The following is a 288,358-nucleotide window of genomic DNA, read 5'->3' as shown; positions in this document are numbered from 1 at the left end:
TATCAAATGTAATTTTGTTATGTTTGGAGGCAGAAATCTCAAAACTTAGACAAACAATTTTACTGTGTGTACAAGTTTGCAAGACAGCGTACTGTCCGTGCAGAATATCATAACAACTTTATTAGTAAACTTGAAAATTAATCAGGAGCTTTAAAAGAATCCAGATGTCACAATTTCATCAAAAAGCCATTAGAGGTGTTTTCTTTCGAGATGAATTCACCACAAAATGATTAACGGCACAAAATCGAGACACATTTTGGACACATACATGCACCTGGAACAGTTTTAAAGATTGAATGGTGTAGATTTTTTTTTTTCTTTTTTCAGGGTAGAAATGTAAGGCTCACACACACAAACACACACACACACACACACAGAAGTTTAGGAGCTTTGAGCTGTTTTTATTCCAGACATGAAGCTTATAGACTTTAGCCATAGATGCTGTGCCAGTTTAACCATTGACAATCCCAGCAGCTCTGCACTGCACGTCAATCCTGCTCCATGTTCAGCCTCAGCCCTTCTGTCCACTGGGAAACTAGTTTGGCTGTATTTTAGTGTTTTTAATATTTAAATATTCAGAGCTTTTATCACGTCATAGTTTGAGCTGTGATAACGGAGGATGGTGATGTAATAAAGGTTCCCATTGGACACAAGGTACCACATGTTGTTCTCTCAGAATACGTTGAATGTTTGTAATATAGAGTAGGTTTTGTACTGTTGTATTAGCTGTTCACATGTACCAGGCTCCTGTTCTGAGTCTGCCTCTTATAGCCACAATTCATTCCAAAAAAAATACGATGTTCTGCACTTCAAAACAACAGATCTTTGAAAATATTGATTATTGTGCAGCTTCAAGAAGATCCCCCGACCGAGACGTTTGAGAATGAAAGTTTATTTATGAAACATTTAGTAATAAAAGTAATCTACTGTAAGTAACCAAAAGCCTTCAGTTAGTGTTTTATTGTCATTTTGTTTATTGTAACAGTTATTTGGAAAAAAGTACCTCATATTTTCTCGTCTGTCTTTGTTCTGTTTGTGTGGATGGAAACGATTATAATTCAAACAGCTGCAAGACAAATAACCTGCTGATTTTTACCAAAAGACGTCGTCTGCCAGTTTAAGTTCCTTCCAGATTGAAAGTCAGCTGATGAACTGGGAGCAGTTCTGCACTCGGTCGTCTTCCTTCTGCACCGATGCTGAAGATGTAAGTAGATGTAATAATTTGCTTTAGTGGGAACACGTATCGCATCAACGTATTGTCAAGCTCATACATGTGTGTCCCAATGCAACTCTGCCTCCTAGAAATATGTTTTTATACATCTAAACTCAAACAGCAAATATGTTTTGCAGGAAACGTAATGTTGGCTTAATTTTCCCTCAACATAATGAGTAAATTTTGTTAATTAACGTATTTTCCAAGCTGAAAAATGTTGCAAAATACTGAACTTATGAGTAAAATGTTCAGTGACAACTTAGTTCTTGTTTTAAAATATCTTGCATTGCAATATCTGCTGGTACAAACTACAGCAGTTTTAAACTTTTTATGTTAATGTTTAGGCTCTGGCAGCACATCATTAACATTTAATTGAACACATGATCTTTTACCAACCTTAAAGGAGACACATTATGCTTTCCTGGATTTCTGTTATTTATATACTGTTATGGTTTTGGATGTTAAAGTCAAAGTTCCAAAACGTGACGTTAACTTAGTAGAAATGCTTCCTGCAAGTCAAAAGCCAGAACCTCAACCTGCTCTGAACGCTTCATTTGCAACATTTTGTTTTTTCCTACCTTGCTGACGACCTTGCTCGTCGGCTCGTCACACATGATCGTAAACGGCTGTCCGTTCTGTAGCCTTGGTTGCTAAGGTCGTTGCTAAGGTTTGTCCCCGTGAACTGTAAATCAGAGAGCAGAGATATTCCAGTAGAGCCTCAGGTTAAAAATAAAGACCTTGAAATGTCTAAACTTTTACATTTCTAGGAGACTGGTGCCTAATGCGCAACACAACATACAAACTGTTCTTAAAAACACTGCTTCAAGGTACTACTAGTAGTCAGAAACTGCAAAGGGTACTTTTAAAATAAGGTGTATTTATGTATTTAGATCTCTATAAACATGCTGAGTTTAACTTGGCTGGATGAGGCTTTTACAGCCTCATCCAGCCAAGTACATCTCGGAAAAAAAAGAGGTTGTAATATCTTTTTTGAGTTTTCATCTTGAACATAAAGAACCTTTACACTTGAACAAAAGTCTGAATTTCCAACTTTCCCATCATCCCTCAAACGCAGCACGATTTCTGTCATTTCTCTGTTTCCCCCGGAGAGTTGCGGAACAAATTTACAAAACCGACCTCACAGCTGTCAAGTCGATGAACAGGATTCTGTCTGACGGCTTTTGAAGTGATTGTTTTTGTTGTTTTTGTTGTTTTTTTTTCTCTTCCTTTTCTTTTCGGAGCTCCGTGTAAAACGTCGCAGGTCTGCGGATTGGGTAACGGTGCTAAAGCTGAGCCGCCGCTGTTTAATTTGGCAGCAGCGCTCGGTCTGTGTACATGTAGGAGCACTGAAGATAGAGTTACACTGCTGCAAAACACTCTGAATTTCCCTTTTTCACTCACTCAAATATTTTCATTTCACTTCTCTCGGCTCATATCTGTTTAATCCCTGCATCATTTTAACAAAAACTCTCTTTAGTTCTTTTCCCTTCATCTCTTTCTCCTTTAATTTCTCCTTTTCTCTCCTTCATCTATCAATAAACTTATCTTTCTGTTGACACCTCACACAAAAAAATCACATTTTCTCTTCATCTTTTCTTTCTTTTCAAAGCTTGAAATCTTTTCTTTTTCTGTTATTACCTCTCTTCTCTCATCAGTCCTTATCAGTTTTCTTCTTTTCTCTCCATCTGTTTCTTTTTTTAACTCAGTTCAAATGTTCGTTTCCCCTTCTTTCCTTTCTCAACAACTCTCTCCCAACCGCTCTCTCACATTTACCTTCTTTCATCATCTCTTTTAATTTTCGTATTTGGCTTCCTTTTTCTATCCTTTTTTTTCCCACCACTCCACTCCATCTTTCAACTCTCACAAAATTATCAGCCTCTCTTTGTTATTTTCTTTCCTCTTTCAGTAGTTTTTTAGCCCCCTTTTCTCCACCCACAGGAACTTTTTCCTAGAAGTCTGGAACATTTTTCAAGAACTCAGGAACTTTACCTTCTTTGTCCACCAGAAAAAAATTTACTGCTTCCAAGTTAATTTCTTTGGCCATATTTCAAATCCTTAAAAAAAAAAAGTCTTTGCATCCAAGGGCCACAAACTGTTTGGCATTTTTGTTTTGGATATTTGTTTAGAATAATAAACTTTGCTGAGTGGTAAAACAAGATTTGTGTCTTACACAACCACTGTTTTTTGGATACCAACAAAGAGAAATGGTCAACCTGAAATGAATAAATCATAGAAATGAAATGTCTCCCAAAACACTTCGTTGTGTTGGAAAGAATCAAGCCGAAACCTTATAATTCCTCTAGTTCATGGCTCTTTCCCTGCAGATTTTTACATGTCAAAATCAATTTACTAGTCATGTGGAGAACGGGGGACGTAGCGTTCATTGACGACACTGCGGAGTTGCATCATTGGATGTGTTGGATCCAGTGTTTTTAGAGCTTAACGCTTGATACGAAGCACTAATAGTGAGGATATCTTGATGTCTGACCATCTTTAACCTGTTTTTAAGTCTTTCACCCCTGTGAAAGTTCAACACTAAGTCACTCTTTTACCCTCAGTGTCCACTGGATGCAGCTGCATTGACTTTTTTAAAGTTTGGTATCTAAATGTTCAAGGTCTAGTTCTGTTTCAATCTCCAAAGGATGAAATTTCCTTGTGGATATAAATTGTCTGTATTATTTGACAATAAGACATGAAATTAGTATCTAGTGACACATTTTATTTGTTACTGACGTTGACTTCTATGGACTTAGGTTAGGGTTAGGGTTATGGTTAGGGTAGAGTTAGGGTTATGGTTAGGGTTAGGGTAGGGTTAGGGGTTAAGAGGTAGGGTTAGGGGTAGGGTTAGATCAGGTTAGGGTTATGGTTAGGGTAGAGTTAGGGTTATGGTTAGGGTTAGGGGTTAAGGAGTAAGGTTAGGGGTAGGGTTAGGTTAGGGTTATGGTTAGGGTAGAGTTAGGGTTAGGGTTAGGGGTTAAGGAGTAGGGTTAGGGGTAGGGTTAGGTTAGGGTTATGGTTAGGGTAGAGTTAGGGGTAGGGTTAGGGGTTAAGGGGTAGGGTTAGGGTAGGGTTAGGGGTTAGGTTAGGGTTAGGGGTTAAGGGGTAGTGTTAGGGGTTAGGGGTTAGGGTAGGGGGAGGGTTAGGTTAGGGGTTAGGTTAGGGTTAGGGTAGGGTTAGGGGTTAAGGGGTAGGGTTAGGGGTTAGGGTTAAGGGTTAGTGTTAGTGTTAGGGTTAGATTAGGTTAGGGTTAGGGGTTAGGGTTATCGTTTTTCCTGTCAGTTTGTGTCACTTCTCTGATGAAATCTGTGCAGTAGGGGAAGGGATGTTGTGATTTTACAATATTCAAGAATTACAGCTACAAAGGATAAAATTATTAAAATGAGTAAAGTACATCAGTTATTACATTAACCCATAAGAACCCACCAACCCTTTCAATGTTCTGGAAAATTCCTCATACAGCTTTATCCTTGATTTTAACTCATGAAGTCCCTAAGTGACATCAACTGAACATCCTGGTGCAGTCATGTGACAATGTGTGAATCTGTATACCCATGACATCACTTCCAAAACGGCGGTGTGCCTGGTCAGCAAATGTGACAGAACTAGCTAATTTAAAAAAAAGAAGAAGCTTGTTTTTTGTTACTAAAGGTAGGTTTCAACCCATTTAACAATTCTGATGCTTTAATAAGACGTCCTGTTTTACATTTAACCTGTTCTGACCACATTTCTTGAACAAATTGATGTAAAACAAGTTAGGGAAATATCGTTATATATATTTCACACTGAAGGTAGAATTTAAAAAAAAAAAATCAGAAATGTGTTCCTTGTGGTTCATTTGGTCTGTTTTATATTCCCCATAATTTTCCTTAAAGGAGAAATATGGTTCTTATGGGTTAAACATACAAATGATTCACAAATGAGAATCACATGTATGTCAATAAAAACTCTCTTTCCATTGGATGAATTTAACTTAATATTTCTGGACGTTTTAGAGCTGCTGTATGTTGTGTGTCTCTTCTGCTTTACTCACTCAGGACTCTCTTTGCAAAAGAAATCTTGATCTTAATTACCTGAATACCTGATTAAATAAAGGTTATGTAATATTCCTGTAAAACACACAAAAAAGAAAAAATGGAACCGAAACGAGTCTAAACAGTACAGGAAATGTGTTTGCTAAAGAACAAATATTTAGGAGACGCTCTGCTTCTGAAAAGCCTCCAGCTGACATGTGAACCACAACAGACATCCAGTGGACATGCCGGCTCATTTCTCTTCTATTGTCTCACTTCATTTTTCTCTCATAAAACAAATTCCTCCCCTTCTTCTCCTCTCCTCTTCATCCCTTCCCCTCTTTTACTTCTCTGTCTCTCATCACTCTTTCTTCTGAAGTTGCACCCCGCTGTCTCCCTCTCCTCCTCCGCTGCTCTCTGGTTCCTTTTGTTTTTTGTATTTCTGACTTTAAACTCTTTTTCCAGCTTCTCTTCGGTAACTTCTTTCCACTTTAACGCCTTCAGTCCAGTAAAACCAGCTCTGATGTGAGGAACCACTGAACACGGCTGCACACACACACCCAACAGTTAAAAAACATCAAACAACAATACGTCTAACAATCAAAGTGTAACCGGGCCACAGCAATTTGGACAGAATGTAATAAAAGCAGAGTTTGGATTTAGACGTCGCGGAGCAGACACGGCTCTGTCGGGGGGGGGTTATTTCTGTCTCTGGGGCTTTAAGGCGTAAACAAACTGGATTAGATAATTGCCGCATCATTTTACTCTCGCTGCAGATTTGAAGCGTCAGCAGTGTTTCACCTCTGCCACAGGGAACTTAAGTGGCTCAGATTTCTTTTTGTGTGTGTGTGTGTGTGAACAATACTGATCCCATGTTTTGATCCCAGAGGAAAATTACCAGAAATATATTTTGTTTCCATAGAAACGCAGCTACATTGTGTTTTTCTTTCCCTCAACTTTTGTTAAAATATTATGTTCTGTGTGGAAACATAATAGAGAATATATTTCAGATATTCATGATATCTGTTTAATGATGAATGTCAGTGGTTGATTCTGGGTTTATTAGATCATATAAATGTAATAAATTTGCCATAAAAGAATATAAATAATGGAAAATCTCCTGAACAACACGACCAGATCACTCAGTATTTACTGTTGGTCTGTGTTTGCTGGAGATTCAGACGTAGCGCCGCCACAACCTTCGTTAACTCGCTCTCATCTCGTGTCAGAGACAATAAAATATCCACAACAAAAACAGATTAATAGTGAAAAAATATACAAAACTAAATTGAAAATGCTCATTTTATGAAAGCTTTAAATGTTGAAAGAGGACACTCAGTACTTAGCAAAAGTTTTAAGCAGTAAGTGATGTAAGGATGCTTTCAAAAATAATGACATTCATAATTTTTATTTATCATTTAACTTGATACCTAAATTAAATCAATATTTGCTGTGAGCAGCTTTGCCTTTAAACCAGCAGCAGTTCTCCTCGGTTCACCTGCTCGCAGTGTTTCAGGTACTCGGCAGGTCGGTTGTTCCTGCGTTTCGGAGAAGTTTTGCTGTCTCAGCTGCTTCTGTCTCTTCATGTTAATCCCAGACTGACTCCATGATGTTGTTTTTGACTCTGGCTGGATGTTTTGGGCTCGTTGTTATGCTGCAGAATAAATTTAAGGGAAGAGTCACTGCAAATCAATACAAAGCTGTTCTGACTCATCACCTTTATCCTGTGAGGAAACATTTCTATCCTGATGGGAGTGGTCTCTCTTCCAGGATGACAACAGGGAACGAGGGGTCACTGAATGAGCTTGATGAGGATCAAAATGATGTGAATCATCATGCTATGACCTTCACAGTCACCAGATCTCAACCCAACTGAACACCTATGGGAGATCTTGGACTGACGTGTTAGACAGCGCTCTTCACCACCATCATCAAAACACCACATGAGAGAATATCTTTTGTAGAGCTCAGAGACTGTAGAATCAATGCCAATGAGCTCTGAAGCTGTTCTGGATGCATGTGGTGTCCCAACACCTTATTAAAACACTTTATATTAGTTTTTCGTTTAATTTGTCACCCGTCTGTATTTCCAACAAGACACATGGATAAACTTCTCTGTGCCACTTTCTGGTGTGACGAGGTCTTAGCACAGGTGAGTGGCATCAATCATTAATCAATTAATCAGTTTTTATTTATATAGCGCCAAATCACAACAAAAGTCATCTCGGGGCACTTTTCACATAGAGCAGGTCTAGACCGTACTCTTTAATTTACAGAGACCCAACAATTCCCCCATGAGCAGCACTTGGCGACAGATGTAAGGAAAAACTCCCCTTTAACGGGTAGAAACCTCAAGCAGAACCCAGTTCTTGGTGGGCGGCCGTCTGCTTTGACCGGTTGGGTTGAAAGAGAGAGAGAGAGACGATAACAGCAGCAATAGCAGCAGCAGGGAAGGACGCCAACAGGACTGCGAAGGACCGCGCAGGCTCGGCCTGCAAACCAGGGAAGAAGCCAAGTTAGTGACATGCATTGATGTTACATGAATGCATACAGATGGAGAGGAGGAGGAGGAGGAGAGGAGCTCAGTGCATCATGGGAAGTCCCCCAGCACAGGTAGGCTACAACCCTGTTTCCTCATTATCTGCACACCAGCTAGGTCAAATGCTCAGACACGTCAGTATAAACAGGTAAATATGATGATTTAACTTCAAATTCTGTGTGAAGCAGCACATTCACTGTCATGTTGTGGTCCAGAGCAGCAGCAGCAGGTAAGAACCTGAAAACTGAACTCTGCTGCAATCATGCAGAGAAAAAAAAAAAAAACCTCAACCTCACAACTGCAATTTTGACTGTTTTTCTTTTTCTTAGCTGAGCTGAAGTTTTACAAAGTCAATTATGTGCTGAGTGAGCATCATGACCTCTGGGCCCTTGAAACCTGTAAGAAAAGCATTCCTTTCTTCCTTCCTGAAAAAAAAAAAAACGGACTTTCTGCAGATATACGTGGCTTCGGTCCGACAACAGCGATACACGCCAAGAGATTAACCCGAAGCCCGACTTCCCTCTGAGAAGCTTGTAAACCCGGGAGAGGATGGAGTGTGATAGATCCCAGACCTCCCCAAACTAATTCTGCAGCTCTCTAACAAAATACTTCTCCTCCCCCTGACGGAGACATGGAAAAAACACTTCTTTACATCCGGAAATATAGACAGAATGAAACCTTTCACTCTTTATATGTCTGTCTCCAGGGTGGATATATATATATGACATCAAATAGTTCATAAAAAAGCTTCATAAAATATCTGCAGTTTATGTACTTACAAGGATGTAAAATACAAACAATTACATGTCACAATTTGTGTTTTTTTTTATTGTGTAGCTCCACCCTTTGTGTTACAGACTTCAGTCTCCATCCAACAGCTGTAGGAGAAGAATCCTTCAGATGTATAACTCTCTGATATGTAGCTTTATCCTATTTCTTAAGAGCAGCAGAAACGAGCTGTAAACACAAAACCGACACCTTTTTATTTCATTTGTTAGGAAACGGTTGCTTATTTAGACGTTCAGCAGATGCAGAGAATCACTGGTCTTCATTTGGAGGTAAATTTCCAGCCACTTGATGAATCTAAATCCAATATTAAATCCAGCTAACTTTAGCTGCTAAATGCTCCACTATGTTCACCAGCTAGTCTACAGCTAACTGTGTGTGTTTGCTGTTTGGTGCTGAGCAGGTTTTTAGAGCTTTTTCTCTGAAAACGATGCTATGAGAGCTCTGAGAGTGAACCAGAAGAGTAAAGTTGCAGCTGTAAAATTAAGACATTGAGATGAAAGATGCTGAGACTCTTCATAGAGCTGAGTCAGGTGATAATTTTCCTCTCGTCTTTTAATTTAAAAGTTGATTATAGCAGCTTTAAAGTAGCTGTTGCAGTCATTTTTTTAACAGCTCATTCCAAACCTTTAACCCTGCAGTATGTGATGCTTACAGTGACATTTTCAAACAATGACTGGGCGATAATTTAATCATTTAATCATTTAATCATTTAAATTTTTAATTGATTTTCAGTAGAATCGTATTGTTATTGTTTCTGTCAGCAAACTGTAATAATAAAATAGTTTATTGACAGTTTTGTCTGAAGTGGAACAAACATTGCTTAAATTAAGTTTTTTCGTTTACATATTTTGTGCACATGTAACATATTGTGGTATAAAGTGTATAAATATTGGAAAAAAAGTTTAATTCATATTCGATTTCAACTGTATCACCCTTCTCTAATTCAAATCTAAAACATATTCTTATGGTTACATCAGATGTTTTAAATGTTTTGATATTTACGATTTTATACACATTTCCCCAAAATTCAGCCTGCAAGCTGTGTGTGTGTGTGTGTGTGTGTGTGTGTGTGTGTGTGTGTGTGTGTGTGTGTGTGTGTGTGTGTGTGTGTGTGTGTGTGTGTTTGTTACCACTCAGTGAAGTTTAGCTCTTGAACGTCAGACGTAAGTAACCTCATTTATCACTTTTCTAAACAAACATTGCGTGCGTCACAACAACTATATTTAGATCCTGGTTCCTCCAGGTGTGGGTTCAGGGTTCCTGGAAAAGTTCTTGTAGAGGAGAAAAGCTCCTGGTGTAGCCTGAGTCAGACAGCTGGGTCTAACCTCCACCCCCCCCTCCCACCCAGCCTCTCAGAGCCAGACCTGGTGGCTGCAGGGGGCTTTAACCTCGGGGCCGGGGCCCCGCCTCCCGTCTGCTGCCGGTCTGAAGCAGGAGGACGTTCAAAAAAAATCCTCTGAGGGCATCATTCACTGCAGGTCGGTCCTGCAGCAGCAACACGGTTCATCACAGAGCAGAAAAACTCTTCACTTAGTTTCACCTGTTCTTCTTTGTTTCAACACCACTCTACAAACAAACCTTTAAAAGAAATCGTTTGCTTTCTCTTCGTAGCTCTCTGACATTTGCTTTTTTCGTAGTGGTTGAGGAAATATGATCTACAACATTATCTAACGAGGATAATTTCTACTGTTGCAGTCTGGGAGCATGTCAGTGATGCTTTGAGGTCTTCAGACCACATGTTTTAAGCCTTGTGGACTGTGGAACTCATGAAAAAATCATTTTGATTTCCTCCTTTTGCTCTTTATTTGGTTTCACTCTTGTATTTTGTTTGAGTGGTTACAGGAAACTTGCAAAATCTCTCAAATTCTGGTGTTGAAATTTGCTATGTTTGGGTGAAACACGATATGTGAACGAAGCTTTTTCTGCTTGTTTTCTCACTGGACGTTGCTCAACTAAATGCTTAAATATAACTTTCTATATTGGCTTGAAATTCCCCTCTTCCTCCTCCACCTCCATCCTCTCCTCCTCTTCCTCCACCTCCTCTTTCATCACCTCCTCACCCATTCTGTCTTGATGTATCGCTGCTTCACTGCCCTCCTTCCTTTTGCTTCTAGCAGCTTTGGGGAAAGACTTGCACATGTAATAATTGTTATGTGGGTGAATGAGAGAAGCTCAATGTCTTGAAAAATGGTTTAAGTCTCTACAGACTTTCTTTTTTCTTTTTTCAGGAGATTTATTGAAATACTTTTAGCTTAAATAACTTTACCGTAAGTTTAAGTTTATGTACTGTCTACTTTCAATGCCAAAGCGTTTCAGATTTACAATTTAACTGAGAAAAGCAGGAAAACATGTACATTAAAGCTGCTTTTTTTTACCATTTACTACTTTTTATATACACTTCCTCTTACCTTTATGAAAGTTACAGTCTGACCATAACTTTACATTTAGTGATGCTTTTTTCTGTTCTGTGAATTTAATCATAACCCAGCAGCAGGCATGCAACACAAGTCAGAAACTTAAAAACATATATCTAAATTGATCTTTATCAAGTTGTAATTAATTTCTAAAACTTCCTGTTTTCATTCTTAAAGCTTTTTTTAATTTGAGTGTTGTCTCAGCAGCATCATGATGAGCTGCTGCAGCATCCTTGACTGAGACACTGACTTTTCTGCTCCTGTCAGCTCCTGTGAAGTGTGTGTGTGTGTGGAGCGTCATTATCATACAGTGTGTGTGTGTGTGTGTGTGTGCGTGTGTGTGTGTGTGTGTGTGTGTGTGTGTGTGTGTGTGCGGTCAGACCAGGTCATCTTCCCTTCCTCTCTCTGTTGCCATCTAGTGGCTAATATTACTGAAATTCAGCCTCTCACACACACTGATACACTCTAAACATCTAATAAGCACACTTGTTTTTTATATGATCTATTTTTAACACATTATATGCTGTTTTTTCTTCTTTTTGACACACACACACACACACCTGGGCTGTGCATGCTTGGTGTGTGTTTCCAGCAGCAGCAGCAGCAGCACAGATTGAGCGGCGGCTGATTCTCAGTTAAAAGCTGCTGGGTGGGTCCTAATTATTTCTTTGAAGACTCGCTTTTCCTCCCCGTCTGAGCTTCTGACGAGCTTCACTTTAAAGAGCCAGCAAAGGCCAGACACACACACACACACACACACACACACACACACACACACACACACACACATATACTGTCACGCAGCCCGCCTCATCTGTCACATAAGACTTTAATGTCGACTCCAGACTGCTGATTTATGAGAACATAATGCTAAAATGTAGAGCAGTTTTATATGTTGGAGGAGCGTATTGAGTTTGACAAGAAGATGTTTGCACAACAGTAAATAAACACGTTACACCCACAGCTGCAAAATTAATGTTGTTTTGTGTCAATTAAAAGATTTTCTTGTAGCTTCTGGTTCATATTTAGATATGAAATGAAAACACACATTGTTCTTTTCTGACAGGGCTCACTGAGGGCCCTGTCAGGGTCTCATCACTGTCTCTCTGAGGTCCCCCAGACCTCATTTTGGGAAGCATTGACCTCTGACCCTTTCAAGAGTCCCAAATAGGTCCATGACTGCTCTTTGACAAGCACAAGGTTTATTTTGCACAGCAGTGATGGAATAAATTATGATAAACATAAAGCATGAATATTCCATGCAGCAAAGCTTCATTGGCCTGATGTTTGGATCTAAAAACATGCAGATACATAAACATAAAGTAGACTACATGGACAAAAGTATGTGGTCAACTAAATATTTCACAAAAACAGCCTCCACTTCTCTGGTTTCAAGCTTTTCCAGCAAATTTTACAACCCGGCTGCAGAGATTTGCTCCCATTCAGCCACAAGAGCATGATGATGGGTGATAAGGTCTGACGGTGTTGGAGGTTGGTTGAAGTCAGGACCAAGTCAAGTTCTTCTACACCAAACTGGGTGGTTGAGTCTTTCTTTATGGAGCCGTCTCTGTGCATCTTCCAAAAACTGCTGCTGCAAAGTTTGAAGTTGTCTAACATATTGTATACTGTAGCATTTAGATTTCCCTTGAACTGGAACTATGAGGAAGTAAGTGCACTGAAGTATGAAGCAATACCTGCATACTTTCGTCACTTTTGTACGCATGAGAAGGAATGTTAAACAGTGCAAACTTGTTTCCAAATAAAGCAAGAAATACTAAGAATCATTAAGAAAGGGAACAAAAATCTGTGCAGGATCTAAAATTAAAAAAAAAGAAAATGTTTTACATAAAAACATTTGTCTTTCTTTATGACAGTCACTTCTATATTCTCCTACCAGTAACAGTTAAACTCAGCAGAGTTTGAATGAGCTCTTGAAGAGAAGGAAGTTTTTTAGATTTTGTGCAAGATTTGCATATTTGTTCGACTCTGGGACTTTTTGTTAATTATAAATTATATAAATGTATGTTAAAGTTTTACTTCTGTTTCTGCTTTTGCAGGAATCAGACTGCAGGAGAAGCACGTGGTGCACTTGACTTCAGGCCTCCTTCTTTTAATATTTTTCTTCTTCCTCTAAAACACTTAAAATTACAGCACAGAGACATGAAGTACATTTGGCTCCCCTGGCTTGTTGGTAATGAAACTGGATCCCAAAGCAGGAGGTTGGTCTCTCTCTCTCTCTCTCTCTCTCTCTCTCTCTCTCTCTCTCTCCCTCCCTCTCTCTCTCTCTCACACACACACACAGAGACACACGCGCACACACGCACGCGGAGCTTTATAGTTCACAAAGGTACAGGCAGACAGGAGCAGAGAAGAGCAGAGACACTGTGATGATTAAAAAACTTAAAATAACAAGTGGAGGTCTGGAGGAGGAAGAGGAGGAGGAGGAGGAGGAGGAGGAGGGCCTGAAGAAGTCTGCAGGAGATCTGCCGGAGGAGAGGACCGGAGAGGGTCTGGAAGGAGGTTTTGGAAAAGGTCTGGAGGCAGGAGGAGGTCCCGGGTTTAACAGAGGAGGCAGGACTTTCTGGCTCCGTGGTGCGCTCCGACACCAGAGGTCCGCTTTAATACCAGAGGAGGAGGAGGAGAGGAAGGTCGGCTCTTTACACTGCTCAAAGAGAGAGAGAGAGAGTTAGAGGGTTAGAGAGAGAGAGAGAGAGAGTGCAGTCCACTCCTCCTGGACAGTCTGCATCGAGCATCCATGTGCCAAACGGACTTTTGGATTCGGGAGCGCAGATTGAGAAGAGCCTTCTCCCTGGAAAAAAAAACTTCACTGACTGACTTGTCGACAGGAAGTCAGATCCGTTTTAAATCTCTCCAGCTGTTATAAATCAGCTGTGTATTTTTATCTGCGCTCAGATCACCTCAGGCACTTTTGGTTTTGGACTCTTCTGACTGTCCTCCGCTCCTCTCAGGATCCTCACAACACGCGCGCGGGGATTTTCATTCAGATTTTCTTTCTAAATGTTTTATTTTTATTTTTATTTTTTTTTTAAATTCCTCTACGGACTCTTGTTTTCTGCTCACGCGACATGAGCAGCCCCGCTGTCTCCTGTCCGTCGGCGCGTCTTTGTCATTTTAATGTCGCTGTAATCTCCGCGCGTCTCACTGATTGTCGCTTTGCATTTCAGCGCAAACGAACAAACTGAGGACGTCTTCTTCTTCTTCTTCTTCTTCTTCTTTTTTTTTTTAAAAAATCTCCGGGCTGGAATAAAGAGCAGAAAGTAGCAGGAGCAACGCTGAACGTGGATCTCTTTCACTTTATCTTCGTTTTTCCTTTGGATTGATTTTTTATTTATTGGTTCTGACGTTTTTCACCAAAACTCTTTGATATCTTCTCCCCACCGGGAGCGAAGTCGAGGATGTTGCTCTGCTGCTTGAACCCTCCCTCCTGGTCCACCTGTAGGCTTCTCTTCTGCTTTTTGTTGCTGCTCCAAACGCCCCGGTCCTCCTCTCCGCTAATTACAGGTAGGATTAAAAGGATTATATGGCTTCATAATAACACATCATAACACCCACCGTGCGTAAAAATCTACCCAAACGCCCGGTTATTTAGTCTGCCGCGTCTCCTCGCTCTCCCAGTCTGTCTTTACTCCGCCTGGGGAGCGCACCATATCAAAGTCACACCACTTCTAATATATCTGAGCAGCAGTAATGAGGTGGTGAAGTAAAAGGTTCGTCACAAATGATCGATAACCTCCAGTTTGGCGCATGTTCAAAATGTGGGAAAACACTCATGCGTTTTCTTTTACAATTTTCCTCTTATATTTTGCATCACCGACACTCTTAATTTATGCTTTTACCTCACAGTAAATATGATTAAAATGTTTCTGCAAGTGGAGACATTAATATATTTGAGTTTTTGGTGGATTTCCTTGCAGAAACTCTCCTCAATCTTGAATTTGGGAGTTCAGATGACATTCCACCGTTGGATATTAAAAAAAAACATCCATACAAGTGTAGACAGTGTATGTATCTCCATGCAGGGAATTGGTCCGTTTCTTCCAGACTATAGAGGATCAACTCTGGCACGCTTCTTATATGCAGAAATAGTTTCCGGGCTGCCAAGTATTATAGATGAAACCTTTAAAAATCGTGCAAGGATTTGATTTTAAGGGGTAAAGTCTGCGTAAAATTATGATCTTTACTCAAATTGTTGTTTGTGCCACTAGAGGTTATAATTAACCCGCTTTTTAAAAAAAAGTTAGAAGCGGGCTGTTAACTGTAAATCACTTTTAATCAGCTCTAATTTAACAGTTTCTCCTGAGAGGCCTCTCCTGCCTCTCTCTCTCTCTCTCCCCGGCCTTCTCCCCCTGCTTCAAAGCCGCCTGACAGCCGCATTGCATCATAGCATATCGTTTGTTTGCCCCGCAGCGCCTTTGAGAAGTGAGAATAGTTGAAACGGGGAGGGAGAGAGAGAGAGAGAGAGAGAGAGAGAGAGAGAGAGAGAGAGAGAGAGAGAGAGAGAGAGAGAGAGAGAGAGAGAGAGAGAGAGAGAGAAAGGTGGTTGTGGTGTAGTGCGCAAGCCGGGCTCAGCACAGCCGGCCCACATGCGTCTTATCTCTGGGTAAACAGCAGCGTGAGGGACGAGACTTCTGCGGCTGACCTGCTTTTACTGACTTAACCTGCCTCCTCTGGCACTTTGAGGAAAGGGCATTAGATTACATACATTTGATTATGGTTATTTATTTGGTTTCGGTGGCTACAGGGCGGGTTTCCATGACGACAGTGGTTGAATTTCATGATAATTTCATTAGCAAAAGGAGAAAATCTATGATAAAGCTGATTGGGAACAGAGGTTTCACTTTCTCTTCAGCTGTAAACATTAATATGAACCTCCACATGACATGGGGGAAAAAGTCATAAATGGCTTTATGCACATCCGCTTCCAGCGCTGATAAGAATAATTTCTCATGTTAAGGGTTTCCCCCTCTGTCTTTGCTGGTATCTACTGTCCTGGAGCAAACACAGAAAGATGGGAATCAGATGGGAATTCTGGGGATCAAACCTGTACCAGATGGGTCTCTGTGGACAAACATGTGTATCTGTTTGACATGAAACAGTGTGGAGAACCTCTGAGAACCAACTCTGTATCAGCTGAGGAAGCCGCAACACTCTGATCCCAGCAGATCAGATTCCTCCACCTGGCATCCCAAATATGCACTGTATCATCTGTCTATTGTCTGCTCGACCACAGAGCGGAGGGTTCTGGGCTGTTTGAGGTCTTATAGTCCCAACAGTTGAATGTGTCACTGCAGCAGGTGGAGCGGCGGGTACAGAGGTCATCCTGTTGGCTTCAGGATCGTGTGTGTTACTCCAGGACACTTGTTGCATGTCATCCTCATCTTCTTCTCTCCACTAGAGTCTGGCTGGTTGAATGGCGCTTTATCAAAGCTGCTAATCAAATCTGAAACCCTCTGATGTCTTATCAAATCTATGAAGGTTTTTTTTTTAAAAGCTATATTTATAGAACTGAGATCAAAAATCAACCTTCAAAGAACTAAAACTTGCATTTTGGCTCCCAGATAACATGTTTGTGCTTCATAAGAGATTCGTTAGACTCTGACGTTTGCAAATTCAGCTACTTTCATCTAAATTGAATCTAAACTCTCTTCCAGGACACTTTTCTTTATTCACCAAATGTTTTCAGCTGTCTCGCCTTCATCAGGATGGTATCTGAGTTTATTTCCGGTTCCCTTATATAAGCTACAGTCCATTCATGTCATGTGACTTATATATACATAGATCTTACTATAATGAATGTACAAAACAGTATTACCAACTTCTTTTTGAAATAGATTTCTACAAATTGGAGACAAATATAAATGTTACAACCGACTTTTCCAAAAGAATCTCATTTTCTTTCTCTTCTAATCTCCATTTGTCACTAAAAAGCTGCAAATCTACACTTTCAACCCTAATTTTTACAAAAATATTTTTCAAAAAACACACATGCTGCTCAAATATCTTCCATCTATTAATATTTATGAATAACTACATTTCTAAACATTCCTATCTTTTAACTAAATGTCTAATTGTTGTTATTTGCAGAGGTGGTTTTCAGGTTGACAAGTACTGTTGATGAAACCTTTTGAAAATCGTGCAAACTGACCTTCTTCTTCTTTGAAGAACGGAAAAATGGATTCAATGGATTCTAATCCCTCATTTAACCTGCTCGGGTTTAAAGTGCCCAATTTAGAAATCCACAGTGCCTCAGGTGTCTCACGTATCAGTCCGATCAGAGCCAAACCCGGTGAACTCTCACATAGATAAAGATAAAGATAGATAGATAGATGGTGTAACAAAAGTGTAAAACCAACGATCTCAGTAATATAAGTACAATTAGACAGGGATAAAACAGACACATTAAGAAAAACAGGAGCATTCATGATATAAAACATCATCCAACAGAATCTTAAAATGTTTTAGGGTTAAAAATGTTCTAACTTAAGTCAAAAAATGCCAACAGACACTGACCTCTAACTAAACAGAGGTCACATGTTTGCTGTTGTCCTTGAACTCCAAGACTTCATCTGCATCATCATCGCCTTTAACTGCTTTTAACTTTCAGCTCGTAATAGTTGCAGGATTTCTGTGTTCTTTTTAGACAGATAGATAGATAGATAGATAAAAAAAGAAACAACAGTGATGTAGATAAGAAATAAAATGACAAGAACATGTTTAGAAACTGAACTAAACTAAAACCAGGACCATAACAGTAAATTAGGTATTTTGTCAGACTGAGGATGAGGCCTCAGAGACCTCACCCCACCTCCTACACTCTCCTTCCCCACCCTCACCCACCCCCCCCCCCCCCCCCCCCCCACCACCACCACTTACAGCCCTGCCAGTTTAATTACGCTCGAAGGTTGTAAATTTTACAGTGGTGGTGGTGGAGTCGGCGGAGTTTGTCTGCTCTGCCCAAATCCACAAGCTGTTTTTTTTTGTTTTTTTTCAGCTGAGCCCAGAGAGACAAACACAGACTCGCTGCTACAAGGATCTATTGTTGTAAAGTAGAGTCTAAGTTTAGTCTAGTTCCATAAAGCTCCGATACAAACTTTGTTAAGATCTTTTAAGTAGGTGACAGTCGGACTTTCGGCGCTTCAAATAGACATCAGCTGATGTTACTATGCTACGCTTTCCATTCTCACACAGCACATATGCAGTTTACAGAGATAACGGTAGCTGATTTATCGCTCCACTGCTTCCTGACTTCACGCTGTGGTAAACAAAATCAATCCAGAGTCCAACAGAACATTTTTCCCCATTGGCCCACTTGGCCAGTAGATCAGAGTTTTATTGGTCCCTTGTTTATTTTCACGGGTCCAACAGCCAAAAAAAATGAAAATAACTCTTTTTTTTTTTTTCAATAATTTTGGTGATTTATTCATTGTATACATAATACATACAACAGTGAGAATTTTCCTTTAGATTTGGTTGTTTTCCTTTAGTTATTGATTATGTAATGTTGATATATTACACAAATATGCTAATTATAAAAGTGGGCACATATCAGTAAATGAATGGTGTATAAATGTAGGTTTCTCCATCTTCTGAGTAAAGCCAGAGAGTATAGAGCACATAGAGAACAGAATTTATGATAATAACATTTCAGCAAGTATAGACGACCCTGATAATAAACTCCAGAACTGAGACAATGCTGAGAGATCTGCAGAAATGTACTCGTTAAGATAGAACAGTGAGAGAAAGAACGTAATGTCTTGTTCACTCCGAGCTCCTCTTCCTTCTCGTAGACTTGTATGTTTCTTTCGTGGACAATTTTTTTCAAGTACCGGTAAGTACGACAATGAGTATGATGGATGAATGACGCTAGGGCGGGAAAGACTGTGTTTAAAAGGCCGTCGGACCATTATTATGGTTATGTTGGATACTGCAATCAATCGATCAAACTTTATATGTTTAGCTTCTTTGGTACGGGTTCATGCAATTCAAAGTGCTTTATGACTAACAAGCTGATAATAAGGCAGAGCAAATGTAAGCAGTAACAATAATCAGAGAATAATTCACACAAAAAAGATAAAAATGTAATAAAACCAATAAAATACATTAAAATTAAAAAAGCAGCCTTTTAAACTATCAGTCTTACCAGTTGAAATGAATTGAGGCAAGCTTTAGCTAGCTCGCTAATTAAGCTAACGTCAACTCCCTTAGTTGGTTTAAAGCTTTTTGATGTTTCCAGCTGACTTGTTTTAAAGCAGGAATTTTGTAAATGTGTCTTAAATAAAAGCTAACACTTTGTAATGTTGAGTAGTGGTAGTTATTATAAGTGTTAAAAGGAAGAAATGTAAATCAGACTATTATTTTGTTCAAACATAACCCTGTTAGCTAAGGGCTGCTTAGCTTACTTGTCCATGTTTTCACTCTTAGTGTGTAGAATTTAGTGGCATCTAGCAGAACAGACTTCGCAGAAATGGAATATAAGATTCATACGTATATTTTAGTTAGTGTATAATCACCTAAAAACAAGAATTGTTATGTTTTCAATACCTTAGAACGACCCCTTTATATCTACATAGGGAGCAAGTCCTCTTCCACAGAGCCCGCCATGTTGCACCGCCATGTTTCTACAGTAGCCCAGAACGGACGCAACAAACACTTGATCTAGAGAGGGCTTTTCACGTTTTCCGAGAGTTTTGCAACCCATCGTAGGTTCTCCTACACACGTGGAAGGGGAGAAGAGGGGTATTCAGTTGGTTGCAATCTGCAGCCTCACCACTAGATGCCACTAAATCCTACATACTGCACATTTAACGTTACAATAGAAAAAGCTTTTATAATGAAGACTAACTGCTATTTTGTTCATTCACCAAATATATGGAGCAGGACAGAGCTGCTAACGTTAGCCTGATAGCATCTAGGACCAGCTTCCACGCAAAGGAGAAATACAACACAGCGGATTTGCTTGTTGTAAATGCAACTACTTTGCAATCAGTAGGCGGGGAAATCTCTGATTTTCTTGTATCGGGAGAATAGCTAACTGTATATAAAGTAGTTGAAACTAGCTCCACCTCCAGCAGCTACAACAGTAACATGCTGCTCTAACACTGATGCTTCAGTATTAATAATCTAATGATGTCATATATAATAATATATCAGCCAGAGGGACCAAACCACTACTTTTACTGCACTTCTTCAACTACATTTTGCTGATAATACTTATGTACTTTTACCTCAGTAAGATTTTTTATGCAGGACTTTTACTTGCAATGGAGTATTTTAACATTGCTTTATTGACACCTTTACTTAAGTAACTAACTGTAGGCGCCAAGGTGGTAAGCTAGTTAGCTGGACATGCTAAAAAACTGAAACTTATGTTAGAGAACATAAACACACCGTTTAATCAGTGTGGTTTTATTTACACTTTGCTTCAATATAGTTAGAAGTCATGGATGTATGAATAGCTTGACAGGCCTGCCCATTAATTCCTGAGTCATCAACATTACAACAAACCAAACAGTAAGCGAGTTCAGATGGTCAGAGGCCACAGTTTACTGATAACAAAACAAAAAATGTCTTAGTCTTTCATTTTATGTTTACATAATGTGTTGAAGTGTCGGGGTGTTTCGTGCTTCTCGTTCTTCTTCGTGCTTGTGGTGTAAGAAGTTTTATAGCTTTTGGAACGAGATGGAGAAACTGCATCATTGCAGAAGATGAAATGGAGCGGAAAATGGACGAATTAGGGTTTTAGACAGATGAAAATAAACATTTTGGGATAGAAAAACAAGCAAATCTGGATGGAAATACAAGATGAAGAGGAAACGTTCTCAATTCATAAAAATTACGTGTGTTTCATGAAATTTCATAATGTCAGAACCAATTCTTGAGGTGCTTTGTGTGCGAATAGTAATAATTATTTTCCCCAGAGAGATAGGATCAGTTGAAGGAGACTTGACTAGAAACAGGAAGTAGTTTGATACAGAGCGGTCAGGGGTGGGGATTTACCTTCACTTCCAGTTGACCCCGGTTCATGACAATAGGTTCCTACTGGGAAGGAAGTTTTCATTTTAAGAGAGTCAAAACAAATCTGACACATGAACAAACAGCTGAGCATCATTCTGGAGTTTCTTTCTTTCTCCGAGCCTGAGAAACTGCTCGCTCTGCTGAGATGTTGACATCTGTCTCCTTCTACCCATAAACCCTTGTGTTTGAGGTCGTTTCCGGTAGTTGGTTCGGATTACATTTGCACTCGTAACAAACTGACTGACTCACGTGTTTAAGACCTCAGTTTAAATGTCACTGCTTTTACCTGAACAGAAGCAGAAATTTCAGGGTGCGTTTAAAGCCAGCATGATCTGACAGATATATCAACAGGTTATCGGCTGTTATTGGCTTTTTACAGATATACCAGCTAATTTTTTGCGATAATATAAAGCAATGCATGTTTTGTAGGCTGCATTTTATGTATACGTGACCTTAAGGTTGTTTGTTTTTTAGATGTTTTTATTTATTGGCATTATTAATAATTGGTCACCTTAGACAAGTATATTGTTCTGCTGTAACATATCTCATAACTAAAAACTGAATTTGAGCTTGTATAAGTCTTTATTGCAATTAATTATTAGCCAAATTTGAGGGATGTTTGCCAAAATGTTTTTTTGGGAAAGAAAAACAGATTGAATGTAAGATATTGGGTGTTACATATAGAATAAAAATTGATGTTTTATGAAACGCTAGATTACTTAACTCATCTATAATCAAAGATTCAATTAGCTTTAGGAAAATAAGAGCGTTATACTGACATCAAGTTGTTTATGAAGCTGCAGTACATATTAGACAAATCAAACAGTTATTCTATACAACAATCTAAAGCATACAAAACAACTATCTAAACTCTTAAAACCCTTAAAAAATACAATTACATTAACACAATGTGTGTAATGCCCAAGAAAATCTGAAATTTTTGTTGAATAATGTACTTGACCACTCGTCAATATGTATGATCGTTTTTTTGCAGTGTGAGTGCCCACAAACCACAGAGATCGATAAAATAGAAAAGCAGAAGTACCATTAAGTGTTATTCTCTGGTTTAGGTTTTACTTTTACCTTGCGATGCAGCTGGGTTCACGAGATCATGCAAGAATCCATCAATCATGTCAAACTTCAAGTTATGCGCTTGTGTCCAAACCACCGGTGGTTCAGACCAATCAGCATTATCCTAATAGCAAGAATCCTATTAGGATTCTTGTGCAATCTCGTGAATCTAGACAGTGATAGACAATGATGGACAGATGTTTCATCCAATCACCTGCCAAGTATTTTTTTGATAGTGCCTGCCCTTTGCCGAACAGTTTCCAGTTTGTGTAACAAACCATCTGGCGTGTCAGGTTAGTTTTATTTATCTAAATCATAAAATAAGATGACTTCACAAAGAAAGAAGTAGGAAAACACACCCAATCTCCATTTATGGTGCCTATGAAAAGGAATTGCTTTCCCATTTTTTCATTTTTCATGTTGAATGTAATAGTTGAACGATGGGTGATACACACACACACAGTTCCTATTCAGTTGCTTCTAAATGGGGTTAATACAAAACAAATAAACGAGAAGTTAAGTAACCTTGGCGGATCCCGTTCTCATGAGTCACTTTAGTTTATTCAATGCGAGCCTGTATGATGTCATGTGATCCTGACGGGTGTTTATAGGTCAGGAGTGCAAAGTCAAAAGTCCAGACCCGTTTTTCAGCCTTCGTCTTACCTTTGTCACCTTCCTTTGGCCCTTCACAGGCACAGAGGCCAGCTGTGAGAATGAAGGAGAGGTCCTCCACATCCCCAACATCACCGACAACCCCTGCATCACCTGCGTCTGTCTGGTAAGAACGACTACCTTCTCTTTCTTCACCTCTCCTTCAAATATGTTGCAGAGTCAGGCGTTTGTCTCGTGATGTTAAGTTATCGGCCAAGTTGAATTGACTCACCGCCCGCCCTGTTTGTTCTCAGCACCTTGACGTGTAATATGCTGCCTCAGGTTGATAGGATAAAATGACCTCTTTAAGCACTGATAGTGATATTTGTAAAGCTGATTATTGAGCTTTGTGTGATGTTTCTTATCGGTAGGTTGTGAAAGATTTGTAAGACTAGGACAGGACTTTGTAATGCAAGTTTTTTGCGGGTTTTGTGGAAAAAAAACACAGGAATGTCTGGTGAGACGAGAAGTGTGGATCGCTTGATTGAAGGCAAAATTTTGGAATTAAATCACTTCTGTGAGCAGTTTTGTTAATGTATTTACAAAAAGTTTTTCAGCAAAACATTAAGTAGACATTGTGCTTCAATATCAAGTGTCAATACGATACAACCCCATTAGCACCAGCATAAGCACTGGCTATTCTTCCTGGTTCCCACCACACATACAGTCATACATACACACTGTAACCACATAAACACAACAACCAAACCAGCTCATCTCATAGGATTAACAGTCACATATATACAGAAGAGAAACAAAATTGTCATCCTTTCAACAGGACATTAAAGCCAACACACAAAATTATAAATCAATTCCTCAAGAATTACTAGCAAAACTCACAATTTTTCATACAAATAGTCATTCTTAATAAACATAAATCCTTTCCGCAATTTTGGATTTTTTTTAGATGCATGCAGAAAACATTAAGTGGCACATGAAGTCAGGATGGTAAGTGATTTGCAAGTTCAGGAAAGCACTTTGTAACGCCAACTCTTTACTGTTTTCTGAGGATTTACAACAAACTTGCAGTGAAACATGAAGTGAGGATTGTTTGTTTTAACAGACATGCCTGTCGTCATGCTGTCTTGGCTCGACCCGGCTGTTAAATCCAGTCTACAAAACGTTAGGGGACGACTCTTTCCTGGAACATGTGCTCTTTGACCCCTGACCCTCCTCCCTCCCCCCCCTTACAGCTGTGGAGGTCTTTGTTTTAGGGGATGAGAATGGACCAACAAGGCTTTTCCGTGTCACTGCCTCGACATTGGTGAAAGAGAGGTTTTTAAAAGAGGGCGTCACATGACCAGAGTTTACACTCCAGGAAGCACACGGGTGTGAACTTGAGGGCTGCATGTTCCCTTTTACACAGCCTGTTCAAAGTGGGAATGTTGCACTGTTATTCTGCCTCGCCATTCTATGTAAAAGGTACAAACACAGAATGGTGGCGCATTGCTGTTCCGCCATTAAGCAGGCAGTGGAGGCAGTCACATTTCTGGATCGACATCTGCGTAAAAGGGAAAGCCGATATGGTGATGCTGTTGTGTTAAACTTCACACCTCTGATTCTGGAACGCCGGCGTGCTATCTAAAATCACACATGGGTACGGCATTATGCCAACTTTGTTTGGTTCAATGTAAAAAAGCAAAGCCGGCATAATGATGGGTCTTCTTTACAGCAATATTGCAGGATCACTGCATAAAAGGGGCTTATGTGTGTGTGTGTGTGTGTTATTACATTATATCTAGTTTGGTTAATCCATACAAAGATCTAAGCGTTTAAAGCAGCATGTTGTGGTTTTAGCCGGACCTTTTCTTGGCGGGATGCATTGACTTCCTGGAGTCTTGTTGTCACTGTAAGGTTGCCAGGCGGCCAGTGGAGACCCCTTTGGCTGATATGAAAGTGATATCAATCTTCTCATGTCACTCTCAGCAAGAAAGTGAATAAACGTACTTCCCAAAATGTTACTTCAAAGGTTCAGTATGCTTGAAACAAACTATTGGTTGTATGACATATTGAGAGTGCCTCCCCGGTCTCTCTGTAAAGGATTTCTGTGTCAGTTGTGTGCCTTTGTTGCCTTGTCAGGATGAAGCGTACAAATGGGGATAACAACACACATTTTGTACAGTCTGTCCTCAGAGACATTCACAGTGTTGCACTTGGTTGTTCACATAAAAAGTGACGGATATGAATGTGTGAAACCTGAAAAAAGAGAAAACAGACATCAAGAGTGAAACAGTGCCTACTTCCTCACCTCTAAACGCCTGGCCAATCGCTGAGTGGAGTTGGCATGATTGTCGTATTGTTTGTTTCGGAAAGTTACAAAGATCACAGGATGCAGTCTCCCGATTCTGACATCGGCCGTTGGATGATTCTGCACCTCACCATTTACGTCCAGTGCTAATGCAGGAATTAGTGTCCCCTTTATGTAGTGAAGTGGGAAATAAGGGTGCGGAGGTCGGGTCAGATGGGTGTGTAGTACGTCTAACAGACCTGCATGAACCATTTCATAGTTTTCATGGGCACTTATTGCAGAAAACAAGAATGTTAAAAACTTTTTCATGTAAAAAAAAAGTGTTTTCATTGAATGTCATCCAGGGTTTTGTATAATCATCCAATATTCACTTGTTGATATATGAGCTAAAACGCATATAAGAAAATAATGGAACTGGTGAAGGAATATCACGGCCGTTATTTGCTTCCTCCTCGTCCATTATTTTCTTATAATGGGGCTCTTTGTCCCCTTACCTTACATAAAACATATACATCTGGTGTTCATGACAAGTACTTTTGAACTTTCTATATCTGAACCATAGCTCCTGATTGAAAGGTTCCTTTGGCTCCTGATTGGCTGCTCTAAGGCTCCCCTCGGCCTGCAGGCTGACTGATCCGTCCTCTGTGTTATCAGGCAGACATCAGCCAAAGCCCTGCTGAATGCTATCAGTCATCAGCAGGCAATGGCCAGCCTTTCATCTCTACTTTAACCCCCACTACACACACACACACACACACACACACACACAAACACACACACCACCTCCACCCTGCATACTCACATTCATAAACTTACATACATTCAGGGCAAAATCTTTATTGAATTTGGCTCCTGTTTATCTCCGGAAAACATTTTTAACCCCAGATACATGGCTTTTTTTCTTCTTTTTTTTTGTGCTCCGTAGCACAAACTCATATCAGTTAGATAATAGCTCTGATTGGTCAGCACATTTGTCTCTTAAAATTTTAAGTTTAAATATTCTTTCTTCTTCTTTTAAAGAACACTAAATCCAGAGATGTTTAGAGGCTTCATTGTAGCAGTGAGGTGCAAAGCAAGATTTAAATCAGCACTTCAGAAAATTAATTAAAAGTAATTTATTTGTTGAAGTATGAGAAACGCCCCTAACCCTAACCATAACCCTGACCATAACCCTATTTCTAACAATAACTGTCTTCAAACAGGGGAAAATCTGATCAATAATGCAGAAATCTAAATGAAAATGAAACTTTAAAGAAATAATTTGCACAAGAAGCATCATTTGATGATAATATTATTATTGTTATTATCATTATAACTTTGCATTTACAAATGCTGGCTGATTTGCAGCATCATGGGCAGAATTAGCTTTTTTTTCTGTTTAATCTAAACTCTGGTGAACAGTTTCCTTGTGCTGTGGAATGAAACTTTTTGATACATAACGTCCAGGTTAACATCAGGTTAAACCAGTCTTTTTGTGTAAAAATGGGAATTTCTCAGTGATAATCAGTAAAAACTGAAAACATGCACATAACTCCAATATTTCTCTGTCCTACATTTTTACTTCTGTCACCCCTCAAAAGACGGACTCATGTCGAGAGTCCCATGTCGCTGACTGTCTTTATGGGTTTGGGGAGCCATCAGGGCTCCACTGTCACTCATACAGAGGGCGGGGGGTGGTTGGCTCTCCAGTTGGTCCAGAGTACCTGCTAATGGCTGGAAGGGCTGGAAGACTCACACACACACACACACACACACACACACACACAGTGGAGCCATTGTGTGTGTCTGGGTGAGGCCAAGCGCTGTAATGGGGCCATGAGTGGATGTGGCTGACAGACTGACTGGTCGCCATGACGATCTGTTATCTTGGAAGGAGTCTGTCCATCTCCGTCATGCCCCTTCATCATCCTCGTCTATCTGTCTGCGCATCTCCGTGTCTTTTTCCACTCTCTCATCGGCTCTTCCTCCCCTCACTCACCCTCAGATCGGCTCAGTTTTTCACTCCGTCACTCGTCGTAGTTCAGATTTTTCAACTCGCCTGCTTCGAAGACAAAAATAGCAACGTTATTTTTTTGTTCTCCTCAGCATCATGTGGGAACAAGAGTCTGTTTTAGGTGTAAGGACAGGTGAATTATCAGACATATTTTTATAAGAGCAACTTTTGCTAGAGTGATAGTTCAGCTTGTTCTGCTCAAACTTAAAGTTTGCTGATTAAAAGAAAATGTTTAGCAGCAATCCAGACGTCCCAGATAGTCTTCATACTGCAGGTGAGTGATGACTCCACCTGAGATTTAACACTCAATCATTGTGTCAGTGCAGGACTTTGAACATAATTTTCAAAAATTTTCCTCCGCAACACAGAGATAAAGCAGCGACATTACAAGCAAGTAAAAAGTTATGATGTTGTTAAACACAGAACCTGCTGACGACAGTGTAAGTGAACCAATCAGAGGAGACTTTGAAGGTTCATGTGCTGATGGGAAAAACAAGTTGTTCTATCAGATAATCAAACCCAAGACACCAATATTAAGAAAACATATTTTTTAAAAACAAGATACTGCAAATTGCTTCTTGTATTAAACAGATATAATAATTACTCGTCAGCAGGAAAATAGATTTTCCGGTTTATAGCATGTCATGAACTCACCAGACAAGCAGACAAACATAACTTTGACAAAATAAAATGAGAGTCAGAACAATAAAATGAGACCCTGCACGTCTTCGCTGTACACGCTGATAAAAAAAAAACATGAGCTCTGTGTATTTTGGCCGTGAGCAGACACCGTACCATGTAGCAGGGAGCCAGCTGCTGGTGGCTAGCGGCTAGGCTAGCAGTTTCTAACAGATTAAAAAGGTATCTTTTGGTGGCCATTTAACAACTGCTTTCACTTTACTATTATCATCACAGCACCACAACCATCCGTGTAATTTTTGCCTGCCTTCAGGGGGTAAATGTTATCTAATAAGGAAGCAGCAATTAGGCGGAAAATCGCCCAATCTGGCAACATCTCTTAGGCGTAAAAGATCCAGTTATTTTTGGCTTGTGTGTCAACTAATCAGGGGCCATCAGGAAAAGCTGAGCATATTACACACATACCGCCGCCGGGTGGATAAAAGTACACCCTTTGGCACACTGACAAAGACTGTAGGCAACACTTTTTAATTAGTTATCGAACATTTCCGTAATTATGTATGATTTATGTGAGAACAACAACTGAAATTTATACACACACATAAAACAAAAATAACAAAAACAATCTTTCATTAAAATATGTATTTCACAATTGGAATTGCAGGAGGGGCAATGCCCCAATGCCCCTAATGGACCACATGTCCCTGATGAGTCACATACAAGAGAAGTTAAATCACACAGACATTTAACTCTAACCATTGTCAAGATGACAAATATGAAAGACATGTTGATGCAAAACTATTCTGGAAATAATTTGAATAAAAAGTTGTGAAGAATTGGGGAACCAAGTCCGATCAGCAGGAGAACAAAGAGATGCAGGAATCTGAAAAGGCGACAAACTTGTCAACTTACTTTATTTCCCAAAGAGGGTTAATAATACAATCAAATAAAATAAAGATGAGTATAATGCAGTCATCTGTGGTTAAATACTCGTCCTTTGAGTTGTTTTAAACACACGTTTCACTCATAAACATACACGTAATCTGCCGCTCTCTTCCTGCTGGGACGTAACACGAGTTTAACAGCACAACAAGCCTCCGTTTCCTTCATCCCTAAACTTTACAAGCTCAGAGGTCAGAGGTCACAGCAGCCTGATATAATCGATCAAACAAACATTCCACATGTGGAAGTCGTGGGCGAAGAGTTTCGCACTCGGTAGCTGCGATCGATCTGAGATAAAAAGGTAAAAGGTCGTTTCCTGTCAGTGTCTCACCTTAAACAGAAGCTGATCAATAGAGGAGAGGCGAGAGAGGTTTACCTGATAACCAACACAGCCCCATTCTCTCCTGTTTTATGGTATTTTTATTACATAACACGGCAAATATCAATCAATTAATGAGCTGTTACATTTAACGCTCATGTTTCACAATAACACAATTTCCTTTAACAACCTTAAAACTGGACTTTTAGAGGCTAACGTACTTTTTAGACTCATTTTTTACTTGTCTTGTCTTCTACTCCGACCAGCAGGGGGCGACGTAACAACTTTGCTTTAGAGTAAACGTACGCAGACGTTGAGCTCTCCTCTCCCAACATTTTTTGGAAACTGGTTCCCATCTTAGTCTCTCTCTCTCTCCACTCGTCTCGTCCCTAAGCTACTGTGGCTCCTGCTCTCTGCCGGGGGGTCATGACCTGTTTGTTTTGGAGGAAGGGTGAAAGGTGAAAGGTCACAGTGGCATGGTTTGGGGGGGGGGGGTTGAGTCCAAGGGCTTAAGTGGGCCTTTAAGTTGAGAGCTCCTCTCCTGTGATGACAGACGCTGACTGATCTCTCTGTCCTTCACCATGACAGAGAAAGAGAAGAGGAGGAGGGGGAGGAGAGGCTTTGAGTTTTGATGAAAGAACTCAAAAACAGAGGAGAAAAATATGTTAATTATAAGTGTAAAATGAAAGGATGATAGTGAGAGAGTAAGGAGTAGTGGTATTTCAACCAGTAAATTGAAATTGGAAAGAAAAAAAAAAGCTACAGAAGAAGAAAAATGGCTGGAAAAAGAGGAAGAGAGAGTGATGGATGAGGAGAAAAAGAAGAGAGGAGCAGAAGATGAGTGATGATGAGGAAGAGTGAGGAAGAAAAAAAAAAACGGATGAGGAGAAATAATGAACACTGTCGCCTCCTAGTGGCAGAGCAGCACAACTGTCACACAAACGAGGACCTTTAATCAATTTTTAAAGGAAGAAAAAATCATCAGATGTTTGATAAAATGTTAAAAACTGTCGTTATAGATTCTCTCAGTCTGTTAATGATCAGTTTGGTCTCAGAATTGATCAATAAAACTATTATTTTTGGGGTTTTTTCCCCCCATAAATATGATAACAATTAAATATTCTGTCTGCCTGTGGTTGTGATGAAACAGTTTTTCAATTTGCAGAAGTTTTTATTATTGTCCTTCACAGTAAACTTGGAAAGATTTAAGAGGTGTTTTCTTCTTTCCGGATCTGGAAACATTTTATAGCTCAATTAAGATTTATCTCTGGTCTCTGGTTATTTAAACCAAGTGAAGCAAAGTCACATGATGGCTTTTATTATCTCTACTTTAGTCATTTAAATTTCAAACATTATTCATGCAAAAAAAAAAAAAAAAAGAAACAAAAAAGACAAAACAGAAAAAAGCGGCTGAGCAGTTACATTTATGTCTTTTTTTTAATAATGAAACTATTGTAGTTGACCTTCAGTAATTAAGTTAGTAAATGATTGAATTGAAGTGAATCCGATTATGTTTTAAACTCTTTGTGTTTCAAGCTTTCACTCTGAAACCTCGTGTCTCGTGTGACGTTCGGAGATTCAACTGTTGGACTTTTTTACGTCACTGAAATCATGAGTCTTCATGCGTAGATGTTGTCATCATCAGGGGAAACCCGCCCCCCCCCCAAAAAAAATTCAATTTACAACTCTGACAACTAAGAGATTAGTAAGGAAAGGATAGTTTTCAATCTCATGTTTAAGTAAAATACCTAAAAAAAAAACCCTGGAGTTAAGAGGTTATAAGATGACTTGTCAAGTGTACAAATGTATTTAGTTTAACGAAGTTAGAGCAGAAAACTCCATACGGCGGCATGTAAACACACACTTTCTCTTTCTCTGACACACACACACACAGACACACTTACTAGCATACCAACGCTTTATCCCACTGTGTGTGTGTGTGTGTGTGTGTGTGTGTGTGTGTGTGTGTCGGGGGGGAGGGGTGGGGGGTGGGGGGGGGTCGTCACCCTCAGCGACAGACAGCCGTCCAGTCGACCAGCCTCGGTGCCGCGGTGGTATGTCGAGTGTTTATAAGGCGTGGTGACCCGTTGTGACCTCTGACCCCCGAGACAAGGAGGGTGAGGGTCACATGTACTAACACCACTTTGTGCTAATGGATAACAGAGAGAGAGAGAGAGAGAGAGAGAGACAGAGACATGACCTTGGAGATTTTTTCGACCACCAGAAACTTTAAAACGTCTATTTCAGTGTTTTTGCTGCAACTAACAGTTATTTTCATTATCGATTAATCTGCTGATTATTTCTTCGATTGATCGTTCCATTCCTCAGAGCCCAGAGTGATGCCATCAATTTGCTTGTTTTTTTTTTCCAAGTAACAGCTTATATGAGGCTTCAGCAGTCTGAGTTCGTCATATCAAGCGTATAGTAACAAAAAGAGGAACTTTGGCACTAAAAAGACTGTAACGTTGAAAGATATCTACTTGATTTGACTCATTTGGACGCTGAAGCTTCATATTAGCTTCAGATAAACTTTTAAATACATTTTTGCACAGAAGGAGGACTGTGGATTTTGTCACCCATCACTTCCATTGTAAGGTCATTATGAAGGGATCTTCTAATGGTCAGTTTGAACAAGAGGAATGATTACAGCAAGAAAAACAGGTTTCAATACACATCTGGGTACCTGACTGTTGTTTTAAGACACACTTGAAAAATTGTGAACATGTCCTTTAAGGCTAGAAACTTTCCTCTTTAGAAAAAAGGATGATTTTGACTGATCACTTGGATTTCTGTAGCACCTGTTACTCAAAAATGCATGTTCACCAGCTCTTTTACTCGCCTGTTTCACATGATCTATTCTTTAGCTCAAACTCTCCTCGGTCTGGATATTTCCCCTCTTTAGGACAGATTTATAAACAGAGGCGAGGGGGCGGTAAAGCCGAGCAGTGTAGAATCTGATTGGAGGAATCACTAATCCACTGAAGCAGCGTCCTCACATCTACCATTCATTCAATCTACCATTATAATGCTTAAAACTGTCTACAAACAAAGAGTCATTCAGCCTACCACTTCACTACTGTATTGCCAGATAAATTTTTCCAGAATATCGACTTTGGCTCAAGTTGACATGAACCCCGATATGGAAAAGTTTCTGGTCGATTTCTGGGTGCAGCTGAATGTCCAAAAAAAAAAAAAAAGATTTAGTTATATATCTATTTTCTTTCCTCTTTCTCTTCTTTTCCCTCTCGCTTGCTTATTTTACTTCCTCTATCCCCTCTTTCCCTTTCTGTCCCTCTATCATGACATCATCTGTCCTCCGTGTGGTTGGGGTTTTAGTTGGAGCGCCGCTGCTATATTAAACCACCCCGATTTATTTTGGCCCTTCCTTTGATCTGTCCTCGTTAGAGCCGCCTGCCGCTAGTGCCACAGGGCCACGGGACCTGCCAGCCTCTACTTTATAAACCCTCACAGTGTGTAAAATGAAACACACACACACACACACACACACACACACACACAGCATGTGGATAAAATCAGCAATAAAAGCTGGGTGTGAAAGTTGAGCGGATTAAACAAGCGGAGATTTGGTTCGGTCCCAGGGTGCAGTTAGTGGTGATGACAGACGCGGAGTGCAGTGTTTTCTGAACGTGACGGGAGGATTGTTGAGTGGGTGTGAAAATTCACAGCTAAACTGTGAAGTCACTTTTTATGTAGAAACTGAAGCTGAGAGCTTTAAACCTGTGATTAAGTCTAATAGCTCTGAGGTGACGTATCAGGTGAAAACTCAACATAAACTGTCGTCTAAGTTTGATTCAAGGCCTTATTAATAATTTCCCCTTAAGTTTTACTTGATATACTGTAGGTTACATAACATTAAATAGCCACAATATTGTATTGGGTGACATATTACTTAATTGTGATCAACACACATCACAATTTTGCCTCCAGGAGCTTTACAATCTGCACAACATACCACACCCTTTATCTTCAGTTAGGACGAGGAAAAACTTCCCCCCAACTGGAGGAATAAAATGGAAGAGCAACAGAGAAGAGGAGGATGGACAGACGTACAATGGTGTGTGTTTAATTTGGCCTGCCGTAGTTTCATAAACTGTGGTAACTAGTCGGGTTTATTCCTCTCGGCTCTGGCAGCGTTGATTGCAATTGAAGAATATGTGACTCAATAGACTAGAATGACTCTTTCATGTGTTTTTAATATCGGACAACAATGGAGCTTTATAGCTGCGAGACATTAGATATACAGGCTGTGGCAACGCGGTTGATACTTGTTAGTACAATAAACGCATTGTTGGTTTTAGCCTCCTTAGAGAAATTGTTGATAATAATACAATTCAGGTAAAATAACACCGGTTTCATCTTTTTTAAAGAGGCGACGCAAAGACATGGAAAAGTACACTAGTGATAAAATCTATCCAATAAAGTATCACTGTTTGCAAAATGCTCCTTCTATCAAATCAAACAGCTGACAGACGGTGTTTTTGACACATTCGCTTCCTGAATTGACACAAGTCCTGTAGCATAGATGAACTGCTTCTGTCTGTATGATATGATGTATTATATGAGGCTACATGTGACTCACTGTGTCACATCTAAACCCAACAACCAGCAGGTAAATATGCCGTTTCATTGTGTCTTTTATGGACCAAACTGATAAAAATAATAATAAATGTACACAGTTTTCTGAATTCTTGTATATAAAACTGTTTGTATAAATCTGTGTGTAACAACAGTGTACAGTAGGTTGTGTAAATATGACACTGACTCTCTCCCTTCCTCTTCCTCCTCTTCATCTCTCCTGCAGGAGGGGAAGGCAGACTGTAAACAGGAGAAATGTCCGCTGGTGTCTGAAGACTGTGCTCTGGTGGTGAAACAGACGGGAGCCTGCTGCGAGAGGTGTAAAGGTACGAAAGACAGACTGATATCTTCTGAGCAAAATGTCACCGACATCACAAAACAGGAAGTGAAAAAGAACATTTTTAGACCATATCTTGTTGTAGAATGTGTTTTTATAAAACTTATATGTCTATATTTCTATGTTGTGGTGTTTTCCCATTGCCTTTAATACAGTCTGAGATAATATGATATCATTTATTTATGGATTACATAAATAAAGTTGAAGTTAAACTTATTTCTAACATGTTTCCAAGATGTTAAAAGACAAACTCAACAAAAACTAAACAATAAAATCCTGAAATCTAAAAATCACATCATGGGAGCCACACCAAAAAAATACAACAAGGACAAGAATGTTATTGAAGATTTCCTTATAAATCTGTCTAAAACTGTTCCATAAATACGTCTTAACGTGACTTCTATGAGCCTCTTTTTGTTTTTAACAACTGGATGTGTCACTTAGTAGATCAATAAATCCCTCAAACAAAGCGAAGAGCCACTAAAAACTGCTCCTGTTTTTTTTTGTCTTTATGAATCCATGTGGTTCTCATGTAGAAATATAAGAACACACACACACACACACACACACACATACACACACACACACACACACACACACACACACACACCTACACCTCAGCAGGGGTGCGGTCCTTTTGTTTTGCGGGTTCGACGTTTTTTTTACGACGCGGCACTTCGTTAGGAGAGGCGGAACGAGCTGGAGTCGGATATGGAAATCCCCTCGTCGCCACGGCGACTCGTGTTAGTTTTCTATTGTGTGGTTCAGCCGCGCTGTGACTGAAATTCAGGGACCCCTCTGTGTCTTTACTTTGGAAAAAAAAACAATCCTTCCTGTCATATGTGTGTTTTCTCACTTCTCATGAACTCATTGCACACAGTTAAACACACAGACTCACAGCCAGACTTGCATCAGTTTATTGGGTACAATTTGCTTTAAAACTGCCTAAATGAAGCGGTTTATACGTGCGAGAGAGAGAGAGAGAGCTGAGTTATACTTGGCTTGAAGTACATAAAAAAAAAACTTTTTAGACTGTAAAAACAAAAAACTTTAGAATCAGGGTTTAAAGACTCTTCTTGAACTCGAGAGAGACTTTTCCTCCATCTTCAAAGTTGGGCTTAAATCATCGACCATAAACCAACACGTCCCCTGCACCGAGGATGGTGATTGTTTCTCCATCTCTCTCTCTCTCCTCATTTCCCGTCATCCTCCTACTGTGTGTTTCTTATAAAGGCGTAAAATGTCCCAAATAATACTCATTTACCAAATGAGCGTGAGGACCAGAGCCAGCAGGAACCCAAAAACAAAAGTTTTACGAGTCCAAACTACCACACTGGAGCTGCATTTTCAATGATATCACTTTGGAGCTTTCGGTCAGTTATTGATTGTTGAGAAACGCAGATGAACCAGAGGAAAGAGGATGTGAGGACTGTGAGTGTATGAACAGGATATCTGTACGTCCTCCTCTGCGGTGATACGGTTAACAGAGGGTTCGGTTTACAGCAGAGGAAAGCAGATCAATGACTGCGATCGGGTTACATCATTGTATGGAAAGTTAAACATTGATCTGAGACCACTTACTGTAAATGGGGATGAAATGAATAGGCTATTCATTTAGTGCAGAGCGGACGGGTCGGTGGGTGTGGAGTTACTGAGCAGCTGTTACATCCAAACAGCCAGACTGCAGAGATTTAGTGTCCAAAAAATAATGTTCATATTCATAGAATCTGGATTTTGCAATGAGGGAGAAGGAGGAGATGTAATTTTAAGGAATTTTAATGAGGTAATTGAACTTTTTTTTGTGGGAAAAAACACGTCAGACACAAATTATTATTCTAAGAAAAGTATTTTTATATGTTTTAAAATATATCTGGAGACGATCCTTAAGGTTTGTAAATGTTTTAGTGATTTGAACTAAGATGAAAACTTGGCTGTTATTAAAAAAGACAAGAAGTAGTTTTCTGTAAATCCAATTTAAATAGACTAATATTTCTTTTCTGAACTGCTGTTAACATAATTTCATCATCAAACTGAAATTAAGAATCTAAACCTCTCTCTGTCTTTCTCTCTCTTAGGTTGCATGTTGGATGGACGCTCCTATAACAGCTCAGTATCCTGGACCAGCTCCACCAAACCCTGCATAACCAGACGCTGTCAGGTGTGTGTGTGTGTGTGTGTGTGTGTGTGTGTGTGTGTGTGTGTGTGTGTGTGTGTGTGTGTGTGTGTCGTCTGGCTGCTCTGACTGTCAGCAGATGAGAGGTGAAGTGACAGTGTTGTTTCAGCTCTGACGTCATGTGGAAACCTCTGACCTTAGATCTGAAAAGAGCTGAAACATGCTGTTGTTAGAGAGGACGGTAGAGATACAGGGAGGGAGGAGGGAGTGGTGTTAGGAAGGAAGGATGGAAGGAAGTAGAGAGGAAAGATAAAACCAAAGAGGCAGAAAAAAAGAAGCGGGAATGTGAGAGGAAGAAACAAAGAGGGAGGGAAAGAAATGAGGAAGCAAAGGAGGGAAAAGGAAGGAAAGACAAAAAAGGAAAGGAAAAGAGGGAATAGCCCAGGAAGAAAGGGAGATGCAAGAGAAGGAAAAGAAAGGAAAAGGAAATGAAAGAAACAGTGAAGCAGGAGATGTGATGGGAGAAGGAACGATGGATAAAAAGAAAGGAAGAGTGGAAGGAAGTAGGCAGGCTGAAAATGAATACGAGATAGGAGGATGAATTAGAGGGAAGATGGCATCAAATATTTAACAAGGCAAAAGTCACACTGGCATGCAGTGGTGGAAAGTAACTAAGTACATTAACTGAAGTACTGTATTTAAATACAGTTTTAAGATACTTGTCCTCGAATTGATGCTACTTTATACTTCCACTCCACTACATTTATTTGACAGCTTTAGTTACTTTTCAGATGAAGATTTGACTCAATGGATAATATAACAAGCTTTTAAAATACAACACATTGTTAAAGATGAAACCAGTGGTTTCCAACCTTTTTGTCTTTTGACGTCTTACAAAAAGCAGTGTGTAGTCGGGGTCACATTTCACATGTCTATGAGTTGTTAACAGCTCCACCAAATAGTGATTTTTCCCTCTAAACTTCTCACATGCTTTCATTTCAATAAATGTTCAAATGATCCAATATTTCAGCAAAAATCAAAGATTAGAGAAAAAGTCCAAAAACTGAAAACAGATTTGTGTATCAGAACTTTGTTTTTTCTTCTTTCCTCTCCCATTAATCATCTCACCACCCCTCAGATTTATCTGCTGACCCTTTGGAGGGGCCCGACCCCTAGGTTGGGAACCACTGGACTAAACTAGCTAACTGTATATAAAGTAGTGTAAACTAGCTCCACCTCCAGCAGCTACAACAGTAACATGCTGCTCTAACACTGATGCTTCACTATTAATAATCTAATGATGTCATATATAATAATATATCAGTCAGAGGGACCAAACCACTACTTTTACTGCAATACTTTAACTACATCAAGCTCATAATACTTATGTACTTTTACTGCAATACTTTAACTACATCAAGCTCATAATACTTATGTACTTTTACTGTAGGAGGATTTTTCATGCAGGACTTTTACTTGTAATGGAGTATTTTTACATTACATTTACATTACAAATATTATGAAAACAATAAATATAACTTTTACAGACAGAAAGAAAAGAAGAAAGACAAGAATGAAAGGAGAGAAAGCGTGGAGGAAGAAAAGGATGAGAAACATAATAACAGACAAAAGAAAAGCTTTCAAAATGTACAAACTGAACAAATTATTTACTTCCTGGTTGCGACAGGAAGGTGTCATCACTGAAGCAGAAGTGCAGTGTGTCGTCCACTGCAAGAACCCCAAAATCCATCCCAAGAAGTGCTGCCCCACCTGCCCCAGTGAGTACAGTCACATACACCTGCTCAACACGACGAGAATGTTTGTATTTTTATTTAAAAAGCTCCGTATGTTCACTTCCTGGAAAACGATGAACTAACATTCAGCTTCACGGTTCCTGTAATGTCTTAGGAAATCTTTGAAAGCTTGTAGATTTTTAAGAAGATAAAATACAGCTTTTAATATTTTTGAATGATTGTGTGACCTTGGAAGAAGATGCCTGAAGAGAAAAACCTGCAACAATTTTTATTTTTTATTTAACTTGAAGATCTCTGGTGGAAGTTCAAAATATGCCAGTTTTAAGTCCTTGATTTTACTGCTTACCTTTGATTAGCAGTTTGTGACTTTATGCATTGAGCATCCTTTATGTAACCTTTAAGGCAACATTCCTAAAATTAATATAATTGACTAATATACATAATTATGTAGGAAAACAAATATTTTTTTAAACTACAGAAACAAAAATGTTTCTCATTCACTTCCTCTGAAATTTTGAGAATTTAGTCTGTTAATGTTGTCATTTCATTAACCAGGTTTAGTGCTATTTTTAAAAGTCTTATTTTTCAGCAATCTATTCTTTTTCTTTTAACCAAAATGCTTCAGACGTGTTTAATCCATCTTAAACCTGTCCTGGATAAGAGCCTCGGGTGTGCTGAGAAGATAAAGTGTGTATCGTCTCCTCCTGCAGGTTGTATCTTTGAGGGTCGTCTGTACAAAGAGAAGGAAGAGTTCAGTCCAGAAGGCAAACCCTGCATCAAGTGTACTTGCACTGTGAGTACACACAGACACACACACACACACACACACACACACACACACACACACACACACACAAACACACAAACACACCCTGTCCTCCCAAATAAGTTCGTTTTGGAGTCTCCTGGGAGTCACAAACGTTCGGTTGGAACAACATCCTCTTCCTTGTTTTTTTCCCCTCCTTTCCTCACCTCCCTCTCTGAGTCCCCCCCTTTTGCTCCTCTTCCTCCCTCCCTCCCTCCTCCTCTTCCTCCCTCCCTCTCTACACAAACAAACCCTACAGGTACGACCATAAACACATTACAGCATTAATGTGTTGGCACCTTGTTGAGGCGACCTGTAGGCTTGTTAACACATATACACACACACACACGCAGAGGTTTGCTGGTTTAAAATTATTCTCTGACTTGGCTCCATGAAATATTTCCATTACAACATCATAAAATTGAGGTTGACTATTAAGACACTACGTGCTGACTGTTGGTGCTAAAGATTTGTTGTTTTGTTGTTTTGTTGTTTTTCAGGGAGGACGGACTCTCTGCATGAGGGAGGTGTGTCCTGTCCTGTCCTGCCCGGCCCACCTCAGCCACACCCCTGCAGGACAGTGCTGCCCCAGATGTCTCGGTAAAAAAAACCCACAAATCATCCTCCTGACCTGACACCTGTGTGGAGATTTATGACGCAGTATAAAGGAAAGACTATCAGAGATTTTTTGATAATAAAGTCGAAAAATTCATGAGAAGAAAGTCAGAGTAGCAGAAAAGTAGTAATTTTTATGAGAAAAATAGAATTTTCTAATTATTTTTAAAATTACAACCTTATTCTCATAATATTATTAACTTTTTCCTGTAGGAATACCACTTTATCTCAAAATATTATAACTTTGTCTCACGACATTACAACTTTTTTCATCTCCAGAGAGATTAATCTAGTAAATAGTTCTATCTATTCTATCTATAATCTAATAAAGCAGAGGCAATATCACCGGCCCTGCCCAAATGACACGAACCAGCAACAGTTCAACATCACTCAAAAGTCAGCCAGCTGTGATCGCCGTCTTTCTGAGAAACGTGCGGACTCTTGGCAGATTCCTTCAGCTTCCTTGGTTACTAAGCACAGCTGCATCCATCCTGCTCTCTTCAGCTCCTTCTATTGGCTATAAATGAACTTGTACTACTTCTATTTCTAACTATTGAATAGCAAAAGTTAAATCACAACCTGAAAAAGTCACTAAATAACTCTTTGTTTCCAGTTTTTGCGTCTCTGCTTCTCATCGTTGACTCTGTGTCTCTCCTCCTCCTCCTCCTCTTCCTCCTCTCCCAGGTCAGAGGAAGGTGTTCGATCTGTCTTTGGGAAGCTGTTTGTTCCACAGCGAGGTCTACGAGAACGGCACTTGCTTTTTACACGACAACTGCACCACCTGCACCTGCAAGGTACCATCGCACCCACACCATCAGTAATTAAGGATCCGGTCCATAATTATTAATTCAACCCACTATCCCTCCATGACCTTCTTCTTCTTCTTCTTCTTCTTTTTCTTCTTCTACTACTTCCCAGGATTCCACGGTGGTGTGCAAAAAGCGGTGCTCGCGGCCGGGGAGTTGCCAGGGTAACCAGTGCTGTGATGAGTGCCTGTCCTATGTGAAGGTGGAGGAGGTGAAGTACTGCAGAGTCCGGAACAAGATCTACAGGGTGAGAGAACACAAACAATACCTGAAGGATGGATGGATGGATGAATGAATGATGTATGGATGGACAGATGGACGAATTAATGTCATTGGAGGGATGGATGGATGAAGGAATGATGGATTGATGGATGGATGGATGGATGGTGGTTGGGTGAATGGATATACAGTATGGACAAATAGATGGATATATGAATGGATGATGGTTGTATGGATGAATGATGGATGGATGAATGATGGATAGATGGATGGATGATAGTTGAATGGATGAATGAATGATGGATGGATGAATGATGGATGGATGAATAAATGATGGATGGATAGACGTTTGGACAGATGATGGCTGGATTGATGGTGGTTGGGTGAATGGATATACAGTATGGACAAATAGATGGATGGATGGATGGATGAATGATGGATGAATGATGGATGGATGAATGATGGATGGATGAATGAATGATGGATGGATGAATGATGGATGGATGAATGATGGATAGATGAATGATAGTTGGATGGATGATGGATGGATGAATGACAGATGGATGAATGATGGATAGATGAATGATAGTTGGATGGATGATGGATGGATGAATGACAAATGGATGAATGATGGTTGGATGAATGATGGATGGATGAATGACGGATGGATGAATGATGGTTGGATGAATGATGGATAGATGAATGATGGATGGATGATGGACGGATGTGTTCTGAGCTTGTTGCGTTTCTCTCCTGCAGGAAGGCGACATGTGGTCGTCCGTTAACTGCACGCTCTGTGCCTGCGTTAAAGGAAGCGTCGAGTGCCGGCCCAAACAGTGTGTACCAATCACCAGCTGCCCCTCGGTGAGTGACAGGCACCGCCAGCCAATCAACAGCTTACATCCTGTTTGTAGGGTTTACATCGTGACATCACGGTTGTTGTTCGACCTGTAACTTAACAGCCAACATCAGTCTCTCTCTCTCTCCACTCGATTCGGTTTCTTCTCTCTGTTTCTCAGACACGACCTGTCCAACACTCACACTTTACAGTCCATGACTAACTCCATCAATTTCACCTCACATGCGTGACGTCTCAGAATGACGACGTTCCCCTGATTTACCGACGGAGCGAGCCATAACCGATTCACCCGATTTCAACCATTTCACCTGAAAAACAGAGAATCTGTCTGAACCAAAACACTGAACTCTTGGTTATTCCTCATCATAATATCCTCCAGTAAGGAATTTACAGGCTTTTGATCATTCAGTCATTTAGCTAAATACAAATATAAAGATTTCTGAACTCGTTATTTCTACAAAAAGTGTTTTATAAATATTTTCTCAAGTATGCTTGGATGACTTTTTTTTAATGAAAAAAATTTAATATATTTAAAGACTTTTCAGGTCAGTTGAATACTTGTTTTTAAAAGATATAATACATTAATATAATTAATTTATGTCAGATTCATAATACTTTACTTTATGTGATTATTCCTCATCATAATATCCTCCTTTTCTCATCTAAAACTACTAATGTTACTTGTTCCTTCTTCTTCTTGCAATCTTATAATATAAAATATATAAATTATTTATAAAAATATCTCCCTGTCAGTAGTCATCCAAAGATATTTATAAAAATATTTTATCAGATATGTTTGGCTGACTGCTGACGGGTTTATTTGGAAAAATATATTTTTAAATGACTTTCCTGCACTTTCCTTGTGCAGTTCAGATCAGTTTGATACTCATGACAGATTTTTATAATATATTTTATAATACATGTCAGGTTTATAGCACCTAAAATACTTTTCTGGACAAATAAAACACTCGTAGAAGATCAATGTGTTGCTAAAATGCAGGATTGGAGGTTTTCACTCTCCGAGACACAGCGGTGAGGTTTCCCTGTTACAATGCAAAGGTATCGTTTTAGCACATTAACAATCCTTCACGCATTAGCTGTCAAACGCTCTGGGAACCGCTGGCAGGAGGAAGGTTTTTGTGCTGCGTTCACCTGTCGCGGAGGTCATCTGTCGGCCGGTGGGTGATGGAGTGGATTCCTCGCATACCGCCGGCCGTTAGGCGGTCACGCAGTCAAAGCCGGTGTCAACGTGGTCCAAGTTCACACGCTTCCAGCGGTTACGACAAGCCCTCACCTGTTGTTTGTGGTCAGAGCAGGCGGCTGCAGAGTGATGTAGGTGGTCTGCACTGAGTTTTGTCTTTAGTGAAAGGCTCTAGTTTCTCTTACTGCATAAACTACTGATAATGTATTTCAAGAATCAACAGGCTGGTAGGTTGTTTACCTCAGATGTATGTTTACTGACAGGTGGGAAGCATCACATGGAATAAACGTTCATATGAGAAGAAAAGGGAGAACAGAACAACAGCTTGGATTTAATTTTATTTGAACTGGCACATTAATCGTAATGTCAGATTTTAGAATTAAATTATTTTATTTTCTCTCTAAAAGTCCTCAGGCCAACATCAGTACAATGGACGCAGTGTTTTGCTGCATGTGTTAATAATCTTTGCTAATTTATGACCCTGGGTTGGAGACTTAGTAGCTCATAAAAAAAAACTAGAAATCATAACTAGCAGTTTGGCATAAAAAAAAATGTCTGCAGCTTGTATTTACAGTAAATTTATTAGGATTTGAACACAGCGTGACCTCTCCTTTAGCTTTTAACATCTTAAAAGATACAAAGTAGAGATTTTTGACTGATGGAAATATAGCAAAACACAATGGTGTTTTCTTCTGTAATTTCCTCTCAGGAAATTATTACTCAGTATTTATTATTATTCAACATTTAGTTAAATACACATATTTGCTTTCTTTCTGAGAAGTTATATAAGCAGATTGATATCAATCTCATATCTGCGTGTTAAGAACAGAGCCAGGACAGAGTCAGGGGGTGGTTAGCTTAGCTTAGCTTAGCATAAAGACTGGAAGCACAGCAAACAGCTAGCTTAGCTCTGTCCAAAGTTCAAAAAATACAAAATACACCTCGCAAAACCTTAAAAAACACTTAGTAACACCTTGCATCCCTGTATTTGTAGAATCTGTACTCAAACAGAAAAACTAGCTGTAAAAACTACAAGTTGTGGTATATTTTATTTTCAGGGACTTTTTTCAAGATATGATAGATTTATATCGTTAATGTTATTAGTAACATCTGTGCTTTTCCTACTGTGACTAGTCGAAATGTCTGTTGTGAAAAAAGGCATCGGACAATGGTTTTAAATTAATTATCCTTCTGGCATTATCCAAAAAAAAACAACTTATGATTAAAAATATTATGATTTATGATTAAGCTTAGTTCAAAATTGAATTTTGTTGTCATTCATCCACATACAAGTAATACGGTAAACAAATGTTGTTCATCTTTGGGGTCAAGGTAGAAAAAGAAATGAGTAAAACAGACAACACAAGCATACAGATAAATACAAAACAACTGAAACACTTGAGGTTTGGGAAAGGTTGTTATCATGGATAAATATTTTTTTTAAAAACTACTATTTATAGACTGACATCTGGCCCTAACCTCCACACCATATCATGTAGTCGACTTCTCCGGTCCATGTGAAGGAAGCATTTACACACTTTTACCTGTTGGACAGTTTCATACCAAGCCTGCTCATAACACACAAACTCACACACCTGTCCCAGGTTATCATGACTGAGGCTCATCTCTCTCTCTCACAGAGGTCATCACAGCCCGTCTCACCCCTCCAAACACACACATACACACTCATATATACACACTCATATATACACACACTCTCCCATGCCGTCATCCTGCGGTCAGCAGCAGGTCGGCGGAGTGTGTGCGTCCCTGTGGAGACAGTGTGTCTCCCAACAGCCTTTTGTCTGTGTGACGTTTGAGTGACAGCAAAGAAGAGGTTCCCTATATTTAGGCCCCTGAAAACCAATCTCTGTCACAGTGTGAGTGTGTGTGTGTGTGTGTGAGAGAGAGAGAGAGAGAGAGAGAGAGAGAGGAGAGAGAGAGAGAGTGTGTGTCCTCGGTCTGTCAAAAGGCAGCCCTCTTCAAAGAGAGAGAGTGCCCTTTGTGCAGAGGTTAGGACTCTGGAGTGTGTATTGAGTGTACGGAGAAACGTCTGTATGTGATGACAGACGAGTGGTGTGTTGTGTGTGTGTGTGTGTGTGTGTGTGTGTGTGTGTGTGTGTGTGTGTGTGTGTGTGTGTGTGTGTGTGTGTGTGTGTGTGTGTGCGCCAATGAAGGGCTTCCCTGAGGCAACAAAAACTAGGTGTGTGAAAGAGTCCTCTGATCTGCACTTCTGATGGAAGTTGAAACATACTGTACACACACACACACACACATATAGAGGGTCCTGTTACACAGACAGAGTTCAGCGGTTGAAGTCGGAGTATCGGTGACTTTGTGGTCGTCCTGGTTTGACTGTGAACGTGTCAAAACGAGAACTCTTCTCTGTCTCTGTCTTTCATTTTATTTCTGTTCCATCTGTGTGAATGACAGCAGTTGTTACCTTTGTTGTCTCCGCCAACGAAATCTGGAAGGAGGTTGTGTTTTCATCCGTGTCCGTTAACTGTTTGTTAGCATTTTCAGTCGATTAGAAAATGAAACCTTGATGGAAAACACTCGTGCAAATAAGCATAAACTGCAGAGACTGCAGCTTTGGAAGTTACAACATTTTTGAGCTTTCAAGTAGCAGATGTCGGAAATTTAATTTTTTTCTTTATTGATACATGGAAATAAGTAATTTGTGCCCTCAAATTAGTCTTTTGTGGCCCCTAAAGATAAACATTTATTATCCTGTAAACAGTACAAAATAAAAACCAAATTATATTAAACCTAAGCTGCATTAAAAAGTGGTACATGTGCATTAATGTGATAGCAGCGAAAGGACACAGAATGGATTCAATAATGTAGCAATATTTTTTATCCAGTAATGAATTCAGTATTTGTAAAACGCCCTAAAACACAGCTGTCGACTTACCGTTAACACTTTAGCTGCTCCTGCTTGACTAGACGGAGCCACAACAACCTGTAACCTTTGTTAATGGTGCAAAAAACAACCTTGAGAGTGCAAATAAGGTAATTCAAGGATATTAATTACTGATTCATGTGCACAAATTATCAAAATGTTTACGTGACACCAGTCGGGCTTTGTAGGTTCGTGCATACCTTTGAGTTATTTTGTCTTCTGTCTCCGATAACAATAATGTATCTATGTGCATCTCTATATCATTAATAATGTGTCTCATGAACTGTCTGTCTCCTCCTGTCTCTTTTATTCTTTCAAACACATCAGTTTAATTAATCTAAAATTGATTTAAAGGTGTTTAATTTGCATCACAGACATACAAAAGTATGTAAAGTTTTTAGCAGCTGTGACACTGTAACAAAATCAGTAGAAAATATGTTATAAAATATATTACTGATGTCTCTTTGAGAGTGTGTTGCCTTTACAGGTTATAAAACATTTCAGTGTTGTAATTTCTCAACTGTGCAGCTGTTTTCAGTAGTATTAAATATATATATATATTTGATTGTTCATGTTTCTTCAGGTCTGTTCTGTCTCTGGTCTTCCTGTGATGCTGCTAACTATTAGTCTGTGTTCTGTCAAAGATTTTTCTGTTTTTTAATCATTGCCATGTTTAGGTGTTCTTCCATCTTTTCTCAATCTGTCTGATCCTCCTGAGAGTACACTGTTTAACGTGTGTGTGTGTGTGTGTGTGTGTGTCTGTGCCTCGTCTTATGCAGAATAAGATCCTGAACAGGACCGGCTGCTGTCCGGTTTGCACTGAAAGTGAGTAAGTTCTTCTCAAAACCTCATCCTCACATTTTAAATCCCTCCACACAGTGAATTGTGGGATTCAAACATTCCTCAATTAATCAAAGAAAACTGTTGAATTTGATGCCTTAAAAAGTCTTAAAATATCCAGTTGTTAAGGTCTCGATTGTATTTAATATTTCTGTTATTACATTTTCTGTTGATGCAGATGTGGAATTATCCAGTATAGATGGATTATCTGTATTAAGTGATAAATCAATCAAAGTGAGGTAAAAGCCATGAATTAACCCCCTTAAAAGCAAAGAAAACAAATCTCTGTCCAGCCATTGTTTCTTCAGCTGAGTGTTTCCCATGAACTCCAGACCAAACTGCGGTTTGCCCTCGGGTCACTTTAGTTTGGTTTTTGGCTGCAACCTGCAGCAAAAATCCCAGAAATGGCTGTAAATGTACCATTACAAGACTACAAAGACTCCATGTGCCTAGTTTATAACGTTGTGTTTAGTTCAGTTTAGTTTAGAGACATAGTTTGACCGGACCACAACGTCTGGTTCCAAAATGTAATTGGAAATTATCTTTTTGCTGCTGGTTGTCATCAACAAGTCTCCTTCCACCCATGCACGCTCGCATTTTGGTTTTTTTTTTTAAGGTTGCTGAGTTCAAGTCTGCTTTCTATGTATTTCTGATTTCAACATTTACTCCATCTTCATTTCTCTTCATCTCTCTGCAGAGCCCGGTGTATGTACGGTCTTTGGAGACCCTCATTACAACACGTTCGACGGCAGGACCTTTAACTTTCAGGGAACCTGTCAGTACGTGCTGACTCGTGAATGTGCTGGCGTTCCCTCAGCAGGGCCGGGAAATACCGTCAACATCAACAGCCCCGACTCGAGCTTCACGGTAGGATGAGAGTTTAATTTTAGAAACATCACAGCCTTGAGGTATCAGATATCTATTTCATTGACCTACCTGTAGCCTAGCTAAGCACTGGAAGCACTGGAAACACTGGAAGAAGGAGGAAACTGAGTGAGCTTGACCTTTATTTTCCGTGACTCGCTCCCAGGTGTTGGTGAAAAACGACGCCCGGCGGACTCGCTCCTTCTCCTGGACTCAGTCTGTTGAGGTGAGGCTGTCGGGTTTGGTCCTCAGTCTCCACCAGCACCTGACGGTCCGGAGGAACGGCACCCGCATCGCCCTCCCCTACCACGGCCCCGGGGTGCACATCGACCTGGACGGATACCTGCTCAAACTCACCACCATCGCAGGTCAGCACACAACACGCAGGTCACGCTTTTTAAGGAGGCATCACACTCAATTTAAAGATTTAGTGTCATACACGTCTAAACCAACCTGTAAATGAGCGAGATGTTGCAATTTATTGATTTTAAACAATCAAACTGAGATGCAAACTACTGACATTTGAATCTTCCAACATGCAAAGCTGGAAGGAGCAACTTCAAAGGGATAATGTTCATTTAAAAACTCATAATCAATATATTGAATACTAATCGTGACATCACACAGGTCAGTGGATTATTAGCCTTCATGTGCTTCTTACATGGATTATTACAAGAAACAGAAACAAACTAATGAGTTTGTACTTTGAGTTTCTTAACGCATCATTTAAATGCAAATTTAATGGATCAATTTGTAATTGCTTTTTTTTTTTTTAAGTTTATCACTGTATTGATTTATTGTACAGTAATTAAACACCAAAATTTTGTGTAATTATTCCGATGGCACTCTCCACAATAAACCCAATAAACCACAGCTGTCAGTAAAAAATTACCTTTTTCGAAATAATCTCAACTCAAGGTCCACTTATGAGCTTTCTCAACCAATTCTATGACAACTGAGTAGACTCAAGTCTCTTGATGAGGACTGTGTGGTTGAAAGCTTTGGAAAAAGCTTGAGCTTGAGCTAAGACAATTTAGACCAAAACCATAAATCGAAGGTCAATAATGAACTTTAATGCTCAAAGTTTGCATTCAAACCTTCGTCCATATCTCTAAGACTGTTCTCTCAAGCTGATATAATGATAATTTATGATCTTTGACCTTTAAAACACACAAAAAGCACTTACCTTGGGCAGGGAAATATAATGTCTAAAGGCATTAACTTTACGCCCTGCAGGTCTGGAGATCACGTGGGACGGTGACAGTTTCGTGGAGGTCGTGGCCGCTCCCCACCTGCGCGGACGCCTCTGCGGCCTTTGCGGCAACTACAACGGCCACAAGCGCGACGACACCATGGGAGGCGACGGCCAGTTCAAGTTCGACGTGGACGAGTTCGCCGAGTCGTGGCGAGTCGAGGGCAACGAGGTTTGCGCCCAGCAGCCTCCGCCTCGCCGGCCGACGTCCTTCCTGTGCCCCGGCAGCGTCAAAGTCAAGTTCAGGGCTCACCGGGAGTGTCAGAAGATTAAGTCGTGGGAGTTTCAGAAGTGCCACCGTGTGGTTGACTTCGCCCCTTTCTACCGGTGAGGCCAAGAACTGAATGTAGACTTTTGATACCAAATGATGAGTTAACAACCCACTCTTGTCCAAAAAAGGACTTTCATTATAAACATACATCTTGTGAAATGAATCATTATTTTAAAATCTTGTTTTTTATGGTTTCTCGACCCAATTAAGCACCGTGCCCTCTAAGACTTACCCTACCTCACTGCAACCTGACCATAAACCCTTCACTGATATGCAATGTCCTCTCAATATCATTGCCACAGAAGAAAGGACATTTTGTACGCAGTATACACATGCACTGTTCTCTGGATTTTGTAGGAAGTCATGAACTAGGAGACATATCAAGAAAAACATTTGTCTCTACCAGTAACACTTAACCACTAAATTTGGACGTTAAAACCAAGAAAGCTGAACTTTGAAAGGAAAACAGTCAAACTGAGCAAAACAAAACATCCAGTATTTGTCTTTAAATATCTGAACATTGAAAAGGCCAGTGTCAAAGCTGTCCTACGAGAGTACAGACCAGTATAATGATGCACGTACATCTAAACTATTCCTTGGCTTAACGACTAATCCTATCCAAATCCCTGACCCACAAAACAACAACCACTTTCCAGAAGTTAGGTTTTGGCGTACAGGTTCTGTAAAATAATTGATTGATCGTCCTGCTCTCTGCAGGTCGTGTGTGACGGATATGTGTGAGTGTCCGGTCCATAAGAACTGCTACTGCGAGTCCTTCATCGCCTACAGCCGCGCCTGCGAGAGGGAAGGAGTACCCGTCCTCTGGAGGCCCGACACTGCTTGTATGGGTGAGTGAACCAATCACAATCTCACATGAAGATATACATGAATAGTAATCTGAAGTTATCTTAAAGACCAAGATTTTGCTTTGTTCATGGTGTTAGATGCCAGTTCGATCAGACTGTACAATAGATTCTGTTATAGTCGTGTTATTATGTAATTTAGACATCATCAGACATGGACTGGGCTGCTACTGGTGTCTGCTTATGATTTTTTAAACCAAAAAAAAACATGGTAGATGTTGAGAAAATGTTCTCCCACAGCCCATTACATTCAGCGTTTTTCACAAGTTTCAGGAATTTTAAAAGACAGTGAATCATCATAATCAAAATCAAAATTACTTTTGACCTTTGTGTGAACAACCTATCCTATAAAACTACACAAATAGGAACTAAATATTAATAAAATATCTCATATAGGATCAACAGTAAGTGGCCTTTAATCTCCCTTTCTTAATATATCCTCCAGACCTTCAGCTCACTAATAGTAGAGCACCTTTAAAGTCTTTATCTTCATTCATGTGACGTATTTCTGAATGACACAGAATCATATCCTACAGATGTGATTGGATCCCTCAAAAGGTGGTGTAGCTTAGTGAATACGGTGTGATATGGAGCTGCTGAGGTCTTTTAGCCTCTTTCACCTGTTTCGTTAGATCGGGAGAATTAATACATTAGATCTCAACCACAGTCTTTGGAAATGTATACAAAGACAAACACACCTCCTACTAAGATATCGCTCTGCTAGCTACCCAGTGAGGTTTTATATGATTAGCAGGGTTAGCTAGCTAGCTAGTTACTCCACATTTGATTGGAGAAATTAATGTAACCGCCCCTTCAAGATGAGTAATTTTACAGAAAAAGAGAGGGCTTTTGATATAATATTTGACCCTTGGACACATATTTAGCGTGTTATAACATTCGAGCACGCTGCCACGGACTCTCAGGAAACTATTTGGGTCGGTGGACTCTAGTTTGAGCCAACATGGCACTCACTCTGGGAAATTTTGTTGACATATTTAGCATGTATCAAGAGAAATCAATCAATGAATAGTTAACACAGGATTAGAATGTGGAAAAATGTATTTTTTCTTTGTATCATGACCTTTCTTGAAATGTTTGTGGTGTGATAGGAATGTTTATGAATGTCTGTGATGGTGAACAGTTTCCTTAAAATCTTTGTAACCTTAAATGTTCAGCAAAAACTTTTTATGGACCACGAGAAGACGAGCAGTAGCACTAGTAGTTCAGTCCAAGAAACTTCTGTATCAAGTCAAATGATACTCCTTATATCATCAGCCCATCAAATGTATCAATAACCTTATTTCCACGTACATTATTACAACTGATTGACTGAATCTTAAGTCCTAACCTTCTCTCTCTTTTTTTTTTTAAATCTCCTCTTCCCTCCCTTCAGCCACCCAGTGTAAACACGGCGCCGTGTACGACACCTGCGGACCGGGCTGCACCAAAACCTGCGACAACTGGAACGAGATCGGACCGTGCCACAAGCCCTGCGTGGCCGGCTGCCACTGCCCCGCCAACCTGGTGCTGTTCCAGGGACGCTGCATCAAACCCATAGCCTGCCCTGGACGGTGACCCTTGTGACCCGGGTGGGAGGGGGGATTAGGTTAGGGAAGGTCATTCAGTATCAAGACTTTGGGGGGGCCAAACTAGCCGAGAAGAGTTTTTTTTGGGAGGACACCTAAAGGCTACTCGAGTCGACAGATCAGATGCAACAAGGTACTCAGGGTCCATATCGTCGTAAGGAAGCGTGTCGCAGTGAGAACAGTGATGGACTGAAGGGAAACTTAGTGGATGCTCACCACCACATTCAGCTTCTTGTGCCTCTTGTAATACCATGTGCTGTCATACCAGTCACCACCACAAGGGGGGGGCGCTAATATCAGTCTCAAAGAGGTAGAACTTCACTCCTAAGAGAAAACTCAGGGGCTCTATTTGGAGATTTTTTTTTTTTGGATCTCCAGCAGCTGAGGAACATTTGAGCACGCTGTCATGGACCCTCAGGAAACAGGAATTTTTAGGGCCAGTGGACTCCCGTTTGAGCCAAAATGGCGCCCGAATTTCTCTCACAAACACTCTGAAGTGAGCGTCTGCATCTGGAAATGGGGGAGATTTCAAAGTGGAGAAACTCTCTGATGCATGATATCGAACTGCCCCTTGTAATCTCTATTCCATCATTTCATACTGTAAGCTAGCAGATTTATATGAAAAGACAGACAGCTTTTATATTATTATTATTATTATTATTATTATTATTGTTCTAATTATTATTATTTGTTGTTGATATTGTTAATTTATATATCGGTCAAATGACATGTCGTAGCAAGAGCCAGAATCATGAACATAATTGCGTTATAAATGATTTAAAGGGAAAAAAAAGCTATTTATGTATTTGTTGTGTACTTTTGTGTTACTGTTTGAAGAGAAATGCCCAAATGTGACTCAGTCGTTGCACCATCGCAGGGAAAAAGTACTGTATTGTGTTCTGCTCCGTGTACAGGTTGTTGTGGTTAGTATCAAACTGAAGGTGTTCATCTTAAGCATATGTTTCACTTGACAATAATTATTTAAAGACCAGCAATATAATCTTTTATCGAAGTCCCATTTTTGACGTCTGTCTTTACTTTTGAAAGTGTTCGTTAATGGCAGCAGAAGCTTTTGGTCAGAAGCAGCGGTTTCCAACTTGGACATGATTGTCCAGCTAGAAAAAAAAACAAACTAAATCATAAAAAATAAATTATTCTTATTTTTGGTCTTTTTCCTCTAATTGCCTTCAGATTTATAAACTTGCAACCATGATGAAGGGTTGCAAATAAAAACCACTGCTGTAAAGGTTGAACATTCGGCAGCCAAAGTTGAAAAAATGTTATAAAGCCGGATTCATAGTTGATGAAAGAGGTTAACGAAAGTCCAGTTTTGATTATAATTCATGGTTGGATTTTACCAGTGTGAAGCATCACTGCAACACTAACCGTATCATGCTTTAATTATATTCACCACAGTTATGTGTTTATATTATTTCATTCATTTTATGATACACAGCAACAGTTGGAAGGCTTGTCTTTATAGCAGCGATTTTTTTTTGATTAATTGATTAATTGTTTGGTCATAAAATACTAGAAAACTGAAAAAATGTCATCCACAGTTTCCTAAAGCTCAATTAATGTCATCAAATTGCCTCTTTTGTTCAACCAACTGTCCAAAATTCAAACATAAGACCAAAGCAAATCCTCACAAATGACAATCGGTTATCAAAACAGCTGCTGATTATATTTCTGCTGATCAATTAATCAACTTATCGTTGCAGCTCTGCTTGTCTTGTCTCTTCACTTAATAAACAACCAGTCCTGTGCAAAATCTCCATGTCTTAAAACCTTCAAACACGACCATATTCACTCAAAAAAGGAGGAAAAACATCTATTTTAAATACTTTTGCACACTTTTAATACACTTCAAATTTGTACAAACATATTTCACAAAAACGTAGCACTAAAGAAATCATAAGAACTAAAGCATCAAATACAACAGAGTCAGTCTGACAACAGAAGTGTGTTATTACAGAGGACACGAGGAGAAAATGTGACTTTTGCACCCACCTTCCTCAGTGATTGGTTCACTGAATAATTCGCCACTTTGAGTCTTCAAGTACAGGAGATATTTTCAAAGTAAATAACTGAAGGTCAAATTTACCAACACTTGGCAGGTGGTTAATTTCCCATATAAAGAAGAAATACATATATATATATATAGTACCTGGTCCTCCTGAGAATCAGGATGTTTGACTTCCAGCTGTTTTAAATACTGTGTGGTGCGTCAGTAACTTGTCTGATCACAACTATCACAACCGTCTCTTCTGTTCTGTGAGCTCATGAAGCAAAAGACGAACTTCATCTAAAGATGCTTTTGAGTAACACAGCCATGATATAAAAACACCGCCGACGACAATTACATCCAATATAACGTGGTGGTGTTGTTGGTGGTGGTGAAAGGGTTTCATCTCAAAATGCTACATGACCATTTGCAGATGACATTCTCTGATCTTTATAAGTTTTTAAAGTATTTAGTCTTTATTTCATACTGAATTTAATTTTCCTTAAAGTAGATGTCCAAACAATGATACAGATTTGTAAAGCCTGATATTTTTGAATCATTCAAGATCCTAAATGTACCAATTAATTGAAGTTTGTCCAACGTTTACAGGTGCAGCAGGACAGTGAGGAAGATGTCAGTCCAGTACAGTCTGGACACTTCACTTGTGAAGAGGTCTAAATAGACCTTTTTCACTGCAGACATTTTGATTTGTCATAGCTGGAAGAGCACAGGTGATGTCCAGTGAACCATCCTGCACTATTACAAGGTCATGAAAACTAAATGGGATTCATCATCCATCATCAATGTTTTAATTTCACTTGTGCTTTTGCTGCTTTGACATATAAAAATGTCTGCTAAGAAAAAAAAAAGTCTATTGGTTAATGTTTATATTTCACAGTTAGAACTCATAAAAAGGCAGACAGTTAATATAATGCACTACACTATTCAGTAAGTAAGGAATGATTTTGGACACAGTCTTTGACTTTGCTGAGTTTCTTGAAGCCGCTACAACACACCGACTGTAAACCCTCACAGCTGTTTTCATGTACAGACTGTGCTTGAGTGACGTCTGCCTGAAGCTGCAGTCAGACTGGATTTCTCTGGAAAAATTAACGTATGAAGTACAAGCAAAAGCAGCAAGAGGAGACAGGAAATAGTGCAGGTAGTTGCACACAAACTGCGGTAGCTAGCATTACCTGCAGACTAACAACAATAGTCCACAAAGTTGTAAATTATACAGTGTTTTATCAAATATTTTAATGTCATTGAACAATTTAACTGTAGCCAAGCAGCATCCCTCTTCTTCTGCTGCTTGTAATATTTCACCGTATAGTTATAAACGAAGCAAATAAACAATCAATATTTCCTGACTGACAGGTCAGATCCACTCGTCTCTCAAACCGCCAGAACGTTGTGAGTTAAAGTTTGATCAGATTCAACTCTGCATGAAGCAAAAGCAAATGCGAAATCCGGTCTGACTGCACCATCAATCTCCTGTTGCACCTACAACAGGTGGGACAAACTTAAACTATTGGTACATTGAGAGAGGTGACCTGATTTAAAATTCCTGCATAACTATATTGATTATAAAGTGCTTTTCCTTCCGCATAAAAAACAAAACTAAAGATTTCTTAGTTGATCGAGACAATATTACTCGTCAATTTGACTGTTTTGAAATTCAAAATGTTGACAAATCTGCAAAAAATAATCATTATTCAGTGTTTTAATCTTGCACTTAACATTTGTCAGGATGAAAAAAACAAAAATCCTCTCAGAAAAAACACATTATTCAACTCTGAACTGTCTTGTCAGTTTAGTCGTTTTGTGATGAAACTCCTTCATTGTGTGTTTTTTGGCTGTTGTGTTGCGTTGCATTAATAATGATATTCATTAACACCGGTGGCTTAAACAGATTAAAAAGGGAACAATCACTGACATCACTACTCAAATCCACAACACAAACATTTCAGATAAAAGTCAAATGAAAACATTGAAACACGCAGTGTGAATGTGTTTGCTCTCTGCACATGATGAGCTGCAGGTCAAGTCTTTGGCATTTATACAAGATAAGACATTCACCTTCATTTACAGACTGAAACGCTGTAAGGCATGGGATGGTACTATGGTTTTAGCTTTATATGACAAATGTGGAGCAAAAATAAGATTTTCTCTGGTTGAAAACAAGCGACACATGACTAATACAACAAACCTGAAACAAATAGTGGTCATTATGATAAAAAAAATAACAGGAAACTCTTTGGAGGAAACGTGTTTTTTTCACACTCAATCCTGCATATTTTGGATTTCAGGTTGTTTTTTTTATTGGATGTGAAATTTCGTTGTCGCCCATGCCTCAAATCTAGACCCTCAGCTAATTCACTCACCAGTTAAATGATTAATATCATCTGTAATTCTCTTCCACAAGCTTTGATACTGTAACTGGTTATACTGTGAGCCAGCAGGATTTATCGGGACATTTATAATTATTCATCAATCATATGAGCTAAATGATGAAAGTAATAGCAGCTAAAGCACTTTGCCATTTCACCCGACCATTAGAGAGCCCTACAAACAACTTCCTACTGTACCTCCTCCTCTGAACACTCAAACAGCTGCCTATGCTTTCATGTAGTAACACCGGCTAGAACAACCAATTTTTGTTTGATTTTCAGCTATTTTTCTGCCTTTTTTAGTAAGAGCGTACTCTGTCCAGCACCACGTGACAGAGACCAGAAATTAGCAGCTAGCTGGTGAAGAACATCTAGCACAAAGTGAATACATTATATGGAGTGGATATAGCATTGTTTGCTAACATGTTAGCCTTAACAACATGATTATCTGATATATATATATATCAGGTCCATGTTTCTATGAGTTTGGTCTTTTTTTTAAGTGTTTTTTTTCACTAAATTCAGCTTAAAACATCTGCAACTTGGCTCCGAACTGTAGACAAACGTTACACGTGGCCCCAAAACGCCAGAAACTTCAAATGTCCTATAAGCTTAAACAGCAGTCTTAAATTCATACCTCATACTGCTAAAACCCAAAATTAAAATCATTACAAAACCTTAGAACAGCAACCTGAAACTAGTTAAATTATATTTCTCTAATTGTCAACAAACCCAACAATGAACTGATCTACTAACAAGTATTGTGTGTCTTCTTCCTCTGTGCTGCAGACGTCTGTTATTGTCCAAAAACTATTAAAAACACGTCAATGAGTCACATCGCTGCATTAGGTGACGTGTTTCTTCATCACCATGAACACGCACATCATCCTGCTGCCAGAAATACTCACTAGAGCACCAAATGTGGATTCATCTGCTGCAGAAAATAGTCCCCAATTAATGCACTATTTCCTTCTGTTTCAGTGACATTTGTTAAAAACTGAAGTGAGCAGCTGGTTTGGAAAATTACTGAGACTTTTTCTTTTTTTTTTTTTTTAAATGAAACCATTTACTTATGATTATGTTTTTAAAGATCTTCAGTAGGAACCAGTGGTTGTGGGTGTGACACGTTGTTGGTTTTGATCTTTTCATGGGTTTTGTTGACAATAAGGAAACATATAGAATAGCACCGGCCTTATCCCTTAATGAAGGTCATCTGACAGAAGCTTGAGACCTTATTAAGATGAATTTCTAAAAAGACCAGCAAAGAGTTTAAAACTATCACTAAGAAACTACAGTTGAGATTAGGACGGCGCGGAGCATCATAATCTCAACGGATACTAGATAAACAAACTGTTGTGTTTTTTTTTTAATTTGATTTGTTGCAGACTATCTTTGCAATTCTGTACTTTTTATATGTTCTCAGCAAACTGATAAAAAAACGTGACAACGATAAGGAGAGGCTTCCCACGACCTTCTCTGATAAACGAAGAGACGAGCGGAGAAGAAGGGCGAAACAAATCTCTTCCTTGTCTCCTAAAGACAAGAGATGATACAAGTAGATAAAACTAGCTGCTCTAAGTACAGAAAATATGTATGTGCACTCTAATATATATTCTTCCATACCTCTCAAGTAAAAGTTTCTTCTTCTTCTTCTTCTTCTAAAGTTTTGCTATACAAAACAAAATATACATCTAATAAAAATACACTCTTAAAAGTTCCAGGCTGGCCAGCTTTAAGGATATAATACTACAAAATAAAAATGAAAAAATACAGTCAAACCAAAAGATATACAGCTGGGGTCAGCGATCACAGCAAAGGAACAAGTGAACCAGGCTGAAGGGAGGAGGAGTGTAGAGAGAGAGAGAGAGAGAGAGAGAGAGAGACTGACCAACAGGAAGTTCAGTCGTCGTCACTGTCACTGCCCGACTCGCTGAGCTGAAGGTCGTTTCCTGTGAACGCCAGAAGAAGAAAAAACGGGTTAGAACGTAGTTTAGTGATGAGTTTCATGCTATAAAAAGTCAGATATAGATCCCCAGCTGATATACTGTGCTTCAGAGACAAGCTAACAGAGGTTTATGTGCATGAGAGGTTTATATGACAATTCAATATTAATGTTTATCTATAGTGGAATCATGTAATGATGATGATTTTTGTGCTGTGATAGAAAATAATAATTAAGAGCTCATTAAGACTAAAAACTAAATGAGTTAGTGGAGCTCTTGTTTAACACATATGATGGGTTCTGTCTGATGTTATGAGAGGAACACAGATGTGATTTTGCCTACATTTTCTTGATTCTGATATGTATAAATTTTAGACAAATATTTAAGGAAATTTATCGTTTGCCTGGGTTTTATTTTCACAGCTGTGCCCGTCGTTTCCATCGGTTGTGATTAACATTATATCAGTAATGTGACTGCTGAGATCTAGAACCACGGTAAAGAGAGATCCAACGGGGCAACTAACAAGCAGTCAGATGATCAGACATTTTTATAGCTTTACTTGAAGGTAAAAACAGAAAGTGAATGTACCTGAAATGCTGGTTATCATCCCTCACTGCACAGGAAAACCAGGTGAACATCTATAGTAAGGTGGTCGAGGTCGGTTTGTAAATTGTGGCGGATTTTTACAACGGATAGTTTAGTCCTCTGAACACTAGAAGAGCACCAGATCTACAGAGCTTCAAGGTCAAAGCTGAACTCTAAAGAGGATTATGTTGTTGTCGTCACAGTGTTTTCTCTGTTTCTTTCTCTTGTCTCACTCCTGTAAAGCACACTGCTTTGAAAGTGACTTATAAGCAAAGTTTGCCTGCTTATTGGTAATGAAAGAATCTCTCAATAAAATATTTAATTTCCGGGATAAACTCAACTCTCCTGCAACCCCTGAACAGGATTACATGACAAAGTATAACCAGGAGATACTAACGGAGTGTGTTCATGAGCTGGTTGTTGCCCTGCTGCCGGTCGGCTCCTCCGTTGGCCATGGGGTGGCGGTTGGGGGAGGTCTGGCTGAGCGGTCGTGGGGGGGCGTCGTGCTCTCCGTCGCTGCTGCTGCTGTCGTCGCCGCTCCCCGAGGCGCTGGCCGAGTCAGAGGAGCTGCTGCTGCCGCTGCTGCTCATCTGCTCTATCACCTCCACCTCTGCTCGCAGCTCTGCCGACAGCAGGGAGCAGCAGAGGTCAGCATCACATCCACAGATTTACAGTTTTATCTTCCATTTCTATTAATCCATTGGTCCAAATACTTGTGAAAACCCAACATAAATGCAGTATAAAAGTAATACTCTATGTTCCATGTGTTATAATTATGTTAGATATTAAATTAGCCTGTTCAATCTCAGGCTACAGCTGCAGCCGGACCTCCTCACCTCTCTTGATGTCGTCCAGCTGCGGCTCCGGGGAAGGATTATCCTTAGAAGGAGACGGGGAGGTCTTTACCCCGACCCCCGGCTTCGTGGGGGCCCGGAACTGAGAGCTGGGTTGGCTGGACCGGACCGACTGCTGCTCGATCCGGGCCTGGATCTTACTGCTGCCCTCCGCCCTAAAACACAAACACAGCAGATGCTCCAAATTTTACTCCGTCATGACTTCAACTGTTCTTCCTGCACAGAAATGACTGCAGGCTAATTTTCCAACAAGGGATGATGAGACTACAATTATTAATTAAGTAAACTGTATGGAGAAATTGACCTTTACATGAAGACGACGATATGATCAATGTGTAAAATACTGGAATATGTATACATATGTCACTGCAAGACGCTGTTTCTGTAAGTATTAAATTGCTCATGTAAACCTGTTTCTTTTTGGCTGGACATATCAATAAAAATAAACTGTTTTTGCTGCTGGAAAATCCTTTTTTCCACAAAAATACATTTAGTTTTTGGACATCGTTTTGAGATGCTGATGTTGTTGTAGTGATGATCAACATCCACCGGGTGGAGCCAAAGAGTTGCTGTTTCGAGGCCTCAAAAGACTGAATGCTTGTGAATTATAGTGGATGAAAAAAATCTAAACAAAATAAACAGATAATAAATACACATTTCTGAGTGTTTAATGGCTGCAAATGGAATTTTGGTGGAATAACTACATATACAGTTTGTGTTTTCATTGGCTTGACATCAAAAATATGTTTTTGCTGGTGAGAAATGAGTCAGACAAAAAAAAAAAAAAAAGATTTCCAACACAAACCTGCAAGTTAAAAGTGGTTTTACATGAATTTATCTTAACAGAAGCTCAGAGTCAATGTTTCCACTGGTGAGAAGTTCTCAGACTTGTGACCTCTCACCTGGTTTTCTTGACCTGGATGCTGCTGCTCAGCTTCTCCAGTACGAATTCTCCGGTGTCGTGGTTAATGATGAGCACGCAGTCCTTCTGGTACGGCCGCTTGTTTCCTTTGAATACTGTCATGGGAGGCGTGGAGCCCTGGATGACAACAACATATCTAAATATGTATGCAGGCTTTTCATTGTAGGTCTATGTTTGCTTTACCGGGTGTTGCAGTACAAAGTTATCTTGACACTCACCTGCAGGTATGTGTGTGTGTGTGTCTTTTATTTTCATTGCAGAATGTTATCAAATCAGTTGCTTCAGTTCTATTATTTCCATACATCTTGCCTGTAAACTTGTGTTTGTCTGCTTATGTTTGTTTATATGTCTGTATGAGTTTCTTACATTTGTTCTTGGCAACTGAAAACCCACATTCCTTGTATGTGTCAACATATTTAGACAATAAAGTTGATTCTGATTCTAATTTAAATGTCAGTGAGTTTGTCTGAGACTGGTAAACAACATTGTTTCCAAAAACTTGTCTGAAAAACACTTTTTCCATCGACAATTTTAGGGGAACTGAAGGAGAAATGTAAAAATGTCTTGAACACAAACAAGGAAAATAATGGACAACTAAATATTTATGTTTCCTGTTATCTGTCTGAAGCAGTTATAGTGGAGGTATGATTGGTGCATATTTTATTTCAGTTTGCTGAGAAAATCAATTTTTTTTAAATCAATGCTGTACTGTTATCATGTTCCTAGTTGAGGGTTTAAAAATCATTCTTCATGTTTTATTCATGAATTTGTTTCATTTTGCTAAGAAAATCAACCTGCAGACAGTTGAATATTTTAACACCCAAAACATGGAGATTGTTGCCAAACAGCAGCCTCACAAAACTATAAATTCATAATCTTTATCCAAAAAAGAATCACATTGTTTAGGAAGGATTTGCTGGTAACATACAGTAGTTTGCAATATTAGTGAATTATGTGAGTATTAGTGAGTTATGAAGAAAAGATTCTCTGCTCAAAGACTTGATCTATTTAAGGATCAATAAAAGGGAGCGGACAGTCTTACTGGAATGTGAGGTAACGTTATGGTAACTTCATCTCCTTTCCCAACTTGTAGTTCTCCCTCACAGCTCGTGTCGATGGATGCTGGTTTGAAGTCATCTGTAAAATAAGGACATTGGGTAGAGATAAACTGTAAGGAATATACAAAAATCAGATGTCAAGAAATGTCTTGCAACACACTAAAACCTCAGCTCTGGAGCAACCTAAAGTTTCTTGGTGTTTATTTAAATATTTTCTGTACATGGAAGAGTGAGCAACATGTTTTACTTTTGTTTTATCAGGCTCGCATGTTGATCAGGAGAACAGTTCACAGGTGTGTCAAATCATGTGATCATTACACATCTTAAAACCAGTCTGTTCACCTGATTGACAAGCAGATGGAGCAACATGCTAAACACGTTGCTTGCTCTTTTTCTTACAGATATGGTTTAAATAAATACTAAGACGTTTTCAGTTTTTAGTGCATCGAGCTTTTTCTTATACAACACCTCACATAAAAAGAACAAAGCTAGAACAATGAATCATTATTCTACTTCCAACAAAAACAACTAGCCTGATTCCTGCCTCTTTCTCTCGAGAAAAACATGAACATGACCACAGTATCCTGCTTAAAGTGCACAATCAGCAAACTTTTAAACTGTAACAGGCAGGACTGGCATTCAAATATCAGAAAACAATATGTCTCCTTAACTTACAAGTAAGTCGGCTTTGTTCTCCTTCATATAAATTTGGTATTAATATTAATTAAATACATACTGATAAAAATACAAAAAGTAACCTTAAGCCATAATTTTGTTCAGTCTTTGATCTCTAAAGGTCATTGCCACTAATCTGGAATCAGATCCTTTACATGTCATCCTCATTCTCAGCTCATCTGCATCAACAATGAATCTTTTTCTTTCTTATAACCTCATTACACCAAAAAACAACAACAAACAAAACAAAAAAAAAAACAGCTTTTTGCCTTTTCTCACCTTATTTCCTTCTCAGTTGAATTGGATGTCATAATGTTTCACTTTTTCCTTTCTCTTTTTTTTTTTAGCCATTTTTTACTTTGTACTGATGTAATGTCAAGTTGATGTCTATATAACACTTCCTTTGGATCTATAATTGTTAAACTGAGCAATAACTGACTCATTGTCATCTGTATATGAACCAAAATGCTCAGTAACAGTGGTGAAAGAAGTATTCAGATCCTTTATTTAAATAAAAGTACATAAGTATTATGAGCTTGATGTAGTTAAAGTATTGCAGTAAAAGTAGTGGTTTGGTCCCTCTGACTGATATATTATTATATATGACATCATTAGATTATTAATAGTGAAGCATCAGTGTTAGAGCAGCATGTTACTGTTGTAGCTGCTGGAGGTGGAGCTAGTTTACACTACTTTATATAAAGTTAGCTAGTTTAGTCCAGTGGTTCCCAACCTAGGGGTTGGGCCCCTCCAAAGGGTCAGCAGATAAATCTGAGGGGTCGTGAGATGATTAATGGGAGAGGAAAGAAGAAAAAACAAAGTTCTGATACACAAATCTGTTTTCAGTTTTTGGACTTTTTCTCTAATCTTTGATTTTTGCTGAAATATTGGATCATTTGAACATTTATTGAAATGAAAGCATGTGAGAAGTTTAGAGGGGAAAATCACTATTTGGTGGAGCTGTTAACAACTCATAGACATGTGAAATGTGACCCCGACTACACACTGCTTTTTGTAAGACGTCAAAAGACAAAAAGGTTGGAAACCACTGGTTTCATCTTTAACAATGTGTTGTATTTTAAAAGCTTGTTATATTATCCATTGTGTCAAATCTTCATCTGAAAAGTAACTTAAGCTGTCAAATAAATGTAGTGGAGTAGAAAGTACAATATTTCCCTCTGAAATGTAGTGGAGTGTAACTATAAAGTAGCATCACACAGAAACACACAAGTAAAGTACAAGTACCTCAAAGCTGTACAGTATTTGAATAATAGTATTCAATATATAATAAAGTATTCAATAAAAATATCTTTGACAAAAAGTTGTAATACTCCCACTTGTCTATAACTTGAGTTTTATTTACACATAAAGCAGGTGTAACAATATTTGTCTATGCAAATGACTTTATTTACTCATCCACGTTACTGGCTGGGTTGTGTAAGAGGCATCCTCCCCGTCCATGTGAGCTGACTAATCCCACACAACAGTTAATTTAACACTTTAACAAAAGTCTTTTTTTAAACCACATAACGCGGTTGTTTTTCACACTTACATCTGATGGTGTGAAAGGAAGATTTTGGCCTCTTCTCAAAGCTTTCTCCGAGCTTCAAAACATGCTCCTCTTTGTCCAGCAGCGGATTCGTACTCCCGTTCATGTCTCCGTTTCTGTTGTTTGTTTTTAACCCAGAATTTACATTTACTTAAAATATTCCGCAGAGCCGATGTTTTTATTTGACAAATCCACGGAGATTAGAATAAGAACTCAACTATAAGACAAAGTTAGCCGACTGGCTAACCATTAGCAAAACATCCGTCGTGACGTCATCGGGCCGCTCCTCTTCCGCGTTTCGTCCGGCTGTCAAATATCACCGCCGAAAACAGGTCATCTCTTAAAAAAACAATAAAAGACCTCATAATTAATAAATGTGATATAAAATTATTTATTTAATATGCACTATACTTTTATTCAGTAGATAACGAGCATTAAAAATATTGACGTGACACGCTAAGAAACGGGTTGTAACCGTTAAATCCAAACCGGAAGGATTTTATTAACGGACAAGATGGACGTCAAATGTTTTAAGATGTTGCTAGGCGCATGGTTTTTTAAACATTGAGTTAGTTTTAGCGTTATTTATCATCTGAGTAACTGAAGTTGTTGTAAACTTTGTGAAAGTATTTGCTCACCTATAACTTAACGGTTAATAACGTTACCGACAGAAACGGGAAGACATTAAACCCCGACATATCCAAAATAAGCAGCATGGCACTGCTGAAAAATGAAGGTTCCCCTGCTGATAATAATATAACATCTTGTGAAGAAGAAACGGGGTCGAAGGACGAAGTGTCTCCATGTGTCCCCGGACAGACCACGACCTCCACCGCCAGAGTTTTAACCCAGGAGGAGCTGCACAGACTCGGCGATGAGCGGACTCTGGTGTCCGACTTCAAGCAGATGAAGTTGGAGAAAGAAGCTCAGAAAAACTGGGACCTGTTTTACAAAAGAAACACGACGAATTTCTTCAAGGACAGACACTGGACCACCAGAGAATTTGAAGAGCTGAAAGCATGCAGAGAGGTGAGCCAAAGAGTAGAGTAGCAGCCTTAAAGATCTCCTACAGACATGTTTAAGATGTATAGAAAATATTCGACTTTCTACTCTAAAATCCTTAAAATGACATCTACTTCCTCTATCGCATTAAAAATTCCAGATTATATAAATATGTAAATATATTTAATTTTAGAAGTTTTCCTGCTGGACACCAGATGTCTCCTTCTTCACTGTAAAGTCCATTCTCAGTGTTTGTGCACTAGAGGCTTCAAGTTTCCGCATCACACTTGTATAAGTTGAATATTGGACCAGGATTGGCTCCAAACTATTTGTGATGTCACAAATCATGCTCGTACGCCTGCCCCCTAAAATTGGATTTCAATGAGATCAGAGAAACTTTCCACTTTCAGCAGATGAATGTGAAAACAGCCTTCTAGTGTCAAACTCTGCACATACACAGCGAAGCTCAAACATTCAACAGTAGGAACAAGAAGAAAAACACATTATTGAGCGGAGGGAGATGTTAACAAAATATGCATGTGAAGGACAAATAGAGGAATGTTACATCACAAGAAAATTGAATTATGTCCCATTAAACTCCACTTCTGGTGACATTATTGTTAGATCTGGTTAGATAGTGAGTTGAATAACCATCATTACTGCTTGTGGTTTAAAATAGCCTCAAAGTTTAGGTCTTTTCATGTTCAGGAGAACATCTCACCAAACACAAAAACATGTCATTTTAATGAGATTTTGCGTATCTTCAAAATTAAAGTTTGATAGAACATAAATTGAGACCTTTTACAAATCATTTGGGTCTGCTGATACATTTTTCATGTAGATAATCCATCAATCAACAGTATAGTTCTTTACATCTGCAGCTTATACTCACCATTGTGACTTCTCATCAAAACACAGTTTGCAAAACAAGTTTCCCATAAGAGACATTGTGAAATATTTGAACTGAATATTTGAACTTCCTTATTAAATGTAGCTTCATCATTTGGACCTGTACAGGGTCAGATAATGAGCTGATATTTGTGTCTTTTTGCAGTTTGAGTCCCAGAGGCTGGTGCTGCTGGAGGCCGGATGCGGTGTGGGGAACTGCATCTTCCCTCTGCTGGAGGATGACCTCAACATCTTTGCTTATGCCTGTGACTTCTCACCACGAGCGGTTGAATTTGTCAAGGTAAGACATCTATCCACCAAATGACCTGTCAATCATCTTTATCTCTTTTTACTTTTGTAGGTCAACTGAGCTCCAGGCTCTTTTCTAGTGACAAACTGCTTTACATTCACACATAAAACTACTTTATTGTCATTCTCTTTCTGTTGACAGCAAAACCCTCTGTACTGCCCCGAGCGCTGCTGTGCCTTCCAGTGTGATTTAACTAAAGATGATCTGACAGAGAACGTGCCGGAGGGCAGCGTGGACGTCGTCACTCTCATCTTCGTCCTGTCGGCCATCCATCCTGACAAGATGAAGCTGGCTTTGCAGAACATCAGCAGGGTGAGAACAGAGACAGCCAGGTGGAAAGACTCAGTGCAGCGTTCACTAAATGTTTGGAAAAGCATGGAAAAAGTTCTTGATTGTAGTAACTTACCAGCGGGAGACAGTAACTTACAGCATGTACCTGATGATATCTTCCAATTCTGTTTTTGGTGGCCCTGATGTAAGCTCATTCTAATGGCATTATGTGACGTACATGTGGCTTTAAGGTGCTGAAGCCTGGAGGCATCGTTCTGTTCAGGGACTACGGCCTGTACGACCACGCCATGCTCCGATTTAAAGCTGGCAGCAAACTGGGGGAGAATTTCTACGTCCGGCAAGATGGCACCAGGTCCTACTTCTTCTCTAAAGGTCAGTAAATTACTGTAGAAACGTTGATTTATGTTTGTTTCTGTCATTGAGACCATTGGATTAACAGAGAGATAGATACTGTAGATCTTTGGTCTATAAAACGTCAGAAATGGTGAAAAGCGTGGATCAGTGTTTCCTAAAGCCCAAGATGTAACCTAACATGTCTTATATTGTCCCGACCAACAGTCCACAACCAAATGATCTTCTATTTACTATCATAGAGGACTAAAGAAACCAGAAAATATCCACATTTAAGAAGCTGGAACCAGAGAATTTTGGCACAGAGATTCCCTAACAGGAGTCTGTTATCCAATACTAACCAATAGGCATCTTTGTGTTGAGGATTATTCATATAATATTGTCACACCTGCTCTTTTCGTCTGCTTCTAGAGTTGCTGGCTGAGCTGTTTGAGGAGACGGGCCTCCAATCGGTCGCTAACGACTACGTCCTGAGAGAGACGGTCAACAAAAAGGAGGGGCTTTGTGTTCCCAGGGTGTTCCTGCAGAGCAAATTTACCAAACCTGCCCAATCACAGAGCTCCTGATGTTGCTTGGTTGGCCTGTGTCGGTCACCGAGTAAATCTCCAGAGGTGTGGAGAAACATAAGACTGATACGCTGGTTCAAATTGGATGGCTAAAAGATTATTATATTCTTTGGGGGGAACTGGTTTATAGGAGGCAGCTTGTGGCCTAAACACTGCTGGATATGAATGCTTCTTTTTCCCTTGAGGAAGACTCACAGACACATTGGAGCTACTTCTTCACCAGCAGATGAAGACAGTGCTTATACTGGGAATCTTTCAGGTGGAAATATATGGAATTGTATTGATGTGAAGCACGACAAGAACATAGTTGTTCAGCAACACCCTGAGCTGGATAAAAGATGACAGTATTCGGTGCTTTAGATCAATTTAAACTCTATTTCACTTTGTCACTTTGATCAACCTTTAGCATCACCATGAGAAGAGTTTATTAGCTTCTCAGCCTTCAACTTCTTTCTCCTGTGAACAAACAGGTATTTTAATGGCTTCCTGCACCCCTTATTTCCCTTCATGTCAAGTCAAGGCCATATTCACACCAAATCAGGCAGTGCAGCGTAAACGTCAGGCCTCCCATAGTGCGTTTTGTCTGCGGCTGTTTTGGCCGCTGCGACGCTGCACCGGACGGCAGCCGGAAAGTTGATCCAGAGTCAACTTGAAACGCAACCTGATGTCACAGCGGCTGAAGGCTGCGGTGGCCAATCACAGCTGGACATCAGACTGATCAGACTGATCAGAGTAGTAAACTCTGCCATGAGGGAAGGACATTTCTCTTCATATGATAACGTTAAAAGTAAAGTTAGACTTTGCTGTCGGCTTCTCGACTCATTGTAAAAAAGACGAGAGAAAGAGAGAGAGCAGCTGTGGTCGAGCGAGCTAGAGAGCGAATGAAGAGAGGGAACGCTGGTAGCGAGAAAGCCGGTGAATCAGATCAATAAAATGTTATTTTCTGATTGTTTCACAGCAGTTACGTTCTAGAGCACAAATAAACACACCCACACCCCCCCCACACACACACCTCCACTCGACCCTGCAGCTGAACACCGCACCGCCTGATTTGGTCTGAATACAACCTAATGTGATGATTCTTGGATGTGGTGAGTAGTTTTCATTTTGTCTTAATTCATTTGAATGTTTTCCACCATCTCAGCCTCCCTACATTCCTCCCTACATACAACTGTCATTTCACACTTGCTCTAAATTGCTCAGAAAAGATGCTCACACTCACTCTCCCATCCTGATAATGTTTCAAATGTCTCAACATCCATCAGATTACTTAACAAACCTTAAAACAAAAGTCACATATATGCATATTGTTCCTTTTTAAATAGATATTATTTAGACATTTGTCTTTATGTGATTGTTTACTGTAACAAAACTCTGGTCCTCATGTCTGACTTCCACGTGGTCTGCAACAAAAAAGTAGTTCTGCAACGATTAATCTGTTAGTTGATCGACAGAAAAATCAGTCAGCAAACATTTTAATAATCAATTTCTCATTTTAGTCATTCTTTTAAGCAAAAATACCAAAGAATGTGCTTGTTTCAGCTTCTCAAATGTGATCATTTAATGGTTTTTCTTTGTCACACATGATGAAAAACTGAATATTTTCGGGGTTTAGACTGTTGGTCGTCCAAAACAAGACAATCTGAAGACTTCACCTTCGACTCTGGGAAATTATAACGGTCATATTGACTATTTTCTGACATTTTATAGACAAAATACTTGATGAGAAAATAATCATCAGATTTAACAATGACGAAAATAATTGTTAGTTGCATCCCGACAAAAAAGACACTTAAAATCAACATCGATATGACGTCTAATACAAGCAGACCTTGACCGGATGTTGGTTTATTAATTTAATTATCAGCTGACAGTATTTCCCAGATGTATTTATAAAATCTTTTCTAATTAAGAGATCAGTGTTTTTAGTCTAAATGTCTTTTTTTCTGGGATGATGTTACACAAGTTGTCCAGTAGAGGGTGCAGTTGGTCAGTTAGAGCGTAAAGGAGCCAGAACATAAACCTCAATGTGATTCAGTAGCAACCAAAGTGACTCACAGGTTTCTAAACGTCCTGCTGTAAGTGTCACTATCTGACTCATGGTGATGATTCATTAACTTACTGTACAGTCTTTGGGGGAAAAACAGAAGCTTACAGGAGAGCTGATCAGAAACCAGCACCCACACAGTCTAGTAACCATGTTAGTTGCTTCCTTGTGGTTTGTGGATGGAGATGTTTCTGTCTCCATCTGTCTGATATACTTACAGTACTGATTTATGCATTGATGTCTGTTTTATGAATGATTTTGTATTTGGTAACTCTGTGTTCTCAGTTGATGACTGACTCATTCAAATCCATAAAATCCTTCCTCTTCTCATAATGTTTATAATATACTGTATGTCTGGGATCGCATTACTCATGGATCCAAATATCAATAATAAATATCAGCTGTAACTGACAAACTGGAGGAAATATCAGCTGGATTCAACAATTTCTTTGAATGTTAATATAAAGTTTTACTGTTGTAGCTTTGTGAGCTTTTCACAAACTCTACTGGCATAAAGTTAGATTTTATTTATTGGAAGAAAAATTCACAAGAAAAACTTTGAAATGACGGTGAATGAAAGTAAAAATTACAACAATATCGCCACAATCAGCCATTAGCAGTGTGACGCAGATTATTTGACAAGAATATAAGGTTGATCACCTTGGAAACGTTCTAAACCTTTTATATTTAACCCTCTGAAGGCTAACACAGTGTACAGGCTGCTGTTAAATGACGTCGCTGTGGTGTGAAGCTGTGAAGACTCGGAACATGCTCTAAATATGACTTCCTGTTCAGAGAGTTTGTTACCAACTGATGCCCACCTGGTCTCTCAGAAGAAACATTTCTTTATGTAACTTTTTAAAGAAATTGCATTATTTAATTTATATGCTATGTTTTAAAATGTTTTCTTTAATTATGCCTTATTCATTGGCTCTGCTTGTTATCTCTGCTGATGTCTGCTTACTGAAGAAAGTTCTGCCGAAAAGCACAAAAAAGGTGTGAAAACCTCAAGTTGCTTCTCAACACATCTAAACAACATTTTAAACATGTAGATTAGTCTATTTTACCTTGTAAACATCAGCTAATATGGTGAAGTAATCTCTCGCCTCAGCTGTCGATTTGTCATGTTTTCTAAACTTGAACATTTGCTGGCTGTCCGTTATTTAAAAAAGCAACACAAAACCCAACATGTAAAGTCACAGCAAACCATTACAAAACATTAAGGTGCCTTACAATAGAATCTAATCTAACAACATGTGTTGGGTTTTATTAGACTGTGCATTTGGTAAACCGTCTTGTGTTAGTACCTTGTAGGTTTTCACATGTGAATAAAAGCTTACATTCAGTATGCAGGAGAAAATGTGAAGAAAATCAATTTGGAAAGACAAAAAGCAAAAGATCTTGGTCCTAATAAAGGGTTGTAAACAAAGATCTCATCTGTGTGTCAATGTCTGTTTTTTTAAAATGTCTTTAATAAACTGCTCCAATGTTGTTTGACCAAACAAACAAACAAAAAAACTAAGCAGTAAATGCTACGGAGTTACAATAAGACACATGAACATTCAGTGGATTTCCAGAACTGTTCTCCTGTTCGTCGTCTTTGCAGCAGGCTCTGACTATTTTGAGTTTTCTGTGTATTGGCTTTGTGAAGTTGTTCATGTGCTGACATCCAGGCTTCCTAAACTGTTTATGACAAAGTTACAATCAAACAAGCATTATTTTAATTTCAGTTGCTTTATTCACAAGACGTCATCAGCAGGAGAGGATGTAGAACAAAACTAACAGTCGATTCTAAATGCAAAGTATTTGACAAATTGAAGTTTTGACCCACTGATTGCACAAGAGGAAAAGTCAGAGGATCACAAAGGTTATTACAATATTTCTAGGGAATATCTAGGGATATCTAGAATATCATCTAAAACTAAAGATGTCTACCTCAGAAAAGTCAGGAGATGACTGCAGTTAACAGTCCATCAAGCAGATATTGAGATATTTTACTGAAACATGAAAATGTTTGACCTCTATTACAGTAACTTGACCTGAAATTAATAGATTGTATCCTCTAAGGACCATGAAGATTAAAAATTTCACGCAAATCCATCTAATAGTCGTATTTCACTCTGGACAGATGCAGCATCTGTTTCTCCGCTGTTACCTGTAAAACTGCAAATTCTCCTCAGATCAGTTTCCAATCATCAAAATCTTTATTACACAAAAGATTCTATGGTTCAAACTAACACAGATGTCTTTTTACACAGTAGTGTGACCCAGAGCAATAACACACAAGAATTTGCAATGTGTGGCATTTCCCCTTTGGTCTGACACTCTGCTTCTGTTACTTTAAACACGATTTCGAAACAACACACTCTAACCGGTGCAGTTTCCTGTCCTGCGGTTTGTCTTGCACAGCCCTCCACTTGTATGATGGAAAACAAATGGGGCCAGTAGGTTGAAGTAGAATCATCATATCTGCAAGTTTATTCAACGAGAGCAATATAACTACAATCTCAAATTTTATATAAATAGCTATAAATAGCTTTTCTGCAATGGATATCAATGCATGCATGCAGAGTGAAATGATTTGAGCAAAGAATGAAAGGAAGAGTGCCGACCAGATCTCGGTTTACACTTGGGGTTTATAAGAATTGTTGAATGTGTGTGTGGAAAATCAGATAAATGACCACACGCTGTAGTTTCGGCTAACTGTGCTGCTGTTGCTTTACCAGATGTGGCTTTGTGCTCTCTGGTTAGGGTTATTCAACACTCAGATAACGGTGAGAAGAGCGTTATAAACAAGTTGCAGCCTTCAGCTCTTCACAGTTGCAGTTGGCTTTTTACAGCTCGACACAATATGCTTCTGATCTGTATCTACACAGGCGAGTCAGTGTGTAGCTGAAGGTTTTGTTTGTTCCGCTGAAGCTTTGCTTCAGATGTTGTCTCCAAGCTGACCTGACAGAGACTGGGTTCTTAGCTTGTCTGTCTTCACATTAAAACAATGTGCTCGGTGTTATGTTTCCCAGTCCAGTGCCGTGAAAACTGTATTTCCAAATTGCATGGTTTTATTTTGACTTTGGGCGTAGAGCCACATCATTTTGGCAATTTTGTCTTTGTCCTGATGTAAAGTAGGGGCTGTATATGTAATTCTACTGTATCTTATATATATAGAGAGATATTTATTGTGATATAAATATAGAATAGAATTTGTACGTGACAAATTAAAGGCTAATTTCTTTAAGCATGACGACAGAGGCACAGATTTTCAAACTGTTGTGTAAAGGCCACTAAAGCGGTTACAACAGATTACGAAACATAAGACAAACAAGCAAAAAAACAATAAAGCCACTTATGTTGATTCATTAAGTTTTCCCGACTGACCTCAAATCTTTACCTTGGAATAAGCCATTGTGAGACTTTATTTTTGTTTAATTTATTCAATTTTCCTAAAATAAGAGAAGATAATAAGGATGAGTTTGGAAAACTTGTTGAAAAGTATTTGGGTCCTTTGTGAACAGAGTCGAGTCAGTCAGATGATCAATCTGCAAGAGAACAGAGCAGAACAAGGCATCAGTGTGCATTTACTTTCCCTTTAAGTATTCAGGGTCTGAAAGAATCTATTACAACGCTTTGTTTTGTATTGAAGTGATAAAACACTGAAAGAAGGAGCGTACAAATATAAATTCTGCAGGTGCAATGAAGAAAGACTCTTAAATGAATGACGTCAAAAGTCAAAATGACCAGTGGAAAAACTAAACTTTTAAGAGGCAATTAATGGAAAAAAAATTGTGTAAGATCTTAAGAAATGGAAGACGGTCTCTATAGCTGCATGTCTATCAAACCGAACCATCAAAGTGTGAGTTTAATTTCAAGTGTATTACACTTTGGACACATGTGCACTTGGAGCTGCTTAGGAAAAACTGTCTTTACTTATATTAGCTGTTCATGTCATTGATTTGGTTAATTACTTGATAAAGAATGAAGGTCACTGTGGGAGTTTTAGTTGTATGAAGGGAAAACAATCCAAACATTATGCCAGTATTAATGAACTGGGACAGCAGCACTCCAAAAACATACAAAAAAAAAATCTTAATACCGATATGAAATTATATTTTAGATTTTAGACACACACAAAAAAAAGTCTTTGTAATGTCGCTACACTTCATAAGTTGTTGTCAATATAGCAGAGCACCAAAGAGACCCTTTTCACGGCAGACATTTTGACTTCTCAAAGCAGAAAAAGCGTTTAGATGAGCCAGTTTCAGGTTTCAGCTCTGGTATTATGTGTGCTCACTCACTAACAAGGCTTACTGGGACAATTAATGGAATGGAGCCATTGTTAATGACCGCAAAAACGGTCTATTCAATCAGAAAAAAAGCACTCTTGCAATTGATTGTACCAATATCAGTGTAAATACTACAAAATATCCTCCACAAATCATAAAAATGCTAAGTTTTCTAAAATTATACTTGAGTAAAGAAAAAAATGCGCTAATTGATTTCAGTGTTTTTTACTGTTGCCCAGTCTCAGATGCAACACTTATAGAGAACCTGCTAAACAGGAGCTCAGGTGATTCCAATTATAATGAAGAAAATCGGTCAAGAGTCAACTTAAAACAATTTTGAAGGTACAGACATACAATACCTGTGACAATGATCGTGATATAATGTCCCATTGCTGTCTCTTGGTTCTCACATCCAGCCTTGCATTGAAACTGACCATCGTCGTCTGATGTCAGGTTGAGAATCTCTGTCTCGACCTGTCTGAGTCTCATGTTGCCATCAGAGATTGTCTCATTCACTGTGGTGAAGTACTTTCTGGGGTCAGTCAGCTCAGCGTCCTTAGTGAGATGATACCACGCAACATGCAGCAGATCGCATTTCATGAAGTCATAAAATGCTTCGCAGGATAATGTGACCGATGAGCCTCTGGCAGGAGTGAAGGTTTTCTGTGGGTAAAGGACCTCTACGGTCACTAGATCACAAAGGAAACAATGGGAGAGAAAAACAAAAAGAATCAGTGGGCAGTTTTGAACTTGTTTTTACTCTTATAAACTCACAGATGTACTTAAAATTGTTTAAAGGAATAGTTCAACATTTTGAGAAATACATTAATTTCCGTAAATATACAGTTACAACCAGCAGCTGCTTAGCTTAGCTTAGCATAACGACTGCAAACAGCTGAAATTAGTACTGGGCTTCAACAGGAATGCTCACCCAACTTTTGGCACATTCCAAGATGTGTATTGATAAATGAGAAAGTGACTTGCTACTGGATCCCTCCTGATTGATCTGAATCAGGTGTTAAATGACACCTAACCGAAATCTAATCATTACTTCCTCATTAAATGCTTATTTAGTCACTTCATCCATTAAAGAAGTACATTATACTGAGTTGATAGGAATGAATGCAGTATTGCTAATTGCCCTGTGCACCACCATATCCAACTGACAAGTAAGTAGATACTGAGTTTTGACTAAAAATTACTTCATAGATGACACAAACCAGAGATAGCTGAATTCTCAGTAATTGCATGTAAATTAATTATTTTACAATGTATCTTTTGCTTTATGATGGGTTAAAAACATTCGGTTCCAGGCATCTGAATCACTTCCTGCATCTCAGACTTGTTTCTGCAAAAAGTAGTTCTGGTGCTGCACTTATTAACGACTGTCAAGCCAATCAGCTTTTTTAGATGGGATTAAAAATAGGAGCAAAGCAGACTTCACCTTCTTCCAAGGTGCACGGATAGCAATGATAGGATATACAACCAAAGCGACTGATTATCTGGCCCAAGGGCAGCATATACAAAGAGAAAAGAATTGGACCAATTATTGACCCCTGGGGCACCCCACATAGCAGCGGAGTGGATGAGGACACATAGTTACCCATAAAGACAGAAAAACTTCTATTTGACAAATATGACATAAACCATTCTAGAGCTTTCCCTGAGATACCAACACATGTATTTAGTCGATTAATGAGAATGGAGTGATCAATGGTGTCAAAGGCAGTGCTCAAGTCAAGTAAGACCAAGATGGAGAGTTCCCCCTTATCAGCCTGCATGAGGATATCATTCATGACTCGTAACAGAGCAGTTTCAGTACTATGGTTTTATATGCACTTATATTCAGTATAAAATACACACACAACACCATCCAGTACAATAACATGCAATTAATAAAAAATCAATTGCGATTAGACAAAGTCTTGAGGAAATATATTAAAAAATATACACTTATTCTACTCTCAGAAAGGAAACATTAATTACTACACACACAGAGAAATTGTCCATCTGTCCAAAAAAAATGTAAGTCACACTATCATCTTACTTTATCGGCTTTTACATATAGTACTCATATCTCCCAGCTTGGTTGTGCTTTAACAAGCTATACCAGTTCAGCTGACGCTTACAGCTGACACAGCCTCATAGATATATTTCATTGATATTTTAGTAATATGCTGTGGTCTACTGTTTAATTAGGACTGAGGGATTACGTGTGTTTTCTAATAACACCCCACGAGGTTATCTCCCAACAATGACAGTATCTTGTACCAAGAAAATCATCAAAATTAATAGTCCCATCTGTGAAAAGAAGCCCTTATATCAAAAGTTGTTCACTAACCATTTTCCTTGGCGGATGACACACACAAAGTCACCACCAGCAGCAGCAGCAGCCCCGTAGGTAAAGTAAGCCAAGTCATTCTCCAACACACAAACTGATAGGTTACACTAAAGATGAACACGAGGACCACAGCACGAGTTTAAGAATGGCAGAGTCAAGCTGAAAGTGTCATAACACTCGGTTGTTGACTTCACCGGAGATACATTAACACCTCTGTCTGCGTTATGTGAGTGTGTCTGCTGTTGTGTGGGTGGAGGATACGTTGCTTTTGTGCACAGTACAGCAGTGTTTCCATTCCCTTTGACCACTAGCACTTTGCACTTTCTTTTGATCTTTTGAAAAGATGCAGTATCCTTTCCAGTGTTGAGGTTTTCACCAAGAGGCTTTGTTTCTTTTCAGGTGCACATTCTGTTTCAATGATCACTTTATCATGATTTGAGCAGTTGTTAGCTTTTAAAGGATGTAAGCATCAGTCTATAACATCTAAATAATTTGGGGTCTCGGGAAGCTTGTCTTAAAAATCTATTTTACTGAATTGCATGTTTCTTTGTTTCTCTCTGATGTTTTCCTTAAGTTGCTATTCAGATTTAAAAAGTTAGAAGACACAAAAAAAACAAAAAAATATCACATGCACACACTGGCCACTTTATTATCCACACCTGTGCAGACTAATCCAATCCAATATAATAGCTCTGCTGTGATTTCTACTTTTATGAAACTTAAAAGGAAACGCTGTTAGAAACCTTTACTACTGTTAAAGGTTTTGAAAGGTGTTTCTAGTATTTTGTCCACTCCTTTTACAAATGAAACTGAAAATGTATAAGGTTTGTAAAAGTAGAATTCATGGCAGAGCTGTTATATTTGATTGCATTAGACAGATTGAGTGTCTAATAAAATAAGCCTGTATCTGCTTCTTCCACCAATTTGTCTTAAACCAACTTGGGACTGCAAGTTTTTTTTTATTGTGGCACCATTACTCCAACTTTATACATTTTAGACAACTTGTGCATTATTTTGTACCTGTTCCCCCAAAATGGACTCTTATTGGATATGTTTTGAGCCTTAAAAATAAAGTTGTTTGGGTTTACACAAAGCTTTGCTGCACATTTTGAGTTTGTAATGTTGTTCCATTTTTGTCAGAGGGCTTCAAAACTTTATTTGAAAGTCTATAGTAAACCATAACCGCTATGCGGTTTCCAGAAATCACACAGATGCGACATATGTGACACCACTTCAGGTTTTTAAAGAGATGGTTTGAAGATTGTGTATGTGCATTAAGATACAAACCAACTAGGATTGTATTTCAATATTCTCTTACCTTTTAGCTCAGTTTTGTCCTGTTCTGCTTCCAGACCAGTGCTTTTTGCTGCTCACATGTCATACTTACGGTTCGGGTTAGGGGGTTAGGGGCAAATTACAGCATTTGTTGGTGGGACTAAATGTGGAATTACTGTGTCAGAATCTGACTGCTCAGATAATCTAAAAACAGGGGAAGGCTACTGCTCTCACTGCCCACAATACAACATGAAATTATAGAATAAATTATAAAACATATTCATAGTCTCATTTTTTTCTAAAAGAGGAGAGTTATAATACAATTCTAACAGTCACAGACTCAAAAATCAGCTGAAAATCAGAGTTCATCGACAAGCTAATGATGAGAGCCTGGCTATGTTGACAGGCTAACATTTGCTAGAAAGTAATAAAACTGTTCATGCTCCTGTCACAGCCCACCTATTTTTTGTAACATTATCATGACAAATCTTTACTACAATCTTGCCTGTTGTAAGAAAACACTATAAATATGAGAAATGATCGAACTAACTAGCAGTTGCTACTAGCTAGCTAGCTAGTAGCAACTGCTAGTTAGTTAGCTAGGTAGCTAGCTAGCACAAACATTAGCCTGTCAACCGTTAACCTGTGTCAGCTAAACAGCTGAAAAACAGGATTGACTTCCCGCTTAGAAAAATATCTGAATGGGTTTTTAGCTCGCTTAAGTTTTTTTTTTTTCACTGGTTTTGGAGCTAGCATCAGAGGCCATTTGAAGAACTGCGTCTGTAGCCACAAAGTTCGGCTTTTCTAACTCTCTTAATTACAAATAAGCCAGAAACATACAGTAAATACAGGAAAGAGCGTCACTCCAGACACTAAATATTTGGTGCAGGTTTATCATTGATGTTATATCAATTAATGAGGAAGTTAACTTCAAGAGAGGGTGCCCATTATTATGTCTATGTCCATCACTACTGTTAGCCTACTTGTGTTGTTATCTTGGAGTTGCCTCTTAGGAAATTACTTCCTTTTTATTATCTGTGGTTTGGTAACACAACAATAATTGTGAAATCGATTGCTTTATATGGGGAATTATGCATTTATACACACACAGACATCTACACCAGAAAGGCAGCTGGTGACCAGAAGTATAGTACATTTTGTAGGACAACACACAACTGTTTCTAACAGTTCATTCAACATGGCCACTGAAATGAGAATGGAGATGCGACACCATGTCAATACACCAGCGGATGAAGGGAGGCAAAGTTTGGAGAAGACAGAAAATTGCTATTCAGGTCAGAATAATATCCACATCTTTTCTGTTATGTTTTCATTTTATGTCTCCAAAAGTGTTGGTGTGACCTCTGACGCTTTAATAGTTACAGTTTGCTTTATGTGGGCAGCTTTGATTCCTTTGTAGATTAACAGATTAAGTGTTTTTTCTCTCTCACACACACACACGCATACACATCATTGCTGCAAACCACATACTGTATGTACTTTGGGGGAAAACATTTTTCACAGAAGAAAAAAACTATATCTAAAAATACTAAAAATACTCAAACAGAGCAAAATGTCCATGTTACAAAGTGTTTTTACCATTTCTACATCTTCCGTAACAAAGTAAGTTTTTAGTTTTACTGAATAATCTCTTTCTGATGATGATCTTTATTATGATTTATGCATTCTGTGACTGTTGTTTCTGTTTAGTTATGCATATTTCTGGGTTAATTTGTTAAAGCACTTTGAGAGGCCTCTCAAGCACACTTGAACTGTTTAAAGAGTCTTCTTAAGAATTGTGACCCTGCGGAAAGCCCCTGTTTATAAATCAGGTTTCATCAATGTCTGTGTTACATGTCATTTTATATAATTGTGTATTCAACGGTGTCACATTGTAACAGGAGAGACTCTCTACTGGGTTTGGATTATAGCAGATAATAGAATCATTGTCGGTTGTTATGCGTGTATATTTTCCTATATAGGGGCAAAAGTGTACAAGGTGATTGGAGTCGGCTTCGTCCTGCTGTGCATCATACAGTTCGCTCTCAATGTTTCCCTTCACCACCAAGGAAGTGAGTATCGGCCTGCACCTTTCACATCACGCAGCAAGAGACAAGTAAACCCGTTGAGTAAAACTACAGATTTCATAAACCAAAGCACCTGCAAAGCTAATTTTATCCCCTTTTGATACACTGCTAAATACACCAAAAGTACAGGAAATCAATCAGTTAATGACTTGAGTTGTTTGGGTGTCACAACAGTCAACAAACACAGCAGTTCTTTGGTCCTCCAAGGAAGTTTTGTGAAAGTTGGAAGTGAAAAGTTTTCAAAATGTAGCAATGGCAGCCTCAGTGTGTTGTAAATGTTACGAAAATCTTTTGTTTTTTCCTTACTCAGTCAAAGCAAAGTCTCTGAGAGTAAGATGTGATCCACAAAGAGGAACATCTTTATTATCTTTCCTTCCTAGTTGGGTCTTGTAACGAGTCTGACTTTGACCACATCAACTTTACCAATGTCTCCCAGATGTCACCTCGTGACATCATGGATCTGCTTCAAAAGAAAAACCAAATGGTAGAGGAAAACAGCTACCTGAACAGAGCTATGGAGATTTTAAATAGCCAGCTTGACCAACAAGAAAATCAGATAATAAAACTTCAATCTCAAAGAGTAAGGATGATAACAAGGCTTTCTGAAACTGGTAAGTGAGCTTTTTTTTTTTCTTCTAAATATTATTTAGTTGACAGTTGTTTCAGACCAGGAATTGATTTTTGTTTTGATTCGTCAGTTTCTTTATTTGAAGCTCAAATATTCTTGCCATTTTCTTCATCGAATTTCGCCCTGCCCTGTCCTTTCTCGTCATGTCTCTTCTTTCCTGTCCTGTCTCTTTGTGCCTTGTTTCAGTTTGTCCTGTCCCATTCTGAATTGTCCTGTTAAAATTATTGTCCTGTCTTGAGCAGAACAAAAAATCAAAAGCTGTCCCGTGGGGTGGAGGCGATACATGTCGAGCTGTTACCTACTTTCCTCTGAGAGAAAGGCCTGGAGATATGCCAACAGAGACTGTGTGGATAAAAGAGCTCATTTGGTGATTTTAAATGATGAAGTGGAAGAGGTATTTATATTTGTTTTGTTTTGGGGTTTTTTTCCTAAAGCCATTCAGGCATCATTCAAGCAGGTCGTTTCTCAAGAATGCTGCAACTTGTCATAATTTCACTAAATCTATGAACTCAAGTAAGATGACCTCATCAACCACTTTTAGATAAACAATCAAGATCAAATCTAAGCCACAAATCTCTCCCAACAGGATATTATCCAAATGTTTAGCAGTTTTACTGTGTGGATCGGGTTGAGGAGTCAGCAAAGGGGTCCACAGAAGACATGGACTTGGGTGGACGGAAGCTCACTGACTTATCGGTATGGCTTTTTGAATGTTTCCCAAGGTGTACATTATTACTGCATTACTATTTAAATTTCATTGTGTATTGATACATGCATGAGCTACTGGGTCAAAGAGAAGAACACTTGTCCACTGAACTGGCGACTCCAAATTCAGAGAAAAAGGTTTGAAGAAACTCCTTATTCTGCTGTTTTTTTGGCTAGAAATGTAGGACCATGCCTGACTAATTTATCACTGTCATTGTCATTCATTTGGATTTTAGTTTCTGTCCATCTGATGAATGTAAGTATCTTGCTGCTAAATGTTTCACTATGTTCACCAGCTAATCTACAGCTACTGTAACTGTGTCTGTTTGACATTTGGTGCTGAGCAGGTAGTGTACAGTGGGTTTTTTTTAGACCATTTTCACTGAAAACAGCTGCTTACTGCAGCCAAAAACGATATTATGAGAGCGCTGAGACTCAATCAAAACAGTGAACTCGCAGCCGGACAGAACAACACTGAGCTGAATCTCACTATAAAGCTCCGTAAAGCTTTAGAGGAGAGCTGCAGAGTCGCTGATGATTCTCTGTAGGCTCACCATTATGAGCCATACACAACACTTTACACACTGACGTTACTATTATCAAAAATATCAATTATTGCTACTTTAAAAAGACAAGCCACTAGTTTATCATATACTACTGTTGGATTACCTTTTGCTTCCCTGCAAAATGATGTATAATTGTGTGTTAAGAGGAAAGATATCAAAACCTACTATAAGTGTTCAAATCTTATTAATGGAGCAATCATTTCCACCATGATGACCAACAGCAGACTTGTTAGAAGGCCCAAATTTAGCAATTGAGACCACAATGACTCCTTGAGAGAGACCGGCTTCAACCTCAAGTCGAGTTGGCTGCCGCTTGGTTCAGAAAGAGAAAGATAAATTCAACAGTCACTACAAGGTGCCAAAGTCACCCAAACTGAATGGATGGATAATTATGGATACATGGATAATAATGTCAGCTACAATATATACATGGTTATGTTTGATACCACAAAAACTGTTGTGTTGTGTTTTGTAGTAACAAGAATAATGGGCTGCTGTCAGATGGTGAGCTTTTGAACTGCGTCTATGCTCAACAATTTCCAGCACAGTGGGTCCCTGCCCCCTGTGAAGAACAACACAACTGGGTATGCGAGAGGGAGTCTAAGTGATACACCACCTCCATCAGACCTGAAGAGTCACACAAAAAACACCCACTTTAGCAAACAGCTACTATTAATCTATGTCACACACATTTAAAAATCCTGTGATGATTCAATGTGTTTATTATACCTGTGCTGGATATATTTCATGGTCTGTGTGCACTTTTAGTTACTGTATGTCTTGTGTCTTGACTGTTTTATGTTAAATTTAGAGTTAATCTGTGATGTTGTGTTTTACTCTGACCAATAAAGGAGACTTTCTTGCCTTTAAAAGTGCTACCACTGAATTGCAGCATTCATATTTTGTTGTCAAATAGTTCAATTTTTACTACAACCATAAAATTTCGTATGATTTTTCCCTGCATAACAGTGATGAAATGCCAAAACAGAGTAAGAGTATGATAACTCTTTTACAATATGTTCTTTTCAGAGTCAAACATGGCTGCTGGTGTAAGCTATTTGATTCTCTGTAAAGAAATAATAACTCAAATAATGAAATTCATGCCTACACAAGCATTAAATTGCAGTGAGCCACAACAAGACTCACCACATAAAACAACAAATACGACAAAATAATGAAAACACAAAAACTGCAAATATGGCAGAGATGATTAAAAACAACAGAGACACAAGTTAGTATGGAATTACAACCTTTCAGTGCTAAAAATATCATCAATGCAGGATGTGAAATCATAAGGGGAGTGAGTCAGTGTGGTATTGAGTGGGAGAGTGTATACGTGCATGTGTGTGGATACTGTTTTTTTTTAAGAAACTTTTCCATCACACAACTCATAGTAATAGCAAGTATTAATAATAGGCCTATTGTCAGTTACTACATACAACATTTGGCAGATCTATTTCTGTTGTAAGGAAGCAGACAGACCTCCTTAAAAGGGATTTCATTTTCAGTGTCTACACTAGTGATGCAGGCAAACAGCTCCCCTCTGTGGAGAATCAGCAACCTGCTTAATGAAACGTCAGTTCTGTGAAGGCCAAGTCACATATTAGAAAATTAGTATTTTAGAACTTACATACGTGTTTGTATTTTACAGAGGCCAGTAAGTCAATATTAGGGAAAATACAATAATTAGAGGTCTTGAATTAACAGAACATAGCTTAAAACAAGATGGTTTATTGTGACACATGGGATGTCAAAGATACAGTTCTTTCACATGCGAAATCCGTACATATCTCATAGCCAAAATCAAAACAAAACTGATAGAAGCCAAAGCTGGCCAGTATTACTGAGACAACATTTGATGTAGTCAACTACAAGACAGGTATGCTAGCAGCTCTGTGAGGCTGCACACAGTGACAGTTTTAGCTAAATGTGGTAACATGTGGTTACAGATACTTTTTTTTACTAATTTCCTGGAAAAATTCTGAGTAATTTGCAGATCTAACGATTATTTTACAGGACATTTTACAGAAAGGGTAAATACAAACTCATATTTGGGTTCATAAGAAGTTGTTCATTCTCAAAAAATCTTAATACTTAGTTTTCATTGTGTGGTTTTGTGCGCCAAACCTACATAGTAGTGTATTAAATTATTTCTTAACTCTATAAGAAACAACCTAAAATCCTAATATATCATTTGACACACAAGGCTACACACTGAAAACTAAGTAATGCAAATGAACAACTTTGTATGAACCCAAATATAATGAGTGGGCACTTATTAACTAAACCAACTTAAAACATTTCTAGTGAACACAAAATACTTGCCTGTATATAATTACCATCAAAACTATTGATATCTCTTATCACTGTGAAGCCCCACCTGCAGGTACAAACAGACTATTAATAACTATTTTATGATACACATGATATTATTGATCACTTCCTCCAGGATATTAGGATTCTTGTGATGTTGTGATCGCAATAATAAACACAAATTCAAGAAATCCACTTTAAATTTTGCTCAGTTTTCACATTTTGACAGTGAGTGACTGCTATCAGCTGACTGTCATCAACACATTCCTACTTATGAAGCGTCTGACCTCTGACCTCAACCTCCTCCATTCATGATGTCACAGTTCACACCTGCAGGCTCTTGACTGAAACAAACACATTTGTTGTGTTTCCTGTCGTAACTCTGCTGTCAAACAAACCAGCTGATGAAGCAACATTAAGTCAGTTTCGTCCAATGTGCTAAAATCCAACGCTGTGACATCATCCCTGAGGTCACTGACCCTTCACTTACCATCACTTCTTTCTTTTAAAAACACAAACTCCATCTGATAGAATTTGGTAACTGTTCATTAAACACCTTCCAGCTTAAAATTACAAGACAAATGATATTTTCCATCCGTAACATTTCACAGTATCATACAAGTATGAAAGAATGTGAATGAGTGAAAACACACAGGGAGCTTCGATGACATGAAAGAATTTGCGTCAGCTCATTCTGCTGTGGACTGAGACGCTGAACGCAGGTCGCAGTCGGTGCGGATTGAATGGATATAACGCTTTCCTCTTCTTTTGTCGAGTGAGGAGAAGGATAAGATCATGATGATGATAATGATCTCCAGTCTGCCATTAGCGTCTCTGTCCAGACTTTTTCTTTTTCAAAAAAGAGCTTTAACACACTTTCCGAATGTTCAGAGTAACATAGATGTACGTACTTTACTTGGAATCGTTGATATTAGATGTTTTGGAGATAGAAGGCTGTTTCCTGGAGGTGTTGGACTCCATAATTGGTCATATTATCATTTGTGTTGTCATCAAGATTTTGACCAACACTTCTTCTTTGTCATCTGCGGTTGGTGACTTGTTGCGTCATGATACATCAGCATAAATAGGATGATGTATGATATGATGATGTATTTAACATGAGGCAGGCAGCTGGTGACTACAATTATAGAGACAAAACATAGAGCGAAACATTAACTTCTGTAACCACTGATACAGTACTGTCAGTGTAAGAAGAATGGAGCCTGGAGACTATGTCAATTCATCAGTGAACGAGAGGAGGAACAGAAGAGATAGGAGAGAAAGGAATTCAGGTCAGAATATCTTCTATAAGTTTAATGTATTCTTTGGTTTTTGACTTCTGAGTGTTTACTTCTTCTGTTCTTGTACTTGTTTTTGTTTTGTCTTTGGTGTTAACTTTGACCCGTTTCTACCTGGTGCAATTTGGTACAAATTATATTAAAAAATGGGTAAAAAAAAATAGTTTAAGATTAAGATAGTTAAGTTAGTGAAGATATTTAGTTGGCATGCACCCAGTATATTTAGATTCATTTGTAGTTCATAATTTTCAGAAATTCTTATAAATTAGATTCTTAACAGTTCTTTAACAGACAAAAAAAACAACAACGTAATTTTCAGTGTATCGTTTTGTGTGTAAAATGATATATTAGCATATTAGGTTGTTTCTTTAAAAAAAAAAACAACTAAACCAACTGTACAGTTTTTTCTTTCATTCAACTGTTGAATACCTGCAAAATTCTCAGAAAATTTTCAAGAAATTTGAATAAATTTAAGGACCCATAAAACAAAGTGTTACCGTATTTTGGATTTCCTTTTTTCCAGTCCAGCCTGTAACATACATTGTTCTCAAATTGTCAAGTCCAGTTAAATCAAAACAAATTTATTTATAGAGCACATTTAAAAATAACAGGAGTTGACCAAAGTGCTTTACAGAGACGTTTAACATAGTTAAATAATTAAAACAAAAAAATTAATAAATACTTAAGTAACTGTACCTGACAAACAATTTGCCATAATGATATTAAAAATTAAGGGGACTGAAATGTGATGGTATAAAGGCGAGTCTTTAGCTGGGATTTAAAAGTGGTGATGAGTAATTAACTTAAAAACTTGTGTTTACACTGACAATTATTAAGCATGTGGTAATTAAATATATCTTTGATTGTAGAGGAAAAGCTGATTCCCCGAACTCAATGTAGTTTATTGGTTCAAAATAATTTTTATCAGAAGTTGTTATAATTCAAAAAGCTTGATGCAAAGCAATTTTTAAACTTGTTGTTGTTGTTGAGCCAAAAAAAATTGTTTTTAGAGTGTATGAATATGCACATTTATAGTACCAGTGGTTCGTTCCAAATGTTTACTGTGAAAATTATAGATGAGTAATCAGAAATATTACATCAATGACATTTTCAGGAATTTAGCTAAAACTCATTTCACTTCCTCGTAGTTTTTGATGTCATCTCCTGACAGAGTCATAGCTCTGGTCTTGTGTGTATCACTCCGTCTGCGGTTTAAATTTATCACGAACACAGTTTAGATTGATGACATAGTTTAGATTAATATGCACAGTAATAAAACACAAAGTAGGAAAGTAAATCAAAGTGGAACAGAAATGAAAGATGCAGTTACCAATTTGAAGTGGAAAACAAATGGGTTTGTTGGGTGGCCAGAAACTCCAAATTAATGATAACGTTGCTTCAAATGTGCTCGATGTGTAAGTAGGCAACTGTTTGCTAACACGTTCACCATATCAACTTAATGCGATAGTGATAATATATTAATGATGTGTTTACAGCTGTTGTACACAGTTCTTCCTAATGCAGGTAATAAAATCATTGTGGGTTGTGTGTTTGTTTTTTTTCTAGGATGGTTGAAAATCTATGGGATGGTTGGAGTGAGCTTTGGCTTGTTGTGCATCATACAGACAGCTCTTAATGTTTCTTTTCGGCTACAAGCCAGTGAGTATTAACCCCCACCTTCTACATTGAACAACAAAACCCAGAAACACACCAGTTGAGTAACACTGCAGACTTCATGTGAAACTTGACATTTCATGTGAAATTTGAAATCTGCAATGTTGCTGAGCTGGACAGAAGTGAAACTCTTGTCTGACTCATTTGAAATACTACAGAAAATGTAGCCATATTTTTTCATATTTTCGTTAGAGTCAATAAGAGACAGTTCCCAGGGGAATGTGGGATTATCAGTAATGTCACATTTTGATTTTCTGTGTGCAATGATTGAAGGCTGCTAGGCCATGTGTATTGTGAGAAATGTGGAAAATGCCAGGTACAATTGAGAACATGTTAGAGAAGTTTGAGACACCTTTTTTTTTTTAGATGAATCATGTCTGGATTATTACCAAAGTGTCAAGGTTAAACGAGGTGGAGGGGTTATGAGAGGTATATAATTTAATGTTTTATGATTTTGCATTAGGTTATTTGTCCCGGGTCAAAGCCTTGGTTTGCTCTGTATTTCACTTTAATGCACAGTAAACTTGTTCACATTGAACTCTTTCAGCTTCCAGTGTATTCTTTTGAGTCTTTTTCATAACGAATGGTGAATTAATTCCTAAATTGTGGGTGACCTGAAGATCTCGGGCTCATCTGAAGATTTTCCACAATAATCTAATGCCTCCTGTGAATGCAATAAATTGACCACTAGTTCCATGCCGCTTGGTTTTGCACACACAACAGTACATCAACTCTTGCAAAATATTACAAATGAATCCTATTTGTTACTGGGTTGCTATATTCCAATGTCCCCACATTTATGTATGTATATGTATGTATTATAGACAACCTATCAACACTTAATATTCCTGGTAAACCAATATAAACAAATAATGCAGTCTTTTCTTTCATTATCACCAAGTAATCAGTCCTTGTGAACTGGAAATCAAAAAACACAATTACACTTTCAAAATGGAAACCCTTTAAATTGAACAAAATCACTACCTCCCTTAAGAGAAAAAAAAAAACAGACTAATTTAATCAAAGCTGGACCCCAATAAACATCTCCTTAAAGTTAAACTAATGTTGTTCCCATCTCCAGTTTTTATTTGCTTTACCTAACATAAGAAATCTTTATTTCCGTTGATACTTAAGTGGGAATTTTCATTCTTGCAGTTAATATCCGTAAATTCAGCTGTGACAAATTCTTTTAGGCTACCGTTAGCTGCATTACAATGTAAAGTTGTTGGTTATCTCCTTCATCTAACGGCAAGGTGTCAAGACTGATTCCAAGAGACTATATTAAGACTTTCCTTGAAGGAATAATTTGATATTATTTGCTTTAAGTACAGAGCTTGAGCCAGGAGGTGACTAGCTTAGCACAGTATAAAGACTGGATTCAGAAGGATACAGTAAGCCTGGGTTTGTCAATACTTCAAAAATATTCCCACCAACACCCCCGAAGCTCACTAAGTAATTTGTTGTTTCCTTATTTGTTTAATATGTACACAAACCAAAATGTGAAAACAACAAATTGTGGTTTTACGGGAGTTTAGCTAGCTGTTTCCACCTGTGTCCAGTATTTATGCTGAGCTAAGCTAAGCTAAGCTAAGCTAAACTAAGCTAATCACCGTCTGGTTCTAGTTCTGTACTTAACGCAGAGTCATGAGAGTGTTATCAATCTTCTTATCTAACTCTCGGCAGCAAAGTAAGTACATGCATTTCCCAAAATGTTTAAATAGTCCCTTAAGCGTCATCAGGAGTCATCATAGGGGACACATTATGGTGGCAGGAGGCTGACTGAACGTCTTCAGGGTACTTCATTGCAAGCAACGTGTACACGTGACAGACCATGCAATCACTGAGGGTTTTTCTTGCTTTCTCAAACTGAAGTATCTTTGTGTTAACATACTGCCACAAACTTAGTCTCTGTTTTTCCCTCTCTAGCTGAGTCTTGTAACAGGAACAAGACCATCTCGACTGGCAGTTTCAACCTGATGTCAGACGGTGACAACAATGCCCTGATTTTTCAGAGAGACCGACTGCTTCAAGAGAAAGAACAATTGCTTCAGGAGAAAAATCAACTGGCAAAGGAAAAGAAAGAGTTGCAGGACAATAACAAGATGTTGAATGAGAAGGTCAACGAACAGCATTTTCTGATAGAGCAACTTCAGACAATAAAAAAAACTGGTGAGTGAGTTTTTTTTTTTTTTTTTTTTTTAAATAAGTCATATATTTTTCAAAGCAGGCACCTTTTACACCTGAGTTAAAATTTATATCCATCATGTGTGTAATAATGTGCTGTCCGGATGGATAAGGCTGGTGATTTTCTATATTTTTCTTACTGTCAATGAATCTCATGTACAGCGCCAAACCAACAATGAATTGATCTACTTACAAGTATTGTGTGTGTATCATAGACTGTATGTAAAGAAGGACGTTGCAGGGTGTCACATCACCCTGTTGTTTGCATTGCAGTTGCAGCTTATCGTCAAACTCAAGCCGTGGTAGTTGCCACTTGTATCCAAAGCCTGACATATCTTATTCTTCTGCGCCATAGATGTCCGTTGTTGTTCAGAAACACATCAGTGAGCCACATCACTGCACTGGGTGACATGTTTTTCACCACGAAGAGTTTCGGGCACAGTAGTGTGCTTAGAGATGTCTCCAAAGGGTAATAACGGGGATCATGTTTTCGATCTTCTGAGAGTTGTTCCCTGTAAGGCAGACACAGCTGAGCAGGTGCGGGAACACGGTTCTGTTTACAGTGCCTCGCTAACTTGTTGTGCTACATATAGGTTGTGATACGTAGCACAACAAGCTAGCAAACAATAAGAAAAATATAGAAAATCGCCAGCCATATCCTTTAACCCTGCTTCATTCTTCCAGGCTTATTTAAGCAAAACAATGTGCACGTTTTCAAGAATCTTGACATTTTAAATGGTTTTTATTCCTTTATTCTGTGTTGGATTTCCTGCTCTGTCCTATCATGTCTTGTCCTGCCTTGACTTATGTCCTGTGTTGTCTTTCCGTGCCTTGTTTTCTGTCCCGTCCTGTTCCATCTTGTCCTCTTTTGTCCTGTCCTGTGCCTTTGCCTAAACAGGACAAGACCCAAGCTGTCCCCGGGGATGGTGGCAATACATGTCCCACTGTTACCAGCTTTCCTCTACGAAGAAAAGCTGGAACTACGCCAAAAAAGACTGTGCGTGGAAAGGAGCTCAATTGGTGATTTTTAATGATATATTGGAAGAGGTATTTATCATTTTTTCCCCTGCAGCCATTCAGGCATCATTCAAGCAGATCATTTCTCAAGAATGCTGCTACTTGTCATAAGTTCACTACATCTATGAAATCAAATCTAAGCCACAAATCCCTCCCAACAGGGTGTTTTCCAACATTATGGAAGTTCTACTATGTGGATCGGGTTGAGCAGTCAACAAAAGTGGCCACAGAAGACATGGACTTGGGTGGACGGAAGCCAGCTGACTTATCGGTATGTTTTTTTGAATGTTTCCAAAGGTGTACACTATAAATGCCACTAAGTCCTACACACTGGTCCTTTAAAAAGATAAGCCACTGGTATATCATCTACTAGGCCTACTGCTGAATTATCTTTAAGATACGTGCCAATGGCTTCCCTTGCAAAATGCCATATCTATGTTGACAGGTGAGATATCAAAGCCTACTATAAGTATTCGATTCTTATTAACGGAGCAATAATTTCCAAAATGACCACCAGCAGACTTGTTAGAGGGCCCAAATTTAGCAATTGAGACCACAATGACTCATTGAAAGAAACTGGCTTCAACCTTAAGCTGTGTTGGTTGCCGCTTGGTTCAGAGAGATGAGCTGCAAAAGCAACTGCATTAAAAAAGTAGGCAGGCATATGAACTAATATAATATGACTAATATAATCACCAGTCACCACAAGGTGCCAAAGTCACCCAAACTGAATGGATGGATGGATAATAATGTCAGCTACAATATATACATTGTTAAGTTTGATGCCACAAAAACTGTTGTGTTGTGTTTTGCAGTAACAAGAAAAATGGGCTGCAGTCAGATGGTGAGCTTTTGAACTGCGTCTATGCTCAACAATTCCCAGAAATTAACTGGGTCCCTGCCTCCTGTGAAGAACAACACAACTGGGTATGCGAGAGGGATCTGAAGTGATACACCACCTCCACCAGACCTGAAGAGTCACACAAAAAACACCCACTTTAGCAAACTATTATATTTATATTCATTCCCTATTAATTATTGTCATGCACACAGTTTAAAATACTGCATAATATATTTTATTTATTGTTGATTTAATGTGTTTATTATACCTTTGCTGGATATATTTCATGGTCTGTGTGCACTTTTAGTTACTGTATGTCTTGTGTTTTGACTGTTATTTTTAGAGACAAAACCTTAATCTGTGATGTTGTGTTTTACTCTGACCAATAAAGGAGACTTTCTTGCCTTTAAAAGCACTATCACTGAATTTGCAGCATTCATATTGTGTTGTCAAGTAGTTCAATTTTTACTACAACCATAAAATTTCATGTTTTGTCCCTGCATATCAGTGATGAAATGCCAAAACAGAATAAGTGTATGATAACTCTTTTACAATATGTTCTTTTCAGAGCCAAGCATGGCTGCTGGAGTAGGCTATTTGATTCTCTGTAAAGGAATAATAACTCAAATAATGAAATTCCTGCCTACATAAGTATTAAATTGCAGTGAGCCAGAACAAGAAAACACCAGAGACACAAGGAGTGTAACAAATAGTTGTTGAAGTTAAAATTTAAGATATACAACCCAAACAGAAAGCAGAGGATAAATGCTTAAAATATCATTAATGGAGGATATGAAATCATAAGGGAAGTGAAAGAGTGTGTCAGTGTGGTAATGAGTGGGAGAGTGTTTACTTCTGTGTGTGTGAATGCTGCCTGTAGAAGAACCTAAATCAAATGAGGGTCTCAAAATATCTGGAAATAAAATGCAAACTTTTCCATCACACAACTCATGACAATAGCAAACAGTTGCTTATATCCACATCCAGCAGTTACAGAGCAACATTATCATTCATTTAGAGTTGTGTTTCTGTCCATCTGGTGAATGTAAGTCCAATATTAACTCTCTTTTAGCTCTGTTTTTGCTCTCTACCAACTCCTGAGGGAAATATCTGGCTCTTAAGCTGCTAAATGCTCCACTATGTTCACCAGCTAGTCTAAGGTTAACTGTGTGTTTTTGCAGTTTGGTGCTGAGCAGGTAGTGTACAGTTGGTTTTTAGAGCTTTTTCTCTGAAATCAGCTGCCTGCTGCAGCCGAAAATGACACTATAAGAGCACTGAGAGTCAACCAAAACAGTTAAGTTGCAGCTGGGCAGCTAAACAATGAGCTGAAACTCGCTATAAAGCTCCATAAAACTGAGGGGAGTCACTGGTAATTCTCTGTAGGCTCATCACTACCAGCCACAGCTAACACATTGATTTGATACATTGTTTTTAGAAAAAAATATCAATTATAGCCACTTTAATTGTGATACCTCAGAGATGTTAATGTGAAGGAATGTATTCAGTATTTGGCACCACAAAACCAAAACACAGGTGTTAAACTGCCGCTAACAATGGCACTAACCAAATTACTATTTGCTCACACACTAAAATGCCAACATGCTAACATGCTAAATGGATCATCAGTGATCTACCAACAGCTGGTTAGCACTGCACTAACATACTAACAGCACCATCTGTGATCTTTCAACAGTATGGCTGGTTAGCACTGAGCTAAAATGCTAACACACCAACATCCTAACACGCTAAAGTGCTAACATGCTAACATGTTAAATGGATCATCAGTGATCTAACAACGGCTAGTTAGCACTGTGAAAACATACTAACAGCACCATCAGTGATCTTTCAACAATACAGCTGGTTAGCACTGAGCTAAAATGCTAACACACTAACATGCTAAAAACAAAAATCCTCATACCTGCCCAGCTCCATATTTCAGGTGTGATGTTGTTTTGGGAGCCATTATTTAGTGGCCATTTGAGGAACTGTGTTTGATTTAGCTCTACATTGTCATCAACAATTAGTGATGTCTGTTGAGCTTCCTCTGTCAAGTTCCTTATTGTTTTGGTTACAAATAAACCAGACACATAAATAGCATAGTACTTCCTGTGCTTTTTTTTTTTTTTTTTTTTTTTTTTTTTTTTTACAAAAAAGAGCTTTAACATACTCTCTGAATGTTCAGAATAACATAGATGTACATACCTTAGTTTGAATCACTGATATTAGATGTTTTGGAGGTAGAAGGTTGTCTCCTGGAGGTGTTGCACTCAATAATTGGTAATATTAACAATATGTATACTGTGTTGTCATGACCAACACTTCTTCTTTGTCATCTGCAGTTTGTGACTTGTTGCATCATAATACGTTGGCCTAAATACGGAAACATGTATTTATACACCCCGGCATGAACACCAAATAGGCAGTTGATGACTACAACTACAGAGACAATTCATAGAGCAAAATAGTACCTTCTCTAACCACTGATTCAACACGGTCACTGTAAGAAGAATGGAGACTGGAGACTATGTAAATTCACCAGTGGACGAGAGGAAGAACGGAGGGGACAGGAAAGAAAGTAATTCAGGTCAGAATATCTTCTATAAATTAATGTATTCTTTGGTTTTTGACTTCTGAGCATTTACTTCTTCTGTTCTTGTATTTTTTTTGTTTTGTCTTTGGTGTTAACTTTGACCCATTTCTTACTTTAGACAGGTAGCTTTTAAATTTTTTTCCAAGGTTAAATGTTTCACTTTTATTCTGGTAAAGCTTTAATTTACAGTCTCTTAATATTGTACTAATTTCCTGAAATTTGCAGGTATTTCACAGTTAATTTTACACACAGGATGGTGCAATTTAAAGATAGTTAAGTCAGTTAAGATAGTTGGCATGCATGCAATATATTTAGATTCATATGTAGTTCTTATTTTCAAAAATTCTCATAAATTAGATTTTTAACAGTTCTTTAACAAAAAAATGTAATTGTCAGTGCATCAGTTTTTTATTTGAAATGATATATTAGCATATTAGGTTGTTTCTTTAAAAAACAAACAAAAAAAAAAACAACTAATCTAACTTTTTCTTTCAACTGTTGAATACCTGCAAAATTCTCCGGCAATCCGTATAAAATTAAAGGACCCGTAAAACAAAGTATTACTTTATTTTTTGATTTTCAAGTTAATTTCCTTTTTTTCCAGTCCAGCCTGTGCATACATTGTTCTCAAATCTTTAGCTGGGATTTAAAAGTGGTGATAGATGGAGATTATGTGACTGTGTGTCTGGGAGTAACAAAGGAAAAAGCTCAGTCACCTTTGCATTTGGACAGAGAGCGTATGACAGAGAGAAGATCAAAGGATCTGAGGGGTCTGTGTGTCGAATATAGACTGAGGAGATCAGAGATGTAGGTGGGTCGCAACTTTAAAAACAAAACAATCTTAAAATGAAAAATTGTATGTAAAGATAGAAGATGTGATTATTATATTATTGTCTGTCTGACAAACATGTGACATGTCAGTGTGCATATTATACCATCTCCAACTACTCACATTTTGGTTAGAAGGTGAGTTATTTTCATAAAGCTTGTGCTTTGAAACTCTGAATTTAAATTACATAATAGATGTCACTATGTCTAAAGTGCACCAGTGGTTCCTTTCAAATGTTTAAAATGTGAAAATTGTAAATGATGGGCAGCAAATGAAAGTAATAGTAATCAGAAATATTGCATCAGTGACATTTTTCGGGAATTTACCTAGAGTTCCTTTAATACAACCACTTCCTCTTAGTTTTTGATGTCATCTCCTTACAGAGTCATAGCTCTGGTCTTCTGTGTATCACTCTGTCTGTGGGTTAAGTTTATTAATAACACAGTTTAGATTAAGGACATAGTTTAGATCAATATACACAGTAATAAAACACAAAGTAGGGAAGTAAATCAAAGTGTAATTTTTATTTTTCAATGTCCTTTCTTTTCCTGTTTTTCCAGTTTGCCAATAATACACAGGTAGGTTAGTTTAGGAATGATCTTACGCAGATTCAAAAACAGATTTTCCAGTCGGTTGGCTGCCGTTTAGTTTGTTGTTTTAGTGGAGGATTTTGTACATGTCATGAAACATACGGGGTTTCTGTCCGGCCAGCTGTAGTGTGCGTCTGTTACCGGTCTGGTAAGAACTGTATGTGCTCCACCTGCCTATGCCCCAACATACACAACCCTGTGCATCTAATGACCGCCACCCAGTGTCCAAAATAATACTGCAAGTTATGACTAAACAAATGACATGCCAACAATCAACATAAATGGCTCCTACACAGAGTGAAACAGAAATGAAAGATGCAGTTACCAATTTGAAGTGGAAAACAAATAGAGTTACGTAAACATAAAAAAACACAACAAAATCATTTTTAATACTTAGTATTTTTATATTTACAACGTATGAAATCACCTGTGTAATGTAAAAGGGGGTCGCGCAAAGTGATTAACTGACAGAATGATCATTTTCACTGAGATAGTGAAGACTAAAAGCTAAAAGGAGTGAGAATATTGGCTTTATATTTGTCGGGTGGCCAGAAACTCCAAGTTAATGATAACGTTGCTTCAAATGAGCTCGATGTGTAAGTAGGCAACTGTTTGCTAACATGTTCACCATAGCAACTTAGTGTGATAGTGATAATACATTAATGATGTGTTTACAGCTGTTGTGTTAACCCCAAATGACCAAATTAAGAGAAAGAAAGAAAAAAAAGTACACAATTCTTCCTAATACAGGTAATAAAATCATTGTGGGTTGTGTGTGTTTGTTTTTTTTCCAGGACAGCTGAAACTCTACAGGGTGGTTGGCGTGAGCTTTGGCTTTCTGTGCATCATACAGACAGCTCTTAATGTTTCTCTTTGGCTACAAGCCAGTGAGTATTAACCCCCACCTTCCACATCACACAGCAAAAAACCATAAACACACCAGTTGAGTAACACTGCAGATTTCATGTGAAACTTGACATTTCATGTGAAACTTGAATCCGGCTTGAGTCCAGCTATGCAATGTTGCAGAGTCGGACAGAAGTGAATCTTCTGTCTGACTGTTTTGAAATGATACAGAAAATGTAACCATATTTTTTCATATTTTCTTCACCCTAAAAGCCGGTAGATTTCCTATCCAGTCTTTCGTCTGCAAAGGCAATGTTGAGCATGGTGCACACATCTAATACTTCCTGTATATGCAATAAATTAACCACTATTTCCATGCCACTTGGTTTTGCACACACTTCAGTACATCAGCTGTGGCAAAATATTATAAATGCATTTGTTACTGGGTTGCTATATTTGTAGGAATTTGTGCACTCAAATAGCTTTATGATTTTATGGGGGAATTATGAGTTATTATTGTGCACAACTCCAACATGACATTATTCGTCTAGTGACATAACTCATATTAGAGTAGGTATAATAATAAGGAAATAGTCCTTCTTGTTGGCCGCACAAGAGAGATCAATTAGAATTATCATTGTTATTAATCTTAATTATGATTTTGCAAGGGTATAAGTCTTTTAATGTTAAGTTACTAAGATGCAAGCACAAGAAAACACAAACAAGTCCACTTTAATTACATATTATTTACAATTACACATTTATTACTAATACTATAGCTACAAGTAGTAAACACTGAAACATTTTACAAACAAGAGGGAAAGGGAAACTGGCACATAAAGCTATGGCTAGTGAATGATTCGAATGCATGATGCAGAGCTATCTATTGTGTAGCTGGTATGAAAGACCTGATAAACAGATGAGATGACTGTTACCTGACAAGCAATCAACGGTACAACTTAGTTCTGAATTGCCAATTGAAATTACAAATCATGAAAGCACCAAGGTTTAAGCAAGTGGATGAAGGTTTTGTACGAATATTTGCTTGTTCCCTCGGGTGGCTTCTTGCGGAGAACGGGGTCTGTAGTGCTGGGGTGAGGAGCTGGAGTCTGGATCTTGTAATGATGAGTGAGTTGACCAGTCCAGACTTGAAAAGTTCCCATTGGAAGAGAGCTCCTGGTTTATGCTCTCATACTCTCCTAGGCTTGACCCTTAACTCTTGACTCTAGATTCTGAGGTTTCACCTCCTATTGTTCTGAGTCACATTTTGAGACTAGCAAAATGCAAGCTTTCCACTGGCATGACAGAAAGCAAGAAGACAAAGACAAAAGCAAGAAGAAACCAGCAGCCAGCAAAAAGCAGCAGCCCAAAGCAGCCTAGAGTCTCAGATAAGACACTTTTTTAAAGTTTCGGTCTGCCTGCCCAGAAGGTGCATCCTAGCCAATCCCAAATGGTACTATCAAATCATACTGGGGTGTGAATTGGTCTTCCCTTCTTGCTGGTTTGTGTAGCTTGAAGGATCAAAGGGTCAATGGGTCAATGGGTTGGTTTGGTGACCATGCAGGAGATAGGAGATAGGGATTCCTTATCTGATCCTTCCTGTTTGCGAAAGCTGGTCTTTTGCTTGAGGCTTGTACTGTCTGTCTTCGAAACATGCAGGGACTTTACCCTCCAATGTCCCAATATTTATGTATGTATATGTATGTATTATAGACAACCTATCAACAGTTAATATTCCTGATAAACCGACAAATATTGCAGTCTTATCTTCACTATCACCAAGTAATCAGTCCTTGTGAACTGGCAATCCAAAAACAAAATTACACATGCAAAATGGAAACCCAAAATCACTACCTCCCTCAAGAACAAATTAGACTAATTTAATCAAAGCTGGACCCCAATAAACAACTCCCTAAAGTTAAACTAATGTTGTTCCCATCTCCACTTTTTATTTGTGTTACCCAACATAAGAGATTTTTCAGTGAGTATTTCTGTTGATACTTAAGTGGGTTTTGCATTCTTACAGTTAATGTCCATAATTCCAGCTGTGACTAATTCTTTTAGGCTACCGTTAGCTGCATTACTATGTAAACTTGTTGGTTTTCTCCTTCACCTAACAGCAGGGCGCTGAGACTGATTCCAAGGGACTACATTAAGACTTTCCTTAAAAGCATAATTCGATACTATGTGCTTTAAGTACAGAACTTGAGCAAGGAGGTGATTAGCTTAGCACAGTATAAAGACTGGATTCAGAGGGAAACAGTGAGCCTGGGTCTGTCAATACACCAAAAATATTCCCACCAACACCCCCGAAGCTCACTAATTAATTTGTTGTGTCTTATTTGTTTAATCTGTGAAAACAACAAATTGTGGTTTTACAGGGAATTTGGCTAGATGTTTCCACTGTTTCTTTATGCTAAGCTAGGCTAATCACCTTCTGAATCTAATTCAGAGTCCTGAGAGTGTTATCGATCTTCTAATCTAACTCTCGGCAGCAAAGCAAATACATGTATTTCTCAAAATGTTTGAATAGTCCCTTAAGCTGGAAACATCAGGAACCATCATAGGGGGCACATTATGGTGACAGGAGGCTGACTGAATGTCTTCAGGGTACTTAATTGCAAGCAACGTGTACATGTGACAGACCACACTATCACTGGGAGTTTTTCTTGCTTTCTCAAGTTTCTCAAAGTGTCTGTGTTAACACACTGCCACAAACTTCGTTTCTGTTTCTGTTCTGTTTTTCCCTCTCTAGCTGAGTTTTGTAACAGGCGTGACAACATCTCAACTGGCAATTTCACCCCGATGTCAGCTGATGACAACAATGCCCTGATTTTTGAGAAAGACCGATTGCTTCAAGAGAAAAAACAACTTCTTCAAGAGAAAAAACAACTGCTTCAAGAGAAAAAACAATTTCTTCAAGAGAAAGACCAACTGCTTCAAGAGAAAGACCAACCGCTTCAAGAGAAAAAACAACTTCTTCAAGAGAAAGACCAACTGCTTCAAGAGAAAGACCAACTTCTTCAAGAGAAAGACCAACTGCTTCAAGAGAAAGACCAACTGCTTCAAGAGAAAGACCAACTGTTTCAAGAGAAAGACCAACTGGCAAAGGAAAAGAAAGAGCTGCAGCACAATAACAAGATGTTGAAGATGTTGAATGAGACAGTCAGCAAACAGCATAATCTGATAAGGGACCTTCGGACAAAAAATGAAATTGGTGAGTGAGTTTTTTTAATAATTCATATATTTTTCACATCACTGCACTGGGTGACATGTTTTCGCCACGAAGAGTTTCGAGCACAGTAGTGTGTTTAGAAATGTCTCCAAAGAGTAAAAACAAGGATCACGTTTTCAGTCGTCTGAGAGTATTCCCAGTATGGCAGACACAACTGAGCATGTGTGGGAACATTGGGAACTTGTTGTGCGACGTATCACAACCTCTTGACTTTGTACTTAATTTCTCAAAGAATGTCAGTATAGAGTCAAGAGGTTGTGATACGTCACACAACAAGCTAACGAACAATAAGAAAAATATAGAAAATCACCAGCCATATCCTGTAACCCTTCTTCATTCTTCCAGGCTTATTTAAGCAAAAATAATGTGCACATTTGCAAGAATCTTGACATTTTGAATGGTTTTTATTCCTTTATTCTGTGTTGGATTTCCTGCTTGGTGCTGTCATATCTTGTCCTGCCTTGTCTTATGTCCTGTCTTGTGCTGTCATACTATGTTCTGTTCTGTCTTTTTTTCTTCTGTTTTGCATTAACCTATCCTACCATGACTTGTCATCTGTCCTTCTACTCCTGGCCTGTCCTATCATGTCTTGTCCTGTCCTGTAATTTATGTCCTGTCTTCTCCTTTCCTCTCCTGCCCTGTCCTGCCTTGACTTATGTCCTGTGTTGTCTTGCCGTGCCTTGTTTTCTGCCCCGTCCTGTTCCATCTTGTCCTCTTTTGTCCTGTCCTGTGCCTAAACAGCACAATACTCAAGCTGTCCCCGGGGATGGTGGCAATACATGTCCAACTGTTACCAGCGTTCCTACATGAGAAAAAACTGGATGTATGCCAAACGAGACTGTATGGAAAAAGGAGCTCATTTGGTGATTTTAAATGACCAAGTGGAAGAGGTATTTGTGATTTTCTTATACATACTTTATATTCTGTATTTCCCTGCAGCCATCAAGGCACTGTTGAAGCAGCTAGCAGATTAAGAACCCTTCTAATTGTTCCAATTTCACCATACCTTTGTCTCATCTCATCCTGTCTTGCCTCTTCCTGTCCTCTCTGTCTAAATTTGACTGCGACACCCCTCACTTACCCTAACTCATAAAGCATTTCAAAATCAATTCCTTCCCAACAGAAGGCTGTCCGTATTTTCGGAGGTTCTGTCCAAATGTGGATTGGCTTGAGCCATCGAAAAGACACATTGACGCGCTCGTGGACATGGGTGGACCACAGCCAACTGACTTTCCCGTAAGGCTTTTTGAATAATTATGTATAAAATGATGATGAAATGATAAGTTTCAGCACACTCACACCTTATTACATTGTGAAGCATGTTTTAAAGTTGGCCCAGTTTGTGCTTCTCATGTATTATCATACATCAGAGTCACACAGGTATTCTTTGGTTTCTCTACAAGATAATTAACTGGTGATGTTTGCAAGTGTACTTACTGTTATTCTTTCTTAGCCCACTTCCCAAGTTGCACATCTGTTTCCAAATCAAAATAAATATGGCAGCACAACTACCTAGATAGGAAAGTGAGTCACAACTTGAGAAAAAAGTATCCTTCATGTGTTTTTCAACATTACTGGCTAATTATCTTTTAGAGACACTTCAACTCTATTGAAACAACAGTTAAATGAAACTTAGACATCTAAAAACTTACATCTTTCAACCAAATGTGCCCCAGATTTTAACTAGACTTCTTTTGACCTACAAATCACCAAATCGATGCTTTGATGGTTGATTCTAATAGCATCAGTGACAGGCACTGAGGATGTTGCTGGTCTGGAAGTCCATAAGATAAGCAGGTATATAAACAGATGAATATGGGTGCCTCAAAGGACGCAGAGCAAAAACACTTGCCCGTACAATTCAGAGAAAAAAAGGAATAATTGGAGATGTTTGGGTCATAGCTTTAGGGTCCCTTGTAATGAATTTCCAGCAGATTAGATGCCACAAGGTTTCTATTTGTTTCATTTTGACTTAAAGGACAAGTTTACAATTTTTCATATCTGTCTTAAAACAATAGTCAAGAGCCCAAATGAACATTGAAATTGTTTTTTCCTGCCATAATCGTTCTTCCTACTGACCATTAGAGGATCCCTTCATAATGCACTTACAATGTAAGCGATGTGGGCAAAATCCACAGTCCTCCTTCTGTGCATTTAAGTTTAACTGAAGCTGATATGAAGCTTCAGCCATCCAAATGAGTCCCTCTCTATCTCCAAAGTCCCTCTTTTTGTTACTGTACTTCCACTGCAGTCAAGGCAGATGGCTGCCCAAGTGGAGCCCGGTTCTGCTCAAGGTTTCTTTCTGTCAAAGGGGACTTGCTGCTGTCACCAAGTACTTGCTCATGGGGGAATGTTGGGTCTCTGTAAATTAAAGAGTACGGTCCAGACCTGCTCTATTTGAAATGTGCTCTGAGATAACTTCTGTTGTGATTTGGCGCTATATAAATAAAACTGACTTAAATTGACTTGACCACAGCTCAACAGGGAAACACTGTCCGAGGAAACATAAAGAGGGAATTTGATGCTAAAAAGACTGTAAATGTGTCAGATATCCACTTGATATGACTAACTCAGACTGCTGAAGCTGAATATAAGCTTCAGATCAGCTTTTAAATGCATTTTTTGTACAAAATGATCTTTTAACAGCCATTATGAACAGGAGGAATGGAGGAAAACCTCTTTCACTGCTTATATGGACACCTGACTGTTGTTTTAAGACAGACTTCAAAAACTGTGAACCTGTCCTGCCAGTTAGAGCCTATTCCATCATGCATTGGGTGAAATGTAGGGTACACCCTGGACTGGTTGCCAGTCTGTCACAGAGCTAACACATATATACATACAGTATACAGACAAATATATTCAACCACCAAATTCACCAAAACAGTGTTTTTTGTTGTTTTATAGTAACTGGAAGGATTGGAAGCCTCATGCTTGGAGCAGTCGGTCCAACAGCTGTGCATATGTTGACCAAGCTTCGTCACACTGGTTCCTGGACGCTTGTCAAAGACGGTACTATTGGATGTGTGAGAAGGAGCTGAACAATAGGTCTAGCTGACCTGAATAAGACTTGCAAAACAAATTTTTCTGCAAACAAAACTCTGTTTATTAATCAGTCCCTCTCTCTTGCACACACACACACACATATACTGTGTGTATTTATGCTGTTTGCACATTTAATTCATATTCATTGTCAATTGTAATGAATTCCTTATAATCCACCCCATCATGATTTATTGATTAATGTGTGCTTTTTATTACGTTAAAAACAAAATCTTTTTTTCTCTAATATCTCTTGTGTTAATGTAGGACCGCATGGTTTCCATGTAATCTCTTCTACTGTATGTGTTCCATATCAATGGAAATCAAATAATCAATATCAAAATCAATATCGCTTGATTTGTTCCAATTATGTGCACCTGACACTGTTTAAAAGACCAGATTAGAAGAAGCTGGACTGTGACTATAACTGAGCCCACAAAACATTTGTGCTTGTCACTCCACAAAATCTTGCCATTGATATGTTTATGTAGCCTTATGACAGTTTTAAGTTGTAATTAGAGATGTGTTTTTGTTTGATATCAATATCACTGTATTACAACATTCAGTTTCTGTCACTTTAAGAAGTTCAGTTTTGTCTCAAACTGTACAATTTCAAGTGCTTTCCATTCATAAAATGTATTAATCACCAAAATGTTTTGAGAGTATCAGTAAAAGTGGAATGAAACCCTTAAAACATAGAGGGCATTGTGTAAATAATGAGTTGTACCAACTGCTGGTGACCACTAGGTGGTGCTATTTTTTAAAAATATTTTTGGCATCTAAAGATACCATAGATTGAATTCCTGTCTTATCTCTGTACACTTCATGTTTATTGCATTACATTGCACAAAATGACTGAGTTGATTTTGATTTTGGCCTCCATCACTTGCATTGAAAGCACATTTGAAAGAGATCTTCTAATAGCCAGTATGAACAGGAATGATTACAGCGAGGAAACCCTCTTTCACTGTTCATTTAGACACCTGACTATTGTTTTAAGACCCACTTGAAAAAAATTAAAGAATCCTTTAAATCAGTCATCTTGTGCAGCATTTCCCCTCTTTTACCTCCAGCTTGCTATATCCTTGAGTCCTAGATGAAGCTGAAATTGAATGTATTCTGAACTGATATCTCTTTGTGATACTTTGCTTGAAATAAACCTCAAAAGTTTATGGTCTATAATATTAACAATTGGCACTATCTACTAATTACCCCCTTACAATCCGGTCTCTTTTACACATTTGCATAAGAAGACTTTGGTCTATTGTTGCTTTGTGAGTCACTCTGGATAAGACCTACACCTAAATGACTAATGTGTATAATGTAAATGTACTGTGCATCGTTGCAGCCTGAGCTGCTTTTTGTGAGCTGTCCCTGAAAAGAACAACGTGTCCCAGTTCCTCATCCTGTCATGAGGAAGCAGAGAGGAAGCCAAAGAGACAGGGACAAAAGGGTCAGGTGCCCAGCCTTGCATCAAGGTCTCCCTCATACACGCAGCAGGAATCATCCACGTACCTCTGCCTGTGTGCTGTTATGTAACATCCTGAGGAGTACACACCCTGATTATACAGTCACTGCAGTTCACAGCTTGTCTCCCACCAACAGTTGATTCATTTTAGCCATGAGCACAATGTTTCCCTAACCTTCAAGGCTAAAAGCTGGTGTTATTCTATTCTTTTGTTATTGTCAGTAGACCTGCAATGATTAGTCATTAATAGATTTGTCAAATTGCCAAAAATTCTCTGGTCCCAGCTTCTCAAATGTGAATATTTTCAGGTTTCTTAAGTCCTCTATTATAGACTGAATATCTTTGGGTTGTATTCTGTTGGTCGAGACAAAACAAGACATTTTAGGTTGCATCTTGGACATATTTAACCATTTTCTAGCATTTTATAGACCAAATGAATAATCGAGAAAATTATCAACAGATTAATCAATAAGGAAAATAATAGTTGCAGCCCTAATTGTCACCAAATCCCATGAAAAGACTACATCCAAAACTGTGTTTGTTGACCCTTCTATACTTTATAACTTCCCTGGCACTCAGCTCCAAGTCCATTGGTTCTGAATATGTAAATCTTTAAAAGCAGCTCACAAACACATAATTTCATTTTTTTTAAAGGCTCAGTAATTTCCTAAACAGCGAGGCACTGTGTGTGTGGTCATTGAAATGAAATGAAGGAACATGTCACCCGGTGCAACAGTGTTACTCGTTGATGTGTTTTTAATAGTTTTTGGACAACAATGGAGGCCTACAGCACAGAGGAATAAGATATATCAGCTTCTCGCAGACAATATTTGTTAGTTGGACCAATTCATTGTTAGTTTTGGTCTTTTCATGGGATTTGTTGACAACAATAAAAATGTAGAATATTGCCTGCCTTACCCTTTTTAGTTGCTTGAACTTATGTTCAATGAGCCCATTATGTTTTGAATTCTCTTGTGTACAGGTGGAAATTTTGACTTCATGCATAGACCTCATGGTTATGCCAGAGAAATGGTCAATGTGCCATTGAAAGCATGAGGAATCATCATCTAGAAATCATGAATAAAAGGCAAATTGAATGTCAAACTAGACAGTAGTTGTTAAATTTCAGATGGTCGTAACTAAAGATGATGATCAGTATTTATACCAAAAAATTTGAGAGAAATATTACTTGTCATATTAACTAAATTATCCCATCACTGTCTAACTATAATATGTAATAGATTAAGAACTGAAAGTAAATGACTGTGTAGGAAGACTTTTACCATATAAATAAAGTCCACTTTCTGTGTAACACCATTTGCTTGGGATTGCAGTGCCTTTCCTTCTCTACGATCAAATGTGGCACCTTTCCCTCTTGACTATCTAGGCATTTAGCTGACACTCTTATCCAGAGCCACTTACAGCAAGGAGAGAAAGCTTAAATACATTTAAACAGATACAATCTGCCTCTCTTCTGCCGTGAATACAACCATTGTCTGGCTGGTAAGCTGACTGATACATATAACACTTAACACATTGTAAGTCTGTCCACATTGAGTTAAATTTGCAGTTTAGCCATTTAGCTGACACTCTTATCCTGAGTTACTCACAATGACAGCAAAAGCAGGAGTAAGTTTTATTTCTGAGATCACCAACATTACAAAGCAAACATGAGTGAACGGAGGAAAATCAAATAGGGAGATAGCAGAGTGAGTGCAGGGTACAATAATGAGACCAGCAGACAACGTTTTCTCAGGCTTGGTCAAGCGTTTCCTTTATCAAGACAAAACCTCCATGTTTTCAGTGGATTATCAGGAATCCGCTGACAACGTTCTGTCCTGGCAAGTCCACATGAGGGCTGGAATATTTCAAATATTTGTAAAATTGCATAACAGAGACATGATCTTATTCTGTGATACAAATGTCATGTCTCACATTTTTTCACCCAAAATTTAAACATTTATCCAGTTCTCTATCTCTATATCATGTTTTCTGATTTTAATGTCAGTCCCATTATAATAAGATTGTAACATGAATAAATGAAGTCAATTAATAATAAAGAAATAAATCTGGTGATTTTCTATATTTTTCTTATTGTCAACAAATATAATGTGCCAAGACAAACCAACAATGAATTGATCTACTAATAAGTATTGTGTGTGTATCCAAAACCTGATATATCTTATTCCTCTGTGCTGTGAGCCTCAGTTGTTGTCCAAAAACTATTTAAAATGAGCCAATGAGCCCCGATGCTGCACAGGGTGACATGTTCCTTGGTTCCAAAGATTAATGTCTCGTAAGTTTGATTAGAAACGGGTCCAAAGGCTAATAACAGGGATCAGGGCCGGCCCTGTCTATGTCGGTGCCCTAAGCGAGATGTTAGATTGGAGCCCCATTCTACCGCCGCCAGCCCAAACTCCCATCGCTCACCAAAACTACAACACCACATGCTTTTCAATTGGGCTTGAATTTAATAAAGAAGATAATATGTAAGTTAAATAAGTTAAAATAACTACAATTGTGCTTGCAAAAATTATAAGAATAAGAAATAACTTTAAAAAGTGCAGCAATAGTACCTAGAACTTAAAACTTAACTTAGAACTTAAACAAATGAACTCACACTAAAATAAAGTGCAACAATTGTACCTACAGTTCAAACAAAGTCCTCCCAGTCCTCCAGACAAGAAGGCAAGTGGGGGTCAGATCACCATTCAGTGACTGTTTGGTGGCATGGCCTGAGGTAGCACATGAAGTCTGGTGGCTGTCAGGCGTAAACTCACTGACCAGTAAGGATTTGAAAAACAAACCAGATGAAAACCCATGCAAGTCAATGGGTAAAAAAAAGAAGAAAAACATTATGGGGGAACATACATACATATGCTATGCTACATAAAGCTGTATAAAACTGTAAGCACACCTGTCATTATCAAGTGGGACATGTGAAAGTTGGTTTGGTGCAACTTTGCTACTTTTTCTTTTAAAAATACACACACCTGGCCTTCTTTTAGGTAAAGTCATCTATGGCATTAACAAAGGACAGACTCTGAGACACCTCATGATTTATACTTGAAACTACAAGTCCACTGAGACACTCTTTGGTCATTGTAGACCTCAAGTAGGTCTTGATAGGTTTAAGCTTTGAAAAGCTCTTCTCTGCAGCAGCAACTGTGACTATAAGTTTGTAGGTAATAATGTCAGTCACCCAAAAACCTATAGTTAAGTTTGAGTGACAGATCTCATCTCGTCTAGTGACTGTAGTAATTCTGACTCAGAGCAGTGGTGCAGTTCAGATGACATATATATGCCAACAAATTTCTTAATTTGGAGGAGGTTGGCTGGTTGAAGGTATTAATCCAACTGCGGACTGCTGTTCATTTGTTTGAACCAATCTCTGAACTAAAAAATGCCACTCTACCAAACAGATGTATATAATAAGAGAAAACATCACTGATTGAAACTTCAAGTACAAGTAAATGATAATCAAAGCAGTGCAGTGCATTGTTGAGAGTGCACTCAGGCTGCACACTAAATAAATAAAAGTCTAAATAAATACACACAAATAGAACCCAAGTACTAAATAGATACACTTGTTAAGGTAACGTTAAACAATACTGTAACAAACTGTTTTATATTTTAGTCAGACTGTAAAAAATAATGGACATAGCCACGATGACCTCACCCATTAGTTTGTAGACTCCCATTCTGAAGCCTCGAGTTTGCATTTCGACTGTTGCCATCTTGGATTTTTGGGGCCAGAAGCCATATTTGGACAAGAGAGTGAAACTGACCCTGACGCTAGCTGCTAGCTTGGTTAACATGGTGCATTTACAGTCTATGGTTAACTGAGATAATGATAATGCTAATGCGAATTTTCAATTGCGAAAAACAGGCCTAAAACCATTAAAACAAAATGTACTTACTGGAAAAAAACTGAACATCCGACTCCTTAGTGGGACTTTTAGTAAAACCAAATGCTGAACAAGACTTTTTTAGGTGACCAAAATGTAGCAATTAACTTTCATGAACTGAAAACACACAGAATAGCGATGGCTACGCCTAAGCCTATACTCTGTGAATCTGGGGTTATGCCATGGTTATGTCACCTAACCGATGTTGTGGACGTGGTAGTGACTTGCCTGTGACGGCACCCACCTGTTACTCAAAGCAGCCACACTCTTAATTATTCATAACTTTAAGCCTTAATAAAATTTGAATGGATATAAAAATTCACCTCCGTACAGTTGTCATGAACGGGGAAATTAGCTATAGAGACCAAAACCATTTTTTGCACCAGGCCGTAAACATGTTTATTTCTGCTGTAAAGTCTGGCATTTTAACATGGGGGTATATGGGGATTGACTTGCTTTTGGAGCCACCCTCCAGTGGCCATTCGAGGAACTGCAGTTGCTGCTGGACCATGTGAAAACATCCCGTTTATTATTTTCTTGTAAGGTTTACACAGTTAGGTGAACCAAGGACACTCGTTACAATACCAATTAATAACTTAAACATAATGAACTACATTACTCATATTCTGATGTGTTGCAGAGATATTCCCGGGATTATGTCTGATCCAACCAGCAGCTTCAACATGTGGTCAATAGGGTGTTATATTACACTTCTCTGTGTGCTTCTGAATCTTATTGGTCCTAGAAAGTGAAAGTTAAGTAATAGAAACATGCATTTTTACCCTCACTTTGCAGAATTAGTAATTATCTGATTACCTGGTCATCAAAACTTGGAATGACAACTAAAGTGGGTGACAGCTTTAAGTGATAGGGTGTGGCTTTCTGGGGAAAGTGAAACTTAAAAATTGCCGAGTCAGTGGCAATCAGAGCAAAGGAGGAGAATGAGCTATGGCGTCTGTTTCTTGCTCAGAGGATTTGAGTTGCTCTATTTGTCTGACTATCTTCACTGATCCTGTTACTCTTCTCTGCGGCCACTCTTTCTGCAGAACATGTATTACAGAAATTCTGAACTCACAGCATCAGTGCCCACAGTGTCGGACAGGGACGTCGATTCTCGCAGAATCCATTCAAACAAACCATATATTGAAAAGCCTCGCTGAAAAGACTAAAGAAGCTGAGAAGATGGAGAAAGAGCACAGAAGTGAGAGAGCAGAGGTATGTTGGTGATATTTAAACTGAAACATCCTGTAGTTGTGTGTTGTAGCCTATCAAGCGATGACAGAGGCAGATGTTAATTAGGACTTTTTGATGTCGTTTATATTCTGTATACCTCACACCTTTGTTGCCCTTTGTTGTAATATATGATATGTTGTGTTTTAATCTCATATATTATATTTGTGTGTCTGCAGTCAGTGTTACTCTAAACTGTAAATGGTGCAAGGTGCGTCAACCCTCATTAACAGTCGGCCAAAGTGCATCATTATTAAAGGCCTGTCATTCGTCAAAAGCAAATTCCAGTGCCTTAGATTGATAGCACCCGATAAGTATTCAAAGTAAATGTGTAAATAGAATGGGACTTAATATTTTGTTGATTTGGCGGTACTGTGTGTGATTTTTTTTTTTTTTTTTTTTTTTTTTTTTTTTTTTTTTTTTTACATGAAAAGGTTATAGGTTGTTTTTTTGCATAAGCAAGGTTTTATAGAGAAGCTATCTCACTCCAAATTCACTTTAAGAAACATTTAAAACAATTGGATAAATACATACATCAAAATGAAAAACTATGATCAGGGTGTTGTTTTTGGCGCTTCTTAGTTTTGTTCATTTGACACAGTAAGACAGATGACCTCATACCACACACGTCAACCACAACACAATAGATAGTAATGATGCAGAAGTCCAGGCCACATGCATAAACGATGTGTACGTACATAAACCATCCACACACCATTTCCTGCACATAACCTGGTATTTATAAACAGAATGTGCGGTGAGAAAGTGTGCATCTCATGCATTCTCTAGACCATGTGTATGCATTTTTTTCCAAAGCGATGATGGGTGATGTGATGAGGTGAAATATAAGGTGAGAGACGATGGTAACCACCTACACTGATAATGTGATATTTTTTTACGTTTACGCAGAGATATGTAAAATGCCAATCAAAGGCCCATCTATTAAGGTAAGAACCCAAACGGCAACCTCCGGGGCTGAAAAATGGCCACTTGAGGCTGGCTCCAAAAGCGAGTTAATCCCCATAAACCCCCATGTTGAAATGCCCAACTTTAGAGCAGAAATAAACGTGTTTACAGCCTGATACAAAAAATGTTTTTGGTCTCTATAGCTAATTTCCCCTTTCATGACAACTGTATGAGGGGTGTATTTGTTTATAATTCACCCGTTTAAATTTTATTAAGTCGTAAAGTTATGCATAATGAAGGACATGGCTGCTTTGAGTGACAGGTCCGCCAGCCGCTAGGTGGCTTGTTTCAGCCATTCGGCCCGCCTCTTTGCCAATTTTTGATTGGCTGGAGGTTAGGTAGCGTCACGTACTTCCAAGATGGCGATGGCCGGAGCGGCTCACTTTGAGCCTCAAAACCGCTCTTCAGAAACCAACGGGTGACGTCACGGTAACTACGTCCATATTTTCATACAGTCTATGGTAAAAACATAGAGTCAACATTTTATTTTGCTCTTAATATTCTTTTTATTTGTGATACATCTTGTAAAGTTGGTTTAGATAAGAGAGCTATATACTAATGATTGATTACATTTCTGAGATATCACTGCCAACGATGGTTTACAGTCCATGGGAGGAATTATGGATGCCCTAAAGAGCCGCACAGCCGTGCGTAATGACAACGATTCTACTGTTGGAGAAGCTGGCTGTTGCAACACAATCTGTGAAACTGCACTTCTTCTTTCTCCTTTGTTTCACTGACAGGTGTACAGACTGGTGAAAAAGGCAGTGAATTGATATGAAAACGGCTGGTTAAGGGCGTGTCTTCATCCATTTATGGATAATTGTGGGAATGGAAATGAGGCTCGTGCACGTGCACCCAATTCCACAATGACTAAATGTATAAAACAGAACCATGCATGCACAGCTTTATAAATCTGACGAAAAGAATGCATATGCATATTTCTGTCTTTGTGCATACACACAGTTTTATGCATGTGGTCCCAGGTGCCTAGATGACATTATACAATCATCAAATCCAGATAACAAATACAATGTATATCGTCAACAACAAAATCACTACCAATCAAACAAGAAAAATATGTAACATTTAAATAAAGTAGGATGATGAGCTCACACACTGAGTTTCCCATATGCCACAATTTCATGGACTTTCTAAAACTGTGGTGGTTACTTATGTTTTGACAATGCAATGGTAACTTATTCTATTTTCCTGCACCATAGAAAAAAATGATCAAACACCCATGTTGGTCTTGAACCTCAGCAAGAAAATCAACAACACTAGCTGTAGTCTGATAGGCATGATTTCCCCCAACCTCACTAAAGTGGTCTTTGAGGATGAAGTTGTAGTTGTAAGGCTCTTGGCTTCATCAGTAAACACTGTATTCCTAGCTCAGTGTAATAACTTTGAGGCTGGTGGGAAGGTTATTAGTTTACAGGTATAAATCAAAGTATTATCCTATAGTGTGGGTAATAAAAATGAAATTATTGTTTGTAATCTACCACAAATTAACCAGAAGGAGATGATAAGAGGGACAAATGAGATGATGAGACGTTGCCACATTCCAGCAGCTGCCAGACCACTAGAGTGTGTTACCACTAGTGTTAGCAAATGCCACCTGACTAACACCCTAAACTAAGATAGTGAACATTGGTAAAAGCTAAACATCAGCATGTTACCATTGTCATTAAGAGCATGTTAGCATGCTGACGGTAGCTCTTAGCATCACAGCCTCAAAGAGGCTGTACTCAGCCACTGTCACTGCTTTGTATCAGCATCATCATGTACTAGTAGTAGTAGTTTTTGTTTTTTTTTAAGGATGATCATCTTTTATTATAGCTGTTGCATTTACTAACAGATTATTTATTTATCTATTTATTTTTACAGGTGGATGAGTGGTTGTGCTCTGAACACGATGAAAAGCTGAAACTGTTCTGCGTCACAGATCAGCAGTTAACTTGTATCATATGCCGCGATGGGGAGAGGCATGAAGGACACAAGTTCAAACCAGTCAAAGAAGCAGCTGCATCTCTGAGGCAGGAGATGGAAAAGGGTATAGAGAACCTTCCTGCTGATATCCATGCCATAGAGAGCCAAGCCAACTCACAAAGGGAAGAAATAACAAAAACCAAGGAGGAGTCTCATCAGCTGATGACCCAAATCTGCAGCCAGTTTGAGGAGATGCACCAGTTTCTGAGGAAGAGAGAAGATGAGATCAAGGAAGACCTGAAACACAAAGAGGAAGACGCTGTTGAGAAAATGAGCAGGAGATTAAATGCTATAGAAACAGCTTTGTCTGAGAGCAGAGAGCTGGAGGGAAAGGTGACATCGGTTCTGAATATTACCGACCCTGAGAGGTTCTTAAAGAGCTGGACTGAGAGTTACAGCAGGACTCCAGAAGATTTATTCAGGCCCAGAGCAGATGATCTCAAAGTGGTGAATACATCTCTCTCTCTGGGGCCTTATGAAAGTCACCTGCAGTTCTTCATGTGGAAGGAGATGCTTCAGGTGATCCAACCCCGAGAAGAAAAGCTGTCACTCAAAAGCAACAGTGCGACTATAACTGTGTCTGATGATGGGAGAAGTTTGTTATGTACCAACCAACAAACGAACCAATATAACTATTATGAAGATTATGAATACAGCCAACTCTACACATCTCAAAGACAGCGTTTCAAAAAGTCTCCCTTAAGCACAGACCATGCATTCAGTGTCAACGAGTTCATCTCAGGGCAGCATTACTGGGAAGTCGAGGTTGGACAAAGGAAGTATTGGGAACTGGGGGTAAAAGATAATTTCCTAAAATATGATGGCAAAAAATATACCACCTGCAGTCGAAATAAAATCACAGAGCTAACATTTGGAGGCAGACCTCGAAAGATTGGGATTTACCTAAACTGCCCATCCGAGAAGGTCTCCTTCTATGATGCAGACAACATGTCACATATTCACACTATGAGCTCTGATCTCATGCCCATGCCGGTGTCGGCATATTTTAAAGTGGCAGCAGATCCTAACCGCCTGACAGTGTGCTGCTACTGAGGTGCAGGATGAATAATGAGCCAACAGGAAATCATTGAGCCCTGGAATAAACAAACAAACAAACAGCCACGATAAATATCATACTGATTGTTGTGTAACAATAGCCATCTTATCTATTTACTTTTCATCAGAATTTTGCTTGTTTATCTTTTTTGTTCTCTTAAACTCATCTTTGTTTCAATATATTGTTTTATGTTGCTATTACTTCCCTGCATGAGGTTTGAGCAAGCTACTGTATATTGTATGAGGTGCAATAGTAGTGATAGTGGTGGGGGGGTTAACAATTAATATAACCGTGTAACATAATAAACCACAATTTACAATAGAAGAAAGACATGCATTAGATTATATTTTATTGTTCCTCAGCTGGGCAGTTTTGTTAAAATATGGAAAAATGTTTGCAAACTCATGTTGTACTGATTCATTGATCTATGTAGTGTTTTGATTTTTGGTGGTGGATCTGCTCTGTTATTTACATTTCATCTAATCATGTTTTGTGCCTTTTTAGCAAGAAAGTATTGTAAGCAAAACAAATCAAATAATAAACAAAACAAAGTTGTTTCTATAATTGTCTTCATTTCAGTAATGTATCGTCAAAATCATGATGGCTGAGAGTGTTTAACACATTGAAACTAACAGTAAGAAAATTCAAACAAATGCACAAAACACATTATTTATTTGATGCATGTTTTTATAAACGCTCCATATGTGTTGTGATGATTTTTCTTCATTTGTTTGTGTATTTGCTGTTATATAAATCATATTTGTGTCTTTTCAGTTCTCTACATATATGTTTCTTTTACATTTTATATTCATACATTTTTACGTTTTATGTATGTTATGTAAGTTTTGAATTGCCTTGGTGCTACACTGTCAGGGCACTTTTATCCTTCTTTGGGCATCAAATGGCTACTTGTTTTTCAGTTGAACTCGAATTTACTAAAGAAGATAATATGTAAGTTAAATAAGTGCTGACAACAACAAGAAATAACTTGTACCTACAGCTCAGACAGTCCTCCCATTTTGTTGTAATATAACGCTGGGATGTTATATTACACTTCTCTGTGTGCTTCTGAATCTTATTGGTCCTAGAAAGTGCAAGTTATGAAATTGGAAACATTCATTTTTACCCTCAGTCTGCAGAAGTGAACTTTAAATCTGTTAGAGCACTAATGTGTTGTTTTGGGTAATTATCTGATTATCTGGTTATTAAAACTTGGAATAAAAACTAAAGTGAGTGACAGTTCTAAAAGGTGGGGTGTGGCTTTTTGAAGAAAGTGACACTTAAAAATTGCTGAGTCAGTGGCAATCAGAAGAAAACATGAGCAGAAGAACATGTGGCAGAAAAACATGAGCTATGGCGTCTGTTTTTTACTTAGAGGAGTTGAGTTGCTGTATTTGTCTGACTATCTTCACTGATCCTGTGACTCTTCACTGCGGCCACTCTTTCTGTAGAACATGTATTATAGATGTTCTGAACACAAGGCCACAGTGCCCACAGTGTCAGACAGAGACATTTGTCCTCACAGAATCTCTTCAAACAAACCATATATTGAAAAGCCTCGCTGAAAAGGCTAAAGAAGCTGAGAAGATGGAGAAAGAGCATAGAAGTGAGAGAGCAGAGGTATGTTGGTGTTATTTATGCTTGGTTATTTATGCTAGTTTGGTTAGCATGGTGCATTTACAGTCTATGATTAACTGTGATAATGCTAATGCTAACGCAAATTTTCGCTTGCGAAAAACAGGCCTAAAACCATTAAAACAAAATATACTTACTGGAAAAAAACTGAACATCTGACTCCTTAGCGGGCCTTTTAGTAAAACCAAATGCTGAACAAGACTTTTTTAGGCGACCAAAATGTAGCAATTAACTTTCATGAACTGAAAACACACAAAAATAGCGATGGCTACGCCTAAGTCTATACTCTGTGAATCTGGGGTTACGCCATGGTTATGTTACCTGACCAATGTTGTGGACGTGGTAGTGACTTGCCTGTGACGGCACCCACTTGTTACTCAAAGCAGCTACACCCTTAATTATGCATAACTTTAAGCCTTAATAAAATTTGAATGGATACAAAAATTCACCTCCGTTCAGTTGTCATGAACGGGGAAATTAGCTACAGAGACCAAAACCGCTTTTTGTAACAGGCTGTAAACATGTTTATTTCTGCTGTAAAGTCTGGCATTTTAACATGGGGGTATATGGGGATTGACTTGCTTTTAGAGCCACTCTCAAGTGGCCATTCGAGGAACTGCAGTTTTTGGCACTTGCAGATGGACCTTACTCCATTTTTCAGACCTGGAGGTTGCTGCTTGGTTTTATTACATGCTTCTGTATGCGAGGTACTGTTTCCCTCTGAGTTGCCAGCAGGGGAAACACTACTGCACATATTCAGTGGGCCGCACAACACGGAAGGAAAGCCAGGAGCTATAAACTTTTTTTGGCGTATGCACCAGGCAAGCAATTCTTATAGGGCTGAATGGGCGCCATTTTTTGGCCTGTATCCAACTCTTACTATACATGCATGATACAAATAAAAAGGAAGCAGTTGCTGCTGGACCATACTAAAATGTCTATCGTCCCGTTTATTGGTTTCTTATTAAGTTTATACAGTTAGGTGAACCCAGGACACTCGGTTACAATGCCAATTAATAGCTTAAACATAGTGAACTACATTACTCATCTATGCCATAACTTTATTACTCAGTATTCTGATGTGTTGCAGAGATATTCCCGGGATTATGTCTGATTCAACCAGCAACCTCAACATGTGGCTACTAGGGTGTTATATTACACTTCTCTATGTGCTTCTGAATCTTATTGGTCCTAGAAAGTGTAAGTTAAGCAATAGAAACATGCATTTCTGTTGGAGCACTAATGTGTTGTTTTGGGTAATTATCTGATTATCTGGTCATTAAAACTAGGAATGAAAACTAAAGTGGGTGACAGCTTTAAATGATGAGGTGTGGCTTTCTGAGGAAAGTGAAACTTAAGAATTGCTGAGACAGTGGCAATCAGAGCAAAGGAGGACAACGAGCTATGGCGTCTGTTTCTTGCTCAGAGGATTTGAGTTGCTCTATTTGTCTGACTATCTTCACTGATCCTGTTACTCTTCACTGCGGCCACTCTTTCTGCAGAACATGTATTACAGAAGTTCTGAACTCACAGCATCAATGCCCACAGTGTCGGACAGAGACGTCGATTCTCGCAGAATCTCTTCAAACAAACCATATATTGAAAAGCCTCGCTGAAAAGACTAAAGAAGCTGAGAAAATGGAGAAAGAGCGCAAAAGTGAGAGAGCAGAGGTATGTTGGTGATATTTATACTGAAACATACTGTAGTTGTGTGTTATAGCCTATCAAGCGATGACGGAGGCAGATGTTTATTGGGACTTTTTGATGTGTATATTCTGTATACCTCACACCTTTGATGCCCTCTGATGTAATATATTATATTATATTTCCTGTTTTCATCTCATATATTATATTTCTGTGTCTGTAGTCAGTGTTACACTAAACTGTGAACGGTGCAAGGTGCGTCAACCTTCATTATCATCCGGCCAACGTGCGTCATTATTATAGGCCTGTCATTCGCCAAAAGAAAATTCCAGTGCTTTAAATTTATAACATCCGATAAGTATTCCAAGTAAATGTGTAAATAGAATGGGACTTAACATTTTGTTGATTAAGCAGTACTGTGTGCGATTTTTTTTCCAACATAACGAAAAGGTTTTAGGGTTTTTTTTGCATAGACAAGCTTTTATAGAGAAGCATCTCACTCCAAATTGACTTTAAGAAATATTTTAAACAATTGGAAAATACATACATCAAAATGAAAAACTATGATCAGGATGTTGTTTTTGGTGCTTATTAGTTTTGTTCATTTGACACAGTAAGACAGATGACCTCATATCACACACGTCAACCACAACACAATAGATAGTAATGATGCAGAAGTCCAGGCCACATACATAAACGATGCGTACGTACATAAACCATCCACACGCCATTTCCTGCACATAACCTGGTATTTATAAACAGAATGTGCGGTGAGAAAGTGCACATCTCATGCATTCTCTAGACCATGTGTATGCATTTTTTTCCCAAAGCGATGATGGGTGATGTAATGAGGTGAGGTGAATCTTTTAGCAAAACCTTGCTTTTTAAGGTTGATAACCAGCTACACTGATTGTGTGATTTTTTTGTTTTTGTTTACGTGTACATAGAGATTTGTAAAATGCCAACCAAAGGCGCATTCATTAAGGTAACATAGAGTCAACATTTTATTTTGCTCTTAATATTCTTTTTATTTGTGATCCATCTTGTAAGTCGGTTTATGAGCGCTACAAACTAATAATTGATAACATTTCTGAGATATCACTGCCAACGATGGTTTACAGTCCATGGGATGAATTATGGACGCTATAAAGAGCCGCACAGCTGTGCCTAATGGTCGTGCGTAATGACAGCTACTCTACTGTTGGAGAATCTCGCTGTTGCAACACAATCGGTGAAACTGCACTTCCTCTTTCCCCTTTGTTTCACTGACAGGTGTACAGACTGGTGGAACAGGCAGTGAACTGATATGAAAACGGCGGGTTAAGGGCGTGTCTTCATCCATTTATGGATAATTGTGGGAGTGGAAATGAGGCTTGTGCACGTGCGCCCAGTTCCTCAATGACCAAGATGTATAACACAGTACCAAGCGTACACACGGGTTTATAAATCTGACATCTTTGTGCATACACACAGTTTTAGTCATGAATCTACAGAGTTTTATGCGTGTGGTCCCAGGTGCCTAGATGACATTATATTACCATCAAATCCAGACAATAAATACAATGTATGTTGTCAACAATAAAATCACTCCCAATCAAACAAGAAAAATATGTAACATCCAAATTAAGTAGGATGATGAGCTCACACACTGAGTTTCCCATAAGCCACAATTTCATGGACTTTCTAAAACTGTGGTGGTTACTTATGTTTTGAAAATGCAATGGTAACTTATTCTATTTTCCTGCACCACAGAAAAAATGATCAAACACCCATGTTGGTCTTGAACCTCAGCAAGAAAATCAACAACACAACGTCTGATAGGCATGATTTCTCCCAACCTCACTAAAGTGGTCTTTGAGGATGAAGTGGTAGTTGTAAAGCTCTTGGCTTCATCAGTAAGCACTGTATTCCTAGCTCAGTGTAATAACTTTGAGGCTGGTGGGAAGGTTATTAGTTTACAGGTATAAATCAAAGTATTATCCTATAGTGTGGGTAATAAATATTAAATTATTGTTTGTAATCTACCACAAATTAACCAGAAGGAGACAATAAGAGGGACAAAGGAGATAATGAGACGTTACCACATTCTAGCAGCTGCTAGAGACCACTAGGATGTGTTACCACTAGTGTTAGCAAATGCTGCCTGACTAACACCCTAAACTAAGATAGTGAACATGGTAAAAGTCAACATCAGCATGTTACCATTGTCATTAAGAGCATGTTAGCATTCTGACGGTAGCACTTAGCATCACAGCCTCAAAGAGGCACTAGTGTGGCTGTACTCAGCCACTGTCACTGCTTTGTATCAGCATGTGCTAGTAGTAGAAGTTGTTTTTTCTATTTGTAAAGTATGATAATCTTTTATTATAGCTGTTGCATATACTAACAGATTATTTATTTATCTATTTATTTTTACAGGTGGCTGAGTGGTTGTGCCTTGAACACGATGAAAAGCTGAAACTGTTCTGTGTCACAGATCAGCAGTTAACTTGTATCATATGCCGCGATGGGCAGAGGCATGAAGGACACAAGTTCAAACCAGTCAAAGAAGCAGCTGCATCTCTGAGGCAGGAGATGGAAAAGGGTATAGAGAACCTTTCTGCTGATATCCACGCCATAGAGAGCCAAGCCAACTCACAGAGGGAAGAAATAACAAAAACCAAGGAGGAGTCTCATCAGCTGATGACCCAAATCTGCAGCCAGTTTGAGGAGATGCACCAGTTTCTGAGGAAGAGAGAAGATGAGATCAAGAAAGACCTGAAACACAAAGAGGAAGACGCTGTTGAGAAAATGAACAAGAACTTAAATGCTATAGAAACAGCTTTGTCTGAGAGCAGAGAGCTGGAGGGGAAGGTGACATCAGTTCTGAATATTACTGACCCTCAGAGGTTCTTAAAGAGCTGGACTGAGGGTAACAGCACGACTCCAAAAGATTTATCCAGGCCCAGAGCAGGTAATCTCAAAGTGGTGAATACATCTCTCTCTCTGGGGCCTTATGAAAGTCACCTGCAGTTCTTCATGTGGAAGGAGATGCTCCAGGTGATCCAACCCCGAGAAGAAAAGCTGTCACTCAAAAGCAACAGTGCAAATATAACTCTGTCTGATTATGGAAGAAGTTTGTTGTGTACTACCAACCAACAAACCAACCAAGCTCAATCAGGTTTGTTATTTGCAAAAACCACATATTGTTTTGAAGAACCCATAGAGTACTATGAAGACTTTGGATACAGCCAGCACGCAGCCACTTGTGGCTCCAGCACAGGATTTGGCACCCACATATCTTCAGGACAGCGTGAGGACATTTATTTCTCATCTCCCGTAAGCACAGATCATGTATTCAGTGTCAACGAGTTCACCTCAGGGCAGCATTACTGGGAAGTAGAGGTTGGACAAAGGAACTATTGGGAACTGGGGGTAAAAGATTATTTCCTAAAATATGATGGCCAAAAATATACCACCTGTAGTCGAAATATAACCACAGAGCTAATGTTTGGAGGCAGACCTCGAAAGATTGGGATTTACCTAAACTGCCCATCCAAGAAGGTCTCCTTCTATGATGCAGACAACATGTCACATATTCACACTATGAGCTCTGATCTCATGTCCACGCCAGTGTCGGCATATTTTAAAGTGGCAGCAGATCCTAACCGCCTGACAGTGTGCTGGTACTGAGATGCAGGATGAATAATGAGCCAACAGGAAATCATTGAGCCCTGGAATAAACAAACAAACAAACAAACAAACAAACAAACAAACGGCCACGATAAATATCATACTGATTGTTGTGTAACAATAGCCATCTTATCTATTTACTTTTCAACAGAATTTTGCTCGTTTATCTTTTTTGTTCTCTTAAACTCATCTTTGTTTCAATATATTGTTTTATGTTGCTATCACTTCCCTGCATGAGGTTTGAGCAAGCTACTGTATATCGTATGAGGTGCAATAGTAGTGATAGTGGTGGGTTGAGGGGTTAACAATTAATATAACCGTGTAACATAATAAACCACAATTTACAATAGAAGAAAGACATGCATTAGATTATATTTTATTGTTCCTCAGCTGGGCAGTTTTGTTAAAATATGGAAAAATGTTTGCATTGATTCAGTGATCTATGTAGTGTTTTGATTTTTGGTGGTGGATCTGCTCTGTTGTTTACATTTCATCTAATCATGTATTGTGCCTTTTTAGCAAGAAATTATGATAAGCAAAACAAATCAAATAATAAACAAAACAAAACAAAGTTGTTTCTATAATTGTCTTCATTTCAGTAAGATACTGTCAAAAACACGATGGCTGAGAGTGTTTAATACATTGAAACTAACTAAGAAAATGCAAACAAATACACAAAACACATTATTTATTTGATGCATGTTTTTATAAATGTTCCATATGTGTTGTGGTGAAGATCTTTTTTCATTTGCTTGTGTATTTGCTGCTATATAAATCCCACTTTTATCCTTCTTTGGGCATCAAATGGCTACTTACTTTTCAGTTGAACTTGAATTTACTAAAGAAGATAATATGTAAGTTAAATAAGTGCTGACAACAAGAAGAAATAACTCACAAAAGTGCAGCAATAGTACCTCCAGTCCTAGAACTTAAGCAAAGTTGCACTAAAATAAAGTGCAACAATTGTTCCTACAGCCCAGACAAAGTCCTCCCAGTCCTCCAGACAAGAAGGCAAGTGGGGGTCAGATCACCATTCAGTGAGTGTTTGGTGGCTGTTGGGCATAAACTGACTGACCAGTAAGGACTTGAAAAACAAAGTAGATGAAAACCCGTGCAAGGTAAAAAAAAAAAAGGGAAAAACATTAAGAAGGGAGAACAAGTGCATATTTCCAAAAGCTGTATAAAACTTCTATTCTTTGGGCATCAAATGGCTATTATAATATAACTTATTCGTTCCACCTTGGCTCCAAAAACAATTAATTCAGTTTTATCTTTGTTTAACTGAAGAAAATTCTGACACATCCAATCGTTGATTTGTTCAATGCATTTATTCAATGCTTGTATTGGACCGTAGTGCCCTGGTAATGTGGTTATGTAAATGTGTGTGTCATCTGCATAACTGTGGTAACATATTTTGTTGTAATATAATGTTGGGATGTTATATTACACTTCTCTGTGTGCTTCTGTATCTTATTGGTCCTAGAAAGTGCAAGTTAAGAAATTGGAAACATTCATTTTTACCCTCAGTCTGCAGAAATGAACTTTAAATCTTTTGGAGCACTAATGTGTTGTTTTGGCTAATTATCTGATTATCTGGTTATTAAAACTTGCAATGAAAACTAATGTGAGTGACAGTTCTAAAACATGGGGTGTGGCTTTTTGAAGAAAGTGACACTTAAAATTGACACTTGCTGAGTCAGTGGCAATCAGAAGAAAACATGAGCAGAAGAACATGTGGCAGAAAAACATGAGCTATGGCGTCTGTTTTTTACTTAGAGGAGTTGAGTTGCTGTATTTGTCTGACTATCTTCACTGATCCTGTGACTCTTCACTGCGGCCACTCTTTCTGTAGAACATGTATTATAGATGTTCTGAACACAAGGCCACAGTGCCCACAGTGTCAGACAGAGACATTGGTCCTCACAGAATCTCTTCAAACAAACCATGTATTGAAAAGCCTCGCTGAAAAGGCTAAAGAAGCTGAGAAGATGGAGAAAGAGCACAGAAGTGAGAGAGCAGAGGTATGTTGGTGGTATTTATGCTGCAACGCACTGTAGTTATGTGTTATAGCCTATCAAGCGATGACAGAGGCCAATGTTTATTGGGCCTTTTTGATGTTGTGTATATTCTGTATACCTCACCTTTGTTGCCGTTTGTTGTAATATATAATATAATATGTTGTGTTTTAATCTCATATATTATATTTCTGTGATTGCAGTCAGTGTTACACTAAACTGTAAACAGTGCAAGGTGCATCAGACCGTCAATATCAGCCAGCCTTCATTATTAAAGACCTGTCATTCATCAAAAGCAAATTCCAGTGCTTTAAAAAGTATCGATGGGCTATTCAGAGTAAATACGTAAATAGAATGGGACTTAACATTTTGTTGATTAGGCAGTACTGGGTGTGAATTTTTTCTAATATAACAAAAAGGTTTTAGGTTTTCCTGTATAGACAAGCTTATCTCACTCCAAATACATGAGAGTACCTCCAGAAATATTTAAAACAACTGGATATATACATGCAACAAAATGAAAAACTATGAGCAAGGTGTTGTTTTGATGCTTATTGTTTATTTGACACAGTGAGACCGAGGGCCTCATGTCACACACATCTAAATGTCAACTACAACATAACAAACTCCAAGACTTATTTTCATTTTGCTCCTATGGTGAAGATAGCATTGATGCAGAAGTCCTAAGGCCTGTACTTCGAAGCAAGTTCAACATACCCAGAATATCCATTTGTTATCTGGCTTCACTGAGCCTAATGGCCGTCCTGATAACCAGTACCACCAAGCTGGTTATCAACCAGCTCAGTCAACTCTGCATTTTCCAGCTACAAGCGTGTTCATATGAAAGAGGCGGGGTTGTTAATTATGAGCAACATCACAAGAACCATGAATGAAGTACTTCATATGATATGAAATGAAATAGTGATACCGAGTACCTGCAGAAAACTTCTGCTTTAGGGACAGAGAAAAACTCATATTTAACCAAGTGAAATGTAAACGACAGCCTGTAATCATACAACAGAATAAAAAGATGTAGAAACACTAGAAATAATTTTCATATATAATGCTAACACACATTAAAATACATATAAGAAGTATTATATATAACTTAAGTGTAGAGTGAGTATTTTTTGCCATTTAGTTGGATGATGAAGAAAACATTCTGAATATGTCACATTAAAAAAGAAACATAAAAGTAATGCCAGACTGTTTCTGCTACCGAAGCAAAGAGTGGAAAAGTAGTTAATGACTGATGAGGTCTATCTGACCCAAATGTCGCCGAGCTTCCTATAAGCCACAATTTCATGGACTTTCTAAAACTGTGGTGGTTACTTATGTTTTGACAATGCAATGGTAACTTATTCTATTTTCCTGCACCACAGAACTAATGATCAAACACCCATGTTGGTATCAAACCTCAGCAAGAAAATCAACAACACTAGCTGTAGTCTGATAGGCATGATTTCCCCCAACCTCACTAAAGTGGTCTTTGAGGAGAAAGTTTTTGAGGAAGCTGTAAGGCTCTTGGCTTCACCAGTAAGCGCTGCATTCCTAGCTCAGTGTAATAACAATGTCATTAGTTTGCAGGTATAAACCAAAGTACTGGACATATAGAAATTTTGACCTGATTATGGTGGTACTGTACATGAAAGTTCAGCATCACAAAGTTACTGCAATTTATCCTGAGGGGGACATATCTGAATCAAATTTCATGGCAATCCATTAAATAGTTGTTAAGATATTTCACTCAAAACTAGTATCAACTGAGGAAAAGTCATGGGATCAACAAAAGTGGGATGAATTCATCTGTACAAAATGTCATAGGAGTCCATCCAGTAGTTTTAAGATACTTTAGTCTGGACCAAAGTGGTGGACAGACCGAGCGTCCAAGAGACTGACATTGCCATCCATAGACTCATGCTGATAGCTTGGCTGATAAAAATGAAATTATTGTTTGTAATCTACCACAAATTAACCAGAAGGAGACGTTGCCACATTCTAGCAGCTGCTGGACCACTAGAGTGTGTTACCACTGGTGTTAGCAAATGCTGCCTCACTATTACCCTAAACTTAGATAGTGAACATGGTAAAAGTTAACATCAGCATGTTACCATTGTCATTAAAAGCATGTTAGCATGCTGACGGTAGCACTTAGCATCACAGCCTCAAAGAGGCTGTACTCAGCCATTGTCACTGCTTTGTATCAGCATGTACTAGTAGTAGTAGTTTTCTACTAATATATTATTTATTTTTACAGGTGGCTGAGTGGTTGTGCCCTGAACACGATGAAAAGCTGAAACTGTTCTGTGTCACAGATCAGCAGTTAACTTGTATCATATGCCGTGATGGGGAGAGGCATGAAGGACACAAGTTCAAACCAGTCAAAGAAGCAGCTGCATCTCTGAGGCAGGAGATGGAAAACGGTATAGAGAAGCTTTCTTCTAATATCCATGCCATAGAGAGCCAAGCCAACTCACAAAGGGAAGAAATAACAAAAACCAAGAAGAAGTCTCATCAGCTGATGACCCAAATCTGCAGCCAGTTTGAGGAGATGCACCAGTTACTGAGGAAGAGAGAAGATGAGATCAAGAAAGAACTGAAACACAAAGAGGAAGACGCTGTTGAGAAAATGAGCAAGAGATTAAATGCTATAGAAACAGCTTTGTCTGAGAGCAGAGAGCTTGAGGGAAAGGTGACATTGGTTCTGAATATTACCGACCCTGAGAGGTTCTTAAAGAGCTGGACTGAGGGTAACAGCAGGACTCCAGAAGATTTATTCAGGCCCAGAGCAGATGATCTTGAAGTGGTGAATACATCTCTCTCTCTGGGGCCTTATGAAAGTCACCTGCAGTTCTTCATGTGGAAGGAGATGCTCCAGGTGATCCAACCCCGAGAAGAAAAGCTGTCACTCAAAAGCAACAGTGCAAATATAACTGTGTCTGATTATGGAAGAAGTTTGTTGTGTACTACCAACCAACAAACCAACCAAGCTCAATCAGGTTTCTCATTTCAAAGATCTTCTTTTGGCTCCGCCCGAGTATTTGGCCAACCCACAGTCCACAGTGGAGACACTTTTGGGTTTGGCCCACAAGCAGGCAGTTTTGGCGCAAGCGCAGGATTTGGCAACTACACATCTTCAGGACAGCATCTCAAAAAGTCTCCCTTAAGCACAGATCATGTATTCAGTGTCAACGAGTTCATCTCAGGGCAGCATTACTGGGAAGTAGAGGTTGGACAAAGGATCTATTGGGAACTGGGGGTAAAAGATTATTTCCTAAAATGTGATGGCCAAAAATATACCACCTGTAGTCCACTTAATACCACAGAGCTAACGTTTGGAGGCAGACCTCGAAAGATTGGGATTTACCTAAACTGCCCATCCAAGAAGGTCTCCTTCTATGATGCAGACAACATGTCACATATTCACACAATGAGCTCTGATCTCATGCCCATGCCGGTGTCGGCATATTTTAAAGTGGCAGCAGATCGTAACCGCCTGACAGTGTGCTGGTACTGAGATGCAGGATGAATAATGAGCCAACAGGAAATCATTGAGCCCTGGAATAAACAAACAAACAAACAAACAGCCACGATAAATATCATACTGATTGTTGTGTAACAATAGCCATCTTATCTATTTACTTTTCATCAGAATTTTGCTTGTTTATCTTTTTTGTTCTCTTAAACTCATCTTTGTTTCAATATATTGTTTTATGTTGTTATTACTTCCCTGCATGAGGTTTGAGCAAGCTACTGTATATCGTATGAGGTGCAATAGTAGTGATAGTGGTGGGGGGGTTAACAATTAATATAACCATGTAACATAATAAACCACAATTTACAATAGATGACAGACATGCATTAGATTATATTTTATTGTTCCTCAGCTGGGCAGTTTTGTGAAAATATGGAAAAATGTTTGCAAACTCATGTTGTACTGATTCAGTGATCTATGTAGTGTTTTGATTTTTGGTGGTGGATCTGCTCTGTTGTTTACATTTCATCTAATCATGTTTGTGCCTTTTTAGCAAGAAATTATTATAAGCAAAACAAATCAAATGATAAACAAAACAAAGTTGTTTCTATAATTGTCTTCATTTCAGTAATGTATCGTCAAAATCATGATGGCTGAGAGTGTTTAACACATTGAAACTAACAGTAAGAAAATTCAAACAAATGCACAAAACACATTATTTATTTGATGCATGTTTTTATAAACGCTCCATATGTGTTGTGATGAAGATTTTTCTTCATTTGCTTGTGTATTTGCTGTTATATAAATCATATTTGTGTCTTTTCAGTTCCCTACATATATGTTTCTTTTACATTTTATATTCATACATTTTTACGTTTTATGTATGTTATGTAAGTTTTGAATTGCCTTGGTGCTACACTGTCAGGGCACTTTTATCCTTCTTTGGGCATCAAATGGCTACTTGTTTTTCAGTTGAACTCGAATTTACTAAAGAAGATAATATGTAAGTTAAATAAGTGCTGACAACAAGAAGAAATAACTTGTACCTACAGCCCAGACAGTCCTCCCATTTTGTTGTAATATAACGCTGGGGTGTTATATTACACTTCTCAGTTTGCAGAAGTGAACTTTGAATCTGTTAGAGCACTAATGTGTTGTTTTGGGTAATTATCTGATTATCTGGCCATTAAAATTTGGAATAAAAACAAAAGTGGGTGACAACTTTAAGTGATAGGGTGTGGCTTTTTGAAGAAAGTGAAACTTAAAAATTGCTGAGTCAGTGGTAATCAGAGCAAAGGAGGACAACGAGCTATGGCGTCTGTTTTTTATTCAGAGGATTTGAGTTGCTGTATTTGTCTGACTATCTTCACTGATCCTGTGACTCTTCACTGCGGCCACTCTTTCTGCAGAACATGTATTACAGAGGTTCTGAACTCACAGCATCAATGCCCACAGTGTCGGACAGAGATACAGGATCTCACAGAACCTCTTCAAACAAGCCATATATTGAAAAGCCTCGCTGAAAAGGCCAAAGAAGCTGAGAAGGAGAAAGAGCACAGAAGTGAGAGAGCAGAGGTATGTTGGTGGTATTTATACTGCAATGTTGTTATGTTGTAGCCTATCAAGCGATGACAGAGGCAGATGATTAATTTTGGACTCTTTGCGCATCTGATGTCGTGTATATTCTTTATACCTCACACCTTTGTTGTCTTTTGTTGTAATATATAATATAATACATCATGTTTTAATCCCATATATTATATTTCTGTGTCTGCAGTCAATTTTACACCAAACTGTAAAGAGTGCAAGGTGCGTCGAGGCTGAAGTTGGCATGCAACTCACAGTCATTTTTAAGCTAATTAATGAACTGAAAAACATTTTTTAAAAAAAGGGGGAGAGAAATGAAATGAGAATGAATCGTATACCACTATACTCAGATCTGTCATTTCTGGACTAGATTAACATCAGAATCAGAATTAACTGATTATTATATAATCAATTAATGACCACATCAAACCTCCACATGGGTATCAAAACCAAACATCACGGTATGATACAATACGGTCAACTAAAGCAGATAACAGTATAGTCTGCAGAGTGATATATTATAGTCTATAGTTTATCAGCACAAACAAGACAAGGAGAGGTCAAATAGCAAAACAGCCTATAAACACAAATGTATGAGCATTAAATCAAAAACACGCCAGGCTGCCTACAAGGGATCCAGTCCTCATCAACACCCATCACATACAGTGCTAACAGTGAATAACACAGTTAATTGGGAATAGCCCTTTCTATTAAAACAGAAGCAACCACAGAGGCCTGACTTCAGTGTCGATTGGTTTAAATTTTTGGTAAATCCAAAATATGTGAGTTTTGGACATATCTGTATGCTGAGTACAAAACAGAAATGAATAATGGTGATTCGGTGCATAGACTGAGTTGGACTAAGAAAGTTTGTTTTTTTCTGATGTTTGAGTTAAAGTGAGAGAAGTTTATGATGTTGCACCACCACGCATCGATGGTGATAGCAAGAATAGTGTGCATACCTGTATCTTTATGAAAGTGAATTAGTGATGAATCACCCATGTGCATGAATCATATATCAATAATAGCCTAATTTTACGCATGAGCCATGATGATGAAGGTACAGAAAAATAGAAATGCATGGCAGAAACAGCATATTGTCAATATTGTAGAGACCTCTCAAACTTCACAAATCATGTTTTTTAGGGGAGTTCTTCCCTTATTAAGAGGAGCCAAGCTCCTCCTGGCTCCCCTGTAGTTCGCACCCTGATCACAGCCTCAAAGAGCCACTAGTGTGGCTGTACTCAGTTACTGTCACTGCTTTGTATCAGCATGTACTAGTAGTAGTAGTTTTTGTTTTTTTATTTGTAAAAAATTATAATCATTTATTATAGCTGTTGCATTTACCAATAGATTATTTATTTATCTGTTTATTTTTACAGGTGAATGAGTGGTTGTGCTCTGAACACGATGAAAAGCTGAAACTGTTCTGCGTCACAGATCAGCAGTTAACTTGTATCATATGCCGCGATGGGGAGAGGCATGAAGGACACAAGTTCAAACCAGTCAAAGAAGCAGCTGCATCTCTGAGGCAGGAGATGGAAAAGGGTATAGAGAAGCTTTCTGCTGATATCCATGCCATAGAGAGCCAAGCCAACTCACAAAGGGAAGAAATAACAAAAACCAAGAAGAAGTCTCATCAGTTGATGACCCAAATCTGCAGCCAGTTTGAGGAGATGCACCAGTTTCTGAGGAAGAGAGAAGATGAGATCAAGGAAGACCTGAAACACAAAGAGGAAGATTCTGTTGAGAAAATGAACAAGAACTTAAATGCTATAGAAACAGCTTTGTCTGAGAGCAGAGAGCTGGAAGGAAAGGTGACATCGGTTCTGAATATTACCGACCCTCAGAGGTTCTTAAAGAGCTGGACTGAGGATAACAGCAGGACTCAAGAAGATTTATCCAGGCCCAGAGCAGATGATCTCAAAGTGGTGAATACATCTCTCTCTCTGGGGCCTTATGAAAGTCACCTGCAGTTCTTCATGTGGAAGGAGATGCTCCAGGTGATCCAACCCCGAGAAGAAAAGCTGTCACTCAAAAGCAACAGTGCGACTATAACTGTGTCTGATGATGGGAGAAGTTTGTTATGTACCAACCAACAAGCCAACCAAGCTCAATCACACTTGTCATTTCCAGTGTCCAAAAGCTCTTCTTTTCGCCCCGCCTCACCATTGAGCCAACCCGCAGCCCTCGCTGTTGCTCACTCTACCTCAACATCGGGCCAACCCACAGCCTCCACTCTTTTTCGCCGCCCCGCCTCAACATTGAGCCAACCCACAGCCCTCGCTGTTGCTCACTCTACCTCAACATCAGGCCAACGCATAGCCTCCACTCTTTTTCGCCGCCCCGCCTCAACATTGGGCCAACCCACAGCCTCCACTCTTGTTCATTCCACTGGAGTATTTGGAGGATCTGGCACCCACACATCTCCTGGACAGCATCTCAAAAAGTCTCCCTTAAGCACAGATCATGTAATCAGTGTCAACGAGTTCACCTCAGGCCAGCATTACTGGGAAGTCGAGGTTGGACAAAGGAACTATTGGGAACTGGGGGTAAAAGATTATTTCCTGAAATATGATGGCCAAAAATATACCACCTGCAGTCCAAATATAATCACAGAGCTAACGTTTGGAGGCAGACCTCGAAAGATTGGGATTTACCTAAACTGCCCATCCAAGAAGGTCTCCTTCTATGATGCAGACAACATGTCACATATTCACACTATGAGCTCTGGTCTAATGCCCATGCCAGTGTCGGCATATTTTAAAGTGGCAGCAGATCCTAACCGCCTGACAGTGTGCTGCTACTGAGATGCAGGATGAATAATGAGCCAACAGGAAATCATTGAGCCCTGGAATAAACAAACAAACAAACAAACAAATGGCCAAGATAAATATCGTACTGATTGTTGTTTAACAATAGCCATCTTATCTACTTATTTTCATCAGAATTTTACTTGTTTATCTTTTTTGTTCTCTTAAACTCATCTGTGTTTCAATATATTGTTTTATGTTGCTATTACTTGAGGTTTGAGCAAGCTACTGTATATCGTGTATGGTGCAATAGTAGTGATAGTGGTAGGGTGGGGGGGTTAACAATTAATATGATCATGTAACATAATAAACCACAATTTTCAATAAAGGAAGGACATGCTTTAGATTATATTTTATTGTTCCTCAGCTGGGCAGTTTTGTTAAAATATGGAAAAATGTTTGCAAATGTTTGCATCGATTCAGTGATCTATGTAGTGTTTTGATTTTTGGGGTTGGAGCTGCTCTGTTGTTTACATCTCCTCTAATCATGTATTGTGCTTTTTTAGCAAGAAATTATTATAAGACAATCTGCAAAACAGGTCAAATAAACAAAACAAAGTTGTTTCTATAATTGTCTTCATTTCAGTAAGATACTATCAAAATCACGATGGCTGAGAGTGTTTAACACATTGAAACTAACAGTAAGAAAATGCAAACAAATACACAAAACACATTATTTATTTGACGCATGTTTTTATAAATGCTCCATATGTGTTGTGGTGAAGATCTTTTTTCATTTGCATGTGTATTTGCTGCTATATAAATCCCACTTTTCTCCTTCTTTGGGCATCAAATGGCTACTTACTTTTCAGTTGAACTTGAATTTACTAAAGAAGATAATATGTAAGTTAAATAAGTGCTGACAACAAGAAGAAATAACTCACAAAAGTGCAGCAATAGTACCTTCAGTCCTGGAACTTAAACAAAGTTGCACTAAAATAAAGTGCAACAATTGTTCCTACAGCCCAGACAAAGTCCTCCCAGTCCTCCAGACAAGAAGGCAAGTGGGGGTCAGATCACCATTCAGTGACTGTTTGGTGGCTGTTGGGCATAAACTGACTGACCAGTAAGGACTTGAAGAACAAACCAGATGAAAACCCATGCAAGTCAGTGGGTAAAAAGAGGAAAAAACATTAAGAAGGGAGAACAAGTGCATATTTCCAAAAGCTGTATAAAACTTCTATTCTTCTTTGGGCATCAAATGGCTATTATAATATAACTTTTATTCGTTCTTCCTTGGCTCTAAAAACAATTAATTCAGTTTTATCTTTGTTTCATTGAAGAAAATTCTGACACATCCAATCGTTGATTTGTTCAATGCATTTATTCAGTGCTTGTATTGGACCGTAGTGCCCTGGTAATGTGGTTATGTAAATGTGTGTGTCATCTGCATAACTGTGGTAACATATTTTGTTGTAATATAACGCTGGGATGTTATATTACACTTCTCTGTGTGCTTCTGAATCTTATTGGTCCTAGAAAGTGCAAGTTAAGAAATTGGAAACATTCATATTTACCCTCAGTTTGCAGAAGTGAACTTTAAATCTGTTGGAGCACTAATGTGTTGTTTTGTCTAATTGTCTGATTATCTGGTCATTAAAATTTGGAATGAAAACTAAAGTGGGTGACAGCTTTAAATGATGGGGTGTGGCTTTCTGAGGAAAGTGAAACTTAAAAATTGCTGAGTCAGTGGTAATCAGAGCAAAGGAGGACAACGAGCTATGGCGTCTGTTTTTTACTCAGAGGATTTGAGTTGCTATATTTGTCTGACTATCTTCACTGATCCTGTGATTCTTCACTGCGGCCACTCTTTCTGCAGAACATGTATTACAGAAGTCCTGAACACAAAGCATCAATGCCCACAGTGTCTGACAGAGACATCGGTTCTCACAGAATCTCTTCAAACAAACCATGTATTGAAAAGCCTCGCTGAAAAGGCTAAAGAAGCTGAGAAGATGAAGAAAGAGCACAGAAGTGAGAGAGCAGAGGTATGTTGGTGGTATTTATGCCGCAACGTAGTTATCTTGTAGCCTATCAAGCGATGACAGAGGCAGATGTTTATTGGGACTTTTTGATGTCGTTTATATTCTGTATCCCTCACACCTGTGTTGCCGTTTGTTATAATATATAATATAATTTGTCGTGTTTTAATCTCATATATTTGTGTGACTGCAGTCAGTGTTACACTAAACTGTAAACAATGCAAAACCCACAGTATCATCCGACCAAAGTGCGTCATTATTAAAGGCCTGTCATTCGTCAAAAGCAAATTCCAGTGCTTTAAATTTGTAACATCTGATAAGTATTCAAAGTTAATAGAATGGGACTTAACATTTTCGTGATTAGGCGGTACTGTGTATGAATTTTAACTACATTTCAACTACAACACAATAGATAGTATTGAAGCAGAAGTCCAGGCCACATGCATAAACGATGAGTACGCACATAAACCATTCACCATGCACCATGCATTTCCTGCATATATGCTGGTATTAATAAACACAGAATGTGCGGTGAGAGTGTGCACCTCATGCATTCTTTAGACCATCCGTATACATTTTTTTCCAACGCGATGATGGGTGATGTGATGAGATGAAATATAAGGTGAGAGACGGAATATTTTGATAAAACTTTGCTCGTTTAGGTTGATAACCAGCTGCTCTGATTGTGTGATATTTTTTACGTTTACACAGAGATTTGTAAAATGCCAAAGGCGCATTCATTTTGCTCTTAATATTCTTTTTATTTGTGACACTTCTTGTAAAGTCGGTTTAGATATGAGCGTAATCATTGATTACAGTTCTGAGATATCACTGCCAACGATGGTTTACAGTCCATGGGATGAATTATGGACGCTATAAAGAGACACACAGCTGTGCGTAATGGTCGTGCGTAATGACAGCTGCTCTGCTGTTGGAGAATCTCGCTGTTGCAACATAATCGGCGAAACTGCACTTCTTCTTTCCCCTTTGTTTCACTGACAGGTGTACAGACTGGTGAAACAGGCAGTGAACTGATGTGAAAACGGCGGGTTAAGGGCGTGTCTTCATCCATTTATGGATTATTGTGGGTGTGGAAATGAGGCTCGTGCACGTGCGCCCAATTCCACAATGACGAGATATTGAAACAGAACCATGCATTGCATAAATCTGACGAAAATAATGCATATGCATATTTCTGCCTTTGTACATACACACAGTTTTAGTCATGAATCTACAGAGTTTTATGCGTGTGGTTCCAGGTGTCTAGATGACATTATACTACCATCAAATCCAGACAATAAATACAATGTATGTTGTCAACAATAAAATCACTCCCAATCAAACAAGAAAAATATGTAACATTCAAATTAAGTAGGATGATGAGATCACACACTGAGCTTCCCATAAGCCACAATTTCATGGACTTTCTAAAACTGTGGTGGTTACTTATGTTTTGACAATGCAATGGTAACTTATTCTATTTTCCTGCACCACAGAACTAATGATCAAACACCCATGTTGGTCTTGAACCTCAGCAAGAAAATAAACAACACTAGCTGTAGTCTGATAGGCATGATTTCCCCCAACCTCACTAAAGTGGTCTTTGAGGAGGAAGTTGTAGTTCTAAGGCTCTTGGCTTCACCAGTCAGCGCTGCATTCCTAGCTCAGTGTAATAACAATGTCATTAGTTTGCAGGTATAAACCAAAGTATTGGACATAGAAATTTTGACCAGATGATGGTGCTACTGTACATTAAAGGTCAGGATCACAAAGTTACTGCAATTTATCCTGAGGGGGACATATCTGAATCAAATTTCATGGCAATCCATTAAATAGTTGTTAAGATATTTCACTCAAAACTATAAATATCAACCTCATCAAGGAAAAGTCGTGGGATCACCAAAAGTGGGATGAATTCATCCATACAAAATATCATAGGAGTCCATCCAGTAGTTTTAAGATACTTCAGTCTGGACCAAAGTGGTGGACAGACCGAGCGTCCAAGAGACTGACATTGCCATCCATAGACTCATGCCGATAGCTTGGCTGATAAAAATGAAATTATTGTTTGTAATCTACCACAAATTAACCAGAAGGAGACAATAAGAGGGACAAAGGAGATAATGAGACGTTACCACATTCTAGCAGCTGCTAGAGACCACTAGGATGTATTACCACTAGTGTTAGCAAATGCTGCCTTGCTAACACCCTAAACTAAGATAGTGAACATGGTAAAAGTTAACATCAGCATGTTACTGTTGTCATTGAGAGCATGTTACCATGCTGACGGTAGCTCTTAGCATCACAGCCTCAAAGAGCCACTAGTGTGGCTGTACTCAGCCACTGTCACTGCTTTGTATCAGTATGTACTAGTAGTAGAAGTTTTTGTTTTTTCTATTTGTAAAGTATGATCATCTTTTATTATAGCTGTTGCATATACTAACAAATTATTTATTTATCTATTTATTTTTACAGGTGGATGAGTGGTTGTGCTCTGAACACGATGAAAAGCTGAAACTGTTCTGCGTTACAGATCAGCAGTTAACTTGTATCATATGCCGCGATGGGGAGAGGCATGAAGGACACAAGTTCAAACCAATCAAAGAAGCAGCAGCATCTCTGAGGCAGGAGATGGAAAACGGTATAGAGAAGCTTCCTGCTGATATCCACGCCATAGAGAGCCAAGCCAACTCACAAAGGGAAGAAATAACAAAAACCAAGAAGAAGTCTCATCAGTTGATGACCCAAATCTGCAGCCAGTTTGAGGAGATGCACCAGTTACTGAGAAAAAGAGAAGATGAGATCAAGAAGGAACTGAAACACAAAGAGGAAGACACTGTTGAGAAAATGAACAAGAACTTAAATGCTATAGAAACAGCTTTGTCTGAGAGCAGAGAGCTGGAGGGGAAGGTGACATCGGTTCTGAATATTACCAACCCTGAGAGGTTCTTAAAGAGCTGGACTGAGGATAACAGCAGGACTCCAGAAGAATTATTCAGGCCCAGAGCAGATGATCTCAAAGTGGTGAATACATCTCTCTCTCTGGGGCCTTATGAAAGTCACCTGCAGTTCTTCATGTGGAAGGAGATGCTCCAGGTGATCCAACCCCGAGAAGAAAAGCTGTCACTCAAAAGCAACAGTGCAAATATAACTGTGTCTGATTATGGAAGAAGTTTGCTATGTACTACCAACCAAGCTCAATCAGGTTTCTCATTTCAAGGATCTTCTTTTGGCTCCACCGGAATATTTGGCCAACCCACAGTCCACAGTGGAGGCCCTTTTGGGTTTAGCCCACAAGCAGGCAGTTTTGGCGCGAGCGCAGGATTTGGCACCCACACATCTTCAGGACAGCGTGAGGACATTTATTCCGTAAACACAGATCATGTATTCAGTGTCAACGAGTTCACCTCAGGGCAGCATTACTGGGAAGTCGAGGTTGGACAAAGGAACTATTGGGAACTGGGGGTAAAAGATAATTTCCTAAAATATGATGGCCAAAAATATACCACCTGTAGTCCAAATATAATCACAGAGCTAACGTTTGGAGGCAGACCTCGAAAGATTGGGATTTACCTAAACTGCCCATCCAAGAAGGTCTCCTTCTATGATGCAGACAACATGTCACATATTCACACTATGAGCTCTGATCTCATGTCCACGCCAGTGTCGGCATATTTTAAAGTGGCAGCAGATCCTAACCGCCTGACAGTGTGCTGGTACTGAGGTGCAGGATGAATAATGAGCCAACAGGAAATCATTGAGCCCTGGAATAAACAAACAAACAAACAAACAAACGGCCAAGATAAATATCATACTGATTGTTGTTTAACAATAGCCATCTTATCTACTTATTTTTCATCAGAATTTTACTTGTTTATCTTTTTTTGTTCCCTTAAACGTCTCTGTTTCAATATATTGTTTTATGTTGCTAATACTTGAGGTTTGAGCAAGCTACTGTATATCGCGTATGGTGCAATAGTAGTGATAGTGGTGGGGTGGGGGGGTTAACAATTAATATGACCATGTAACATAAACCACAATTCACAATAAAGTAAAGATATGCATTAGATTATATTTTATTGTTGCTCCGCTGAGCAGTTTTGTTAAAATATGGAAAAACGTTTGCAAATGTTTGCATCGATTCAGTGATCTATGTAGTGTTTTGATTTTTGGGGTTGGAGCTGCTCTGTTGTTTACATCTCCTCTAATCATGTATTGTGCTTTTTTAGCAAGAAATTATTATAAGACAATCTGCAAAACAAGTCAAATAAACAAAACAAAGTTGTTTCTATAATTGTCTTCATTTCAGTAAGATACTATCAAAATCACGATGGCTGAGAGTGTTTAACACATTGAAACTAACAGTAAGAAAATGCAAACAAATACACAAAACACATTATGTATTTGATGCATGTCTTTGTAAATGTTCCATATGTGTTGTGGTGAAGATCTTTTTTCATTTGCTTGTGTATTTGCTGCTATATAAATCCCACTTTTCTCCTTCTTTGGGCATCAAATGGCTACTTACTTTTCAATTGAACTTGAATTTACTAAAGAAGATAATATGTAAGTTAAATAAGTGCTGACAACAAGAAGAAATAACTCACAAAAGTGCAGCAATAGTACCTCCAGTCCTAGAACTTAAAGTTGCACTAAAATAAAGTGCAACAATTGTTCCTACAGCCCAGACAAAGTCCTCCCAGTCCTCCAGACAAGAAGGCAAGTTGGGGTCAGATCACCATGCAGTGAGTGTTTGGTGGCTGTCAGGCATAAATTGACTGACCAGTAAGGATTTGAAGAACAAACCAGATGAAAACCCATGCAAGTCAATGGGTAAAAAAGAAGAAAAACATTAAGAAGGGAGAACAAGTACAAATGTCCAAAAGCTGTACAAAACTTTTATCCTTTCCTAGGCATCAAATGGCTATTGTAATGAAACCATGTGAGACGTTTAGAGGGGAAATGTGGAACTGCAAACAACTTACAGATATCTGTAACATGACAAAATAACTTACCAAAGTGCAGCAATAGTACCTCCAGTCCTAGAACTTAAACAAAGTTGCAGTAAAATAAAGTGTAACAATTGTACCTACAGCCCAGTCCAAAGAAGACAAGTGGGGGTTAGATTACCATTCAGTGAGTGTTTCCTATCCTTTTTTTTTTTTTTTATCCTTTCTTAGGCATCAAATGGCTATTGTAATTAAACCATCTCAGACGTTTAGAGGGGAAATGTGGAACTGCAAACAACTTACAGACATCTGTAATATGACAAAACGCCCCAACTAGACTCTGTTTTTTTGTAGGGGGGTTGGGATCGACTGGTTTAATCCTTATCTATTTATGAATGAATCTTTAACTATGAAGCATGAAGCTTATCGTGTGATTTACTTCATGTAAAATCTTGATCTGAACAGTAACTATAGCTGTCAAATAAATGTTGTGGAGTAAAAAGTACAATATTTCCCTCTGAATTGTGGTGAAGTAGAAGTATTAAGTTGCATATAATGGAAAGTACCTCAAACCTGTAGTTAAGTACATTCTACCACTGGACACTAGTGGAGGTTTGTGTAAAACAATCTTCATTATGTTCCCAGGACCCTACCACCAAATATATTTTCCATATATCAATGCCAATTTACTTTCTGAAGACTGATCTTCCTGCCTGGAAGTAGCTATGTATCATGTTGACAGCAAACTAATAGACATAGATGTTCATCCATGCACACAGGGGTCAGTAAGCCAGGGTTGTGACCGTGGTTTAAGAGCAGTGAGAGGACAGTGCGACCTGTTTCTTCCCTTTTTAAAAAAAAGGGTTTGACATATCCTGTTATTCAGACAAATCACCAGCAGCCCGTAGAGACACAGAACATGCTGACAGGACACTGGATATCCTTCAGGCTCCGCAGGGTGTCGGTAATCTCTTTCAGTTGGCATGTTAGGCTGCAGGGAGAAGGGAAAGTAGGTCTCTAAGGTGTAAGACATCGCTTGTTTCAGCATATCTGTGTCTTCACCTTCAGGAGTATAATAAAGGGGGCTGGTTGTATATACTGTATATATGACCTAGTTTAATAGTATGTGATAATAGGATAAATAATATCTTCCAGAATATTAAATCAATCATGAGAATGAATAGTAGAGTGAGGGTCAAATCAAGAAAAGGAGGAAATCTGTTTATTGTATGTATCTTATTGGAGAACCAATGATTGGTTGACACTATTAGTTCCCATCCAGATCGGTTGTGAGTATGCAATACTGAAAGAGCAGATATGAATCTCTGATATTAGTATGTCAAGTTTCCGCAAGGTATGGTGGGAAACTCCAATGGTGACATGTATGAGAATCCTTTAATATGCTCAGAAATGGCTTTCCCCAGTATACTACTGGTTAAAAGTCAAACCAGATAATCTCTGTGGTTTGATACTGGCAGCAGACCTTTGTTGCATGTTGTTTCTGTTTCTTTCTATCCTCTTGTTTCCTGTCATCTCTACTGTTTCCATCTAATAAAGGTGTAAAATGCCCAAAACGTCCTTGAAAAAATGTGTTTATTTATTGGTTTATTTAACAGGGACAGTGTACATTAATAAACATTATTGTAAATTAGCCAAGAGGCTGGTTTTTTTAATCTGTGGTCTCTGGACAGATGCTCAGAAAAATTTTAACAATCCTATGATAACTGATCAAACTTCATCTGCTGAGGAAGATCATGTGATGTCTCCAGAACAGCGACTAACAGACGTTGAGGTGAGATTGTTCTGCAACTTCAAATTTGAAACACTTTAAACATTATGAGTTCAAAGCAGTTATTGGAGGAATTGAAATCTTAGTTTTGAACATTCACAATTTTTTAATTTTTTAGTTGCAGGTTTAAACTTTACAGCTTTCCTTTCAAAATTGGATTTAATGTGATACATTTAGATTATTTAATCTAATATGTTACCCCCAACTAATCCCTTTTAGAAAGCTGTAACAAGAAAAGGAAAGTAATAATTATGATTTATGATTGCTAATTATTTGGATTCTTCCAATTTTATTTATTCAACTGCGTAATTATATTTTCTGATAATTTTATTTCCTAACACAAATTAATAAATGCTGTTTTAAAGGCTTATCTACACCGCCAGGAATAGAGTTCTGGTGGGCTAATAATAAATACTTATTTATTCATTCATTTATTTAGTTTTATTGGCTGAATACTAGTCTGTTTAAAATATATTCAGTCTGAAAATCCAAGAATAATAAAATTAAATACCCACTTTATGTAGCATTACGTGCTGTGATGTGAATTTTGGAGTATTTACAAGAACTGTTTTGATACATACATATGTTTGTAGCTTATAAGATGGATCCATGTAAACTGTGTTATTAAGGAACCTTGAGCTGATCAGTCCTAGTAATATTCCTGTGTATTACAAACATACATGTTCAGCTTTGAATGTCCCTTAAAGACCTGAGATAATGCACGTGAGATAAAAGGGGATGCTTTTATCTCACGTGCCTTTCAGTATCATGAACAATACCGTTCATTATGAATGAGGGAGCACCTGGGAAGCAAAAAGCTGCTTTCTTGTGTAAAACCTAATGATGATAAATATGTTTAATAGTCAATTCTTCACACAAATAGGCGTCTCCATCTTTATCCATTTGTGTTGTTTGGGGAAAGTAGTAGAAAAATCAGATAGCAAGGCTGCCGGGAAAGTCACTTTTCTTCTTTGCTCAGCTGATTGTCTCTTCCATCCTTTTTTAGTGCTTAAGCATCTAAATGGTTTCTGTCTGTGCCGCTCCATCAGCCTCCGCCCTTGACATAAGTGGGCAAATTGTGTTGGTTATGCAACCTGGGTAATGTCACATCGGCTTCTGTCTTTTCAATCTCTGCACTTTCAGTTTTTTTTTCTCCTCTGGTGAGCAGGAGGAATGAAAACAAAAGATGTGAGGGGTGATGCTTAAACCCAGTGTCCTTCTACATATCTGACATATTTGGAGAGTGATATGAATGTTTTGTGTTCTCATTCTACAGCAGATAAGAGGCTTTCCTAAGGGCTGCGTTCAGTTTGAAGTTGAATTTTGAATGTTCCCAAAGGCTGTTGACTATAGTGTTGGGTGCAAATGCCAGTAAACTCACTGTAACTTGGTCATTGGAAGTGTGGTACATCTAGTCATGTAGATATAGTTAGCAAAAATGTTGTAGTAATACGTTTATCCAATTAAACCCACAGATCTCACTGTCAAGTTTTCATTGAATTGTTGGGACATTTCTGGGACATTTTCATGGTCCCAGAATTACATATTTTTAGCTTGGATGTCAGTGATGATTTAAAAAAAAGCATTTTATAGGATAAAAATAGACAGGGAGTGTTTCACAAGCCTGTCAACTGTCTGGAAAAACAACCGGGTTCAGAGAAAAAGCCAACTCTCACATCCATAAGCTTTTTGAGGACAACAGACAATCTTTTGTTAAACTGCAAATTATTCAAGGAAATAGTTTACAAAATTGCCACAAGAAGACAGAATTACACCCAGGTCAGCGGGCTCAATTGAAGACACTACGAACAGAGTTAAGAAAAGAGTACAAATTAATCTAATATTCATAGAAATGTATTGCCGTTTGATAACACGAAAGAGACAGCATTTGTTTTGCTACATCAGAAGTGACAATAAATAAAACTTTTTGCTACTTTAAAGCACAGAACTGTGTGCAGTAATTGATGCTGGATGTATAAATTACATGTAAAAGCCTATAATTGTATTATTGTCTATAATTATATTTCATGTTTCTGAGTATTGTGTCTAACTTGATCATAACAAAAGTTTATTTGTTCCAAAGTCGGAAAAAATAATTAATTTCCGAGAACAGTAAGTGTTGAGGAATTTATCTTTATGGTAGTGGAGCAGAGATGTGTGTGACACACATACATAGGACAACATGACCTCACATTCAGTGCAAAGAGCATGACTGATTATGGTATATTTCATTTTATGATAAGATAACAATATATATCAGGAAATAGTAAAAATGAAATAGTACATTTTCTGGAAATTCACCTGAGAGTAAATCCTGTAAATCCAACATCGTCATAAAGCAGTTCTGCTGTTTTGTTTTTTAACTTTATTGACAGACTGTTGAATACAGTATGTAAAAGATAACAAGAGCTTGACGAGACACAAAGCCAGGAATTACAAAAAGAATACATACAGGCGAATAAACAGCATAAGAGAAAATGAAGTTTAAAAGGTACAATAAAAAAATAAATACATAAAAAATCTATTTAAGAAAAAAAAAAGGGGTTTTCATGAGTTTACTGAATCTACATTTCTAAATATAAAATGTCTTTGAACATGTTAAAGCACTTGATAATGTACTGAAAAGAAATGTACATATTAATTTAAGTAAAAGTGTGGGTCTTATTAATGAGGAGCAGTCCTGCTAATTGATTTGCTAACCATAGATTGGCACTTCAGTAAACCAGTATAGCACTGGTTGATTAAAACTCCACAATGTCACACATTATAAAATCACCCAACTCTGCTATCATACACAGAATATAACACACTTGAACACAAGAAAAACAAACAAACAATCAACTATTTCTCAACTCAACTCAGCTCAATTTCATTGAAGTCTGTGTAACGGCTAGTATGGCTAAAAATCTAATTAAACTATGCTTTGTTTTGGGTTTGCAATACATTTTAACAGCAGATGTTGGTATGTATGCTTACAGTTGAAAATGCTATATAATGATATATAGATTTGCACTAAGATACAAAGCCAGTACAATGAATAGAAACTGGAATCTTGTATGTAGAACAGAGAAGTGCTGCTGAGAAGGATTTATAATGCAATGATCTCTTAAGCAAATATATTATATTTATATATTTTGTTTGTAACCTCTGGCATACTGTTGTATTGTATTGTGTATCTGGGTTGTCTGTATTAGGTCTTATGTTGTATTCATAAAATGTAAATAAAAAAATATAAAAAATCTTTTAAAATTAACATATTTGTTTTTTAAGCATAAAAACAGTTTAAATTTTTACAGTATGACGCTTCGCCGCTGTATGGCACTAATCACCTCTCATACATGCACAGCCAGGCAGAAGGGGGCGTTCCCGGTCTGAAGCAAAGCTCCGGTCATTTCAGCTCCGAGCTCAGAGTCAGTGAGGAGGGAGAGCTGAGCGGGGACGGACGCTGCTGCTCGGTCCGGTGGATACAAACCAAGATGATCTTCTTCTAAAATTAAAACCTCGTCTTTTAAAACAAACCGAATAGGTCCGGGAACATCCGTTATAAAAAAAAAAAAAAAAGGCTCGTGAATCCAGCTCGTGGTGAGGAGACAGATGAGTCCGCGGTGTCTGTAGGTTGGTCTTGTCTTTGTTCGGCTGTGACATCTGTCCCTCACCTCCAAAAATGGATCATTTAGAGAAGGAGCACAGGTCGGACGAGGAGGCTGAATATGAAGACGAGGAGGTGGATCCCAGGATTCAGGTAACTCATCTTCACATCCACTGTATCGATTAGTGGTTTTCATTGATACGGGTTCATTGTAGACCAGCCAGCAGCACCGAGTCCAGCATGATGCAGCCTCTGCGTTTTCTCAACCATTTCACTGTTCCTCCTTTTTAATTATAAGAAATACTAAACGTGAACTGTCCAGTTAACATGTTACATCTAAAATAATTCATTTTTTTCTTTATTTTTTCTCAACTTTATCGACAACAGTCAAACTCAAAAAACATTAACCTATAAGAGGAGTATGGAGAACAAAAAGAGGAAATTTTAGTATTATGACATAAAAGAAAGGGTAAAGGGCAGGAAGCAGTAAAAACAAAATAATACATAAGAGGAAGAAGAAAAATTAATAAATAAAGGTTTACAGATTAGTAATCGAGTAACATTAGTCAATAATTTTATATGTTTCAAAAAATGTTTGTGTCTCTGCTGCTTTTTTTTTGCAGCTTGACTATAGAATTGAAATAGAGCTCAACGTCACTTAGAAATAAGTCAAAGTTTGGTTTTCTATCGGTCCGTTTCATTTTATGATTGTGGAATTTGCCAAAAATCATAACAAATTAAAATATTGCTACCATAAAGTAAAGCACGACCACTTGACCAGTTTTTCTAGATAGAAAGTTTTGCATTTGAATCCAAAATATTTTGGAATAAGAGAAAGATAAGAGCTTATCTGTTATGATGCAAATGAGTCAGAAAGTTAGAAAGCCAGTCCCGTCTATGCTTTAAGAGAAGAGAACTTCATTTTGAGCGTTACAGGAGAACAAAGCAAAAAACAAAAATAATAAAAAAAAAAAATGTGCATGATTTTTCTGTTAGAAAAATATAACAGCAGCTCAGCCATATTCTGTATGATGACTTGGCACTTTTAGATTAAATTCAGTATGGACTGGATTATTTTTAAAGGTTTTTAAAACTACTTGGGCTCCAACTAATGATTATTTTCTTAATCTGTCCATTATCTTCTCAATTAATAGATTTTGTTTTCACAATAAAATGTCACAAAATAGCGAAGCTTTAATTGGCTCGTTTCATCAATTAGCAAATCTGTCATCTAATAAATTTTATTGATCGACCAAGTATTAAAGGACGGGTTCACAATTTTTCAAGCCTGTCTTAAAACTACAGTCAGGAGCCCAAATGAACAGTGACACATGTTTTTTTTTTTTTGCTGTAATCATTCCTCCTGTTCAAAAATGTATTTAAAAGTTTATCTGAAGCTAATATGAAGCTTCAGCGTCCAAATGAGTCAAATCAAGTAGATATCTTTCAACGTTAGTCTTTTTAGTGCCAAAGTCCCTCTTTTTGTTACTATACTTCCACCTGCAGCTCAACAGGGAAACGCAAAGAGGGAATTTGATGTTAAAAAGACTGTAAATGTGTCAGATATCCACTTGATATGACTAACTCAGACTGCTGAAGCCTCATATAAACTTCACATCAACTTTTAAATGACTGTGTGGACACACTGTGGATTTTGGTCTCCATCACTTCCATTGAAAGCACATTTGAAGGATCTTTTAATATCCAGTATGAACAGGAGGAATGATTACAGCGAGGAAAAACCTCTTTCACTGTTCATATGGACACTTGACTGCTGTTTTAAGACACACTTGAAAAAACTGTGAACCTGACTGATTAGTTCAGGTGTTGCCTTTAGTGAAGAAGCAAAGGTCAGAGTGTGAAGGAGTATGTGGTCAGCTGATTTGGTTAAAGAAGAAAACAGCTATTAAATGTTTAAATCACAGTTTCAATTGTTTTATTCTTTAAAAACCATGAACCAGAGCAAACCTCAGTTGCTTTTAAAAATGAATATTTTCAAATCGTATATTGTCTTATGTTCGTCTAATTCATTCCAGATGTTCCCTCTCTGATACCTTGAGGTATTCTTTTACAATCCCCCCCCCAATCCTCATCCTCTCTCTGTTACCTCATCTCTCTGCTGTTCCCTCTCTTCCAGGGGGAGCTGGAGAAACTAAACCAGTCCACCGACGACATCAACAGATGTGAGACGGAGCTGGAGGTCAGTGTGTTGACACACACACACATACACACATATGCGTGTATTGAATGTGCAGCGTATCTGTTTTTAAGCGTTTGACCAATAGAGCGTGTAATCAAACACACACAAAACAAGGCTTCACATCTACTGCTCACCTCTGCTCAGATGTGTTCACTGACTGTCAGTTAATCTCCATGGAAACTTGTTATTTTGAAGGCGTCACTGTGTGCAGATGCAGCGTTTTTCTTTTACTGAATTACTGGACCTTTGCTCCGTCTCCAGGCCAAACAGTTTATAAAGTTCACATTTTTCTATGAGTCAGCATGTTTCAGCTTACAGGTAGTTTTGTGTGAGATACTGATATATTATATATCACAATAAACTAATCTGGACCTTTTAAGATAATTTTACTGACAGCTGTATTCAGAGCAATTTGCAGCTGGCAGAGTTCAGAGTCTCACTGAATGACTTTTTACCTTTGACCGAAGCAGAAGAAACGCGCTGCAGAGACGAGACTCAGTCCGTCAGGGCCATTTAACTTGCATAACTGATCTTTGAATGCCATTAAAATCCGGTAATGGCTGATGGCTTACATTTATGTAGGTCAGCAGTGTTGTGTGTGTGTGTGTGTGTGTGTGTGTGTGCAGCTTTATAGAGGTGAAAGTCTTCTGCAGAGATGGAGTCCAGAGTCTCTTTTCATGCTCTGCAGTTTGATGCTTGTTGTATGTGCCGGACAGGTGAAATCATTTGTGTGTTTACAGGGTTTTGTTTCAAAAGTGTAGATCTGCTATTTGGGCTGAAAGGAGAGTCTAAATCTTGTTATTTTGTTAATTGATCGGCTGTTTTTGCTTGATGACCTCAAATGATTAAAGATTTGCTGGTTCCATGTTCTCCAATGTGATGATTTGCTGCTTTTTGTAGTTTTATATCGTTGTATCCTGAATATTGTTGGGTTTTAGCATGTTGGGTGGATAAAAAAGAGATCTGAATCAATCAATCAATCAGTAAAACCTAATTTAAAAGAGTTAATTGAATAAGACAACAGTAACATATAAGTTAGACTCACAGGTCAGCTTTGCTCATAGAGACTGAGGACAATCTCCCAGGTTTCTTGTTAAAACTGGGTGGAAACAATTAGAAAGTTTAACAAAAACCTGCATTGCAGAATCAATCCAAAGTCTTTAGGGCGACCCTTTATATCAGGGCGATGACGGAGGAGAACGAGGGTGGAGAGCATCATCTCCAGTAAGGCGTGTCCTTGACAAAAAGTAAGGTTGTAATGTAGGTTTATTAGCGGCCGTTCTCGCCGCCGTTCAAGCAACCAATGAGCATTTAGAAACCCCTGGACTTCAGTAGGCAGAGTCTGGTATCACAAGACTACATATGAGTTAAAATAATTAAAATACAATCAATAAAAGACACGGTCAAAATAAAATTATAAAATGCTACACAAAGTAAATAGAACACAATAAAGCAGTAGAATGTTAATAAAAAATACATAAATTCATAAATGATAAAACCATATAATTATAAGACATAAACACCAGTCTACATTTAAAAGTATCTAACAAGACATCTCCTCGGGCTCTGAGAAATTTAAACGAAACATAATCAACAGGTTGATCAATGTTGAAAATGATCTTTAGTTTCAGCTCTACAATCAGCTGTTTGCCCCATATCACTGACAGGTGTGTTATTGATATAAAAGCACACTTTAGACAATAAATAAAAACTGTGTACTTCCTTTATCTCTGTCAACCTTGGAATAAACATCACGTAAGTAGTTCAGCTCAGTAACAGCTTTCTAAAAAAACAACCAGAGACCAGAAGTCTGGATCAGCATCATTGGTTTGTTGTGAGTCTTCTGTCATTATCTGCTTACTTTTAGGGATGAAATGGGTCAACTGAAACTTTTAGCTTCTCTCCTGTTTGCACTCAACACTGCGCTGACTGTTTGAAAGCTTGACTGATTTACGTTTTTTTTTTTTTTTATGGCTCCACTGACCCCAAAATCAAGTCAACATGTTTTTCGTGTAGGACAAAGACGTCTGCTGTTCAGAAACCAGTCAAACAAAACGTCAGCCAGTCAGTGTTTTCTTTGACTTTTTGAGACGCAGCATGATTAAGTGTTAAGGATCTTTTAATACAGATTTAATGGATCACAAACAGTCTAAGAATAACAACAAACAGCTTTGAATCAATTCTTAGCTCTGACCTTTTTTAAAGAAGGATTTGTTCCAAAATTTAAATCACTGGAAAAAAAACTGTGACAAGAAATCTGTGACAAAATTTGAATTTTTGGAGGATTATACAGTCGATAAATTCTTTTCTTTAGAGCTGAACAACAATTTTGACAGTCAATTAAATGTTTGAGGCATTTTTTTCCAAGTAAAAATGGTAAAAATCAGTGGTTCTTGCTCTTCAAATGTAAAAAGATTCAGGTTTTCTTTGTTTTCTATGAGAATAAACTGAATATCTTTGTGTTATGGACTTGAAGTTGGACAAAACCAGACGTTTGAAAACATCACCATGTGCCCTTTCACTACTTGCTGACTTTTTTTAGACAAAAATATAGATTATATATAGATTTATTGACAATAATCATTAGTTTAGTTAACACTTTTGTACAAATACCACAATTCCTACGAATAATATTTAGCATAGTTGGGTTTATAGTTTCCTTTATGTGACATTCATACAGAACCACATGAAAGACTTTGTGGTTCTGGACGTGTCCTTCAGTTCAAGCCCAACACAAACCAGATTTACTGGTTCTGATATGATGTTCAGTTAGTTGGGACATTTTCTGTTGGTCTTCCCTCAGTGCTCAAACGATTAGTCGATTAATTGATCAACAGTAAATCGACAAGGACAGTCATCCTTTCAGCAAAGAAACCAAAAATTCTCTGGTTCCTGTTCTGTTGAATGTGAATATTTTCTTCTGTTAGTAGAGTTTTATGATATTAACTGAAAACTTTTGTGTTTTGAACAAAACACCTTGAACTCTGGGAACTTGCGACGAGCATTTTTCACTATTCCCTGACATTTCACAGACTAAACGGTTATCAGTTCATCAAGAAACCAATCAATAATTAAAATGATCTTGAGCTGCAGCCTTCAGCTTTTAGAGGAAGGTCAGAGATGTTGACTCAAGGCCGCTGAAGGAGGACGGATGCTTGTTGTCATTATAGACCGTGAACCCGGATCCGCTGTCTCTGTTTACTCTGCTCAGCTGCTGCCCACATAAACTTCCTATTAATCTTGTTCTGATTCTTTGCCAGAATGAATCTCTTCCCTCCAAAAATCTTTCCAAATTATGCTTTTTCTACTTGAGCCTTTGAGTTTTGGCAGAGCTCACCGTTGTCTCTGTGTTCACACATTTCATCAGTCTGAGATCATCGTGTCATTTGACTTAAAGAGGCTTTTGATTCAAAGTGTTCTTAGAGGAACAGAGAGAAACTGAGAGTAATAATGAGCTAAATGAACTTCACCGATGTGAGGACGCTAACGTCTCTTTCACAGCAGCGATGCAAATGATATTTAATTTAGAGGATAAGTTGTAGACATAATGTGGTGCTGATGTTGTCGACAAGGTGAAGTGCGTCACAGTGTGAGCGTCCGAGTGGGAGGACGGAGACGCCGCACTGCAGTCCTGCACCAACATCAGTATAATCAGATACAGAGAAGAAGACGGAGGTTGTTGTTGTTGTCTGTGTAGCTTTATAACCTCTGTTGTTGTACATTTCATTTCAGTGAAAACTATAAGAACAGTTTTGTGTCTCTGTAGCTGACTTTCAGCTGTAATTTGAGAGAGTTTACATCCTTCTCTGACTCACTTGTGTAGAAACTGTGGCCCTTTTTTTTGTTTATATACGAGTCACTTAGAGTTAAGGTAAAGGTCACGATTCCTTCCTTCCCTGAAATCTGAAAGTCAGCACTTTTAATCTCCATAGTCATTGTTTCACTTGAAATCCAGTTTGCTCGAGTACAGAGGCGACATAGTTTCTTCTTTTGTGTCTGTGAAGTAGTTTTAGCGGTGACACAGTCAGTCAGTTATTTAATCATTTAAATCATTCAACACTCGCTGGTTCCAGATTCATATTATTGTGAACTGAATATCTCTTGGTGGCAATTTTAAGATGTCACTTTGGACTTTTTAGAGGTTTTTTTCCTGCAAAATGTTCACATTTTATAGACTCAATAATGAATCCAGGTAATATTTGACAGAATAATTATATGCAGCCTTGTTACGTCCCTGAAACAATCCATTTGGGTTCAATAAAGTAATTAGCAGATTCATTCATTCAACCTCTATTTATACTGAGTGGTCCAGGGAGAGAAGAATCGCTCTCATTTGCATGAGCGCTGCGCGTACACGGGACGATAAAAAGAAATTTCACAAAGCAAAAAACAAACAAAATTACATTTAAAATGCAAATAAGAGACAGTGATAGAGTGGTAAAAGGATAAAAACAGCAGTAAATACAGAAGAATGCAACAATAAGGGATAAAACTTTGAAATCACTTTGTAACTTGTACTCAACTTGTATTTTATCATAAATTTGGGTATTTCTAGATGTTTTAAAATGAAAGAAACTCAAAGGACATAAAGTAAATTTACATTTTAAGTATTTAGGTAATGAGCTTCAGTTTCAGGGTCACTAATATTTATATATATATAAAAACTGAGTGACAGTGAATCAGTGTGATGAAAGAACAAATATCTCTGGAGTTTTAATGCTTAAGTCGGTGTCAGTCGCCCCCAGTGAGCGATATGAACGTCAAGAGAAGATGACGGCTGGACCAGAGGGACATGAAACGTTTGGATGAAGGATTGAAACAACAGTTTGACAGAAGAGCCGGAGGCTAAAAGTCCAACAGGAAAAGAAAAGAGACTGATAACTGTGAGCTGTGAGCCTGGAGGGCAGGATACAATGAAGTCAAGATCAAAAAAATCCAGACATCAGTACAGTAACGCTGGTTTCAGCTGCCTGTACGGATTTAACACCTCGGACTGCTGCTCCCCCCCTCACAACCTGAGGCCTTCTGGGTAATCTAACCAGGGTGATGGTGTTCTGTTTGATGCTGTACTGGGATAAAAACAGCCTTCCTCTAACACATTTTATTCACAGGTTTGGACTGACTGCGTCTCTGTCACGTCCGGTGTGTATTTTTCTGACCTGGTTTCTATATTTCGGAGGATTCTCAACACTGAAGTGGCAAAAAATAACAGCTTATCTGATAGAACTGGTTTACGCAGCCGATACTGAAACTCAGTTGTGAGTTTTTGTTCAGCATCTGTTTGCAGCTTCTTGTTACTGTAATGAAACACTAATATGATTTTTCAGTAAGTGGGTTTTTGGCAGAGGTCGAGCTGTCATTTGGGACTTTAGCACCGCACTCTTGCAAGTGTCATAAGGTCCCTTTTTTTTATAGAGTCTATTAAAGTTCAACAAATTTAATTTTGAGCAGTTAAGATTGAATCCAAATGATCCAAACCAAATGTTTGGCAATGCAAACATTAGCATGTACATGTCACAGTAATCTGATCTTCACCCAGTGGACCTTTAGCTACGGTTGCTACACCTGTCCAGCTCTGTAGTTTACATGATAATGACAGAAGTGTTAAGTTTTGAAACAGGAGGTTCTTGACATCAGACAGAAGTAGAGAAAAACAACTTTTCAAGCACCAACTGTCAGTTTTGTCCGTTGACAGTCACACCAAGACTTTAACAGATGTTGCTAGCTAGCTAGCTAATAAACATTAGCTCTGTGAGTTCAGCTGACTTCTCAGTTTCCAGCTGACTCGTGAAAATGAGCCTTAAATAAACAGACACATTAGCATCTATCATAAGCTGCAGTGAATCTTATTTACTAGATTGTCATATGCTCCATTGTTGACCACATCATTAATTATTGCCCACAAGACAACAGCGTTCACCTTCCCCAAGCGAGTACAGGTTTCACCACAATCTGTTACTCTTTAAACTGAAATAATGAGATTTCCCTTCACTGTTCTCAAAGTGTTTCTCAGTTCTGGAGTTTTAAAGTTCACCGAAAGGTTGCAAAAGCGTCTATCTCTCAGCCACATCTAATGTGCATAGAATTCCTTATAAACGTGGTACAGTAAACAAACATCTTGCGCTCTGGATGAATATGAAATACTGCAGCCTGCTTATTCTCTCTCCTGATCATGTTGTTCAGAACTGCACCTTCTCTCTGTGCTTTGTATTTATTTACCCAACACTTTTAGATTATGCATGACTCTCATATACGGGTCTGTTTTGAGAACATTTTGTTTCTTATCTTCGACTAAGTATCTGAACTTTGTTGTGCTTTATTTATAAGTCGGTTGAGATTCATGTGACAGATGAGCTAGAAATATATAAAAAGTTGAGTACATTTTGGGGAAGTTCACCATATGTGTGATTTAGTTGACTGCTGTGGCTAAAAATAACCAAACTATGAACTTGCAGAACCCTCGTTACACATAAGACACTGAAAATATCATAATAATGATTAAGAGTGGCTGAAGTTATTGTAATTCTAACAACAGTAGCATATATCTTAATTAGTTAAGGGGAATCTGTCATAACATAGTTCAAAACAGAACACATGGAAAGCTTTTTTTAGTTGGCATTCATCACATAAATGAACTGTCTGTAAAAATGTATTAATTCATTACAATAATTATACAAGAGTTCATCCAGAAACAACATTAGAAACGCATAATAATAATAATAATAATAATAATAATAATAATAATAATAATAATAATAATAATGATAACCTAAATGGTGTTTAGCTGTCATGAGCTCTTTGTGTGAATGACAATCAGACTGAATTACTGTTTTGTTTCACTTGATTCATTGAGTCTGACATCATGTTCATGTTAGCAGGTTTCTTATTGGGAGTTATTTTATGTTTTAGCCCTAAACAATCAGTAGCGAGTGACGTAGCTTGTCCCACCAATGTCATTTTTAGTTGACAGGGAAGACCGTTAACATAATGTGTAAGAGTAGTTATTTAAGTCAACTTACTCATATGCGTGTTGCCGTTTTTCTGTCGCTTCTTTGTTCTCTGATGCAGCCATGTGGCTTTGTAGGAAGATGATGTCATCAGGAGCTAGGTTTCCGTCCAAATGTGACCCAAATTTTTGCTGATTTTCAGAAATGTTATAATTTTACAAAATTTTCCAGTCAGTTGCCATTAAACCATGACAAGAGTAGAGAGCACAATAAGATGATGTAATTAAAAAAGCACCTTTCAAACCTTAAACGGTGAAAAAATAATGTAGGAAACGTGATGGAGGTATTGTTTCTGTTTGTTTCATGTATTAATCTGAGGAACGTTACAGTCTCCTCATCGCTCCATCTCTTGTTACATGTTGCTTTTATCAATACACCAACTCTTCCACCTCATCCAAGCATAAAAAGCTTTTTTTTCTGATATTTCAAATTTCCACTCAGGTTTTTTTTTTTTTATGTGCAAGTTGAGAATGCGAATAAAAGCAGGTGGATGGAAATGCACCACTGATCTCCATGAGTACTGCTCAGCTTGTAAAAACGATTGAATAACGTCCTCTGTGACTCTCTGGAAAAGCTTTGTCAAGTCTGAGAGGAATGACCCTGATGATGTCAGAGTGTCATCGGGGGTTTCACAAACTGTGATGTGGAATTTTAAAGACATGTGTGTTTCCAAGGCAATGAGGGTTTAACCAAAGGATACTTTTGTCTGTTTTTTGGAGCTCGATCCATACTATGGACTAAAAGTTCGATTTCAACCATCCTTTCTTTCTATTTTCTGTCTCAATTGGTTTCTCCAACCAGGAGAAAACAGCCGTCAATAGGAACAACTCCTGACCCATTTGAAACACCATCAGTTCTTACTTATTGAGCTTTGAGAACAAGGAGAAAGTTTGTTGTCTTTGATCTGATCCATGGTGGCAAAACTAACCATGTTAGGGTTAGGGTTAGATTTTTCCTTGCAGGCTTTTTAGCTTGTTTCCTGGACAGTGTCTTGTTAACCTTAAAAGCTACCAGATTAGAGATTTTATGGGTAGGGGAGACTTTGAACTCATCCTGTCATGAGATGATGGTTATCCTCTTAAATCTTTGACCCAAGAGGTCAAAATGTCTGAGACTCTTTACCAGTCAGCACTACCAAAGAAGCCTCTTGGATGAGAAACGTATAAAACAGCAAATTCAATTTTCCTTTGACATGTTACCTCTAAATATCCTACTACTTGGATAACTGAGAGTAGACATATACTGTTCTATAAACCCTACAAAGGCTTCTTGTCTGAAACTGAAGGGTAACTCTGGGGACAGAAAGTTATTGGAGTTTTCCCAGAATTTCCCTGCAGTGATCTGTACAATTTTCCACTTGTTTTTCTTCTTCTTCTCCTTTTTTTGTTCTTGTTCTTAGAAAGTTCTGTGCCCTTCATGCAAGTTAGAGGACCGTGATGAAATTTCAGAGCTGAAAGCTTATCGGTCTGAAAAATTACCCTTGATGAGTACCAATGAACGAACAAAGCTCTCAAGGATGGAACAAATAGTTTGCTTTGTACCAGTTAACCAAATTATTATTCGGACATTCATTTTTCACAGACGTCATCGGAATAAGCTCAGGTCTGTTTTTTCTGTGTTTATTGGGACTTGTTCTCAGGAGCACTGTGTCATCTTTATTTGGCACATGGTGTGAATATTTTCCCCAGTTTAGATTAAGGTTAATGGCTTGGAGCTAATGTTTCTTATCCAGTGTTCAGACTTTCTTATTTAGTGTTTTTATCTTGGAGTTCTTGGGGTTTTCGGTGCTCTCAAGTTCTTACCGGTTGTGACTCATAAGTGTTCATTCAGAAGTGGAAGGTGAACATTTAAAGGCAGGAAAGGACATTTCTTTACAGTATAAAACAATGATTTATACAACTCTGATTTATCCGACAGTGAAACTGAGAGCTGCTCTGATTTGTCCTTAGTCGATCATTTTCTTATCCGAATCCCTTCACATAACTGCTTCCTTTTAACTCAATGAAACACTAATAGGATTTTTCACTAAGTGGGATTCGGCAGAGGTCTAAAGTTGCCTAATTCAGGTTAAGCTTTTATTTGGTATGTCTGTTGCAGAGCTTAAGTGGTTGACATTATTCAGTGTTTGGGTTCAGGCTGAGGAAAAGCCATCATGTCCCTGCATACAGGAAATATGTATGCAGTGAAGTATGAGTCAGTGACTGAATATATTAATAACACATTGACATGCGCATTTTTTTAAGATAAGTGAACCTTCACACCCTCCGATCATGCGGATCACCTGAGTTGTCAGCAGGTTGCTTCTTTTGAACTGGACTGTTCTGACTTCTTGAAATGCAGAACGCTCGAATGTTTGTTTTGACCTGAGTTTTAAAATCTTCTCTCTCTCTCTCTCTCTGTCAGGATGCGAGGCAGAAGTTCCGCTCTGTTCTGGTGGAGGCCACGGTGAAGCTGGACGAACTGGTGAAGAAGATCGGCAAGGCTGTGGAGGAGTCGAAGCCTTACTGGGAAGCTCGCCGGCTGGCCAGACAGGTCAGTCAACGCTGCATGGAGGGAGTGAGGGACGGAGGGTAGAAACATTCAGAGATGTGATTTTTGTGTTTGGTGAAGGTCCAAATCTAGTCTCAAGTCTGGGAAAACGTTGGCAGTTTTGCTTTAAAAATGACGTTAACAATTAATTGATTATCGAAATAGTTGCTGAATATATTTCTATCGATTGCAGCTGTACAGAAGTCATGTTTACATACAGTGTTGCTCACTGAAATGCATTGTGTGTATCCTTGAGGTCTAACAGAAGTACTGAATGCATTTCCTTCCTCAAAACATTTGCAAACTTCTTTTTTAAAGATGTTGAAAGCTGCAATGTTTACATCCATGTTCACTTCTTCAGGGCAGTTCTTCTTCTTTGCCTTTTGGTGTATTACTGCCACCTGTAACTCAGTGAAACAGTGTGAAACCATCAGCAGGAACATGTATCACATGTACGAGACCAACAGAACCGAGACCTACTTGTATTCAATAGGGGTATAACAGTATACAATATTCACGGTTCGGTATGTACTTTGGTTTTGGGGTCACGGTTCGGTACGTTTTTGGTACAGCGGGAAAAAAAGAAAGATAGAAAATAATATTTCGGTCCTTAATTTTGAAAAATGTACACATCGGCTCATTGGCCCAAACTGTCACTGAAACAGTTCAGTTGTGCTGCAGTGGAAAAGGAAAACAGCCCGTCTGTTTCCTGCAGGGACTCTTTGCAGGACACCTGCTGACATGATGATTTATGTTCAATCAGAACTGGTTCTTACGTGTCGTTCAACCACGTCGGAAATCAAATGTGTTTATAGTTGTTCCGAACGGCTTCACTCAGAGGTGACCTTCACAGAGCAGAGAAGAGCGGAGAGGGGGACACGCGATATTGTTTAAATATGGAGGCAATGGTGCATATTTTAATAATAATGATGGCAACAACACTACATGAGCATGGGTAACCAGGGCAACCAGGGTAACTTGGCTAAGCCAGCAAGCATACATCCATGAACATGCTACCTGCGTGCTACAGCTAAGTGCTGCACTGCCAAAACATTTCAGGTGGAACTCAAACTCTATAATTATTGTTCTGTGAGTAAGTGGATTATGAAACTATTTTGACATTAATTGTTTGGGTCAGGGAGCAAACCGAACCGAGGAAAGTCGTGTAGCAAACAGTTTGGGGCGAATACACGTACCGTTACAGCTCCAGTAAAACTACATACTGTTACTAGAGGTAAAAAACTCCACAGGGAACCTTTTTAAGTATGAATCATTCTAACAGAAAGTGGGAAGACTTGGGTGGAAGATGGGATGAGTGGATAGCAGCAAGATAGCAAAAGGTTAGAGACTTTTCATCAAGGTAAACTCCTGTATAAATGAATGATGGTTCATTGGTGGTGTTGAACTACAACATGTTGATTATGTGGTCAAATATATTACGTATAAATAAGTTTTAGTTTCCCTGCAGGTGTTTTTCATCTTTCACTACTCTAAAAATCACATTTTGATGAATTTGTTTCCTGTCTGCTAACATTTGGCCAGTTTCTTCTTCAGAAGAAACGAGAATTTTCATGCATGAAAGCTGATCACTCTCAGTAGAGCCGATCAGTAAAATGCAGAAATTAACCACAGTTTAAAAATGTTCATGATGGGGGGAAATACACAATCATTTCAGAACATGATCTCAGTTCCCTTTTCAGCTCAGCTTCAGTAAAGTGTGTGTGTGTGTGTGTGTGTGTGTGTGTGTGTACACATAAAGAGGGAAGCAGCCACCTGCACGTCTCGATAAAAGCCCGCACAGCTGTAAGCTCTCAGCCAGGAAGTGACTAAGACTCTAAAAGGCTTCATTGTGCAGTCTCCAGCCTCCGAGCTGTAGTGGCTTTAAGGTTTTCACAAGGAGATGAATAATTGCTATAAGCATGCTGGATAATTTTCTTTTTTTTGCCTTTACTAGACAGTTATTGGCAGAGATATGTTGGATGATTTTCAGTGCTGAAATACAGTGAATGTTGAAAGAGTTACTGTGAAGTGACGTTGCATCATAACTTCCCCCTTTGTTCTTTCTCTACGCCCTTTTTTTTTTAAGCCATTTAAACAAAGTCCTCTAAGGCCACTGCTACTATTATTATGATGAAGGGTCACATGGAAATGTTCAAGTGGAGATTAATCACATTTGTGTCCAACGAAACTAAATCCTTGAAGAAATCAATGTCATATAATTTGGTTTGGCCTTCGTCTTTGGCCTTCAACTGTATAGCTGTGTATTTAATCTGAGTTTTGTCACAGAGCCCAACATTTTTATTTTAATTTTTTTATTTTACGTATTTGGCTTCTGTTTGTAGCTTCACATTTTGGGTTTATTGGCATTAATTCTTTTGGTTGTCAAGGTCATCAGACAATCCATTAATTCATCCCTCCGTTCTTTATGTCAAAGCTTTCAGGATGCCCAAAGTGCTTCAGATGATAAATCTACAAATAAATTAGAAATTGAGACATGAATCTTATATATATATATAATAATACAGAATTGTCTCCTGTGGTTTTGAGTGCACCGAGTGTCCTCAGGGGAACTGAGATGAGGATGTACGGCACGTGATTGTTCTCGTTTCTTCCACTCGTCTGCTCACCTGCTGGCTGATTTTTATTTCTGTCTCCTCTCAACGTCTACTTTCACCTTTTAAGTGTAGTTTAAGTTTGTTTCAACCGTAAAAAACCATAAGGTCAACCGTAAAATAAGCTTTAAACCCAAGAGAGAAAATTTAGAGTCGGTTACAGCGTCCAGTTAGCAGATATATTGCATCCATTATGGATGTTTCTGTGTCCTGAGGAAGGTCATGTCTCATAGAGAAAGTGCAGAAATGTGTAGAGGTGAGGTGAAGATCCATCTTCCTCCAGGGAGGAACTTTTCTTTTGGTGTGTTAAGGGGAAACCGTTCAACCGCACGCTCCTTCCCTGCATGACCAGTCGCACTAATTTAGCTTGACATCCGTCTGACAAAATAATCGGTTACAGTTACAGGATAAGATTAAACCTCATCTCATCATCGTCATCATCATCGTCATCATCATCATGCAGATGACCCACTTCTGCCAGCACTAATAAGTAGATAAAGAAACTTGTCATGTAACTTGAGTGTCGTGTTTAAGGATCTTCTCACCTGAAGTGTTCTTCAACGAGCTCTTCTTCACTCCCGTTCCTCCTTTTAACTCTTGAATTTTGTGATCAAGTCTTAAATCTGACAGAAGCTTTGATTTTAAGCCCAGAAGTTATTCATAAAACATGTTTGGAACGTGTCAGATTCTTCACTTCCTGTCCTCCAGTTGTATCTGTATGGGGTTTTATTTTATTTATTAATTGATGCATCTCTTATCTGTCAGAATGGATGCAAGTGAAGTTTTTAAAACTAGAAAACAACCTGTATTAGTCGAACATGTGCTGAAAGAAAAGAGCGCCTGAGATTAACGTCAACATTGATGAGATGTCTAGAATTTGTTGAGTGTTGACAGAAATCTGCCACTTTATGACAGTAAAAGAGTTTAAATCTGCTACATGAGACTCAAATGGATTCATGTGTGAATCAGAAAACGACAGAGAACTCATCTACAACAATTTTGATCATTGAATAATCGTTTTAGTCCTTTTTTTTAAGCAGAAATGCACCAAATTTGCAGCTTTTCAGCTTCTCAAATGTGCAGATTTGATCCTTTTTTTCTTTGTCATACATGATAATAAACTGATTATCTTGGATAAAACATCTGAAGACATCACTTTGAGCAGTCATCAGCACATTTTAACATCACATTTTCTCTGTTTTTCTGACGTTTTATAGACTAAATGAATATCGGGAAGCAGGAGAATAACTGGAAGATTAATTGATAATGAAAATAGTTAGTTGCTTCTGACCCAACACATGGGAACATCGGGGTACGTTGCAGGTTCTCCCTCATCTCTACATCATCTACAACATCTGGGCTGCTGTTGCCCTGATATGTTGCCCATATAACGATGAGAGCAGCCAGATGAAGGACGGATTTGTTGCACCTGTGTATTAAAAAAACAGAAAATGGAAACTCGGAGTTCAGAAACACACATCTCATCTTCACGCTGCTGCAGTGTTCACTCCACTGTTGTCACAGATCAAGACTCTATGAAGCAGAACCATAAGACCCAGGCTAGTTGATAATTCATTGGAATGAACTTGGCGAACGTGTTTTATCGGTCGAAGCATCTTGTTCGAGGACACTTTACTCATTTATCTCCTCCGTCCAGGTTTTCTCAGCAGGTCTGATGTTTGAAATCACAGCCAGCTTGTTTCTAACCTCACCGCAGCTGAATCCACTGGCCTATATAAACAATTTTTTTTTTTTCCATCTGGTGTATGTACTCTATCCGTGCTCGCTCTCCAAATGCCTCCGAGGGAAGATTGAGCCTTTTGTTATGCTTTATATCAACAGCGAGGGATAAACGTCAGCTCTGGTAGACCCGGCTTGTGTCCTGCTCTCTCGGATCTTTTCATCACTTGTCTCTCTGCGTCCCTCCTCTGTAGTCGCTCTTTGTCTGTCCTCTCTGATGGCTACAGGCTGCATTATCAGATCTCTGCAGTAATTCACTCCACTGGTCCAGCACTTCATTTAAACCTTCGCTACAGTAAACCTGCAAAGGAACATTCTGGATGAGATTTTTAGGAGCTCATTGTTTCTTATAGAGTTACAAAGAATGTTTTATATGTTTGTTACCCACTTAATTATTTGTTGGTTAATAAGAGAGGCTTAATAAGATCATCTTTTGTCCGCCCAGCAGTCTGAAATCCACTTTTCAGATGCAGATGATGTCATTTTTGTTTGATTAGAGTTTAATGGCTAATTGATTAATCATCTAGTCATATCATTACTAGCAATTATTTGTATCCCTGAGATGTCTGTGTGTGATGATGTTGCTTCTTGCACATCTGTTATGATCAAAACGCCATACATCCATACATTCTCCATGAAACAGCGACTGACTTCCCTCCTCTCCTCCTCCACACTGCAGCAGTCAATTCAGCTCAGCTCGATGTTGCTGTGCCCGTCGAACTGTTGTCAGGAAACACATCACATCCGACCCCCTACTGCGATCAACGGAGCCGTTTAGTGTACATACAGGCCGGCTCGTACTGTTCAAACATCCACTGAAGAGAGGTGTGTCTGGTGCTAATCACTTATCTATGATGAAGGCTAAACACACAAGATAGGGGCGTGTGTGTGTGTGTCTCCTCTCCCTTCTCTTTCTCCACAAAGGAAGAAATGCTGTGAGAAGACACATATCACCTGATATAACGACTATGAGAACAGTGACTGACTGCCTCTGTCCTCATACAGGTCAAATCTCTGGTTGAGAGACGTGTGTGTTTGTCTAGCGATATTCTCTCATCTGTGGTGAGGATTACGCTAAACACACACACACACACACACACACACACACACACACACACACACACACACACTGGAGAGAAGGGGTGTGTGTCTCTGTCTCGTTCTTTCTCGGGAGGTGAGCGAGGACAAACGCTGAGACGTGAAGCCAGCCGCCGTGAATATCATACACACAGCCGGCGACGGTGCAATGGTGCGTTCACGGACCTCGCCACCTCCTGTAACTTTCACCAGCAAAAAAATTGTGGTAATACGGTTATATCTTGTGAGGTTTTGAGCAACCCCAGCACCTCAAAAATGCTAAAACTAATCGAGCCGACGCGCCCAAGCCCAACTGTTCTATCAAATCAAAATATCCTACTAGTTCAAACATGGGTGCAAAGTTTTGTGAGTTTTTGTGCATCCTAAAGGCCTCAAACATGTTCATAAAAATGGAAATTGACACACAAAATCCAAAATGTCTGACTAGAGAACGATAAGAGTGATGATCCCGCTGAATTTCATGAACATCAAAGCAGCTTTATCCCAACGTGACCCTGCATCTGGGAGACACACTGCCGTCTCTTTGTCACTGTCCTCACGTAGCCCTTCATCACCCGCACCGGAAACCAAGTTTACAACACTGCAGCACTGCTTTGCTTCGCTTCATCCGACGTTTGATTATGTAATTTGTTGTTTTCATTTCATCTGGTTTTGTTATTGACTGTTTAATCCGTCTGGAAAGAAGCGAAGGACGATCGTAGAAACTCAAATCTCTTTCTTTGTTGCATCTTATTGTCCTTTTCTAATTTCCTTCCTTTGTTGCACCGTTTCAGGACATTTGTTGCCTTTCCTTCCTTTTATGCCTCTTTCTCCTTTCATTTCTTTTCTCCCTTATCTTGTTTTTTACTCCTTTTTTTACCCTCTTTCCTCAATCTTTCCTTTGTATTTTCCTTTCCCTATTTGCACTCCTCCTTTCTGCTTTATTTTATCTTTCATCGGTGTGTATTATTTGTTTCTGCCTCACTCCTCCTCCCTTTCTTTTTCTTCTCTTCCTTTTATTTCTTCATCTCACTTCAGTTTCTCCTCCTCGTCACAGCATGCACACAATATTTACCTTGACTCATTGTTTATTTGCCTCCTTTGGGAAATCTCTCCCTTTCTCTCTGCGCTGCCTCCGTCACTCGCTCTACCACTCCGGTTGATAAGAAACACATTATTTGCAGCTGCAGATAAGGAGCCGGCAGCGCCCAGGGAGCGGCGGCGGCGGCGGCAGCGACAGAAGGAGACAAACGACTCGGTTCGACCTTGACTCCAGATGGAAGATAAAACACAGACCTATAGCTCTAAAAGCATCGGATAATTGACATTTGCGTATCAGGCATCTCGCTGGCAGCGAAGGATTCATGAGTGATTCACAGCACATGAGTACAATCATAGGGTTTCCCCACTGAGTTCTCCAGGGCATTGAAAATCCTTGAAAGTTTGAAAACAATAATAATTAAATGGATTGGCTCAGCTTTACCGCTGCAAGAATGGTCTGTAGCTCCAACAAGTAATATCTGGACAGTCATTATAAAGCAGCATTCTTATATTTGATGTCCAAGTGAGACGAGACGATTCTCAGACGAGACCTACAATAGAGATTGTGAAGTGACCTTAAATGCACAAACTTAGTCCCCATTTCCACCTGTCATTATCACATTATCTATACCAGGATATCCTGTGTAGCTAAGGAAAAACAAAGCAGGTAGAACACATCCAATCGGCCACACCATCTCCGGAGTTGGTCTGGCTCACGTTGAATCATTGAGTCTCATAGCAGAATAAAGATAAGATATTAATATTAGGCATAAATGCAAAGACCAGTCAATCGAATGTTATTATCCTGATGTACGAGGCGGGGGGACCTAGAAATTCCCGGAATCCATGAATGCCACAGGAGTTAGTGTATAGTTATCAGATTTTCATGTAGGTATAGCGTATGTTTACATCTTGGTGAAACTAAAACTGTTACTGAAAGGAAGAAGATTCGCTACCGTGGAAGAAATCTGGACACGGTGACAAAAGATGACAACTGTAAATGTTTCCAGGAGGGCCGAGTGTATCGCATCTCAAGGAGAGAGTACTCTGAAGGGGATTAGAACTGAAAAATTGAAGACAGTTTTTTTGGGGGGATTTTTGGGTCTTCCCTTGTTTGTATTCAGATACAGATCACATGTTAATACCAGCTCTAAATGAGGCCTTAATGTGTCTGAGTTTCGAGCGTATTCCCCATGATCTAGTAATTAGAAGAAATATAGAGAAACGTTCATACATGTCTTGAATATAACTTTTTAGGCCTTGTAAAAAATAAATAAATGAATGAATGGTTCAGTCACAGCTCCACAAGCAGTTTGTTTACAGGCACGAGTTGGAACACCTTTCAACTATAATTGTTCTCACGTTCTTTATCGATTAGATTTGAAATCTCCAAATGTGTCCATTTACAGTTTATGACCTATATTCTTATCTAAATGGATTCATGTTTAAAAGAAAGTATTATCAAAGTGTATTGTTACCGAACACACATTGTCTCCTTGTTCCTCACGTGTGCCGGCATTAACAAGATCCGGGCAACAACCGCTTATCGGTCAGCCATTGTTCCTTCGCTGTTTTCTTATTCAAATTAAGGGTACATGGGTTACACGGGAAAATGTTCTCTGGAGTTTTGAAGTGTTGCTTGGAAGCGTGATGTAGTGACTCATGAGACTTCATGATAACTTCCTCAATTTTGGACTCTGTGGGTCAAAGGTCAGCACTGTTAAAATGGTTTACAGTTGGTCAACAGCAGGAACTTCAAGGATACTTTGGGGCGAACGCACTAAAACTTGCATGAATCAAACTTTTCACCTTTCACTGAGGGGAAAAGTGTCTCCGACCATTAAGTTAAATAGCTTAAAGCTCCTCTTTTTCCACTTTGATCTCCCTCCTGAAGGTTTGTCAGGTAAGGAAAAAAACCTACTGATGACCCGTACTCTAATTGTGGAAGTGGGTCAGGGTGACAAAGCTAAAAAGTTTGCATGAGTGCTTCAAAGAGATGCACGTTTTTTTTAGTTTTTTTTTGTAAGTGCTGACTCCGTTGGGATGGAGCAGAGCTGCCGTATCTGAAGTTAAACTTTAAACGTCATGAAATATGCATCGGGCTTACTTCTTATTCCACTTCACCTCTCAAGACTCGGCTGGAGATGGAAACCAAGGCAGACAGGAAACGTGAATGTTTGTTTTCCTCATATTTGTGGTAGTATCGTGTTTAAAAAGCCACAAACATGTAAAGACGTTCCTTGAATCCAGTTGGTGAAAGTGGTTTAATTTCGTGATGCTGGTCCCTTTTCTCTTGTGTGGATTTCATATTTTGGAGCCAGAACACTTCTCTTTGCTGGTTATTCTGTATAAGAGTCAAGTGAATACTCTCAATCTACTGGTTTTGTGTTGCGATGGAACATAAAAGGGTCTGAAAGTGGATGAGTCAGTCCCTCCTCATCAGTGTGGTGCTTGCAGGAGCTGATTGAATTCAGCAGTCCGCTCAGCCTGCAGCATCACACTGTGAGTCTGCAGGTTTCTCTGGTGAGAGAGGAAAAAAAAGAGAGAGAGAGAGAGAGGCAGTCGCACTTTGAAATATGGGAAGGCAGATTGGGAATGCATTTGGAGTATTTGGATGGAGGATTGAAGGAAACGTGCAATAAATTCACAGATGGGAGGATGAGTTTTAAGAGATTAGTGATATCTGGTGCAGCGATAGCAAAACGGTTCTGGTCTTTGTAGCGCTAATCATTTCACTCCATATGTCTCCATCTGTCTCCTACTAGTGTATTTGCCTCAAATAACAATTATTTTCATTATTGAATAGTCTGCCAATTATTTTCTTGATTAATTGATTAATTGTTTAGTGTATAAACAGAAAAAGAAGTGAAAAACGTCCATCAAAACTACCCAGAGCCCAAACTGGTGTCCTTAAATTGCTTGTTTTGTCGGACCAACATTCCAAAAACCTAAAAATATTTATATTAGTATTGGCATTTTTGCTTCGAAAATGATTGAAATGATTAATCGATTATCAAAATAGCTGCAGATTAATTTTCTTTCGGTCGACTAATCAATTAATCAATTAATTGTGTAATCATTAAAGCTCTAAAAATGATTAAAACCAAACAAACGCTGTCTAAAATTCAAACTCAGACAACCAGGCTACAGAAGATACTCCTTCCTTTGTTGGGGTTTAGAAGCATTTCATCCAATCCAAACCCTCTCAACTACTTAGAACCGCAAATGTCACTCAATCATTAAAAGCCTAAAAATCGATCAAAAGATTGACGGTCAAATACTCACTACAGTCTATTACCTGAGTTATTCTACATATTTGCTATTGAGCTAAATTGCCACCTGAATGTTTGTGTGAATCAAAGTAGCGATAAGTTAAAAGATTTTTAGAGATTTGTTGATGCAACAGTCAACATAAGTGTTGAAAATCGTCAAGATTTGGTCGTGACTTCTTGCTGCTTCTTCACGACATCAACACATGGTTCATGAAGCAGTCTGAAAAAGTACTGAATCAGTGCAGCAACAAATTTTTTGCTTCTAATTTAAACCAAAGTTGCATGAACACATTGATTCATTAAGTGACTGTTAACAGGCCTCCACAAACAAAATACCACAATTTTTTTTAAAAGTTGATTGCAATTTGGGTTCATAAGAAACTATATCTTGGTTAATATTCTTTGCAACACAATGAAGATGTAACATAAGCTGGTTAAATTCTAATAGAAGAGAGAAAATGTTAGTTTTTGTAGGACAAATTTGGTATTTCACTGAAAGAAAAGTGACATTAGAAAGTTCTGATATCCGCAGATAACCTGAAAGATCAACTGTCAGTTCAAAACACTCCCCCAAGCCCCTGAAAATTAATTTTGATCTTTTAGGTTTTATCATTAAACTGGTCTTCCTCCTGCTAATCATCCTCAGATGTTGTATGTGGGGTCGTCTTCAGTGACCAAGACCCTGGCCTGAGTATGAACAGACTTTAGGGAGGGAATGAGGGAGAAACTATGAGCAAATCTCGGCTGTAGATTACCTTGTGAGGTAGCTGGATTGGAGAGATTGCGCTTTTCAGGCTTCAAGTTATGCACTTGTGTCCGAACCAGCAATCAAGTGTCCTGTGAGGATTCTTGTGAATCCAGCTGCCTCGCAATGTAAGACAGTGATTGACGGTGATAGACAGATGGTGCATCCAATTACCTGCCAAGTATTTTTTGAAAGCACCTGCCCTTTTCCACTCTGTCGCCAAGGACGATGCTTTCAGATGCTTCTGTTGTAATAAACCATCTGGCGCGTCAGGTTAGGCCGTTGAGACAATGATACGCTAGATTCAGAGAGGAAGATGTGAGCGGGGAGATGGAGGATGGAGTGATAGATGTTGAGAAAATCTGACTGAGAGAGATCAACAAAGACACTTTGCTTAATGGATGTGTGTATGTTTTGGCTCTGTGTCAATAGTCAAAACCTGTGTGTTTCCTTTCCTCTCTCATTAGACAGATGGGACTCTGGGAGAGGCTGTGGTTGAGTGGAGGGGTGAGGTTTGGGGCCACTTGATAAGCTGGTGAGGAGTGCTGTGCCAACAAAATCAATACAAGGCAAACATACAGTATTTCCCTTAATAGTTTAAATTAAAACATAACAGTACAATGAAAAAAGAAGTTTCCAGCTTGTTGGGTAAAGGCTCAGTCACACCAGAAAGTGAAAGTCATTCACATCTCTTCACAAAAATAGGTGGTGCAAGAGGTTTGGTGACTCACTGAGCTGTCTACTGTAGCTGGAGTGCTAACAGCTAGCATGCTAACCAGCTGGGAATATGCTAGTGGTAGTAAATCACAATAATTGTCTGAGCTTCTTTCTATTTTTCTTCTGTAATGTGCAGTTTACTCCCCTCTGGCATTGTTTTGTCAGGACTGTACATCATTTCAGTCAATGAAGAGTTATTGAAGAGGAGGAAAAGCTCTCCAGCTAGCTTGCTAACCGACAGCTTGCTACATCGTCTGCTAACAAGACAATAAGCTCACACAAAGACGTATTTGTACCGCTGACTCCTGTCTGTTAACCGTCTAAAACAATTCCTCTTTTGTTTGACAGGGGAGGTAAAATACTACGATAGCTTCTTCTGTTTTAGCCTAAAGCCATTCCCTCAATAGTCAGCACTCTGACGACTGTTTGATACTGAAAAAAGCATTTAAACTTGAACTTGACCTGAAAAATATACCCAGATTGAGATGGTTTTGCTGCAAAATGTAGCTGTTTTATGCTGGTGTGACTGGATCTTCACTTTTCAGACCACAACATTGATTTGAACAATATATCTCTTGTGTCTCCAACCAGATTGTTTGCGTTTAATAACAAAACAAGATTTCCATACATGAATTTAATCAGCATGAGAGTTTTGCTGGGTTCTTACAAACAATAACACCACAAAATATACATATTTTGGCTGCAGTTTAGTATGAAAAGATCCTGTTTGAGACTCATTTTAGGATAATAACAATTCTAATGCTCAATATTGAGATCACAGTTATGAATTATAAGTATTAACTAATCTTTGGTAAAATGGTTTAACAGAAAACTGGTTTCATTCAACACTGAAATTACATTAAATGTTATGAAATATAACCGCTACTGGGAAATTCCTATAAAGGTTTAAACATGTGGATAAGGGGAAGTGGTTATGTCATTATTTTTCTTAGAATATAAATTTGTTAAACAAAACACAGAGTAGAGAATAATCCATTAATCATGACATTTACATTCTGTGTTTTCCCTCCTTTATGAATGAAGCTTCTTGTGCTTTTAGTCTCCTTTATTTATTTTCACTTCTCTTTCTGGCTTCTTCTTTCTCTCAACCTCTTTCTCTTTGTTCATCTCCCTCCCTCCCTCCCCCCGCTGGAGGAAAGTGTTTTTGGCATGCAGTGCACATCACATCAGACATTAGCCACAGGGAATGGTGCTGATGGATGGAGTGAAATGGATGGATGGATGGAAAGCTGGAGGGATTTGAGGATTCGGGGAAGGGAGAGGAAGGAAGCTGCTGCAAGGTCAAAGCTATCGTGGTTTTGCTTTGACCACCTGGGGCACTGTATGTGTGTGTGTGTGTGTGTGTGTGTGCGTGTGTGGTTATTGTATTTTCCAGGAAAGCGTGTCGGAGATTCGTGTTCTCTTCCCAGATCCCACCCCAGTGCCTCACTAGCACTGGACTTAATCCCTCACTGGCTTCCCATCATCAAACACTGCTGTTTGTGTTTTGATGGATAGAAAAATACCAGTGGATTGTAGACTGGTTTCTGCCACATAATGACATCATCATAAAGTTTCACTGTGTATCATGTGCGTCAGTTGACTGTAATGTTGTTGACTTGGTAGCTGACATTAAATTAAATTATTAAAGGTGCTTTGCTTTGTCGGTATCTGCATATATATGTCGACTAATAATTAACAAAAATCAGAACTAAAATGCACAGTAGATGTTTTTGCTTATTTAGGAAAGGCGTCTCCTTTTCATAGCTAATCTACCAGAAAGCACTGACAACTTAATTAATACTGTAAAATATCCTGCTCATATCTTGGTCACAACTCTTTATTATCCACATTTAACCCTTTCATGCATGAATTATGAAAACCTAGTGGACAGATGATTAATTTTCATTTTCTCCAAACATAAAATCAATACTTGGAAATTTTAACAATTGTATTACTCCTTAGTTGTTACTTGATGTTACAAATTTTTATTTACCTGCAAGGGTCTATTACTATAGAAGGATTGGCAAGATATTCCTGAGCTGTTGAGCATTTCCGGCCTGCAGGCGGCCATCTTGGTTTTGAGCTTTTACAGTCTATGGTTTTGAGAAATTTGTGTTGCACTTACAAAGGCTGGCCAATGGATGGCAGCGTATGGGATGACGCGCTAGAGTCCACTGTGTTGGCTGATGTGCAACTATACCATTAAAACCCCATGCATATATACTGTCCACTGTAGTGACCACTATGCATGAAAGGGTTAAAGGATCAGTGTCAAAAATGAATATCGTCTTTAACTCTCAGATATCAATCTGGTATTGGTAAAGTAGTCGAATGGCTTTACAGTCATCTACCTTGCAGTAAAATTCTGTCATTTCGTAGTTTTGATTGTTTGAGGGAGAGTTGAAGATCAAACATGTTTGTAACTCACAAAGGAAACCACATTTGTGTAGCTGTATTGAGTAACACAGTCCTTCAACTCTTTGGTTCAGCAGATGGACCTCGTTTAGTGAATGTTCACTGATGCCAGTAAGTTTTTCTTGATAATAGAAGTGTTTCAGTCAGTAAAATTCACCAACAGTCCTTCTTTAAGAGCTGCAAAAGTAAACTGTACTTAAGGGTATTAAAAAGCTGTGTTGTGTCAGCATTTAAAATAATCCCATGTTTAGTTAAAACACCATTACTAGACAGTTTGAAAAGTGAGTCCTTGCTATAACTTTCCCTCTGAACACACGACAGCAGCAGTCCTAGTTGTACGCCTGGACGTATCTGGGTTAATTTGCCTGTTAAAGTCCGTGAAGCGGACATCAGAGGCGGAGGCTTCCTCCCTGCTGTTGAAATCATCCGCGGTTCGTTCAACCTTGAAAGCTCGCTCACATATCTAGGCCAGCCGTGGTTCGTTTATCTCTCTCCTGGAATAAACAGCGACATCAAATTTGGGGTTTTTTTTCAGAAAGGGACAGAAAGGATGTGTTTATAGCGCTCACTGAGCCCTTCAGCCGCTGTCTCATAGACATCATTGTCCAAGATCCAAGAACTTCATCTGTAGAGGAAATTAATTTCCAGACTTGATGGAGGAATAGAGGTGAAAAATAATCAAATTTCCTGGAGAATTAGCCAAAGCAGGTCACTTTGAAAGCAGATACTGTCTCCTAGGGCCCCACTTTATCTCCTCCTCCTCTTCCTCTTGTGTTCATTGTGGTAGACAAACAGATTGGGGATTTGTCTGAATCCCTGGAGACACATAGTCTCCTCTTCTTTAGATCAGTTTTGATACCCCTGTTAACTGCTTATAATGAATGTGAAGAAGGGTATTCAAGCCATTCCTCCCCGGATGAATGAATGAAGGAGAAACACGTGTGCATGGAAGCGCATTTAACACGAGAGAACGTGCGAGATACGAACAGACTTTGAAGTCTGAGTGTGTCTTGTTTTTCATCGTCACAGGGACGATCTGAAGGAAAGTCTTTTATGATCTAAAGGCTCATTTCCCCACAACGTCGTTCTTCGACAGCTCTGACTGATGATGAGACGTCTAATGTCCTTCCTGTCTGTCCTCACATCCCTCTTCTTTATGTCTTCGTCCCTCTGCTGGAGTTTGACCAATAAAAAAGGTTTTAAAGGCCATTATAGGTGTGTAGTTACAGATAATATATACTGAATAGGTACAAATTCAACCAGTTACGTTTTCGATGTCATTGCCAACGAGATGCTTAAGTTTTAATACTGATACCAAGGGAATATAAACATATTTTAACCCTTTTTTTCCATTTAATATATCCCAGACTGCTCAACATGCTTGCATAATAATTATAACTAATAAGAGAGAGCGATGGCACCGCTGGAAAACAGCGATGGGTTTAAAACTCATGATGTGAAGGAAGAAGAGCGATTTTAAAACTTGCTGTTGAGACCTTAATTAATGCCACTGTGAGCACGAGGAAGACTTATTTAATAACATTTATTACATTCTACTATGTACACCTACATTGAACAAGTGTCCAACATTCACAAAATGACAAAAGTAAATTGGGGATCGGGATTTAAAGTTTGTTTGCTTAAATGTAAAACTTTTTTTTCTGGATATTCATAATTTCATCCAATAATGAAAACTGAAAATAAAAGGAGGGAGACTCTCAGTCTGATTACAGCCTGTTATGTGCAGGTTTTTCTTTTCTTTTGCCCCACATCACAACGGGGAAAATCATTTTATAGATTGATCTGAAATGAAGAGAATCTCTTCAACAGCTTAAAACTGGCTCACTCAGAGTTTCCTGGTTTATGAAACTGTTTATTGTCTTTCTGCAGGAGGGAAATTTATTATATTGCTCTTAGTATGGAGACTGTGTTCGAAGTGTTGCAGAAACGTTCAAGGATAAACCTCATTAGATTTCCGTTGTGACATTTATGTAAAAGTGACTTGTTTATTTATTCAGACATAATAAGACTGACGTATTAATTTGCCATCTCATTTATGTAGCAAGTTGCATGTATGAAAAGATGCTCTCTGCTCTCAACATAAACTTAGCACAAAAAGTAAGGAAATTTGTGTTTGGTAGATTATTTCTTTGTTGTAACAATGCTTCTTGGCAATAAATCTTATACCGTTGGAAAGCCTGTTTATTTCCCTTTTAAATGGTGCCACATTTGTAAGGAACATGCATCTGTGGGATGGGCAGCAGAGCTGAGTATGTGGGTTGCGCCTATGAAAAATTTGCCAAATCTTCTCTGCCAATGCCAAACAGCTTATTCTGCCATTGACTCTTGTTTGGTGGATTGGATGATTGAAGTTTGAAGAAACAAGACAACAGCCTGGCACCTCCTCCTCATGCTGGTCACCAGCCTGGTCACACACTGCTGTGGGATGGCATCCCATTCTTCAACCAGCATTTGTCGCAAGTCAGCCAACGTGGTTGTGTCGGTCACTCTGGCACGAACAGCACGCCCAAGCTGATCCCACAAGTGTTCAATGGGGTTGAGGTCAGGACTGCTGGCAGGCCGTTCCATCCTCTCTAGTCTCTGATAAACCCCGCTCTGTGGGGGCAAGCGTCGTCATCTTGGAGGATAGAGTTCGGTCCTAGACTGTGGATATATGGGATTGCCACTGGTTGCAGAATCTCATCTCGATATCTCTCTGCATTGAGATTGCTTCCAATGATGACAAGCCTGGTTTTTCCACACAAATTTCCTTACTTTTTGTGCTGTTTACTTTGATTTCTCTTTGTAATCAAAAACAGCATTTGACAAGAATCTCTTCATCCTTCTTTGTGGATCTTTCTCTTTCAGTTAACAAGTTGAAGCATGTTTTCTCTGTTTAAAGACCCCTTAAATAATTAAAACATCTATGGAGCCAAAATGCCTTTTCTGCCAGAGAAGGAATCGCAGCTTGAAGGTTTCTGAAGTTCTGCATTACTTACACATCGCTTTCCCTCCGGTGGCTCATCTCTCTGAAAATTTCATATGCCGCATGCAGAGTGATTAAAATATGAAGTAGAGGCAAAATGAGAGGATGAAAGAGGGAGCGAGAGATAAATGAAGATGCTGAGGAAGACCGAGATGCAGAGAGAGAGAGAAGGGATAAAGGAAAAAATTAATCGAGAAATGGATTGAGATGTAAAGACGGCAGAAAGAAAGTGAGAGAGAGAGAGGCAGAAATTTGGCAGGTAGGAGAGATTAAATAGGATATAGAAAGTGACAGTCGGGGGGAGAAAGGAAAAAGAGTGCATGGAGGAAGAGATGGGAGAAAGTGATGGAAGCAGATAGATGGATAAATATAGAAACAGAGGAAGAAGAAAGACAAAGTGGAAGAGACAGGGTGATAAGAAAAGAGGGAGGGAGAAAGGAAGAAAAAGTGATGCAAAGAAAGATGAAGACAGGGGTCTAAAATACGGAGATTGAAGGAGGGAAGATGGACGGAGAGATAGAAACGGAAGAGATGGAGTCTTGAGAAACTAAAAGATAAGAAATGCTCGGTCACAGTTTGACGCAGCACACACACACACACACATACACACATTTACACACCGTTAAAAGCAGAACTGATCTGTTGTGGCACCGACACCTTTCTACGCTAAACTCAACACAGAGGGAAGCTGCGGCGACACGAAGTGTGATCTGTGGTGATGCACTGAGATTAAAGGGACACGCCAACATTTTGAGAAATCGTTTTGTCGATCAGCTTGGACGCTCATGTCCACACACTTCTCTACTTTAGTTCTGTGGCTGTTTTTCCGTATCTAGAGCGCTTCGTTCCAATGAAGGAAAATCTTAATCCTTCAACGTACCATGATATTTTAAGACTATAGTGTTCGTGCAATGCTAAATATCCACATGATCTGCATCAACTTGTGAACACTCACCCCGTCATCACAAGAAAAACAACAGTATAGGTCTAAACTTCAGGCCGACAAAAACCACCTATAGGTAATTTCACCATCTAGTGACCGTAGTGATTATGAGTTCAGATGATGTCAGTATAAGGTGACTTTGTTAAGATGGGGTTGGTTGGATGGCTAAATAGTTAGATGGCAAAATATGGACTTTACTGCACCACCGTTCACTTCCTGTTTTCAACTGTGAGTCAGGACTTTTTTTTTTAAAACCATCACATCAAGGTGTTTACTGTTGCCATGACAACAAAGGTTGCATAACTTTAGAGCTTTAACTTTTTAGGAAGTATAAACCACATTTCATGTGATCATTTTAACCCTAACCAAGTGGTTTTTGTGCCTAAACCTAAACAGTACTTACCACAGCGTGGTCACATCAGAAAACATCATGTATCATCATAACATCATATCAATTTTTTAATGGCCATTCGTAAATGTTTTGGTAAGTGTTAAATTACGGTCCTGTGGGTTGTTCGAGAGTTTATTACTGCAGCTGCTACATTACGATATGATATGATAAACTTTATTGTCCCACTCAGGGAAATTTGTCTTGGACTCTGTAGCTGCACTATGAATGCCTTGACAGCCATAATGACACAAACAATACAACCTCAGCCATACCAACACCAACAATTACATAACATGACAATATTGCACATAACCCATAACATAATACATACATACACTTCATAAAATAATTCATGCTAAAAGATCACCATAGTGAAAGCACTGTAAAAAATTATTAAAATTTATTAAAAATTATTGCACAAACTTCGGCCTCAAACAGCATCGTTAAGAAATGTAATGGAGGTTGGAACAAATTGATTCTTAAAACGGTTGAGTTTGCAGTGAGGTTGTCTGCCCGACGGTAAAAGCGTAAATGTAACTATAGATCGTTTTTTGCCGGCTGAATTTTAGACCTATACTGTTGTTTAATTATGAGGATGTGTTGGAGCATCTGATGTTAGTAGGCATGTTAACATGATCCTGTTGCCACGACAACGCCAGCGTTTTGTATTTTGATGAAGTGGCAGCAGGATAAAACTTCACCGCTGCTGCTAACAGCTGCATCTGTTCCTACTAAACAAACTGTACCGTTCACTACAGGCTGCTAATTCAATTTCATCACCAATCAGCTAGAATAGTGGAAGCGGTTATCTACATGGCGCCATTAATACAGAATGTTTAACTAACAAATATCGTAATCATCAACATTGTTTACTGGCCCAGATTGCTGCCCTGATTCATGTTTGTTCACTGCTGGTGTATAATTCATGGCTCCTGTATCACTTTCCTCTGTGGTTTGTGTGGTTGCCACTGAAATAAAAAAGGTTCAACCTCAACCAAACAGCCTTGTTTGTCTCTGACAACGTAAAGCTGATCGCGACATGTTGAGAATGTCCACCGTACAGAGGATGAACCCTTCAGATCTTGATAACATGACCTTTTTTTTTTTTTGGCTTTGCAAAGCCAATAAAGCCAGAGCTGCAAAGTTGTCCCTGTTTTTTTTTTTCTTCTTCTATTCATCTAATAATTACAGCCTCACAGGACCACTTGTGCTGAAGAGTTTCAGTCTAATTCTCCCTCTCCACCTCCTCCTCCTCCTCCTCCTCCTCCTCCTCCTCCTCCTCCTCGGCTGTCACGTTGCCCACGAGAAACCCATCCAACATGTGCTCACTCCCTCTCCATCAGTCCCACCCCCCCGCCTCCCGCCTCCTTCACTCTGTCAGCACAAACATGAAGCAGTCTGCTCGGCCTGCTTCAGAAGGAAAAACATATCAAAGAGTCTTTTTTTATTCTCATAATAAGATTCTATCATGAGTTAAAGGTTAAGGTGTGTTAGAGAAAATCAAGCTTTTCCACTCTGGACTTTGACTAATCAACTTATTGACTAATTTACCTAAATAATACACTGCTCTGTACTACATATTCTATTCAAGGCATCAATTAGTTTAGGTTTTTCATGCCTGCTGAGTGTTACAAACGTATCCAAAATGCAGAAAATAAAGCACATTTGAATGGAAGTGTGTCAGATTTTCAGACACTCCACAGGACAAATGAAGCACAACAACAGACAAACAACTAAATACAGCATGAAAATAAGGGATCTGTTGTTTCATTCCCTGCAGCTTTATTTTTCTTCTCCCCATCTTTGTCCTAGTTTTTTTTTTTTCTTCAACTAAAGGCAAGTAAAACATCAACGCTGTCGTCCTCCAGCTGGCGTTCAAAACCAACACCCTGAAGAAAGAGAGAAGGGGTCGTAAAGAGAGGCTGATAGTGACTCGGAGGAGAAAAGATGCAAACGTTAACAGCTTCCACTCATCTAGTTTCAGGCTTTCCAGCAGATGCTGGAACCTGGCTGCAGGGATTTAGTCCCATTCAGCCACAAGAGCATTAATGAGGTCCAGCAGTGATGTTGGGTGATGAGGTCCGGCTCCAGTTCCACCTCATCCTTAAAAGTGTTGGATGGGCTTGAGATCAGAGCTCTGTGCAGACCAGTCCAGTTCACCCACACCAAACTGGGAAAACCATTGCTTTTCTTTAAGGAGCAGACTTTAACTCGTGTATCTACGAGCAGAATTCGTGACATCACAACTGGTTTGGATCCAATCGTAGTCCAGTATGCAGCTTATAACTTAAGCTACTCTGTTTTGATTGAGAACTAGGGGTGTTCACGGTTTGGCATGTACCTTGGTTTTGGGGTCAAGGTTCGGTACGACTTCGGTACAGCAGAGAAAACAAGAAAGATAGAAAATAACACAAGAAACAACCGTGGCTAAAGCCGTTTAGTTGTGCTGCTGCAGTAGAAGGAAAACAACCTTTGTCTCTTGCAAGGACACCTGCTGACAGCTGTTTTCTGCTGATTTATGGTCGTTCAGAACTGGTTCTTACAACATGTTACGACATCAAACGTGTTTATGGTTGTTTCTGAACGGCGTCACTCACAGGCGGCCGTCACACAGAGAGAGAGAGAGGATAGAGAGAGAGAGAGAGGGAGAGGGACGGGGAGACGTGAAATTGTTTAAATACGGGGATAATGGAGCATATTTTAAGACAGTCTCTCCTTTTTTAAGACATGCTACAGCTAAGCGGTGCCCTGCCAAAACATTCTGGGTGGAACCCGTGCTCTAGAATTATTGTTCCGCATGTCTGAGTAAGTGGATTATAAAACTATTTTAACTATTTTGGGTCACGGAGCACACCAAACCGAGGAAGTTGCCAACCAAACGGCTCGGCATGAATACACGTACCCTTACACCCCTACTGAGAACAGAAGCAGGCGATGAGTTTTGTCGCTCAGGAACACTTTCAGAGGACAAGCAGATATCAATCAACACGTTATCTTTTGCAGAAACCTTCCTGTTAGACGACAGGAAACGAATAGATTTCCGTCTGAACGATCGCTGATGTGACACAGACGACCTTAACACAGGAAAGCAGAGACGGTACTGTAGGCGACACGTGGCGCTCTGTAGGATCCAGTCAGCATGTGCGTCCAGGCAGCGTGGAAAAAAACAAAGCCGAGCACATGACGGCAACAAGGCCGAGGCTGTTTGGATCGTGCTGCGCCGGCATGTTGATGACCGTCGATAATAGAATTACAGCGAGCATGCGGTGATGTCAGAGCGTCTGCAGACTGGAGCTCGACTGAGAGAGCTGATGAAACTGCTGATGACTGACATGTTTTTATAGAGATGCAGCGTATTAATGTTGCATTGATTGCATCAGGATAATGTGAAAAAAACACATCACTTTGGGCATTTTTCATTCATTTCTGACACTTTATAGACAGAATTATTAATGGATTAATTGAGAAAATAACCAGCAGCAAAGTTTGCATTGATCGACATAACTAACTCCAGCTCTGTTTGTGTTATAATCTTTACACGCCGGTACGATATCTCCAGACTCGATGAGGAAAAATGTTTTGTAAATGAAAATAATCCTCAGCAAAGAGATATAACGCTGCTCACTAACTTTTGTCTCTGCTAACCGGCCGCTTTGCTGGGAAACGTTCTCATCACCTGCGGTCCATAAACGCACCGTCAGTAGCAATGCATTCTGGTTGTTGTAGGATTACCCTTTAAGAGCACTACAGTCAGGTTTCTCCAGTCATAAAGCACCAATTTAAAAAATAATTGCACATTTCTAATATATAGGTGACGTAGTTTTAAAAAAAATCATCATATTCACAGCGGTGAAGTTTCCCTTTAACTTTGTCTTACTTTAAACCACATTTGTTCATTTTATTCAGTCCTTTGTGCTTTCTGCATTGACTCATATATCATTAACATACATCACTGTAAGGCTGAACTTTTATGTCAAAATAATCCAACTTTTGAAATCAAAGTCAAATCAAACATTGGAATAATTATGACAACATTAAATATTTATTAACTCTTAACCAGGAAGTCTCTTGCTAGAGAACAGCTACACATAGTCATATGAAAACGTGCAAAATCAATTAATTAATCAACAAATGTTAAAGGAGACATATTCTGCTCATTTTAAGGTCATGTGCATATTTATATTCTGCGTCTTTAATGGAATATCTTTGCATTATTTATAGTTCTAAAAAAAAATCCTTATTTATCTTATTTACTGGCTGCTCAACAGGGAATTTGATGCTAAAGCGTCAGATAATCTTTTAAATGACTGTGTGGACACACTGTGGATTTTAGCCTCCATCACTTCCACTGAAAGCACATTTGAAGGATCTTTTAATATCCAGCATGAAGAGGAGGAATGATACTAGATAGACTTGACAAATTGTGAGCCTGTCCTTTTAAAGCACATTAAGTAGCGAGAGACATAAAATCAGACTCTAAAAGCAACTCTAAAAAGCTGAGTGAGTAGTTTCTGGAAGGTGGACAGGTTGGTGCAGTCACCCCAGGTCTGGTGCTCGGTCCCGGATGGTTGGGGATTTAGAGGTTGGCGTGAGATGAACGGAGGCGGCGGGAAGGAGCGTGTGAGTGAAGAGAGAATGAGTTTGAATCGGATCTGTTGAGGCTGAGCGAGCAGGCAAACAGCAGAGTTTTTTTTTTTGGATGTACTGGAGTTTATTGAGGACTCTGGGCGATGGACCGTAAAGAACGCTATCGCAGTAGTTGAGTCTGGAGGTGATGAAAGCATGGATGAGGGTTTCAGCAGCATGAGGAGGGGGAGGAGGGGGGGGGGGGGGGGGGGGATGGGTGGAGGCGAGCAGTTTTGGTGATGAAATTTGTGTTTGCTGCTGATTATTGAGTAAACCACTGAGTGTCTGTTGTTTACAAGTCAGACTTTTTGAAGAGATTCAGTGTGTTGTTAATGTTTAACTTCAAAATGTAACGGACAAGTGGCAAAAAATTTACCAGATTACTCATAAATATACTGTAACTACATTACTAACAGCCTCTATAGTGGTGAAAACAAGTCCAGGCTGCTAACGAGAATGTATAGTGGACTTTTGATCTCTTTTACATCCTGCAGTGGGTTTATTTATGGGTCTTACAGAAGACAGTGGAGGTTTTGGGTTTTTCTTGAATAGTCTTTTCATCAAGTCATTCATTCAGTTGCATGTTTTAATATGTTCTAAGTAAATACTCAGCAAAAACTTGAGTTTTTCCTCATAAACGGATCAAATTTCCTCGAAACAAAGCTCGAACTTTCTGCTTTCAGTCATTTGATTTTACACATCAGATCAAACCTCTACAAGAAAAAACACACACACCAGTCTCGTCTTGTGTTAGTAGTCGCAGTGTGTGACGCCTCAGCTTCGTTTCAGTCAGATCAGTGATGTCAGCGTCGTCTTCTGTAAGAGGCAACAAAGAGCTTTGCTGTAAAGTTTCTATTTTTTACACTTTAAAGTCTGATTTGTGTTATTTTTGGCCTGTTGTCTGCATCAGTATGTGTGTGTGTGTGTGTGTGTGTGAATATTCAGGTGAAATAACAAAATGCAAAAATTACAATAATTATTCAGGTTCCTTAAGTACTAAAGGTTCATTTAGGCTTTTACAGGAGAATAACTTTTATAAACTAGATTCCTCAGATTTTAAACTTGCTGAATAGTTCATTTCAGAACTGTTTCTCTTTTCCTGAAGGGTTTTAGGAATGAAAATGGTTTCTGCAGAAGGGAAAACCGCAGAGAAATATGAGGAAATATGAGGAAAGGAACCATTTCAACACAAAAAAAACCAAGTCATATATCCCACAAAACAGCTCTGTGGATGACAAGTGTGTATTATATTACAGTAGAAGAGGCTACATACATTTACAGCTGAGATGTGAAGATTTAACCTGGTTTCACAAATAAATTCTTCTTTATTATTATTATTATTGTTATTATGAAGTCACTGCTCCCTAAAGACAATATGTAACATGTAGAAAATAACTTCTCCAGTGCTCTATAAATCAAGATGAAATATATCAAAATGATTCGTCAATGATTCGCTTGATAACTAATTTTGATGATGGACGATCTTCCTCTCTGCGTCTCCTCCCTCAGGCTCAGCTGGAGGCCCAGAAGGCCACGCAGGACTTCCAGAGAGCCACCGAGGTTCTCCGGGCGGCGAAGGAGACCATCTCCCTGGCCGAGCAGAGGCTCCTGGAGGAGGACAACCGGCAGTTCGACTCCGCCTGGCAGGAGATGCTGAACCACGCGACCCAGCGGGTGAGGAGGGGGGAGAGGGCGGTTTCAGGTTAAAAACCAGTCTGTTAGGTGTCGTATTTAGCTGATATTCTTATATTCAGTAGATTGAAAATACCACAGATGAACACTCAGAAACGGACAGATGACATAATGATGATGTTGAGTTCTGATTGGCTGTTGCAGGTGATGGAGGCGGAGCACACAAAGACGAGAAGCGAACTGCTGCATAAGGAGACGGCGGCCAAATACACGGCGGCGATCGGCCGCATGAAGCAGCTGGAGAAGAAACTCAAACGCACCATCAACAAGTCCAAGTAAGAGCTTAGAATAACCCAGCCAATCAGAGCTCTCCGCTGCTGGGATTAATAACGCTGACGTCATCTTCCTGTGTCAGAGCCGGAAAAAATAACAACAGAAAAAAGGCAACAAGCGCAGATGAGACTGACGCAGTAGAGGTTGTTGTCAGTCGACTTCCAGAAACTCTGACATCAACGTGTTTCTTCCAGTTTAAGGCCCACCTGGGACTTTAACTGGTCCCAGCAGCTGCCACCACATCCTGTATCGACTGAAAATGACATCACTACTGATTTGTTAAAGTAACATGAACACAACGTAATAATAACAATTCAGTCTGATTATCTGACCGTTATTTCACTTTTAAATATCTTTACTTCAGTGCTTTTGTGCTCATTTAATCATCACATGTAGGAAATCATCGAAAGCTGCACAAAGTTAGTCGATCAATCGATTAGTCAATCAACAAACTGTTTTGATAATTGACTAATTGTCATTTTTGAAGATAAAATTGTCCAGCTGTGGCCTGTGAGACATTTTTCACGATATTCTGACATCAACCGTTTACCAAACAACTGATCGATTAATCAAAAAAATAATCAGCAAATTAATCGATAATTAACCCTTTCATGCATAGTGGTCACTACAGTGGACAGTATATATGCATGGGGGTTTTGATGGTTTAGTTGCACATCAGCCAACACAGTGGACTCTAGTGTGTCGTCCCAGACGCTGCCATCCACTGGCCAGCCTTTGTAAGTGCAACACAAATTACTCAAAACCAAGATGGCCGCCGGGATATCTTGCCAATCCTTCTATAGTAATAGACTCTTGCAGTTAAATAAAAATTTGTAACATCAAGTAACAACTAAGGAGTAATACAATTGTAAAAATTTCCAAGTATTGATTTTATGTTGGGAGAAAATGACGATTAATCATCTGTCCACCAAGTGGGACAAACTCCTTGAAAAATGCGTGTTTAAAGAAATATATATAATTTAAGTTTAAATATTTTTTTCATGCCTAAAGAGGAATAAAAACACTTGACCTGACTCATAATTCATGCATGAAAGGGTTAAATAATCGTTAGTTGCAGCCCTAAAGGAGTCAAAGTCAGACTTTTATTCTAATTAGCAAATTTGATGCTTTTGGCATCTAATCAACAAACTAAGTAACATATTAAATAGAAACTAGTGTTTAGTGTCAAGTGATTTATTAGTTTCATAAATTTCTAATTACAGTGACTGTTAGCCTTGCTAGCTTGCTGGCTAACTGTGTAGCTAACGATGCCCCAAAGTCCCAAAAAGCCCCAAAAAACAAAACACAGTTGAAGTGAACTGAATAGATTATAAAGATCTCTGAGTTTAACACACGTTTTGTGTTTTCACAGTATTTGGAAACAAATTAACATGATTAAATGAATCTACAGTCAAATCATAGCAGTAGTGTGTTTTCAGCTAGCTTTAGCTTCCGTCCTGGTTTTATATTTAGACATTAATTGTGTTCTTTGTCAGACTGACATGATGCAGCTGAGTCAGATCTCACTGTGAACAGACTCTGAAGCAGCCTCACCCAGCCTGGGTGACGTAAGCTGCAGACGGAGATCAGCAGTGATGTCATCTGTTGTTGCCCTCAAGTCTCCTTTACAGACACTTGAGGGATTGATTGTTAGACACTTAAGATCCAGAATCTTCTGTCTCTCCGGCAATCACCAGAATGTGAAATGTGTCTTCTACCAGACAAAAAACCGTCCAGACAAGTGAAACTGTTTGAGTGCCAGATGTTTTGGTATTTGGAATTCATCAGACCACATCGCGGGTTTAACAGCTGGATTTTTATTCAGATTGCTTCAGATCAGGGTTTTTTTTTCAAAGCAGCGTGATCAGATTGCACTTCTCTATTCAACTGAACGACTCTCTGAAGACTGAAACTTATCCGTCATGACCACATCTGTTTATTTTAAATAGTCAGGTGTTAAAGGGGAAGTCTGACTGAATCCGATGAAGTCACGAGTCGAGGCCCGTCTGCGATATCACAAGTTTATAAGAATGATATGACTGCTGTGCTGCACCTCAGAAACTTTGAAATGAAACAGAGATGCATAAAAATTCCAGGATGCAAAATTCCCCCTCATTATGTTTTTAATCTCAGTATCTCTGTAGACGTCTGAGCTCATTTCATACACATTTTTTTAAAATTTCTGATGTATTTTTGCTCTGAACTTCTCACCTGTCATGCAACCATTTTATGGGTTTTCTGTTGAACTCTGGAGTTTTTATAGATACTGATACTTTAGTGAAACCATGGTTGCAGCTGCTGCTAATGCTAACGACCAAGTTCTTAACTGTATTCCAAATAAATACATATATCAGGTCTGGTGTCCTAAAGACAACAAGAGCTTTCAGTGCCTGACTGAGAGAAGCAGAATTGGCATTTATTGGCATTTATTTATAAGAAAATGTCACAGTTTTACTTGCATAAAAGACACAGTTCAGAGTAAATGTAGCTCAGAAAATGCTTCCAGTTATAAAAAATGTGGGAGAAAAAGCTGAATGAGCTGCTAGAATCTCACTGAGTAAGTTAAAAAAAGAAGGAATGTTAAATGTTTTCACTGCAAATTGTATTTTAAAATCCAACCTTTTCATGGATTTTGTGTTTTTTCTCATTTCTTATTTCACTGAAAAATAAAAAAACTGAGACTGACTGTAGAAAAGAGAGAATATAAGGCATGAAAACACTCTGCACACAGATGGAAGCTGAGATGATGTCATCTTTAATGCATTTCTTTCTCCTTTCTTCATTATTATGCTGTCAGGACCTTCGAAACTCTTTTCCCTGTAGAGTAAAACTATGTTTGGAGCTCAGGGGGGTTTTGTTTCTGGACTTAACCTTCAACTAAACTTTAGTTCAAGTACTGAGAAGTTACATAAGACCCTCCCTCAATTCCCTCGTCTATACCTCATCGTTTTAGAGCCTGCGGACGAATCGTCAGCCTCCTTCTGTTACTGATGTTTTCCAGAGGCGGGAAACGCGTCTTTGGCCGAGAACAGTAAACGTAAAGACGACAGTGAACAGTTTGTGTTACGATGTTGTGAAGCAGCTCTGTAGTTATTAAGAAGCCTGAAAAAGTATTTAAATAACAGCTGAGTTTTCTATTAGTTGTATGTTTCCTTGTATATTAATGCAGAACAGAACTATTTCCATTAATGGTTAACGGCTTGTCTAAAAAGGGTCAGAAAATAGTGGAAAATACCCGTTATAATTTCTAAAAGGTCATGGTGACATTTTCAAATGTCTTGTTTTGTCCAAAATCCAAAGATATTCAGTTTACTGTCACATATGATGCAGAAAAACCTCCAATCTTCACATTTGAGAAGCTGCAACCAGCAAATATTTGACTCCTTTGCTTAAAAAAAATGACTTAAACGATTATTTGATTATCAAACTAGTTTAAAAATGGACACATTTTCTGCAGCTCTTAAAGACTGCGGACTACTAAACAGAGTTACATATATCATCCCTTAAAAATTAATTTCCTAACGTTCTTCCAGTTGTGTTCACTTCTATTTTCCGAGCTTACTGTCACATATGATGCAGAAAAAACCCTCTAATCTTTACATTTGAGAAGCTGCAACCAGCAAATATTTGGCTCAATTGTTCAATTATCAAATTAGTTTAAGAATAAACTAATTTACTGTCGATCGAATAATCGTTTGCAGCTCTAAAAGACTGCGGACTACTAAACAGAAATCGATATATTATCTCTTAAAAATTCATTTCCTGGCGTTCTTCCCGTTGTGTTCACTTCTATTTTCTGAGCTTCTCTGTTAGAAGTCAGAAATCAAATCCTGATGGAATAAAAAGGTAAATGTGAGACTCTGAAACCTTCCACAGCACACCTACACAGCAGCAGCACGTGTGAAGGATCAATGCTAGACTGTTCTATTATCACAGCGAGGTAAAAATAGCAGCCTATAAATAAATATACAGTACAACGACTCCACATGAATCACAATGTTCATGAGGAATGAAACTATTTTGTTATATCGTCTGTATCAAATGTTTCAGCTGCTTCCTCGTTCTGTTCATGAAACTGGTGACATAATCTTATGAGGGGAAAATAAAGTATAAGTAACTTTTATAACCTTCGGCGGGTGAATTTTTCCGGCTGCACTTCACTTCCTGCTCTTGTAATCAGAAGCGACGTCTTCAGCGTATCGATTTTTCTCTCAGGATCCGGACTAACTGAGCCGTCAGCTGCCGCCTTGCTGTGTGTTGCCTCAGCAGGGGTGTTAATCCGTTCTGCATCATCCAGCATCACACACCCCCCCTCCTTTATCTCCCTCCCTCCTCCACCCCCCCCAGCCCCAGGTTACCATGGTGATGATGTGGGTACTGCTCTTTTTCTGGGTTATTCTGTATTTTTCCCCTCTGATCTAATCTTTTCCCTCTCTCTCTCTCTCTCTCTCCTCTGTCTCTCCTGACCTCTCCTCCCCTCGCAGGCCGTACTTTGAGATGAAGGCCAAGTACTATCTGCAGCTGGAGGTACGTGATATAATCATTTACTTCCTTGCTGATCCCCTGTAAAGGTTATGAGGATGCTGTTCTAAACACCTTTCACCAAACACTCCAGACGTTTAGACTATTGACTCTCCGTTTCAGGGCTGCGGTGTTGATTTTCTCCTCACGTGCTGTAGATAACCGTGTGCCAGCTGTGAGCATTGTTAAGAACAAAGAGCAACATATCAGTCTGCCAACACAGTGTTTAACAATAACATGCACGTTATCTAATTAGCACTAGTTAATAAGTAGCAGAGAAATTGCTTTGATTGCGGCTGTTTTCACTTTCATACGGACTTGAAAGGAACGCTGCACTGAAAATCTTTTTTTTTGAGTATAAAACTCTCAAAGGCGGCTTTGAAAAGTTAGAGTTTTGCTCCTTCGCAGAGGACTATAGCTGCAGGCTGGTTAGATTCACTGCAGTTATAAGAGTCACTATATCAAAATATCTACACAGGCTTCTGTTGATCCATCTATTCAGTAGGTTTCAGATTTTTGCCCCTTTTTTTAGGCGCTAAAATTGCATTTTCACATTAAGGTTTTGAGGTCAAATGGAAGAAAAGCATCACCAATAAAAATTGTGTGTTTGGTCTCATTCAGTCTGTATTTTAAGCGTTTTTATTCAGTAGTCTTAATAAATACCTGCTAAATTGACAAATTGCAGTGACGTAAAGTGATTAAAAGTAGGGTCAAAGCAACAATTGTTTGTAAAACTGTAATAAAACTGTATGGATCAACAGTGGAGAAGTGGATTAAGCTGCAGTCGCCAGTCGTCCGAGCTGACTACAGCATGAAGGAGCAAACTACAGACTGCAGGTGGTGAATGTTTGATGCACAAAACACTGTTTTTTTTGTGGAGTTTTCCCTAAATGTGGGGCCAAACTTAATGATAGAGATGGATGGAAAGTTAAAAGAAAAACCTGAATAAATGAGTAGAGGAACATCATGAATGCAGATGTTTCCATACAGGACACGAGGGTCTTACTGAGTGGTTCGATGAGTAAATCAAAGGTCACCAGATCACGAGACAAACAAACCACCATCATCAAAACACCAAATGAAGGAAGATGTTCTGGAAGAGCATTGTTCATCTCTCCTCTAGACTTAAAACAGTCTTTGAGAATCTCGTAGCAGACCAACATGGTTTTTCATGCCAGGTCATAGACTGAGAGCCTGGTGGTGTCGTTGTCCATCCGTCATGATGACCCGCCTCTTTCTCCCTCTCTCTCTCTTTTCTTTCCTCCAGAACCTGAAGAAGAATGTGGACGAGCGACAGGCCAAACTGTCCCAGGCCAAAGGCGAGTACAAGACGGCTCTCAGGAACCTGGAGATGATCTCCGACGAGATCCACGAGCGACGCCGCAGCTCCGCCATGGGCCCGCGGGGGCGAGGCGTGGGCGCCGAGGGCGACAGCGTCTCCGGGGACGATATCTCCAGCTTTAAGATGGAATCTGACGGGATTTCCAGTAAGTACAGGAACCACTGTCTACATAAACCGCTCTATTTATGGCAAATATTGACATGAACCGCTGTAAGCTGCTCGCTCTTCAGCGTGACTCAGACAGTTGTCCTGACGAGATAAAAGGCCAATTAGTAAAGGTCAAACCGTCTCATGTTGTCACTCCGCTGTTGACCTCCACAGCAGCTGCTCACCTGGTGACTGTAAATGTCAGCTGTAATGAGATTTAGTCACCGTTCTGTTGTCATTTAGCCTCCATCGGTGTTAAATCAGGGCAGTAACTTTTAGAATAGAAATAGAGAGAAAGAAACAGATTTCATGCCTCCGTGATAATGAAAAGATAAACTCTTGTAAAGCTGCTTTTCCACCTGGAGCCACTTGTGAAGTGGAGACCGACTCTTAAGGAGCGATGCTGACGTCATTATCTCACAGAACGAGCTCTTGTGTGTTTTCTATGAATTCCTGGTTGTGATTCTTGGAAAGTCTGATAAGGTTAAAAGTGTTTCAGAGAAAAACAGGAACAGCGGATTCAGAGGATTGTTGACAGAAACAGTTCAAGTTGATATGAGTTTAAGAGTCTGTCTGACGGGCTCGCAGTCACACATGAACATGTGAAATATCGCATTCATTATCCTAAACTTTACCCTCAAACAGCCCTTTGAAGATGAAAGAACCAGAAAATAAAATATGTCCTCACTTCTCAAGCCTAAAATATGCTGTTTATTCAATTACTGTTTAAATGATCACAAAAAAGCCTTCACCTCTGCTGTGTAAAGAGTATAACAAATATATACACACAGTTTTCTACAGACATGAACGCACCACGACTGATTTCATAATATCCTCAGTCACTAATGTGAATTAGCAGCTGCACATGTTCAGCTAATTAACATACCAGTCACTGTGTGCATGAAGATGTTTCTAATTAACAGTTCAGGCTGTTAACTGACTGACTTCTGCTGTCCAGGAATTAACCAGCAGTATATTAAAGGGTCAGTTCACCCAAAATATAAAAGACATCTTGGGGGCTGAAAGAGGAGCTAGAAAAGATGTGGGGAGTGAAGGCAACAGTGGTGCCAGTGGTAATCGGAGCACTGGGGGCTGTAACCCACAAACTGGGAGAGTGGCTCCAGCAGATTCCAGGTACAACATCTGAGGTCTCTGTCCAGAAGAGATACCCTCAAACTCCCAGAACTCTGGTAGAGGACTTGAGCTTGAGGAAGACACACCACCACTCCCCATGGGAGGATTTTTTTTCTTGTATATAATCATAAATATATCTTTGGTTTTATATGTCTATGTTTTAAGGCATTTGTTCCTTCAGCACCACCTGAGCTGCTGCCCTTTTGGCCCTTCTGCTGCTTCAGGAGACCCCTGGACCAGCCAAACCCGAAAGTCCTCCTTCAACACTTGTGTCCACTAGCGTGTTCTCGGGTTGCTGCCCAGACAGGCAACAATGACCTTCCAGTCATAACTCTGATAAGAAATATTCCCTATAGAAAAACTGTTGTCATTTGAGTGAACTGACCCTTTAAATTTAAACGCATTGCTTCAGTTGTTTGTCAGTAAACTGTCCAGATCGGTGGCAGAATATGCAGAAACAAGCTGAAGGTTATAAGTCTGCGGAATGGAAATCTACCCGCTGCATCCTATCGGCCTTGACTATGGAATAAATAGGGTGGCGTTACCATGGTAACCGCAGAGCAGTAGAGGTGTCCAATTCAAGGCAGACGGCGTGATTATAAGTTACAAGATAAACCCGTTAAAAAAAAAAAAAAAGGAGAGAGAGAATGAATGCAGCTGCAGCGAGCGCTGACGGTGCTTTTGTGTTCTCTGATTTATGTCTGGGAAAATGAAACACCTCCGCTGACAGTTTAGAGTCGTCTCAGTTCTATTTATATCGCTGTTTACTCACACTCTTTTTTTTTTTTTTCTCTCCTCCACATCTTCACCTCCTTCATCTCTCCTTTTTCTCTTCTCACCACTTTCATCCTCCCTTCCTCACCTCTCCTCCTCCTCTAATCCATTTCCATCCTTCTTTCCCCTCTGTCTGTCTCGTTCCCTCCCTCATCACCTCATCCTCATCATCTTGCTCCCTTTGCCTCCTTTTATACTCCTCTTCCTCCCTCCTCTCTCCCTCCCCCCCTGCAGTGACGTCCGTGTGTTTCGAAGACGAGGCGTGTGGCGGCGGCGGCAGCATCATGTCGGAGGAAGACTCGGAGACTCACTCCACCTGCAGCCTGGGTTCGTCTCCCAGCAGCCCTCAGGAGCTCCTGTCGCCCTGCCCCTTCGCCAGCTCTTCTTCCTCCTCCTCCTCCTCCTCCTGCACATCCTCGTCCTCCGCCTCTCCGTCGCCCACTCCCTCCTCCTCCTCGTCCTCCCCGGCTCCTCTGTCCAGGCCCTGCAGTCTGGACCTCCCCAGCACCGTGTCGCTGTCCGACTTCGGCCTCATCTCGCCGGTGCTCGGGCCTCGCAGCGAGTGCAGCGGAGCGTCGTCGCCTGAATGCGACCTGGAGAGAGGTGAGAGATGGGGAAAATCTTCGTGTATCAGAGACTGTGTGTTTCAGCATAATAAATCCAGATGAAGATTTATGAATAATAATAAAACACAGACGCAAAAACATAGATGCATTTATCAGCTGGATGTTGGGGGATTAGTAATTTTTAGTGTAGTTGCAGAAGTGTTTTTTTATGCCTGGATTTTCGTACATTTTATAAATTAAGATCCAGTTTAGATGCAATTTTTCCTCAAACCAAATGATGATTATGATAAATAAATTGTCCCTAAAAAGAACTCAACAATAAAATAAACAGCCTTTGTTTTGCCCCTCCAGTGTTGAATTCAGCCTCCTACAGCACATGTAGTCGTGATAAGTTAATTCAACAGTAATACACAGAAGAATCGGCCTCTCTGATGTATTTGCTGATATTTGCTCATCGCTGACCGATAAGTAAAAAGAAATTACAGCACAGAAATGCCCAAAGATATGTTTTCCACCAGAGAGCACTGATCAGTTCATTTTTAAACTGTAAAATGTCTTGTTATTATACACTTACATATCTTGGTCAAAAATTTCCACTGCTATGCTGACGACACTCAGCTCTATCTCAGTACCCCCCCGGTCTCTAATCAGCTGCCTACAGGAAATAAAATCATTTTCTCTGTAAAGCGTCCTTGGGTGTTTTGAAAGGAGCTATATAGATCTAATTTATTATTATTGTTATTATTAAAACTCTTAAATAAGTAAATCGGGTCATCAAGAATGTTAGTTCATATTTGTTAATATCAAACATTTCATATTGGTCAATATATCCTAAAGCCTCTCAAATATTGATATTGCTGTAGTAGCGGTCGGGCTTTAATAGAAAGTAATTGCATATGTAGTTGATTATTTTCTGAAGAAATGGGTGTGTTTGTACAGATTGATAACAGCTAAAACAAAGATGAAATAAACAAAATATAAAACAAACTTGTAGGAAAACTGACTTGGTTGGTGCATGAATCTAACTGCACGTGAAAGCCTCCATCAGCAGTAAAATAGGTCTGTTTGTGTACGGCACGTGCCGTTACACGGGGGCAGAGAAGAAGAAAACAGGGGAAGTGAGATGGATGATGTTTGTAAATCTATTCTGGGTAAGACGTACGATGTCCTGCTCTACCTGCTCGGCTCGCACCCGCTCCGCTGCAGGAGCCTATTAGTCAAAGTGACAGCGAGCCGAGTGCTTCACCTGCACAGACAAACACATCTGCAGATCCTCCATGATAGAGGAAATGAGTTCACTACACCTCAGTCAGTCTTAATAAATAACTAGCTGTGTTTGTGTGTGTCCAACTGTTATTCACATGAATGAGATTTGGACCAATACGGTATTTCTATGATGTGTTTTCCTTTGCTGGTGTTGTTTCACTTTTAGGGAAGAACATTATTTTACTTTTTCAAAAGCTAGATCAGTGTTTCTAAATAATTTCACTGGTTGTTGAACATGTGTGGGCGCAGCAGCTGCCACTATCAATGAAGATCTGGGTACATCTGCTAAAAACTAAGTTGAGATTATGTCTAAACTTAGTTTTTAGCAGATTTAGATTTGAGCAGGATTTTAAAAATTCTTGATAATGAGCCTTTAAGACAAGGCCAGTTTATTTGTACAGCACATTTCAACAACAAGGTAACTCAAAGTGCTTTACATAGAGCATAAAAGGCATCAAAACAGAATATATAAAAGCAACACAAGTAAAAAGACATATAAAAACAATTAAAAAGTGTTAAATTTGGAAATAAAAAAGAACCTAAAAAGGGAATAAGACAGATAAAACAAGAGAATAAAAGTAACAGTGCAGTGTAAAATATTAACCCTTAATGTGGTTTAATGAAAGGCAAACAAAAAAAAACACAGAACTAGCAATTATATTTGGTAACCATTCTTTAAACTTAGCTATTAAAAAGTTGTGACCAAGATATAAACTCAGTGGGACATTTTACATTTAAAAAAACATCCTTGTTGCTGTATAATTATGGGTAATGTTTTACCTAAATTAACTCAAACATAGCTTTGGCATTTCTGTACTTGCAAGTGAAAGTTTTTAGACGTGTAGGTTGTATTAAATACTCATTTAAATGCTGAAACAGCAGTTATATGTCATGCAGATGTCTAACAACATGCAACCAACATTAGCTTAGTTTTCATCTTGACATCTTGCATCGATGCTTAGTGGGATTTTTTTTTATCCTCCGAGGAATTCAAAATGTTTCTCCACCCATTAGAGCTTAAAAACCTTCCTCTTGTATAATTTATGGCCGTCATGCTCATGAAAAAAAGCAGCATTACTTATTGACTGACCTTCTCCTGTGCTGCAGGTGAACGGGCGGAAGGTGCAGAGGGGGATTTGGACAACGCTCCCGCCGCCGCCACCAACAACAACATCAGCTCCACATCCAGCACCAAGAAGAGCTTCAGCCTGGAGGCACGCTTCAGCTTTCTGAACCTGCGACGCCCGCGCGCCGCCAGCGCCAAAAACACGGACAACTGTTCCCAGAAGGCCGAGGCCGGGCAGAGCGGCGTGGTCTTGGTCAAAGGAGTCTGAAGAATTTAGATTTTGACTCTGCCTCGACTCGTTCTGACCTAAATTCTCTGATAAACTATTATGAGCTGTTTATAAGCTACCTGCCACAACTGCACTCCATTTCCAAACTCCATGGTCAAAGACAGACTTTGAATGTCTTAGTCGGTGTATGTAAAGTTTCCTGTACATCTTGGCAGCGTTGTTACCCCCCCATTTCCCTTTTATGAAGGACTTTGCACCTTTGGACTCTCGAGCCTGAGAAATAAAGAGCACTGTTATGTTGAAAATGTGTTGGTGAAGGGTGAAAACGCTTCTGTCACAAAAGCAAACGTACACTAGCTGCCTGCGTACGACCTTTTGACTTGGGGATCATCTTAAAACTGTTGTATCCTTATTGATTAAATAACTGGTATAACTGTTGTTGAAATTGAGAATTTATTACTGTTTCAATGGCACTTGGCATGCTTTAAACCATGCAGAGGTGATTTGTGTTTAGTTCAACAGTTAAAGGAATTTAAGTCACATGTGGAGATGTTCAATAAATAACTGGTCTCTTAACCTCCTGCTATACGCTCCTGTATTTGATATGTGACTTTTGTTTTCTTGATGATTGCTCTCTACTAGAAAGGCATACATTTAAAAAAAAAAAACAAAGTTGCTGATATTTAAGCACAAAATGTCTTCTCAATACAAGAAAAGTCACATTGCAGGTAAACGTATAAAAAAAGCTGCATGTCGTTGCTTAAAACAATATTTAAACAGTAACTTATACCAAGCTGAAACAGTGTTTCACTGCCCTTTCTGGTTTAAAATGATGCAACTTTTGAAAGAAGAAATAACAGAATTTTCCTTTGACAAAATAAAGTCAAACACACTTTTGCACAATTCAATACACTGCTTTTGCTGCCACTCCCTCACCATGTCTGGTATGAACAGTAGCTAATGGTAGCAAATTCTGGCTAAAGTTAGCAAAGTTAGCAGTTAGATATTGCTCTGTAGCTGACTTTAGTACACTGACTATCACACTTTATGCCACTGTTGCATGTTTTAGCTTCTCACAGGTAAACATTTCAATGGTTTTATCACAAAATTTAAAGAGGAAGTAACAAAACAGGGAATTTGAAGCTCCGTTAACCTGTAATTTCCACTTGTGACCACCGTTCAGCTTACAGTTTTGAGTTTGTCGCACCTTTTAACCACACCCAACAGTGATGTCACAGTGTACTGACACACCCCTGGAGTACACTCGTACATCACTGGAGGTCATCAAAAGATTTTCAGCTGCTGTTAAGTTGCTCTTTAAGTTCTGATGGTAAAATTTAGGTAATTAAAATGTTTTCCTCATTGGAACACATTTTTAAAAAAAAATGTTTCAGGAAGTTAAACTGGAATTGTAGTTCTTATGTACTGTTGATTGTATTATTGTTAATATAATATTTTTATATGTAATATTTTGCTTTTCCGACGTGGTTTGACTGATTTCCTAAATACATGTACATCAGTTCATCACAGGTACGATTATTATTATTAGGTAGCATTATGCGGCAAATTAACAGTTTTTCCGGCAGTTTATATCTACAGAAAATCTGCTCATATGAAAACATTATTTTGGCAACTAATGTTGTGTAACTGGGCCTCTGTCTTGTTACACTCATGAAGGTCTGGGAAAATTCAAAAACAAGATGTGGCTGGAAAAGGGCAGAGAAACAATGGATACAGAAACAACCCAAAAATTCTGAGTAAAAATAACATCTAATGGGTTTGATTTAATTATTTAATTTTTTTGGCTTGTAAAAGGTTCCATCTGTTCTGTGTTCATAATCAAGTAATTGTTGAAAATTTGAAAACAAACATATTTTTGGCAGAAACATGGAAAAGAAGTCCAAGGTTGAAAGTAACTGAAATTACCCTGAAATGTATCACTCACAGCTCCATGTTTCAACTCTAGATCTAGCTGTACAACTACAGAGGGTGGTGGCTCACAAACTGAGAACTGAGGTGTTAAACTGGATGATTGAGGATTTAATTTGTCCACTATACACTCCAATTTCTAATTTATCAGTGCTGCTTTTATGTGGCGTCTGAGAAATGAGCCTTCGCCCTCTCCTGGTCATGGTGTGTCCCTCAGGGCTCCGTACTGGAGTCCCTATCATTTCCCACAAACTCCATCTATGTAAGCACCAGCAGCTTATGTTGAAAAACAAAGCAATATGAGGACCTCTATGCTAAATATTCTCACAGTAAAAACAGGAATTTTTGAATATAAAAAAGGAGAACATTGAATGAATTTGGAGAAAAAAGCATACTGTTTTTGAAACCAATGGTGGATTATGTTGTTAAAGAATTTTACAGGCTGACAGAATGATTCATAACATTGAGGGCAGTTTTGTGTTGAATGTTTGAGACGTTGTCACAATAGTTTGACTTCTCATAACAATTTTCCCTGTGCAGATGCCATATGAGTGAAGTATCAGGCTACGTAACTGGTTCCTTCAGCCCCCTTTAGCGTTAGCATTAGCATACTTTAAATGAAACCCAGATTTACTGCCAGTGCTAGCCTGAGTTTATTCCATTGAGAGGTTTAGTGATGAATACTGTCAGCCAAAGGATTGTTTTTCAAATGTGTTATCTGCAACCAATAAGGGTAATTTAATTAGTGCACTCACGTTGGAAATAATTTCCTCACTTGTGCCCTCAAAATGTTTAATTTGTTCCTTCAGATTTAAGGATAAAGCTGGTGATATTTATTTTTGTATTCAACAAATCCCATGAAAAGACCCAAAACCAACAATACATTAGTCTCTCCAACCTTACCAAACCAATACTCTGACTTCTCTACCCGGTTGGTGGCATTCAGCCCAAGCCCATTCATTCCTACTGAAGATGTAATTTTTAAAAAATGTGTCACAAAATAATAGTTTCATTTTTTAAAAATGTTGTTGAGAACTACTTTTAGTGGTGGATTAATACACATTTGGAACTCCAGTGAATTGTGATTTTCAGACAATTTCCTTATCCTTTCACAGTGTTGCATTATCCTTTTCTTTCCTTTTGTTCTTTTCCTCCTCAACTTGGTTTAATTACAGTTTTATTTTCATCTCAGACTGAGATACATGTAGATAAACTCAGCATGTTTTTGGTTGTTACTGTGAACACAATATTGTTCTAAAATTCAGATTCAAGGTTAATAGATCAGTGACATTTTCCTACCCTCCACAAGAGAGAAGCCGGGGGGTAAATTAAGTAATTTGAGAGCATAATTTAATAATTTTTGGACATGAATTATCATAAAACTCTTCACCCAAACACCTGCCAAGTAGAGAAGTGCTTGACTATGAGAAAAAAACCAGAAGGGTAAGATTTTACAAATGGTAAACATCTGCGTCATCACCGTTGTAATGCTTTTAAGAAATGTAAGTAAGGAAGGTGGTAAATATGTGCTGGCCTTTTTCCTACTGTTATCTTAAATGTGAATTATGTGTGTGAACGAAATGTGATATCTGTATATTTCTGTACATCTGTGTCACTTTTTCATGTGGAATTAAGGATATAAAAACATGACCAGCCTCCTCTCTTCTTGTAGCTGTACTGTATGTGTGCAGAGGGTGTCCAGTCCTCTGCATCGTCTCTCAGCAGCTTATGTGCCTGTTTTTCAGATAAAGAATAAAATAAAAGGATGTTCACTTCATTGTCATCCTGGTTCATTTGAAGTTCACTGGTTCAGCTTGAACTGGACGTCTTTTATCCTCATAGACTCGGTCATGATTTTGATTTTTGACCTCCAGTGTGACACAGAAGGGCAGCACACACTCATGAATAAACAGTTAAGTTTCCTAAAAGTAACTGCATGATGGTTTGCTCAGTGATTTGGGTAAGTAAAAGGGTTATTAAGCAATTTGACTTCAATCAACAACCAGTTGGAATTTCATTAACATCAACCAGCATCTGGCACATCTTAGGAGAAGCTGTAAACAATCCAAATGATCACATTACAACACCACATACAACCTCCTGCTGCTGGAAATACTTACCAGAACATCAAATGTGGATTCATCCACCGCTGAAAATAGTCCCTAACAAATGCTCTATTCCCTCCTTTTTGAGTTATGTTAGCTAAACATCACAGAGCCCAGCTGTTTAGTAAACTACTCAGCCTTTTTTAAAGAAACAAATCTAAATTAGGAATTATTTAGGAAAGCTAAATCAGACATGAAAAGGGTCACAGATCTGAGTAAAGGTTATATTCAACATTACATGTACTGGAGTTTAACCCTAAACTCTTGGTTCTGTGTAGAAACTGGTGAGCTGAGATTCACAGCTGGTACCAAGTCAACCTGATCAGATACCTTATGAACAATCTGCTATGACAAGCGAATATGTATTAAATTCAAAGGGCAGCAGTTGTGCTGCATTTACAAGACAAACTAATAACTTTATTTGCATAGCACCTTTAATACAAAAAAAAAAAAAAAAATGCAGCTCAAAGAGCTAAATGTTATCTTCACATCCTCTCAACTTTAAATTCATTTGCAATTAAGGAAAAATATGAGATTTCTATCACACGAAGCATGTGATTAAATATGCCTTGCCATAGAAGCAAGTAATTATGTTTCCAAAGTTATTAAAGTATATTTCAGTCTCACAGTTATTGTCTTGCAGAGACAACGTGGTTATTAAAAAAAACTTTATGAGCTTAATTTCCAAGTTGTCACCGTGGCAACATGACGTGACGTGACAGTGGCTGCATGTTGTTTCTTACACACGTGCTTGTAACAGCTCAGTCGACTCTAATTCGCTTACATAACCATTTCTTTCTTCTTTTTTTTTTTCCCATGACCGTCTTCCCCTTTACACACTTAAATCAACCTTTCAGCCTGTTTACTTGTCAGTGTTGTTGACACGTAGGGATGATAACATCAGATAAAGCTCATGTCTCGTCAGTGTGTCGCCTCTGGCAGGCAGCGACCCCAACCCTATCCTGTCCCAAAATAAGCACATTATTCTCGTTCATTATTTTAATCAGTTATTTAAAGATAAAATTCTGTGTACATAACTTTGGGAGGAGGGTGTCGGTGTTTGGACTCTGCGGCTGAACAAATGTTTCTCTTCCTGTATGAATTTACTCTGTAAATTAGAAAACAGCTTTGCTGCTGTAGATTATCGGGGTGCTGTGACCTCTGTACTGCTAGTAGCTGATGACAGCATAAACAGTATAAATCTATAAATATAAATGTTAATGTCTTCAGTCTGAGGAGCTGTGACTGACACATTAACCGGATTTTAACCCCTCCACTCAACAACATGTTCTTCTTCTCTGTGCAGAGTTTGTTTTCACATTCAACTGCTGAAGGAGGAAAGTTTCTCTGAGTTCACTTTAAATCTCAGTTACACACGTGTAGCTATGAGCAGGATTTGTGACATCACAACTAGTTTGGAGACCATCCTGGTCCAGTATGTAACTTACACACAAGTGTGATGTGGAAACTTGAAGCCTCCAGTGCACAAACACTGAGAATGGACTTTACAGTGAAAATGAACAATGTTTACATATTCATATATTAGTCCTACAGTCCCAAAATGAATCTGAGGGGTTAGCACATGATTGAAATCACATCATTGTTGTGTTTTTCTGGTGAAATACTGGACACTTTCTGATTTTTGGGCCTGCATCCCAAGATATATATCAGTCTTTGTTAAACATAAAGTATCCCATCATCAACATCATCTGAAAAAATCACGTGAATAACATCCCTTCATAGAGCTGGTTTGTTACTTCTCAAGTACTCCGGATTCGTCTACTACTATAATTAAACAAGCCTGGGAAGATGAGCTTGGTATTGAGATCAAGGATCAAATATTAACTAACATTAAGTCTTGCTCGATAAACGCTAGGCTCCAACTGATCCAGGTTAAGGTAGTTCATAGATTACACTAACCTCTCTCCACTATGCAATAGATGTAACGGCGCAGAAGCTACTCTTGCACATCTCTTCTGGACTTCCCCCAAACTACACAACTTCTGGTCTCTCATTTTCCGATGGCTTTCCTTTGTCTTTAACATCATTATAACACCCGACCCTGAAACTACTCTGCTAGGATACTCCAACACTTTGAAAAATTTGGATTGTAACATATGTATTGCTTTGATTCATGGTATGATGATTGCAAAGAGATGTATCCTGAAACTGTGGAAGTCTGATCTAGTTCCCAGTTTGAGACCCGGCTGAAGGAACTCATAAGCATCCTGCATGTGGAAAGACTGAGACATGAACTTTCTGGAAACACTCTGAAGTTCTCCAGGATATGGAGTCCAGTGCTAGAGCACATGAAGGACCAATGATACTCTCTTTACCCTCCTATCTTGCTCATGTACCTCTTTGATAATATGGACAGCTGTACAGTGGAGCAGATGGCATTACTGTATATATATATATATATATATATATATATATATATTTATATATGTCTGTGTCACTGGTGGTTCTTCTCTTTTATTTCCTCATTATTGTTTATTTACTTGTCAATGTCTCCTTGTCACTTACTTAATGTAACTTAATTTGAAAATCTTCACAAATAAAAGGTTAAAAAAACAAAACAAACATCCCTTCATGATTCAGAAGTACATTTGAATGAATTTCATTCCTATCAAAATAAAAGCCCCATTTCCCTCCCAAATAAATCGATGAATAAAAAACAGAACAGACGGGAGCAGGTTTGATTTTCTGTATTCAAAGTTTGAACACGTCACTCTACCCAACATTTAGTGCAAGTTCTGCAAACATTACATCATCACTCATTCAGCAGGTTCCTGCAAGATTGTCCTGCTGCATCTTTCAATGTGTCGGCTTGTTGCCCAATTAAAAAGACGTAACCGAATATGGTGAAATAAGATTATGGTATTCATGACAGTAATCATTCATCACTATTAAACAAGTAGACATTTGACAGAAGTGCTTGGCAATGTATCGTTAAAGCTATATTTCACTCTGGCAGAACATTTCAACCTTTCACCCTACAGACATAATTATCTCAGTTACAGTCGTCAACCTGTCAGCACTGGTGTTATTTTGAATTATTTTAACAGCAATTATGGGTGAAAATTGTCACAATGCTCCCGCAGAAAGAATAGCTTTACTGTGAACCAGGTCGCAGTTTATCACTGTTGCAGCTAAATTACATAATTTGCACATGAAATAATGGAGACTTTGTATGTTTACTGAGACAAATAAGACAGATGACTCTACGCTACAAGGCTGCTCTCTCAGCCAGAGCGTCTGGTCGACATAATGAACATCATTTAAAAAGGTTTATGTGCAAGAAAGTGACAATCCTGTTTGAAGCCTCTAAATGCACAGCAGCCTATTAAGAGGATAGAAAACTCAGCTAATGAGTTGATCAGTGATTTGACAAGCAGAAGACAAAAAATTTGCTCGTTCTTCTTCTCAAATGTGAGAATTTGCTGCTTTTCTCTGTTTTATATCAGAGTAAAATGAATATTTTTAGGTTTCGTATGGTTGATCAGACAAAACAATTTGAAAGAGTCACCTTGAGATCTCTGGGGGGGTTTTGAGGTTATAAACTAATCACTTATTTGAGATTTAATGATCATTTCTTGCAGACTGTTGCTGTGGCAACAGGGCGCTGTGCACTGAGCGAAGACAGTTGAGTTTTTAACCGAGGTCAACGGCTTTCATCAACAAACTGAGTTTGCTCAGTTGTCATCATGTGACCATCACCAGCTCCATGACAACTGAGTAAACTCATCATTGCTGATGAAGACGTTGTTGAAAGTACCAAAAAAAGCTAGAAAGTGGACCTTTAGTTAAGAATATCTGTCCAAATACTGTTCATAAAGGTCATAAATAGACTTTCATTCATTTACTTTTCAAATTGGCTTCTAGATAAAAAGTCAAATCGATGCAACGCAACAGAGAGAAAAAAGGTCCACGGTTCTGTTTCCTTTCGGCAAGTCGTGACGCAATTCAAAGGAAGTCCAACTGAGAGTCAATGACATTTGTTACTTTGACTCACAGTTAGTAACTGTTCATGCACACATTTTTTGTCTGAAACACAACTCTGAGTGTGAAATCTGCTGACTGCTTCCACATGACGCAACGTAAACTCTACGTGTATTTTCATTTTCAGCGTTGCCGATGTGTTCACAGCACATCTGAGGAAGAACTGAATCTAATACACCAGTTCACTAAACAAGACTCGGTTGCCAAGGAATTTGTGACTCAACTACAAAGCTTTGCTAGTGTCGTAGAGTTAAGCAGCGTAGAATATAGCGACTACATTATTACATAACAGACTGCTGATGGGTGAAAACAGTTTGCAGTGTGGAAAGTTTCCATACTGTAAACTGAGGAAACAAGGTGCACACAGTCAGATGGTTCTATGTGAAGAAACAAAGTGACAGATTCATTCCCATGTACTGTAAAAATAATTAGAAATATGTCAACATAAAAGTAAATAGAGGATGTGTACTTGGCAACACGTTACAGTTTTTTACCTGTAAAAGGTTGATAGCAACAGTCATACATTTACACACACACACACATACATACATACAGGTACTTTATAACACATACACTGTGTGATAACTGTCTCCAGCAGTGCTGAGTGCTGACATGAGGCCTGTCAGTGAAATCAGGCTGATATTTCTCACTCCGCCGTCACATCCACAGACAACATGAAGAGACATCATTCTACCGCTGCCGTACTGGATTCCCTGTGGTGCTGCTCTGCTGCACTGCTCCTGAGAATTTAAAAAAAAAAAAAAAAAAAAACCTTCACGGTTCATTTAAGTAAACTAACTTTCCTTTTTTTTTTTCTTCCACCGGCCACAGAGGCTCTGACGGACTCTGAAACAGCTTTTATTATTTTGTCAGAGACTCTTCAGACTATTGAACAGTTTCATCATCAAGCAACTTCTTCTTATTCAAGTAGTTTTGCAGCAGTGAGCATCTCAAGCATCTTGTGCTGATTTATCAGAGGTTATAATGACCCTAAATATTATTCCTTTCTGCTTTATTATTTTATTGTATTTATAGCTCAGAACAGCCTGGTTTCTACTCCAGGTTGTCTTTCTATTTTCAGTGGAGAAGCGACAGTGTGATATATAGAAGCAGCTGAAGCATATAGTCCGACAAAGCTTTTTCTTTGCTCCTTATTATTTGTCAGGGCTTGGATGAATTTACTAGACAGCTGTCAGATCAAGTTGTCTGTACACTAGACGATTGATGGGTCTCTCTTACCAAGATAGCATCATCATCCCTTCTTATATCTGACTGGATGGACGTTTCACTCGCTGTAACTCGCCTGATTTTTGAAAATGAAAAGGCGGTTGTTCTAGAGACAACGGTAAATTTCATCCCAAATCTCAGCTATCATCATTACACCTACATGTGAAAGTTAAACATCTAAATCCAAAACCATGGCCGTTAATCTGCTGCTATAAATCCTCCACTCTGGTTTCAGGTTTTCCATCAGGCTGCAGGGATTTGCCCCCCTTCAGCCACAAGAGCATCACTGATACTGGGTGATAAGGTCTAGCTCGGAGTCAGTGTTCCAGTTCATCCCAGAAGGTGTTGGATGGGGTTGAGGCCACATTCTTCCACACCAAACTGGGAAAACCATTTCTTTACAGAGCTAGCTTTGTGCACGGGGGCATCGTCATGTTGAAACAGGAAAGGGACAAACACAAACTGTTGACATAGTTAGAAGCACTCTGCTGTAGAAGATTAAGATTTTCCTTCACTGGAATCAAGGAGACCAAACCAGGATAAACATCCCCAAACCAAAAGTAAACTAAAATACGTGGACAGGGATGTCCACAGGTGTCCTCCTACTTCTCTGGGGAAGTTACTTTCCCTGTGTGGAATCTCAAAAACTTCATAATATTCCAGAAACTCCAAAACCAGGTACTAAGAATACACTTCTAGACTGTTGAGGTGCTCATTGCGGCAAAAGAGAACCTGAAAAGAAGCCTAATTTTGCAGCTCGTGGCTGACAGCTGGTGTTTATTTCAACCTGTTACTCCTCCACAACCAGTTGAATCCAGGATGTGGGTTGGTGAGATCCATCAGACCAAAACTGCTGTATTTATTTTAAATATTCCATCTGGTGGTTGTAAGCTCAGTTCATTGGAGATAAATAGACATACTGTGTCTATGTTGCCGCTCTAATCATCGCTCTCTGTTTGGTGAAATTTTGGTGAGACTTATTTGTTTTCTGTCCCCAAACGTCTTGACTTTTTATTCCACTCAGAAGTTCCTCTTGTTAATAATTTATTCCTTTACTATAACTCTGTGATATCCTCAAGCCGCTGTTGAAGCCAAGGATGTGTCCATTTACCTCTGCGAAGGTTTTAAGTGAGAGAAGACGGGGAAAAGATTGTACCAGTCACATTCTGGGCTCTTTGGGTTTTTACTGAGGCCTTGTTTACCTCATCACATCCAAAGTACAGTTTCAGAAATACCCAATGATATTCTATATCCTTGCAAATCTCTCTCTCTCTCTCCAAATCCCTGCCCCCGTCCTCTTTCCAGCTCCGTCTTCACTGCAGCTGAGAGACTTTGAGGGGTGCGGTGCTGGCAAAGTCCAAGAAGAAGGGTCCTTCCTGTTTGGGCAGGAAGGTGGTGGGAATGACGTTGTAGATGCCTGCTGGGACGTGTTCGGCTTCCATGTAGCAGAAGCCGCATCTGGAAAAAAAAAAGAGAATCAGTTCAGAGCGGGAGGCGACACAGCATCACAGTTTCAATCCAGATAAAAAAAAAAAAAAAAAAAAATCAGTTACATACTAATTTGCAAAACGCTATTGACTTAATGTAGCGTTACACAGAACAGATGAGTTTACAGCAGCATGTATATAAAGACATGTTATCTCCAGGGACACGTGGCCGACCTATGTGACATCCTCGTTACGCTCATTTGTGTTGGAAATTCCTGTGGAGACGGTCACAATGAGTTCTTGTCTGCTTGACTTGGTCAGCGACTGTTGCTGATGCGCGTCTGCAAACTGACTTTCACACTGTATGCGATGTTACAAACACACTGAAACACTCGCTGATGAAGTTCTTTGTTTGTTTTAATTAATTCCCAACTGAGTGTTTGATCTCATGAAATCAGATTTGTCTTTAATTCTTCGGAGGACAATGTGATGCTTTAACGCTCACGTTATGCATAAACGTGTGACTAATACTGTTTAAAACATGCAGGTGGTCTTTGGGTAGACTGCCTTTTGACAGCACGTGGCTCTGTTATGTTTCTACATTTAGATTTTAGTTTTACGTAGAAGAAGAGAACACAATAAAACAGATAAAATAATGAACCTGGTTAAACACACACTAATAATATGGTAAATAATGGCTGTTGAATTCCGGAAAAGTAATAAATTGATCCTCATTGGACATGAATTTCTAACCAAGAGCCTTCAGAGTCGAGCTGGTCAATGGTGGAGTTATTGAACCATGTTTGCATGATCAGGTTTGGTTTATAAGTTGTGCTCTACTAACACATGTACATGTACGCTCATGATATACAGTCTTCTTTCTTCTTTTATTGTCTCTGTTTCGTAAACTCTCTTTAATTTCCTATTTTGTGAGTATAAATCGTGTTATTATCATGTTTGTTCGATGTTTTTAATGTGAAGCACTTTGCAACTTTTGTTGTTTTGCTAGATAAATAAATCTTTACTTATGTTATGTTTCCGTTCAACAAAACTCTGCGCTCGGCCTCGCAAAAGGACGTGATGTCACGTTTCTGATGCGAGTAATGATTGATCAGAGCGATCACAAACTGTAAGCAGTGTATGAGTGCGACGCTACGTTTTATAGGCTGGTGGTGTGATAATGTACTAAAACTGGTGACAAAACACACTAGAATATAATATTTTCCATTTTCCATTTGACACGACATAGCAGTGTTTCTATTGGCCGATCAAGCACATCCGCTCGGTCAAAGGTGAACTGAGGTGAACTCTGACCTTCACCTCTCCAGCCTATCGCACTGAAACAGGAAACGCTAGAATTTGTCCACCGAGCGAGCTCCTAAAGAAACAAATAGGACACAGAGCGAATACTCATAGGACAGAAGTGTAATGTGATCATATCTTTACATGCAACACATTAAACTGTGGGAAACATGGATTCGTTGTCTGATTACATATGAGACAGTCTTGTAGAAATGAGACCAACCAGTAAAATACAACGTGGAAACGTCTCCGTCATTAACTTATAGTTATGTTTGATCGTTAAGAGTTTCTATCGTGACACAGTTTCCCCTTGAATAACTTTAACAGAGCAACACTGACCAGTAGACATGTTGACAGTCTACTTTATGAGAGCATGAAATGTGCTTGTGTTTCATAATATCGTAACATAAATTACCGAGTTATGTAACATTTCGAATGTTCCGTGTTTCTCTACAAGCATTCAAATCTATTATTACTTGTAACGAATGAAATTATTGACTGTTATTTGCTTTATTTCTTGTCCGCTGCTGTGTCCACACAGCGAGGTTGGATAATAATTTCACGTTATCGTTGTGTAATGATGGTAAATGACTGTGAAGTCCCGACTTCCAAGCAGGAAACCGGTTAGAGAAGGTGATGGGATGGTGGTTTTTCTCTACTGATGCCTGGTCCTCAGTATGTTTCTGTTAGCTGTTAGACCTGATGTACCTGTAATCTCCACTGCTCTTCTTCTGGAAGGCAGCCGGTCCCGGATCCCCGACATTCGACACCGTCACCATCTCAAAACCGACACTGTACTGCCTGCAGACACACAGACAGAAAACAACAGGCGGAGAATAATTACTGATATTTTATTGTTCCAGCAGTAGAGAAACAGTCGGCCTCCTTTAAATAAAAAGATATTCAGTCTTCTTTTGTTTCTCACTTTTATTTATTTTATATATATTATACTATATTTTTAAATGACTGACTTTGAGTCGGTAAATTCTGCTGTTTTTATGTTCATCTTTAATAAAGTTTTAATGGACTATTAAGGCTTTTCTGTGCTTTTTTGGGGAGGGTGGTGACGTGCTGTGAGCAGTGAAGCCGTGCTGACATGCTGCAAGTGTTTTTCACCAGTAAAGCACGTCAAGTTGTTTACCTGTTGGAGGTTTGCTGTTGTCTACAGCTCTTCATCGGACATCTCACTGTGGCTTCTACTCCTCTCTGCAGTATTTATAACTGATTCACTGACTAAATAACCAAATATAACCAAATATCTGCAGATCCTGTGGTGACACGGACTAATGGAAAAACCCTGTATATTCAATCTGCTGGCTGATGTTAGTCAGACATTTGATTCATGGCTTTAGTTTATCACAGATACATTTGTATCGTCACATCGTAACAAGTAGCGAGAAGCTGCAGTGCCGAAATGTCAAAGATATGTTTGACGTAGTTTAGAAACAGTGTCTCGATTGCATAATTTGTCCACCAGAGACGACTGACAACTGTAAAATGTCCAGCTCAGTACATATATTGGTTTGTTTATGTCATGTACAAAATGAATATTGACTGATGTATCGTTATTGGCTAATTTGTCTCTCAGATATCTATCTGGAGCATCATTCAGGATGATGAGGAGCTCTAGTGACATACAATATTTCTGGCCTATTTAATTTGTTATGGGAGAAATACAGTAAATACAGTCGTAAATAACTTGTGATGCTGTCTGGCCACCAAGTGAACCCTGCTGTAATGCAGTCTGGCTGCAGTCTGAGTGCAAGAAGAACATTTTTACCGTCAAAATCATTCACACGTGTGTTCCTGACCTCTTCACTGTTTTTACATACTGGTGATATAAGGATGTAAGTGTACAGTCACACTTATTTCTAATTGACTGTAGAAAATACAGTTAAATACAACTAAGTCATTGTGTTAGATTATGTTATTGTGTATAAAGTGAAGTAAGTAACAGAATATTTGTCATGTCACAAGTTTGGAGTTTGGAGAGAGAATTAAACAATGCTGAGTCGCTGAGTCATCCTGGTGTGTGTGTGTGTGTGTGTGTGTGTGTGTGTGTGTGTGTGTGTGTGTGTGTGTGTGTGTGTATGTGTGTTAGTGAGGCAGAATGCGACAGTCAGAGAGAAGGATCCAGAGGCCAAAGTGTGTAAAGTCACAGAGTCATCCCATTGGTCATTTATTTAATAAGTCTTTTAAAGTTAAGTGAGACCAAATGGGTGCCGTCATTTCTAAATTTCTACAGATTTGTAACATTTGTAACATTTGTAACTACTCAGATTTCGCATCCATCTAAATGTCACAAAGGGAATGTGACAAAATCTGTCAAAATGTCGTCATTCTGATACACACACACACAATATTATGATGACATTCCTTGTAACAGGAGTCAGAAGTTTAATTTTTTCCCCTTCGTCAGCATGTTGACAATGTAGCTTGTTGACTACATGGAGGAACCAAGACTAAACACTGAAACATTGTCTGTTATCAAAATCTATTAGAGTTGCTAGAAATATCTGGACATGATGTAACATTGGTAACTTACGGTCAGTTATCCACAGGAAGAAGAAAAGTTTAACACGACTAAGAGTCTGCAGCCATGCTAGTGGCTCTGTGAGACTGTACTTAAGTACAGATGGTTGAGATAAATGGGATCTGGGAACAAAAAAAACGTTGTGCCAATCCATCCGATAGTTGTTGAGATACGCTGGATAAGTGAAAACTGTCCTACTGGTGGCACTGCCATCAAATTAATTAGGATTCATCCTCTGAGGACCATGAATATCTGTACAAAATTACATCTATCCAATAGATTTTTCAGTGTGGCCCAAAGTGGTGGACTGACTGAATGACGTTACCATCTGGTAGCATGTGCCAGAAATGTTAAATACATCCTTGGTAGCAGAGTTGAAGTTTGTTTTAAGGTTGTTTTTAGACAGCATGATGTGGGTTTTACAGACTTAAAACCATAAGAGTTGAAGCTACATTGACTAGTCATTGTCAGATATTAACAGAAAAGTCGATCTGGTTTTATCCTGACCTGGATCCTCGCAGTTCGATGAGCAGGGGTCCTGACCGCTCCAGGTTCACCTGATAGATCGGGTTGTGTTTGTACGAGTCCTTATAGTTCCCACAACCACCGGCAGTGGGTCCCTTCCACTGACCATTAATCTGAAGACAGAAGACAGAACAACAATCACTTTTTCAGATCAAATAGTCGGCCAGCACCAAAACATTAGATACAACTGAAAACAGAAAGACATCAGTGATCCTAAGCCCTCAAATTTCACTGAATGTGTTGCATAAAAGAAAGCGTCAGGTCAACTTAAACGCACAATATGTAATTTCAGCTGCTAGGGGTCTCGCAATCAAAACAATAACAAAAGACAGAGTGTGATGATGGTGTGAAGTAGCAAGGGATCATGGGAGTTGTCTTCATTGTTAAATAACCAGCTTCACCGGGATAGGATTACTCCAGTGTTAATTGTTCGGATGTTTGGTGACCACTGGACTTCCTGGAGGGGCTGTTAGCCGAGCTGCTGCTAACGTTTGTCCAGTTTATTTCTCTGATAACTTAAGATCCAGACGTCCAATGACTAAAATCCTTCTTCTAGCTAAAAGATATAGTTAAAAACCACCTAAATTTATCATGAAAATGTGGCTTAAAACTGAATAAAAGTCAATTTATAACAAGTTTGTGTGGAACAACCACAACGCCGATGTATTATCTTGTATGTGTGTAAGTTACTCTTTGGTAGACGCCATTGTAGCGGACAAACACAGCACTGCCATATGCATCTTGTGCGTGTTTACTCTTTGGTAGAGGAGGTATGACGCCATTGACATGCGACCAAATGAAACGGTCCGTTACTTTGATTAAATTACAGATTTCTCTGGGTAGTACACAACTCAACAACATATATAACATAGGTCTAGTTGTTTTTAGACATTTTAATGTGGAATAATTACATATTATACCTTTAAACAACACATTTACAAGATGTTTTTACCAGTAAATTACACCTACAGAAACAACTGAACATCCCAGTGATGTCTGATTGTGCTGACTAACGTCCCAGACGCAGACTGAACAATAAAACACATACTTCCTGTCTATCTACATACCCTTTTGGTGTGAGAGAAGGGATTTGGGATCTTGGAGAAGGTGAATTTGCATCCGGAGTACACCTACGGAAAGAAACAAAACCTGTTATTTAACAACGAACATGACTGCGTCTCACAAAAAAAAAAAAAAATCAAGTTGGCAGACGAGGGTTTAAAACAAAGAAAAGAGAGATGTTGGGTGTTATTCCAATGTGAGTGAGTTATATAAACCAGAAAGCCAACAGGACACGTGAAGAAATATAAATATGTTAATGCTCTGGCGCAAAAGCTGATAAATAAAAGAACATATGTAGAAATCTACAAAGCAAACAACACAAAAAGATTACTTAATATTGCTTTTCATTTTCGTTAAAAGCCATTTAATTCGACAAAGTGTAAAATGTTTCCAAATGTTGGATATCTCACTTTGGAGCAAGGTTGTTAATTAATGTATGAATATCTGCACACAAAATAGAGTTTTTAATTCGAGCGCTGTTTTGATAAATGCGACATCAGAACAGAAATCACGTTTCCTGCTTCTTGCTTTGATCTCTGGTGAAAACTCAGTGAACAAGAGAGTCGTTCTCTAGACGGTTTTCAAAGAGAAACGCTGATCTGAGCTGAGGGGAGATCGCTCCCACGGACGGCTCAGTGGAGAGAGACAGAGAGAGAGAGAGAGAGCATTGGATATGACAGTTGTGTTGCTCAAGACTACACACACACACACACACACACACACACACACACACACACACACACACACACACACACACACACACACACACACACACACACACCTCACAGCAGACACGTGTACAGAGGACATGCTTTTCTTTAATGAGTGATTCAGTATAAACACTTCTCCACGGTCCTCGCTGCAGTTCGCAAGAGGAGACCATAAATTATAAATGACAAAAAATATATTTGGGTCACACACACACACACACACACACACACACACACACACACACACACACACACTAAAGTCCCTGACTCCCTTAGCCACTCTCAAGGAGCTGACGTTTTCCAGAAGTGCAGCAGCGGCTGTAATAGAAAACAATATGTGAGGTGAATTTTAATTTACAAGGAAAGCAGATGAGGAGGACGTATTTAGATTGAGGACTGAGGTCTTACCTCCACTACCTGTATGAACCAACACAATTTGTTCAAAACAGTCCCCGTTCTCCAACTGCATTACCCACAAGACACACGTTTGACAAAAACTAAAGCAGACACGCTGCTCGCTGCACCATTTCAAGCAAGTTTCAAGTCTTCGCAAGTTGATTTTACTGCACAAACGCACAAAAACAAATGGCTGCCTGGAAGACATGTCAGACATATCAATGTAAAAACCTACTATCTGCTTTATAAAAACAGTCAGTTCATTCTAAAATAAAGTTAAACAACACATTTTACTGTATCAGGTTGTTCCATATCAACCGATCCGTACAGACAACCCACCTCAGTAAAGTTCATTCAAACAGATTTTGAAAATTTTGAGACAGTAAGAGCCTATTTGAAGACTAAAAGGCTTCAGCTCTAATCCTTTGTTCTGTATTGTTCTGTGACACAGAGTGACGAGTTGAGCTCTGAGGCAGACGATTCAAATCATGAGCATCGACACAAATAAAGAAGTTTTTCTCACCCGCAGAGTGTAGTTGATGGTGTTCTGTTTCTCATACTGAGAAACCACCAGCGTGAAGGTGTGACTCCCTGCGCTGGTCAGCCTCATCTTTGTCAGGTAGTGGGGACTGTTGATGCGGATGCCATCGATGTAAGGAGGAGGGTCCGCTGTGGAGGGAAGACAGGAGGAGAGTCGTTTATAGAGAATAAAAGACTGCAGCTGACAGTTAAGGAAAAACTTGAACTATCTGCATTTCATGGAAGTCAGGAGGTTTATTTGGTGGTGTTTGTAACACATCTGTCTTTGTAAATGGAGTAATGTATCAGAAAAAGACTAATCTTTATTCTCAAGACACCTGACCTTGTTGTGACTGTGTGACAAATAGAAAGACATGATAAAAAAGTGCTGCCATCAACAAATCTCACAGTTCAGTGCCGCAGAGAAACCTTACCTGGATAGTAAACCTTCTTCCCATCTGTCTTGTAAACGACCAGGGTGATAAACTCCCTGTTTTGTGCAAAGTCCTCCTAGAAGAACAAACAAACAGTCATCAGATAAAAGTGAGGCCTTACATGATCACATTACTGGTACTGAGGTTTGAACAAAATACAAATACATCATGAGATGATATTATTATCTCCCGGCTCCATATCTCTACCTTGTCAGTGATGTGTCTGGTGAGCAGCACCCACACAGCAGCTCCTCCTGTTGGACACTGGACCTCCAGCTTGTACTGGGGGTTGTTGGCCAGACTGTAGACGTCCTTCACTGGACCCTGTCTCCCATCCCAGCTACTGCAGACGGTACACAAACCAGAACACACACGTCAGACTTCAGAAGTAGTAGTGTTGTATGTAAAAAAAAAAAATACTAGCCAACATTTTGATTTTTACACCACAGTTATATACTGGATATCTGGTATCTATTGTATAATCAAATATTTACAAACACACCTGTGAATACAGGTGGAGTCTTTGAACAGGGCGGGGTTCCAGCTCAGGTAAATGACATCATAGTATTGACACAGGTCCTCCCATGCGATCCAGAAAACACCTGGAGAGCAAAAAATGGTGCAAAATGTCAGTATACCTTCACTGATTCAAGCAATAAATCATTTTAGTTCAGGAAAGATCCTCAAATAATCCTTCAGTGGATTTAAGCTGATAGTCACTTCACCCCAACTTCTGCTGTGATCTGGTTCATTTATGTTCAAACGTAGATATTTAGGAGAAAAGGGAACCAGCAGGTAGAATAAAAGAATGAGAATACCGTTATCGAACTTCTGTGCTGTCTTGGGGTCAAAGTTGAGGTATTTGAGGAGTTCAGGTGTCCAGTTCTTCTCGTCTCGCTCGCTGTAGCGCCCCTTCCACCGTAAATGGCTCCACGGATTCTTCAGCTGCAGGAAACGCATTCCCTAAGACGGCAACACGCCGGCAGATACGGGGTTAATTACAAGAAACGGCTGAAAGGGCAGAATTCCTACTCATTTATCTACAGGCCATAGAGACTCGTGAGTTCCATCATTTACCAGGAACCTTTATTAATGCAGCGAGGAGCGGGATTTTAAGAATCAAATTGTATATGTGCTTTAATTTGGATTTCTTACAGAATATCAAGTGGAAATTTTTAAAAAGATCATTTATCTGCTTTCAACTGAGAGTGTTTGATTTGGTGAAAACATCTCATTTTCTCACCCTTTGTAGGTTTCTACTGACATGAGCTGCCTATTAAACAAGACATCAGTCACAAATGACATGATGTGCAATCCTTACTTCATTTAAATGAACTAACAAACTCTCAGATGATAAATATATGAATGGGATGCTAACAGAATGTTGTAGTGATGAGGCTAGGCTAACTTTATGCTACTTGCAGAGTAGTGTTGAATTTAAACCATTTCATTTAGACTTAAGTAGCACATGAAGCCAACTAAGCTAATTGAGAAACCAAATTTGCCATTGACTTTTATAATGTTCAAGTCGTTAGCTTTGCACCAGGCTCAGTTGTTCCTAATGAATCATTAAAGCTGAAGTTTTTACCACCTGACTCTAAATATAAGTGCTTATAATGACATGCAAATATTACTTTAATTATGCTAACCTTGTAATCCCTGATGTCAAGTACAGCATAGGCATGTGTTGGCACTAAACCCCATTTCTCCCCTTCTGCCTCTGTCATCACCCCCGTTGCCGTGGTGATGAGGACGTCACCCCTGTGAAACCTGGATACGGAGGGAGAGAAGAAGAGGAAGAAAACACAGAGGGAGATTAAAAGCAGAGATCAGATGTCCGAAGGACAAAAAAAGGTGAAGAAAGACAAAAAACAAGAGACAGACAGAAGTGAAGACATAAAAACACAAATACGGTGAAAATGAGTGTTACTGACCTCTGGAAGAGCATGCGGAAGGTGTCGTCCTTGCTGAATGACTGATTGTCAGAGTGCATAGCGATGCGTTCAGGGATCCAGCCAGTGAGCGCATGTAGATCAATGTTCTGTAAAAAAAACAGAGCAAATACATGAATTCTTACTTTTTCCACAACCTAAACTCTTGAAAAACATCTAACTTTGGTTTATATTCAGTATGATGTCTGCTGAGAATGGATCAGGAATACAGCAGCAAATATTTATGCAGATTTTGTGCAATTTAAAAACCTTTCAAGGTCTAGAAGTGATCAGATGGGTTTTTTTCCCCCAAAAACTTCCAGACTTACCAAGTAAAACAAAAGACCTTTAAGCTATATTTAAATGACAGATTTTCTTTGTTCTTCATTGCTAAATGTTCTTTAATCATTTTATATCTGGGAGCTGTCAAACACAACCAGCCTTCTAGTGTTGAACTCTGAGCAGCTTCACTGTAGCAGCTGAAATAATTAGTTTAAAAATAGTTGCATCTCCCGGTTTCTCCACCTTCACCTACCGAGTTGGATCCGGGGAAGTCGTAGCCTCCCATCACCTTCATGTAGGCCTTCTCTATAAGAGAGACCCAGAGCTCGTTCCTGTTGCTGGAGTAGGAACACAGCAGCTCTCCGTTACGATCCACCGGCAGGTAGTCGTCTATGATCACCTGCGGCGGGGACAGAGACACGCTGTCACTGCGGAGTACTGGCTGCTTGACGGATGTTGTATGAAATAGTTGATGATGATAAATAGATGAATACTTTAAATTTTATATCTGAATGTGTGCATATATGCGTATATTTTAAGGGCACTTGGAGAAAATTTGTGTTACTATTTTACAATAACCTTTTCCATTCAGAAACAGGAAATGAAGAATATTTGCAACATCACACTACTTGTATTGCATTTTTTAAGTGCTCTTCTATTCTACTGTATATCTGGCGTCTTTTTCTGGCCCCCCTTTGTGTTTTTGTGTCTCCATAGATGTGCTGATTGTGGTGATTTGTCTTTTACCTTCCTGGGGACTCCGTTGATGTGAAGCTTGACCATGTACTTCCCACAGGGGTTATACTCTGGCTCTCCTCGTCTGTTCTGAGGGTAGATGATGCTGTAAGACACACACACACACACACACACACACACACACACACACACACACACACACACACACACACACACACACACACACACACACACACACACACACACACATAAAGTCTCAGGGTTGACTCCTATCTCAATTTTCCAGTCTGCGTAATGCTAAGACCATGTTTTCCTTTACTTTACTGCTCAGAGATTGAAGCTCAGAAGGAGCAGATAAGTGCAGGTAAGTGTTTGGCTTTGATGCTGTATGAAGCAAAAAGTTGCTTTTTATTAGATTAAATTAAATTAAATTAAATTAAATATTTAGTTTATTTCAGGCTTCTAACATACTACAAACAATGTGGTGAGTTTCTTTAAAAAGAAAAACTCAAACAAATCTGATTTAATCACAACTGGTAATCACGCCACAGTTTAAAGGATTACTTTGACTTTACTACCCTGGAATTTTTCATGAGTTTCTTATTGAATTAAAAGCTGTTTCAGATGCGTTTCATAAGCCTTGGACAACAAATATGGGTCAAACCCTTAAAGCAACACAGTACCTGGTGATAAGTTTCTTGTTGTAGCGCCTCTCGTAGGCCGCGCTGATGGCGAGCGACGCCACGAACGAACAGTCAGACACCACCGTCTGGACAACAGCAGATCAGATTACGATGAACAAACAAATCGAGTGCTGTTTGAGTCTTCGTACAAATACAAACACAAAGCACAGAAAGAGCTTTGGACAATGCATGGACACCCCTGACGTGTGTTATGTCTGCCATGAAGATCCTTATCTATGATGATTTGACGCCATCTACTGGCTGAATTTAAACATTTCCACACAGGACAGAAACATACAACACAGCTGAGAACTGAGAGAAGTAGAGTTAACAAATATTTTAAATATGGAGTAAACCAGTCGTCCTCAAAGATACACAGGTAGGCACAAAGCAAATGATTACTATTAGAAGATAATACTATTCTCCATTTAATAATCAAATACAAACGCTTAACGAGCTTAAATGTGCCATAGATGCAGATGAAGTCTCTCACACTACAATTGACAAAAAGCCAAATGAGTAACTGTCAGTATACAATAGAGCTGCAATGATTAGACGATAAATCAATTAGTTGCCAACTATTGTGATAATCGATTATTTGTTTGGAGTCTGATTCCAGCTTCTCAAATGTGAACAGTCTGGTTTCTTTAGTCCTGTGTGACAGTAAACTGAATATCTTTAAGTTGTGGACAAAACATGACATTTAAGGACGTCATCTTGGGAGACATTGATCAACATTTTTCTACCATTTTCAGACATTTTATGTGGCAAACAACTAATCCATAAACTGAGAGAATGACTGACAGATTAATCAATAATGAAAACAATTGTTAGCTGCAGCCCTAATATACAACATACAGTAAAGAGCTAGACGCATAAATCATCCAGGCTGATACTGGCTTATGTCAGATATAATAGTATCAGCGTATATGTGGGCTGATAAGTGACAAGAAACTGCAGGACAGAAATGTCAAACCAGGTTTTAGGTCATTTACAAAGAGAGTTAAGATTATCACAACTCTTAAAAATTAAAAAAAGACAAATTAAGGGATCTGAATCAAGGCTGTTTGTTTATCTTATGAGTTTATGTAAAATATTTGGCAAATCAATCAGTAGCAGATTTTTTTACTCTCAAATATTGATTCCTGTATCAGAATCAGTTGGGCTGTAATACTGTAGGCTATAGCTGGATCCACCGACTCCGGCTGCTTATCTGACCTGTTTGATGCTGAAGCTGGACACAGACATGATCATGGTGGGGTTATTGCAGATCTCATCTGGCCGGACCCAGCGGGAGAAGATGGCTTTCTGTTTGGGTGACAGTGCCAGTTTCCCTGTTTTGTCCCTGTGGTTGAAAGAATTAAAAGAAATTACAGGAAACACAAATGAGTTAAAGTGCGTTCGCCTCACAGATTCGGATCCAACTGACACCAACTGTAGCTGCTCTTTTTTTTTGTTTGTTCATCACACCAAACCTCATCTAAAAAAATCTCACCAACTGTAAATACTGCAGTTCCAACGATATGCAATAGCTTTTTAACAGCTGATACTTCTGGACTGAAGCTGCAGATAATAAGATGTAAGTATTCTTTACCAATTATTTGAATCTTGGCAAAAAACTTCCTACTGTCACATGGCAGATATGTTAGTAGAAGTACTGAGTCCTTGTCAGCTGTAGCATTGTTGAAACAAATGGTGCCAACACTGGTTAAAGGGGCATTTTTAGTGAAATGGAAAAACGGAAGGTTACAGAACAATGAAATTCTGAATGTGAAGCTGATCCATTATTTTGTGTAATAGCTTGAATGGCTTTGACACTGTGCTGCTATAAATAACGCTGTCAAAAAATAACAGAAAGCAGACTCACGAGAAAGGGACAGGAAAGGCAAAGCGCTCCTTCAGGTCCACGCTCATGAACGGCACGTAGGCTATGCCATTGATCGTAGACGTAGTCCTGAAAATGAAAAGGATTAACGGATCAGAACAGCTTAATCAGGTGTTGATTTGAGTCAATACTGTGGGTAGTGATGTGAAAATGACACATTTTCAGACAAATAAAACATAATTAGTCAGCAATATATGAATGCCGTTGTATTTATTTTACCTAAAATGAATTAGGAAAACAAGATAGCAATCCAGTAGTAAAAGAAAAAAGGAAAAAATAAATGATATTGCTAGTAAATCAATAATCATTTTAACTGGCTAAATGTAGAATTTATCTGTGATTATTACTATTTGTATTATTCTGTGATAGCAACATGCAAATCATGCTGATTACATACGGTAAATGTTTGTTTGTAGAAAAATGAAACAATCACAGATAAAATTGGTTCAGTCTGTGTGACCTGACCTGATCTCTGGGTGTGTAGCCTGCAGACCACCAGCAGATGGTGCTAAAGTAAAGAATTTTATAACCTTTTTCCAGACAAGTTTTGGGTCAAACTGATCAATTGTTGGATTTCCACCTTTTTTCCAAGATATTTTCAGTGACTTGTGTACTTTTTTTTTGGTGGATACAGGTTAGTTTATGCTAAAGATGCTGCAAGTGGAGTATCAGTATTCTATGAAATTGGCTGAAGATATCCTAATCAAAACTTTAACTCTGGTCTCAGATTTTTTCTCTAAGTCTGATTTGAATCGCAGAAGTCAAATATGAGTCTGAATTGTTTGTGTTCACTGCCTTTAAAAGCCTTTAAGAGTCACATATTCAGACCCCTGTGACTGTTCACATAACAATCGTTATTTCACTGCAGATTAAAAACATTTCTCGGAAGATGTTTCAGTCAACTTTGTCTTTTTCCAGGACTTTCTCCTGACTGGAGAGTAGTATCAAAAAGTTCTTCAGATCCACCGGGATCTGTGTGAAGTAGCATCACTGGGCAGCAGCTGACTCACCTGAGCACCTCGATCTCATCAGACGTGTAGCGCTGACCATGGGGCTCGCTGGACTGGACCGCCCGGACTGGCTGGGGCTGCGGTCGGTCGTGGACGGTGAAGTCTGGTCCGAGGGGAAAAAATTGGCGGACCGGCCCCCCAGGAGTGCCACCACTGTTAGGCTTGGTCACAGATGGCCCTGTCCTGTCCTGAGCTGGAATTGATTTGGACTGGGATTCTTTTAGACCCTCCGCCCTGACAGAACATAGTTTTTTTTTTTAGTTCAGTCTGGAAAATGCATTCACTTTGTTTCAGAAAATACTTGATTACACCACAACAATGTAAAAATATAGGACACAGATCTTTATTTATGGTGAGGAATCTCTTTTAGGGATAATTTATTGCTTAGAATGTATATTTTCCAGGTGTAGAAACAAGAAAAAGGGAAGAAAGAGCAAGAAACACAAGAACACAAAATCTGGAGGTTTAGGAATGAGCTGCTTGAAGACAAGCTACTTCTAAGATGCTTTCGGTCAACATTGGAGCTGTAGTGGAGACGTTATGGAATATAATAATACATAATACAATACAGCTTTGTCCAGTAGACATTTATAACTACAGTTGAGGAACATTTACCTGTCTAAAGCCTGACGTGCTAGCTGCTTCAGCTTGGTCTGCAGTGCCTGGTCCGACGTCTCGTTGGACTGTTGCAAACGCAGAAGGAGAAACAAACAAGTTGGGTCTCTGTGACTGACAGAGTAAAGACAGAAAGACGGACAGAGAGTGAGAGACCTACTGTTTTAATGCACAGCTCCACAGCCTGAGTGTACAGTTCAATGGCTTCATCACCGTTCCCCTTCTCATCTTCCTCGAAGGCCTGGGTGACCAGGAAGTGGGCACGTTCCAGGTCCACCTGCTGCCGAGACTTCAGCGGGTCGCTCTTCTGTGCCTGGACTGGGGTCAAAAGGTCAAGGGAAGAAATGGTTGGGACACAAAACAGACACTTTGTTAATAGAGTATCCAGGCGGCTGAGTAAACAAAAGACGACGTCCCTCATGTGCATCAGCAGATTGCTCATTCACATTGCTAATATTTCTCCATCAGTTAGTGTTGTTACAACTACAAACAGGAAAATCTTTTCAATTTGGGCGGCTTTGTTGCATCTTTTCCACAGAAGTTTTTTTATGTCCATGTTTGAACCAATTTAGCCAACCATAGCTGGTTGGACTGGAGCCCATTTATAGTCTCAGACTGAAACTCAATATGTTTCTCCTTGTTTTACTAGTACAAAATACATATAGAAAATACATATAATAACCTTTATGAGGGTTATAATGTTCAGTTTTTGTTGGAACTGTTAGAGAGGTGTTAACTCAATTTAAAGATAATTTTGGAAGCTGTTTTTTGTTTCTAATATTTTGTCCACCCCATTTTTATCAATGAGGGTGGACTCATTCGGTTAAACATCAGGTTCACACCGGGGTTATTCCTGGTTTAGATACAGAAAGCGTTGCAACTTCAGAATGAATTAAGATATTAAAAGTATAATGAGCAAATGGTTGAACGTGTATTTTTTCTGGATGGGTGAAAAAATACTGAACTATCATGAAATAGGTTATGAGAATTAAAAAACGACAACCACACTCCTCTATTTAAGCAGCTGTTACAGTAAAATTTGCGTTTCATCTCACAGAAAGAAGCAGGAACAGTCAACAGCTACACACTGTACTACACAGTACCAGACGTCATCCACTGGCCGTCCAACAAGACAGGACACTCCCACTGTCACTGTAGTCACACCCTTGTGTGCACACACACCCATCATGTGAGCAGAGTCATGGAAAAAAGTAGTCAGGGAGAAACTGAGAAAGTATGTCCTTAGTTTAGTACTATTTCTGTGAGCTTTATTGCTAATTACAACCACTTCACCTCTCTAGGATTTTAGATCAGATTAGATTAATATGTAAAAGAACAGTAATGAGGGATGAATAATTGCAGGTTTAGTCACATTTACAGCACTGGAAACACAGTGAAGTCATTAAAACCTCCTGCTGTTCATGACTGTCAGAAACCTTTTAAATCATGCCAATCATGCCAAAGATGCCACCAAAAGCACAACACCATTTTCATGATGTCCATGTTGACTTTTTGTTTGTCTTCTATGTTTGAGTTTCCAACAGCAAATACTGTTTTGCAGTATGCAAATCAATATGTATTGTTGACACGGTGTTAATGTAGATCTAACAAAAATTAAAAGGGGCAGTTCATTTTTTAACACTGAAATAAAGTTAACTTAAAGGACAGGTTCACAATTTTTGAAGTCTGGCTATTAAAAGATCCCCTTCAAACATGTTTTCATTGGAAATGATGGAGGCCAAAATCCACAGTGTTTCCACACAGTCATTTAAAAGTCTCTGTGAAGCTTATATTCAGCTTCAGCAGTCTGAGTTAGTCATATCAAGTGGATATCTGACACATTTACAGTCTTTTTATCATCAAATTCCCTCTTTGTGTTTCCTCGGTATAGTAACAAAAAGAGGGACTTTGGCACTAAAAAGACTGTAACGTTGAAAGATATCTACTTGATTTGACTCATTTGGACGCTGAAGCTTCATATTGGCTTCAGATACACTTTTAAATACATTTTTGCACAGAAGGAGGACTGTGGATTTTGTCCCCCATCACTTCCATTGTAAGCGCATTATGAAGGCATCTTCTGTAGTCTGTATTACAGCAACAAAAACATATTTCATGTGGGCACCTGGGCCTTGTTTTACAGGTATACTATGCAGGAGTTTCATAAAAAACAATGTATGGATTCATACAAAAGTAATCCCTCTCAATCATCACTTATGACCCACTAGAAGTGTGTGATGGTGTATTTATCTGCAGAGACTCTGCCCTTTGCCTGTGTTTTCTTATTATTTTGCTGTGTTCGGGACATTTCTGGGCGTCAACCTTTGGGCAGTGGGAGTGTAGCCCCCAGACAATAACAGCGCGCAGGAAGTGAGGTCGGGACTCTATAAAAACATAGCGACCAGGTTACATCACTGTCTCCATCTTTGTCCTCTGCTCCGCTCTGCTCTCTGTCTCTGTGTCATGGATGTACAAAGAGCTGCAGGGCGGAGCTGAGCTCCACACAGGCAGAGCAGAGAGGCCACAGTGGACAGGATGAAGCTCTGCATTCACACAAAATCCGGCAATACGGCACCTTCCCGCAGGGTTGTGTGGTGGTGTGCGGAGGTGTGGGTGTGTTTATTTGTAACCACCATGAAACTATCAGAAAACAATATTTTATATATCTGATTCACAGCTTTATTCTCGCCAGCGCTGCTCGCTCTCTTCACTCACCCTCTAGCTCGCTTGGGGAGGAGGGGCCAACGTTTACAAAAACTAACAGACATATCCTGTATAGTATACCTTTAAGAAAGACTTGAAATATTGTCAACCTTGTAGAGAATAGGGGTGTAAAGCTATTGTGGCAAAATATTTTATAATGCAAAAAAAAGACAATGTGCATTGCTGAGCAAAGGTTTAACAAAACACCATGTATGCAATTTAGTAAGTTGGCCAAAAAGTACTGTAAAGATTAGAATCTGTTCAGGTTTTATTTTTACAGTTGGTCCTGTGTAAGCATCCTGTAACCGAACACTAAACTTCCAGTGTCTTAGTCAGAGTTCTTGTCAATTTGGTAATGAGCATCAGCTAAAAGTAGAAAAAGTAAAATGAAACAGTGGATCATTTTTATGTCTGTCAGTCAGTTGAACTTACAGGCATTGTGGAGGGCTTGGACCCGATCCAAGTATTCATTCACTTTGTCCTGGATTCCTTCCAGTTTGGACCCTGCCATGCCAGCATATATCAGGGCCTGGGCTGCCTCCTGTAGCAAACAATCCCACAGCAAGCAGTGGTTATAAAAAGATACTGCAGTCAGCTGTCACACACTGGCCCCAAAATGTAACCCACTTGTTACTGTTATCTGATTCATAGAAAAGTAAAAAAAAAAAAAAAAAATCTTCGCCTACTCTTTAATGTGATTATGTGTCCAATTAGCTAAAATCCAGAGGCACATTACAATGTGCAAGTGAAAGTGAATTCTTTAAAGCAAAATGCTAACGTTGACAGTAGAAGGTGTTTACATGTCATGTTGAAATGTATAACCACTTACCTTATAATAAAACACAGCCTCATTATATTTGCCATTCTGGTCATAGGTGACAGCTGTTTTGGCAAATTTGACAGCATCGAGCTCCAGAGCCGTACAGTCCATGCTTAACACAACTTGTTGACAGAGTTAGCCAGCGAAGCTAACCGTTAGCCACCGTATTCGCCAAATTAACAAAATATCTGTCTTTCACTGGCAACACAGTTCGTTTCATCAACTCGGAAAAAGCATAGTGAAGATAATTCTGAAGAGCGTCCTTAATCCAGTGGCCAAAACCGGCCAGTTGATGTCAACCTTTTACCTTTTGACAGATGACTGCTGTACTTGCGGATACCAAAACAACCATGTTGTTTCCGGGAGACACAACTCGCGCAGTCGCAGTAGGAAGCGCAGGCAATCCCATGTGCTGCATTCAAATGCAGTAAGAAACGGTAAATTTACATTATTTCCCGTTATTTTCACCATTCATAATTTAGTCATCTTTACAATACAGCGTCTTTCGGGGTAACTTTAAAAAGGCGTGATTTATGATCTAAAGGTTTAACCATTTATAATTAGAATTTTGTACCCAAATCAATCCCTCGCAATGAACAATAAAGAACCTATCACAGGACATAAGATAATTTTGTAACTATTAGATTTGAATGATTCTTCCTAATATATCAAAGGAATGAAGCCGCACCTGCGCGTGCGCGACAGTTTGAAGACAAACCGCCATGAAACTTCAGTTAAGTCTCCACTTTGGTCTGAGTTCGTTCGAGCTAACTGTTTTGTCTCGACTTGGCTATTGTAACGTCCTGCTAGTGCTTATTTTAAGGTACCGTCATGTTTCAGAAACTTACCAATCTGTTCCTTATTAGCTGCTTCAATGTTCAACTGACAGCTAGCTATGGCAGCCATTTAGTTAACGTTAGCTGTTAATTAAGATGGTGCCCCTCACCTGTGTATGTACAGGTCCCGCTGTCTTCTCGTCGACAACAGGAGATGTGCCAAATTTCTGCATGATGAATAACAATCCTACACAACAGCCAGACGCCCACCTGACTGGACTCCATCTACTTGAGGTAAGTAACAGTGGCACTGACAATTAGGGATGTGTCTTAATCAAAAATTTCCCGCTGCGATTATTGTAGGTAAAAATATCACTGTAAACGGTAACGTAGTTAGCGCGATCTTTCCCGTTATTTTCACCATTCATAATTTAGTCATCTTTACAATACAGCGTCTTTCGTGGTAATGTAAAAAAGGCATGATTTGTGATCCAAAGGTTTAACTTTTTATCATCAGAATTTTGTACCCAAATCAATCCATCACAATGAATAATAAAAAACCTATCATAGGACATAAAATAATTTTGTAACTATTAGATTTGAATATTTTTTCCTCATATATCAAAGGAACGAAGCCGCATTTTATAGAAATTGCGCGTGCGTGACAGTTTCAAGACAAACCGCCATAAAACTTCAGTCAAGTCTTCACTTTGGTCTAGTTCGTTTGAGCTAACTGTTTTGTCTTGACTTGGCTATTGCAACGTCCTGCTAGTGCTTATTAGTTGCTTCAATGCTCAACTGACAACTAGCTATGGCAGCCATTTAGCTAGCTGTTAATTAAGATGGTGCGCACTCACCTGTGTGAGAACAGGTCCCGCTGTCTTCCCGTCGACAACAGAAGATTTGCTAAATTTCTACATGATGAATAACAATCTTATACAACAGCCAGATGCCGACCTGACTGGACTTCATCTACTTGAGGTAAGTAACAGTGGCACTGACAATTAGGGATGTGCCTGAATCAAAATTTTCCCGCTGCGATTATTGTAGGTAAAAATATCACTGTAAACAGTAACGTCATTATCACGATAATCAAATTTCCTGAAATCCATTTATTAGTGCTAAAATATCGTTAACTTCACAGCACGATCACCTTGGATTTTATTCTCTGAACAGTGGTCTGTAAGTATATGTTGCAGCTTTATTGGACTGCAAAAGAAATAACATCAACAGTTTAAACTCTGTAACCAAAATTAAGTTGTTCAAACTTTAGGATAGTTGACTAGAAATGACTTTAATATAGATAACATTGGATTTTAAACTTTTATACTTAGCTTTTTCAATTAAAAAAATCAACATTATCAATGCATTACTTTGTTGCACTTTAACTCATACTTTTCCAGTGCCACACACTATTACAGAAATATGAATGCAGGAGCGCACAGTACATACTGAGTACAAACTTTGTCTTTACCTAACTCATATACTATGTTCCTACACCTCATCATCAGACTTGTCTGTGTCACCCCTGTTCTCTAAACCCTGCTCTCTGCGACCCTTAAAATTATGTGTCCCGACTTGCTGACACCTCAGGACATACTTTGGTTTTGAGCTTCATATTTTAGCTGGGATCTCGGGGCTCCTGCATTGTTCAGATGCCACCTCTCGCAAAAACGCCAACCTCCGTGAATTTTCTCTTCTTATTTCTCTTTGTCTTCATGTTTTCTTTTTGGTGGCTTAATACCGGGATTGTGTCACCACATCTCTAACGTGTAACGCAGATGTTTCTTAATCTAGCATGAAAGAAACAATGTTCTCTCATGTGTAACCAAAAATGATTTATAGGCCCTCATACATAGACAAGGTTATATGTCATTGCCCTCCAAAATGACCCAACAACTTGGTTAAGGTTACAGCAGGGAAAGATCGTAGTCATGGATAAAGAAAATAAAAAGACTCGGTTAAGTCTGGAAAAAATGGTAATTATGTTTAAAAGAAACCAGCGTTGACTGTAGGGGGGTGTGGTGCCAAAGTCAGATATTTGTGTCCTAAAACATCCACACAACATCCTACAAGGTTCTGCAGCTTTTGCTCTGACAGGACAGTCATCACTCACATTCAAGTTAAGGGGATGTAAAGTCTTGTGAGGAAAACATAAATATAGGTAAGTACTGACCTAATGACTGATGCCATTTTTTTTCTGATAGTATACCTGAGCTGGTATACTACCAGCTGGAGTGTATTTTACCCAAGGACAGCGATAGACAAAGCAATGGGCAACTTCTGATGATTAACAGTACCTTCGGAGTTGCCTCAGCATATAGGATAGATTTTTCACCCTTGTTGCTTTTTGCCTGCAGCACTGCCCATAAAATTGCTGAATGTATCACTACCCTAAGCCCCACCAACATCAATAACAAAAGGAAGTGAATGCTTTGTTAGCTAAAGCTAGATATTTTGCTAGTGCTCTTTAAATATGAAAATAAATGTCTTTTTGAGTTCAATATTATCGATATTTACAGTGCACATTAAAAGTCTGGTGAGTGTCGGCTTTGTGGCTTGCTAGCTTGCTCATGTTTGCTAGCTAGCTAAATTTGAGCTTTTTTAGCTAGGCACGTTATAAAATTATCAACATCTAAATATTACTTTCAGATCATTTAAGTTTGAGCCAGAAAGATAGCAGTGCTCATAAGTTTTGGTTGGTAGCAACCTGTCCGTTAGCTCACCTATGCAAGCTAATGTTACCTTACATCCATGGTGGAAAAATGCTAATTTAAAAAGCAAATATACATTTTAATATCATAATAATAAAGTTGTAGTAGCAGATGAGTGTAAACTAATAAGTAAATTTTAAAACTTTAATGTTGGACGTAGCACCTTGTAATTTGTGCCTCTTTGCACAGCTGTTTTACCCTCTAATTTTTTAAAAAATTTTACAGGCACTGGCAGCAAGGCGCTCTCTGATGACATCATAAACGTTGATTGGCTGAGGTAGTTGTTGAAGGAGAAATAAAGCTTTAGGTATCTTGAAATAAAATTTCTACTAATAAGAATGTTATTGAAGATATCTCTTTTTCCATTCTGACTAATAAGAATATCATTTTGACTAGGAGAAATGCTGTTATGGATATCTTTATCTAAGTTTGGATGGTTAATTAACCCTTTTTATGTCAAAATGTTTTGTGTTATGTTATGTGTCTTCTGGAGCTGGTTTTTCAGAAGCTGCGATAAGCCTTCATACCAACAGGTGGCAGCATAATCAAAGTGACCCTGAACCAGAGTTCCTGCCGAGATATGTAGAGTTGATCTATTTCACAGTCTGGCTTTTCTAGCTAAAATTTAATCCTTTGGTTGACCATAAAAATAATTTTTAAAACCATTGATTCACCTGATAGTTCACATCCCATAGTTGTAACACTGATTTTACTGGTAATTGGAGTTTCTTCCACTTAAACTTTAAACTTGTGTCTGTTTAAGTGATATTTTAGATATGAGCAGAATAACTTCAATCTTTCCAAGATAGAGGGATAACATGTTATCAGATAAGCAGATGCTCACATTCTGAAGAGCTGTACTGACAGCCTGCTCAACTACCGCTTTATCTTTGAACCACTAGTAGAGCAGAATCATCAGCATGTAAAACACATCCCTTTCACCGGCTGACTTTTTATCATTAACATACAACAAAAAGAAGTGGACCTGAAACACTGCCTTGTAGAACTCTACATTTAACTGTTCTAACATCAGATAATATCCCACTAACACTCACAACTTGTGTCTGCTTTCACTGTATCTCCCTGAGTGCTGAGGGAGTTATTAACCAGATGTAAAATAAGAATTTAAAATAGTGATAGGCAACCTTTAACTTCATGACTACACCATATAGCTCTTTGAGGGATTTCCACAATTTTTGTGGATCGTCCTACAACCGGTCATTTTGTCTTTGAGAACATCTTTCTTAGCTTTAGAGAGCAGTATTTTTACATAATTCCTCAATATCTTAAACTTCTGAAAACTGATGTTCTGATGTTTAAATTGGAACAAATTTATCCAGGACACCTAAGACCCCTAAAAACTGATTTGATTTCTCCTGTTCCTCCTGTTCTCACTGGCAATTAAAGGTTCCCTTTCTAATGAACTTCTAATGTAAGAGATGGGTGACAAAATCCACAAACCTTGTTGTGGGCAAAAATTCATTTCATGCCGTAGCTGAAGCTAATATGAGGATTCAGCAGTCTGAGTTAATCAAATCAAGTGGTAAGATTCTTATGTTACTGTCTTTTTAGTAGAAAATTTCATCTTTGTGTTATTAAAGGCAGTAACTCTTGATGATACCCACCTGGTCTCTCTAACTCACACAGCTGAAGCCAAACAGACACACATGAAATCCCTCTTTTTAAATCACATAATATATTTCCTTAATACAAGACTCTTGTCCCTCGCCCCGTTGGTGCTGAGATTGACAGTGAGTGTAACTCATTAAAGAGGCCCAAATGGAGCAACTATACTGAGGTCAGTTCTGCTTCTGTCTCATCTTGATTAAACATGTTACAGCATCCTGAATAATGCCATTCTCTCTGACTTGATGAAAGCTTTCTGACTTTTTCAGGGAGCAATTTGTAAGAAAAAGACAATAACAACAAAGTGTGGCAGCATATTTATTCACTGGAGATACAAGACTGAAATATAAATTTGCTTCTAAATAAATAGAATAACACTTAACCAGACACCTCTACATATATTCTTTTTATCAGAATACATTACTTAAGAAAACAACTGTGTTAACATTTTGTTGAGAAGAAAACAGCTCCCCCTGTTGGCCAATCAGCAGTAATAATTCAACTGTTACATGACGATCAGAAACAGGAAACATCTCATCCCTAACAAAGTAGAAGGACAGCACATTCAAAGTCTTAGATATCTGTTTAGTGCTCACTTTAGCGCACTGGCACGCACGCACACACACACACACACACACACACACACACACACACACACACACAGAGCACATACATGAATAGCTCTGGGAAAAAATCCCAAACTCTATATTAAAAGTCTCTCCTTCTGTATTTGTATTTATAAGCCATTTGCTTTCATCTTACATGTTGTTGATCTTTACAGAGTATCCAGTAACCTTCTCAAGTGTGGCTTCTCAATGTGTAAACAGATAAATCTTTCTTTTTGCAGATCCATGCGTTTTTCTTACCACAGCTCACTGATTTCCACCCTTTATTTTGGACAGAAATTCCACAGTGACGGTTGGTAGGAGGTTGTGTCCAGGAGCTGATGGAAGAACATAATGTTTAGATCAAGGCTGATGGATTTTATGGTTCAAAATATTTAGGAATGTGTCTTTTACCTTTCAGTCAGATCACTTCCATTGATCCACTTCCATCTCCCATCTTCAACTCTCAGCCCAATCCAGTAGCCATTGATTCCTGGGCTGTGCCAACTCTTTTCATTGATGAATTTCTGAGGACAACAGAAAGACAGTTATGAGAGATATTTAAACACTGAACTTAAATAAACACACTGTGGCCCACAGACTCAGTGTGTTCAGACCTACGGAAAATACAGTTTCATTTCATATAGACTGTCATAAAATTCCCACAGTTTTGTCATTACCTTTTCATCTTCATTAACTATTACAGCCAAATCTGAATTCCTTCCTCTGCAGTTGTCTTGAGCTTCCTCCCAGGTTCTCTGACTAGGAGGTTCAGCGTTATAGATTAAATAGCAGCTGGACTGGTAGTGCAGCCAGCCATCCTCACAAGCTTTACACTGTCTATCTGAAATAACAGACGCCCACAAATAAACAACATAACTGCATTGTGACATTATTTTTGGTTATTTTTGGACCTGAGTTATAACATCTGAACTTACTGGTACGTACGTACTTTTCTCACTCCACTTACTTATTTGCTCTAAGTTGTTCTTCTGTGCCTCCAGTTCCTGGCTTCGTGTGTGCAGCTTGTTGTTTTCTGCAGTCAGGTTCCAGTTTTCTGCAGTCAGCTTAGCATTGTTTTCAGAGATGACATATGTAACTACAGCAACAGACAGAGGAAGTGGTTGAGCTGTGAGAATTTGTTCCAAGGCAAGTTAATTTATTTAGCAATTTTGTACAAAAACACAATTTTAAAAAATGTTTTACATTCATAAAAAACACAAATGATAGGTTAACATGTTTTTTAAGTCTTGTCTTAAAACAACACTGGTGTCTATACAAACATTACAACACATTTTGCGTCCTGTAAATATTCCTGTTGTTCATACTGGTCAATAAAAGATCCCTTCCCAATGAACTTCCAGTGTAAGAGATGGTGGACAAAATCCACAAACCTTGTTGTCTGCAGATATAAATGCCAAACTGTAGCTGAAGCTAATGTGAGGATTCAGCAGACTGAGTTAGTCAGTGTGTTTGTGAATGGATAATGAGAGGTCAATTATAAAGCACTATGGATAAAAGTGCTACATAAATGCAGCCATTTACCATTTTTGCACAGAATGAGGATCTTCATTTGAAGGCCATTATGAACAGGAGGAATGATGGTACCAAGAAAAAACTTAACAATGTACATTTGGTCATCTGACTATTGTTTTAAGACAGACTTAAAAAATGTCAACCTGTCCTTTTAAATAAGAACTAACAACAACAATAACAAGCTACAGAAAAAGAAAAATGTTTGATTTGATGTGATATTCACATAGAAGATACTCACAGTAGATACGAAGTGCCATGATTACTAACAGTATCACCCAGCACACTGCTATTGGTAGAAAAGACTGAGTGAAGGAAGGAGACTTCTTATCTAAGGAAAAAATAAGGATTCAGCAGAGTTATGTCAACAATTTGCTTCAACTCAAACTGTCTTTTTATAGACTTTTGATGTTGAAAAAATGAACACACCTTTATTTAACAACACCACATATACAGTCTTCAGCTCTCATTTTCATTTCATCTCAATTTCAGTCATCATAATTACTAGTATAGTCAACATTTTAATACATCGAATGCTTAACAAAATGAAATTTTGTCAAGTAAATTGTGCTAATAACATACCTGAGGTGGCTGACATTTTGTCCACAGTAAATGCTGCTACATTAACATAGCCACTTTCTTCTTCAGTTTTCTCTGAAACAGTACAGATCAAACACTAATGTTTAAATATCAGTAGTAAATTGGTCTTTATTTGCAGAATCACATCCAATATGCACGCATTTCAAACTTTTTGCTGCCAATGCATTCTCATGTATCAAAAGCACCATGCATTATGAAAAAAGAATAAAGTAACATACTGTGTCATAAAAAGACTAGAATCTGATATGGTTTTTATGTATCAGAAAGTATCTTACCTCCAGAAAAAGAGACATTTGGATTCTTAGAAGTAACAGTAAGTTTTTGTGTTTTTCTGTTCATCCTGAACAAAAGAGACAGTCAGTCAACAGTTCTATATGAAGGCTACTGGGAAATGATAATGTTTCAGTTCTGCTTTAAAGCTGTGACAATTGTTTGGTTGGCGGCTAATGCTTCTTGAGTTCTTGTGTTTTAAAAATCTTCTCCTTTAATGGTCTTAACAGGATGTGTTCACAACATATTGTCACGCTACTGTGTAGTTTTCCTTTCATGAACAGGAAGTAATTTTTATCATAAACACATTTCCCTATTTCTTTCTGCTGAGAGTAAAGACCTATTCTGTGACCTAAGATAATGTAAATAAATGACTGCAGTCTGACAAACTGGGCAGCAACAATTTTCAATTTCCACACTCAACAATTATCACATATTCATAAGACATAATGATAAAAGAGTGGCTTCACACTAATTTCTGAGTAGTTTAGTCATAAATTAACAAGACAAGAAATAAATTAGACTGAAAGGTTTCAGTGTGATTTTTACACAAGTCTGGAACAAGAATCACATAATAGAGATGCTTACAGATGATAGAGTGTCTGAGTTAATACTCACAGTAAATATGAAAGGTTGTGATTAAAACAGGATAACCCAACTCACTGCTATTGGTGGAAAAAAAATGAGTGAAGGAGAGAGACATCTTAGAGGAAAAATAAGAATTTAGGTGAATTATATCAACAAAGTGCTTCAACAAGAAATACGGATTCAACAATGTGTTTTAACACAGTCAGATGTGCTTTTTTATCAACAAAATCAACACACCCTTCTTTGAAATACCACATATACAGTTTTCAAGCATTCATACTTTCCATCATCATTATTACATGTTTATTCAACATTTCAATTCTAAAATTTTGTGAGGTAAATTGTGCTCATAACATACCTGAGGTGGCTGACATGTTGTTCTTGGTGCATAATGCAGCATTAACGTAGTCACAGCACAGATCAAACACTGTTTAAACATCTGGACCTCCACTAAATTGAGCAGACTGGAGAAATTGAATGCAAAAGATGAAGTTTGAAACAAAGTTTGATATTTTTGTTGTGTTGTCAGGCAGCAAGACCATCATCTATTCTGAAAAATAATAAAGTAATATATTGCTGCACTAAAAGGTGGTAACCTTGTTATTTTTTAATGTATTAGAAAGTATCTTGTGTTCAGACAAAGAAACATTTGGACTTTGAAAAGTTACAGTAAGTGTCTGTTTTTCTGTTCATTCTGAACAAAGCATGAAGTTGACAAGCAGTCATATATGAGGGCTATGCAGTGTACCATTCACAGAGTGAATGTGTATATTTTAGTTCTGCTTTAAGGTGTGACAGAGTTGTATGGTTAAGCCACATGCAGATTGCAAAACTATGAATATCTGAGAGCTGCTGTGCTGCTCAAATAATAAGACATTTATTGTACCAGACAACTGATCTCAGAGGAGATGTACTTGTAACAAGATTATTCCATCGTGAGATATCCAAGAATGGATCAAATTATAATCTTCAACAAGAAACACACAAGAAGTGACGATAGATCAGACTGTCAGTTCTTCAGGTGCAGATATGATGCATTCTGCCACAGACACATGCAGTGTTTGAATCAAATAAAGGAGCTGCTGTAAATATGATACAGATGTGATTTTCACAAGACCCAATATACAGAAATCCCAATAACATCAGCCATAAAGTAAGTGCACCACACACATCCAGAGAGCTCAGTGTTAACTGAAAATGAATAAAGTAATGAATTAAACAGGGGGCGGGAGTTTTGGTTTGTGCTGTGATGATAAACTTGAATTTGAACCTGACATTCAGATACTTGTAAAAACACTACAGGCTACAGCTGTACTCTTTTTACGTTTTGTCTTTTTGATATTTCTCTCTCTGTGTATGTATATATCTACATTCCTAGTTAAGCTTTTATAATGACCCCTATTGCATTAATAATATTAGTGGTTGCAGTATGTGTGTGGGTGTTTGTCCACTTCCTCCTTCCCTGCCTCTGATTTCCTGTAAGCTCTGCTCTTCTCGCCTCTCATCTCAGACTCATCTTCAAGATTAACCAACTACAAGCATAGCCAGTTTTAGCTACTGTCAAAGCATTGCAGCACATTTACTCACTGGTGATACAGAATACACTTCAACATGGATTTGCTTCTGCATAGACATACAACACATAACATACACATAACCAGTCACATCTACATATAAATATCCTTTACATGAGAATACAAATACTTACACAAACAACCAGTGTGCAGCTGCATTTGCATGGTTCTGGCATAAAGCGTGTCCTAATTATTGTTATTCAAATATGACTCATTATAAACGAGGACCAAAAACACTTTTTTGAGCCTCATTTGAACTGATGTAGTTTTGTTTGTGTTTTAGCCAGATGCTAAACAAGCACATTTCCAGAAACCAGAAGATGTCACTTGAAGCCTAATACATGCATCTTGGCCTTACAGTTCTCCTGTTATAAGCTTTTCCATGTGGGTGTGCCAAATAGGTGAAAATTGTATAAAAAGGGTAGATGTTAAAGGGTTAATGATATCTGAACATAGTGTCATTTTCTTTAAGGCAGTAGGTATCAATGCTCCACTGAGCTCACTTCATATTTGCTGTGTTTAGTTGTTCCTCTGTGTGTCCAGCTCCTGGTTTCCAGTGTTGAGCTGCTTGTTTTGTGTTGTCAGGTTCTGGTTTTCCACAGGCAGGTTTGTGATCTTGCTTTCTAAGTGTTTGTTGTTGAGGTTTGTCAGGTTGCAACTGACCATCAGTAGAGTCGTGTTGTTGCTGATTTGCCGTCTTCATCTGCTGGTTTTCTGCAGTCAGTTTGATGTTGTTTTTAGAGATGATTGACTGATTGAATTCATTTGATCCCCTAAAACATACAGATTTAAAATAGTTACAATCATGAATTAAATCACAAAAAGGCTTCCTTTGTTGTCCTCTACACACAGTATAACAAACAGCATGACAATGACAACATAGGACAAATACATACATGCCAACAATTATTTACAATACATACAATGGTGAGGTATCACAGTCTGCATGCTCTAAGCTCCCTTCATCATGTATGTCAGGTTATAAATGACTGAGAAACCATCTTTTCAAGGCCACTGTGAATATGTGCTCTGATGTGATGAGTTGTAGACTGAAAGGAAGGTTGTTCTATAGTACAGCTGCAGAATAAAGGAATATATTTTTACCCATTAAAGTCTTAAAGCAAAACTAAATAAAATAAATTGAATTGCCCCTTTTTGGATGGTTATGGGTATCTTTAAACACTTATATTAATGTTTAAAACTAATTCTATAAGTAAGATATAACTTAATAAAGTTAACCATTTTCTCAACTGTTAGCCCGTTTAGTTTTTTAAAGTGATCTGACTCAACGTAGAAGTTTTAAAATGACCCTAACTAGTTTGTTTTGTGTCATCAGGAGTTTGTTTTTCAGAAGCTGCAATAATCCTTTGTACCAACAGGTGGAAGTATAGTCAAACTGACCCTGAACCAGAGTTCCTGCCTGGATATGTAGAGTTGATTTATTTCACAGTCTGGCTTTTCTAGCTAAAATTTAATCCTTTGGTTGACTTAAAAATAACTTTTAAAACAATTGATTCACCTGATAGTTCACATCCTGAATATGTAACACAATTTCTACCGGTAATTGGAGTTTCTCCCACTTTAACTTTAAACTCTTGGGTGTGTTTAAGTGATATTTTAGATCTAAATTACTTCAGTCTTTCCAAGATAGAGGGATAACATGTTAACAGATAACCTGATGCTCACATTCTGAAGAGCTGTATTGAGAGACTGCTCAACTTTATCTTTGAGCCACTAGTAGAGTAGACCCATCAGCGTTTAAAAAACATTCCTAAAACCGGCTGACTTTATATCATTAACGTACAACAAAAAGAAGTGGACCTAAAACACTGCCTTGTAGAACTCCACATTCAACAGTTCTAAAATCAGATAATGTCCCATTAACAGCCACAACTTGTGTTTGCTTTATTAAAAAGGACTGACACCAGTCAACAGCCTGCTTATTATATCCCATAGCCTTGAGCTTAATCAATAAAATGCTATGGTCCACAGTGTCAAATGTATTCTGTGTATCCAACCATACCACATAACCTTCATCTACTTGTTTCCTAATATGATCAGTCAGGTATCTGTTGAATATGATTTCCTAAATCCAGATTGAATTTCATGCAGAAGAGTTTTTCTAGAGATGTAGTCATATATTTGATCTTGCACCATTTGTTTCCAGAATTTTTGACCACACAGATAAAGTTGAGACCGGCCTCATTCCCTGGGTCTAGATGACTTCCCTTCTTGTGTACTGGAATAACTCTACCTAACTGAAGCCCATCTGGAACGTTACCTGACATAATAGAAAGATTTATTATATGCCTGACATGGAACTACTGTGTAACTTCTGCAGCATCCCTTGTGAATCTAGCTGGTAACCCATCAGGTCCAGTCGCTTTTGTGTGGTTTAAAAGGTTAAGTTTGAGTGCTGAGGGAGTTATTAGCCAGATCTATAGCAACCGATGTAAAATAAAAATTTAAAACAGTCATAGTTGACCTTTAACTTCACACATTCAGTCATTTTGTATTTGAGAAAATCTTTCTTAGTTTTAGAGAGCAGTCTATTTACCCAATTTGTCAATATCTCAAACTTCTGAAAACTATGTTCTGATGTTTTAATTGGAACTAATTTATCCAGGACCCCTAAGAACTGTGATTTGAAAATATTGACATTTTAAAATATTTCTTAAAGCAATACTCGGGTGCAACTATACTGAGGTCAGGTCTGCTTCTGTCTCATCTCGATTAAACATGTTACAGCATCCTGAATAATGCTATTCTCTCTGACTTGATGAAAGCTTTCTGACTTTTTCAGGGAGCAATTTGTAAGAAAAAGACAATAACAACAAGGTGTGGCAGCATATTTATTCACTGGAGATACAAGACTGAAATATAAATTTGCTTCTAAATAAGTAGAATAACACTTAACCAGACACCTCTGCATATATTCTTTTCATCAGAATACATTACTTAAGAAAACAACTGTGTGAACATTTTGTTGAGAAGGAAACAGCTCCCCTGTTGGCCAATCAGCAGTAATAATTCAAATGTTACATGACAATAAAACAGGAAACAACATCTCATCTCTAACAAAGTAGAAGAACAGCACATTCAGAGTATTAGTTAGCTCACTTTAGCATGCTCACACACACACACACACACACACACACACACACACACACACACACACACACACACACACACACACACACAGAGCACATACATGAATAGTTTTGGGAAAAATCCCAAACTGCATTAAAAGTCTTTGTATTGATATTTATAAGCCAGTTAATATGATTTTACATGTTATTAATCTTTACAGAGTATCCAGTAACCTTCTCAAGTGTGGCCTCTCAGTGTTTAAAGAGATAAAGCCTTGTTTTTGCAGATCCATCCGTTTTTCTCACCGCAGCTCACTGATTTCCATCCTTCATTTTGGACAGAAATTGCACAGTGACCGTTGGTAGGAGGTTGTGTCCAGGAGCTGATGGAAGAACATAATGTTCAGATCAAGGCTGATAGATTTTATGATTCAAAATATTTGGGAATGTGTCTTTTACCTTTCAGTCAGATCACTTCCATTGATCCACTTCCATCTCCCATCTTCAACTCTCAGGCCAATCCAGTAGCCTTTGACTCCTTTACTGCGCCAACTGTTGTCATTGATGAATTTCTGAGGACAACAGAAAGACAGTTATGAGAGATATTTAAACACTGAACTTAAATAAACACACTGTGGCCCACAGACTCAGTGTGTTCAGACCTACAGAAAATACAGTTTCATTTCATATAGGCTATCATAAAATTCCTACAGTTTTCTCATTACCTTTTCATCTTCGTTAACTATTACAGCCAAATCTGAAAACTTTCCTGTGCAGTTGTCTCGAGCTTCCTCCCAGGTTTTCTGATCAGTAGGTTTAGCGTTATTGATGGCATAGCAGCTGGACTGATTGTGCAGCCAGCCTTTCATACAAGCTTTACACTGTCTGTCTGAAATAACAGAGACCAACAAATTAACAACATTATTGCATTGTGAAATTATTGATTATTTTTGAACTTCAATTATAAGATCTGAACCTACTGTTATTATTGTCTTTGGGGCAGTAGGCATCAATCTTCTGGTGTTCTTGATCAACGCTGTTCTCACTCAACTTTCTTATTTGTTCTGCTAAGTTGTTCTTCTGTGTCTTCAGTTCCTGGATTTGTGTGTTCAGCTTGTTGTTTTTTGCAGTCAGTGTCTGTTTTTCTGCAGTCAGTTTCTGGTTTTCTGCAGTCAGGGTTGTGATCCTGCTCTCTGAGACAGTACAGGCCTGTGTCAGGTTTCCATTGATGACTGTCAGATTATTGTAGTCTCTCCTCAAGTTTTCATTTTCTGATCTGAGTTTGTTGTTGTCGTCTGTCAGGTTGTGCTTGATCAGCAGCAGAGTCGTTCGGTTGTTTTTTAACTGTTTCAGCTCACTTACATGACTCTCACCAGTATACATAGAAACTGCAAAAGGAAGAAATGCCTCTTAATTGATAGTAATGATGCAGTTTTGGTTTTGTCATGTTGCCACTGTTGGAAGCTACTTCCTGTCTGTTTTACTTTAGGTTTTCCAGCCTTTTGGAAGTTATAGGCTGTTTCTAAATTTTTAAAGCTGCTGACAGACATAGAGCTGCTTGTCTGATGTGTTGAGTAGCATCTAATGTATTTTGATATTAGGACACTTTACTGTGTGACTGTGTAACTTTACTGTGATGATATTCTGTATTTTCTGTTGTTGTTGTTGTTATTGTTGTTAACAAATCCAACAACGTGTTAGTCTATCTGTCATCATTTTCTGACTTCCCCTGCCTGTCTGTGGCACTTAATCCAAGCCCACTGGTTCCTATTATAGTTGTAAATCTTAATTTCCTTAAACAGGTGGGCACTGTAGTTTCAAGTAAACATTACTCAAACAGAAGTAAATGGTGTATTTGTCAGTGACTTTTTTCAATCATGGATTTGGTGCACTAGCAACCCTTCATAGAACCAGAAACTGAAATGTCCATGTTCATTTTTATGAGAGAAAATGTCACCCAGTGTGACTGTGTGGCTCAATTATCTGTTTTTAATAGTATTTGACAGACTTAAATATGTAGGTATAAATACATAGGTAATACTTGTTGGTAGGATCAATTCATTGTTGGTTTTGGTCTTTTCATGAGATTAGCTGACAACAAAAAAAATATAGAATATCTTCTCATCCTTATCCTTTAAATCCTCTCTAAGCATACATGTTTTTGTTTTCCACTTATTTGGTTGCCAACCTCTGCTCTGTTGTGGCTTATGTTTTGTATATGCAAGTCCCCTATGAACTGAAATATTAATTCGACTACCATTCGAGGGTTTTTTTTTCTGAAATAAAATTAAACTGGAGAAGAACATACATTACTTGTTGTGTCCAGAAATTAATTTGTTTGTTACAGATTTAGAAAACAATTAGAGGCATACACTTAAATTTGGTAAAACAAACTGCCAATAGATGATCTGAGCTTCTCACTGTGGCAAATATGACTGATCATATATACCATCAAATAAAGGTTACAGAAGAAAATGGTACTTTTTTTAAAAAAAAATGTCTGTCTCATGTCTAAGTCTGAGTTCATGCATGACTGCTTGTTTTGTATACTTACGGAAGACACCGACTGCTATGATGTCCAACAGCAAAATGACACAAAAAGTCCCCAAACAACAAGCCAACAGCTGATAGCGGTGATGTCTGTTGGTGGCTTTCATGTCTGACAAGAATCCTGCTGAGACTAAACAAGAAATTAAAATCATTTTATCCATAGTTCAGATTTATATCCTAGTTTACAACAGAGAGTGATGAGGATGATGCAGGGTGACGGGCGACAAAGGTGTGAGGTCAGATCTGTCACAGTTACTCGACACATTTTAATGGGTCTTTCTGCACGGCCAGACCCTGCAAGTTTTATGCACACACTATACAGATCGATTGATGTGGGTTTCCACAGAATGTTAACCATGTTCATCATTTCAAATCAGCATGTTAGCATGCGAGCATTTGATCATTAGCACAAAGTACAGCTGAGGCTGATGGGAACGTTACTAGTGTTGAGGTATTTGGTCATAAACCAAAGTATTGTACAAATTAACATTTTGTCCTGATGATGCTGCTAGAAAAAAGTCAGGAGATCACCAGCTCACCACTATCAAATGTCTGTAACCAAATTTGATGGAAATCCATCCAGTTGATATTTTCCTCAAAACCACAAATGTCAACTTAATGGTGATGATAGAGGACAAATCAGGGGAATCACCAAATTATCCTCTGGGAACCATGAATGTCTGTGCAAAATTTTGTGCTAATCTATCAAGTCGATGTTGAGAGGTTACACTTGATAAGTGAAGATTTTGACCTGCTTGTGGAAATTAAGGACACCAAAGTCATAAGGATTCATTCTTTGGGGACCATGGATGTCTGTTTTCTTTCAAGAGAATCCATCCAATAGTTTTATGGAGATTTTACTAAAAGCCAAAAATAACAACCTCATGGTGGTGCAACAGGAAAAGTCAGAAGATCACCAGTCAGTTTTATCTGCTGGTCATCATGAATGTTTGTTCCATTTAACAGTTAATTCAGTCTGGTGGACTGACAGACCAACATTACCACCCATAGAGCCGTGCTGCTACCCTGGCTAAAACAATTTATTGCCCTTTTGTCTCCGTCTTGGAGAAAAAAAATCTGGTGTCGCTCTTTAAGAGATATTTTCCATGTCCAGAGACAAAAACAAGGCAGTTATTATGAGCAGTGATATTAACCCTATAGCTAAACGCAGAAAAACAAGAATCACACCTGCAGGAACTGAAACTGCATTAACAGTAAATCCAAGGAAAAATACATCACAGAACAACCCACAATGTTTGATAGGTGAACTCATGGAAGTGCAGTTATACATCCTGGCTGCTATGAATGCCTCAGATACAGCGTGATCACTCTACTGCAACAGAGTGAGTTATATCTTACTGCTTGAATATCTTCATTATTGTCAGGAGAACATTATGAGCTGTACTGAAACATTTAACCCAAATTTAATTAGACAGAATACTTCAAACACATGAAGGTCTATTTAAATATAAAATTATAAAGTCGACACAAGTTTGTATTTTGACCTATTCATTGATTTTGTATAGCATCTAACAATTCTACAGTCAGTAACAAAAGTGCCAAAGCACAAACATTCTCAGCCCTGTTGAATATTAGTTACTGGCTAATCCTGCTGCACTAGTATTTCTGATAAAATACGACCAAGTAACTTACTTTGAAGTCCATTATTTTTTCTTGACCGATTTAGATTATTTAAGGTTCACGTGGCCTCAATTGCTTGGTCGTGTCAGTTTGCCCTGTACAACATCAGGAACATCCTGTCTGAGCATGCAGCACAACTCCTGGTACAGGCTCTCATAATATCACGCATTGACTATTGCAACTCCGTATTGGCAGGCCTCCCTGCATATACATTCAAACCTCTGCAAATGATTCAAAACGTGGCGGCACGTCTGGTCTTCAACCAGCCCAAAACAGCACATGTCACCCCGCTGTTCATGTCCCACCACTGGCTCCCAGTTGCTGCCCGCATCAAATTCAAAACCCTGACACTTGATTACCAAACAGCAACTAAAACAGCTCCCGCCTACCTGAACTCCCTCATTCAGGTCTTTACTCCAGACTAAAGACTAAAGACCTAGCTCTTTAACAAACACCTCTGCACTTAATGGACTGAAGGAAAAAAGAGAAGAAAAAAATCTACTTCTATGCACTCTATGTATTGCCTCTGTGCACTTCCTGTTGGCACCTACGTCCCATCAGACTCAAACTTAGCTTTATGGCACTTGCTCATGTTCTCTCCTGACTAGACCCCTGCTTGTATTGTATCAGCTTACAGATGTACGTCACTTTGGATAAAAGCGTCTGCTGAATGTATTGTAAATTGTAATTATTAGGCTGAAATTGCTGCGCTGAGAAAGAATCACGGCTGGAAAGGATGGGACAGTTTTCTCAATTAGAAACCATTCGCCATTAAATATTTCTGTGTTTAGTTTACTGTTGAAATAAAAAGACAGATGATTTTACCAGAAATGTTCCCAGTAGCAGTAATACCTGAATGTTGTGTACGTTCCTTTTCAACTTACCGTTCATGTCAGCAGCTTGTTTGGGTGTTTTGTGTGGCACCTTCACCTCATCATACACAGTGTCCTCCTTCTTTTGAGCTGAAAGGTTGAAGGACATAATCTCATGATTATTTACTGTATAATGTTCAAATGACAAGCTCTTTTAAAAGCTTATTCCATTCCTAGAAATTAACAATTTTTGCTTTTTGTTTGTGATTGCTGTATCCCAAAATAGAATACAGAATAGTATTTTGTTAACCCTCATAGGGCTTTAAAACTACCTGCTAAAACCCAAGATGATGAAATCAAACTCTCACAGTGAGTGGATCACATATAAAAGGGGAGACTGCCTTTCATGGGGAAATACTTTTCAAAAATTTTTTTCATTATATATTTTTCTGACAGGTTTAGGCAGTTGTGGCTAGGGTCGACTCTCCATACATGTTTTAACACATACAGTTATCTGCTTTGACTAGTAATTTGTCCGATATGTTTTTTCCACAATCTAAGAAATCTAAAAATTACTTCCTCTCCCTCAATGAAAAATCCAGAATCTATGAATATGCAAATATTATCTATTTGTATTTTTCATTCTTCATCCTGCTGGTATTCACATCTTAAACTGTGATTTTAGGGGAGAGAAAACAGCTAAATGTCAAACTCTGCACATACATCGTTCTGCACATTGAAGCTCAAACATCCAAATGAAGTAACAACAAGCAAAACACATTTTAGAGTGTAAGGGGACAAACAGTTTATACTGATATGTTGGGATGAAACTGTAATTAACACATTACGATTGTTTTCCGTTTTCTGTCACCAGTTGAAGGGAAGGTGTTTCGATAGACATCACAGCATGTATTTAGGAAACTGTAGCTGCAGGTAAACATGAAATTTGACAGTTCCTCTTGACGATAAGTAAATGAACTCAAACATATAAACACAAAAATTAAGGGAATTTGTGTTTGGTAGATTATTTCTTTGTTGTAACAATGCTTCTTGGCAATAAATCTTATACCGTTGGAAAGCCTGTTTATTTTCCTTTTAAATGGTGCAACATTTGTAAGGAACATGCATTTGTGGGATGAGCAGCAGAGCTGAGTATGTGGGTTGCGCCTATGAAAAATTTGCCAAATCTTACTTTATGTGCTGAGTTTAGTAACATTTCTAACTTAAATTTAGCCTATTGTACCTTGATTTAAATGAATATATTTGTTTCTAGAATCTCAACATTGAGATTTAAAAAAAAAACTAATAATTTTCACCTCTAGGTTTTAAAACAACGATTCCACAGTGTTGTGCTGCTTTCTTCCTCTGTACTCAAGCCACATGAGAAATGAATTTTTTATGTTTTTTGAGTCCTGGTTGCAAATTTCACTTACAGGACAATAAAGATTTAAACTGACTTGATTGTAACCTTTTAATCTGTAGAAATTCCAACTTAATTTTCCTTCCAGTATTACTGAACAAAATACGGTATTTAAATCAACAATGCATACAAGGATGATCACAGAAACAAAAATAAAGGGTCCAATCCATTTAATGTAATATTTATTCTTGATGTTATGTATTAAACAAAAAGAAAATTTAAGCCTACCTTCAGGTCGGGGCTGTGTCTTAGTTTTAAATACAACTGAAGCGTAGTTTATCTCCTCCTCCGCCATCGCTACAGTCTGTCTGTTGAGTTCGGTCTGACTTGTAGACAGAAGACTGCCGCTGTAATTAAGCCATAGAGTAACCTAATAGCAGAAGTGTCTGTTTCCTCTATTCATCACCCACAGTTTTAAAATGAACTTCTGCTTTTAGTTGTAAGTAATTTGCATGCATGACCGTGTTCTTGCATTATGGAAAGATAATATTTTTTTAAAAAAGGCAATTTTACAAACACTATGTGCAGGAAGAGGATTTAACTTTGGACTTTGGATGTTTGCTTGGTGTTGTTAGAAAACTCAATTCATGTTGATCTTACAATAACAAAATGAAGTGGTGGTTTTGACACTTAATTGACACATGCTCTGTATCTCACACATACTTTGCTTTACTGTAAATGTGAAATGACTCCTGTCTGTTTTGTTCAGCCAAGTTTTACACTTAGTAGATTTGGTCCCCGGTTCTTACAGATGTTTTTTTTTTACTGTATTTTTGCTCAAATATGCCAATTTATGTCCTGTTTGCAATTTTTATGGTTTTTCATATTGTTGTTTTCTAGGCAATATTTCTGTAAGTACTCTGTGAGAGAGATTTAGTTTGTTTGACTTTTCTAATTAAAGCTTGAATCAAAATGAATAAGAATAAAGAGCAAGACATCTTGGCAATGCACTGCACTTTTAATATGAATAGTCACAGTCTCCAGATAATGATTCCTGATGATTTTGGTGACCTTGTTGATTTTCATCTATTGCACCACTTTTAGTTCAAAATTTACCAATAATGAAAACATAACTCAAAACCTCTTGGCTGTATTTCCAGTTTGGATTTATGAATTCTAATGTTATGGTAACACTCCTCTGAACTTTACTTTATCTACATGCAGTACAATCTATGCAATGACATACTGCACTCTGATAACTACTCTAGCACTGAATACATCTTATCTTTGTATTCATTTAATAGAATCTGCTCTATTGTTACTCCAACCAAACTGAAAATGAAATATTCACACTCATCACATTTACACAGTTCAATCATGCTACTTGACCCAGTGCAGACCATCAGATGGGTTTTAATCACTAATTTTTATGAGTTTTCACTGAAGCACAGAACCACCAGTATATGTATATATATATATATATATATATATATATATATATATATATATATATTTAATAGAATCTGCTATTCTATATATAGAATCTGGTCTTCAATCAGCCCAAAACAACACGTCACCCCACTGTTCATATCCCTCCATTGGCTCCCAGTTGCTGCCCGCATCAAATTCAGAACCCTGACACTTGCTTACAAAATAGCAACTTAAGTAGCTCCTGCCTACCTGAACTCCCTCATTCAGGTCTACAGTCCCTCCCGCCCACTACGCTCTGCCAACGAAAGGTGCCTGGCACCACCACCACAACAGGGCCCTAAGTCACTATCTAGACTCTTCTCCTCTGTAGTTCTCCGGTGGTGGAATGAGTTACCAAACTCTGTTCGATCCGCAGAGTCCCTCTCAATCTTTAAGAAAAGACTAAAGACCAAGCTCTTTCGTGAACACCTCTGCACTTGATGAACTGTAGGGAGAGAAAAAAAAAAAAACTTCTATGCACTCTGTGGACTCTAATCATTGCCTTGTTGCACTTCTTGTTGGCATCTACGTCCTATTGTGCCCAAACTTAAGCTTTATGGCACTTACAGGTGTTGTTGTCTCCTGACTAGATCCCTGCTTGTGTTGTATCAGTCTCATATGTACGTCGCTTTGGATAAAGGCATCTGCTAAATGAAAAATGTAAATGTAAATGCATCCAATATGTTGGTACTTAAACTTCATATAAGCTTATAGTTTTTATATTCAGTATCTTTAAATATGATACTTCTAGATGCCAAACTGCAGAAGCATCACATTTTTCCTCAAATATCTCCCAATATATAGAAATCTTAATTACATCAGACATAAAGTGAGTGCACCGCACACATCCAGAGAGCTCAGTGTTAACTGAAAATGAATAAAGTATTTAACAGAGAGCGGTAGTTTTGATAAACTTGAATTTGAACTTGACATCCAGATACTTGTAAAAACACTACAGGCTACAGCTGTACTCTATGTTTTGTCTTCTTGATATTTCTCTCTCTATCTACATTCCTATTTAAGTTCTTTTTAATCTTTTTAAAACTCCTATCGCATTAAAAATATAATTTGTGGTTGCAGTATGTGTGTAGGGGTTTGTCCACTTCCTCCCTCCCTCCCTGCCTCTGGTTTCCTGTACGCTCTGCTCTTCTCGCCTCTCATCTCAGACTCAACTTCGAGATTAACCAACTACAGGCGCAGCCAGTTTTAGCTACTGTCAAAGCTGCTGCTGAGACTGAATGACCCATGCGACGACCACAAAATCTACCATTTTAAAATGCACAATTTCATTCAGTCATAACTTTAAAAATAATATGATTGTGCTGTATTTTCTTTTGTGACCTAAGATGGTGTAAATATGCATTCAAACATGGAAAACACAGTAATAAATAAGACTTTCTGTTCCTCTCTGGAGCTCTGTTTGTGCTGATGTTGACAGTTTGTGTAACTGCATGAGGCCCAAATGGAGCAAACATACTGAGGCCAGATCTGCTTCTGTCTTGATAAAACATGTTACAGCATTCTGAATGATGTTGTTCTTTTCAATTGATGAAAGCTTACTGACATTTTCAATGAGCAACATGTAAGAAAAAGATAATAACAACAGTGCATTGCAGCACATTTATTCACTGGTGATACATAATACACTTAAACATGGATTTGCTTCTGCATAGACATACAACACATAACATACACATAACCAGTCACATCTATATATAGATATCCTTTACATGAGAATACAAATACTTAAAAAAGGAACCAGTAATGCAGCTCCCCATGTTGGCCAATCAGCAGTAATAATGATAATTATTAGTGGTTATTTTTTGAGCTTTTTAATTCTAAAATTTTGCAAGGTAAATTGTGTTCATAACATACCTGAGGTGGCTGACATCTCGTTCTCGGTGCATAATGCGGCATTAACGTTGTCACCTTCTTTTTCAAGTCCCTCTGAAACAGCACAGATCAAACACAGTTTAAACATCTGGACCTCCACTATATTGAGCAGACTGGAGAAATCAAATGCAACATGACAAGACACAGTGAGGTCAGGTCTGCTTCTGTCTTATCTTGATTAAACATGTTACAGCATCCTGAATAATGCCATTCTCTCTGACTTGATGAAAGCTTTCTGAATTTTTCAGGGAGCAATTTGTAAGAAAAAGACAATAACAACAAGGTGTGGCAGCACATTTATTCACTGGAGATACAAGACTGAAATATAGATTTGCTTCTAAATAAACAGAATAACAACCAGTCACCTTTACATATATTCTTTTCATCAGAATACATTACTTAAGAAAACAACTGTGTGAACATTTTGTTGAGAAGAAAACAGCTCCCCTGTTGGCCAATCAGCAGTAATAATTCAACTATTACATGACAATAAAACAGGAAACAACATCTCATCTCTTACAAAGTAGAAGAACAGCACATTCAAAGTATTAGATATCTGGTTAGTACTCACTTTCGCGCCCTCACACACACACACAAACGCAATCACAACACATACATGAATAGCTTTGGGAAGAAATCCAAACTCTGTATTAAAAATCTTTGTATTGATATTTATAAGCCAGTTAATATGATTTTACATGTTATTAATCTTTACAGATTATCCAGTAACCTTCTCAAGTGTGGCCTCTCAGTGTTTAAACAGATAAAGCCTTCTTTTTGCAGATCCATCCGTTTTTGTCACCACAGTTCACTGATTTCCATCCTTCATTATGGACAGAAATTGCACAGTGACCGTTGGTAGGAGGTTGTGTCCAGGAGCTGATGGAAGAACATAATGTTCAGAACAAAGCAGATAGATTTTATGATTCTAAATATTTAGGAATGTGTCTTTTACCTTTCAGTCAGATTACTTCCATCGATCCATTTCCATCTCCCATCTTCAACTCTCAGCCCAATCCAGTAGCCTTTGACTCCTTTACTGCGCCAACTGTTGTCATTGATGAATTTCTGAGGACAACAGAAAGACAGTTATGTGAGATATTTAAACACTGAACTTAAATAAACACACTGTGGCCCACAGACTCAGTGTGTTCAGACCTACAGAAAATACAGTTTCATTTCATATAGGCTATCATAAAATTCCCACAGTTTTCTCATTACCTTTTCATCTTTATTAACTATTGCAGCCAAATATGAAATCTTTCCTCTGCAGTTGTCTTGAGCTTCCTCCCAGGTTTTCTGATCAGGAGATTTAGCGTTATTGATTACATAGCAGCTGGACTGGTCATGCAGCCAGCCATCCTCACAATCTTTACACTGTCTGTCTGAAATAACAGAGACCAACAAATAAACAGCATTACTGCATTGTGACATTATTATTGGTTATTTTTGGACCTGAGTTATAAGATATGAACGTACTGTTATTTTTGTCTATGGGGCAGTAGGCATTAATGATCTGCTGGACTCGAGCAACACTGTTCTCACTCCACTTTCGTTTCTGTTCAGTTAAGTTGTTGTTCTGTGCCTCCAGTTCCTGGTTTAGTGTGTTCAGCTTGTTGTTTTCTGCAGTCAGGTTTTGGTTTTCTGCAGTCAGGTTTTGGTTTTCTGCAGTCAGCTTGGCATTGTTTCCAGAGATGACAGATGTAACTACAGCGACAGACAGAGGAAGGGGTTGAGCTGTGAGAATTTGTTGCAAGGCAAGTTTATTTATTTAGCAATTTTGTACAAAACAGAATTTTAAAACATTACATTAATGTCATAAAAAACACAAATGATAGGTTAACATTTTTTAAAAGTCTGTATTAAAACAACACTGGTGTCTATACAAATATTACAACATGTTTTGCATCCTGTAAATATTCCTGTTGTTCATACTGGTCAATGAAATATTCCTTCCTAATGAACTTCCAATGTAAGATATGTAAGAGATCCACAAACCTTGTTGTCTGCAAAAATAAACCTTAGCTGAAGCTAATGTGAGGATTCAGCAGACTGAGTCAGTCAGTGTGTGTGTGAATGGATGAATGAGGTCAATTATAAAGCACTATGGATAAAAGTGCTACATAAATGCAGCCATTTAGCACTTTTGCACAGAATGAGGATCTTCTCCATTTGAAGGCCATTATGAACAGGAGGAATGATTGCACCAAGAAACAACTGTAACAATGTACATTTGGTCATCTGACTATTGTTTTAAGACAGACTTAAAAAATGTCAACATGTCCTTTTAAATAAGAACTAACAACAACAAGAACAAGCTACAGAAAAAGAAAAACATTTAATTTGATGTGATATTCACATAGAAGATACTCACAGTAGATACAAAGGGCCATGATTACCAACAGTATCACCCAGCACACTGCTATTGGTAGAAAACACTGAGTGAAGGAAGGAGACTTCTTATCTAAGGAAAAAATAAGGATTCAGCAGAGTTATGTCAACAATTTGCTTCAACTCAAACTGTCTTTTTATAGACTTTTGATATTGAAAAAATGAACACACCTTTATTTAATAATACCACATATACAGTCTTCAGCTCTCATTTTCACACTTTCAGTCATCAATTACTAGTTTATTCAACATTTTAATAAAAAAAAATTGAATGCTTAACAAAATGAAATTTTGTCAAGTAAATTGTGTTAATAACATACCTGAGGTGGCTGACATTTTGTCCGCAGTAAATGCTGCTACATTAACATAGACACTTTCTTCCTCAATTTTCTCTGAAACAGTACAGATCAAACACTAATGTTTAAATATCAGCAGTAAATTGGCCTTTATTTGCAGAATGACATCCAATATGTTGAGCAGACTGGAGAAATCAAATACAATTTGACATTTCAAAAGCTTTTGCTGCCAAAGCATTCTCATGTATCCAAAGCACCATACATTATGAAAAAAGAATAAAGTAACATACTGCTTCATAAAAAGACTAGAATCAGATGAAGTTTTTATGTATTAGAAAGTATCTTACCTCCAGAAAAAGAGACATTTGGATTCTTAGAAGCAACAGTAAGTTTCTTTGTCTTTCTGTTCATCCTGAACAAAAGAGACAGTCAGCAGTCCTATAGGGAAAGATACAAATACAGACAAGTGTAGTGACAGGGTGGATGGAAGCATTAATGCAACAGTGGATTTTGCCACCGGAGACCACTGTTTTCTTCCTGTTTCCAACAGTGAGTCCGGACAGTTTTTTAAAAAGCATAACTATGATCGCCCCCTAACCTTAACCCCATGGTTATTATTTTAGGCATGATAACGAAGGTGGCCTAACTTTTAGGAAGCAGTAACTAGTAATGATTTATTTTACAGGTCCCCTAATTTTATATTGATTTCATGGAGTGCCCTGGTAGCTGAATGGTCACAGCGCATGCCACATAACCACAATGTCCCTGGTTTGACATTCCCTGGACCCAACAAGGGTCCCTGGCTTGGGACCCTTGTTTGATGTCATATCCCTCTCTCTCTCCCCTTGTTCCCTGTCAGCTCTCTGTTGAAGACAAAAATGTCCCAAAACATATCTTCTAATTTTATATTGATTTCCTGGAAATGTTTGGAGTAATTTGCATGTATATAATGGCAGATTTTTAGGACATTTGGTACAAACTATAAGAAAAACTGAAAAAAAGTGTTAAGTTGGTTTAGGTGGTAAGAACTTATTGTAGGCTATTTGGGTTCATATGTAGATGCGAAATTTCTTAATAAAGTAGACTTGACTTCTTTAACTGACACAGTGCTTAGTTTTCAGTGTGTAGTTGTGAGTGATAAACAGTATATTAGCATATTAATTTTTGTCTATTATTTCCCCAAGTAGCTGCTCTGTAATGGTTCATTCTTACGACATTTCTTTGAAAGGGTTATGTCATTTGGTATAAGGGGAAATGTGCTTGTTATAGAGTTTTTAAGAAGAAACCTAATATGCTAATATGTAGTTTGACACACAAAACTACACACTGAAAATTAAGCATTTTCTGTCAGTTGAAGGAAAATTTCCAATTAAATCAACAGTTTTTTGAGTTGTTTCTTATAATTTGTACCAAATCGTACCACATTTTCTGTAAAATGTCCTAAAAAATTAACCATTAAATACCTGCAAATTACTCAGAAAATTAGCATAAAATTAAAGGACTTGTAAAATAAAGTGTTACCTAGTAACATTAACCTACAGCACATACAGACCAGACAAGTTAGAGGAAAAACTGGTACAGGTCTGAATGCTTGACCCCTACAGTGAGGGGATCTGGGGGCTCTGTTATGCTGTGGGGGGCATTTTGCTGGCATGGTTTGGGTCCACTTGTCCCCTTAAAGGGAAGGGTCACTGCAAATCAATACAAAGTTGTTCTGAGTGATCAGCTTTATGGGAGTGGTCTCTTCCATGATAATGCCCCAATTCACAGGGCATGAGCGGTCACTGAATGCTTTGATGAGTATGAAAATGATGAATGCTTTGGCCTTCGCAGTCACCAGATCTCAACCCAATTGTCTGTATTACTCTAACCTTAACAAAGTGATCATTTTAACCCAAACCATGACCTTTCCCTAAATATAACTGAGTGGTTTTTATGCCTAAACCTAACCAGACCTTAACCACAGCGTTGTCATATCATAAAACATCTTTTTTTTTTAACAGTGATGTGTAACGGTTTTGGAAAGCACAGACAAATAATGTTGTCCCACCAATCACTGCCAATAGTGCGCCAGATTAGAAAACGCTCTTATGTGTCGTTCTGGAGTCACATGGTCAAACCACGTATCTGGAGTTTAATTTGGAGGATGGAGCTGATGGACCACCTACAATTTGCATATCGCCAAAACCAGTCCACAGATGATGCATTCAACCTGGCACTGCACTTCACCCTCCAACATCTGGAGTCCAAAAATACTTATGCAAGAATTCTGTTCATCGATTTCAGTTCTGCTTTCAATAATATCAATTCTCTCGAGCTATTCAGAAAACTCCAGAACATGAATATTAACACCTCACTGTGGATCCTGGAATTTTAAAAGGACAGGAGCCAAGTTGTCAAAGTCAACAACATCACTTCCCTCCCCCTCACCACCAAAATGGGGTGCCACAGGGATGCATTCCATCACCATTACTCTTCTTCCTCCTCACCAATTATTTCAGATCAACATCAAACTCCATAAGGATTCTGAAATGTGTGTACAGTTGAAACAGTTAGCTCCGAGTCTGAAGCTCCAATGTGGAAGTGACTTAAACCGGCATTCTCTCTAATGGCCAGTAGGGGGACACTCCACTGGTTCCAAAGAAGTCAGATTGTATAGAAATCTATGAGAAAATGACCCTACTTCTCACTTGATTTATTACCTCAGTAAACACTTTCCTAATGAGTTTATGGCCTTATTTCACAGCATGATGTTTGATTTGTAAGTTATGGTCCCTTTTTAGAGTAAAATAGATGATGAAGCAGTGTATGCTTTAGGGTGTTGATACCTTGTGATTGACAAGTAGTTATCATGGCCACAATGTTGGTTAGGTAACGTAACCATGGCATAACCCCAGCTTCACAGAGTATAGGTGTAGCCATAGCTGTAGCTATTTCAGTGTGTTTTCAGTTGATGAAAGTTAATTGTAACACTTTGTTGACCTAAAAAAGTAGTGATAAGCATTTGGTTGAACTAAAAGACACTCTAAGGAGTCAGATGTTCAGTTTTACCAGTAAGTACATTTTGTTTTAATGGTTTTAAGCCTGTTTTTCGCTAGCAGAAATTAGCATTAGCATTATCACTGTTAGCCATAGACTGTTAATGCACTGTGCTAACCATGCTAGCAGCTAGCGTTAGGGTCAGCTCTACCCGTTCACACGTTCTACACTTCTGGCTCCAAAAATCTAAGATGGCAACAGTCAAAATGCCAACTTGAGGCTTCAGGAATGAGAGTCCACAAACCAATAGGTGACGTCACAATGACTATGTCCATTATTTTTTTACAGTCTATGGGACGACGCCACAATTGTAGGACTGATCTCTAAAGACAATGAAGACGCTTGCAGGCAGAAGGTCGAGAAGTCAGTTAACTGGTGCAGGGAAAATGACCTGATCCTGAACGGCAAAAAGACCACTGAAATGATCATCAACTTCAGAACAAAACAATCAATAAAAGCACCTATCCTCATCATAAGCCAACCAATTACAATAACTCCTTCAACAAGTTCCTTGGCACACACATCAGCAATAACCTGAAATGGCACCTCAACGCTAATCATCAAATGCAAAAAGCCCAAAAGAGGCTCTACTTCCTCCTGTCACTATCAATTAGTGTCTGGTACTGAAACACATCTAAGCACACATAAAGAAAATGGACAGAATTATCACCAGAGCATCAAAGATCCTAGGCTGTAATCTCCCCACACTGGACTCCATACACACACTACGTACCATCTCACGAGCAATTACAGAGGACCCTCTCCACCCAGCTCACCTTTGTTTTCAGTGTCTCCCTTCTGGCAGAAGGTACAGGTCACCAGTAGGCAGGACAGAACGCCTTAACCAGAGCTTCTTCCCCAAATCTGTATAGTTGATGAATACACAAAAGTTGTATTGTATGGTATGTAGAGCTGTGTAGGCTACTCTGTCTTTTCTTTTGCACTTATGTCCTTTATGTTTACACTGGTGTTGTATGTGATGTATTGTTACAGCTATTTCAGCTGTACTGAAATAAATTCCACCAGCTTAGACGTGTGATAATAAAAGAAACTTGAACCTGAACTTGAATAAATGTACTAGTTACTTTCCACTGCTGGAATCATGTTTTCAGTGAACAATTTGAATATTTAGTAAACTGAAGAAGCAGCAAGAAAGAACCAGATATAGGTTAAAAATATAAAAACTAAAATTAATTAAAAGCATGTACAGATGAAAGTCTCACTCACAGCAATGATGAGATGAAGTCGAAGACGAGTCTCACAGTTCAGGTGTATGTAACTGCAGAGGCAGCGGTTTATAGTAACGAGAGTGAAAGCAGGTCCATTTTTTAAAATCAACTATCATGTTTATGTCACATTTTCATTCTTTGTAAATTGTAGAGTTAAAGTCCCATCACAACTTTTTATCTCTCTAACGTTAACCGTACATGTGGCTTACAGATGTTGGGGAAAATAAAGAATTTTTAAAATCTTGGCGCTGAACATTTATATTAGCATTAGGTTTTGAACAATCATCTGATACCAACAGTCTTGTGTAGTGATAGGGCTGCAAAGTTACAATTCACACAAAACAGCATTGCAAGTGATTATTGTCAAATGCAGTAAAACATGCGGTGAGGTTTTCTAAAATATGAGCACCCCTCGTGTCAAAAGTATTTCATATTTTCTGCTGCTCAGATTGCATATTCAGGGTGTAGCAGCAGGTTATATACTTTAATGAACATAACACTTGACATTTTACGTTTTAAGCCAACAGTAGCTGATGAGCAGTCTGAAAAGCCTGTTAAACATATTACACTTAGAGCATGTTTAATCATAAAGTTAGCAGAAAGGAGATAACAGAGGGGAGAGGGAAGGGTAAGAACACTGTAACGGATGTGGGTAGGGTGCAGTGTAGATTTCAATCTTTTCTCTTAAAAGAATAGGGGGTACAATGAGTAACTTTATGATAATAAAGTGGTAGCCAGGCATTAAGATCACAGAGATGATGTCTAACCCTACTCTAACATGATCATCATAATCAGAACACAGAGGACAGTGAGTATTATGGCTTCCAGTTCAGACTAGTTTAAATAATTTGACCACCCAATACAACATTGGGTGCTATTTTTCATGATAGTGCAACGACCAGCACAAGCAGCACATGCACACTTCGTATTTTCTTGACTGCATGCGGTGAACTGCCAGGAGGAGACATGCAAATGGGCAGCGCAAAGCAAATTGTTGGTGTTTTTGTGGAAAATGGGTCTTGTACGTCTCAGAACCAAGTCTGTTTCTGGAGCAAAGTAACTCCGCTGCCACTTGGTGATTTTATCAACAAGAGCAAACTAAATACTTGCTGAAAATGTGCTGCAATAAAGAATTAATGCTTGAAATATAAATAAGTTATTTATCCAACCAAGCATCTGTATTGACTTGGAAATGAATGTGTGTGATACTTACACTATCTGCTGTCCACAGCTGTTTATACTGTATGAGAAACTTCTCCTTCAGTTCATTGAATCTCTGCAGCATCTGAAGGCAGCAGGACTGAAATGTTGATAAATCCGCAGACTCAGAAGTGTTGCGTCAGAGCGTTACCCTCATTAAACCACCTGAAAACGACACCAAGCTGCTACAGTATAAACACACACACTTCTACACACATCAGACTTGGTCAGTTATTCTGCGATATTCTGCTTTTTATGAAGGAGACATCGTGTTCAGGGCTCATCAGCCTCTTTTCCAACTTTCTTTTTAGCATGTTTTATTCTTGAGCCACATTGTGCTGCAAATTGTTGCGTAACATCTGCTAAACTATGTGAACATTAACGAGGTGATATAGGCTACATTAGAGTTATGGCTGATCGGTCCGATCATGACTATTAGCCTACGTCATCCAAAGCTGGATGTCCCCCCACTTCAAAACTTATTCCGGCGCTGCTGGTATATGTACACAGCTCAGTGGACATATTACCAGTCGAGAGCTAATAAAAATTTGCATAAAAAACATTTAACCTGAATTGTCATACTGCAAATGGCACTTCGCGAACTTAAAAAAAGTGAAATGAAAACATCTACAAAACTTATATTAACAGTCAAAACAACAGAAAACAGCTGAGGAACATAATAATATTATCAGTAGACAACGTGCATGCAAGGTTACAACATAAACAGTTCAGTTTCCAAAGAAAACAGTAAAATAGCGCAGCAACAACTTACCATCATCAATGCAAAACGGCACTGTGAAGGGATGATGTGTGTGTGTGTGTGTGTGTGTGTGTGTGGGAGGGTGGAGGTGGGGGGGTGTAAGGTGTGACTACGGAAGCAGTAAACAGGAAGTACCTAGGAGGTGATGTGCGGCAAGGTCATTTACACAGGAAACATCAATAAAAAAAAAAACATTCTTACTGGTGATACATAATTAACTTAAACATGGATTTGCTTCTGCATAGACATACAACACATAACATACACATAACCAGTCACGTCTACATATAAATATCCTTTACATGAGAATACAAATACATAAAAAAGAACCAATCAGCAGTAATAATAATATTATTATTATTGGTTATTTTTGGTCCTTGTTTTCTTTGAAGCAGTAGGTATCAATGCTCCACTGAGCTCACTTCATATTTGCTGTGTTTAGTTGTTCCTCTGTGTGTCCAGCTCCTGGTTTCCAGTGTTCAGCTGCTTGTTTTGTGTTGTCAGGTTCTGGTTTTTCACAGGCAGGTTTGTGATCTTGCTTTCTAAGTGTTTGTTGTTGTGGTTTGTCAGGTTGCAACTGACAATCAGTAGAGTCGTGTGGTTGTTGATTTGCCGTCTTCATCTGCTGGTTTTCTGCAGTCAGTTTGATGTTGTTTTTAGAGATTTGATTGATTGAATTCATTTGATCCCCTAAAATTTACAGATTTAAAATTGTTACAATCATGAATTAAATCACAAAAAGGCCAAAAAGGCTTATTTCCTTTGTTGTCCTCTACATACAGTATAACACACAGCATGACAATGACAGCATAGCAACATTAAATGGTGAGGTATCATAGTCTGCATGCTCTAAGCTGCCTTCATTATGTATATCAGGTTATAAATGACTGAGAAACCATCTTTTCAAGGCCACTTTGAATATGTGCTCTGATGTGATGAGTTTTAGACTGAAAGGAAGGTTGTTCTATAGTACAGCTGCAGAATAAAGGAATATATTTTTACCCATTAAAGTCTGAAAGCAAAACAAAATCAAATTAGTTGAAATGTCCCTTTTTAGATAGTTATGAGTGTCTTTAATGAATGAATGTAATTACATAAATACACAGGCAAGTTAGTTGTAGTTGTAGTTTTAAGTGATCTGACTCAACATGTGTTAAGGATGAAGTTTTAAAATGACCCTAACTAGTTTGTTTTGTGTCATCAGGAGTTTGTTTTTCAGAAGCTGCAATAATCCTTTGTACCAACAGGTGGCAGCATAATCAAAGTGACCCTGAACCAGAGTTCCTGCCTGGATATGTAGAGTTGATCTATTTCACAGTCTGGTTTTTCTAGCTAAAATTGAATCCTTTTGTTGACCTCAAGGTAGAGACCAGTTTATAATTCTCTGGGTCTAGCTTACTTCCCCTCTTGTGTACTGGAATAACTCTACCTAACTGAAGCCCATCTGGAATATTACCTGATATAATATGAAGATTCATTATATGCCTGACATGTGAATCTACTGTATAATTTCTGCAGCATCCCTTATGAATCTAGCTGGTAACCCATCAGGTCCAGTTGCTTTTGTGGGTTTAAGAGATGAAGTTTCTGTAAAACTGCTTCCACCTTAACATGAGAGAACATAAAAGATTTGATTCCTTCTTTTAAGTACATTTTGAATGTGGCTTTCACTGTATCTCCCTGAGTACTGAGGGAGTTTATTAACCAGAGTCCAATCAACCAGTGTGCAAAATACTGTGAGATAACTGGGGGGGGGGTCTCGGTACTGGGAGCGGTACTTCCAAAACAGACTAGGCAGATATCAGCCAATAGATCCAAATAGCTACACAAGCACAAGCGCGGTTGTGTTTTTTTATTGGTCTATTAATTTGTGTGTTCTGTGATAGAAGGACTGTTGAAAGACTTAATGTTTTTCTTCAAGATAAATAAAGGAATTTATATAAAGTATGAATTAGTTCATATTCAAATTTCACATTTTTTATTGTACATTTTAAACATGCAAACATGGAGCAAATTGCATGAAAATGCCGTAACTGCTTTGACTGCAATATATTGTGTTATTATAAACATGATTAAATATTTCATTAGTTTCAGAAAAATAAACCTTACAGTGTATATTAAGAGAAAACAATCAGGCCCATTGTTGAGACCCCCCTAAAATTTTATTTTGAGATTTTCATGGGGTCATAGTGGTCAATTAAGGGGTCCCAGACCCCCAGAATTTCGCACACTGCTAGCAACCAATGTAAAATAAGAATTAAAATAGTGGGCAACTGTTAATTGCTTATTTGTGACGTCCCCATTAATATCCAGAGAAGTGTTGTTTGATATTGCTTTCACTTTATGACTACACCATATAGCTCTTTGCTGGATTTCCACATTTTTCTTGGATCTCTCCTACATTCGGTCATTTTGTGTTTGAGAAAATCTTTTTTCATCTTATGTCACAAAACAACAATCATGTCATTGCTCAAGTTTCAACTTAATGAAATAGGAAGTTGTGTGTACTTGAAGGTAGAATGTCGTGTTTGTCAGATGAGTTTTCGGTCTCTGCAGAAAAGAAATAGGCAAAGGATTTGATAATGATAAAAGTTGCTGATTAAAGGCAAACTGCAATAGTGTGAGAATATGCTGCAGACACAGTGGGTTAAAACCATTAAAGGAGATTTCGTAACACAAGAACTTAGCTTTAACTACTAAACAAACACGTTTCACAACTTCAAAGCAGAACTAAAACCATCAACCTCTCTATGAAAGTTTGTACACTTTTAACTTTCCCCTACAGCCTTCATATAGGATGCTGGTGAACTTTATGCTTTGATGAACAGAAATATACAGAAATACTTTTAAAAACTTAAATGTTTCTTTATATGCAGGTAAGATGCTTTCTCATGGTTTTGTGTAGCAGTAGATTGTTTATGTTTGTATTTTACAAAATGAATGATGTCTGATGGTTAACAACACTGCCAGCAATTTTATCACATTACGTACTTGCTGTAAGTCTGTAGAGTCCTAGTGGAAGTGGAGGTTATCCCAGCATGCACTGGTTGAAAGGCAGGAAAACCACACAATATGATACTTTCCTAATATAAGACTTCTTGACCCTCTCTGGAGCTCTGTTGGTGCTGATGTTGTCGGTGTATGTAACTGATTAATGAGGCTGAAATGGAGCCAACAAGACAAGACACAGTGAGGTCAGGTCTGCTTCTGTCTTATCTTGATTAAACATGTTACAGCATCCTGAATAATGTCATTCTCTCTGACTTGATGAAAGCTTTCTGACATTTTCAGGGAGCAATTTGTAAGAAAAAGACAATAACAACAAGGTGTGGCAGCACATTTATTCACTGGAGATACAAGACTGAAATATGAATTTGCTTCTAAATAAATAGAATAACACTACATATATTCTTTTCATCATAATACAATACTTAACAAAACAACAGTAGTAATAATAATCAGCAGTAATAATTCAACTGTTACAGGAAACAGGAAACAACATCTCATATCTAACAAAGTAGAAGAACAGCATATTCAAAGCACTAGTTAGCTCACTTTAGCATGCACACACACACACACACACACACACACACACACACACACACACACACACACAGAGCACATACATGAATAGTTTTGGGAAAAATCCCAAACTGTATTAAAAATCTTTGTATTGATATATATATATATATATATATATATATATATATATATAAGCCTGTTAATATGATCTTACATGTTATTAATCTTTACAGAGGATCCAGTAACCTTCTCAGTGTTTAAAGAGATAAAGCCTTCTTTTTGCAGATCCATGCGTTTTTGTCACCGCAGTTCACTGATTTCCATCCTTCCTTTTGGACAGAAATTGCACAGTGACCGTTGGTAGGAGGTTGTGTCCAGGAGCTGATGGAAGAACATAATGTTCAGAACAAAGCAGATAGATTTTATGATTCTAAATATTTAGGAATGTGTCTTTTACCTTTCAGTCAGATTACTTCCATCGGTCCACTTCCATCTCCCATCTTCAACTCTCAGGCCAATCCAGTAGCCATTGATTCCTTGATCGGGCCAACTGTTGACCCTGATGAATTTCTGAGGACAACAGAAAGACAGTTATGAGAGATATTTAAACACTGAAATTAAATAACACAGTTTTCTCATTACCTTTTCATCTTCATTAACTATTACAGCCAAAAATGAAATCTTTTCTCTGCAGTTGTCTTGAGCTTCCTCCCAGGTTTTCTGATCAGGAGATTTAGCGTTATTGATGGCATAGCAGCTGGACTGATTGCGCAGCCAGCCAACCTCACAAGGTTTACACTGTCTGTCTGAAATAACAGAGACCAACAAATAAACAAAATTACTGCATTGTGACATTTTTATTGGTTATTTTTGGACTTGAGTTATAAGATCTGAACTTACTGTTATTACTGTCTATGGGGCAGTAGGCATTAATGATCTGCTGGACTCGAGCAACACCGTTCTCACTCCAGTTTCGTATTTGTTCAGTTAAGTTGTTGTTCTGTGCCTTCAGTTCCTGGTTTTGTGTGTTCAGCTTGTTGTTTTCTGCTGTCAGCTTCTGGTTTTCTGCAGTCAGGTTTGTGATCTTGCTTGCTACGACAGCATAGGCCTCTGTCAGGTTTCCATTGATTACTATCAGATTACTGTTGTTTCTACCCAAGTTTCCAATGGTGACTGTCAGATTATTGTTGTTTCTCCTCAAGTTTTCATTTTCTGATCTGAGTTTGTTGTTGTCCTCTGTCAGATTGTGCTTGATCAGCAGCAGAGTCGTTTGGTTGTTTTTTAACTGTTTCAGCTCATTATTATTCATAAGAACTGCAAAAGGAAAAATTGCCTTTTAATTGATAGTAATGATGCAGTTTTGATTTTGTCATGTTGCCACAGTTGGAAGCTACTTCCTGTCTGTTTTACTTCATGTTTTCCAGTCTTTTGGAAGTTATAGGCTGTGTTTCTAAATTTTTAAAGCTGCTGACAGACATGGAGCTGCTTGTCTGATGTGTTGAGTAGCTGTTGAGTAGCATCTAATGTATTTTGATATTAGGACACTTTACTGTGTGACTGTGTAACTTTACTGTGATGATATTCTGTATTTTTTGTTGTTATTGTTGTTAACAAATCCAACAACATGTCAGTCCATCTGTCATCATTTTCTGACTTCCCCTGCCTGTCTGTGGCACTTAATCCAAGCCCACTGGTTCCTATTGAAGTTGTAAATCTTAATTTTCTTAAACAGGTGGGCACTGTAGTTTAAAGTAAACATCACTCAAACAGGAGTTTAATGGTGTATTTGTTAGTGACAGTCATGGATTTGGTGCACTAGCAACCCTTCATAGATCCAGAAACTGAAGCGTTCACGTTCATTGTTATGAGAGAAAATGTCACCCAGTGTGACTGTGTGGCTGGAGAAGAGCATACATTACTTGTTGTGTCCAGAAATTAATTTGTTCTTTGTTTGTCACAGATTTAGAAAACAATTAGAGGCATACACTTATATTTGGTAAAACAAACTGCCAATAGATGATTGGAGCTTCTGACTGTGTCAAATATATGACTGATCATATATACCAACGAATAATGGTTACAGAAGAAAACTGGTACTATTTATTTAAATGTCTGTCTCGTGTCTAAGTCTGAGTTCATGCATGACTGCCTGTTTTGTATACTTACGGAAGACACCGAGTGCTATGATGCCCAACAGCAAAATGACACAAAAAGTCCCCAAACAACAAGCCAACAGCTGATAGTGGTGACGTCTGTTGGTGGCTTTCTTGTCTGACAAGAATCCTGCTGAGACTAAACAAGAAATTAAAATCATTTTATTCATAGTTCAGATTTATATCCCAGTTTACAACAGAGAGTGATGAGGATGATGCAGGGTGACGGGCGACAAAGGTGTGAGGTCAGATCTGTCACAGTTACTCGACACATTTTAATGGGTCTTTCTGCACGGCCAGACCCTGCAAGTTTTATGCACACACAGTACAGATCGATTGATGTGGGTTTCCACAGAATGTTAACCATGTTCATCATTTCAAATCAGCATGTTAGCATGTGAGCATTTGATCATTAGCACAAAGTACAGCTGAGGCTGATGGGAACGTTACTAGTGTTGAGGTATTTGGTCATAACCCAAAGTATTGTACAAATTAACATTTTGTCCTGATGATGCTGCTAGAAAAAAGTCAGGAGATCACCAGCTCACCACCATTAAATGTCTGTAACCAAATTTGATGGAAATCCATCCAATGGATATTTCCCTCAAAACCACAAATGTCAACTTAATGGTGATGATAGAGGACAAATCAGGGGAATCACCAAATTATCCTCTGGGAACCATGAATGTCTGTACAAAATTTTGTGCTAATCTATCAAGTCAATGTTGAGATGTTACACTTGATAAGTGAAAATTGACCTGCTTGTGGAAATTAAGGACACCAAAGTCATAAGGATTCATTCTTTGGGGACCATGGATGTCTGTATTCTTTCATGAGAATCCATGCAATAGTTTTATGGAGATTTTACTAAAAGCCAAAAATAACAACCTCATGGTGGTGCAACAGGAAAAGTCAGAAGATCACCAGTCAGTTTTATCTGCTGGTCATCATGAATGTTGATTCCATTTAACAGTTCAGTCTGGTGGACTGACAGACCAACATTACCACCCATAGAGCTGTGCTGCTACCCTGGCTAAAACAATTTATTGCCCTTTTGTCTCCATCTTGGAGAAAAAAATCTGGTGTCGCTCTAGAGACAAAATGTCCATGTCCAGAGACAAAAACAAGGTAGTTATTATGAGCAGTGATATTTACCTTATAGCTAAACAGAGAAAAACAAGAATCACACCTGCAGGAACTGAAACTGCATTAACAGTAAATCCAAGGAAAAATACATCACAGAACAACCCACAATGTTTGATAGGTGAACTCATGGAAGTGCAGTTATACATCCTCGCTGCTATGAATGCCTCAGTTACAGTGTGATCACTCTACGGCAACAGAGTGAGTTATATCTTACTGCTTGAATATCTTCATTATTGACAGGAGAACATTATGAGCTGTACTGAAACATTTAACCCAAATTTAATTAGACAGAATAGTTCAAACACATTAAGGTCTATTGAATTTAAATATAAAATGATAATGTCGATACAAGTTTGTATTTTGAACTATTCATTGATTGCACAAACCTTCTCAGCCCTGTTGACTATTAGTTACTGGCTAATCCTGCAGCACTAGTATTTCTGATAAAATATGACCAAGTAACTTACTTTGAAGTCCATAATTTTATCTTGACCAATTAGATTATTTAAGGTTCATGTGGCCTCAATTGCTCAGTCATGTCAGTTTGCCCTGTACAACATCAGGAAGATCCTGTCTGAGCATGCAGCACAACTCCTGGTACAGGCTCTCGTAATATCACGCATTGACTACTGCAACTCTTTACTGGTAGGTCTCCCTACATGTATGTTCAAACCTCTGCAAATGATCCAGAACGCAGCGGCACATCAGTTCTTCAGCCAGCCCAAAACAGCAAAACCCTGACACTTGCTTACAAAACAGTAACTAAAACAGCTCCTGCCTACCTGAACTCCCTCATTCAGGTCTATACTCCCTCCCGCTCTCTACGCTCTGCCAATGAAAGGCGCCTGGTACCACCACCACAACAGGGCCCTAAGTCGCTAGGCAGACTCTTCTCTTCTGTAGTTCCCCGGTGGTGGAACGAGTTACCCAACTCTGTGCACTCTATGTATCGCCTATGTGCACTTCCTGTTGGTACCTACGTCCTATCAGACTCAAACTTAGCTTTATGGCACTTGCTCATGTTCTCCTGACTAGATCCCTGCTTGTGTTGTATCAGCTTACAGATGTAATTCGCTTTGGATAAAAGCATCTGCTAAATGAAATTATAAATTGGCTATTTATTTTAATTATTAATTGTAATTATCTGGCTGAAATTGCTGCACTGAGAAAGAATCAAGGCTGGAAAGGATGGGACAGTTTTCTCAATTAGAAACCATTCGCAATTAAATAGTTCTGTGTTTAGTTTACTGTTGAAGTAAAAAGAAAGAAGATTTTTGCCATTGTGCTAATAGTAGCAATAGCAGTAAAAGTAGTAATAATAAAAGTACTGGTGGTAGTAACAGTAGTATTTTGGTAGTAGTAGTGGCTGTAGTTGCAGTTGAAGCACTCGTCTGACACTTTGTCTTGGAAAAGACCTAGCAACTAACCCAACTAGAGATATGACATCCCTAAACAAAAACTCCAAAAACACTGCATTCTTCACTTCACAGTTTGATAAGTTTGATAGCATATTTCAACTTGAACCTCCATGTCTGGGGAAATGTCTACATCTTTGAAACGCCCCCAGTTTATAAGCCAGGCTTTGTTGAAAAACATTGTAGTCTCCAAGCTTGAACTGAGATTACCTTCAGTGTTATAGACGGCAGTGCTAATGGTAAAGTAGTGATAGTAGTTGTAGAAGTACTAGCAGCATTACTAGAAATGTTCCCAGTAGCAGTAATACCTGAATGTTGTGTACGTTCCTTTTCAACTTACCATTTAAATGAGCAGCTTGTACGGGTGTTTTGTGTGGCACTTTCACCTCAGCATACACAGTGTCCTCCTCCTTTTGAGCTGAAAGGTTGAAGGACATAGTGAATATATTTGTTTTTAGAATCTCAACATTGAGATTAAAAAAAACCCCTAAATCTATCAAGTCGATGTTGTGATGTTACACTTGATAAGTGAAAATTTTGACCTGCTTGTGGCAATTAAGGACACCGAAGTCATAAGGATTCATTCTTTGGGGACCATGGATGTCTGTATTCTTTCATGAGAATCCATGCAGGAGTTTTATGGAGATTTTACTAAAAGCCAAAAATAACAACCTCATGGTGGTGCAACAGGAAAAGTCAGAAGATCACCAGTCAGTTTTCTCTGCTGGTCATTATGAATGTTTGTTCCATTTAACAGTTAATTCAGTCTGGTGGACTGACAGACCAACATTACCACACATAGAGCCGTGCTGCTACCCTGGCTAAAACAATTTATTGCCCTTTTGTCTCCATCTTAGAGAAAGAAATCTGGTGTCGCTCTTTAAGAGATATTTTCCATGTCCAGAGACAAAAACAAGGTAGTTATTATGAGCAGTGATATTTACCTTATAGCTAAACAGAGAAAAACAAGAATCACACCTGCAGGAACTGAAACTGCATTAACAGTAAATCCAAGGAAAAATACATCACAGAACAACCCACAATGTTTGATAGGTGAACTCATGGAAGTGCAGTTATACATCCTCGCTGCTATGAATGCCTCAGATACAGCGTGATCACTCTACAGCAACAGAGTGAGTTATATCTTACTGCTTGAATATCTTCATTATTGACAGGAGAACATTATGAGCTGTACTGAAACATTTAACCCAAATTTAATTAGACAGAATAGTTCAAACACATGAAGGTCTATTTAAATATAAAATTATAAAGTCGACACAAGTTTGTATTTTGACCTATCCATTGATTTTGTATAGCATCTAACAATTCTACAGTCAGTAACAACAGTGCCAAAGCACAAACATTCTCAGCCCTGTTGAATATTAGTTACTGGCTAATCCTGCTGCACTAGTATTTCTGATAAAATACGACCAAGTAACTTACTTTGAAGTCCATTATTTTTTCTTGACCGATTTAGATTATTTAAGGTTCACGTGGCCTCAATTGCTTGGTCGTATCAGTTTGCCCTGTACAACATCAGGAACATCCTGTCTGAGCATGCAGCACAACTCCTGGTACAGGCTCTCGTAATATCACGCATTGACTATTGCAACTCCGTATTGGCAGGCCTCCCTGCATATACATTCAAACCTCTGCAAATGATTCAAAACGTGGCGGCACATCTGGTCTTCAACCAGTCCAAAACAGCACGTCACCCCGCTGTTCATGTGCCACCACTGGCTCCCAGTTGCTGCCCGCATCAAATTCAAAACCCTGACACTTGATTACCAAACAGCAACTAAAACAGCTCCCGCCTACCTGATCTCCCTCATTCAGGTCTACACTCTAGACTAAAGACTAAAGACCTAGCTCTCTCACGAACACCTCTGCACTTAATGGACTGAAGGAAAAAAGAGAGGAAAAAAAATCTACGTCTATGCATTCTATGTATTGCCTCTGTGCACTTCCTGTTGGCACCTACGTCCCATCAGACTCAAGCTTAGCTTTATGGCACTTGCTCATGTTATCTCCTGACTAGACCCCTGCTTGTATTGTATCAGCTTACAGATGTACGTCACTTTGGATAAAAGCGTCTGCTAAATGTATTGTAAATTATAATTATTAGGCTGAAATTGCTGCACTGAGAAAGAATCAAGGCTGGAAAGGATGGGACAGTTTTCTCAATTAGAAACCATTCGCAATTAAATAGTTCTGTGTTTAGTTTACTGTTGAAGTAAAAAGAAAGAAGATTTTTGCCATTGTGCTAATAGTAGCAATAGCAGTAAAAGTAGTAGTAGTAGAAGTACTGGTGGTAGTAACAGTAGTATTTTGGTAGTAGTAGTGGCTGTAGTTGCAGTTGAAGCACTCGTCTGACACTGTGTCTCGGAAAAGACCTAACAACTAACCCAACTAGAGATATGACATCCCTAAACAAAAACTCCAAAAACACTGCATTCTTCACTTCCCAGTTTGATTAGTTTGATAGCATATTTCAACTTGAACCTCCATGTCTGGGGAAATGTCTACATCTTTGAAACGCCCCCAGTTTATAAGCCAGGCTTTGTTAAAACATTGTAGTCTCCAAGCTTGAACTGAGATTACCTTCAGTGTTATAGACGGCAGTGCTAATGGTAAAGTAGTGATAGTAGTTGTAGAAGTACTAGCAGCATTACTAGAAATGTTCCCAGTAGCAGTAATACCTGAATGTTGTGTATGTTCCTTTTCAACTTACCATTTAAATGAGCAGCTTGTTTGGGTGTTTTGTTTGGCATCTTCACCTCATCATACACAGTGTCCTCCTCCTTTTGAGCTGAAAGGTTGAAGGACATAGTGAATATATTTGTTTTTAGAATCTCAACATTGAGATTAAAAAAAAAACCTAAATCTATCAAGTCGATGTTGTGATGTTACACTTGATAAGTGAAAATTTTGACCTGCTTGTGGCAATTAAGGACACCGAAGTCATAAGGATTCATTCATGGATGTCTGTTTTCTTTCATGAGAATCCATGCAGGAGTTTTATGGAGATTTTACTAAAAGCCAAAAATAACAACCTCATGGTGGTGCAACAGGAAAAGTCAGAAGATCACCAGTCAGTTTTATCTGCTGGTCATCATGAATGTTGATTCCATTTAACAGTTCAGTCTGGTGGACTGACAGACCAACATTACCACCCATAGAGCTGTGCTGCTACCCTGGCTAAAACAATTTATTGCCCTTTTGTCTCCATCTTAGAGAAAGAAATCTGGTGTCGCTCTTTAAGAGATATTTTCCATGTCCAGAGACAAAAACAAGGTAGTTATTATGAGCAGTGATATTTACCTTATAGCTAAACAGAGAAAAACAAGAATCACACCTGCAGGAACTGAAACTGCATTAACAGTAAATCCAAGGAAAAATACATCACAGAACAACCCACAATGTTTGATAGGTGAACTCATGGAAGTGCAGTTATACATCCTCGCTGCTATGAATGCCTCAGATACAGCGTGATCACTCTACGGCAACAGAGTGAGTTATATCTTACTGCTTGAATATCTTCATTATTGACAGGAGAACATTATGAGCTGTACTGAAACATTTAACCCAATTTTATTTATTTTATGATGTCAATACAATTTTGTATTTTGAACTATTCATTGATTTTGTATAGCATCTAACAATTCTACAGTCAGTTACAACAGTGCCAAAGCACAAACCTTCTCAGCCCTGTTGAATATTAGTTACTGGCTAATCCTGCTGCACTAGTATTTCTGATAAAATATGACCAAGTAACTTACTTTGAAGTCCATAATTTTTTCTTTACCAACTGGATTATTTAAGGTTCACGTGGCCTCAATTGCTTGGTCGTGTCAGTTTGCCCTGTACAACATCAGGAAGATCCTGTCTGAGCATGCAGCACAACTCCGGGTACAGGCTCTCGTAATATCACGCATTGACTACTGCAACTCCTTACTGACAGGCCTCTCCGCATATACATTCAAAACCTCTGCAAATGATCCAAAATGCGGCGGCACATCTGGTCTTCAACCAGCCCAAAACAGCACGTCACCCCGCTGTTCATGTGCCACCACTGGCTCCCAGTTGCTGCCCACATCAAATTCAAAACCCTGACACTTGATTACCAAACAGCAACTAAAGACTAAAGACCTAGCTCTCTCACGAACACCTCTGCACTTAATGGACTGAAGGAAAAAAGAGAGGAAAAAAAATCTACGTCTATGCATTCTATGTATTGCCTCTGTGCACTTCCTGTTGGCACCTAAGTCCCATCAGACTCAAGCTTAGCTTTATGGCACTTGCTCATGTTATCTCCTGACTAGACCCCTGCTTGTATTGTATCAGCTTACAGATGTACGTCACTTTGGATAAAAGCGTCTGCTGAATGTATTGTAAATTATAATTATTAGGCTGAAATTGCTGCACTGAGAAAGAATCAAGGCTGGAAAGGATGGGACAGTTTTCTCAATTAGAAACCATTCGCAATTAAATAGTTCTGTGTTTAGTTTACTGTTGAAGTAAAAAGAAAGAAGATTTTGCCATTGTGCTAATAGTAGCAATAGCAGTAAAAGTAGTAGTAGTAGAAGTACTGGTGGTAGTAACAGTAGTATTTTGGTAGTAGTAGTGGCTGTAGTTGCAGTTGAAGCACTCGTCTGACACTTTGTCTCGGAAAAGACCTAACAACTAACCCAACTAGAGATATGACATCCCTAAACAAAAACTCCAAAAACACTGCATTCTTCACTTCCTAGTTTGATTAGTTTGATAGCATATTTCAACTTGAACCTCCATGTCTGGGGAAATGTCTACATCTTTGAAACACCCCCAGTTTATAAGCCAGGCTTTGTTAAAAACATTGTAGTCCCCAAGCTTGAACTGAGATTACCTTCAGTGTTATAGACGGCAGTGCTAATGGTAAAGTAGTGATAGTAGTTGTAGAAGTACTAGCAGCATTACTAGAAATGTTCCCAGTAGCAGTAATACCTGAATGTTGTGTACGTTCCTTTTCAACTTACCATTTAAGTCAGCAGCTTGTTTGGGTGTTTTGTTTGGCACCTTCACCTCATCATACACAGTGTCCTCCTCCTTTTGAGCTGAAAGGTTGAAGGACATAATCTCATGATTAATTACTGTATAGTGTTCAAATGACAAGCTCTTTTAAAGGCTTATTCCATTCCTAGAAATTAACAATTTTGCCTTTTTGTTTGTGATTGCTGTTATCCCAAAAATCTAGTATCTTTTAAAATTACAATTCCTTCAATGTTTTCCCCAGAATAGTATTTTGTTAAACCTCATAGGGCTTTAAAACTACCTGCTAAAAACCAAGATGATGAAATCAAACTCTCACAGTGAGTGGATCACATACAAAAGGGGAAACTGCCTTTCATTGGGAAATACTTTACAAAAAACTTTTTCATTATATATTTTTCTGACAGGTTTAGGCAGGTCAACTCTCCATACATGTTTTAACATATACAATTATCTGCTTTGACTAGTAATTTATCTGATTTTTTTTTTCCACAATCTAAAAAATCCAAAAAAATTACTCCCTCATTGAAAAATCCAGAATCTATGAATATGTAAATATTATTCATTTGTATTTTTCATTCTTCATCCTGCTGGTATTCACAACTTAAACTGAGATTTTAGGGGAGAGAAAACAGCTAAATGTCAAACTCTGCACATACATCGTTCTGCACATTGAAGCTCAAACATCCAAATGAAGTAACAACAAGCAAAACACATTTTAGAGTGTAAGGGGACAAACAGTTTATACTGATATGTTGGGACAAAAACGCTACGATTGTTTTCTGTTTTTTTCTGTCACCAGTTGAAGGGAAGGTGTTTCAATAGACATCACAGTGTGTATTTAGGAAACTGTAGCTGCGGGTAAACATGAAATTTGACAGTTCCTCTGGACAATAAGTAAATGAACTCAAACATATAGTGACGTTTCTAACTCTTAAATTTAGCCTATTGTACCTTGATTTAAATGAATATATTTTTTTTTTAGAATCTCAACGTTGAGATTTTAAAAAAAAACCTAATAATTTCCACCTCTAGGTTTTAAATCAACGATTCCACAGTGTTGTGCTGCTTCCTTCCTCTGTATTCAATCCACATGAGAAATTAATTTTTAATGTTTTGAGTCCTGGTTGCAAATTTCGCTTACAGGACAATAAAGATTTAAACTGACTTGATTGTAACCTTTTAATCTGTAGAAATTCCAACTTAATTTTCCTTCCAGTATTACTGAACAAAATACGGTATTTAAATCAACAATGCATACAATTAATGTAATATTTATTCTTGATGTTATTTATTAAACAAAAAGAAAATTGAAGCCTACCTTCAGGTCGGGGCTGTGTCTTAGTTTTAAATACAACTGAAGCGTAGTTTATCTCCTCCTCTGCCATCGCTACAGTCTGTCTGTTGAGTTTGGTCTGAAGACTGCTGCTGTAATTAAGCCATAGAGCAACCTAATAGCAGAAGTGTCTGTTTCCTCTGTTCATCACCCACAGTGCTAAAATTAACTTCTGCTTTTAGTTGTAAGTAATTTGCATGCATGACTGTGTTCTTGCATTATGGAAATATAATGTTCTAAAAAAAGGCAATATTACAAACACTATGTGCAGGAAGAGGATTTAACTTTGGACTTTGGATGTTTGCTTGGTGTTGTTCAATTCATGTTGATGTTGACAATAACCAAATGAAGTGGTGGTTTTGACACTTAATTGACACACCCTCTCTGTTCTAGACAATTTGTGTTAAACTGGTGTCTACATCTGTAGCTCTCACACACATTTTGCTTTACTGTTACTGTGAAATGACTCCTGTATAAGTTATTTTTGTTTACGTTTGTCTGTTTTGTTCAGCCAAGTATTACAATTAGTAGATTTGGTCCACGGTTCTTACAGAGCAAATTTTGACTTTGATGTTTCCTTTTTTTATGTTTTTTTAACTGTATTTTTGCTCAAATATGCCAATTCATGTCCTGTTTGCAATTTTTATGGTTTTTCATATTGTTGTTTTCTAGGCAATATTTCTGTAAGTCCTCTGTGAGAGAGATTTAGTTAGTTTGACTTTTCTAATTAAAATAAAAATGAATAAGAACAAAGAGCAAGACATCTTGGCAATGCACTGCACTTTTAAAATGAATAGTCACGGTCTCCAGGTAATGATTCCTGATGATTTTGGTGACCTTGTTGATTTTCATCTATTGCACCACTTTTAGTTCAAAATGAACCAATAATGAACACTTCTGTTTATGAAAACATATCTCAAAACCTCTTGGCTGTATTTCCAGTTAGGATTTATGAATTCTAATGTTATGGTAACACTCCTTTGAACTTTACTTTATCTACATGCAGTACAATCTATGCAATGACATACTGCACTCTGATAATAACATATATATATCATGTGTAACTTGGTAATGTTTTGCTTTTGGTTATGTCGTTAACCTGAAATATAAAATTGAATACATGTTATTGATCATTGAAGTAATTAGTAACATATATGGAATAGATTGTGTTCATTGATAAATAAAATAAATTACACTAATGCATAACTAATTAATATCATACTTTACTGTTGGTTCAGTGCTTCAGTGAAAACTAAAAAAAAATTAGTGAATATTCTGTGCATGTATTGTGGATCTCTCTCCCCCTCGCTGGTGATCCTGCTGTGGTGTGTGTGTGTGTGTGCGTGTGTGTGATGGGCTAACTGAATGATTTAGTTTCAGCCTCCAAGCTTGCAGTTTTAAGGCCAGCTTCTTCCAGCACCTGCCAGCCAACACGTTTCAGTGTGAAATGTTGTTTGGAGATTTGTTTACATGATATATCAGCTCAAGTTTTATAGGGGTGGGTAGCATTTTTGTTTAATTCTACTTTGTCTCCTGTTTTTGTCACATTAGGAGTTAGGTTAGCGGCTTGTTCTGTTTGTAGGTAAGTTTAGGTCGGCTTTAGTTCACTTTTGTTTGTTATTTTGCTGTTAGCCCACCCTGAAGCCTTGAAGACTTTATAATAAAACCTTTAAAGGGCTGCAAAACCCTTGTTGCTGGTGGTTCTTGGGAGCTGGGAAGAGGGAAGTCTCATTCTTTTCATTTTGCGCCAGAACTTCTCCTAGGCGGAGTCATAACACACACTTTGCATTATTTGGGTTAATAATTAACTAACTTTCAAAAAGTGGAACAGAGCACAGGTGACGTTCTTTTAAATGAATGCAGAAGGAAGTTATGAGTGCAGCTAGAATGAAGCTGCTGGACTTTATGACCAAAATTTTAATAATGTAGAGCAACTAAAGTGACAATTGTTTCCAAAAACACACGTGCTTAGGTTACAGGAAAAAGGTTGCTTCTTTTCTCATGTCATTTCAGTAGAAGACCTTTTTGTTTTTCTTTCAGCAAGAGGATGTTCGAAACGGTGATGTAATGTAACTGGTTTAGTAGATGAGTTTTCTCAATTCTGTAGTTAGTTTCACTTGTCCTTGTCCGAGCTTTCATTTCATGGATGTGTAATAAGAGCTGGACAGGGCTCAGCTGCTCAGCCTTGCAGCCAGTTTCTTCCAGTGGTCACTCGCGGTATTGCAGCAAAAAATCCCCCTGCAGCCCAAAATACATTTGCCCCATAAACCACCACTGTAAAAGAGACATCTGTAAAACTGTTGACACCTCAAAGTGCAAACCAGGTCAATTATGACTCTTTCCATTATGAATTTTTGATCCATGGAGGTTTTATATTTGTAAAACTTTACTCGAGCTGAGAAAAGTGATATAAAAATCTGTGATATCATCACAATGTAAAGTCTATGGGTTGAGCGGGAGCTTGTGGGCGGGGCCAGCGGGGGAAACACTACTGCGTATATTCAGTGGGCCACACAACGTGGAAGCAAACCCGGGAGGTAGAAACTTTTTTTTGCGTATGCGCCACCCGAGCAATTCTTATTGCACTGAATGGGCACCATTTATGGTCTGGTATCCAGCTCTTATAATACATCCATGTTTCATTTCCATCAGGCTACTCAAAAACACACACACACACACACAAATAAAAAATGTGGGACAAATTTAGCTCAAGAATGCTGGTGCTAGAGTCCAAACAACATGACAAACAAAACGGATCACTTCATATCAACTCTCAGGTTTCTGTGCACTGTCCTCCAGTTTGTCTATAAATCTGTCATTGGTTTTGGATCAAAATACATCTTTTTCTTTTATCATTGGAGCCCTCATGGCCTCATCAGGTAGTGGTCTGCTTGCCATTCCCAGAATCCAAATGAAACACCGGAGAAGCAGCATTTTTTAAAAGTATTTATTCAGGTATTTTTGTGATGTGATTGAACCAGTAGTAGATGATGACAAGAAATGAGGGTCTAGAGAGGATTGATGATATATAACAAAGGTCCCTGGACAGATACAGAGATGTTGCAGTTACATGTTCAGCATTTTAAACCTCTAGGCAACTACACACACCTTTTTCATATGATTTAAAATGGTTTCTATCCTTTTATTTTGCATTTTTGCATTCAGCATAAAATATTGCTGTAATCTGATGTTTTAAAGGCATTATATAAAGCACTTTGAATTGCCTTTGGGTCTGAAAATGTGGCCTTTTACTGTTGAGATCTGTATTGATATCTAAAGCTCTTGTTGCTTGTTGCCTCTGACTTGCAGAAATTCACTGTCAGTCTGTTAAATGTGGCTCTATGATGTGTTGTTTCCCTGCGTTTCCTGTTAATGACGCTTATGTGAAATGCATCCCACTTTCTGTTCAGCAGAGGATTTTCCCCTGGAAAAGTGGCAGTGGTGAAAGAGTTAATCTTAGAGATTACCTCACTGCCTCTCTCTGCCCTTTCCCATCTCTTCCAGCCCCCCCTCCGTCTCTCCCCCTCACCATTCTCCACTCTCCCTCTCTCTCATCCCACTCTCTCCCTCTCCATCCGTCCTTCCTCATCTCCTCTCCCCTCCCTCTGTAGCCTCCAGTCTCCTCCCTCAAAATCCCTCCTCCCCTATTGTCCATCTGCCCAGCCCCTTCATTAACTCTAGTATGAAAGCCTCTTGCTGGCAGTCAGACTACCAGATCCTCAGAGGAGCTTCACTCACACAAAAAAACCTCACACACAGACCAGAACTCGGGTCTGGACACAGAGATACAGTTGGCTGCCAAATCATAATCAGTGTACCTCTGAGTGAGGCCTCGGTTTGCCAAATCTCTCTTATCTAACACAGACATGGAGCTCCACAGTGGGCATAGACCCTTCCACCACAGCCACCTGGGTGAGGAGAAGCATCAGATGCTGAACCTGAACCAACGCCTGGAGACCTACTTGAGCCGGGTCAAACTCCTGGAGGAGGAAAATGCGCTGCTTGCAAAGGAGATCCAAGCTCTGAGACACAGCAATAACGGAGCCTCGACGCGCAGGAGAGGTCTTGAGGAAGAGCTGCGTCAGGCGAGACGGGAGGTGGATGCAGCCTGGAAGGACCGGGTCTACACAGAGCTGGAGGTTAGCAAGCTGACTGAGGAGCTCCAAGCCCTGGACTTTCATAGGCAGAAGGAGGCTCAGGCCCAGGTGGAGGCTAATAAAAAGCTGGAGCAAAGCAGGAAAGAGCTAGAAGAGGAGCATCGGGCACAGATCTGGCTCAAGCAGAAGGTCAGTCAGCTGGAACATGAGATGAGGCTCCTAATTCAAACCCACCAGGACAATGTGGCCCATTTGGAGGCCAAAATTACCCATTCCAGAGCCACAGTGCCACCCACATTGGCTCAAAGGGGCATCCTGACACCAAACCTCCAACAGCTGGAGCAGGAGTACTCCCAGAGGGTCAGCAGGGCATGGCAACAGACAGCAGAGGCCTATGAGGGTCAGTTAGCTCGGCTAGAGGAGTCGCTCAACCAGACCAGAAACCGTTTGATGCAAGTGGGCCAGGAGAAGAGTGAGAGCCAGCTAAAACTCCAAGCCCTGGAGAAGGAGATCGCATCAGCCCAAGATGTCAGGCTGCATCTGGAGAAGACTGCATCCCAACAGAGAGACAAATACAGCCAGGAGATCCAGCAGCTCCAGGTGAGAGCAGAACATACTTACCTGCTACAGATCACATTCTTTATCAGATTCAAATCTTGGGTCCCGTACTTTAACTCTGTCTTTGGCAGTAAACAAAGGCTACAACTAACAAATATTTTCTTTATCGATTGAGCTATTGAATATTGGATGAACTGTTTTCTCTATAAAATGTAAAAAAAAAAAGACAAATCCTCATCACAGCTGATCAGAGTCCACAGTGGTGTCTTGCACCAATAATACCCAAAGATATATTTATACAGGGATGTGAAGGGGAGAAAGGCAAGAAAACTCTAAAGTTGATTGATTGCTTCATTTGATCACAATTGATTCAGTCGACTGATCGATTTATTAAATGAGAATTTGAGCATTCAAATTAACTTGTTATTTAAACATATGTGGCATAATAACGTCAGAGGAGATAGATTTTAAAAATAGTTGGATCTTTCACAGCTTCTCTAAAACAAAACAAAAAAAACCCAAATAAGACAATGACTTGTTAAAACCACCCCCACAAGTTCATCCGCTGTTGCTCATGAAACAATCGGTCACAGTGTTTAGCAACTTTCTCTCACATGACGCAAATAGACACCGTCTAAAATAATGTGGTGACAAACCACAGGAGAATGCGAACAGTTGATAATCAGAGTCTACACCACCATGGTCAGTGAGGCAAAACAGAAATTAGACACATCCACTACTGCATGACATTTACACATGACTGGTGAGATCGTTAAAGGTCAAATATTCGATCACCAGTGGATCTTTTTGTTCTCACTCTTATGAACTTATACACAACTTTTTAAAATCTAATTTACTGGTCAATGTTAAAGGCAACATGCCAGATGCCCTACTGAAGGCTTAAGAAACACTTGTGAGTTTTTCCCTCAGGGGCTTTCCCTCCTCGGTATGCATATTTAATATTCTAATGGACTGGAAACATTGGGGTCTGAAAAGGGCTGGGGAACTACATATTATGGGGTTTTTGGGATTAGTTCTGGGTCACAGTGAGGTCTTAGAGGTGATGTACCCAAATCAAGCGCTTTTTGGAACAATTCTGCTTTCTACATGGGTGGGTCTCAACAACTGGCAACACAGTTTCCTGGACTGTAATAATTTGCAAGGCTAACAGACTGTAACATGTAACAGAGGGTGACATGTAAAAACCTAAAAATATGAACCTATGAAACTAGACTGTAACAGCGTTACTGTTCAGCGAAACCTCTCACCGGATCAGTACATTTAAACGAAATAACCCAGAGAACTCTACATACTGTAGCACAAACAGGGCTGAAATGTTTATTCTCTACTTAGTATACTACTCCTTGTGAATGCTTTGAAACCTTTTTTTAACCTCTTCCTTTTCCTGCCTCACTTCCTGTTTTGGCAGGATCACTTGGAGGGCCTGGAGGTGGAGAAAGAGGAGCTGGGCCAGCAGATTGATCAACTCCTCCTGAAGAACCGAGGCCTGCTGCAGCTGAAGATGTCTCTGGGCCTGGAGGTCTCCACATACAGGTAAACTGCACTGTCAGCTGCTTTCACATGTCATTGAAATACGATCTTCTTCAGGGCACCTTGAATAAAGACATTTGTCACTAAATGCTTGAGAGAAAAACCAAGAATAGAGATAAAGGACCATCAATCATTTTGTATACCTTCATGCTGGGAAGTCTAATCTAATCTACCCAAGAAGCAGGGTAGAGATTAAACAACGAGGATAAAAAAAGAACAAATAACAGAAAGAAGTCGCAATTTCTGTGCTTTCAGAGCACTTAGAATTACATGTATTGATCCAGGGCTGATCAATCACTGATCAATACTGAGAAAATGTGTTCAAGATTTCACTCCAAAGTATTATCTCTTGTGTGTGTGTTAAACATGGAGCTGGAGAGAGGTCATAAGGACTGTAAGCAGGGGAAACAGCTAGTCTGGCTCTGTCCAAAGTCTAAAAGCACCCCCACCATCTCTAAAGTGGACTAATTAACATATTGTATTAAGTCAGTTAATTCAGTAAATAATACTGAAAAATAGGAGCAGTTATGTGTCATATGTTTGCAATATACTGTATACTCCTAAAAAATGTTTAAACCTTTTTGTAGAAAGGAAGTCATATGCTGCTTTTATTCGCTAAACCGTGACAAGCCTCAGTTTCAGGATTTTAGCTTTAACTGCTCTAAAGAGGCCAAAGGCTGAACTGCAAGAAAGGAAAACTGTTCAGAGTTCAAATGTATCCAGGAAATGACAGGAATACAGAACCTGCGCCCTCATAACACAACAAACAAACAAAAATATCTCAGTACTGATGCCTGATTAATAAAGATGTATCAAAAGATATTATAATATGACATTGATTAGTATTAACTATTCACATAGTGGTTATTTCAATAGTAGTCTTATCAGAGTCTTATCAAGTCTGGATTTACCTTCATTTGGATTGTCGTGTTTCTGCAAACTGAAGTCACCGCATCAGATTTTCAACATGTTTGCAAGATGTTCACCTTGCATTGAATTACTTTACTGTGTCACAATTTAACTGTTGCCCTAAAATCAGAGCAGAGTAGATTGTCATTAATGTAAATATTCACTTTTCACATTTTTTCCAAGACATCCTGAGGGAAACACGTGTAGAGTTTGTTGTTTGATTTATTCAGATATCGAGCGTCTACTAACATGTCAGCTTTGTATTCCGTTCTATCATTGCCAATGATCAATGGGTAAAAAACAGAGCTATTATGATATGACTATTGTTTTGAATACTGTCATTTAAAATGAAACAGCAGATGGAGTATTTAAAGAGATAAGTTTTCTGTTTTAGAAGTCAGCCTTTTGTGTTGACGTTGACTGATGGCTCTTATGGAGTGTTAGTCACATTGAAAAGTGAAAGAACTTCAGCGAGGGGACTGATCTAAGGAACTAACCTTGATGTTAGAAAAGTGTGAGATAAATGTTGCATTTAATGTTGATTTCAACATGTTGAAAGGCAAATGCAACAAACCACATATTGAGGTTTGCAAGAAGCCTCCTCACTCAGAATGTCAAGTCATGTGTTCCCCTAATCCAATTTTCAAACATCCTTTGTTTTTATTATCATTATGAGGAACATATGAAGAAAATTATTAATATTATGGTTGTGCTCACATGGTAATTGACCACGCTAAGCTCCAAATTGTTGCTCATATTGTAATAGCTATTGATTTTTGCTCTCTCAAACACAGAGCTTAACTAAGCTGCGGCTGCTGTGACACCAAAGTTACAACAACTGTATCAGATGATTGCAAAACTATGTACCTTAAGCTCTATTTCCCCCTTCAATGGGGAAGTTTAGTTAAAACTTTATATGTTGACATTTTACACTTTCCAGCTGATTTTATAGATGTATTGGTAACAAGAGCTGAAATGATTGGTCGATTGATAATCGATTAATCATTTGTTTGCATTATATTTCACTTTGGCTTTTGGACTGTGAGTCTACTTTTAAGAACAGCACCTTTTGCTTTAGAAAACTGTGTTGGATATTTTTTATTACATTTTATAGACTAAACAATTAATTGAGAAAACAACCAGCAGATTGATTGATACTGAAAATTATCGTTAGTTACAACCTGCTTCCAAAGTATCAGGATGCTACTTATAAATAAGAGTTGCAACTTTTGAAGAAGGCTATCAAACTCTCCTTGTCTCTAGTGTTTGAATGCTCAGCTAGACTAAACACATAATGGATATGGACTGATTTGCTGTGTTCCTTTAACAGAAATGATATTGGAATCAGATTTTTGCATTCAAATAAGTTGCATGAAGGTTGCATGCTGCAGGATCTGATATTGTTCCACATATCCATGTGGTCCTGACTGGAAATATCCATATGATCAGTAAGCAGTATAGACAAGTTTTTGTTGCCCAAACTGATTATAAAATATCACATATTATTTTAGAATGTTAACAAATCGTTAAAAACAAGCTGGATGAAACCTCCAAATAAATCCAGCTGAGCTATCATCACTAGCATGTCAACTCTGATTTAGATGGTGAGATAAACCTATTCAAACGCTGCTGCTCAGAAACGGCACAGAGGATCACCCTTCCATCGGTGAGAGAAGCTGACGAATAAAAGGCTGTCCACCACGGGTGCAGCCGTCTGGACTAAAGGTCACCACACTGAAACAGCAGCCTCTGTTGTCTTGGACACAGTGATTTATCCATTATGGAGCTCTATGGTGGCGTCTCCTTTCTCCTTCTCCCCCCCCTCCTCCTCAAAATATTGACCTTCACCCTTCAGTGAGAAGCTACCAATTTATGAGCTATGGGAGTCTAGAATAACAGCAGAGTGGAGATGAAGGGGGAGGACAAAACTAGAGGACAAGTTTCAATGTCATTTGCGGTACATGAAACTGTTGTTCTACCGAGGTGTGTTGTATTATATTTATTATTTTAATCAAACATGGTCTTGTAGAGAAGTGCAAACAAAAAATGAGTTAATCTGATAGATATGAAGCTAATTATAAGAATATGTGATTGAAGGAAGACTGGTGTGGTCAACATGTGTGAATGGAGACATTGATATTAGTGCTGCATGGGCTGCTCATAATATCTGCTGTCATTATGTGTGTGGATGTTGTGTGTGTGTGCAGAGGTTTGTGTGCTGCAGATGGCTCCTCAATGGCAGGGCCTTTCCTTCATTACCATATCAACAGATCTCAGTCTGTTCCTGCTGCTTAAGAGCAACAAAAGTCACCCTTCGCTCTTCTTCCCACCCACCGCTCTGAGCAGCATCATGTCAGCATTCACCCATTTACGGCTCCTCTTAAACCAAAAACATGTTTTGTCTTTTAAAAGCTGTGCAACTTCAGAATGTAACTTGTTTCTCTTTTTGTCTGTCTTGACAGAGCTTTGCTGGACAGTGAAAGCTTTAGGGGAGACATCTCTTTGTTAAATCAGCCAAGAAACATTTCCATCACAGGTAATGAAAGTAAACTGTATTCATACATCACCATTCAACATCACCATGTCAGAGACTTCACTGCTGCAACCCTAATATGTCGCATAAATCTTCTCCTTTGTCTCCACTCTCCCTGTTACATTAATACTCCCCCTTTGTGAGGCTGTAACTTCACTTAGTCTAACTAAAAGCCCCTTGGAGTGGGGGACACGTTTGATAGAATTTGTAATAGCATTAGTCTAACTGGGGAGTGGTAGGGGGAGCTTGGCCAAGGGGGCTGAGCTAGGCACTTTGGGTCCTGTAATGCAAGCCACCTAAGACAGTCCCCAAAGGTTATTCAGCCGTATGGCTTTGCTTTCCAGTAACTTAGACAACGGAGAAAGGAAATGACAATCAATATCTCCCCATTAGTGTCCAACCTCCATTGAGAACATATGGTCTAATAATGCTTTGGGGAGGCAGGTTCAGTATCTCTGACAGGTTAAGATTACTAGAGATGATTTGAAATACTAGTCAGCTTTCTGTGCAGATATCAAATATCTTAGGATACAGTTTTTTTTTGGCAGAATTGTTCTAAATAACATGTTGGTTTCATTTGAAGTAAATGTGTTCAGGAGACATCAATGCAGGTCATAATTATTACAGTGGCTCAGTTCATTGTGTATTCATGAGCTCTGCTCTTGTCCTCCACAGATGCAGTTTTCAGTCCTCAGGGACTTAAAGAGAATTACCAGACCCAGCTGCCTGCTCGCCACAACACCACTTCCTTCTCATCTGTCTATGGCTTAACAGGAAGATCGAAAGCAACGGCAAGAAATGCTGTATCAGTCTGGGGTCGAAAACCTGTAACCTTCACTGAAACTCCCCAGGTTTCGAAAAAACATGCAGATGATGACACAACAAAGTCATCAACATGGGAAACCCCTTATCCAAAAATACTGCAGGATGGAGCAATTGAAAATTTCAGACCACAGGAAGTTCATGAGAAAGTAACCTATGCTGAACCTCTTTCACCTCCTAATGAGCAGGAGGCTCCTAATGAAACAATATTTGTGGACCAAGAAGGGAAAAAGGATTGGAACAATGTTGGTGTTGAACCTCCTGAGGAAAAACCAGTAGAGTCAGTTGTCAGTTATCAGGTTGAGTCTGGCCTCAGCAACAAGCTGCACGTCAATGATGAAATTACTCAACATCAATTTACAACACTCAACATTGCACCATACCAAGGGGTGACGACAGAGGAGCCCTGCAGTTTCTTAGATGAACCTGATAATGGTGTACCTTACAAAATGTCAGCTGAAGGTCAAGAATTGGAACAGCCACATGCTCCAATTGATGCATGGGTAGAGAAAGAGTGTATAGGCAAAGAGGTAGAGCATATGAAAGAGGAAACCTCGGATTCTGAAACAGAGGCAGTACTTGAACCAACCTTTGAATCAAGAACAAGCAGCCCAATATCTGAATGTGAGCCTGAAGAAAGCATGTTTAATCAAGTGACAGACTTCAGCCGAGATGAAAACGTCTTAAAGGAGGATGCAGTTGAGATAAGGCGAGAAATAAGCTGTTCCATGATAGGAACTAATGAGATGGAGGTTGAGGATAAGTTGTACCCCGATGGAGAGGAGATGGATACATGGGATAGTGTGATGGAAAGGAAGGTTGATCTGAAGACGGATGATGACATAAAAAAGGATGAAACAAAACAACAACATGCTGAACCAGAGGAGGACATATCAGTAAGAGAAGAAGAGCGTAATAAGAAAGACACAAGGCAGGATTTTGCCACTGATGTACAGCAAGATGACAACATAGCATCTTCACTGATGGACAGACAGCATGCTGTGTTAGGAAAAGAGCATTCACCACTTTCTGACAACGAAGAAGAAGAAGAAAACGATGAAGAGGAGGATTCTCAAAATGTCTCAGTGTCATGGAAGACCGAGCTGGAGAGTGACAGCTATGCTCTGGACAACACTCTTGCTGACACTCGTCCTTTGATTCGATACAAGAGCGACGAGACTGACGCCAATACTCAGGCGTCACACATGGATGAGAGCGAGTCCAGTGAAGGTGAACAAGAAAAGAAGGTTGTAGAGACGGGAACTGGAACGTGGAGTGAAGGAAAGTCAAAGAAATTTGGAACCATGGAAGACCTGTGCGAAGAAGCTGAAGGAGAAGCATTGGATGATGAATATGATCTGGGATACACTCATACTGAGGACAGGGATGTTGGCCATGGTATGACTTTGAGTGAGAATGCTACACCGGTGAATGATGATGAAAATACAGAAGAAATTATCAAGAAAGTCAGTGAGGGACATTCGGATGAAGAAACTGAGGAACTTGCCAAACCTGTGGTACCCTCATATGTAGACTATGATGAGGAGTTGGAGACAGACAGACTTGTGGAACAGGAATTGGAAAACCTATCAACAGACAGCTACGCTGTTCACTTTGCACAGCAGCAGGACGATGAGAGTGAGGAGGACGAATTCCTCAAGGAAATGACAGAGCAAGAGGAGGCTGGCAAAACAAAAATGGAAGACATGTCTTCCTGTACAGAGCCTGATGTGACAGTAAACCATGGACTTGCATCTTCTACTGCAATTATCAATCAAACTGATGAGAACCTATATTTCAGTGATTTGTCAGTGGTAGTGCCTCAAACAGACACTCTGGCTGATGAGGAGGTCCACAATGAAGATCAAGAAGCTATAGATGCCCCAGAAAAAAGAGAGGGAGAGGATGAACACAATGTGTCCATGGTGACACATGCTGATATAACAGAAGATCAGTCTATATTTAGTGACTTCATCAGCAGGCCTGATATGGAGGAAATAAACAACTCAGAGGACCCAAAGTCCACGCTACATCTAACAGCAGATCAAGAAAATCTGCAGGATGCGACTGTCCCCACTGATGTGGAAGAGGCTACACCTGTAGAAGCATCCAGTGTGTCTCAAGAACACGAAATGGAGGATGTTGCAGACTGTCAGGCACATCCTGAAGTTCCAGAAACAACTGAATGGGAAGTCCTAGAGAACCCAAGCGAGGACTTTGAAGTCAGAGATCAGAATGAAAATGACGAAAAATATGATAATGTGCTGGAATCAGCTGAAAGTTATCTTCATGATGATGGAAGCACTGATGAGGGTGCCATGACACCTAAAGAGGAGCCCCTTGAGACTTCCCCTGACAGTGTACCTGAGGAAAACGACATCTTTGTGGTGAAGGACTCAACGGAAATTTTGAAAACAAATGGCAAAGACAGCGGCCTGCATGGTTTCTTCAGCTCTGGTGTGAATAATGACTTCTGGGTGTCCTCCCTGGAGACCGGCGCCACTTTTCAACCAGATGATGCCTGTAATGAAGCAGCTGAGCAAACCAATAAGAATCTAGGGTTTGATGACCGCCTAGTTTGGGGGAATTCAGAAAATTCAAATGTGGTAAATGGGAAGTTCAGGTTGGATATTGACTCATCTAAAGCCCCGGTACCTAAGAAAGAACAGGAGCAGATGCATTCGGAGGTGAAGCAGGTGTTATTTGGAAAAGTTGAGGGTGAGATGGTCCAATCTGAGGAGTCTGAAGTTGAGGGTGAATCCTGGTCATCTGTGGAGGAATAAGTATAAAAGTAGCGAGGGGTATACTTAAATCAGTTTAGACCTCATCAGCATTAGTCAGATGAAAATTAGATTTTGCTGTAATATGTATTTACTATGAAAGCCAAATTTGTGCCTAGGTGCGCACCCCAGTGACGCTAACCACCAATGTGCCAATTCTATCTATACAGATACTGAGCAATTGCTTCATTTCCGTAAACTGACATATTTGATGAAACTTTTTTCCCCGCTCTATTCTAATTATTAAAACATTTCAGTCTTTCAGTGTGCATGTAATGGAAGAAGGTTCAGCATTTCTGCATGAGGGAACAGCATGAAGACAGAACAAAGAATGTCATTTGAAAGTCAACGTATCATTGATCGCTGCCTAATCTGATTTTACTCACTGATGGAAATCAATGAGACCAGGAGGGTAGGATTCCTTGTAGAGCTGCTGTTTCACAGTGTATCAGACAGACAGCTAGTGTTTCTGCTGGACAACTGACCTACTTTTGCATGTTTTACACATATAGAATGAATGGTTGGTTGTAAAAGGTTGTTAAAGCTGTAACAGATGACCTGATTTGGATAAGCAAACTATGTTATGTTTGTATTTGGTTGGTCTGTATGAAGCACATCAGTTTGACTCTTTATTTCCATTCATAAAGTTCAATTTCGCTGCGGTACATTTACAGCTCCAAATAAAACTGTAGATTCATGATATCCTCTGTCTCTTTGTTTGAACATCTGTTTTATTATCTTGCACAGTGTCACCTCATACATGCATTTAATGCCTCATTAAACTGACTTTACTAAAGTAGATGTCAACAGATTTTTAGCAAATACATTTTGTTTGTATTCATACAAACCATTGGACTATTGTTTTATTTTCTGGAAAGCTGAAAAGCTGAATGAAACACATTTAGACCCTACTGATCACCAATACTGTCCACTGGTAGCTGATATATTTTGAGGCTCCAGTTTATATTTTAAGTGAATTGGTATCACCGTTAGCTTTTCTTTAGTAAATGTAAATACTGGCAACTCTGAGGCCTGAATCCATTAACTCTTACATCTTATACAAGACTTTTAATACCTTTTTACTGCTTGTTTAAGCCAAAGGTAACACTTAGTTTGACATGTCTGTTTCATTATAATTTCCTAGAAGTGTCCTGGAAAGAACTATGTAATTTAGGTAAAATAGAGACTGCATTCAATTGAACATACAGAAGTTTGAACTTTGTCAGCAGGCAAGCACACAATCCAACATATATGAAGTCGGCAATAATAAATAAAATAATAATGAATGAATATTTACTTTTAAAAAGACATTTTCCCCAATAATTTGGCTCCAAATTACATAGTTCTTTCCAGGAAATGTCATTCAGGAAATTGGGTATCAAATTATAGAATCACATGGAATAAATCATACAATACCTCTGATAAAAAATACCAGCAGGAGGTTTTGTCTGTAATTATGGTGTTGAACAAGAGGGAAGTTATTAGTGGTGATTAATGAAACAGGTCTCTAAAACTATGAACGTTTTCTTTGACTCTGACTCAGAATACAGTTGCATCCTTAAGACAAGGTCAAGGAACCAGCTGCTCGCTGCCTTCCAGCAACATCCATCTCTGTTTCCTCTGGGGTTTGCACTGAGGAAGGCTGAGAAGCTGTGTGTGTGTGTGTGTGTATGTGCCTGGACTTGGCAATATCCCAGCTTCACTGACCTCAAAGCAGGCAAGCTAACAAAGCAGCACCGAGGCCCTCCACAAGCAAGCAGCCATCCCATGAGATGGCCAAGGAAAAAGTACAAAAGAGGGAACAATGTGTGACCTCACTCACCCACCCGTCCTACTCCCTCCACCCCCTCTTGTCATTCATTAGTCAGTTTACTGAACAATGATGGCTATTTTAGCGGGTGCTCGCCTCCTCGCTGCCTGAATCTGCCCAATGAGAGATTCAGCGAGGAAGGAAACTGCAGACAGTCGTATTCACTGTGAGAAGGCTTAAGTGCTGGAATGGTATTACAGCAGCTGTCTGGCATGCTCTTATTCTCTGCCTGTCAACAAAGCTGTCCTACCCAGGACATTCACTATACAATCACTAACTGATAAGAGAAACTTAATTGATGCCTCGAGAGGAGAGCAGCAACAAATAAGATAAAAATAGAAGGATTCATTTAATATGGTTCATTCCCAAAACAACACTGATGCTCTGAAAATAGTAAAAAAGACTTGTTGTTTCAGTATAGCAACATATTAGTATATATTGTAATGTTGAGAATACAGACAATGCAGTAAACATTTCTGCAGATCAAAACTATGTAAAATGTAAATAAATATATATAGACAGGATTTAACGGATTGAAGTTTAACAGATTAAAGGTATGAGCAAGGTAGTCTAATTTATACATAGTAAAAATTAAATTATGCAGATAGTGCATGGTTCTGTGTGTTGGCTATAGCAGTGGGATTATAAAAAGTAGTTAATTAGAGTGTTTCCATTTGATCTACAGTAGATACAATTAATTTGGATTTGTATCCTGGAAAAAGAGCTCCTGTCCTTCACCGTCTCAACAGGAATACTTTATTCATCAAAGCCTAAAAATCTTGTGTTAAAAATACCTTCATCAGTCAGATGCTACCTATGATCAGGAGGTGTACTTTAGGAAACTGGTTGTTTTTCATTTAATCAGTTTGATATATTACTGTAAAATATGCTGGTGATTATTTTTTTGTAAACCTAAATGTTTTTTTTTCCCTTCAGCAGTCAAAATCCAAGTTAATGAAATTCTACTTTAATTTCATCTTCACATGTGCACTGTAGCACCAAAACTTTTCATATTTTAGTTCAGATTTAATTGAAGGAGTTTGGCTTTAACTAATGGCTGCATATAAAACAATAGAGAGCTTATGAACATCAAGAGGATCTGCTGTTCTTGAAATATAAACAAGTGTCTGTGTGGTTAAAGTAAAGCTGGCACTGCGCTCACATTATAAGACATTTGGCTTAAATTTGTAGTTACCACTGAATCATCCTGGAGGTGGGATGTATCTTTTGATGGCTGCATGAATCATTTTAGTCCTTGGCAATTTAACGCAGTAAAACCCCATTACTGAGGGTCAAACCAACCGTCAACAACACGCCTTTATTGTGTGCCAAGTTTTCACTAACAAGCTCCCTAGTTACCACAAAACTTGGCATAGCCGCTAATAAAGTATTGTTGTGTTTGACATGACTTACAGTATCAGCATGTTTTTGGCCAATTACTGTGCAACCCAAATATGCACCCCCAGACCAGATTTCATTTTCTGATGCTTGGCTTTTCCAAAAATGAAGAACAGTGTCCACCTACTTCTTTTTGGGGTCATTTGTGATGGTTCACATTATGTTCTAATTTCTTACAGAACTGCAGTGCTGGCACATCGACAGGTCTTTGGTAATTCTTCTTATTTTGTACCACCAAAGACATCCATCTCACTAGAGTAAACATAATTTCTTTTAAAATGCCAGACATCAATATTCTTGATTGATCTATCCGTGACAAATTGCTATTGGCTGCTGTTGATTAACATGGAGGGGGAGGTGTTTTTGCACGAGTTTAGCTTTTAGCTCTTTGTGACAGTGTTTGTTTACACGTGTGCCCTGATAGCCATATGCCATCCGTCAATCCATCTCCATTGATTTACTCTTGATGTCATTAGAGTGAATGACGGAGGAGCTGCACAGATGGACTGAGGAGAAACTGTGTCCACTAGGCTCAGAACAGAAGGTCCTTTTGAGCTGTAAGAGAATAGCACAAATAATCATATGATGCCAATGAGTAACAAGTCTAAATCCCTGCTAGAAGTTGAATTACACCCCAACTAACAATGTGTTTTACATTACTTAGAGTTGAATGAGAAATATATGTTTGTGGACCATGATGGCATCAAAATCAAAATGATTCATCTCATCTGGGGAACATGAATGTGATCTGTAACTGTCATAGCAATCTGACAATTAGATAATGAGATGGAGTATCTTGAGTGCAATTTTGACAATCTTGGCTTGAAAATGGTCTTAAAAGATCATGTTTTGTCCAAAATGGAAAGAACTCATCCTCTGGGGAGCGTGAATCTGCTCAGTATAGGTTTCACAGCAACCTAGTTATTAGATTTTGATATTTCTTGTGTACAAGTGGACATTTTTTGGCTCTACGCTCTAGAAACATTCACCAAAGGCACTGAATGCAGCAAACTTTCAAGATACAGTAACTTGTCAAAGGTCAAAAAGTCAGAGGGTCATGACAGTAATTGAAAATCATCCTCTGGGTATCTGTGACTTAACCACAATAAATTTAATTTTGGTCAAAAGTTAGTTTTGTGGAATTACTGGTGATGTGCAATAGCGCACTATAGCTGCATTAACGTCAATGAGAAATAATTCACTTTCTTCATGTTTTTAGGTTGTTCCCCTACAGTATGACCTTTGACATATTTCTTTGCTTTTAACACTAGTAACCTTGGAACTGAAGCTTATTTCTCTGCCGCATGGTGCTCCACATCAAAAAACATAAGCTAAATGCTTAAAATTCAAATCCATGCACATGTCTTTCGACAATTTGTTAAGTGATGACAACTGAGCAGGCACTGAAGTCATTAGACTATCTGGAGAGATCAGTTTCTGTATGGGACACCCGTCAATTAATTCTGTGTGAATCAACCTCACATGTACAGTGAGAGAGAATGAAGACAGAATTACATTTATTCATGTAGCAGTTTTTATGTCTTTGTTCTTTTTTTTAAATGCTCTTTTAGAAGTCAGTAACTTGATTACACTTTTGTACTTCACCACATTTCCACTCACAAGTATGTTGATTCCTCCTGTACTCTGTAATGCACTCTGAGTATTCTTCTTAAATAACAGAATCACACTTTGAATGCTCTGACATCTTCTCCAATTTTGTCTGCACAGGAATGACGACATGCACAGCTGCATGTAAGTGAAGTTTCACACCTTGCATTTTGTTTTTACTGTAGAAATTGTGCTTCTACTTGAGTACTGTCTGGCAAAAGTCATTTTTACACAAGTTCTCTTTTCATTTAGGCTCCCATACAAACAAAGGAAATGCGCTGAAGATGGTGTTTATTGCAACATTGGGAGTGAGACATGAGTTGCCACAGACGTCCTGTTGGTGTCCTTCCCCGGCTATTGCTATTGCTGCTGTTATTGTTATGATTGTTGTTATTCTGTCCCGCCCTCTCCTCCCCCCTCTTTCTCTCTCTCTCTCAACCCAACCAGTCAAAGCAGATGGCCGCCCACCAAGAGCCGGGTTCTGCTTGAGGTTTCTACCTGTTAAAGGGGAGTTTTTCCTTACCGCTGTCGCCAAGTGCTGCTCATGGGGGAATTGTTGGGTCTCTGTAAATTAAAGAGTGCGGTCTAGACCTGCTCTATGTGAAAAGTGCCCTGAGATGGCTATTTGACGTGATTTGGTGCTATATAAATAAAATTGAATTGAAAAAGTAAGTAGGAAGCACACTGGTTTTACATGTCACTTGTGGGTCATAAGCTGCCGATTGTGGTTTGACAGGTAATCAATGCTGTGTCAGCTAAAAGGTGTTCCGTGACCAAAAAAATTGCATCTGCGTTACAACACCCTTCCTCCCCGCCCAAACACTAAGACTTCTCTAGTGTCTTTCTCTGTGTGAACAGCGTACAAAACATCTGACTGAATCATTGCCTTCCGTCACGTATCACTTCATCATCACCACAGTGACGAGTCACGGGCCGATGTTAAAATAGAGCAGAAGTTGCACTGCAGTGTGCAATCTGTCAGTGACAGCTGCATTTGGTTTTAGTGATCCAGGATGAGTGAGACTGTAGGAATGACTTGTGAATAAAAAATAATCCTCCACGAGAACAATATTAGCAAAGGTTGTGACCTGGATGTTTCAGTTCATAGTCATCTGCTTCAGTAGTGAAAAGGACTGTCTCTGTCTCACCATTATCAATAGAATCGATTCAGATGTTAGAAAGCAGGGTTTAATTTGATCCGAAGATAAAAGGAAACCAAGTTTGACCTTCTGTCTTGGGTGTGGGCGTGGAGGTCAGGGTGAGGATGATGTTTCAAGTCTACCCTTTTACTGGGGGTGGGAACAGTTTCATGCAAATGACGAACCTTCCTTGAAGCAGCTGTACAGTGACTGCTGGTTTTAACCTCAGTTTTAGGGACATAAATATACAATCATTGCATTTGAACTAAAAAGTAGTCTAAATGATTTATTTCAGAATTACACAGTGTTGAGTGCCAGCTCAAAACAAGAAATTCAGTATGGTGGTACTCTTTGTTTTATTAGTGCTGCTTTAAAGAACCTATTGTATTCAAAAAGGTTCCTTCTCAGTTTAATCACAGCTCTATAATTCCACAAAATTCTGCAGAGATTGAGGTGCCTGCTGGTTAAGACTCATTACAGTTCACAACCACAATGTCCACAGTTTGATTTCAACATTTGTTGCATGGCATATCCCTGCGTACCCATTCATACTGTCTCTCTGCACTTTCATCTGTCAACAAATGCCAAAAAATAATCTTACTGCAAAACTATTATTACTATTACTATTATTAGAGAAGTGGTTTTTCTACGATAAAGCTCTTCAGAACATGAGGTGCTGAAAATAACTTGTTTATGATAAATGTGGGGAAAGTTCCCAGCTAAAACCATATCCTTTTTTATCTTCATACCCTTCATACCCTTTAAACACACTAAGGCAAGGTTTGATTATTACAATCAAGTATAAATAAGAAAGACTTTCAGCTGTGCAGAACCCCACAAGTAGGGTCCAACATTGAACTGTTTTTTTTTTCTGAGAGGTTTCCATCAGGTATAATCTTAAAACATTTTTTTAAAAAGCAAACTCGCCTTCCATAACAATAATTTCCGTATATAATAACTGTCATTGATATCAGCTTGACAAACTCAGATGTAAATGTGGCGGTGTAGACAGAGGCGAGGCAGGTCAGTTCCTCTATTGGTCTGCTAGCAGATACCCACAAAGTAATCTAATCAGTGTCTGAAAATGAAGTTAGATGCGTGCTGGCAGGAAGGCCACACCCATGAACACACAGAACACAGAGGAAAGCAAAGAAGAGGACAATCATTCACATCTAATCCTCCTCTTCTCTCCATCTCAAGACCTGTCTGGGCAACATGCAGGCTTCCTTTGTGCTACTGTAGTGCTCATTCTAAGCTTTATAAAGATGCACCACATTCACGCTGAGAGAAAGGTTTTCCCACATATTTCAGTCATTACGAAGGCATTTTAACCACTGTGGTGCTGAAACATGACATCGCCCTCTGAAAAATGTCAGCCTTTATCTCGCAGCACCAGGAAATAGACAATGCTTGAACTGTCCAGTTGGAAGTCTGACTGATCCATCTGAGTGTGTGTGTGTGTGTGTGTTTATTATTAGCGGCCTGTTGAGCCAGGAGTGTGTGTGTCTGTCTGAGACATGAGCCTGACGGCTGCTGTGGACAAACCAGCTGACTGTGCCAGCTGACGGGGGTTGGCCAGCTCAGTCAGTTCTGCATGTGTTGGGAGAACAATGTGGGTGGGTGTTGCTTCTTTGTCATCCAACCCCCCCCCCACCCACATTACTTCCTTCATCATCATTTCTCTGTAGTTTAATCATAGATGACCATGACACAAACATGAAACCAGTGATGTCGTTTAGAAACAGGGAACAGCAAAATACTCACAATGAGAAAATGATTCTGAACTCGTTATGTATGGCACATTACAAAATACACTAATTCATTTTCACAGTAATTGATCCTTTTCTTCATCCTGGACGTGCAATTCTAGGTCTATATTTAGAATTTGCTGCTATTAATGGATGATAACTTGTTAATACAATGATAACTTCACAAAATGGCCATAAAAACTCTTTCTCACCACTCTCAAGCAGTTGTGTAAGAAGTATTTAGTTTTCTTCTCTTAAAGCTGCAGTAATTAATTTTTTTGGCCACTTGGGGGCAGCGCAACAAGATGTAAACACAAAGCTGACATACTGTATTATAACTGTATTATAACTGTATTATAACTATAACTTTCTGTCCACCTGGTGAATGTGAGTCCAATATTCACTCTCTTTTAGTTCTGTTTTTGCTCTCTACCAACTCCTGAGGGAAATATCTGGCTCTTTAGCTGCTAAATGCTCCACTATGTTCACCAGCTAGTCTACAGCTAACTGTGTCTGTTTTGCCGTTTGGTGCTGAGCAGGTAGTGTACAGTGGCTTTTTCTCTGAAAACAGCTGCCTGCTGCGGCCCAAAACGACACTATGAGAGTGCTGAGAGTGAACCAGAACAGTAAAGTTGCAGCCAGACAGCTAAATATGGAAGCCCAGAACGGCCTTGCTTGCAGTTACTTTTTTAATGCCATTATCTCAAGATCTTTTCTTTTTTTTGTTATTTCAAGATAACAAAGCTTGTTTTCTCATGATAATGGGTTAACTTATCTTATCTTGAGAAAACAAAAGGCCGAGTTCTTTTATTTAGAGTTTATAAAAGTAGTAAGGAGTGACTAAAAGCCTTATTAACAAATGACTAATTATCTCCATAATTATTTGTACATCCACGCACTGAGACAGTTTTTGGTAAATAATATTTATTGAATAAAATATGACAGAAAACGGCAAACAGGTGGCAGCAGTGAGTTGACATATATTTCGCCCGTTTCTTGATGTCTTGCCCCGAATCCTCACATATAAAAAGCAAAGTTGCACAGCAGATTTCACCATTTTCACCATTTTCAACACAATTGCTTCATATGATTCACTGCTTCAGAAAGCTTTGTTTCTCCCATCACTGATGCCAACATGGCACTTCTGATCTCTGATAAAACATAGTAAGTAATAAGAGGAAATGACCTTTTGTTTTCTCCTGATTACAGGTTGATTATCTCGTTATCTCGAGATAACGGCGTTAAAAAAAGAATTGCAAGCACGGCTGTTTTTGGCTTTTGTAGCTAAAGAATGAGCTGAAACTTGCTATAAAGCTCCGTAAAGCTGCAGAGTCGCTGATAATTCTCTGTAGGTTCATCAATACGAGCCAAAACCAACACATTACACACTGACAGATCATATAGTTTTATTTGGAAAAATATTGATTATAGATGTTTTAAGTATGAATACAAAATCTTATCAATAGGCTATCAAAAGTAAACATACTATGTAGAATTGCCTCTGTAATAATTCCTTAATGTGGAAGCAATTTAAACTGTTTTATACACTGTTGGGTAGTTTAATTTCCTGTATCACTATGCATGGTCTTCTACTGTAGCTGTCACATAAATTGTGTAAAGGTGTGTCCTGAATGGCCGGCTACGTACATGCAAATTTCAGTGGGCGCTTGCAGTGCGTGTGATTGGAGGAGAGTGTTACCCATAGAGTCCAGTAGAGGGCTCCACCGGCGCTTATAGAACCAGGGTTACAATATCATAAGCTTCATTTTGTTTCCTCAAGCTCCTGAAAGTTGAGACATATTGTGTATTTTTGTTTTCCTGTGATCACAAAATAATTATTTCAAGTTGACACATATTCTGAAGCCGTGTTTACCCATTATCACATATAAGGATCCTTTTTATTTTGAGTTTTGACATCTTATGTGGAGATGAAGGGAATAATTACTTGTTATGTTGACACACTTGAGATTTATCTGAAGAAAACAAGCTTGTTATTAAGAAATTATGTAATAACTGTATGTAAATGCTTTTCAAATCCTCTGTACCTTTGTCCTCTCCAGCTTTATTATTCATGTATTCATTATGTATTTAGGTTGTGTTTTATGTTGAAGCCTTTTCAGCTTGATGTTGGTGTCTTTGAACTCACTTTTGTCACTTTTTGAAAAAAGTCTTTAGTTCTTGTGAGGAAGAGCGGCTTCGCTTCAACAACAAGACGTGTCAGCAAACAACCGAACTGAAACACCCTTCAGCGAAATATTGAAGCGTTTTCCAGCTTCAGGGTAAGTCAATGTTTCAATATAATATCAGAGAATCAGAGTTTTCTCAGAGTTGTTTCTGCCCCTGACCTTTGACCTCCCTTATGAAAAGAACAAGGAGGAGGAGGTGAAGAACTCCCTCTTTTGTAGATTATAACATTTTATTGATATGTACGTAAAGTAGCTTCATGTATGAGCATCAGCTGAATGACACATGTAAATGTTAATCTCCTTATTAGTCTTGAACACTGTGGAAAAATGCTAAATGCTAAATAAATAATAAATATCAGAGTCCAATGAAATCAGAGGAGACTCCAATAAATCCAACATTATATTTATCTCAAAATACTCCAAACATCTCAAAATAAATAATATTAAAGATTTCATGTCAATGCATCTTTGAAACTTGCTGAACTGCAACACATACAGTCCATACTGTCCTAAATATTAATCCAAATAGTTACAGTTTATAGATATTTGCACTTGTTTAGACAATAAATAAGCACTCTAATTTTAATAGATGATACATTTTCATCTCCAGAGTAGAACATTTCCTAAAAAACAGTTAATCAAACCATCCGGTCTGCTGTTTCATTGATGTCCATGTGTTACATCAGCAGAACCTCACCAGATAAAAATACTTTGCTATTACAATATAGAAAGTAAACAGCTGTCACTGGATCATTGTGCAGTGTATCAATACCAAGCATCAGAGTGCCATCTAGTGGTGATAATGTGGGAATGCTTTCATATCAAACAGCAGATCAGAATAATAGAAACTCACAATAAAAGACACAAAGTCAAACTTGTCTGTAGGTCAACTTGTCTATTTAATATATAAAATACGGTAAAACATACGCAAAAAGGGGAGGAGGGTAAGAGGGGACCAATGGATACTTTGGTACAATAACAAACACTTTTTTTTGTAAAAGCAGTATAGAATTTGTAATAACATATCAGTGCATACTTTATTTATGAAAATATACACAAATTGTATATCATTCTCCAAAAACAACAAAAAAAAAAATTATCTTTACAACAAAAAAGCAGACTAGCCGAACACAATATATTAGCTATAATTTATTTTAAACATTTTTCTTCAATTTCATTTTTTTTTTTCTTAAATGTATTTCTGTGTGATGTATATTTGTGTTGATATTACATTTTATTTCCTATAACATGAGTCACTCATCGCTTGTTTTGAAACGCCCATGCATTGACATCATTGTGTCTGGTCAGAAATAAGTTAGATGTGTCACGCTGCCCCCCCCCCCCACCCTCCCTCCCCTCCCTCCCACCCTCCTCCCCTCCCTCCCTCCCCCCCACCCCACCCCCCATGTTACCATACGTGGACTGAGGGGTTTGTACATTGGACTCCAAGTTGCAGCAATGAAGCGATTTTGTCGCAGTCGACTCGTTCAGCGCCTCTGTCCACAGCCACACGTGTACTAATATCAACTATGCTTGTGTTGTTTGTTTCATGTCATAAAAATCGTGCAACATTAGTAACACCCTTTTTGAAGAAAAAAAAAAAAAAAGAGAACACAAATCCCAAAAAAAAGAGAAAAACAAAAAATATATTTATAGAATATTTTTATATAATAAAATAAAATCAAATTCCAAAATAAAACAAGATGCCTAACCTACACAAAAAAAAAACAAAAAAAAAAAAACGCAGATTTCTATATCATCGTGACAGCTACCATCAGTGAAAGCTGTGGTAATAATGATGATAATAATAATAATAATAATATCAATTCTCAGAGAACAATTAAAAACAGACTGTCACCAGCACAAATTAACACTGGAAAGTGAGTGAGACTTCTAAACATCATTATACAGAAGTATTTTTCTGGGTGGGGGGGGTGGGGGGTGGGGGATTGCAGGTTTTTAAAACTATTTCTCAGCACGATTGTCTTTCTGGTTTTATGATTACAGCGACCCCTAGTGTTGTTCTAAAGAACGTGTCAGGGCTTCATGTGAGCTCTCGTCTGGCCACTGACGTAACAAAACTCAAACTGTGAGTCCCGTCGCAAAAAAGATGCCGTTGTGTGTTTTTCTTTTTTGACAAACCTACAGCTTTTGCGCCCTTTAAACGCGGGGTCGAGTTTTGTTCTTGTTTTGTTCGAAGCT

At 38.6% G+C, this 288,358-nt stretch overlaps 16 protein-coding genes across 30 annotated transcripts in view; 12 read left to right on the top strand and 4 right to left on the bottom strand.

The window, feature by feature from the left end:
* Positions 1–934, top strand: part of bbs9 (Bardet-Biedl syndrome 9) — a 195,321-nt gene extending 194,387 nt beyond the window's left edge. The window contains exon 22 of the mRNA XM_042425159.1: positions 1–934. This exon is cut by the window's left edge and continues 2,271 nt beyond it. The gene's annotated coding sequence lies outside the window, so the exon portion shown is untranslated.
* An 11,911-nt stretch (positions 935–12,845) lies between these two features.
* Positions 12,846–52,348, top strand: bmper (BMP binding endothelial regulator). Of its 3 annotated transcripts, none has more exons than XM_042425163.1 (16): positions 12,846–13,184; positions 22,764–22,849; positions 33,686–33,785; positions 35,872–35,954; positions 37,597–37,687; positions 38,374–38,456; positions 38,969–39,068; positions 39,768–39,877; positions 40,002–40,136; positions 40,868–40,972; positions 45,850–45,895; positions 46,608–46,777; positions 46,941–47,142; positions 48,011–48,353; positions 49,015–49,145; positions 50,554–52,348. In XM_042425163.1, the coding sequence occupies exons 1-16, from the start codon at positions 13,160–13,162 to the stop codon at positions 50,733–50,735; spliced, it is 1,992 nt and encodes a 663-aa protein (XP_042281097.1). In that variant the 5' UTR covers positions 12,846–13,159; the 3' UTR covers positions 50,736–52,348. The 3 variants fall into 3 exon arrangements, with proteins under 3 accessions (XP_042281097.1, XP_042281095.1, XP_042281096.1); XM_042425161.1 differs by lacking the exon at positions 12,846–13,184 and adding an exon at positions 13,279–14,487; XM_042425162.1 differs by lacking the exon at positions 12,846–13,184 and adding an exon at positions 18,396–18,814.
* A 3,942-nt stretch (positions 52,349–56,290) lies between these two features.
* On the bottom strand, positions 56,291–63,005 carry eaf1 (ELL associated factor 1). Of its 3 annotated transcripts, none has more exons than XR_006098602.1 (7): positions 62,731–63,004; positions 60,488–60,582; positions 59,426–59,562; positions 58,506–58,678; positions 58,067–58,291; positions 56,765–57,090; positions 56,291–56,674 (listed from the first exon to the last, which is right to left on the bottom strand). XR_006098602.1 is itself a non-coding variant. In XM_042425166.1 (7 exons), exons 1-6 carry the CDS (start codon positions 62,831–62,833, stop codon positions 57,041–57,043), a joined length of 783 nt encoding a protein of 260 aa, XP_042281100.1. In that variant the 5' UTR covers positions 62,834–63,005; the 3' UTR covers positions 56,291–56,810; positions 57,030–57,040. The 3 variants fall into 3 exon arrangements, 2 of the variants coding, with proteins under 2 accessions (XP_042281100.1, XP_042281099.1); XM_042425166.1 differs by having other exon boundaries at positions 56,291–56,810; positions 57,030–57,090; positions 62,731–63,005; XM_042425165.1 differs by having other exon boundaries at positions 56,291–57,090.
* A 132-nt stretch (positions 63,006–63,137) lies between these two features.
* On the top strand, positions 63,138–66,882 carry mettl6 (methyltransferase 6, methylcytidine). The gene is made up of 5 exons (XM_042425164.1): positions 63,138–63,756; positions 64,784–64,918; positions 65,069–65,239; positions 65,449–65,590; positions 65,981–66,882. Exons 1-5 carry the CDS (start codon positions 63,442–63,444, stop codon positions 66,133–66,135), a joined length of 918 nt encoding a protein of 305 aa, XP_042281098.1. The 5' UTR covers positions 63,138–63,441; the 3' UTR covers positions 66,136–66,882.
* A 10,277-nt stretch (positions 66,883–77,159) lies between these two features.
* Positions 77,160–80,935, top strand: LOC121906096 (C-type lectin domain family 12 member B-like). 2 transcript variants are annotated; one of them, XR_006098541.1, is made up of 6 exons: positions 77,160–77,373; positions 78,061–78,150; positions 78,546–78,776; positions 79,036–79,187; positions 79,380–79,636; positions 80,540–80,935. XR_006098541.1 is itself a non-coding variant. In XM_042424767.1 (6 exons), the coding sequence occupies exons 1-6, from the start codon at positions 77,160–77,162 to the stop codon at positions 80,670–80,672; spliced, it is 930 nt and encodes a 309-aa protein (XP_042280701.1). In that variant the 3' UTR covers positions 80,673–80,935. The 2 variants fall into 2 exon arrangements, 1 of the variants encoding a protein (XP_042280701.1); XM_042424767.1 differs by having other exon boundaries at positions 79,380–79,489.
* Positions 80,936–83,524: 2,589 nt separating this feature from the next.
* LOC121906097 (snaclec salmorin subunit B-like) lies at positions 83,525–89,602 on the top strand. 4 transcript variants are annotated; one of them, XM_042424769.1, is made up of 6 exons: positions 83,525–83,669; positions 85,242–85,334; positions 87,276–87,518; positions 88,432–88,580; positions 88,712–88,821; positions 89,366–89,602. In XM_042424769.1, exons 1-6 carry the CDS (start codon positions 83,594–83,596, stop codon positions 89,499–89,501), a joined length of 807 nt encoding a protein of 268 aa, XP_042280703.1. In that variant the 5' UTR covers positions 83,525–83,593; the 3' UTR covers positions 89,502–89,602. The 4 variants fall into 4 exon arrangements, with proteins under 4 accessions (XP_042280703.1, XP_042280704.1, XP_042280702.1 ...); XM_042424770.1 differs by lacking the exon at positions 83,525–83,669 and adding an exon at positions 84,111–85,090; XM_042424768.1 differs by lacking the exon at positions 83,525–83,669 and having other exon boundaries at positions 84,111–85,334.
* Positions 89,603–90,671: 1,069 nt separating this feature from the next.
* LOC121906095 (C-type lectin domain family 10 member A-like) lies at positions 90,672–100,836 on the top strand. Of its 2 annotated transcripts, none has more exons than XM_042424766.1 (7): positions 90,672–91,034; positions 91,731–91,975; positions 94,195–94,287; positions 97,002–97,463; positions 98,223–98,371; positions 98,605–98,717; positions 100,389–100,836. In XM_042424766.1, exons 2-7 carry the CDS (start codon positions 91,900–91,902, stop codon positions 100,537–100,539), a joined length of 1,044 nt encoding a protein of 347 aa, XP_042280700.1. In that variant the 5' UTR covers positions 90,672–91,034; positions 91,731–91,899; the 3' UTR covers positions 100,540–100,836. The 2 variants fall into 2 exon arrangements, with proteins under 2 accessions (XP_042280700.1, XP_042280699.1); XM_042424765.1 differs by having other exon boundaries at positions 90,672–91,251.
* A 5,885-nt stretch (positions 100,837–106,721) lies between these two features.
* LOC121905559 (nuclear factor 7, ovary-like) lies at positions 106,722–111,700 on the top strand. Its single transcript, XM_042423876.1, has 2 exons — positions 106,722–107,114; positions 109,983–111,700. Exons 1-2 carry the CDS (start codon positions 106,848–106,850, stop codon positions 111,135–111,137), a joined length of 1,422 nt encoding a protein of 473 aa, XP_042279810.1. The 5' UTR covers positions 106,722–106,847; the 3' UTR covers positions 111,138–111,700.
* Positions 111,701–113,709: 2,009 nt separating this feature from the next.
* On the top strand, positions 113,710–118,176 carry LOC121905560 (nuclear factor 7, ovary-like). The gene is made up of 3 exons (XM_042423877.1): positions 113,710–114,447; positions 116,839–117,584; positions 117,651–118,176. The coding sequence occupies exons 1-3, from the start codon at positions 114,181–114,183 to the stop codon at positions 118,090–118,092; spliced, it is 1,455 nt and encodes a 484-aa protein (XP_042279811.1). The 5' UTR covers positions 113,710–114,180; the 3' UTR covers positions 118,093–118,176.
* A 1,628-nt stretch (positions 118,177–119,804) lies between these two features.
* Positions 119,805–124,186, top strand: LOC121905385 (E3 ubiquitin-protein ligase TRIM39-like). Its single transcript, XM_042423597.1, has 2 exons — positions 119,805–120,113; positions 122,365–124,186. The coding sequence occupies exons 1-2, from the start codon at positions 119,847–119,849 to the stop codon at positions 123,622–123,624; spliced, it is 1,527 nt and encodes a 508-aa protein (XP_042279531.1). The 5' UTR covers positions 119,805–119,846; the 3' UTR covers positions 123,625–124,186.
* A 664-nt stretch (positions 124,187–124,850) lies between these two features.
* On the top strand, positions 124,851–134,248 carry LOC121905384. The gene is made up of 5 exons (XM_042423596.1): positions 124,851–125,157; positions 126,552–127,964; positions 128,947–128,992; positions 129,669–129,970; positions 132,440–134,248. Exons 1-5 carry the CDS (start codon positions 124,894–124,896, stop codon positions 133,685–133,687), a joined length of 3,273 nt encoding a protein of 1,090 aa, XP_042279530.1. The 5' UTR covers positions 124,851–124,893; the 3' UTR covers positions 133,688–134,248.
* Positions 134,249–140,089: 5,841 nt separating this feature from the next.
* sh3bp5b (SH3-domain binding protein 5b (BTK-associated)) lies at positions 140,090–188,181 on the top strand. The gene is made up of 9 exons (XM_042425036.1): positions 140,090–140,444; positions 142,429–142,491; positions 151,902–152,030; positions 176,105–176,269; positions 176,432–176,562; positions 181,045–181,087; positions 182,349–182,568; positions 184,713–185,081; positions 187,418–188,181. The coding sequence occupies exons 1-9, from the start codon at positions 140,367–140,369 to the stop codon at positions 187,642–187,644; spliced, it is 1,425 nt and encodes a 474-aa protein (XP_042280970.1). The 5' UTR covers positions 140,090–140,366; the 3' UTR covers positions 187,645–188,181.
* An 8,276-nt stretch (positions 188,182–196,457) lies between these two features.
* Positions 196,458–218,055, bottom strand: capn7 (calpain 7). Of its 2 annotated transcripts, none has more exons than XM_042423985.1 (21): positions 217,348–218,055; positions 216,014–216,122; positions 213,039–213,196; positions 212,879–212,946; positions 212,264–212,497; positions 211,236–211,322; positions 210,587–210,713; positions 209,369–209,454; positions 208,737–208,830; positions 208,243–208,389; positions 207,711–207,817; positions 207,426–207,546; positions 206,595–206,739; positions 206,279–206,378; positions 205,984–206,119; positions 205,777–205,852; positions 205,347–205,492; positions 203,723–203,785; positions 202,638–202,768; positions 200,306–200,398; positions 196,458–198,326 (listed from the first exon to the last, which is right to left on the bottom strand). In XM_042423985.1, exons 1-21 carry the CDS (start codon positions 217,408–217,410, stop codon positions 198,182–198,184), a joined length of 2,436 nt encoding a protein of 811 aa, XP_042279919.1. In that variant the 5' UTR covers positions 217,411–218,055; the 3' UTR covers positions 196,458–198,181. The 2 variants fall into 2 exon arrangements, with proteins under 2 accessions (XP_042279919.1, XP_042279918.1); XM_042423984.1 differs by lacking the exon at positions 217,348–218,055 and adding an exon at positions 216,411–216,787.
* Positions 216,856–276,969, top strand: nes (nestin). 3 transcript variants are annotated; one of them, XM_042423982.1, is made up of 6 exons: positions 216,856–217,224; positions 217,362–217,471; positions 266,882–267,714; positions 269,102–269,226; positions 272,595–272,668; positions 273,341–276,969. In XM_042423982.1, the coding sequence occupies exons 3-6, from the start codon at positions 266,884–266,886 to the stop codon at positions 276,268–276,270; spliced, it is 3,960 nt and encodes a 1,319-aa protein (XP_042279916.1). In that variant the 5' UTR covers positions 216,856–217,224; positions 217,362–217,471; positions 266,882–266,883; the 3' UTR covers positions 276,271–276,969. The 3 variants fall into 3 exon arrangements, with proteins under 3 accessions (XP_042279916.1, XP_042279915.1, XP_042279917.1); XM_042423981.1 differs by having other exon boundaries at positions 266,629–267,714; XM_042423983.1 differs by lacking the exons at positions 216,856–217,224; positions 217,362–217,471 and adding an exon at positions 218,109–218,158.
* LOC121905612 (asialoglycoprotein receptor 1-like) lies at positions 227,067–237,587 on the bottom strand. 3 transcript variants are annotated; one of them, XM_042423988.1, is made up of 7 exons: positions 236,428–237,587; positions 234,852–234,929; positions 232,331–232,456; positions 230,757–231,164; positions 230,502–230,665; positions 230,236–230,348; positions 227,067–230,159 (listed from the first exon to the last, which is right to left on the bottom strand). In XM_042423988.1, exons 1-7 carry the CDS (start codon positions 236,492–236,494, stop codon positions 230,036–230,038), a joined length of 1,080 nt encoding a protein of 359 aa, XP_042279922.1. In that variant the 5' UTR covers positions 236,495–237,587; the 3' UTR covers positions 227,067–230,035. The 3 variants fall into 3 exon arrangements, with proteins under 3 accessions (XP_042279922.1, XP_042279923.1, XP_042279924.1); XM_042423989.1 differs by having other exon boundaries at positions 232,331–232,450; XM_042423990.1 differs by having other exon boundaries at positions 232,331–232,447.
* Positions 238,777–265,249, bottom strand: LOC121905611 (asialoglycoprotein receptor 1-like). Its single transcript, XM_042423987.1, has 10 exons — positions 263,003–265,249; positions 261,669–261,746; positions 259,385–259,462; positions 256,994–257,071; positions 254,106–254,231; positions 252,840–253,253; positions 252,582–252,745; positions 252,397–252,509; positions 252,205–252,320; positions 238,777–240,265 (listed from the first exon to the last, which is right to left on the bottom strand). The coding sequence occupies exons 1-10, from the start codon at positions 263,067–263,069 to the stop codon at positions 240,258–240,260; spliced, it is 1,242 nt and encodes a 413-aa protein (XP_042279921.1). The 5' UTR covers positions 263,070–265,249; the 3' UTR covers positions 238,777–240,257.
* Positions 276,970–288,358: the final 11,389 nt, after the last annotated feature.

Source organism: Thunnus maccoyii, chromosome 10, assembly GCF_910596095.1.
Source record: "Thunnus maccoyii chromosome 10, fThuMac1.1, whole genome shotgun sequence".
Taxonomy (NCBI): domain Eukaryota; kingdom Metazoa; phylum Chordata; class Actinopteri; order Scombriformes; family Scombridae; genus Thunnus; species Thunnus maccoyii.
The sequence above is the reverse complement of the archived record's forward strand: the minus strand, read 5'-3'. Positions and strand labels throughout refer to the sequence as shown.

Coding starts and splice junctions, on each gene's coding strand:
- LOC121905560 (XM_042423877.1), top strand. CDS start 114,181: ATGGCGTCTGTTTCTTGCTCAGAGGATTTGAGTTGCTCTATTTGTCTG. Junction 114,448..116,838: donor GCAAAAGTGAGAGAGCAGAG/GTATGTTGGTGA, acceptor TTATTTTTACAG/GTGGCTGAGTGGTTGTGCCT. Junction 117,585..117,650: donor AACCAAGCTCAATCAGGTTT/GTTATTTGCAAA, acceptor CTTTGGATACAG/CCAGCACGCAGCCACTTGTG.
- LOC121905559 (XM_042423876.1), top strand. CDS start 106,848: ATGGCGTCTGTTTCTTGCTCAGAGGATTTGAGTTGCTCTATTTGTCTG. Junction 107,115..109,982: donor ACAGAAGTGAGAGAGCAGAG/GTATGTTGGTGA, acceptor TTATTTTTACAG/GTGGATGAGTGGTTGTGCTC.
- eaf1 (XM_042425166.1), bottom strand. CDS start 62,833: ATGAACGGGAGTACGAATCCGCTGCTGGACAAAGAGGAGCATGTTTTG. Junction 59,563..60,487: donor TAACGTTACCTCACATTCCA/GTAAGACTGTCC, acceptor GTTGTCATCCAG/GGCTCCACGCCTCCCATGAC. Junction 58,679..59,425: donor ATCCAGGTCAAGAAAACCAG/GTGAGAGGTCAC, acceptor TTTGTGTTTTAG/GGCGGAGGGCAGCAGTAAGA.
- LOC121906095 (XM_042424766.1), top strand. CDS start 91,900: ATGGAGACTGGAGACTATGTAAATTCACCAGTGGACGAGAGGAAGAAC. Junction 91,976..94,194: donor CAGGAAAGAAAGTAATTCAG/GTCAGAATATCT, acceptor TTTTTTTTCCAG/GACAGCTGAAACTCTACAGG. Junction 98,718..100,388: donor CACAGCCAACTGACTTTCCC/GTAAGGCTTTTT, acceptor GTTGTTTTATAG/TAACTGGAAGGATTGGAAGC.
- LOC121905611 (XM_042423987.1), bottom strand. CDS start 263,069: ATGGCAGAGGAGGAGATAAACTACGCTTCAGTTGTATTTAAAACTAAG. Junction 261,747..263,002: donor GACACAGCCCCGACCTGAAG/GTAGGCTTCAAT, acceptor TCAACCTTTCAG/CTCAAAAGGAGGAGGACACT. Junction 254,232..256,993: donor ACAAGCTGCTCATTTAAATG/GTAAGTTGAAAA, acceptor TTTCTTGTTTAG/TCTCAGCAGGATTCTTGTCA.
- nes (XM_042423982.1), top strand. CDS start 266,884: ATGGAGCTCCACAGTGGGCATAGACCCTTCCACCACAGCCACCTGGGT. Junction 269,227..272,594: donor CTGGAGGTCTCCACATACAG/GTAAACTGCACT, acceptor CTGTCTTGACAG/AGCTTTGCTGGACAGTGAAA. Junction 272,669..273,340: donor AAGAAACATTTCCATCACAG/GTAATGAAAGTA, acceptor TGTCCTCCACAG/ATGCAGTTTTCAGTCCTCAG.
- LOC121905385 (XM_042423597.1), top strand. CDS start 119,847: ATGGCGTCTGTTTTTTACTTAGAGGAGTTGAGTTGCTGTATTTGTCTG. Junction 120,114..122,364: donor ACAGAAGTGAGAGAGCAGAG/GTATGTTGGTGG, acceptor TTATTTTTACAG/GTGGCTGAGTGGTTGTGCCC.
- LOC121906096 (XM_042424767.1), top strand. CDS start 77,160: ATGGGGAATTATGCATTTATACACACACAGACATCTACACCAGAAAGG. Junction 77,374..78,060: donor GACAGAAAATTGCTATTCAG/GTCAGAATAATA, acceptor TTTCCTATATAG/GGGCAAAAGTGTACAAGGTG. Junction 78,151..78,545: donor TTCCCTTCACCACCAAGGAA/GTGAGTATCGGC, acceptor TTTCCTTCCTAG/TTGGGTCTTGTAACGAGTCT.
- bmper (XM_042425161.1), top strand. CDS start 14,382: ATGTTGCTCTGCTGCTTGAACCCTCCCTCCTGGTCCACCTGTAGGCTT. Junction 40,973..45,849: donor CAATCACCAGCTGCCCCTCG/GTGAGTGACAGG, acceptor CGTCTTATGCAG/AATAAGATCCTGAACAGGAC. Junction 45,896..46,607: donor CTGTCCGGTTTGCACTGAAA/GTGAGTAAGTTC, acceptor ATCTCTCTGCAG/AGCCCGGTGTATGTACGGTC.
- LOC121905612 (XM_042423988.1), bottom strand. CDS start 236,494: ATGGCGGAGGAGGAGATAAACTACGCTTCAGTTGTATTTAAAACTAAG. Junction 234,930..236,427: donor GACACAGCCCCGACCTGAAG/GTAGGCTTAAAT, acceptor TCAACCTTTCAG/CTCAAAAGAAGGAGGACACT. Junction 232,457..234,851: donor ACAAGCTGCTGACATGAACG/GTAAGTTGAAAA, acceptor TTTCTTGTTTAG/TCTCAGCAGGATTCTTGTCA.
- LOC121906097 (XM_042424768.1), top strand. CDS start 85,157: ATGATGTGTTTACAGCTGTTGTACACAGTTCTTCCTAATGCAGGTAAT. Junction 87,519..88,431: donor TCAGACAATAAAAAAAACTG/GTGAGTGAGTTT, acceptor TTGCCTAAACAG/GACAAGACCCAAGCTGTCCC. Junction 88,822..89,365: donor GGAAGCCAGCTGACTTATCG/GTATGTTTTTTT, acceptor TGTGTTTTGCAG/TAACAAGAAAAATGGGCTGC.
- LOC121905384 (XM_042423596.1), top strand. CDS start 124,894: ATGGCGTCTGTTTTTTATTCAGAGGATTTGAGTTGCTGTATTTGTCTG. Junction 128,993..129,668: donor AGACAAGAAGGCAAGTGGGG/GTCAGATCACCA, acceptor AAAATTGCTGAG/TCAGTGGTAATCAGAGCAAA. Junction 129,971..132,439: donor ACAGAAGTGAGAGAGCAGAG/GTATGTTGGTGG, acceptor TTATTTTTACAG/GTGGATGAGTGGTTGTGCTC.
- capn7 (XM_042423984.1), bottom strand. CDS start 216,512: ATGGACTGTACGGCTCTGGAGCTCGATGCTGTCAAATTTGCCAAAACA. Junction 205,853..205,983: donor CCAGACACATCACTGACAAG/GTAGAGATATGG, acceptor TTGTTCTTCTAG/GAGGACTTTGCACAAAACAG. Junction 203,786..205,346: donor CCATCAACTACACTCTGCGG/GTGAGAAAAACT, acceptor TTCTTTCCGTAG/GTGTACTCCGGATGCAAATT.
- mettl6 (XM_042425164.1), top strand. CDS start 63,442: ATGGCACTGCTGAAAAATGAAGGTTCCCCTGCTGATAATAATATAACA. Junction 63,757..64,783: donor AGCTGAAAGCATGCAGAGAG/GTGAGCCAAAGA, acceptor GTCTTTTTGCAG/TTTGAGTCCCAGAGGCTGGT. Junction 65,240..65,448: donor CTTTGCAGAACATCAGCAGG/GTGAGAACAGAG, acceptor TGTGGCTTTAAG/GTGCTGAAGCCTGGAGGCAT.
- sh3bp5b (XM_042425036.1), top strand. CDS start 140,367: ATGGATCATTTAGAGAAGGAGCACAGGTCGGACGAGGAGGCTGAATAT. Junction 142,492..151,901: donor GATGTGAGACGGAGCTGGAG/GTCAGTGTGTTG, acceptor TCTCTCTGTCAG/GATGCGAGGCAGAAGTTCCG. Junction 176,270..176,431: donor TGAACCACGCGACCCAGCGG/GTGAGGAGGGGG, acceptor TGGCTGTTGCAG/GTGATGGAGGCGGAGCACAC.